Below are 288,358 nucleotides of genomic sequence, written 5' to 3'. Positions count from 1 at the left end.
TTCAGCTCTTATCCACATAATCCATCCTTCTGCTTTTATCTTCGTACCTCATCCTTCATGTTTCATCTTCGTAGGACATCCTTCAGCTCTAATCCGCGTAGTCCATCCTTCAGCTCTCATCCCCGTGGACCACCCTTCAGCTCTGATCCTCTCAGCCTTGTACAACCCAATCCTTCATCTCACAGCAAGTAAATGTTTCACACTGTCCTCCACTTAACAGTCTTGTCATCGTGTTCTACCATACCATTCAGCCCCGACTGCCGAAACTACCTTTCACACCTGTATCACACCTTACACCGTCCTTCATTCCGCTACCATATGAGACTTGTCCTACCATAACCCGTCAGTTGTGCGAATGAATCATCTGGCGTGTCGTTCTTGAGGAAACTCTCGATTTGCTTCTTCACGTAATATATATTTAAACATATAGAAATCGTTAACTGGAAGCTAAGATCTACTTTCTGGTAATGGCAGACATGGTCTGGGAAGTATAACAACAACAACAAGAACAACAACAGCAACAGCAACAGCAACAGCAACAGCAACAGCAACAACGTTACTATGAGTAATGTACCTGAAACAGATTGACGAAAACCAAACATTTAAAAACTTGTTAAGTTATTATCAACACAGTGTCACATGTCTCGTTATGCCAACTTCTAAAGACCAATCAAAGACGTCCCTAGTGTTTGTTTGTGTGCAAACATCCATTTAGTCAGCGACTTTGGTGTCTTATGACCAACTCGTGGGCGACTGCGTCACCTCATATTTACAATAACAAACACAAATACACAGACAGTTGGCGACGTAGCAATGAAAGTTTGCTGCAAATTAGCTCCATGGTCGGACAATGTTCTTGCTGAATGGTGCGTGTAAGAGAGCACAGAATTAAAGTTAAGTGGTCCGCTAAAAAGACAAAACCAAGGGCGGCGTTTGCCTGACCCCCAGCGGGCCCCTTTGTTACCCCGGGCCGCAGTGGGCCCCCTGCCCTGATTTATGCCCAGACAATAGCCCGTGGGTCGCGCCCTCCAACCACCCCAACCCATGCCAAACTCTGACACGCTGTTTCTCACAGAATACGTCTCCACATCCGGACTTCTCTGAAAACACGTGCAATCAGTGGTTTCCTGCAATTGTGACCTTTGACTTTAATCAACACGTGCATTTGTTGATAACCTTCGCGTATCGGTATCCGCCCGGACAATACTGTCCAGGTATCGCTAAGCCGTGCCACCGATGTGTCCGTTATTAACCGGGCATTCAGTCCTGAGACGAAGCACAATGGAAACGTTTATAAATTCTAATATCCATCAAGCATGCTACCGCTATCATTTCACTTTCAATAAATACAAAACCAACAGTATAACAATGTCTTAAACCTAACACCTTACTACAAATCAGACCGGTGTTGCCATGTTGACACTCGTGAACATCTAATCATATCTTTTTGCTGAATGTTTTTTTCATCGTTGTACTTGTTTTGGCAAGAAAAATATGATGACATTACTAATAATTTTAGTCCATTGTTAGAAGAACGCGTCTCTGAGCAATGCCACTACAAGGCTGTGTTGGTTGTTTAGAGCCCACCCAGCTATGGCGACGGTCTGTACATAATCGAGACTGTACCAGGCAATCCAGTGATCAACAGCAAGAGTATCGATCTAAGCATTCGTAATAAGATGACGTGTGTCAACCAGTTCAGCGTTTGATTCCCAACATGGGTACAGTGTGTGAATCTAAACTCACTCACCTATCCGTGAAGATCCTGTAACCAATGCTTGTCGTAACAAGCGTCTAACGAGATTGGGTGACTCGCTGACATGGTTGCCACATGTTACCGTATCGAAATCAGAAGTAAAATCGATGCTTATGTTGTTGATCATTGGGTTGTCTGGTCCAGACATGATTATTTACAGGCTCTGCCATATAGCTGGAATATTGTTGAGTGCGGCGTTAAACAGGAAGCAAACATTTACCAAGTTCTAACTTCTCCCACCAATCTGTTTTTCTTTCAGTTTCTTGCACCCCATAATCCAGTATGAAACGCCATCCCCAATCCCTCCCCTCGTCCCTCCAACTCCTACAACCAGCCCCAGCCGTTGCCTTCTCTCCACGATCCACCCCACGATGTCGCCAATATCGCCCTGACACACACCACTTCATCCAGACCGACAAACAGAATCTCTTCCAGAACTGCATCCTACTCCAAAACAAACGGTTAGCCGGGGATAAGGCTTCCCGTCGACTACTCTTGAAGTCTCCACACAGGTCATTTCGAGTCCCATACAGTTGACAGGAGGAACATGCAGTGCTGGAGATTGTATCAGTAGAATGTCTGGCCTTGTCGTCTCGGTGATGTAAAGATGCCGATGTTCAGATGGTATCTGTCAGTGTTCAGCACTGTAACCCCACTATGTGCAAGTATGTACTGAGGCTGGTATTGTGATGCGGTGACCTGATGTCTTCACCCGGCGCACGCCAAAACCATTAAAAGGGAAACACACCTTGCCTTCTGTCATAGATCATGTCAAACAGGTAATAGCGAAATACAGGTTGTCTGCTGTCATAGATTGCAAGCGGAGGTACCCTCCCCCTGCACGTCTCCCTCTATTCCCTCTGTCACAAACACAAGCAAGAATACACTACGCGCTTCACATGTTTTGGCGAATTCGTTTGATCCCGAATTTCAAGGACCCAAGCTTAATTACTGTAATATTTATTGCTCGAGCAAAAGAGAACGTGAAGAAGGTATCCTGAATGGTATTGTGTGAATATAGTTACTGTAACTAGGCTGGCGTGATGGTAAAACAAGATTGTGTCTCACGCTGGTGTTTATTTAGGGACGTTAAGCGTTGCAAACTGACGGACAAAATACAGTATCACCAGAAAATTGGTTTGATCAAAGAATTACCAACGTTCGCCAAACGTTGCAAAGCTGGAAACTGTTAACATCACGTTATGAAACACCCCCGTAGCACCCGTTTCATTTTTAGCCACAAATACATTTTGACAGGTACTTTCTTTTGTTCAGCAATGTATATAACAATGATCTAAAGAATGGTCCAAAAAGGTCCATTGCCCCCCTCGATTAGCGGATCCTGACACCAGGTAACGCTGCATAGTGAATTAAAACCCTTTAGAACACTTGGTTGTGACAAAGCATGTAGCCGGTATTTTTTTGTTACTGTATACAATAGAAAGGCTGAATATATGCTCTGTCCCTGTATTTACAACCACGATGTGTGATAACGTTCAAGGTCGCTATACACAGACATGACAGAAACTCGGGGTCGCAGTATGCATGGATAGTTTGAAATAACGCTAGAATGTTTGTGAGTATGATTAAAAATGTTCAATGTTTGGATGTTTCGGAATATAGCATACGAATATGTGACAGAATCAGAGTAACACTGGAAAACAAAGTGGTAACACTGGATAGTTTGAAGATAACACTGTAGTAACACTGGAAAACGAAGTGGTAACACTGGATAGTTTTAAGATAACAATGTGAGAATATTATGTATGGCAGGAAATGGTACCACTGGATAGTCGATAGTAACTTGAATAATGTGAGGTACCACTAAATGAGTTACCTTTGGATAATATGTGGGTATCACTGGACAGTTTAAGAATAACACTGGATGGTATAAAGGCCTAATTGTTTGATACCATTGATGGACCGTGGATAGTGGATAGTGGATAGCAAAATGATAGCACTGATCAAAGAACAGAAACTTTGGATAGTATGAAGTTAAGTTGAAAAACTGAAGGAAAGTTTACATGATACATGGGTAATAGTGACAAGAATAATTTTTAGAGTCCATTGTTTCATATAAATGAGGATGATTTGTGGTATTCTCGAGGCGGGTAGTTTAGGCGTAGTACAAATGTGTTTAAAGAATGATGGTGTATAATATAAGACCAGCACGTGTTACCTTTAAGGTAGCACTTTCCAGCTTAAGGGTCAACATCTATCTTTGTTTGACGAATAACACTGTAAGTCCAAGGCTAATGTTACCAGATAGGAGGTGATTGATGGTACAAGGGGCGAAGGACTGGCACAACATTGACTCTATACTGGACAAAATGACAGACATCATTAGGACAAGATGACAAACGTGTGATCGAAACGATTGCCGAAAAGATGTGACACTGTAACGAAAGTCGATGCGTTACCAGGTGAAAAGTAGAAAAGTCCACGTGATAAGGCTGTGGTGGTTGTTCAACGTAAACACAAACAATCTGTTGAAAGGGGTGATTTATGATGGCCGTGCGTGGCTGTATTAGTATAGATATGTCGATAACAGCAGGGAGTGACTTATCTATCGCCAGCTTCTAAAGGAGGGAATTTACATACGAAGAGGATGAAGTGCGCGGGTCGGAGAGACTCTATATCTGATGCTTCTGCCCACTGGAGTTGCTGCACGAACAGCCAGGACGTCAGCCATGAACAGCGTATATGCTGGAATACGATGTTATCCTGGGGTGGAGATTAGAACACTTTGCCGTTGGGATAATCGCTGTTGCTATCTGTCATCAACATCTAACAGCATTGGACTGATCTACCATTACATCAACCTTTTCCCTGTCCATGACGTCCACCTTGACGCCTCCTACAACCACACCCCACCACCTCCATCACCACACCCTTTACCTGTCCATGACGTCCACCCTGCCGCCTTCTACAACCACACCCCACCACCTCCACCACCACACCCTTTACCTGTCCATGACGTCCACCCTGCCGCCTTCTACAACCACACCTCACCACCTCCACCACCACACCCTTTACCTGTCCATGACGTCCACCCTGCCGCCTTCTACAACCACACCCCACCACCTCCACCACCACACCCTTTACCTGTCCATGACGTCCACCCTGCCGCCTTCTACAACCACACCCCACCATCTCCACCACCACACCCTTTACCTGTCCATGACGTCCGCCCTGCTGCCTTCTACAACCACACCCCACCACCTCCACCACCACACCCTTTACCTGTCCATGACGTCCACCCTGCCGCCTTCTACAACCACACCCCACCACCTCCACCACCACACCCTTTACCTGTCCATGACGTCCACCCTGCCGCCTTCTACAACCACACCCCACCACCTCCACCACCACACCCTTTACCTGTCCATGACGTCCACCCTGTCGCCTCCTACAACCACACCTCACAACCATCACCACTACACCCTTTACCTGTCCATGACGTCCACCCTGTCGCCTCCTACAACCACACCTCACAACCACCACCACCACACCCTTTACCTGTCCATGACGTCCACCCTGTCGCCTCCTACAACCACACCCCACAACCTCCACCACCACACCCTTTACCTGTCCATGACGTCCACCCTGCCGCCTTCTACAACCACACCCCACCACCTCCACCACCACACCCTTTACCTGTCCATGACGTCCACCCTGTCGCCTCCTACAACCACACCCCACCACCTCCACCACCACACCCTTTACCTGTCCATGACGTCCACCCTGTCGCCTCCTACAACCACACCCCACAACCTCCACCACCACACCCTTTACCTGTCCATGACGTCCACCCTGTCGCCTCCTACAACCACACCCCACCACCTCCACCACCACACCCTTTACCTGTCCATGACGTCCACCCTGTCGCCTCCTACAACCACACCCCACCACCTCCACCACTACACCCTTTACCTGTCCATATACACTGTATACCATGTTACCAAATAACTGTCCATGCACATGGGCTCCCCACGTCACCACCTCGACCTTACACCTCCCTGAATATCTCCACCCATCCACTATCACTCACCTGTCCTTTGAACTCCACGCAAGCACAGCCTCCACCCAACCCATGAACTTTATTCACCCATCTCCCTGGGCCCTTACCCTAGCTGTTGATAACCCCGCCCATAATGACCCACCTATCCCTAATCTTCCCACCCCATCTTGACCACGAACTTAGCCACCACCACCTCGCCATCTCCAACCTACCCATAAACTCTGTTCACCAGCATTGCTTCACCCCTGCGCTTTCCACACCCCACCCTATCTAACCTCTAAACGCATCTTTCATCCGTATTCATGCCTTCTATCAAACCCACCCCCAAAATTGTCCCTAGGAACACTCAACACACGTCCATCGCCAAACACAAAATGAACGTCACTTGGTAAGTTTGTAAGTCTACTACTTATTTCCGGTTTATCTTCGTCAATGTATACTCCGATCCAATAGCAACCAATGCCCAAGCTATCAACCATTTTTTACCAGAATTCGCTTAAAACGACCAGAGTAACTGTACTGTAAAACACTCACTCACTCATTCACTCATTTACTCTCCCTCCCAATCAGTCAACTTCTCTACCATCCACCTCACCCCTCACTCAACAACGCAACCATCCTCTTAAACACTCACTAGCTCTCTCACTCGCTCATGCAGCCACCGTAACTCAGATCTAACTGCCCTGACTCCATATACGTTCACAATCGGTGGTGAAGTGTGCTCGCTATATATTTCCCCCAATAGACGTCTTGTCGACCGGAATGCAGGGTACAGTACAATCACCCCAATCTGAAAACTTATCTCTACGTGTTTTTCCCTCACTGGAATCCATGTCATTCATGGCCATTTTGAATGATTTAAATGAGCAAAGAGAAGGAGCGTTCCTGAAGTAGCCATATTTGTTTACGACATGTAGACGTTAGGTTCACCGGTATTGTCATCTTGCCGGGTACATTCCACCTGTTTAGTGGGTTTAACACTCCGCTAAGAAGTTAAAAGTTAAGATTTTTGTTCGGATGGAGGCGCTTTGGATTTGCTAACTGCATAAAATTTTAGGAAAGTTAAATCAAACCAGTGTTTTTTGTATTAGTTTAATGTTGTTGCTGCGATTGTTGTTGTACAACCATTGTTATGATTTAAAGAAAGATATGTCTTTGCTCGGAAAAGCATGATGATGGTAGTGATGGTGGTGGTGGTGGGGGGTGATGGTGATGATGATGATGATGATGATGAGGACGCCGACGACGATGACGATGACGGCTTTGATGTACGCACCATGATCATCTTTAACCCGACAGCATTTTTACATCAACTTTTAAGGACTTGGGGGGATCCTTTGTGTTGCGAGAAATCCCCGTAACAAAGCCCGTTTAGTCCCCGCGCGGCCCAGGGAGCAGTTGGATTTACCACAACATGAAACAGCCATACTCCAAGCCAGAGGTCTAACCTAACGCTGACCTCTCCCACTAGCCCCCTCCCCGACCCACACCCCCTCACGTGGCACGCGCCACCCTTAATACCAAATGTTTGCTCTTCATGTTTGCAGCATGATAAGAAACGAAATAGCGGATAGGTGCCACAGATTAGAGTACGGGGTGCCCAGACGGACTGACTAGTTGCCGGGCGGGGTCTGGTTTAAACTGTTATGTCTGCCTCACCCCACCCGTCCATTACCCCTCCCTCGTCCTCACCCTCGTCCCAGCAACTTGCCCGAAAGTACCATTAAGCTACCCATCATAAATCGCTTGTGCAATACAGTTATCTCCCATGCGATATTAACGCCCTCTGCTGGTATATATTGCTGACAGACAGGAAGCCATGATGGTACTTGAGCTATTAAATCTGCCTGTAAAGCCAATCGAGGGATTAAGCAGGCTCCACTATCATTTTCTCGATGGCACGTCTCTCCTCACTATCAGCAGGTATTGTACCTGTTAATTAGCTGTGGCCAGCGAGTGTCAGAAAGGCATTTGTCCACACAAACAGATAGATAAACAGGTGCTTACGTACAAACTCAACAGCGGGTTACTTAAGAGTTGCCTTAGGCAAGCGGCATTATCTCCCTTTGCACGTGTGGCCTCGGAAACAATGGCCACCCTGCGATCTCACCGAAAGTTTTTCCCGATGGGGTGGGAATGAGGGCAGGACCATATGTTGTCCTGCACAGTATATTGAATGTAAAGGACCGATCAAGGTGTGATTAGTTATCGAGCGTTACCTTACTAAATCTAATATACCTGTCGCATTATCTCCCATGTTTATCTAACACCACAATGAAGGTCACGTGTGTGATTTCAGTGTTAGAGTTACAGAGGATAGATGATGTAAGGAGCTTGCAGGGTACTTCCGGCTTGCACTATTTCAGTAGAATATCTCTTTTCAAATCGACTAACATATTCACCAGCTGGAGATACATATCACTTCAGATTTAAACAGCATGGCGTTTCCTTGGATGTCCTTAATAAAATATATAGATTCCCTGTATTAAGACTCCAGTGAAGTCGTGTTTGTGTTCCGTGCGTCTTGAACAATAGCCTCTACAATATACAAAGATTCTATTGTAATATCATGTTTTGCTGTTCTAAAGTTGGCAAAGAAGTGAAGCGCTCCCGTACCACAAGATGAACGTAGACATATAGCAGTGTCCTTTGGAGGTTGTACTTTAGATAAAGGTCTAGATATTTAAAATCGGTAATTCTTGACATTAAGTCCCATGAGTAGTATCATCCAAGGAATTTATTTTTATTGATGTGTATCTAAGGAATATGTATTTGTAAGTTTGGGTTTGAAGCCATATGAATGATAAGAAAACCATGTAAAGACTGAAAATCATCATCATCATCATCATGAACAACAACATTATGACCCTGCAGTCTGTTCCGAGTAAGAAACATATATTACCACTGAAAGTGCATGGTATTATTTAGATTAATACATATTCAAACTAATATTTTTAATCTGATAAACATCTGGTATTGAAGTTGCAATTCTCCATTCTCCATTCTCCATTCTCCATACAACATTTCTGAGTTTGAGAATAAAATGTTTGTATATGAATACTTGCATGATACCTCACTATGTGCACACATGCGAGATGATATGAAGAGTAGTGGGCCTGACTGTATTCTCGATGGGGGTAGAAGTCACTTCAACAAGCGACTGTAGTTTCAAACTGCCTTTATTATGCACTTTAATATCTTAGGTTCATTCTAGCCGACTTCGACCCATCTGAAACACACAAAATATGCATTTCTTGCAGCTTGTACGTTTTGGGGGTTTACCAAGATAAAATGTCAAACAGAATGGAGATCGTGAAGGTAGCAATCCAGTTTGCTTGAGGTTGACAGATATTATACAGAAAAATGAAACAAAATAAAAAGCAGCTGTATTTATATCATTGTCCCGGTGAAACTCACTACTTTTCATTTCCCCTCGTATGAAAGGTTTACATATATTATATCTCCAGAATAGCGCATCATTAAATAACGTCTATATGGGAATATGACAAGCATAATAAATTCAACTGAAATTAACAACTTCTACAACATTAAACTGGTATTCACCGTAGCTTAACATAAAAGTGATAATTTTGGTAAAATGTATATTTTGTATATTTTCACAAAATCTCGACGATGAAGTGTTCCTGAAGCGAGTCCTGGAACATTTACCAAGGTGGTCAAATAACAAACACAACGTAAATAACCTGTATATCACTTTGGAAACTGTAAATGTAAGTAATATTTTACATTTAGTAACAAAGAACATCCTTGTCAAGTCCATAATGAAAGGTCCATCTACCCCCTCAAGCTCCATATTTGTATCTGTCTCCGTATGATAATCCCGTCCCTCCCGAATCCCCTCCACGTCGTCACAGGGATAACAATCGCATACATCATCGTCGACATCTGTGCGAAAATTATTTAGAAAAGCTTTAGATCCCTGCAGGCCATATTTCATCTACTTTGCTGTGATATAGGCTGTGAAGACAAACACAACAAATACCGTTTTGTTTTTTAAGGATCTGGTGGTTAAGTGAAACCTGACGATCACTCTAGACACATGAGGTTTTAAGTTTCGCTGTGATAAATCAAAGAGTGGTTTTGACTGCCCCCGGATAAAACTAATGTCAGTCTTATATCACCCGGGATCTCAAGTGATGCGACGCTGTATCATCCGCGATGCTTTGTTTCCGGGAAGGACAAACTACGAGCGTTACTGCTAGTGTAAATATGGCGTAGATTTGATATTATGCTGCCAACGTTACACCCCTCATAATATTACTTATAAACTCTCACGTTAACTAACTATTAAACTTTTTCTTAAACTCACAAACTAAACTCACGTATAAAGCACATTCATTCAACACACTCATAATTATGGACCTGTGAAACGCCAATGAAACGTGCTTGATAACAGTGTTAGTACCTGCACTGAGACGAAACACTCATTGCACTAAAGAAGTTGACTATCCATAGAATCTGGTTTTCCTTCACCTATACAACCTCTCAAAGAAGTTATTTTAACATATTGCCAAAGTTTGACTCACTTACACTCTCATATCTTACTTATAAACTCACCTGTAAACTTATTAACACTCACTGATATACTTGCAATTGAAACTCATCAAATAAGCCCTCAGATGAGCCTTACCCATCAAGCTCACTCAGTCATCAAAGTCATACGACGCACGAATCTCTTGTGATGAACATTCATGAAATTCCCACACACGTGAAACTCGCCCATACTCACGATAGCAAGAAAAGATTCAAAATCATACAGCCATTAAACCTACTCACAAGACTCATGAAACTGGTATGAAACTTACTCACGGAATCCACTCATGAAACTCATTCATTAAACTCACTTAGGAACACATGAAACTCACCAATGCTACTCACGATAGCAAGAAAAGATTCAAAATCATACAGCCATTAAACCTACTCACAAGACTCATGAAACTGGTATGAAACTTACTCACGGAATCCACTCATGAAACTCATTCATGAAACTCACTTAGGAACACATGAAACTCACCAATGCTACTCACGATAGTAAGAAAAGATAATAAAAAATCAGGCAGCCATCAAACTCACTCTAAAGACTCATGAAACTCGTATGAAACTCATTCATGAAACTCATCCATGGAAGTCCCTCACACAGGAAACTAAGCACACACAAAAAAAGATTTATTATCAGACAGCGTGACATCGCAACTCGTGTACAAGGAACACACGCTTCAAAACTACAAAGATTCTAACAGTTCGTGTAACAACCGATAGATCACGTTACTCCCATTCGGCTGCGATCTGACCCTCTGGTGATTTTCCAGTTGAAACTTTGATGATATACAGCACCATCAACAGTATATCCAGTGTTACAACGTTACAAACTCCGCATCAGTACCGGACCAATACGTCGATTGTTCGTTTAGTTTTCACGGCTATTGAGCCAAATGTCTCGTTCGTCAACTGCCTGTAATCCCTTCTTCCTGGACATAAGACGACACGTGGTATATAGATGGAACCACATGCGAATATATAAACATCAACTCGAGACATGGGATGATAGGCTTAATACGTTAATCAAAGCTATTCGCATCGTGTTTACTTGACCCGTGCTATATCAAGTATCGGGTTTCGGAACCTCCTCGACTACTCAAGTACTGCATAAGTACAATTAGTCCGATGACGACGTCTACGACGTGTGTGTGGTAGCTGCTTGTGGTGTAGTATGACCAGTTTATTGCATAAGCATGTGGGAAACGTCACGTCACGCCCGTGCACATATCATTACTTATAACGATTTCCTTCCTCATCAATGACGATGATGATGGTGGTGATGGCGATGATATTGTTGTAATTGCAGAGTTCTTGATGTAAACCGCAAATGAGCTTTTCAAGAACGGGACCTACATAATGCAACTCTCTGTAGCCAAATTAATTAAGTTAGGAGATGTTGAAGAGTTTGCAAACAAAAACAGGTCCACAAAATGAATCTACCTCGGGTACTATCCCAGGAAGCCCAGGAGATGCTGAAGACCCACCACCGTACAACATAGAGGCTCTAATTCCAGGGATGAGGGTCCTCAGACACCGTGTCCTCACTGATCCTCAGGATTAGACTCTCCGACAGAGCAGGAGGGATACAGGCAGACTTCGTGTTTGACTACTTGTCCTAAACACATTGTCCTTAATGGCTACCTGACTCGCACGAGATGATATCGGGCAAAATCCTGAAACGTGAGCGGAATGTGAACGCGGGCAGGAGCTGCGTCAATTAAGTTGGATATGTTAAATATAGACGATAACAAAGATGAGGAGGAGATATAAGAGTGAGAAATCCGGGATAAGTAAGGATAAGTCAGGTGGTTGGCACACAGTTTAATGTCGGTACAGACTGAATTTGGATATAAACCAGACCGGATGTTGTAACTTACACGGCATTTAGGGAGATATGAAGTCCTTCACTTTGGCACTGGGTTTTTATGCCATATACGCATGTCCATCACGTGTGTCACCATGACAACACGGGTTGTTCACTGTGCTTGAAATTTCGTGGCAGGATGACACGTCAACAGATACCTGAGGGGAATCCGATTTACGGCATTCCTGTTTTGAAACAAAGGCAATTATAACATGTAGACTTATACAAGTCAGTTTCTGAGTTCTCCCTTCAGGTCCCATTTATTGTTTGGAAGCATGGTGTACAAGGATTTACGATTCCGCTATTTGGCCTGCACACTTGTCAGGCGCGTAGCAAGCCGGTTTTTTTTATAAGCCCAATAGGTTGTATTTAGATAGTATTGAGAGCTTGACCAACCTTTTTAACAACCAATCATATGTAAGCCCGGGTTTTTTAAATGGTAGCAACGCCCCTGCTTGTGTGTCTTTGTTTTAAGCAGACATTTCGAATTTGAGTTCGAATCCCTGCCAGATGTTCATCATCCTTGTTTGGTTAGCTCCATTTTATAAAGTGCATTTTATAAACATGATAAACATATTCACTGTGTATCATTTACAGCTTTTCATGCGTAAATATGGCAACTGCAAAAAGTATCACAACTAAGAAATGTGTTTGCGTTAATAATACACGTATAATGGATTCAAATAAATTCAAAATCAGACCCTATTATGGTTGACCTAAACATATGATCAGATGTCTTAATGATATGCTCCCCTCTGTTATTTGTTTATTTAAATCCGCAAATCTGCAATGTCGGGACGTAATCTCCTTTGTTGGATAAGGAGTGTCAAAGAGCTGAAGACGATGTTTATAACACCCTCATTGTAATATTGCATTCACAAATATATTCCAGTTTATTTAGATTCAAATTTAGCGTGTCACATCAAACTGTTGTAATTACAGACGTGTCAAAAACTCAACACTAACACGGCATTACAGTGTCATCCGGGATGTCATATTGCGTCATCACGTGACTGGGGTTGAATCACGTGACAGATTAGAGCAAATCGGCCATTACGAGTCGCCGTCCCGGCACCAGTCTAATGATGTGTTGCTTCCCCCTTGCGTCATGTCAGTTAACTAAGCAAGGGAGGTAATGTAGAGGGCTACCTAATATAATCTTTAAGAGGCTTTAATGACGAGTGCAGGTCTATAAATCACGGACAGTGACACCAGTAGGCCTATCACCTGTTTATCTCATTAAACCAACTCATAACAGTATTATTCGGCACGCACCTAACCTCTTATAACCCACGCGGGAGCACCCGTAACTCAAACACCACAGCTCGTGCACACCTCACGTGGCACGAGGAGACAACATAACTCATTTACATATTCATAAGTGTTGTCTAATCCTCCTCCACGCGACATCCAAGGAGCAGATTACTCCATGCCATGACAAGAATCAACTGCAAATATGTTCTGCTACTTACCGTGTTTACTGCAGAGTGGGGAAAGGATTTGAAGGGGGTGAAATTTATACACACTTCATGCTGTATTGTAATCAGGGTATTTGAGAAAGTTAATCAGCCCATCCGCAGGCCATACGCTGTGCATGGAGGTGTGGATGGCGGGAAGAGGATGGTGATGCCTCAGAACTTGATCCCGACCTCGCCGTCTTTAACGCGCCCTTACCCGTATACATCCTCCTCCTTCCAACTGATACTGCCAAGACCGTGCGTCCAAAAAGTATTTGCTTAAGTGTGTTTGTTTTTTTTAAAGTGTCCGGACGGCCTACTCGTCTCAGGATTCCTATTTCACTGTGCATAGTTTCGTCATATTAGGTGCGCCATAAACCCATTATCGTGGGTTCGAATCCCAGTTTTCGTATAATATTATTTTTAAGTTTGTCAATACCACACCTGTTGGTTGATCAAGGTGACAAACGTCTGAGGCATGCAACAGTTCAGGCTTTCCTCACACGTTAAAACTACTCGACGTAATAGTTAAAATATTCACAAACAGTGATTCATGGAAAAAACGTCCACTTGCTTATATTACAGAGTTGACAGAAAAAACTTGAATCTTCACCAAGGTGGTTTACAGAAGATTTCAGTCATTACGTTGTAGGTCTTTCTGACCTTTGAAGTAGGGTGCTGTTTCTTTGTCTCAATACTTCCACCGTGTCTTCGTTCTTACCCATGAACTGTCTTCCAAACGTTCATGCGAATATTCTAATAACAAAGATGGCTGAAAGAACGAAATATGTGATGACTACGAGGGATAACACCAGTACACGAGGTACAGAGAGGTGTTCTCACGAGAGTCTACGTTCGGATAGGTTTTATACTTTGAGTGAAACTGACTCGTATGATTGCCATGATATTATGCCATGTACTGCAACCTTTTTCCTGCTAAATAATTTTGTTCATGCAAAAATGTCTCGTCCTATTTGGAAATTCAGCCTCATTATGAAACTTAAAGGGAAAATCACACACACCCAGTATCTCGATGTATCAGGAATTTCAACCTCTGAGTATTATGACAAATTCAGAAGTTCACTCCCACCCCTACCAACACAACAACCCCACCCCACCCCCAGCCCCCAGAATTTCAACCCTCGACATCTCATAATATTCCTGTCATAATATGTCCTGTCAGTACCTCGACCTAATCAGAAATTCAGCCTCCCAGTATCATGGCTAAGAGAGTACATCGGCCAACCGGTATCTCAACATGCATTTAGATTTTCATTTTTCCAGTATTATGATAAATTCACTTAGGACCAAAAATTACAACCCGACCCCAGTATCGGGACATACTCAGAATTTCCATCCTCAGTATCTCGACCTATTCAGAACAATCATGCACCCGTCATAGACAACACATGCAAAGGCATGTTCACCGGAAATACATCCATGGTCAAAACTGGGAATTGAATCAGACAAAATGTCCTCCTCATGCCCAGCATTAAATAATTCAAAGAAACATGCTGGTCAGCTGCGGGCTGCACCTGGAATACTCCAAACTTTTATTATTTCAGCTATCCCACCTACCCATTTGCATCTTATTTCCCTAACATTTAAAACTATATTTGGATTAGCTGCAGATAAATAAGGATGTGTGTCAGCCGTGTGTGTTTAAGATGATGCGGTTGTTCCAGCACCTATTGTCCAGGTAACGGTAAACGGCGGTCTACAACTCGTCAGTATTGTTGTCAGGTTTAACAATATCCCCTTAACTGCTACACGGTATGACAATGCTTCCCCTTATTGCATCAATGACCGGTCACTCTTAACACAACTGACCAACTAATGATACACGTCCCCAATCAATAGACGCCTAAACGTTAGCAGCGGTCTGATTTACAGCGTGTAACTGTCCTGAAGATGGAAGTTTAATTACAACTTCCTCTGGGAATACCAATACTAAATATAACAGGTGTGTGGGGTCAAGAATGCCCCACCCTTCAGCATTGTACCCCTGGAGAGTCTGACATGCCCATCCAAACTGCTCTCTTGCACTGCAACCATAAAGCGTTATTGTTCCAGAGTCGATAGCATTGTTAGCTCTGTATGAAGAACCATCCAGACGGAATGGTGGCACGGACGTGGAGGTGACAGGTCTTGCTGATGGACGTTAACAGGATCACTGACAGATTCCAACACTGTGCCTCACTGGGAACAATTCCTGCACAACATGTGTTTAATTACAGATCTCTGACACCGATCGACTGACATCGTTAGGAGACGGGCAGCAGGCTATAGTCAAGATGAGCTGATTCTTTGAGAAACTAATAGGAAGCAGCGTGACATTGAAATACGAGCAGATCACTGCGTGACACAAGATATTGTTTCCGTTAACTGGAGCCTGATGTGACATTCGGAAACATAGCTATAGGGTGTTTTACTAAAGGGCACAGTGTGGGAAGTGCCAAATGACATCAACAAACCGGGTATGGGTTACACGTCACTGACCAGTGAGTTGACCCACGTGTAAGACCAATACAATAACAATGATCTTATAGTTATAGTGTCAAGAACATACAATAGACTGTAGATATACTTGGTATAGACGGCCCGTGGTGTATATTCCCTACTCCTATGACACACCCAGCGACCGCTATGACATACCCGGCGTGTGACGCGACAGTTGCTACAACGTGACACCGAAACTGTATCACATGTTATTTGTGTGTGATGTGATGGGAGTTGGCGGGGGTATTTATGTTTTCGCGAACACCACTCGCCACATCAACGAGATCGGGCGGATATACGAACAGTATTAAAGTATATTAATATCCCAATAAACCACTGTAAAAACGCTACAACGTTCAACAGTCTGACACAAACGCATCATTCACGCATTAATGTTTTCGTCAGTTTAGATCATATAAAACAAGGTAGGGAAGGGAAGGGGTGATTAATGGGTCGTTACTTTCTCGAGTTTGTAGCGAGTTGCGTTGTTCTGGTTTTGCTATGGGCGCGGTATCTTATAACGGATGTCAAACTGGAGGAGCAGCGTCGCCAGCCATCTGTCGCCCAACCTCGCCATATTGCTACCCGCACATCAACACGTGTGTTGTTTATCCAGGAATGAACATAAAGTTTTAAGTTGAATATTGTTACCACAACACCAAATAATGTTGGGGTGCTATATTCACATATCACAAATAATGCAAGGGCGCTTTGGTCACATTTAACACGGATACTGGACAATAACAGGTAGAAATGGGATGAGGAAACAAGTTTTACTGTTTGCAAATGCCTTTTTACAGAGGATAGCCTGTTTCAACGTATTTCACCATATTATTCCCCCTTGTGCACGGTCCTTATACAATGCTAAAACCCAACATTTTTATAGGCTCAAATCTCCGTTAACTAGGTTTAATTTTCAATATATGACGTTTTTGATTATATAAAAATTATATTTTCAGAAAGTGAATGTGAGTGAGTGGGTAAGTGGATTTAAAGGATCTTGGAACATTATTTGAGTGGCGTTATGGCGAATACGGCTAACGCGGCAGGAGATCTTGAGAGTGAGATTTGTACGTCTCTAGTGAAACCAGTAAGAGTGAACCATGAATTTGTCACACAAATATCACCGTATGATATTGTATCATTCAGTGTGGAAATAGTTGCTCCTATTAGTATTTCCTTATATCTTTAGAATGTAAACAGATTATTCCGGTACTACAACGCGTGGCATGTCGAACTGCACGACGTCCTCTTGTACTGGGCAGCTCTGAAGTGAGTGAAGGGCGTTGGTATAGCCTTGTGGATAAGGCGTAAGCTCGTCACCGTTGCTGAAGAGCCAGGTTCGATTCCCCGCATGGAGACAATGTGTGAGGTCTATTTCTGGTATCCCCTGCCGTGATACTGATGGAATATTGCTAAATATGGCTTAAAAACTCTAAACACTTAAATACTTTAGTGAGTGGGGCGTGTTCTGTGAGTGATATCATGGCTTTTGGCGTGTGTTTCATACGTCTGGCACAGCGGTAAAACCAACGCTTATTGTTATGGTCCTCGCAAAATAAAGATCACAAGACATATCTGACGTCATTCTATTGTTACTGTCCTTTATGTTTCAGGAGTTGATAGTTGCTTGATAGTTACATGTTCAACAAACATTTCAATTAATTTACGCATGGACAGACGGTCTACACTTTTATATTTTGAAATTTAAAAAAAAGGAAAACAACTGTCCCCAGCGGTGTTCGAAACCGTCTCATTTTATCTTTGGATGTCTAATCATACGGCAATACATGTCACTACGATGTGAATTTAACAACTAAATATTCTCAAACATTTACATAACCCCTAACAGCTCTAAAAATATTGAAACATGTCAGTGACGTTTTGTTGGTGTAGGGTAGCTAAGACATAGCGCATATTTTAAAAAATATAAACCTTCGAGAAACATTATCAAGTAGATGTAAAAAGTATATGCGTGTTCAGGGCTCTGTATTTATGCGTAGTTCGCGTCAGAATCTTTTTGCAACATCAGGCGATTGATAAAATACCAGTTAAGGACCCCAACACGTTGCAAAGAGCCATCCTCTGTAAATATGAGATAGTGCCGGGGCCTGAAAACACGTGCAACAGCGGCATAGAACGTCTTACATGTGCTGTCCGTGTATTTTTCAAACATTTACCACAAGAGAATGTTATGTTTCAGATATTTTCACAAAAGAATGTTTTGTCAAGGTGTAAAAGCAAGGATATATTTAACAATACCCTCCTATGTCTCTAATCCTTGAATTATATATACCTGCTATTTACAGTTTTAATACTGTTTGTAATTTCATGGTCAAATTCAATTTAGAGCGATGCTTCCTTTTCCGGACATTTATCTATCCATCATATTTGACAAGAGATTAAAATATGTTTCAGTTTCAAATATAATAAGCAGGCATATAGCCAGTATACATTTCCGTCCGTTCCTGTATGTTTTTTCATACCCGGGTTCGACTCCCCATGTGGGTACAATGTGTGAAGCTCATTTTCTGGTGTCCCCCGCCGTGATATTGCTGGAATATTGCTAAAAAGCGGCGTAAAACTAAATTCACTCACTGAAGTCTGGTAGAAAGAAAACCCATTGGGGAACGTTACAATGACATTCATCTTGTGTATGTATCATCATTTCACGTTATCACCACACGCAAACACAATGCATGGGAAGCACGTGCACAACGTGGGAGCCTCCTACACGTGCATGGGGTGTCATTATGAATCTTGACGTGTTTCAGGCAGATCAATAAATCACTGTACACCATTTTTTCCGATAATTTTCTTGCTTCTGAGCACGGTCAGGGTTTTCAGGGTCAAATAACACACTACTGACTGAAAATTGTAAACCTGAAATTTTCATGTCATACTCCAGTCACCTAGCAAGGGTGATAACTGAACGAACAGCTTTGCTTTGAATGAAATCCATGTGCTGGTGCATTCTCAAAACATTCATTATTTTTGTATGAACATTGATCAGTCCCATATATCTCCCAGTCGTATATTGAAAGTACAGTTCCCCTGCATTTCTTGAAGAGTATAGTTGTGCGGTTTCCTCTTTCACCGCCTAAACCATAGCTATTCGATGGATTTAGTCCCACATCTACCAACTCACTGGGTAGGGGCAATTAAGGCAACAAGGCAGTGATCCTTATAAATGGGCATATTCTGCTCTACACGAAACAAAATAGGGTTACAGTCACCAAAAATTAAAATAACATTCTCTATCTTCCGCGAAATCTTTTTGATACGCCGGCATTAAAACATGAGGTGTCAAATTCATAGTCAGCACAGAGACCGCTGCTACGAAGTTGATTAATTAAATATATTGGTGAATGAACCAGAAGGCCAGTTTAATGGAAGCCTGACCTCTGACCTGACCTCGTAGCTGGGTCACCCATTTCCGGGGCCGAGATATATGTGATTGCAGGTTGTCACAGAAACGATGACCACATCACCCAGTAATCATAGTCTGGCTTCGGGCCTCGCCTCCTGCGATCGGTCGGTCAGTCAGGCGGTCGTTACTGACCATAGTTCCTCACTCATGGGAACACAAATATTTGAACACGTATAGCAGTTGAGACGGGCTGAACACAGTCATTGTTTACAATATGAATAGGAAAACAGTTTTATACAGACCAAAAGCATAACTCCATTTTGTGCTTTCCGAACAAATCAATGAAAACCTGTTTGGGCATTTTGTACAAAGTTATTTTGGGGAGTTTGAGAGGCGTTGGACTGGGGTGCAATTTGTATGGTAGTTATCAGCAATCAAATACAGTCTTCTGTTAATTTAAGAAATTATAATTATTATTACATAGTAAGTCTACATTTGAGAGAATCATACAGTAACGCTTAGACACTGGGCATGTTTTATTACCATAGAAAGGCAAAAAAACCTCCTAACAAATTGAAACGGAACCTCAGTGAGAGGGTAATTTGATGACGATGTATTTGATACGTTATCAGTATTGTGTTGTCGACATCATAGTATTTTCGTACCTGTTTTCAACTTGGTAGCGTTTAGATAACGTTTGAAATATTTGACAAAAATCAGTCTATAAGTGAAGACTTTCTTTTCCCCTCACTTACCGTTTTTGGATTATCTTAAACCTCTTCACATTATTCTTCCCTCCACAATTATATAACAAAATGTTTTAATGCACCCTATTAAAGAAGGGTTGTGCCATTAAAATGGAATTTTATGTGTTAGTCCTTACATTAGAGTAACAGTTGCCAAACTTACGATGGGAAATTGTCAATATCTCCTGCCAGGATGTTTCAAGGAAGCTGAGAAATATTGCATGTTGGAATTCATCCTGTAATAATATATTGTCGTTTCTTTAGCTGACGCAGCCGTGGCCGTGTGTTATTGGAGGTGTGTTCAATAGTTAAACAATATCAATGAGATCAAGGGCTTCATTTAGTAGCATTTCTACAAAAGTATACTTTGCCCAGGAATTATGGAGATATGATAAAGTTTTACGTGCCAATGAAGAACTGCAAATAGGTGGGACATAAAATATTAATATCAGTGTAATCAATATAATCTCGATACACTGCTTTGAAAGTGGCTCACAGTTTTGTTTAAATTCTGCATAGTACAGATCAATTCGCACTATATATACACAATGATTAAAGTAAAAAATGCATAAAATAAATAACAATGTTTAATGTCATGCTGCTAGTATTATTAAGTTATATTTATAGTGAAGCATTCTTATGAAATTGTTCCTGCATGCCATCCTGCAAAAGTTTATTATGGATCTGTCTGTCAGTCATTATCTGTGAAGAACAGTGGAGATAACAGCCTCGGATCAGATTTGCACATAGTCACAAACTGTTCTTGGTCTTCTCTGACATGGTGTGACTAGGCAGAATATTCCCGAGGAACCTCGAATTAAGTCCAAGCACATGTTGCCAATCGTTGCCAAAGGACACCCACATGGAAGTACAAGTGTTCCTTTACTCTTTTCCAAGTTTCTTTACTGGGTGTGTATTGCTCTGTGACACTTTGGAAACAAGGAACACTGTCACTTTCATGTGTTCCCTTACTTATTTCCATGAGTATATATTCAGTAGAAAGACTCGAATCTTCTTTGACGTAACATTTTTTGCACATAATGTGGAGACTTTATTTTAGGGGCTAGTGGTTGTGGGGTTGGGAGAGGGTTGGAGCAGGGGAGTGGGTTGGTGCGTATTTCGAATTCAATCACATCACAAAGCAGGTTAGAGTTGACACCATACCAACACCTGATACACGATGCTTATTGTGGGAATCGTACAGAAAACCTCAGGCTTGATGGCATCTAGACTGCGTTCACACGTCACTCAGATAAGTCCAATTACAGAAACGTGACAACCAAAACACTCGTAAATACCGGGATCTGATATTGAGGTTACAGGTCTTCCCTTGACCATTCCAGCCGTGTGTGATAATTACAGGGTTCTGTGATGGCTCTACCAGGGTCCATGGATGCAGGCGATCAGATGAAACTTGAGAAATCGTCGGGAAGACCAAAGCCAGATCTGGATCAAGCCCTGACAAGATGTTACGATTACCCCCCTTTGAAGTTATAGGTGGCGCTGCGCTGGAGGTGCTGGATGCAGACAATGACAGGGTGTGTAGAACAGAGCTTAAGAGGACTATGAGGAACACTGATAGATCCGATATGATGATAGCATTGTTATAAAAAAGAGGCAATCCAGGGGCTAGTATTGCATCCTTAGATGTTCTCTTCTGGAAATATTCACATGGGTATATGTTCGCAGGGATCTGTGTAGCTAACAATACCTATATGCACATCAGGGATGATGATAAGGGATGCTGTGCTAGGGTAATCCTCCTTATACCTGCTTGTAACATAATACACAGATTTAGGGTCCTTAACTGACCACCAATCATTTCATGAAAAGATGGATTTCGGATGAGGCTCATTTTGGAGTCGGCTTCTGCATAGAGTAAATGATGGGGACTTATCGGGCCATTTTTCATAGCTAGTTGGTTTAAAAATCAGTGTTAAATCAGTGCTCCCCATCTTGCGTGCCCCGTGCAGTGAACCCAGATTAATACTAAGTTTCATTGTTTAATGAAAGAGATTCAGATACAAAGCAGATGTTTAGATGTACAAAGCCTGTTCTAATGAACAGTTTCTATCTTCCCAGTAATACTTGTGAAGTTAGTATAGATAATAGTATAATCATGGTACGTTTTTGCTTCACCACTTATAACACACACAGCAATATTATTTCAAATAATAAGATGGCTGTCAAGCCGCACTGAAGTCTCATATTTAAAACCTGCCAAAGCGTTTTCTGTATTTGTGTCGATTTAAAACCGTTTTGTAGCAGGGCTTGCTCATCGATCAGTCAATACAAAAATCGGGTTGGTGCTTTTCACGAACCCAAGCCTCAAAAGGTTTATACAATATTCTCTCCTGACGTCAACCCCCTCCATTGTCCTACCCAACCCTCGTGTGTACTCCCCTCGGTGTACCCAACATCTTTATCATACAGACACGCCCTGATCCACGTTCCTATATGCAATGTATTGCTATGAACAATTAGCGCTGGCTGGGTTTATCCCGTCCTTGCTGAGCGGGGTTATGTAAGCACTCGTGAGGACTTCCTTCATCCGAGGTATAGATGTAGTTGCTTCGGAGCCACTCTGGAGAGTGTGTACAGACACTCAGGGCACAGAAAACATCTTGTTGTATGATGGGGGCTCCTTAAATCAACACTACGCTTGTTATATATGCACTAAGGGCCTTTAGGCCCAGCTACCTGTCATATATGCCTTAATATGACAACACTCGCCGGGACAATGCCGCACTACTCGCGAGACGTGGAATCGTGCCTCTTGTTATGGCGTTAGGGAACTATTCTTCTTCCATGTGGAACCTGACATGTTTGGCCACGTTGTTTGTGGGCCACACCGAAGGTTGGTGTTTTGCAGTTGATACCATCACGAAGGGGGTCGCGTGGCTTCCCGTAGTTGCCTGCACACCTGATAACGGTAAAAGCAAGACGCTGGTAGCGACGACGTTGTCGCTACATTTAGTCGACGGTGACGTTTTTAAGGACTGAGTGGTCAATTAACGCGAGGATAATGATTTGCAAGCATACCGTTTGGCTTCTGTTGACAACGCGGACCCTAACAAAGACTTTAGACGTTGGACGAGTGATTTCTACTCGGAACACATGAATTGGCGCACTAAATTTACCGCGCATGACTCTTGAATCATGAAAATGGGTAGCTAGTACAACCAATTACTTCATTATCGTTTCCGTGAACACCAAAATATCTGCTAAACAACAAACTGATCTCGAACCAATGTTTTAATACTAGAAATAACATACTGATTATAAATGTACATTATGTTTATACGATAAAATATATTTGTGAAGTCTTTATAGGAGAGTTTCCCACAAAAGGGACTCCACTTGATCAGCTACGGATCGATTTCAATATGTTGCGTGTGAATGCGTATGAAGTTATTGATCTATGTAATTTTATTAACACCCTAAAGCTGTGGGGAGAGGAACCGGTGAGTGTACCCGTGGGACTCTCCTCTCCCTCCTCATCCTACCCTCTGTCCAGGAGCACCCACTTCCTGCCCAACACCGGTCAAGTCAGGGTTAATTCCTATTTACCCGTGAGGGTATTTTCGACAAAGGCGTTCGGTATAAGTTTACTTTAGGTGCCTAAGCATGTGATCCCGCCCATTGTCTCACCCCTCGCGTCTGTGGCTCGCTACCCCTCTCCCGTCCCCTCTTTATTTTCCTCTGACGGAGGGGCTGATAGTACAGCTTTGGTTTACCCTCAATGGGACAAATTGCCATGGCTGGATTGAACCCAATTTCCCACACTACCAATTGTACTCAACAAAAGTGGAATCTCGTCCTAAGCGCCCGTAGCAGATTTAAATCCGTCTATCGGTATGGGATTTCGTCTGCATCAACAACGCTGATGGCTCTTATATTGCTAATGTACTTTCCGTTGGCTGCGGCAAATCACCCGTATCTAGGATAAACACGATACTTAATGTTCCATGTTGATGTCTTGAAATTTTCTTAAGTTAAATGTAGTGGTCACAATTATACTGATAACGAACAACCGACGTCTTCACAAATGAACTCAGTGGTTATTTTAACTGAAACGCGAACAACAGAGCTCTTAATGGTGGAATAATTGTCCTCTTCCTAAACAATATAGTCAGGCCAATATGACAGTGACGCCCAGGGTGTTTAAAGAGACGTGTGAAGGGGTTGGCATTCCTGGATCTACATAGTGTTCGTGATGTCAAACATCGCTCCCCTCCCCCCACTCACATGTCTCGAGGGGGTATAGGAGACTTAGTTGTCAAGCAGTTCCTCGAGAGAATTCTAATGAAACCGTTATCATTCAACACATGCTTGTGGTGATCCCTGCGTACTCTCTCTATAATGTTATTCCTGTTTTATAACGGTACTTCGAGACAAGAAGACGTACATAGAATTTTTTGTTGAGCTTGGGTCATCAAGTTCTTAGGATTTTAAATAACTCGCTCGCTTGAATACATTTACCAAAACACTGTGCCAGCATATTTGTAAAACGACGATATTAGAACATTGATAATTTATGGCAATATTACCATTGGCATATTGACCATTTTTAACCAAAAAAACCCACTTAATGTTTAAACGCCATTGTTCTGATACTGGCATTGGCAAAAATATGCAAAAATACTGTATTCCTATTTGTGAGTCGCACGCGTGCGCCCATAGTCTATCGCTTCCATGAAACTCTTTGACGGTTCCCGTTACAAAATTGCTGCCCGGCACAACCATACATTTCCAAATTAAATCAAATTAAATTAAATCAAAAGTCATTGTTTATAAATTACAGTTTTTCGGGAAAACTATCTTTCCTATACTGATCACGAAAGGAGTACTAGTTATTGTCCCTACGTTTTAGTCTGTAATGAGACACCTTTACCAGTACGTTCGGTATAGTGAGTGAATTTAGTTTTATGCTGCTTTTAGCAATATTCCAGCAATATCACAACGGGGACACCAAAAATGGGTTTCATAAATCGTGCCCTTTTGGGGAATCGAACCCAGGTCTACGACGTGACGAGCGAACCCTTCAACCACTAGGCTACCCCACCGCCTCTCCTTTGGTATTCACAACACACTGCATAATGTACACATACCCTCCTTTCTCACATGAATTCACGTTTGCCCTAGATATTAACTGTTAATTTTACACGCTTTCCCCATCGTCGCGCTGACAAAAGATTACATTCCTCAGCCCCCGAAACGTGTTCGAATCCCGTTGGTTTAAGCTTAAATTACTTAGATGACAGATCCATCGCTGACTTATTTTGACAACTTAAGTTGTTTTGGTATGGGTAAAAACAATCAGCCGTAGGATGAACCGCCGTTGTCACTACATGAAAGATGTTTATTATCGATATGGCTTAACCCAAACAATACCGCGGCAACCACGATCTCTCCCTAACACCCCCTTAACGCATATACATATAGAATGTTGTATTGAACATTACTTCCATCGATTGAGCCAAGCATGTACTTTACACACCCATTTAAATCCGCGATTTAAAAAAACCCGGGCGGCTGCCTCCCTATGCCGGATCATTTGAAGTAGACCATCAAATATGAGATGTCAATTTCAGCATAATTCGGACCCCTCAGGGGTACGCCTGTTGCAGTGTTAGGTAGTACATATTTAACAGCGAGAGTGAATTACCCAGCTTTCTATAGGCGTTGGAGCGGGGGAATATTCTTGCGATTAATTGAGAGTTCATTGAGTTGGGTTGAGGGAAGCCAGGTCACTCTGAACAGCAGGGATAGATCTCTGCTTAACAAATGAAATGAAATTGCTTCTTGAACAGAGTTATCTGTTGGAGGGGATGATTAAAGGGGATTTGCCTGGTTATACACCCTCCACAGCTCTCAGCAACAGGACCGCACTGTGTGTCGGTGGGGGTAGGGGGTGGGGGATGACGTCAAGGGGAAGGGCTTGAGATCTGTTATGGATGCCATCAGAGAAATGTTTCATAACAACAAAATAAAGATATTTATAAATAATTTGAAGACTGAATGTGATTGTGGATTGAAGGGGTACAGTTGTACTGTCAGGGGGTGGAGTTTCGTGGCTACCGAGGCACGTGCCCTTGTGTCTCGCGTCTTCAATACGGCATGCTCAGAGGCAGGGTGGTTGACGACCAAATAAACACTCAGTTCGACAACCAGACTACTGTATATCGATGACTGATAAAAGAAATACGAGGGGTATTTATAAAGTAAGAGTGTATCTACCCAGAACAAAATCTCGTAATAATGGACTTGTTGCGATGACAGATACACCCCTTTATGAGAAACTAACTTGCTTACTTACAACGGCATTTATTCGTTCCAGCTGCAGCCCTATGTAGTTTTTGTATGTATCAGCATCTATGAAGGAGAATGTTAAATAATGGTAAATTTTAAATGTGCTCCGTGGTTATTGGACTTACGATATGTATACGCACAGGCTGTGGGATTAGAGCAGTTATTTGGTGCCTTTAATTGGTAATAAAGTCACATTACTTTTTGGACCATTTCAAATAAATTAAGAAATTTATATTCAACAATTTGTGTCCTTTAAGCGGCTTGTAACTAATACCCCAGTGCAGTGTGCGAAATAGTTTCCAAATTTTGCTAGCTAGTCTGAAAAATAATTTACTAGCTCGAAATTTGAATGTAGAAAGTTAATACAACAAAATAGATGAGAGTAGATATTGTCGGCATGTCAAGGGTTTCGACATTAAGGTGTTAACATTTTTATCAGGCCATGGGCTTGCATAATTAAAACAGAGCTTAATAAGTTAACAAGTCGGAGAGAGATATATTTACAAAATGACCCCATGAAAGTATTCACTAGCCAATCGGGCCAGTAACTGTGGAGATTTACTGACCGTACTGGATTTTTACTAGCCACGGGCTAGTGTTCCAGGGGCTGTTTTCGCACTCTCCCTCGGTGTCACATGGACAATTCAACTACATTCTTAAGTATGTCTGAAATCACCGATAACATGACAACCCGTATTTCCGTTATGTTTTCATGACGTTTAGAACGTATGGGTTGACTACGTCGAGGAATTGGCTGTACAGAGTTACGTCCCTTGAGTGTACCAGAAACCGATGATTATGGACTCGGAGTGCACGGGTAGCCCCTCCCCTCCTCCCCTCTCCACAAGAGGAGAGAGGGAGTGATTAATGTCACCCGAATCGTCCGGTTATTAATATATCAAACTGGTCATGTGCTTCCGGGTGTAAGTATTAGCGCAATGCTCATTGCGCAGCAACGTAGAGGTTATAAACCAGTTTTAAGCGAGGAGTAGCGCGCCAAGATGAGCGAGTCCGACAAAAGCAAAGAAGGCAAGAATTATTATTTCGCCCTGGACCTGGATCCCGGCTTTCCAAAAATCTCCAGCATTGGGACCTCTGAGGGTTGACAGCTATGCCTCGTCTCAAACTATATGTATGCCTCTTGAGTGACTCGTGGGGGATCAAACCCAGGACCATAACATCTCCGGGCGAACGCTCTAACCACTATACTACGGAGACGGTCCGCGGGCATATGCATGCATCCCTTGCAATACAGATAAGATAATTATAAAATCACAATTCACCTTATATTTACTGGCAACTGATATACATTTATTATTCGTGAACATCACAGCAGTGCTAATATATGAATACAGTAGTCACTGCAATTGAAATAAAATATGATAATGTACAGTCTATAAAAGCAGTGATGTATGGGTGGTGACATGCGACATAAGCCGAAACACAGTGGTTATACAGGAGCTTGATTTACGGACCGACTGCGCTAATTGCCATAAATCACCAACCACGGCAATGACAATGGCGACGTGAACCCTGTGTAATGACTGCATGTACCGTGTCCCCGGCGCGTCCAGTCTAAACCTAGCATGTCCCCTAGACCCAGCGACACTCAGTCGGGGGTCGGGTCGCAGTGGCTCTCATGCATCCTTGAAATCTAACTCCTGAGTAAGACAGGCCATCAGTCTTAGTCCGGCGGAGAATCATATTTTCAGGGGTATTATGACCAGCCATCCAGCGCCCCCGCAAAGATGATGCACACCCAGTCAAGGAGTTTATGGCATGCCGGACCACAATGTACACTACATCATATCCTGGACATCTGACAATGACCACTCCAATCTGGACAGTAGGTGACCGCTGCCCTGCCGTGTCCTGAACGGAGTCATCCCCAATCACCTTGCTAACGTCGCCCCATCCTTCTCTTGCTTCTGAAGAACCAGTCGCCTAGGAGACAAGACAATGGAGAGGGACATACGATATGTTATAAAGTTGATCATCTTTCTTGTCAACTTCATCATCATTTGTGATCTGTGACATCTGAGCTAGTTCTCACATTCCATCCGGGTAGATACTCGGGTACCACTTGCTGGTTCGGACATACCTCCAATTGTTGTCCATAGTACTGACCATCAAAAGTCAATATCGCATTTCTCTTAGCAACATCGTATACAAAGATGACGTCTCTTTGTCACACCGATTCTTTATCACCATACGCATCTGTAACTGTGCCCATCTTTAAATTAATGCCTGATTTATAAACATTTTTACAGGTAAAACGTTTTAAACTTTAGCTAAAGAATCAAACGATGTCCCTTTCCCAGGCTTGCAATGTATGAACTGCCTGGTAAAACAGTTTAGATAGAAAATAAAAATACAAACGTTATCATAAGGTTACTGGGCTGAAAACTCAACTAACACAACCGTGATGTCAAAAACTATACATGTAACACGGAGTGAAAACACTTTATTCGGGAACAACACCAGGCTACGTAATTAATAATCTCTTGTCATACACGACAATATGTAATGATTAAAATTCTAGGGTTTTCATGTTAAAAAAAGAAAATAATAAAACATTATCATTTTTATTACAATTATTTTTGTAACAATTACTAATGTGACTATCAGGAATATTGTTGTTGTTCTTGCGTTTAAGATAAGGTATGGGATCATTCTAAACAACTTCGTAAAAATGGACCTAACCACACCTATCCTATGTTATTTTTATTTATTTATTTTTTATTTTTTTAATTACACAGTTTTTGTTACTATTACTAATATTACTAGTCGTATTGTTGTTGTTGTTGTTGTTGTTGTTGTTGTTGTTGTTGTTGTTGTTACTCTTGTGTTTAAGAAAACTTCGGGATCGAGCTAAACAAGATCATGCAACTGGACCTAACCACCCAATTAGCTCATAAACAGCTCAATGTAATCCACTGCCGCACGCGTGGTCAGTTCACAGCAGTGGGGTAAGTGTCCTTTAAGGGGTACAAATGTACATCCAACGTCTTCACATCTACTCCATTCTACTCTGTAACTATACCCGGCCTTCACTCCACTCTCCTATTGCCGTCCACGGCACGTACCCGACGCGTTCCCCTACCACGTGCAGACTTACGCTACTCTGCTGCCTCAAGTAGGTTTATGGACGTATATTCAATGTAAATAAAAAGAAGGAAATCGCTTTCATTCACAAGTCCTATTTGCGGAGAATTAGCATGTGTATAGAGAGGAAGTCGGTTGTGTACCTACAGCGGGTATACGAAGGTCACCCATACGCACGAGGTTACACAGAGGTGTATGCATGGCGCTGTGAGTCTACAGTACACGATGTCGCTTATCTGTATAAGTGAACGTCAAGGACGGCGTCATTTGCTTCACATGATACTCATGTAACGTCATTGGGTGCATCGGGGCCTAGTGTGTTGGTTCACTGCATGGTCACACAGGCAGTGTGTGGGACGTGAATTAAGCTGGGTATTGACAGAGACGCCGAGATATGGGTGTGTGTGTGGCTTGACACATACTGGGTTGAGATTCATCACTATAGTTGAGTAAAACATGACAAGGAGGAAACTCTCGGTAGAAGCTGATCTGTCAAACATCACTACTACTACTACTACTACTACTACTACTACTACTACTACTACTACTACTACTACTACTACTACTACAACTACTACTACAACTACTACTACTACTACTACTACTACTACTACTACTACTACTGCTGCTGCTAGTGCTGCTAATGCTGCTGCTGCTAATGCTGCTAGTGCTGCTAGTACTGCTACTACTACTACTACTACTACTACTACTAATGCTGCTAGTGCTGCTACTACTACTAGTGCTGCTACTACTACTAGTGCTGCTGCTGCTGCTACTAGTGCTGCTACTACTAGTAGTGCTGCTACTACTACTACTGCTGCTGCTGCTACTAGTGCTGCTACTACTACTACTATTGCTGATACTGATGTTACTAGTAGTAGTACTGCTGCTACTACAACTAGTGGTGCTGCTACTACTAGTGCTGCTGCTGCTACTACTACGACTACTACTAGTCTTACTACTAGTAGTGTAGCTACTATACTGAATATAAATGTAAGTACTACTGATGCTACTACTACTCCTGTTACTTCAACTTCCACTACTACTGTCGCCTTGACGACGAGAACTACTACTACTGCTGCAACTACTAACACCCACCCATCCATTGGGAATGGGTGCGTGCGTGTGTGTGTGTATGTGGGGGTGGGGGATGTGGCAGATCTTTTTTTTTTTTGCGTTGGCAGAGTCATGGGTTGAGGGTCTTCAGTGGTGTCGCACCCCCAGACCCCCACTTTCATTGTCAAAGTTCCTGGATCCGTGCATGACTACGTACCACATCTCCTGTATCTGCCTTGTGCTGTTACAACAACTACTACCGCAACCACCACTACTACTGCGAAGGGCTGAGGCCCTTAGGCTCCTATGTCTGACCTGGGTAGATTCCATCTTGTTCTCTGATCACGATCCATTGTTCTCAGGTACACGTGTTCTTAGGGAGCCTGTATCGCCTCAAGTCTTTCTCACACATATAACTCACATGTATCTCACACAGGTATAAATGAAATCTGTACAAGGCCTGTTCGATGACAGGAAAGGATGGAGAGAGGGAGCGAGAGAGCGAGAGAAAGGTGTGAGAGAGAGAGAGAGAGAAAGAGAGAGAAAGTAGCAGAGCATTAACGTCACGTGTATGCACGTGTGTGTTCGTTGTTGCGTGTACCTGTCCGGACTAATGCGGGTTTAATAAGGACAACCCAGACATATCATGTCTGAACGGAAGCCTAGTTGGACACAATGTACCGAATCCAGTCCTCGTCTTATCCCTTTAATGCCTAGTGTCAGACACTAACAACAACTATCATCGTTAAAGTCTACCGACTTCGAGTATGCACGGGTCACCGGTCCCTGATTATGTGTCGTTAATAGACATCAGAAAAACGCCATCAAACTAGCGTAATCTGCCCAGCTTTCATGTCCAGTAGTAACGAGGCGCCGAGCTCCACCGTGACCTCACCTGACACTGACCTCGATGTGATCTGTCGTAACCACGAACATCAACAGGTAATGTTACTGTGCCCTATTCTGTCTCTTAAGCCCGTCTAAAGGGTCCCATAGAAGGTAAGACTATAAACGGGTATTAAAATGATGTTACGGGGCTTTGAAGACTAGGTCCGATCAGAACTAACAAACTCCAGTCGACCCCGTACAAGATTATACGATAACAAGACGTGTCGCTATGCCCCATGGAGGGATTCAGAGGGGTGTGTGTGTGTGTCTGTGTCTCTGTGTGTGTCTGTGTGTCTGTCTGTGTCTGTCTGTCTGTGTCTCTGTGTGTGTCTGTGTGGGGCCAGGGGGCGCACCCGACCTTTTTGTCCAGAAATTATGTTATATGACCATTGAATCTCGGGAGAAAATGAAGTTTATCCCCCTACTTTCAATCGTGTGCACACCCCACCCTCCCTTTCTCAAAAAGATGTACATGCCCCCACCGTCCCGCCCTTCCTCCTCCTCAACTATTTTTCACACGTTTTGTTTCTGTACCTTAGAGGTTAGAATACTTCATCTTCTAGGGCGAAAAGTTATGTACTCTTGAACATTCGGTTTGACCAAATAATGACATACATCAACCAAGTCAGCAATCCTTCCCACCCGATCCCGTCAGTCGCCATTAAAGACAAGCATGGATTGCTGCAGACCAGTTCTATCCCTGATCTTCTCGAGACTGACCTCATTTATATCGACGATAATGTTCACTACAGGTGGGAGTGACAGTGCTTTAACTGAAATGTAAAGCGTTCCTGATTTTAACAAATAAAACCGTGACGTCGTGCCGTTGATTAAACGATCAAATGTATTTCAAAAGGGACAATTTGTTATTCAGGCGTATATTAAACCCATCGTTCTGGATTTGACGGAACTATTGCTTAATTCAGACACTCAGCTGAACAGTTTAAAAGGAAGTCGTGTTGAGTTACATATAACAAACTAAAAAAATATGAAGCATTGCTGTCTTAGTTCAGAGCTCTAGATTTCCTGTAATCCTCATCAATGTACAAGCGATTGATAAAATGCAGTTTTACGACCCTATAAAATTGTAAATGCGTTTGTATTGTACATTGTAAAGATCAAGTGGCAACGGATCTTGGCGCACGTGCATAGGCTGCAAACAAATACACGCGTGCGTCACGCAAGGTCAAAAACAGCAAATAGGTCTGGTTTACTTTTGAAATATTTTTAAAAAAAATGTTTCGTCGCGGGTAAAAAAAAGGATGAAGAACATACCCGTGGAACTCACCTAGTTTCTTTTGGTGTCTATTGACTTTAAAACTGAACGTTCACTGAAGAATATATTATGTGCATGTATGTGTGCCGTCTACCGTTTAAGAAATTGCAATAAATGGTTGAATGAATAGCCGAATGAATGAGCATTTATTTAATTAGCAGCTACAGCTGTCCAGATTATTGTAGTAGGCACTCCCACTGTCTGGTTTGTCTATCGAACAAGCTGGCGCCCCCTCCAAGCTGTTACACATGAGGAACAGAAGTACACCGTGTTGGGTGAGTGGGGGTATGTCCTGCAAGGCGTGATGATCAGTCCGACTTGTCTGTGTGACATATTGGGCAGTTACCATGCGCCACTGAAGAATTCCAACACACCCTTTGTATGTGTGAGTTTATTTTTACGCTGCTTTTAGCAATATTTCAGCAACATCGCTGCGAATTACAACAGAAATGGGCTGCACGCATTATACACATGCGGAGAATCAAACAAGGGTCTTCGGCTTGACGAGCGAACGTTTTAACCATAAGGCTACCCACAGCCCTGCCATTCTAGAAGGGAAGTGTAATCAGGGAACGACAGTATGCAGACCACGTTTATATATTCAAATGTGTAGGTGTGTTGCTCCATATTTCGCAATATTATTGTAACGGAACGCAAAACTGGCATTTCGAGCTGTTTCCAGGGAAACACTGCTTACATCTGCTCCACAAGCACTGACGGAGGTAAACATCAGCAATATCGCTACAAGCTTGTCATTGTCATAATGATGTGTTCTGATGATATGCTGTAGTGGTAAGCTGTAGTGGTATTCGAGATCACAGGGGTTTGAATTACTGTTCGGACAACAATATTTAAGAAATAATAATCAACACTTTTGCATTTGCATATTGTTTTCACGTGTTATGATTAACATATATGCCAAATGTGAACGAAATCGGTGAATATTTTAAATTCTACCGCTACACTCACTATATATTATTATTAGACCTTCTTGAAAAAGGTAGGGGATATTGGATTTGCAAGACTGATAAATGTACATGATAGACCCTACGAAGAAACAGATGATGAAGAGAAATTAAAGGAAAATGTGACAATTTATTCCATTCTTCTCGAAATGTTTCATCTGTATGGATAGATATTACTTTTTATTTTATATTTTGGCACTAGCTAATGGTATTCTCGCAACATGGCTAATACCCTATTTTGGGGGTGGTGGTATATTAGTGTTCAAACAGTGAATCGAAGCCATGTGTTCCTGACGCCGATCTTGTGTCTACCAACAGTGAAACATAGTTGTAAAAACGCTCGATTCAATTATGACACCAATATGCATCAGGCAGTTCAAAGTTCATATACCTACAGTTTACCGTGTTTAATATTCCTATGAGAAGTGTTCATACATTTTGCATACACATTTTCATACATATTGAATTTCGTGTGTTATCATAGTGTGCACACACGCATGCTCTTTGGGACATGAGGTGTCGGTGACCGGCTGGTCCGGGCAAAACGACACACTATGGTCAGTGATTATTGACCATGGTCTTCAACGAGCCATTAGTCATAATGTCGGAAGTCAGCACTGACACTCGTATACCTGTCTCCGAAGGCCTAACACAACGGAAACAGCAAATGACAGCTGCGCGATTCATTGTATAGATACAATGATGACACCAGCATCGGTGAATCGGCTGAGAACTCATCGACAGTAGAAATTCTTGTGCAGCTGGTTCTGGAAATACTTCAACGGCCGTAAATCCAGGAAACAATTTGTCTCGAGTAATTGAGATGCACATTTTCACAATGTGGCAAGTTTTGACAGGTGCGACATTGAGCCGTTGGTTTAGGAAAGTCATGTTTAACTATTTCCCATAATACCCTGGGTGGTGGAAACCCCGAAAGCGATCGTAGCGTTTAGGTGATCCTAAAACCCATACTTTAACACAGACGTTCGGCTGTCGAAGAGCTATGATCGCTCTGGGGAATGGGGAATTGAAAATAAATTAGACTACAAACTAGAATTAGGCTACACTCCATCTCCTCGACGATATCTGAACCCGTGGCACCATCTTCCAAAAACAAAGTCAGGGGATGATGACATTGATGTTGTTTATACAATTTTTCACATTGAAATGACCAATGGTTGATTTCATAAACTAAGGTTCGTGGGGAACATTCAAGCTTCATGTCCCGTATGCCCCTTCTAACTCTTATTTTACTCTGTTGTCGTGGAAAATATGAATTTGACGTACTGTGGACTTATTCTGTTGCAAAGCCTATATTGTGCCTGTGGATCAATAAGAAAAAGGTAATAAAAATGTTATCGGTTCGGAATGAATCATAACTTGAAGCGCTCGTTAAATCTCGCTCGTTACCGCTCGCCAGCTATGCATGACGTCATCACAGGACATTGATTAATGTCAGAAATTGAGTATCCGCACTTTTTAATCCATAGCTGAAAAGTGTGCACACGATCATTTAACAATTATGGAGGTTTCTTATAGGCTATAAATTTTAGCCAACGACACATATTGTTTTACTGCATATGCAAACTGAAGAAAATCTCACATAAATGGTTTATACCTCTCAAATGACACGTGAAATGACCACCATCAAAACCGAGTTCTGTCCAAGTAAAGCAGACGGGGTATCGATGACCTCACATGACCCGTCTCTGACTTCTGTTCCCTTAATTTTGTTAAACTTAGTACCGCGTTAGTTTTAACTATACTTTGTTAGTTAACGATAATTAAAAGTTTTTTTCACGATAAATAATGTCTAAGTCGGTTGTGTTACTTAACGATAACTGTTCTTATAACCTCACACGTGAAAAGACCTTCAGTAAATATTTTCGATAGGTGTTTGGATGAAGTTGGGCGTCTTCGCGGCGATAATCACATGCCTCAGACACGAGTCTGATTCGACAGTGGATAACCAGTACTTTGACTGGTCAAAGTCAAAGTACGAGCTTATCAAATCTTGGAGTACAGTTTAGGGTACAAGTTTAATTATTTTTCAAGCGCCTAATTTCTTTCGTTTAAAAGTTTAAGTTCACGGCTCCTGCAATGGTATTAGGGGTAGCCTACTGATTAAAGCGTTCGCTCGTCATACCGTACATCCTCGGGTTCGATTCCCCACATGGGTGCAATGCGTGAGGACCCATTTCTGGTGTCCCTCGTCGTGATACCGGTGTAAAAGTGCTAAAAGCGAAGTATAACAAAACTCAATCAGCCACAAGCTAGTGATTGATAGCATGCACGTCATCTGAATAAACGATGCACAAATATAATTATTATCTATATACACACAATTACAGACAGATTAATAAATATTCTCTCAGTATACACTCATTCCCTAACCATAGTATTCGTATTATAATGCCAACCTCAGCCAAATGTAATGGTAGCTGACGCGAGACCTAGATTCTGACATGGAACTGACACGGGTATTTAAGAACTACTGTCCTACATACATCCTTTGCATGACTATCAAGAAGCAGACAAAGTTTTGATCAGTTATACTTTCAAAAAACTTGTGTCAGTTCTCAGACAATTTTCAATGAGCAAAGCAACCGTTTTGGGTGCTTTAAAACGAGTCGTATACTCCTGATATAAGCGAAAGGTATTGTGTAGAGTGATAGCTTCCTGCATCAACAGGTTAGACATTATATGTAGGAGCTGTCTACATTTCCGCCAAATTAATATTAATAATGTATGGAACGCGACCGTCACTCAGCAGAATGAGCGACGTGTATGAATATTATAACCACCACAGAGAAAAGCTTTGGAACAGCTAACAAATTAAAAGAATGGGTGTCTTTTTCGTCAAAAGTGTGCTAAAATGTTTTTAAAAATATATAAATAGCAACAACAAAAAACAAACAAAAAACCCGACCCAAAAAACTGTAGCATGTTGACAATATTAGAATATTGCTAAGAGAGGCTTAACACGTAGACTAAGGCTTAGCCCCTGAATATATACATATATAATTTTGACAGAAACACACAAACCCATTTTAATTGAGAAGGAGGCCCAGGAGGACATGCGATTCAGAACCTGAACATGAGGAAATCTAGACTTGCTTCATTTAAGGCTTTAGCACTGCAGAGAAGGCCTGGCATTAAGTAAAATAATGTGGTGAACCACATAAAACTATAATTGCTCTATTTTTCAGCACGGACCAAATAACATGAAAGTTGTTGAAAGTTATTTTTTTATTAACACGCTAGGTATAGCTAGGCATAAATATGAGCATGTATTCAAAACATTCTCCATTTCCATCGGGCGTTTATTTTGTATCATTAACCATCCAATACATTATCATGGCGGGCAGGCATCACCCTGTAGCTGCTACAGCCATGATGCTTGTCCCTTCATGGACAATTCTCCTTAAACGAAATTCCTATAAAGAACAATTCCCTTCAGCATAAACTCCTAACAGACATTTTCCACCTGAATTCCCGTCATGGACAATTCCGCACATGGAAAACTTCTGTCATGGATAATTCCATACCTGGAAAGTTTCGGTCGTAGATATTAAGCACATTGACAATTCCCGTCATTGACCATACTACATATTAAAACTTCCTGTTTCGCACATGTCCGCATATGGAGAATTCTTATCATGGCGTTTTTCTCACATGGACAATTCCAGTCTTTTTATTACTGGAAAATTGTTATTATACAAATGTCGTTATTTACACGTGTACGGAAGCAGACAGAAATTTGCCAATGTCAATGAAGAAACATTCCACTACTTCAGATTATGTCCGAAGTACAAGCTGTGAAACCCCTTCTTTCAACACGGTTATATTATGGGTACATATGGTTTATCGTTATAGCAAATGGTTTATAGTTATAGCAAATGGTTTATGGTTATAGCAAATGAAGATTAAGTTTAGTTTTAAGGTTTTGTTATCAATTAACGTATTTCCGAATTATATACATGTTATATGTGTGATTGTCAGAATCAACATTTGAACCTTACGTTTGCAATGTATTGTCACGTGTTTTCAGTCTAGTGAGATTTAGATAATGTTACTAATTATTCAAGATCAATTGAAAGTTCATGTCTAAATTCAGTTAACCTAATTGAAAACATCACATTGAAAGAATAAAGAAATCGAGTGTCACACGTCACCTCTCTTCAAGAAATCAAGTTTAAATCCCCAGCACGTTTTACCTGAATATGTTGCTCATTTTCATTTTTAGACGTTAAATATGACCATGAGTCGTTGTCTCAAGCACTTTGTTTTTCAGCTGCAGGTACGTATCTTGTTTCCGTTTTCACAAAAGACCTTTTCGTGTACACTTTACGATGTATATCAAGAATAGGTAGTTACTCGTCGGGCCATTTTCAAGGAACTGATAAAAATAGCTGAGTAGTTTTCACGCCCGGCGGGAGCTGCTGACACGATACCCTGACATTTGATATGTATTTCAGCCTTCGCTCTTTATTCTCGCTGGCTATTTAGAAATGAATGAATATTTTTTATGTTAAACTAAGTGTTTTGTATTTGTGACCAGATATTTTTCCGATGACACCTGAAAACATCCCAAGGAGGAGATGTATCTGGTGACATGTTAAAGAGGCCAGCATCTCCAGGCAATAAACACTGATGAAGAAGTGATGAGTGTATGAATCCGCTATATAACGCTAGTGTCAGATCGGGGCGCCGGACGGGGGACATAATCTATTGCTCTTTGCTGTCCGACTCTGTAAAAAAACAGAGGTCAGTTTGGGTCACCATGCTATCTTAATCAGAAATATCAGGATTTGTGAATATGCGTTATTTATCACGGAGTTTTGATGACAGGTATATGCATTGATAATATCTCACGAAGCGAGGCTGAATGGTTGATGAGTGGATGATTAGGGAGGGGGCGAGGGGGCCGGGCGAACAACGCACGGGGGACAATATGTTGATTGCTAGGGGGGCAGTGAACGGACATATCGACACTCTTTCGAGGATCCTTTTCAGGAGGTAGTGTCAAAATTAGAAATTGTTGTTCGTATTCAAACAATGGCTGTCATGTTGGGAGACGGTTGAACGCGGAGGAATGGTACAGGTAAAACGCTTGTCACCTTTCGCTTTATTTCAACTGATGGCGGCCGATGTCGATTACAAGGCAGCGGTGAAACCTGCCATACGGAGCTGATGTTCGGGGTGGTCACCACGGCAGAAGGACAGACAGACAGACTAAATATGACAAGTCGCAACTTTGATATCCGATGCAGGAAAATGCAGCAACTATTTGTGAAGAAAAGCAATTTGATGCACGATAAGAGCTTAGAGCTAAATTATCTGCTCTTTAGGTGTTAAGTAGCGCACCCTCATATCAGAAACACGGGTTAATGAGTGGGTTAGGGCGGGTTTACTGGGAGCTGGGGTTAAAGGTTGTAAGCTCTGGCACTCCGAACCAAAAATGATGTACAGTCAATGTATCAATCTAAGCTGTATGAGAGAGAGAGAGAGAGAGAGAGAGAGAGAGGGGGGGAGAGCGTGTGTGTGTGTGTGTGTGTGTGTGAGAGAGAGAGAGAGAGAGAGAGAGTTATGACCTTTTCACTCTTGTTTGATAAAGAAACTTCTCACTGTAATAAATCATAAAAATTGTCTTCCATGAAATATCTTGCCCGTATCTTTGCCATCTTTCATTAAGTTGTGTTGCTATTATTGATTTGTTTTTTCTAGTAGTCATTGCTGTTTTTATTGGACAATGTTGGTCATCCAAATAGAACACTTCGCACCACGGCGTGCACTTCAGTCTGCTGAACGTACACCTTTTACGACTTTTATGACGGGGTACGATACTGAATCACATTTTCGGCCAAGCCCAGAAAGTAATGAATGAAGACGGTAAATGCACATTAACGGGAGATACGTACGTCGGTGCTTGACCTTTTCATTCAGAAAGGTTAAAAACTTCTCCTTGTTCTGTAGGAAACATCACCTATAAATGGAAACCCATGTATAAAATATGTCAATACAACGGACAGCATTAACAACTAACAAGAATGAATTTAAGAGAATATGACACCCATGACCCCAGCAATAGCCGTGTTTTGCCAGTTTGTGTTTAATTGCCGACAATTTTGCCTAGCAAAAGACACATTTACGTAATGAAATTATAATTTATTTGCATGCAACGGGACCTTCGTCGTCTTTTCTGTCAGAGAGCGGTTCTAGTTCGCCCACAAGTGAGAGACGCGGCAGGCACAAAGGACATTTGTCACCGGATAAATCATCCCCGTAACGCCATTAAACAACACCAGGATGTAATCCGGAGATAGTTGTACATGCACATCACGTGACCAGTTGGTCAGCTCTCGATGAACGTGTGCTGTTGCTCGTCAACGCTTCACCGTGACCATTGCGCCGTGAAATATTTGAAATGGTTCTGTTTAAAGTCTGCGTGTGTACAGGGTTTATGGATGATTGTGTACGAAGTTTCAAACTGGGTTTGCAGTAACAAGAGTTGTTCAGTTGTTCACAGATGTTTTGTAAGATCTTAACGGTACCCGTAAGGTAGTAAAGACAAAAAGTTGCAAAAGTTATTATGAAAGGGAAATCCTGAGTAGGCCACGGTCATATTCCACCGATGTAAATGAACACAGTCACAGCGGTAATAAAAAAACTATGACTTGAATAGGCAGCTACGCTAATTAACTGTAGAGGTACGTTTATTACATGCTATTTTGTTGTTTATCGTGGACATGCTCTGTGGTTTATTGTTGGTGTGTTCTTTTGTTGTTTATCGTAGTTATACCCTGTTGTTGTTAACCGTTGGTATGTTTTGTTGTTCTTTATCTTAGATATTCTCTGTGGTTGTTTATTGTGTAGGTATGGTCTGTGGTTGTTTATTGGTAGGTATGTTCTGTGGTTGTTTGTTGTAGGTATGGTCTGTTGTTTATCGTAGGTATGTTTTGTTGTTGTTTATCTTAGATATGCTCTGTGGGTGTTTATCGTTAGTATGCTTTGTTGTTGTTTAATGTAGGTATGGTCTGTTTATCGTAGGTAAAGCTGTGAAATGCAGGCGTGCCATGTAGAGTAGTATATGCAATACAGCTTTGGTAAGCAGTATACGGCTGTATACACACTTCCGTATAAGCAGGATAGAATGCACAGGCTGTATACCAAGGACCTTTTATTTTCGTAAGAAACAAAAGTTGTTCCCGGGAAGAGGAGCCTCCTGCATCGAGCCAATATCAAATACCCGGATGTAACACCAGACGAAGGAAGCGTCAGGGGTGCGTCATGATCTTGGACTGGTCGTGCTCACCCCTTGTTAAATGATTCAAGAAGCACCTGACACAGGTGTGCACAAGCACAATACTTACCTGTTATCCAATCCATTGCAATAAGTGCTTTACCTCACTTATACATGTCAAATTCAGGTGTTTGTAAGCGCCAATAAGTGCCAGTGAAAAAATGTCAAGTAGATCGTAATCAGCGAAATAGCAACATACGGGTCCGATTGCACGTGCTGTTATATTAATAGAAGTAAACACTTGCAAAGCGAAATCCTAATTAGGCTCCAGTTGTATTCCACGGATGAAGTATTATATCCAGGTATGAGTGTGTGTTACTCTGAAGAGAAGACAAGGAAAGTTACACGACACTGATGGAATTATAGTGACGTGAAAGCTAGGGCTCTTGAGGAAAACCAAGTTCTATGGTTAGTCTTCTTTCTTGCAATGATGGCGATATATCACTTGCTTGATGATGGTGTTAGCACCTACGCCGAAACGCCGTACTCATTACAATAAGAAATTGACTATCCACAGAACTTGGTTTTCTTTCATCTTTACAACTTCTGAAATGTCTCTCAAAGAACGTACACTCTTACGTGTCTAGTGTTCCGGACACTCCTTTCAGTTTTACTACGTTTTCATGACGTGTGTAACCTTTTGGTCAAACCCGTTTTTGAAAACCTGGGCCTAGGTTTTCGAAGCTCTCTTAGCTCTAAGATAGTCGTAAGTGCCATATATTAACGGCTATCTTAGCGTTAAGGGAGCTTAGAAAATCTAGGCTCTGGTCGTGAAATTATAATGTTTTTTTCACAATAACTCTAAAATATATATACGATTCATTGTGATACGGGGAATAACCGCGAATTATATGTCTCCTAAAAAGTTCGACAGCTCTTTACGGGCAATAAGAACATCTTTACGTCTTATCATCAAAGTCTATAATCAGAAAAATTATATCGGCTACACGAGCTTTGTGTAGAAGCACTGATCTACTTTTCCCGATTGTAAGTTGTAAATATGGGCACACACAGGTGCTACATAGGCGCATACAGGTGCTCCTTGGGCATATACAGGTGTTATGTCCTCATATGACTCATTTCCAACCCCAACCTTGAGATTCATTCTGCCCGACCACGCCTCCTGCACTTCTGACCGTAATTGTCAGCAAAGGTCTAATGCGGGTACGCTCAATTGCTTACCTTCAGCCTCACGCACTATATTGTACGCTGCAGACCCGTACCTCAGATCTGCCTTTGATCTCGCTCAGTAACCTATTCACAGATCTTTAATTGACATGGATAAAGTCAGTATTTACGTGGTACCTCCTCACGTGCGGGTAGATATTTACCTATATATCAGCCCCGAGCACTTGTCTTTTGTAAACGCCACGAGCCCCGCCTACACTCTGCTACCCATTCAGATTTACAGGGCAGCCCAAGAGAAGGAACTCCCCTGCCTCTACATCCCCATCACTAACGAACAAGTTAAGGTATGCTGTATTAAATAATGATTTCAATTCAAGTTAATCTCACCTGCTTTGTAAAACTTTAACCAGATCAAATATCGGCCCGGGGGAGCTCGTTAAAATAACCCTCCTTAATAACTCCCCTCATTCGTTCAGAAAATCGGTTAACGAAATTAAGGGCAAGTGCCGTGGATAACTGGATGATGAGCGTTATTAAGGCATCGGTCGGGCAGTCATCAATGTCTTGTGTCAATGTCACGTGTCAGTGTTTATAACATAATTATCACTTACACTTAATCGGATACACGTTATCCAAAAATTGACATTTACAAAGCAAGGCAATTCCATGTGTTGATCAAATTTCAACAAACATCTAATTCTGTATACAATTGCGACAATGTTTCGTATGTAGAGCGAGCGGTAATACTCAATGCGAACTGTACTCCTCGTTCCAGGTTGTCAACAAAGACATATCTGTCACAATGTGTCAGATGATTCGGATGTGACACCTGAAAGACGGCAGTGTCACAATTTTCAGCTTTACTCCACGTGTGCCGTTTCCCATATAAACTAACTGTATTGCCCCAAATTGGATTTGACCTGAATACACGAACATTTTGAAGACGTTAAAGTTTGAAACCTATCGAGGAAATAGTTCAGTCTTAAGGTCTAAACCATGACTATTAAGGCGTAACAGTCTACAGTCATTGGTACACTACAACCTTCAGGTCCCAAATAACTATAAAGACGGTTCAGTCTGAAGACACTCATTGAAACACTGCAAACATCAGGTCCAAAATAACCATTAAGACGGTTCAGTCTGAGAAAAGTCAATGAAACACTGCAACCAACATATGCTACCCAAAAAAGAAACGCATATGCGAGAAATATGTTGCGAAAATGTTGTTTTTCCAAACATGTTTAACTCGACGTTCGTGCATGAAAGTTTACACCAATTTCGAAAAAGGTAATGTCTATACAACCACGTGGGTACTTTTAGATAACGGAGACGTAGAGCGCGATGGTGACGAAGTAGCACGACCCCCGACGTCTGGTTTCCTGGCTCTCAGACCAGTCTCTTTTAACCTGTTCAGTACGGTTTGACCATGATGTCTTGCTCAGACTAACAACATTCAGACTCCTGGCAACAGAAGAATGGTAATCTCCAGCATGTATTCTTTCAATGGCGATGTTCCGTCTCGCAGAGTCAAGACGTGACGCAGTGATTTAACCTTGAAACACCTTTAAAACGAATGCCAATTTCTGAAAGTAATCTGGGTTTTCAGTGCCATGTCAGTGAATGCTCTTTGCTGCATAATTTCAAGTGGAAGGTGACTTCTGCTGATCCATGTCTAATCCATGTGAGAAATATCATCAAGATCAACATTTTCAATTAAAATCGATTTATTTTTTACTTGTGCAGTTGTGTAAAATCATATTATCTACACTATTGTTACATATTTTGACGTTTGTTTGACCATATTAGGTAATTAATAGATTTTTAAAAGTACAAATCGGATACGCGTCTCTTTTTTGGGACAGTATCTCTATGAAGAACAGTTATTGAAACATTGCAGCTCTAGAACCTATACCATCAGAATGACATTAAATCATTAAATAACAACTCCATGTTTGTTTCCGTTGTAGCCACTATAAACAAGGTTGTTGACTTTCACTTGCCTGGAAGTTTACAGGATGAATGTAAGCTATACTCACGGAGAGAGATACGCATTTGCATTGTAAGATTCACATTACACGCGGGTTTCAAATGAAAGGTCTTGACATACAAACATACAAACATCGTAACTTACAAAAATGATAGCTATTTAAAGATGGAGATAGTGACGGCGCAGGGAAGAGTTTAATATTAATATTTTTCATTTTTGGTTTTTGGTTTTGAGCGATGAATGTCGTTAAAATGTGTATTTTTAAGTCATAAAAGAAGGCCGATGTCAATTATTATTTTAAAGTCAATGTTAATGTAGAAACACCAGCAATCATAGCAAGATCGATTTAGATCTGCAAATATATATTTTGTTATTAATACTACTAGTGACACTCACCTTTTGATAGCACGATTGGATACTGATGCATGACAACGTCAAACAGGTAATCATGGAAAGATTGATTTAGATCTGTAAATTTAAATTTTGTATAAATTTGGACTGTTCCACTAAACCTTTCATTGGAAAATCAGGTATGTCATTGTACCTAAATATACGCTTGACTCATTTGGAAAATACGTTTTGTATAATATTGAAAAGATAACAAATATCCCTATTTCTGGTTTCCTGCGATGCTATAAAACGCAATGTTTCAATTTCAAAGATATTTTTAACATTGTGTCATGTCCAACTTATAGGTCAGGAAGAAGATGTGCCAAGCAAGCGTTGAGCCATCAGCTCTTAATTTCTTGTTATGTTCCACATCTTGGAATACGTCAGTCCCCAACACCTCTCACCCCACACGCCCCACAACCCCGTAGTAACCCATAGGCTTGGAATATAGTTCACAATATCAACAACTGGGTTCTCTTTCCACGATCAGATGTCGTTTAGACAGAATATTGCTGAGTGTGGAACTAAGAAACAAGCATCAATTGACACATAAGTTTCACAAGTTGAAATGAGAGCCTCACAGAACCAGATACCCAGTTATTGATATATGTTAAATTAAATAATAAATACACTGCCCAACGTCCAAATTAATGGCCTCTGTCATATAAACCTGTAGGGATAATGACCTTTGGTGAGGGTTCTAAATGGACGCTTGCCACCGTCTTCTGGATGAATAGCGATATATACATATTATCATCCCTCGAATGTTGTGTGCAGAACAATAAGCCAACACGTCCACTGAAAAGCCGAAATAGCAGTTCCTGGGTTTTTACACCAGTGATACTGTTGAATATTTGAAGAACATTGGTCGTTGTTGCCTCAGCTGCCATACTTGACACTAGAGGGCGCCACATCAATCATGGCGCTCAACATGGCTGTGCACACGTCCGTCTATAAAGGAAGAAGGGCGTAAGACGTCTGTCTATATCGAGGTAATCTGCTGTCATGTTGACAGAGTTAAGTGACCCAGAGTGCCCCGTGGCCTCACAAGGCTGTAACGGGGACAACACAAGACGTGGTCAAGTCGGGGTATTGACGCTACTTCTGTCAACAATGTCACTACCGTTCATGTCTCGCCCGGCCGGCCGGACACACATATAAGGTTGTACGTGTGTTGATTCCAAGCTGTGTAACTTTATGACTGGTTATTCTCTGGTGTTATCTTGATATATAATGAATGTACTTCAGTGGCATTTTAGACGTTAGGAAGTGCAATATAGCGAACAAACTTTATGGATAAGAACTTCTTTTCTTTAAAGTGCAGCGTTTCGATACAGATTCTTGTATCCTTGTCAAACAGGAAGTTCGTTCTTTATATGATCCTGATATGTTCTTCAAATGGATCGCACTTAGTGGGCTGAATTCCCGAGTTTCGGCATATACTCATAAATATTCATAAGTTATACTAAGCCAACAACAAAATTTAGGCCAAGGTATCAATATTCACTCGAAATGTATACTTAACACGTAGCAAAACTAAATCTCTTCTACGTTTCTTGTTTGGATGAAGCAGAACTTCTGCCATTATAAACAACGTCATTCAGAATTACCTATAGTTTTGTGGGTCGTGTTTTTTTTATTTTGTGTGTGTGTGTGTGCGTGTGCGTGTGCGTGTGCGTGTGTTGGGGTGGGGAGGGGATGTCACACTCTTGAGAAAGAGGGAGGGGGTGCACACTGACCCGTTTTCCTGTGACATTTATTAAACCTTCGGGAGAAAAGTGGGGTGGGATGGACACCCTGCACCCTCTTCTGGGTCCGACTATGGTTAAAGAGTCACCGGTTTGTTTGGTCCAGTAATGAATTGTCTGGTCAAGACTTGATGTTTTACAGACTACCCTGGTGGGGTAGAAAGACCGCTGGCAAATTCACGAACATTTATCTTTCATGACTGTGGATGGTTACCGATAGGGTCGGACGTGCCTGTCCTTTACCCTAACACCAGGTGTCGTCCTTGATTATCAGCGGTCCAGTCACATTCTCTAGTTTGACTTTCCGCCTGATGGAATCTGTTTCGGAAAACATGCAATATGCATAATACATATTTACGCGTATGTGTGAGTCTTTCTACAAATGTGCGTGAATACCGGGTGCGTGCGTGCGTGCGTGCGTGCGTGCGTGCGTGCGTGCGTGCGTGCGTGCGTGCGTGCGTGCGTGCGTGTGTGTGAATGCTCTGTGACATCTCTGATAGAAGGGATTATATAGTCAGTTTTATGTTCTTCCTACATCCGGGGTAACGCATTATTTGTGCCCGTGTTGCAGTATCGTCAAATGCAAAACAAATCAGAAGCGTTGCTCTGTTACACAACATCTTGAGCATGTTTAAACGCTTGGAAGCACAGAAGAAACAACTCGACCAACTAAAAGTTAAGCGAGCTCCGCCCACAAAGACGAGCCTGGCACCCGTGGACGACAACAGCACGTGAATCCTGGTAACAGTAGAGGCTTCTTGCTTGCATTTAAATAACGTTTGCATGAAGGTTCTGTGAACAGTTTAAGCGTGAACGGGACCTGGTGTTGAGTATGTCTGTTCGGTAGGAGAGTAATAACACCTCTTGGAAGCTTCTCATTACAGACGCTAGTTGGGAGCCGGACAAGAAGAGGGGGTCACGTGCTGTTGGGGTGTCGAGTTTCGCCTGTTCTCTAAATTATCGTTGTGAGGGAGTAATCCTGAAGGACCCTCCTTCAGCCACGCAGGTAGAATAGGCAACCTGATCTCACCGGTGTGTGATCACAGAGGTAACACTTGGGTCTTTCACCCTCTGTGGCGGGACTGTCACCCCCTTCCCCTCACCCCCTCTTCAGTTTCCCACCCCAGGGCTCCGCAACCTCCTCTCATCCCACCGTGGCCAACTGTTTGTTAATGACCGGGTTTGAGTTTGTGTAATTAAAGTAATGATGAAACTGACTACTACTGGCCTTGTCAATCAACTCCAAGTGCTGTCACATTACCCCAGTGGCCTCTGTAGTGTTGAGGCTAAATAAACCTCCTTAGTGTACTTTATATAGATGTTACCATGGTTACCCCATAGGCAATCATACATCCCTGTTGTAAAGTGCGTGCTGAGAAAAGCAACCATTCAGTCTCATTATAAATACCTACACCCATCGAGCCATTCAATCCTTACATTATTCCCACACCACTTAGAACGTGGGACCCTCACAGTTCAACGTTTTATATCTAGGTGTCCAGTTTAATGTCTTTCGTTCCCATGACGACCCACTCGCCCTAGGACCAGTGATCGTAACATCATCCTTAATATGGCAAACCGGCCATATTTCATAGAGGGACCAAATCTCCCGAAATGACCGGAGGTTGAATGGTAGAGTATTTTACAAATTTCACCCAGTGTTCCAACCTCGGAGGCTTTGCACAAACCTTGCTTACACCAGGCTAATCTTTACATAGGCAACCCTACCCTACTCCCTCTAGATCGTGCCACCCATTCCTACCTAACATAAACCCCACCCCACCCCCAAGACCATCACCCCCACCCCACCCCCACCCCACCCCCAAGTCCCCCAACCCCAACCCCCTCCTTCACAGTCGCCCTTTCACCACGGCTGATCGAATCGATTCATCCCCACACCCTGTCCTCACCAAACATCAAACGATCCTTACTGGACACCAAGCTGTGTACCCTCGACCTCCATATAACACCAACAGATCCTTGTCCAATAAGGCTTGACCATGAAGAAAACTACACGACCCAATCGAACGCCTACCGATTTATGTTCTACAGCGCTGTCTATACACTACCATGCAAGTGTTGGAGAATGATATTTCTGTTACCCTCACCCGACCAAGCACACGACAGTCGTGGTCGGAACTGTCCCTCACCATACTGATATCAACAGTGATACCATCGCTAGTCATTGTGAACACTACCCCCACCTCACTCATCACATGATCACCGTGTTTGGAACTACCCTGATATCTACTCTTCTACTCTCCGTATTTCCTGTGACGATATCCACGGACTGTCAGCACACAGCAATGCTTGTGTAAGCCTGTCAAGCGAGGAAGTTGGTAATCTAGTGTGGCTGTGATTTAAGTAACTCTATCCTGTGAGATTAGGCCTTTCTTCGCTTGAATGAAAATTGGAGAAATAAAATCAAAAGCTGTTTCATCACATAATGTGCTGACAATTCGTCGGAAACAAGGTTTTCTTCGTCAGTGATCAGTCATTAAAGTAATGGTCTAACTGTTTGGTTAACCAGACTCTTCTCACGTGGAGATGGTCCATTACAAACAAATATCAAAGCATTAATTTAACACTCTATTGGAAGAAACATGTCTTTAATGACAAATAAAAATTGTTTCCTTTGTTCGTGTTTGTAGGACAACTCCGCCCACAAACAAATCGGAACGAACATAACAGGATATAGGTTTTATTTTCATACCAACTTCAGCCCTTCCTGTGCACCATATGATGCAAGCCCTTGGGTTGATTCATGACAGTTGTCATGTTGAAGGTTAGCCACCTGTTACCAAACATTCCCCGTACCAGTGCACAAACCGAGATTGTATATATTTATTTTTCATATTCTTTTATGTCCCCTCATATCGCCGTCCCGTCACAAGCCACGTGGCACATATGCACTGCTGGCTGCATTCCTGCATCCTGGCGAATACCGCCCCCTCCCCCCCCCCCCCCCTACCCAACGTGAGCAGCGACACCTGTTACCTACCCGGTATTCAACATGGGTATCTGTGCCTTCTCCTGTTTACTGAAAGCGGCAACACATGTGACCCCAACTCACCCGAACCCCTTTCTCTGTGTTAACCCTCAGACGTCTAATGCATTCGTCTTCGTTAACCCTTAAACGTACAAAGTTCCCTCCCGAAAACAAAACCACACGACACTGGCATACTTTAAATCTATACGCGTCATCTTGTGACTAACATAATATATTAAGTTCAGTATCCTTTCAAAATGAAGGCCCAAAGTGTGACAGCATCTTGGCAGCATATGGCACTAACTTAGGCAAGAAGATCTGGATAAATGGTGTGATAGTTTATGTACTAGTGTTTTTTAGTAAATGTTTTACATTAAGGACAATCTGAAAAAAATGACAGTGCATTTATCAACTCTTTAATACATAGACAAAAAGGCAAAATTACGTACAATCAATCTGTGGTCATTTTTATAAACATCAACACACAATTTCTTAAAACTACAGAATACTCAGATTTATATAATGTACACAATTATGCATTTGATACAAATATAGAAGAATATTGTGATTCGTACTGAACGTTGTACGATTTCTCCTGTTTCTAATGCATCGAGACTGTGCGATATACCCATTAGTATTTATAACGTTTTTATAAGTTTATAACGGCTACATTTGAACGGATTAACTGTCTTGTGCTTATCAGACGCATAGCCTCTTCAGTGTTTGAATGAAAGATATCATGCTGCATTCAAAGTCCCTTGTTTGCCTACGCCGAAATATTTACGAGACATGTTTTGAGTTACTTAAAAGCCTCTTACATTGTGTCAGTGACACCCTGACTCCCAACCTATGAGTGAAATTCAACGAAAGTAGGTCGAAGGCGTTTTAGAATGTATTGAAATCACAAGTTCAAACAGATTCATAAATCTGTTAGTCAGAATCACTCAAGGCAAGCAATATCTTTATATACCGGTAGAGTAACAGAGTGTTCGACTTAACGACGCAATAAGCACATTTCCTGCTAATCAAAGCGTGACTAGCTCTATGAGATATTAAAGTCCGACTGGAAAAAGTTGGAGCTACCACTGAATAGTAATTTGGTGCTTGCGGACCTATAAGCACAATGAGAGCCAATCCGGCATATAGGTTCCTGGTGAGTCAAAGGGACGTAAGTCTGCCATGCATGTAGGCGTCATGTACTGCTGTGCCTCCAGAGTGAGTGAGTGTGTGTGCTGGGTTTAACACACTTTGGTTGTTCATTAAAGCGCACCTACCGAAGTACGCTTCTGTTGGTATGAATGAGGCGGTATGAGTTGGCCTGCACGTCAATTCCACTGGAAACGTAATGACTGTCATGTCGCATTATCGATGAACTCAGGAAGAAAAATAAAGTGTTTATCTGCCACGTGTACTCTGTTGAATATAAAGCAGTCTTGACTGAGTACGCTTGTGTCGTGTAGTCCCTTAAACCTGGAGCAGTTTCCATGGTGTAATGGTTAGAGTTTTCGTCGGGGAGAGGAAGATCGCGGTTTAGACTCCCGGTTGCACCATCACAAACAACGTTAAAATGTGGTACTTGTTGGTCCCTGCCTGACGCTCGGCATTAATGGCTGCTACAAGGACTGGTCAGCTCGGAGTCAGTGTAATGCGAGTGAGGTATTCATGCTTACCTGTGGCCTGGATCTCAGTGAGCTGGCACTATAAAACGAGTATTGCCTATATATAGCAGCCGCACATACACACGTATGTACGTCGTCACGTTAGCGAAATAGTCTAAAATGTGCGCCTTTAAACGCTAAACCCCGATTCCCCTCATTTCCCCTTCCCTGCTAAAACCTGAGACCAATGAAGTTAAGCATACTTGTAGCGTAGATCTCCGTGAACTTCAGGCAGACTCCGTTAAACCCGAAAACAGACTTAACTATGTACACAGACCAACAAAACTGAGTATATCTGTGTTGTATATCCCGTTAACCTTCAGACTGACGAAACTACGTGCATCTTTGGTGCGTACCTGTTCAATCTAGGACCAAAGAAACTCAGTACATAGTATATATGTGGAGTAAAGACCTTTAAACCTCAGATCATCGAAACTGGGAACGTCTTTGGTGCGTACCTGTTCAATCTAGGACCAAAGAAACTGAGTACATAGTATATATGTGGAGTAAAGACCTTTAAACCTCAGATCATCGAAACTGGGAACGTCTTTGGTGCGTACCTGTTTAATCTAGGACCATCGAAACTGGTACACTTTGGGGCGAATCCATTTAATCAAGGACCAACGAAACTGGTACACTTTGGGGCGAATCCATTTAATCAAGGACCAACGAAACTGGGTATGTCTTTGGTGTGTACCTGTTTTAATGTTGGACCAACGAAACTTGGTATATCTGTGGCGCGTATCTGTTTAATCTTGGACCTAAGAAACTGTGTACATTTTTGGCGAGTACCTGTTCAATCTACGACTCTTTAAACCCACTGTGGCACGTGCTCTGTAAAACCATCCTGCACTGGTTGATGGGCGCAGAGCGGTTCAATGTCGTCACATTAAATGAGCTAAAGTTGTGTTTAATATCTCGAGGGCAGCATAGGAGCAGCTCATTTCCATACTTCCTCTAGTCTCCCATTCATACATACTCGTGACATTTAAATTTCAATTGTTTGGGCAGTTTTTGTAGTTGTATAGCTACCTGCGCAGACGAGAGAAAGCTCTGCGTTGCATTGGAAGGACACACGCGGTCGCTCTGTTAGGAAGGACGCCGTACATTGTATGTTGATAGCCAAATGAGTTAGAAAGCTTTGCTTTCTATACCGAGAAAACAGGGAATATTGAGGTTAGGTAATGCAGCTTTCTACGTATATTGAAAAAAGCATGTTTTCCTTGAGTTCGAACCCAGCATTCGCCCTGCTGGCGGGCATCCTAATGATGATACAGAAGTGGTTAATATGAAGCTTCACGAGCATTCACCAGAAAAGTTTTGACATATCCGATGACATATTTCACAAAAGCAAAGTCTCTAGGGGTAGCCTAGGGGGTAAAGCATTGGTTCGTCACGCCGGAGACCCGGGTTCTAACCCCCACATGGATACAACGTGTGAAGCCCACTTCTGGTTTTCCTTGCCTTGATATAGCTGGAATATCGGTAAAAGTCATTATATATTGGTTGAAATACAATTCAGAGTCTCAGAAGCAAAGTGTTCTGAGAGTCACAATGAAGGGGGGTTTTAACATTGTCTCATAATTGTAATCCTTCCGGTTAATACGTGGTTGATTACATAAATATAACACAATAATTATAGTGATCATGATGATGATAATCATGGCAGACAAAACTACACCCGAAGGCGTGCTCAAAGCACTACCTCACCTCAGCTTTCACCGAATCAGGGCTGTACGTCTGAACGAAGAGGGGCACACTCGAAATTTAAATTCACTTGTCGTACAAACGCCTTTGAGTTCTAAATCCCTATGAAGTCCACATCTGTCACTAACGTTTCGTTGATGCACCTCTCGTCAAGGCAGCTATCTAGCAACGTTACGTCAACGGACCACGTTCAAACAATTCCTATAATCCTTCCCTATTGTGTAAACAGGCGTACTGGGTGACATCAGTGTAACACTCGAGTGGACTGTGTCGCCAATATTTTGTTTCATTTCCTTGTCTGCCGGTAGATTTAAAGATACGAAGTGAAATACTGGCCTCTAATGATCAAACATCATTTGGCGTCCACCACGCTCATATACAGCGGCTATCTTTCCAAAATCACACACAGTCGATACAATACCAATCCCAAACCCTTTCTGGTGTCACTCGTACAAATACAAACCCCTCATCGTCCCATTTACCCGATCGCGTGTTATCAACTCCGTATTAGCATAAATTTTAATGCTTCCTTAAAATCACAACTGAATATCTACCGGCTTTGAAACATGACGAGAAGGCGGCACCAGTTGATGGACTTACTTTCTGTCAACGTTCGTCCTTGCAAAAGAGGAAGCTCATAATGTTTATATTGTTGCAATATAACTAACAATACTAAATTATGGTCCCGTAAAAAGAGTTGCCAAGATCACTGCACGGGTGAAAAGATATTCAAATTTGTTTAATAGCTCCTTGAACCTGAAGGAGGAGGTCCAAGATTGGACCAGATAGTATTACCTCGACGTCCGATGTGTCTCTTTACAGACTTATAGACCCCGCTTTCCCACAAGGGACAGCAGGGTCTATCTTTGAATCAAACGACTCAAATTCATGTTTACATCCCTGTGTTATAATGAATATTAAATTATAAGGTCTCACTTAAACATGAACAATTTCTATACACTGTTTCCCCACAATGTAAGGACGCTTCCAAGAAGTTTTGACTTTCTTCGTTCCCAGAAAGTAAGAATAACACTATTTACTTTGTAAAGCATTTTTAATATATAAAATGTATTTTATACGTTCGTCTGTTTTGTTTGGGTCTACTACACTTGCATGCAATCAATACTTTCTTCAACGGGTGTTATTCTTTCCAGTGAGGATAAATTTCTAGCTTGTCCACGATTTAGTTTGTCTCTGCATGCAATCTCGCCTGGTCTCGTGCGCAGCTCGAGCGGTGTTCCGCGTGAGCGCATCGTGTGTCTGAACTCCTGCACTCTTACCTATCGTCTGCTCCCAAACACGCGGTGTGTCGTCTGCTCACAGACACGAGAACCATCCCTGCCTGTCTGGACAGGCGTTACTGTCTACGCGGGGAGGAGTTGACACCGATAGCATTTTCAGGACCAAATAGCAGAAAAAGAGAATTGTGTCAGATGCAGTCATGTTGCACATTGGCTCGAGTTGTCCACGTGGTATGTGTGTACACTAATAGCTCAGTGGCTGTCGCCTTGTTAAAACTCGGGGCCTCACGTCTAAAAGTCACGTGATATACGTACACGATATACTTGTTCCGCGTGGCAGCCCCAGCGGCACGCGCTCCCCCTTTCAATAAGATTTTATAAATAGCCAGAGACAGTGAACAAATTGCAGCGAAGATATATGTTTTGAATGCGAAGACGGTGGCAACAGCTTACTCCCGCCACCTATACGCCAGCGTTTTCCCTTCTGATGTGACCTATATCCACGCGCTGTGTGGAGTATGTGTGTGTGAAGGACAGGAGGAAGGGATGTGTCAGTTTGTGTGGGACAATACAAAGACAAGGGCCTTTCTGTAGAACTCAGGTACAGCAGGTAATGAGCCTCATGTAGGTAGAGAATGGGTTAACGACCATGGTTTGAAAAGTAGGGCAAATTCAGGGACTTGTTTTTTAACCCTTCTTAATAAAGCCTATCAGAATGGGGAAAGCCGTTGTGGGGTTGGGAGGGGATTCTCGGTGAAAGTAACCTGGTCAGAATATAACAGAACATCCGAGAAAACAGCTACTGTCCGTGGTACTGTTTTGTTGAAGAGATGGGTGTTCCCGGTGGGTCTGAAAATGGTATGTCCCGCCCTTGGTTTGTATGTTGTTGGACAAATGCTTTCTTGGTGTGTCCTTCACCGGACGACTGGTGCTCTTGTTTGTCCGTTACTTAACCACTGATGTTCTTGTGTGTCAGTTACTAAACCACTTATACTCTTGTGTGTCTGTTACTGGTGCTCTTGGGGTGCTCCTTCATTGGACCACTGTTGTCTTTTCTGTTTCCCCCACTGGACCACTGATGCCCTTAGTGTTTTCGTAACTGGGCAGTCGATGTTCTCCATGCGTCTCCTGAACAACTGATATCCTTGATGCGTGTATTCCCTGGTAAACCCAGTTCCTGTGTCTCTGTTGCGTGTCAACTAGTATACTTTTGCCTGGGTATGTGCTTGTCGGCTTTCATCTCTCTTGTGATGGGAATTTTTTTAACAGATTTATTTCCGGAACTTGATGTACTGTTAGAACAAATGGTGCCACACCGGTGTGTGCTATAACAAAGACATAGATATGCATGACAGTGGGGAACAGGTGCAGAAGATCCTCGTTTCCTGGTCCTCTGTACGTCATGTAGTAGGATCCTGGTCTTCCTTGACATCGGCCTTGAGGAAAAAGTCAAAATGTATTATTTGCCTCTTTGACAATGACGTTGTTATTTAACGCTCATGGTTCTTGAAATAGCTATGTTAAACTGCGTGTGTCAAGATTTCCTGTGATATACAATGTAAAATGATCGGGTTCGAGTAGCACTATTGGTCACGGTGGCCTATGTGTTCTTTTGCGTAGGATGACGGATGTTCGGACTCTCCTAAATGCTGTCACAGATGATGCTGAGGGATGTTCTGGTGAAGGATATAAGTGGCGAACCGGTCTTTGTTCAGGTATCAAAACTAACGTTTTGACCTTGCTTAGGATCAATGGACACCTAGATGTTCTGGTGAAGGATATAAGTGGCGAACCGGTCTTTGTTCAGGTATAAAAACTAACGTTTTGACCTTGCTTAGGATCAATGGACACCTAGATGTTCTGGTGAAGGATATAAGTGGCGAACCGGTCTTTGTTCAAGTATCAAAACTAAAGTTTTGACCTTGCTTAAGATCAATGGACACCTAGATGTTCTTCACGCAGGGGACTGATGTTAAGATTAGGTGCCTAAGATTAATGGACACTTAGATGCATCTGGAGGGATTGATGTTCTGGCAGTACTTAAAATCAATGGACACCTCGATCTAGAGTGTAGTTGCTTTGTTTTCTTTTTATGTAGAGGTACTTGCAGTTCTTAAGATCAATGACCTCGTGGGTGCATCTAGAGGACGGATGTCCTCTCGGTCCTAATCAATGACGACGTATGTGTTCTTCATGTAGAGGGGCGGTTGTTATGACTGCCCTTCAGATCAACGGTAACCTTGACCTTCTACTGGTAGGGGTACGTGTGGCCAAGGCCATTCTCTTCACACAGAGGTTACTCCTGTCATATCGTCCGAATATGTGAGCAGGAGTAACCTCTGTTGGAAGAAAATGGGCTGCCGTAGACGTTGTTCTGGAGAAGAAAGGGTGTTGTCGATGTACATGCTCCAATCATGAGGTGGCTGAATTAGTTTTGTAAATGGAAAACGTTGACTATGACGGGGCATTGTCTCGTCAGATCTCCGTCCACGGCCAATAGGCTGCGTTAGAGGAGATTATTCTAAAGACCATACGCCAATTACGCGACCCTGTCGCCGCTGGTGATTGGAGGCGGAAACGTCGCCTTTGTTGATGAACGCAATCACCGCGCATGACTTCACACTCCATCTCACTTGTGGCAGCAACGACGACAACACGTGCAGTAATGAGCGCACGTGTTCTGTTGCAGAATGTTCCACAGTGCTGAGATAGCCACCGTGCGGAGATGAGCTCATGGGACGGCGCATGATGGGCTTGTTACACCATGCCGCTCCCACCCCCGGGGAACAGGTTTCTGGGGGGTTCTCGAGCAAGACTCGTGTCGAGCACGCGACGTCTTTGTCCGCTGTTATAGATACCTCGTGTGATAAACATCAGGGAGATGTTAGGACATCCAATCAACCATGTTAAGTGTAGTTAAATGATTTACCGAGCAGGTGTCGAGTTCATGTCATCGCCATAAATGCTGCCGAGATTAGGTAGCAGCTAGAACAATACATATCGTCTCCCCTTCCACGATGAGATGCCTGCAGTACAACTCAGCCACTTTTACAAAGACGAATTATGTTCGGATTACGGGCGCAGGGCAAAAACACGTACCGGATCGAGAGTCCATCGGATGCAACAGCCATTAATGGCCGTGAGTCGGCAAAATATGATATGGACTCGTCTCTTTCAATTATACTGCTTGAACTGATTTTATCACTCAACGATTTGTCAGATCCGCAAACAATTTCTTTAATAAATGAATCGATTTGTTTAATGACAGGTTACTATATCAACGGTTACCACCTGTAAACAATGACGATCATTTTACCCATGTTTGGAATTAAACCTTGAGTTTTTGTTTGACTCGCCAACGCACGTTCTAGGGAGTCCAAATTCGATGTTGTTGAAATGTATTACGCAGTGAAATAAAATTTTCAAGTGGGTGAGTATGGAGTTGCACCGCTTTTACCAATATTTTAGGGGACGCCATAAATGGGCTTCGCACATTGTACCCATGCGGAGAAACGAACCCGTGTCTTCTGCATCACGAGCGAACGCTTAAACCACTGAGCAGTCACACCGCCCCTTTTCGATGACCACCGGTGGTCAAGAGGCACCGCAACTCGTTGGGAGAAGTTGGGCCTCGATCGGAGTCGAATCCACCCATTATAATCCTTCATCGGTCAGCATCGCATACATGAGCATGTACAGTGGGACCCTGGAAAACAGTTTGAGTTAAGCGCATTTCGAGACAAACATGGCATGCATTTAGACGTGAGTTCGGGACAACCGAGTATTCGACATATCCACGTTCGACTGAACGATGTTCGCCTGTATTAGAACACGGTGGTTCACCAGATCTGCATCAGGTCCAGCATTGTTCTGACTCGTCATGATTTAACAGCAGTGCCGCTCAAAATCAACCCTTGAAATACAACATTCCCAGCAGGCTCCAAACGACGCCATTCGTCGCCTCGTGCTGGCCACTGGGAACGTGCTCTGTAGGTAATGTGACATGACCATAAATTTGATCGTATGTACTGAATCCAATGTGACATATGTTTAGCCCACTTTAACAAAGGGGCGTTGAGACAGGCTAATGGTTACAGCGGGGCAGTGAGGTAGACTAATTGTTAAAGCGTCCGCTCGTCACGCTAATGACCCGGGTTCGATTCCCTACATGGGTACAGTGTGTGAAGCCACTGTGTGGTATCCCTGCTGTGACATTGCTGGAATATTTCTGAAAGCGGGGGTTAAAACCAAACTCACTCTCCTGGTTAAAGGAGTCGCTCGAATCGAGTTCGATCGACCTTTTTACAAGTGTGAAACTGAGATCTGATTTCCACCTGAAATATTGCTGACGGGGGCATTAAATCACTCTCAATGACGTTTTGGAAAGTGCACTATAACCTCTGCATTATAAAGGTACAATTCTGGAACGCAGTTTCATTCACATCAAATCTAAATATACCGAGTCAACAACTTCATCATAAATATTCCAACTGCTGCCAGATTGTTTGCATACATGAATTTTAGGAGTTAAGTCAAATATATGCCATCGGAAAACAAACGACCCTAGCGTTAAAATCGTGTCGAAGGGACCCAGGGTCGCACAACCTTCCCATTGACCTTGGTATACCTCTCCTCTATGGGTCAGGTAAACAGCATCTCAGGGTAGTTCCATTCAAACTAGTTAGATGAAGGAGGTGTCACTGGTATAAGGACTGTACTCCGTGCCAAAGGTAAACTGTGTATTGTGACTAGCCCCATCACGCGGGGTCGAGAGCGTGGCCCTAATTAAGCTCATTAGGAACATGGTATGTACGTGCACAAAGCAGAACGGGGATAGGGTGAATGTCATAATTGATATCGTACATTGTATCAGATGTAGTTAACACTTGACTACTCAGCAAGTAGGTATTTGTTTAGATTTCGTGTTTCAAGCCCCTAGATGCTGAGTTTGTCCTTTTTTTCTTTTCTGTCTTTTTTGGTTTATATTTTTTTTTCTGATGCACATTTAAATAAGATCTGGAAACTGGAGGTTGGGCGAGAATGGCGCTCTACCGGAACTGAACCAACCTTATAGGTTATAGAATCACACAGAAATGTAAAATATTAAATTTGTTATCCTATGGTGTAAACACATGTGCAAATACTTAAGCAGTTTGAAAAACTAAATGGCACACGTTACACATTTTGTAAATTCTATGATCGCATATTACTGAAAGCGCACTTCGGCGTTCGTGCAAGTGTAGTTTCGAAAACATCCCAACCTATTCTAGGTACGGCATGAAACATTAGGTGATTTCATGAAAAACTGATATCAGTGATAATTAATATGCTATTTATGAAATTCAGTACTCCGAGTAATTATCCGATTTTTCATAACCAAACATACACCAAATAACAATGTGAATAGCGATTTCGTATTGTGTCAAGAATGGCGACATTTACGATGAAGCCTATTTTGCAAGGTCATGTTCAACACTTAAAATATATCCAAGATAATAACAAATGATATCAAGAAACAGGAAGTTTTCCACAGAAATTTCGAAACTGTGAAGTGTATTTGTGAGCGTGCTATGTTTAGAATTTCATTGGACTTCAAAGTGGGGGTTGAAGAGGAAGGAGATATATGCCCCTGTGACATCAAGGATGTTAAGGGACATACACAGTATGTGTGAACAGTTTAGCGAATGTTTTAATGTTTGTGAATCAGTATCATATAAGAGACAAATTTAAAATATGTTACACAGTCGTTGAGAGTGTAAATCATTGTAAATGAGCTGTTTGTCGTTGAGGCGCGTGACAAGATGAGTGAGTGAGTGAGTGAGTGAGTGAGTGAGTGAGTGAGGGGGCTGGGTTTAACGCCGGTTTCAATAGCATTTCAGTAATGTCAGCCAGGGGAATTGACAACGTACTCTTGACAATTTCAAAATCTACAATTTCACATGATAGACTACCTCCTGCCTCCGTGTTTAATACCACAGATGTTGGCCTAATCTACGGTGTTTGTCACCTGTCAATTACAGTTGCAATGTCTTCGACTCTATGTCATTGGCAGTTGCATTATCTACCACTTTGTGTCAATGATAATAGCAATATCTGCCACCATGTGTCACTCACAGTTGTAATTTCACCCTGTGTCACTGACAGTTGCAAAATATACCAGTCTGTGTTCGTGACAGTTGCAATAAATTATATACCACCCCGCGTCAGTGACAGTTGCATATATCATCCTGCGTCAGTGACAGCTGTAATATATACCGACTGTGACAGTGATAGTTGCAATATATACCATCCTGTGTTAGTGACAGTTGTAATACATACCATCCTGTGTCGGTGACAGCTGTGGTATATACCCTCTGTGTCAGTGGCACTATATACCACCCTGTGTCAGCGATAGTTGTAATATATACCATCCTGTGCCAGTGATAGTTGTAACATATACCCTCTGCATCAATGACAGTGGCACTATGTACCACCCTGTGTCAGTGATAGCTGTAATATATACCATCCTGTGTCACTGACAGTGGCACTATATACCACCCTGCGTCAGTGACAGTTGCAATTTACACCATCCCGTGTCACTGACAGTTGTAATATGTTTCATCCTGTGTCACTGACAGTTGCTGTATCTGACTACCCTATATGTCAGTGACAGTTGCTGTATCTGCCACGTGACTCACGCAGACATTAACATCTACGATCTTGTTTCAGTATTTTCAGTTCTTCAACAAGTAACAAACAAGGAGCAGCTGATAAAAGTTTGAAATCCAAGATTCAAGCTGTGAGCCTTCTGCTGTATTCAGCACTAGTGCTAACAGGTTCCACACAAGCAAAACGCGTTGATTGTAAGTATGAGGAAGTGGGAATGAAAAAGTCTTGTGTTACATATGTAGCAGTCCTGACATTGGTATCAGCCCGACATAATCCGAACCCTGTGATGAACTCTCCAAAAGTCGCACAGACCAAAAATATGTACATAAGTCGATTGGGCTGGAACTTATATGAAGGAAATAAGACACATTCGAACTGAAGCGGGTCCATTGATAATCGAGATGTTGATATGGTGGGCGTTGTGGCTTGGAACGGTAGACTGGGGCGCCACTGCTTCAAAACATACACTGACGATATTTTGGTCAGTAGCATTCGATGAGAGAATTACTGTCTTAGTTTACGTCGTTAATTTCATAATGACATGATGAATTTGGTTTGGTCATTTACAGTCGATATCTCTGCTCATGTTTCCGACATATTGCACGTGCCTTACGTGGAAAACGTTTTTTCGCATGTGCTTTTTGTGCATCGTTTTTTTATGACAAAAATAAATTGGGATGTGTTTGCGCGCAGTACACAACCATAACAGGATTCAACGACTCAAACGTCGTCTTAATGGAAACTGCTGTCAAAATAAATCGAAATAAACTACGGAAAACGCCTGTGCGTTTGTCTACATGACGTGTCCAAAACAGTTTGACTGGTTTTGTAAGTGCGCGTCATCTGTCGAACAGATACAATCCCGCCTCAGCGATGAAAGGGAAGTAACTCCGATCTGATTTAGCCTCGCACCTTGCCGTTCAGTACTGTGAGAGATATTGCTGTAGTCAGACGTGGGAAGCTTTGAGAACGGTCGTGAAACGACAAATTATCCCTAACTCGCCCGTTTAAGTAAATCTGTACAGCGTGTGTCGAGTGGTCGCTGTCGGACAGATGTTAAGTCCTGTTGTCAGGCTGAATGATTTGTTTACTGTTTACATTTAAGACTGATTGATTGCTGTTTAACCACCAACACTCAGTACTATTTCAGCTATATGGAATATCGATAAAAATATCGAGCCTGCACCAGACAATTAAGTGACCAACGTCATGAGCATCGATCTACACTATAGAATACGTAGTTAACAAAGTCCGCGAGATTGACCTCCCGTTAGTCGTCATTTACAACAAGCATGAGTAGCTGAAGGTAGTTTTCTTACGGGTACTATATTTAAGACAATTTTAAAGAACAGAAGACTATGGGAATAAGCACAAAGGAAACCATAAAGGACCCGACACACACATTAAATGGCCAAATGTGCCGATACAGGACACATCGAAATAGCCCGCCGGTAAAGTCGTTCATCATGGAAGTCTTAAATTAATTTACATACACTTTTGTTGGCATGACGTTATATAAAGCAGAAACAATTGGTTACATGAAGCCGAAAGGTCCAGGTGAGATTTTCAAGGTAAATTATTAAGGACACACAATCCGTAATTTCGTGAGGCGAGAAATGTTTTTGGAAGATGACATATCGACCGCTGTTACAAATATGGAAGTGTGTGGGCCTCGCAGGTTCTCATATCAGTTCACGCAAACCTGTAAACATATGTAATTATTGGTTTTAACAATTAGACAGACCCAGTTATTTACTGTCGAACAACCTTGATACATCAGTTTTGTTGACGTCTACGTTTGGCGTGTTAATCAGAATGTAGAGTTCCTTGTATTTCACCAAACAATGTCTACCACATATGTCTTCAATACACTCAGTTACATCTCTTAAACAATGCGTCATTGTTTAATCTCCATAGTCTCCGTAGTAATGACTGGCTCCCTTAACACATATTCCATATCAACAGCACTTTGTGTCAAGTATTGTTCCTGTACACTATTTCAGGCTTTGTGTATGTCCTTCATGCGGTGTATATATTCCCACAAAAACCGTATGTGTTAAAGGTTAACCTCAGACCAGTACCTCCTAGTTGAAACAGGGCGGTGGATTGAAGGATATGTGGACCAAATGAAAGATATGTATTCTTGGTGATTGAAAAGATATTGGAGATGAATCTTACTTTTTGTTCATTTACGCTACCTTTGCCCTAAAAAGAAATATATATATATATATATATATATATATATATATATATATATATATATATATATATATATATATATATATATATAAGTGTGTGTGTGTGTGTGTGTGTGTGTGTGTGTGTGTGTGTGTGTGTGTGTGTGTGTGTGTGTGTGTGTGTGTCAGCAACTGTTTCCGAAGCAATTCTATTACGCACGAAATGAAAATATTTTTCACGCCATGAAACTAAGTATGATTAGGATATTACCATATTTTGCAGACGAAAAATATGTATCATTTTAACGAACGTCAGAAATTCCTCGCCATGATGTTGTTGGAATGTTGCAAAGGGCGGACGAAAACGAAACTCATTCACACTCACGCTCACACTCACACTCAGTATAGTCTGATATCCCTTATTTGGATATTGCTGGAGCCGGCGTAAAACTAAACTCACTCACTCACTCAAGTACTACTTTCATATGAATCCATTATGATTAGACTAATGCTGAAACTAAAGAACGCCACTATGACACTGTGACATAAAGCATGGTGGTTTTGTTTCTGTCGCTCCCATTTGTGACATCCCTGTGGCCCTTTCTCGCTCTCACATTTCTTTGTGAGATATTGTCAAGTGATTGTTGAGTCTTCACAGTTTTGGTTCCCTCTGTACGAAAATTGCTAGTGCACAGAACAATAATCACAATTTTGCGTACAAATCGCACAAAACACGTACAAATATTTTCGGTGTCATTTGTACAAATGAAACATGATGGTTGCGTTCTATACAATCAGTGTTCATCAATAATTGTAATAGTTAGAACGCAAATTTAGAATCTTCAACATGAAGACATCCTTCTGTCGGAAATAGCTTTCTAAAACAAATACAAATGAAGGAATATTTTCGTCCTTGTATCAAATTTGAATTTGCATTTGCAATTTTGCATTTGAACCATTTTTTGCTAAAACATTTTGGAACCATTTTTCAATAGTTATTGTTACTTCCACATAGTGTATGGATGATTTCCAGGTTAACAGAATCCTTGTATCGAGATTTTTGTCGTGATATTCATGACTAGAGCTGTTCGATCAAAGGTGAAATTCCGTTTGTTTGGTTGATATAACAGAAAACCAGACCGTTCTTCAAGTTGAGATAATATATCTCTGTCACTTGCTTCTTTCTTCATTGACCGGAATAGAAATCAGTGTCTTTATTTGAGCAGTCACGAAAGCGGCATGCAGCACAAGGGGATCCGTTATCACCTCGCCCAGCCGCCTCCCCGCTGACCAGCAACTGATACTGTTTGTGTTGTTTTTGTGCATCGCTCTCTCTCCAACAATGGACAGACATAGACTTGCGATGTGTCCAGTTCACACCTGCTTGAAAAACTAACTTATTCTAAAAGATGAGAATGAAGAAGAATAATACCCCTGAATCTTAAATTCGGTTGTTTGGATAACGAAATTGGATTTCCTATGACGTACTTTATGTAACTATCTGATATTTCTGAATTCTGAGATAGGTTTGCTCGGTCGGATTCAATAGTGTTTCGTGCAGACAGTTTGTCAAGTCATCCGGATAAATTTTGCTATACCCATTTTATTGTTTTGAACCTATCTAAATATCCTTAGTTTCTGTAGGAACCATGAGATCTATTCTAAATCCATGAATAGTTCTGATTGAGAATGTGCTTACCCACATTTGAGAGATTAATCGATTCGATGATGTTTTAAAGAGAATGTTTTCATCTGTTTGAGTAGATTCAATCTTAATTTCAAATGTCCTCGTTCCATATAACACTTGCACCAATCTACATATCATGTAGGTGTAGATTTCTTCACTTTTCGACTATACATTTAAATCCCGGTTAAAACACATTTCGTCAGGATAGTCTACTGTATCTGTGCTTTGGGCATGGTCTGCATCGGCCAGCGCACTACAGATGTTTTACACCGTAACCGGAAGTGAGTCAATTGTGTAGTATGGTAGGTGTATTTAAATCCACGCCAGTTACACTACATGCATCTGTGTTATCGCTAGCTGATCATGAATTTGTTTATTTATTCTTCATGTTTGAGTGCAATGAATTCGATCAGTTGATATGCTTAATGTCTACCTCGACGACTGAAGGCTGCTATAGCGACATTAGATCCACGTTCCTTGTTACATTTTTGCTGGAATTGCTTCATTTGACATAAAATCAATAATTACCACAGAATTTAACAAAAGAAATCAACAAGATTCAGTGAATCTGAAAAGATGCAGAAATTTTTACTTTCTTTTATTTAGGTTACTGAAGAGGCCATAAGTCTATAGCACAATACAAGTGTGTACAATGCAAGTGTGTACAATCACATAATATTTAAACAAGTTTTCTATTGGTGAAACTATAATATATGTAAATTGATAAATTTGTAAAAAATCATATATTTGTTGCTTTGAGGAATAGCTTTAATTGATGTTCAGAATGCTTGATACTGTAAAATGGAGGCATGTATAGCGTTCTTAAATTGTGAAAATAAAGAAACCAACATTAACATGATATTCATATTCTATCACCCCTAAATTACATGTATAACATACACATCCTCTTTTCTAGTGGAACATTATGCTATCTGCCTTTCTCTACATTTAATTCATGGGGACTACATCGCAATTGTGTAATTGCTTCCCTAATCCTTTTAATGTTAACATCAAAGTGGTAATGCTCTGCTTTAAGAGCTAATATTAAAGCGTTACATAATGAGACTTTGGGTGATAGAGTTAGCAAAGCAGTCCAGAAATACAGATCTTTTACCCTTTGTGTTACATATTTGATTAATACATTTAGGAAACCAATACAATGAGGGTTAAACGTATATCCAAATCGACGTGATTCAAGCAAATGTCTCAGGTGTGTTATCCAAGTTGTCTTGCTATTTCTATGATACATACACATCATGTTGTGAAGTGTTGTTTTGCTTTCCATATCGCGACTGTCATATATTTACTTAACTTATCCTGTGTCTTACAATTTGCTTATGTGCTTCAATATATAAAAGGTAACGTACTGACCTTAACACCAAAAATCTTTCACAAGCGTAAAAACGAACCCTTATAAAAACATTGAAATGTGTAAAACCCCAGACTTCTGAGCCATATAACAGAACAGGTATAAGTTTTCAGTCAAATATTTTAAAGAATAATAACACTTCACCCGCCTTCTTCTACGTGGAAGGACGCATTATTTGCATGTAAGTTCCAGGATACAGGTATACGCCTAAATATTTATAACCCTTGGTTCCATATAAATCCTTGTCATTTAATTCCATTTCTCAACGCAGATAACTTTCCAACTTTGCCACTCTGTTTGGACAAAGGAATTGTAACCTTTTTTTACTCATCTTTGAGGGAGATGAAAAGGTGTTGATAACCGACATGGGATGTGATAATGGCGCTACTGAGAAATAGGACTCTACTGCAAAGCAACCTCGAGAGGACAATAGGTGTTTGGTTACATCGTTCATAGTGTCAGGAATTGACCATCAGACAGTTATACATGCCTTTACACCCAATGAAACTAGTACGGCAGATAATCACGAGATGTTACTAGTATTCTAACTTGAAGTTTGAAATGCTCTTTTAAGACGCGTGTTGCTAACACTGGATCAAGTATCACGGAATTACAGATACAGCTATGTTTGTCACAGGTGTAAATTGTCACAGTGAAACAGAGAGGCTGAACTGACGGTCAGATATCTCGATGACGTTACCGTCTTCTCTGCTTAGACCTCATTACAATGTTCGATCCCAACAAGCGTCCTTTGAGGGACAACAAATTCGTTACTTGGTTACTTGGTTGGAATGTCAGGTACTGACATAAACACTTTCACACATACTTAGAATTTCGCATTACGAAATGGTTATGAAAACTATCTTTCAAATGATATAGATCCCACAGACCAAAGAGAGCTGTTGTCATACTTTGTTCATAGTCAACGAGAAAGGATGCTGATGTAATATAGATATTATTTTGATTATCTGTGTCTCGTGGCCTGTATCCGCGTACTGCGTCAACGTATATATTTTGTATATGTTTATGTAGCCTATACCTGATTTGTCTGCTCCACCCTCGAACCCATACTTACTGACCTCTATTGTTCACGCTGCCGCGGCGAAAAACGAATTACAAAGATGTAAAAAGATCGAACTACAAAAAATGAACAATTTTCCAGACTGTCTTCAACCCTAGTGTCACGTACGTGACGTGCCCACAAGAGAGCCACACCCAGACTATCACCCACAGTTTCTACCCACACTACCGTACTATCGGCGACGAGCCATCAGACAAAGAACATCTGGGCGACGTGGCCGACAAACACATCGTTAATTACCCAGTAGAACCTGCCTCTTCCTGGAGGGAGGTCGGCAGATTGGCGGAAATAGAAATATCAATTATTAATGAGGCAATCTCAGTCTAATGTTTTGACCAGGATACAACAGAACACCAGATTCTTCATCAAGTACAGCTACTTTGTCACTCAGGAACTTTCTTATAGGGTCGGGCTTGGGGGCATGTTTTCAGCGGTTTGAGAAACCACGCGACATCTGTGAGCGGCATGCTACACAATTTGATCTGGTATCGATATGCCATACTCCCTTATCCCCACCCCCTATGTTGCCCACATCCCCACCACGGAATCTTAAAGCCTTTATCTGTAGAATGCCCTACCCTGAACAAATCCAAGTCAGTTTTATTGGAACAACCCATTTTCATTGCAGTGGGAAATATTATTACAAATAGTCATGCATTTCCATCGAGTGAGTGAGTGAGTCAAGCTCATGGGGTTGCTGAATGGGAAGTACTTAAAGCTTAAAGCTGTATTCACAGAAAATGTCGGTTTCCCAAGAGTCATATTGACTGTATAAGCGATTTTAGAAATGTTCTACCCAGATCACTACTGGGAGCATCAAGAGCTAATTTCATGCATTTGGGAGTCAACCTGGATTTGACGAGCGAACGGTGGCTCTGTGCTCACAAAACAGAACTATTTGATTATCATATTTTTGTTATGCATTTCAGTAATATATGACATCATTTCCTTTGTGATGTGTTTTCAGAAATGGTGTAATATATGTTGTATTTCGTATAACATCTTCTTAGTATACTACAGTGCATTTTTTTCCGAACCCAGGCCAGACAGTCAGGCACCAAATCGCCAGAACACAAAGCCAGCCGCCTATCCCACTCAGCCACCTCGAGTTTTGGTAGTCGGACAATTGTTAATCTAGACTGCGCACTTTGTGTATCCCTCTGTACCAACCTGTGGAAGTCGTGGTGGCTCAGCGGGTTACTTTGTCTTTTGGCGATTAGGTGTCTGACGCTGCATGACGGTGTGGGTTCAAATCCTGGATGGGAGTCAACAGTATATAACTCTGTACTTTACTGTGACAGTGTGATCCCAAATATAAGGTGTGTTACATGTGTCCACTTTCTAGATGATATAGTATAATAATTCAAAAATGGTCTTCCCAACGATGATCTTGGTCTTGATCTGTCAAACTTGTCAACTCACACAGGCAAATTAGAGGTTGAAATCGGTTAAGTCTATCCCTTTTAAATACATATGTGACTTTGACACCCAAAGGTAATCCAAAAAGCCGTTTTAACAATCCAGTGATTGACAGTGCGATCATCTAGAACGCCAAGAATGTATTTTCACGGGTGGTCTTCGCAATGGAATCATTGCCACCATCTAATCCCACATTTATGCTCTTCTAACGACCATCATAGTGGACTCTCCTCAAGACCCACCGAGCTATAAATCCCATTCCTGTTAAAGGAGATTTCTCTTATGGTATTGCTCAACAACGACGTTCTGTGTATTTGTAACGTGAAACATTTAACAGTGTAATAAGAGAGTTAATATGGGATGCAAACTCCACAATTTGCTATCATGTTCTCACGTAGGCCGTTTAAAATGCTCCCCATAAACACCTTATCGGATATGTGTTTAAGGCTAAGGCACGTAATGCCATACACACGAGTGCCAGTAAATGCAATTATTCATTTGTTTCATCCACAAAATGATACTGAAAGTCAGCCTGACGATTATTATAGTCGGTGAGCTGTGGCGTACCTATATTATGTGCAACCGCTTGTGACATATAGTCACATATCTAGCTCACCACCTTGCTGTTTAAATTTCACCATGGGCTCGAGAGTTGTTCGGGGACCCTTTCTTCTGTGTCATATTTCGCTGGATTTAGGGGCAAGGAAACTAAACCAGGACCCGTATCTGGTTTTGTGTAGAAACGAATCCTCCTTACAGGCAGATTACAATAATTAAACACCTGTAATGCTGTCTGGGTCTCGGTGTATAAAGCCCATATACCCTGTGTTACCCTGTCGACTCAGACGGTGTCCTCGTCACAAGCGTAGTGCGTCTGTGACTCTGCGCAGATGACATAGCGACAGTGTATAACAACTAATGCTTTAAATGAAATCCATTTAGATTTGGCATCATGAAGTTTAGTGTCGTCGATGCCGGTGATGGCGTTGTCGGTGTTGATGGAACGATCTACCTCGGGGCGTTATCTAAGAAACTACCAGTAATTGCAATCTTAAACTGCTCCTGCTCTATCTGTTCGCATTAATATTCAATGATTTAATATCCGGAGGGATCCGATCATGCGACCAGGGAATCAGATGATTGAGATAAGTACGTGCGACCTTCACAGGAGGAGCATGGCCGCATGTTCGCGTCTGTCGGCAGAGACGACGTTATCACCACCCAGAGAAACACAACCGGGCACCGCCTTCCGCCAGGGTAAGGACAGACCAAGGTCCAGACTTGACCATCCCGGGAGATCTGTCAACAAGAAGGGGGCACCATATCGTCACGTTCCCCATAGCCAGAAACCCCCCCATCTCGTGCAACGACGAAACGCCCGGGAACGTCGCCGTGTTCAGGCCGTGAACGGTGCCTTTTCCCGACTCCGCAAACACGTTCCGTATGAACCGAAACACAAGCGCTTGTCCAAGGTGAAGACTCTCCGGATCGCTATAGACTACATAAGACAGCTGGAAGACATGATCACGGACCATGACAGACGTGCTCGTGACGCTAGGAGGGACTGTGGAGGACATCAGGCCTACGTCAACACTGACATTCATAATATTGTCGACGGCGGCCGGAACTGGATGCAAGGTCAACCGGTAAGTGTAAACAAATTACTGGTTGTCCTGCACTTTTAAGAAACTTCCAGACCGTTGTAAAACAACTTCCTGTTTGTCAGCTTGTTTCAAAACATCTGCGGGTTTATTTGTCGTTATAGAACTACTTCCGGGTTGTATAATCGTTAGAAAACCATTTCCAGGTTGTTGGTTGTCCTGTCTTCATAACACCATTTCCAGGTTGTTGGTTGTCCTGTCTTCATAACACCATTTCCAGGTTGTCTTGTCGTTTAAAAAACACCTCCGGTTTGTCTCGTCGTTAGAAAATCATGACCAGGTTGTCGTTTTTCCTGTCTTTTATAAAACAATTTCCAGGTTGTCTTGGCGTTATAAAACAATCTCCAGGTTGTCGTCTCGTTATAAAACAAGTTCTAGGTGTACTAGGCGCTATAAAACAAGCTCCAGGTTGTCGAGTCACAGATATACAATTCTGGTTGTCTAGTTGTTAAGATAACATGGTCTAGGTTATTTAGTCGTTAGAAACGATCTAGTCGTTATGGATGTAAGGCCAACAGCTGAGTGTTAAAGCACCTCCTTGGCCCGTCTGTATGCCTGTCCGGGTTGTGTAGTCTTTGTTTTAATATCTCGTGTTTATTAACATTATGAAAGACCCGGCACAGTAATATATTTCTGATCTGGATGTAAAGATTACCCTGATGTCTAGTCGCTATTAGATTCTGTGATTTCTGTCGTGTCCTAAAAATGACCTGACCTCGTTGGTGTAAAACACCAGGTTGTCTTGCCAGCATTGGAATTATTGAGGGGAGATGAAAGGAAAGGATGGAAGGAGGGGTGTGGTGAGGAGGAGATCTTTGACTGGATGGAGGAATGTATCCGAGGACATTGTGGATGAGGAAATAGATATCTATAGATAGGGATGTTAAGGCAGTCGGCTGCTTTTCGATTGTGGTTAGGTGTAGGGGCGAGGAAAATAGCTTTATGGAAGAGGGTTGAGGCAACAGATTTAAGTGAGTGGGTGACTTGGGTTTTACACCACGTTAAGAAATATTCCTGTATATCACGGCAGGAGACACAAGGATTCACACATTGTACCCATTTGGGGAATCGAACTCGAGACGAGAGAACGCATTAACCCGTAGACTACCCCGCCGCCCCGGACTAGATTAGAGTAAATTAAGGGATCTTTTTCTTAAATTACGTGTCGACGATATTCTGAACAGGTAAAACATAATGTATTTTCACTTTAGCAATACATGAACGTACTATCGCGATGAAACTACAACTTTTTTCACTGTTTATGTAACTCTCGCTTGCTGACTGAGTGGGTTAGATCGCTGACTTGGTGTACTGGCGATTCGGTGCGGTTTTAATCCCTCATGGTACTCAGTACTAAATGGTACTCAATCACTGTTGCATAACTCAAAGTTCCCATCTATTGGCTGCTGAGTAAATCAAGTTCCCCATCTATTTACTTCTGCAGTCAAATTCCCATCTATTCCCTAATGCATTAGTCAAAATTCCATCTATTCACTGTTGAATAAGTCAAATTCCCATCTATTCACTGTTGAATAAGTCAAATACCCATCTATTCACTGCTGAATAAGTCAAATTCCCATCTGTTCACTACAGAATAAGTCAAATTCCCGTCTGTTCACTGTTGAATAAGTCAAATTCCCATCTATTCACTGCTGAATAAGTCGAATTCTCATCTGTCCACTACTGAATAAATCAGGTTCTCTATTCAGTTCTGTAACACAAGTTCCCATGTATACTGTTTCAGGAAGTGCACCCGGGACAACCAAGAAGATGTGGTCGCCTCGTGCACTTTCCCTCGTCATGCGCACAAGTGAATGTCCACACCAATGGCTATCTCGATCTCTGCGGGGGATCACTGATGTGACACAATGTGTGATCTGTAAGAAACATTGATAATGGACAGTTACAACGTGCCACAGATAACAACTCGTCCCTGTGGATAATATAAGTAACCGGATTGTCTGAATCACTTTACTGTTACACACAGCTGCCGTCAAAAAGCTGAATATTTTTAGCACGGTGTTAAACAACAACAACAACTACAACAATACAACACGTACACATGCATTATATGTCAGACCCGGTGGGGTTTTAGTCCATTGGCGTGCTGAACTTGAAGATGATGATTTTCACGACGATGCCAACCTCGCACCACTCATTACTTCGCTTTCTGTACCCTATTGTCTATTGTGTTGCATACACCATAACATTTGAAACAAATATTGATCATGAACAGGAGAAAATGGAATTTATCAATAGACAGTATTCAACTCACCATGCGAGTGGAAACGACTGTGCCGTCGAGGAAGGAGTGCCTGTCGTTGAGGAAGGAGTGCCTGTCGTTTGGGTTGATTAGTCTCTATTCCACGACAGATACAGGAAATAAACATAATATATTCAACAAAGATACAGCACAGGCATTGTGTGTGAGGGGTGGAGGCATATCAGTGTGTAGTTGGCATTATTTGAGGCACAGATGGGTTGGAAGTACCTTGTCCTTCTTCGTGGTAGCCTAGTGGTTAAAGTGTTCGCTCGTCACACCGAAGGCCCGGGTTCGATTCCCCACATGGATATAGTGTGTGAAGTCCATTTCTGGTGTCCCCGCCGTGATATCACTGGAATATTGCTGAAAGCGGCGGAAAACTAGAGTCACTCTGGTACACTGATGCACCGGTGGGGCGAGCTATCTACAGCCAGGATCAAGTGACATAGGCTATTTATTGAAAGTGAATTATCGATGATACGACATTGTACCTTCTCAGTGAATATCCTCCTCATCCATCAAGTGAACGTCATTGTTTGTGTGGTGGACCAGTTGTATTTACAATGAGGTATTCCCAGAGTCTGTCAGGTAACTCCAAAACGACGCGAAGCATGCCTACGAAAATTAAACAAACAAATGATCTATTTGGTGTATGGGTGAAAAAAAGTGGGATACTGTAATATTTTTAGTTTTCTGGCAAATTAATCCTCCGCGATCCGATCCAAAAAGGGACTAAACAGTGTATTACATTTTAGAGGAGTTTCTTCAGCCTTACAAGTAAATGTTGTTTACAGGGCTCGTTGAATAGTTCAGATTCTGGCATAAAACAGCATTGGCGTGACATCGTCCAAAATATTCATGTTAATTACAGCACAGAAAACAACTTTCCACAGCAAGGTGTATTTGAGAAGTGTATTATATTCTCATTCTCAATACCCTGATCTATTCTCTTTCAGAAATGATGTCACATTGTTCGTCCATGTTTGTTTACTGTGGAAGATATGTGGGTTTGTGGTATGTGCATAGGTGTTCGTGATGTACGACTCAGGTGTTCGTGGTGTACGACACAGGTGTTCGCTGTGTACGACACAGGTGCTCGTGGTGTATGCCATCGGTGTTTGGTGTGAATTACATCAGTGTTCACTGTTTATAACATAGGTGTTCGCTATTTGTAACATACGTGTTCGCTATTTATAACAGAAGTTTCATTTACCGGCACCTGAAGACGTTTGTATTATGGAACAATGCGTCAATCTGTAATGTAATTAAAAAAGGTCGCCAATTTAACAGTCATTGTGTTTTACATTCACATTGTTCTATTTTAAAAATTCATGCTCTGGATACATAGATGATTATGAGTGCCAAACGCTTTATCAGTCTGTATATTCTTGTAAATTCACCGCAGGCTAGAAAGAAAATTCATTTATTCTGACATATGTCAAGGTGTCATGGGCCATTCGACAAATCAATATTAAGCATATTTTGAGTGAGAGAATAAGTTAAATTTAAAGTTACAAAGCATATTTTGAAATACTCTTCACTTGTTAGTCCTGTGTGTTGATAATAGGAGCATATCACATGCCGTTAACAAGGGTCATCACGACCTTAAAGGCACCATTTCGTTTACTCGTTATGACATAAGTTCGTTACACGCATGTCCACTAAATATACAGCAGGTAGCCAGGTTCAAGTATTCTATTTGTTCTATTTATTCTTCAATGTTCGTTATATATGTAAGTTACTGTAGTTCCAGTCAAGCTGTTATTTCCTGTACGTCTTCTACAATACATATAGTAAATGGATACGTTGAAGTCTTCTTGACGTGCCACACCATAGGGAATCCTTAAATCTAGCGAGGTTTGATGAACTATATATACTTAACAGCAAGAGAAACGCAATCCTGCTTTTGTCACGTGTTTAAATAGCAGACATAAACATGAACGCTTACTTTTATGAAATTTCATTTTTTCGAAATTTGCGTTTCTTTTGCTGCTCAGTATATATTCTGTGGAAACACGTCCCTCGACTGAACTTAATAAGTAGTTCAGTTTCTAGCTTAGAAACCCGGGAAACGTATAACTGCATAACTCGTTCATATAGTTCTAGCTTAGAAACCCGGGAAACGTATAACTGCATTACTGGTTCATAACTGGTTCATTTGAAAGTCTAGCAACATTTGTGTGACAACCGTCTATCAAAATGCCGGTCTGGACCAACCAATCCAGTGACGGACATGGGGATTGATCCCCGTAACTGGGATATAATGGCATGCATCGAAACAGTCAACGAGCCTGACCACCCGATCCCGCTAGTCGCCTCTCGCATGTATCGTTGAACATAAATTTTAACCCGGGTCTTCACGGGTTCGGCGTTAGTCAATGGAAATCGATATCTGGACACATCTACAATGACAACAGACTTCCACCACAACCGAGGTTGACCATCCTCGATATCTCCAGGGTACACGTTCCGATAATTCTCCACTGTACTCAGGATCCATCTACGGCTCGACCAGATAATTTTATTACCTCCCTTGGCTGGCTTTTTATCCAATCAGGTGTCTACGCTGGGGAGTTGAGAGTACCAATCACAACTCACTTTCGCTTCTTAAATTATCTAACCGCTTAGACCTGGCAACACAAATGATGCAAAGAGGTTGAAGGAGCTATTGCGTGTATTTTTAAAAATATTCAGACCTGTCCAAACAAAAAATATATATTTGTCTGTATGATGTCCCCCCAAATCTGAGTTGCACCGCGGACAAACCATCGCGGCTGCGACCGTTATCTCGACACCGGCAAGCTCGATTGTAACGGCGGCTTACCTGATTGGCTACTGTGCTGAAGATGCATCCAGGGTATAGTGGAGATTTATCGGAACATATACCCTGGAGATATCGAGGATGAGGTTGACACACATAAAGATTTTCTCCATTACGTTACGTCAGGATAGATCGTATGACGCGACGGCGTGTGCGTATGCCGTAACCGTTTCCTGACGGCGTTAGGAGACCGTCTTCATCTATCAAGTCTTGGTGCTGTGACGCATGGACGTCCTGAACAAGGCGACTACGTTATTGTTTCATAACGTCTCAACAACCATGAAATGATGATTCCGTGGCAGTGGAAATATGCAGTCACCTTCAAAACGAGCCATCCCAACAGATTCAGTTAAGCATACACGTGTTCCACACTGGTTATTGACGTGCACTAACACACTGAACGTGCCCATGTCGACTACTAGTGCAACCGCTCCAACGTCAACGTCAACGTCAACGCCAACACACGTTCACGTTGCTTTTTGTGAGTCGCGGTTCACTATGGTTCTTTGTAGTTTTCAAGAGTTGTCCTGTTTAGTACTTTTTGTTCTGCATTCTAGCGCATGTGCGATCCCTAAAGTAATCGCGTAACCCGCTGCACTTGATTGTTGTGTTTCACACTCTATGACCTACTGTTGCAAGTGAGTTGCCTACAGTACCATCATTACCCATAACCTGGATTTCCTGATGAGTATATGATATGTATGTGTTTGTCGCAGCAGTGTCACAAATACAGTGATTCTTGCTCTCCGGTCGATACAATTATTTCATGAAACATTTGAGGTACCTTATATCCCGCAAAAGGCTCAGTCAGCGCCCTGTCCAGCCAAGGAGATACGTGAGGTCTGTCTTATAAATAATAGGCTGTCTACAACGGCTTGTCTCATTGGACTGAGATTTGTGACCGCCACGGAGATAACGTGGTCACACTATCTACATGCGCCGTCTGTCCAGATCCACACAATGTGCCTCAGCGACGTAACGCGATCGTAGCATTCACAGACGGGTGACTTAGTTTATGCGACTGTACTAGGAGATGTATTACATTAGCAGGTATACGTTAAGGGCTGCGAAAACATCCAAAGTACATAATGTTTGTAACGACGAGTTTGCAATATTTTACAGGTAAATAATGGACGGATTAAATGAGAGCAGTGGGTTGTAAAATCCAGTTTAGAGAAAAGCTATGCCCCTGACTGTGGAAGAGACGAACTTTCATAAACATGGTCGTGGGTGAGTGAGTGAGTTTAGGTCCCGCTATATGGCGGCGGTCTGTAAATAATCGTGTCTGGACCAGACAATCCAGTGACCAAGAACATGAGCATCGATCTGTGCAATTAGGAACCGATGACATGTGTCAACCAAGTCAGCCAGCCTGACCACCCGATCGTGTTAGTCGCCTCTTACGACAAGCATAGTCGTCTTTTATGGCAAGCATGGGTTGCTGAAGGCCTATTCTACCCCGGGACCTTCACGGGTCAAACATGGCAGTAGCGAAACAACTCTGATTGTATTTGAACATTGAGCCTCCCACCAACCCATTCCACGCTGAGCCGCTGAAGCATGGCTGTCGGAAATGCGAGAAATTGTTTCGAAACTGTACACTTGTGAAAATCAAACCAGGGCCACCAGCGTGGAGAATGAACACTAACCATAGTACTCCCTTCCTCCCAATAGTCACATGAAATATGTTTCAGAAGTCGTCGTACATGAAGATGGTGTTGGTTAATTGTTATTACTTTTATATATTATCTCTTGCGTTTTTTTTTCTGAATGGATACTACAGAACAATTATGAAGAAGACCAGACTTCAGTGAGACTTGACTATTTACAATTAGTAAAGCTAATGATTGAATACGTAATAATACTTATGATTTCATCGCATCTAAGTATTTTTTCTGAACTAGAAAATAATTCATTTCATTTTTCCTTCTATCAAATTCAATAAAGAATAGATCCCGTGACCATCATTACAGAAGTTAGTGAATTGTAATAATTATGTTGTATTACTAAAAAACGAGGCGGTAGGGTAGCCTGGGCCTTTATTCTCGAAACGCTCGTAACCCTAAGAATTCTTAACTTTGATCATAGCCAATGTGTTAACAATGGGTTTCAGAACTTCGTAGGGCTACGAACGTTTCGAGAATAACTAGCCTGGTATGGTAAAAGCGTCCTCTCGTCACGCTGAAGACGTGTGCTATGTGTGAAGCCCATTTCAAGTGTCCTCCGCCCTGATATTGCTGGAATATTGCTAAAGGCGGCGTAAAACGATACTCACTCGAATATTACTAAAATTAACTCTGTTTCACAAAAATGAAATTATTTCAGCTTGTAAGTATCCACCCGTGTCGTCACTTAGTAATGACTTTGTTCTTAAAATAGACCACTCGACAACCCGAAAGCCCGGGTTTGATTCCCCACATGAGTACAAGTTAGGAATCCCAGTTTCATTCACTGTAACATCTGGGTTTAATAATGAGGACTACTATTAGAGAACAGATTGGTGGGATAACCTTATGGTTTGAAAAATATGTGAACCATATTTCAATTGTACAGTGCCGTAATATTAGTAAAATATTGCCAAAGGCGGAGCAAACCCACACTCACTCACTCACACAAACACTGATATTAGATTTACGTGAAAACCTAACAGAAGAACATGATGTATTTTGTTAATTATCAACTTAATTAGAAACAGAAAAGAAACTGTTGAAAGCGGTTTTAACCAATGTCACGCTCTCACCTAACGAGTCAAAGGGGATGCAATTATCACGTACAATACTTCATCCAGCTCAAGAAGCCTCATCCCTCCCGTCTCCTCCCCCTTCACGAGTAAACATCTCTAATCCCGTCATATGTACCTGTCGGTGGTGACGAAAGCTCACCCTTTCATTCTTTACCGGGGAAAGTTCATCAAGATCAGTTCTAATCTCCATGATCGTGTTAGCTGCAAATCAAGGCCTGGCAACAAGCAACTCTGGTGTTGATGAATCGTTCTCTGTGAAGCGAGAGAAAAACTCGTCTGTTCTCGGGTTTAATTGCTACAAAAGAGGTCTAAACTCCTCTAATTTCCAGCTCCCCTGTGGAGCACAGAGTGACCTGTGACCCCTGTTGCCGGTAACGACCTTCTGTGAGATGGATACGCAGATCAGGTGACCTGGCTTAGACGGGGGATTAGCATATGTTAGGATTTCGGGTTTGTTTCCAACACATTAAGTGATGAGGTATTGTTGGAGATATGTTTATTGAAATACTGACGACTTGTAGATCTCTGGGGCTTTTCACCTGTACAGGAGGGGAGGCCGGCATCTTCAAGGAAAAGACGCATGTAGCGTTCCCACAGTCGGGCTTCTTGTGTGACCCCCATTTTCTTACAGCGCTGGACATTCGATATGAGAATCACATCAACACACGGTGCATTCTCAAGGGAGGGATTTTATTTGATCTTTGTTGGACCAGTGTAGATTAGGGCTGACCTCTTTAAAAATATCACCCCATCATTCATAAAATAGTATGTATCATATTTTTAGGCTTTCAAGGGCATGTGCCCTTTGATGGGACGTGTAGTTTGTGTCTTCTATAATGTACTTTGCTGATAACGGTTATCTTTGTCCAGTATAAATCCGATTAATCAAGGGAGTTTGATTTGTACAGGCTTTCCTTTTGGTGCCGCCATCATGAAGAATGATTGCAATCATTCAAACGGTATCGAAATGCTGCATGATCCTGTACCTAAGTCTTACAATGGAATATTGATTAAAATGTACCTGTGATATAACTGACATCATCACCTGTACCACCAGCTGAACCTCAGCCTAGAGAGGTTATGTAATATCACAACACCACGAAAACAGTGTACAGGTAACAGTGTTGCACAATACTTGGAAAGGAAGCGGTCAGGGAACATTGTTGCACAATACTTGAATAGCGATTTGTCAGGGAACACTGTTGCACAATATTTGGATAGGGACCTTTCTGGGTACATGTTGCACAATACTTGAAAAAGAAGCGGCCATGGAACAATGTTGCACAATACTTAGGGAGCTTTCAGGGCACAATGTTGCACAACACTTGGAAAAGAATCACGATACATATACTTGGAAAGGAAGCGATTAAGGAACCATGCTGCACAATACTTGGATATCGATTGGTCAGGGAACATTGCTGCACAATACTTGGATAGGGAGCTTTCTGGGTACATGCTGCACAATACTTGGAAAAGAAGCGGCCAGGGAACAATGCTGCAGAATATTTGGATAGGGAGCGGCCGGGGAACAATGTTGCACAACACTAGGAAAGGAATCACGATACATGTACTTGGAAAGGAAGCGACCAGGGAACAATGTTGCACGATACCGGGAAAAGAAGCGATCGGAGAACCATGTTGCACAAAACTTGGAAAGCAACACTTTTGCCCACAACGCGGAAAGGGAACTTTTAGGGGACAATGTTGCACTATGCAAGAGAAGGGGTGTCCTGAAAATAACGGTGTTCAGTGAGAATATCCTGAACAAAATGTTGCAATAATCATTAGAGAGAATACCCAGGGTTGCACTATTCACGCAAAAGAATGCCCGAGGAGAATGAAGTTTCACTGTTTACACGAAAGAATAGCCGGAGAATAATATTTGGAATCTCCACTGTAATATCTACAGGATACAGCTGAAAGTGAAACATGCAGCGATACCATTTTATGATTGGCAGGTAGGAATTAATTTGATAAGATCTGTAAGTTGGCTGAGGCGTAGGCCGGAAATAGGGTCCTTTGTGCGTGCGTGTGTGCGTGCGTGCGTGTGTGCGTGCGTGTGAAGTAGTGTGTGACCTCGGGTTGTGTGTGCGTGTCGTGTGTAGTAGCAGTAGCACGTGTGTGTGTGTCTGGTGATCTTCGTGTATATACGGTTGATCTTTCAGTCCTTATGGTTACCTTGGTGCTTATTCCCACCGCTGTCTGTTCTCTAAAATTGTCTTAAATATAGTACCCGTAAAAAAAACTATCTTCAGCTACTCATGCTTGTTGTAAATGACGACTAACGGGAGGTCAGTCTCGCGGACTTTGTTAACTACGTATTCTATAGTGTAAATCGATGCTCATGACGTTGGTCACTTAATTGTCTGGTGCAGGCTCGATTTTTTTAATGATATTCCATACAGCTGAAATAGTGCTGAGTGTTGTTGGTTAAACGTCAATCAATCAATCTTAAATATAAATAGTAAACAAATCATTCAGCCTGACAACAGGACGTGTGCGTATGAGTCCGACACCGACCACTCGATACACGCTGTATAGATTTACTTAAGCTGGAGAACTAGGGATATTATGTCGTTTCATGACCGTTCTCAAAGCTTCCCACTTCTGACCACAGCAATAGCTCTCACAGTACTGGACGGCAAAGTGCGAGACTAAATCAGATCGGAGTTACTTCCCTTCCATCGCTGAGGCGTGATTGTGTCAGTTCCACGGTGTGTGTGCGTGTGTGCGCGTGCGCGTGCATGCTTGCGTGCGTGCGTGTGTGACATCATCAGCAACAACAATACCTGGACAGTTTTCCCATGGAAGCTGGAGACCTAGACCCGGGTTGGGTAGACTCTGAATTAGATCGTCGTATAGGCTCAATAACCAAGTGGAAATCACTCGCCCCTGCCCTACACCTTGACTAATTCTAAAGTATATATTCTAAATATATATAAATATATATAATATATATTCTAGTATATTCTAAATTCTAATTCTATAATACAGGAAATTTGATGTCACAAGAGTTTCACAATGAACTTGTAATAGAGAGAAATCAACCCTTTAAATTTAAAACGCTGAAACTACAACTGTGTAAAAATAGTTCATGTAAATACTATTTTACACATTACAATTTATGAAGTTCTTTACGGTCATTTGTTAATATTTTTTATGGGCTGTCCAATAATTAGTACACTAAAATTCTGCAGATCACCTGACGTCCCCTGGCATTTTTAAAAGAATATATGGAATCTTTCATTTCTTGTGAAGCATTATCCTACAGGAACATGATGTTTTGGGTTTGTCTCCATCTTCAGCAAGTATGTTAAATGTGGCTGACTACCATGACTGTGACACCTGATATACTATTGACTGCTCCTCACGTGCAGCCAGAAGGATTTATAAAAATATTAAATGCGGGCGATCCAATGTTTCTCAGTGTTTAACTTCAGGAAAAGCAATGTCAGTGTTTTTCACATGATATACAATGTTTAGTGTACATATGTATGGTCAGCATGTGAGAATATCAAAACATGTCTCTGGAGTACAAGATGGAGGCCCTTTGAAGACTGTGATGAAGTGCAGTTACAGGAACTTTTAAAATGTTTTAACAGATTTATTCTACTTTTAGTATCACATGTTAAAATGTGGATTTCTCTGCATTCAATGTTCATACTGAAACACTGGTTGTATTTAATTTAGTTTTCAGCTTTAAAGGTGTCTTTTATCGAACTAACGTATTCAGTCCATTAACATGAAGCTATGTCTGGATATAATATTGCAACATCATGAATACATACATGTACATGTGAAACACCGTTTAGAATGTTCTGTACATAAGGCATACTGCAATGGCATACTGTAAAAAGCATTTAATCATAGGTTGTAATGTTACCTTCAACTTCATTATATTCTGTACATACTGCTAGTACTCGGGATTCAAGATTCAGATGTGCAAACAATCATTAAACATAAAACGTAAAGTTTGCTTTTTTTTATTTCAAAACTTGGAATGTCACTGAAAGTCTACCCATTAACTCCCAAATCACGTCATATATACTCTTCAAAAAAGTAGGGGAACCTGAAGTCTGGTAGAAAGAAAAGCCATTGCGGAACGTCACGATGACATTCATCTTGTGTACGCAACATCATTTCACGCCATCACCGCATGCAAACACAATGCATGGGAAGCACGTGCACAACATGGCAGCCTCCTACACGTGCATGGGGTGTCATTATGAAACGTGACGTTTTTCAGGCAGGTCGATAAATCACTGTAGACCATTTTTCCGATAATTCTCTTGCATGTGTGCATGGTAAGAGTTTTCAGGGTGAAATCACACACTACTGACTGAAAATTATAAACCTGAAATGTTCATGCCATACTCAAGTCACCTTACAAGAGGCATAACTGAACGAACAGCTTTGCTTTGAATGAAATCCATGTGGTGATGCATTCTCAAAACGTCCATTATTATTGTATCAACATTGATTCAATCACATATATCTCCCAATTTCGACAATCGTACATTGAAAGTACAGTTCCTCTACTTTATTTGAGGAGTACATACCTAACCAACATATTTCACTTATTCAGTATCGGATTTTATGAAGAAATATGGGGTATAAAAACGTTTGATAAATTAGAAAGAGTGCATTTAACTGCATGTAAAATATTCCTTAACGTTAACAGTTGGAAAGATTATTAAAATACAATGTGTAAGTATATTATACATTATATCGAAATAATATCACAAACATTGACTTATGTTCATGTGATCGTTAACTTGAAGTTTGACATTTAAACAATTTACATGTCCCTGATCCTAAACAGATCGGTTCTATGTTATTCAAGTCATCAATAAACATGTACTTAAAGTTCAAGTTAATGTTTATTTGAATCTAGCGTCATTGAAAGTTCTTGTTGCCAGGGTGATCCTCAAGAATGCAGATTTTATCCTGTTTACATAGCAGTCACGTTCTCTGAAAATTGTGTGGTTACAAACGCCACAAAATGATAAACTGTTGGCACTTTTAAGTCTGGCAACATTGGTCTTGGAAAACTAGAGATTCAAAGCTTTCCAACGGTGCCAAATACATCTCGATATACCTCCGGTACTGCTATCTCCTTTATTTTGCTAGTTTGCTGGATATTGCCGCTGATCTTCAACAAATGGAAATGGCACAGAATGAAGTCACTACCCAACATACTTTTTGTAGAAAAAAATATGTCATGCTAATAAAGACGTTATCTACGACAGGGCAATACCCGTATACTCTGCGGCCGTTCGCGCGCTGGGTGGCGAAGTAGCCTAAAACGTTCGCTCGTGACGCCGAAGACCCGGGTTCGATGACCCGCATGGGAACAGTGTTTGAAGCTCATTTCTGATGTAGTACGTTGGTATATTGTTAAAAGCAACGTAAAACTAAACTCACTCATTCATTCACGTGCGACGTCAAGAGTAAGACAAGCATTTCCGCTTGCTGAAATCGTTATAAAACAGACATTTTAACAGGTGGGGCAAATCCTATTTGAGGTCTGTAAAGAGTAGAATAGTACGCAGGTAAAGGAGGACAACATCCGGGTCCAACGTCCACTAAAAGGCCAACTGTGGCTACCATGCCACCTCCAGGTACGGACAGCGTGGTCGTATACAATAGCTGATGTGCAGAAGATGACATATACTGTTAAAACAATGACTTCATATTTCATCTGGGTAACTCAGCCCCCGGGAAAGTTTTAATTCCATATTGTGTCTTAATTCTTAAAAGTTTGACTAAACTGTGTTTCGGGGACCAAAATTTGATCTTAAGTCCTAGGACTGTCTTTGGGTAGACTTAAGAAAAACATAGCTTAAGACAAACTTTGCTCTTAGCATATTTCAGACTTAAGACACTTCCATGATTCCGGGCCTACTGGTTATGGGAGGATATTCAGGCGTGAAGAGAACGTTTCAGAAAGGAACGTGTTTCTCGACGTCCTTAGTTTGCACTGGAGGTGTAATATATCATGGGAAATCACGTCTCATCGCTGCTAATGACAGCTTGAAGAGATTTCGTTACCGGAGCGCTATCGTTCGTGAGCATGTTCGATCATATTGTCAAACATCAGGGACAAGGTCGCGTTGCGGAAGGATGCTATAACGGACATTTTGATCCAAAGAAACATTGCTGAATTGTGATGATCTACTATTTCTCAACACCTCTCGCACTTTGATGATATCTGGGATGTATTTAGGCTTTTGGAAGACGTCCACGACAGGACAGGAATACAGCTATACAGCTAGGTCAGTTGGACCAGTCTTGGCTGACAGTTATAACAAAATAGCAGGTTGTTTTCAGTCAAATGGTGTCCTCACAATATCTCACAAATGTTGGACACAGACGATGTTGACGTTGTTGACGGATTTCTACAAAGCCCCTCTTATAGACCCTGTCTTCTGTTTGTTGTGATCAGACGGCCTGACATATTGTTAGTTTCAATAACATAGTGTCAGTAACATTTACATAACTTTGTTTCAAGCACAGTTACCTTTTTCGCTGGTATACATAAAATGTTGTCTCAATATTTGTTCGGTATGAGTGAGTGAGTGAGTGAGTGAGCCCTAACGCCTCTGTCGACAGTTGGACCACGACGTGACAGGTCAGCCTGAAGTAGCCGCTAAGATGATTACCAACCAGCCAGGATGGACGAGGTGCTGGCAGGCCAAGAACATACTTGGGATGAACCTATAATACGTTCCTGTCGATCCAAAGGGAAGCAACTATGGGCAACTAAGTGGGCGAGTGGGCCTCCGTTTTGTTACAGATCCATGACAACCGAACATCAGGATATAAGCATGACTTTTGTTACCCCTTGTTCCATCAATGGATCACACCAGTCTGTCCATGTAACATTCCTATTGGGGTCGGGTGGCAAGAAGGTGATTCAGACTCACGTAATGCTGATACTAATAATACTGATTTTTACATTGCGCCAACCTCCACACCAACATGTTCATGGTATGACATGTTTACAATCCATTGCTATTGACAGATAGGTCCTAAGATGCTTTTTAGACAGAGCTCAGTTGATTTCAGATCAATTAGGACAGTGTTCCATCCAAAGACAGCTCTATATGCGAATGATACTCCGCCAGATGTGTGGAGATTAATATTGGAGACCTTAGAATTAGATCGCTAGAATGGAGAGTTCTTGTAGGGACATATTGTTCTACTACATCACACGTGTAACAAGGAGCTGTACCATTGACACACTGATATATGAAGGTGGGGATCTTATGATGTACCCGTTCATTGACCTGCAGTCATTGAAGACACCCGAGTACTGGAGTGATGCGACGGGACTTTTCTGACAGTGTGAGGAGTGCTGTCTGGCTTATTCGTACGCTATGAAAGCGAGAATAACATTCGTTTAGGGTGGTCCCTTATTTCAGTATATTTCTTGGAAGCTCTCAAATATTTTGATTTCAGTTAGTTTGAAATTATATCGAAATGGAAGTACAGCCGATACAGACAGTACAATCCTGTTCCTGGGACATTTTCCGGTTTCACAAAGCAAACTGTAATTTGCATACACCCTGGTTATCTGAAGTATTCACCGTCTTGCTCGGCACAACCTTCTTACTATCGGACTCTGGTTTTCTGGATCCTTCACAAAACAGATGCTCTGGATTCTCTGAAGTGAGCAGACTCTGGACTTCCCACCACCATTTGTTCAGTTAAAACTAACAGACCTCAGTCTCCTGTATTTAGTCCTCATTTAAACACACACTACACAGACAAAATTGGCCACGTGGTAAGATGTTCACAACACACCCCTTTACCGGCGTGTAGCAAGCCATTTTTTTTCGTCGATAGGTTGCGACACTTTATATTCAGATAGTGCTGAGTGCTTGCCCAACTTTCTTTAGAAACAGTCGTGTGTAAGCCCGGTCTTTTAAATAATAACGGTAGTCAGTTGCTACACTCCTGCTTGAAGTTAGGCAATACGTATTCCTTGCACGGTCTTCAAAGCTTGGTGCGCCTGCCGGGGACAACTATGAGGGGACGGTCTAAGAGAGATAACTCTTACCGTTACGCGCTAGCGTAGTGTAATTCTCACAATGACGTGTAACGATGAAAGTACCGTTAAAGTATCTCGTCACTAACGGGATCTCGACATTATATATAAAGGTTAACTCTGCAGCTGGAACAGGGAAACAAACGATCGTGCGGTATGTCATGACTGTTAATTTAGACTAACTCAAAATGTTCTCGGTGTATCATTTAAAATGTGCACACCCCCTTGTACAACAAAGCAACAATAGAAACCATGATCGTTTGTTAAACAACTTTTATCCTCAGTTCACTGAACTTCTAAGAACTAAACGTCTGAGAATTTAATGTTCAATTGGGGAGGTACAACTATGTGGTTTTGCAATCTTAATTTCACTTTTATCTGGTTAACGTTTTTGTTTAATGTGGAATTCATCTGTACATTTTCACTGCAAAGAAAATATGTGTTAATGATCAATATACAGTCTGTGATTTAATCATTGTTGGTGAATGCATTTCAAACTAGAAAAGTGAAAACCAATGCACAGATTCCATTCAGGAAGAGTGGGCACTGCAGGGGTACATACACCTTTTGACAAGGTGAGTGTGTTGGTTGGTTGCATTGACAAAACGGAAATGCATACCTTATACGAGTGTCAATGGTCATCTAACAATTTCAGCACAGAAGTGGGATTGCACACCCCACCTCTGGTTGCACCAATGCACTGTTTTTCAAGAATTCACTGTCCTTAAAATACAAAAAATTTAAAGTGAAGTTAATTCTCAAATAAAAAGTCAGTGTGAAGATGTATTTCTGTTGACAGGACATGGAATAACCAGTAGAAAATACTCAACAAAAGAGCTGTTTAGGTAAATAATCATAAATTTATTTACAATTCATTCCTCTAGCATGTCTACATAACATTACATCAACCCACATCTTCATCAAGGTCAAGGTCATCCATATCCTGGAAAAGAGATTCATCCACTTCGACAGTATCAGCATCAGCTGCAACAAAGAGATGCATGGGTATTTTGAGTTGACGATTACACTGAGGCACCAGTTTCATTCAATATCTGTTGAATGATTAACAAAATAATCAAGGCTAGACCAGGCAATCCACTGGTCAACATCATTAACATCAATATATGGCTACAACGACATGTGCCAACTAAGTCAGCCCCCACTAACAACAGGATCCCGTTAGTCACCTCTTATGACAAGCTTGGGTCGTCGAAGACTAATCTAACACGACCTTCACTGGTCATTCAATATCTGTAAAATTAGATGGATGAATTTTTTCACCATGCACCAAGATGATGGACACAAGGTCCAGTACAAGTACTGATCTCTCAATCTAATTTTAACTGTTTGCCTAAATCTGTTTCAGTATAAACAAAATGAAATATGTGTTTGCCAGCAACATTTCATCTATATCAAGGCAGACTGAGAGAAGATCTATTCTGGACTATCCAGACACATGGTCAGTATCATGTAAATGATCCACACTGCAGAGGCAGAATCACATGGTATACAAGGTCATACATAGCGCTGGGACTGGTGCTCGATTTCGTGGTGGGCACAGATGGGATCAAGTCCTATTTCTAGAAATCAAGTACCCACAACGGGAGAGAACTCAGTAAAGACAAGGGCTCATGACAATTCATTTGTGTTTTTCAATATTGATGTAACGCACATCTATATCATTTCTTGTGTCTGATGAATGGAGGTTATTATTAACGACTGTAAGTTATCTGTGTGTGAGCAGTGAGAAGTCACGTAAAGTTCTGTGTTTTAACGAGGAATGTCAGTAATGGTGTTACTGTCTATGTCAGTTAAACAGATGTAAATAAAATGGCTGAAGATCAGTTTCAATGTCTTATTGCCAGTCTTTCAAGTTTTCTATAATAATCTCTGTAAAATCCTGATTGAATATTCAGAAAGTTTGCTGAAACGTTGTATTTGTTATATTTCTGGGTACTCGAATTTGATTCACGTAAGTACATGAGGGTACTCGATTCCATTTTGTCCTACCCCACCCAGCCCTAGTCAGATACACTTTTACCATGCAGACCTCAGGTATAGTTCTCAGAACTGGTATCTAGTGTTTCACTGTCAAAGAGAGACAATCAACATAGGCTTACCTGACTGCAGAAACTGGACATCGGAGTCATTCATGGAAGAATCCCTCATGAACAGTTCATAACCTGAAACAAGGTGAAAATGGTCAAGAACAACCAAACAATCTGTGTCAGGGATTCTAGAACTCTGAACATGTCCTGTGGATCACACAGAGAGTGAGAGTGAATTACATGGCACAGTCAACAATTTACCATCTATATCCTATAATAGCTGTTACTATCAAACCTGGAGCCTGCGACACAGAGACAGAAAGCATGAGCATCAACTAATAATACACATGGCGTTTAAGTACCAAACATTCGTTGATTTCACAATAATTTTAGACTCGCTGTGCACATGCACAGAGCATGTAAAAATATCTTCTGGTGGACTTACGCTTTGGTCATATGTTTACCAATAGTGTAAATACACTCAAAGCAAATACTCAAATAATAATTATTTACATACGACAACTCTTCATAGCTGACTAAATACATCAACTTAATGTGCTTCTCATTTATTGATGTCCTATTTTGGTTGCAGCTGCATCAGAAATGTGTGTTTTGTTAGTTGTGAGAAGGGGATGTACGGGAAGAATGGTGGTGGTGAGATGTGTTTATACAGGAACTTATTGACACAAATTATGCTATTTATTTCAATGATTCCGGTCATTAGTTCATACAAGAATAAAGATAAAATGCATTCGACATAAAACTAAACATTCGTTTTGATTGTCGTTTTCTTTTGAGTGTGTTTACACTATCGGTAAAGCATACGTCCAGTAGATGTTTTTACATGCTCTGCACATGTGTACAGCGAGTCTAAAATTAATGTGTAACCTTCAAATGGGTACAGAGGGCCCATCCTGACCTGGAATCTCCAGTGCAGAATCAGTGAGTGAGTTTAGTTTTATGCAGCTTTTAGCAGTATTCCCTCGTTTCACACCTTTCCCTGCAGACTGGATTCATTACAAACAGAAACTACACATCAAAGCTGGATATATTCATGGCTCCTGGGTGAACCTGTATCACAAGCCATGGGAACTGAACATCACCACCGGCGTTCAATTTTTTTTCAAATACCACTTGCCATGCGGCAAGTGACTGTAAGAAAGAGACAAGTAATTTTCTTCTTGCCCTGATTTCTATGACATAATCATGATAAAGAAATTACGAATGAATAAATCAACATGTAGATAGACATGTTTCTGATTATCCTGGAAGATTCTTCAGGGCACCTGGTGTACACTAGAAACAACTGTAGAATATTCACAGAGACAGACAGACTGAGAGATATACAGAGAGAGAGACAGACAGACAGAGAGAGAGAGAGAGAGAGAGAGAGAGCTCACTCAGAACTTACCAGTTAACTTCTTGCTTGTGACTTCCACATCTGTTTTACTTTTCTTCAGTTCTGCCATTTCAGCATCAAACTTCTGTTTCCATGACAAAAATGATTCTACTGTGACTCGTGTTCCTTCAAAACGTTTCTGAAACATAAAATAATTTGTTAAAGACAGTGAGTGAGTAAAGTTTAAGGCTGCTTAGACAAATATTCCAAGCATACTTATCAGTATATCAGGTATATTGTCTCAATGTGGAACAATATGCAGGTCAAGGCCATTTACCACTTGGGTGAAGCCTCGTGATGAAATATAATGATGGCAAACCAGGATTTGATGATCTTACTGGCCAACAAGGATACGTTTAGCACCAACCTGACAATTGACATATTTAAGTGCTGCCCACTGGCGCTTGCCATTGTGAGCAAACAGGCCCAAGGTTATAATATTACCGACTTGGTACAACAACCACTTGACAGTCTTATATGCAGGGCGTGCGCCCCTACAATCAATTTCATCTTTATGCAATACACATGCACTAGCCTACATCTACTCTCCTTCACAAACCAAATGGGTTTGCTCATTGCTGTGGACTGACTACTTCTCATAAACACATTTTCTAAGGGCTACTCTTACTCTGTCAAGGACCAAGTATTTACCTACAATTCCAGCAGACAGTCTTTGGCAGTGAACATGGGATTTAACAAACCATGAATAAAAAAACATAAACACAATAATGACATATATTGTGGAATTGTAATCACTGGTGACTTGAAACCTTGTATCTGACTCGCAGAAGGCAAAGATTGATCACAGAGTTTGATCAAATTTGATCACACTTCAAGTGAGACTGTAGAAAACACACACAGACATAAACACCTGAGACACACAATGAATCAAATATGAATGGTATCTCACTCAAACTTCACTTGGTCATATCCAAGTAAACAGTCAAAGGGAGATAACTGCTATCTCAACTGGCTGGTTGGAATAGTCATCAGAAACAACCTTCTATGAGAGAATCCACAGATCTTCCTGCACAGAGGTATCTTAACCTCATGAACAAAAGCATCAGGTGCCATGACATATATATGGTGAACAAAACAACAATTCAGGTGAACAAGACGACACAAATCAGGTACATATGACAACAGATCAGATGAACAAGACAACACAAATCAGGTGAACAAGATGACACATATCAGTGAACAAGACAACACAAATCAGGTGAGCAAGACAAATTAGGTGCACGAGATGATACAAATCAGGTGAACAAGACAACACAAATCAGGTGAGCAAGACAAATTAGGTGCACGAGATGATACAAATCAGGTGAACAAGACAACACAAATCAGGTGTACAAGACGACACAAATCAGGTGAGCAAGACAAATTAGGTGCATGAGACAATACAAATCAGGTGAACAAGACGACACAAATCGGAGAACAAGATGACAAAATCAGGTGAACAAGACCACAAAATTCTGGTGAGCAAGATGTAAATTAGATGCATGAGACAAAACAAATCTGGTAAACATAACAATACAAATCAGGTACACAAGACGACATAAATCAGGTGAACAAGACGACACAAATCGGTGAACAAGAAGACACAAATCAGTGAACAAGACAACACAAATCAGGTGAGCAAGACAAATTAGGGGCACGAGACGATACAAATCAGGTGCCTGAGACACAAATCAGATGAACAAGATCACACAAATCAAGTACATGAGACAACACTTGTCAGGTGAACAAGAAGACACAAATCAGGTGAGCAAGACACAAATTAGGTGCAGGAGACGATACAACTCAGGTGAATAAGATGACACAACTTAGGACCACAGGACAACACAAATCACACGCACAGGATGACCAAAATCAGGTACAGGGAAGAACAAATACCATGTACATTAAGGACAAGCATGAGGGTCAAGGTAGGACAGGTACTGGGAACAGGGAAGGACAAATCTCAGGGACAGGGTCTACCACATGGTAGACTGGTAGACACATTCTCTTTACAGATTTGATTGCATGTAAAGTAAAGTGCATCCCTGTGGCAAAATTCAAATCCATAATCCCTTGCAATAATTACCCGTTCTAATTCTTCTAATTCTCTTTCTTGTCTCTCTTTATCCTCAATGACTTTACGCTGGGCATCCTCCACACTCGTTGTGAGTCTCTCCTGGAGCGCTGACACAAGTGTAAACACCATTACCATCCCGATATTCTCCTGAGCCTGAAAACACACAATAAGTAAACCTAGTGTCTTGCTTAACAAATCACAGCTACTTCCTCTAAGGTGATGGATAACCTGTTGTCGTATGTTGAGAGTTCAGCATCAATAGATCTGGATGCAAGTTTGTCACCGAAGTAGTAAGGTCTCGCAAAGTGCAGTGACCTACTTACTGGCTCCATTGAGAGGAAATCTGTGAAAATATCTGCGGCTATTTTTTCATTTTTATTACAATGCTGAAAAAGAAATCTGTAATGAACATAACAAAAATATGGAAAAGACAACACAACACATTTTTCAAATTCTCATATTAACATCTTTTCAACATGTCAACAAAATGATAAATCACACACTTTTACATAATTCCCAGTACCATCAGTCAGCAACGTTACAGCTAAAAGCTGTGAACAAACAAGCTACGGCAAAACCAGCGGTTAATAGCATGGGTACCCCCAATCATCATGGTCCACACTGTAGCCATCCAACCTAAATTTGCACAACTACCAGGACAAGCATGAGTACTCCCTACTCAGCTGGACCCAGGATAAACACAGCAGACATACCAAAGACTTACCTGTTCATTGAGGTACTGTGTCAGACTTTCAACATCTGCATCATCGAGGTTTTCTGGGTCAGTGATCTCCATCAGAGGAGGTTCATCAGGGTAATTCTCCACATATGTAAACTGAACACGACAGGCACATGCAAACGCTGAAAATATACAAATGCTATTTGGTGTATTTGGCATGGGTGTGCTAGAAATGAAATTATGTACTATACACCATGCATACAATATCAGTTAATAGTGTAGATTCGGTGAATGGGCTAGAGACCCCATAATACATTATGATACAGCTACATAACAGAATATAGTGGAAGACCCTGTCTAAAAATGTCAGCAAAACAAGATGGTTACATAGTCATAATAATCCATATGATTACACAAACCGTGTTAACAATGACAAGTACACCTTAGGCTCTGCAGCTAACAGAAATATGAAATCAAAAATGCTAAAGAACACCAGCCACATCACTCCACCATACTCAACACCTCACGCCCAACCATGATCACCACACTACACACCCTTTACGTTTTAGTTGTGGATCTCATGAAATCAACAGAAATTAGCAGTCTCTATTCGCTGACATTCATTGACACTTAACTACACCTTATAAAACTACATTCTGACAATTCACTGATAACCAGATTGACGAGGATTTGCAACATTTTCACTCATTCATTGTACACCATCTACATGGAAGAATCACTGTTGACAATACCTTCATCTGTGTCACTGATGTCTTGTGACGCTACTGCCAGGCTGAATACATAGGGGTCTGTACTCTCAACTGAAAAAGATGAAGGTGTCTCTACCATGATCATGCATTTTGATCATATTGATGGGAGTATGATTCTATGATTGTAGGACAAAATCCTCATGGCCAAAAAGCCACCTAGGACAAATACCCACTTGGACAAAAAATCAAATAAGGGCAAAAAAACCCCAAAACAAATGAGGACCTGTGGACAAAACCCCCAAACATGTTTTATCTACTGAGTAATTGACTTAAGTGGCATGTTTTGTCCTAGGAGTTCTTGTCCAAGGGGGCTTTTGTCTGCACACCGATTTTACACGGCAACATTCTAACCATATCATGCTAGGGCACACCAGAAATGAGATTCACAAAAGGTGCCCATGCAGAAATGAAATCAACCTTCAGAGTGCCAATTTAAAACTTTAACCATCACTGCTCCTGTTCACAAAAGAACTAATTCCTCAGGTCACATGATATTACAGCATGTGCAGTGGAGATGATTTTCTTGTATCTCCTGTACAGGGTTGAAGGAGCAACTGGGTTTTGTTATACCATTAATCAATATATTATTGTGATGAACAGAAATTTCAGTTGTCATAGATTTGTTTATAAATATTTCATCTACCTAATATTCTAATGATGTAAAATCAATGAACATGTTTTCTGCAACTGCAATATTCACTGATTACGTATACCGACGTTTCCTATTCCCGTGGTACTTACGGATATCGGCTGAAAAAAATAACACAAGCAGTTTTTATAGCATGAATGCTTGGTGTCTTTGAATGAAGAGACTCCTCCTCTAACATCTGCATCAATCAACTGCTTGAGCCATCATGTGTATTACCACTCTAGAGCTTGGTGAAAAACAAAGTCGTCCGCCACTGAATTACGGAGGCATCTCCCATTCTTGTAGCATAACAAGGAACTAAGGTTATGAAGTGTAAGGAACAGGAATCATGTCAGAAAGAGCAGGAAAAAGTTATACTTTGTCCAAGTTGGTAAAACCGCACCAGTATTCATCACATTGCAAAATTTTCATCATTTGCAGACTTGGGCCACTTCCTAGTTGCTGGTCAGTGATGTAAACAACTGCTAAGTATTGTGCATTGGCGATGTCGGCAGAAAACATGTTAACCACGAGAATAGGAGAAGGACCTATATGTAGTCATGTTAGCACCCAACATTCATTAGGGTGAGTATCCCAAAGTGAGCTGAATTCGACATTCTGGTGATTTCGACTATTGCATTGCTAGTGCTATATCAAGGAAATATGTGCGTGATTGGAGTGCACAAACAGTTTCATTGGTAGGGCAGTAGTATATACAATGACAGTTCTGGACCACTTTCAAGAAATGTCTCTACAAAGCCTTATTTAGTAAATAAGGCTTTGGTTGGGCCCTTAGCTCTTGCTACTATTACCCCTACTACATAACGTGTGTTGGAGGTAACACTGTGCCGTACGGTACGATCAATAATTCTTCTCTTACAAAACCCCTACCCGGCCCATCCCTCAAGTAGTATAAGTTAGGTTCGTCGGCTTTTATATCCACTTTATCTATGTTGTAAGTTTTGATTGACCATATAGGATCGGTGGCCTGCTTACGGCTATCACCCTCGTGTTCCCCCGGCTGGTATAGATACCTCACACTATAAAAAGTTGGCGGCCTATGTCACGTTTATATCGATGAAACAGTTTAACGTGAACCGCCTACGATCTCTTTGGTGTTCATAATAAAGGCTTGCTGGGCTTTTTGTATCCCCTGTTCTATGTACTTTTTTTTCTCGTCCTCGCTGATAGCAGACTTACGAGACTTGGATCGAATATCTTGTTTCATTCCGTTATATTTTTTGAGTTCAGAGAGGATTGAACGAAACTCCTCTTCTGAGATCTTACTGTCAGAGAGTGCCGTGGAAATTCGCTCACTCACTGTGTTCAGCTTTGCTTCGGCCAGAACCCTGATCTCGTCGTGTTTCAATGCCTTACGATGAAGTCTGCGTGATACTAACTTAAGCGCCAACCCTAACACCCCTGCCACCCCAGCTGTTATTTCAAAACCTAGCACTATAGGTGCAGCCACGATGGTAGCCAACAACCCAACGCCTGCCGCCCCTAGTCCCATGCTGGTTGCCATAAGGGTAGTGTCAGCCCCGTCCACGATATTGAAAGCTCTATTGTACTTTTTACATAGAGCTTTCCGCGTGTCACGGTCTTGTTCTAGTTGGCGTTTCACATCACATAACTGCCTCAAGCGGAACCCATCTACGGTTTCCAGCGTCTTCGCTACTTCCTCTACGACTGGGTACAGACCCATCCTATAATATATATTTTGGAAGATATTTTAATTGAGGTTCAGTTAATATTCTATCAATGAATTTGAAGTCTACAAGTTCTAGACAACTAGTCAGGGTAATAGGTGAGAATCTAATAGACTTTCCTGTTGTAATAAAAACCCCACGGAGGCTTATTAAGCTGGTTATAGGACCCGTGGGGGTATCCTGTTGTATAACAATACGACAATATTGGTTTATGTGTTCGTCATACCAGTGGATTGACACCCCGGGTAAAATTTGGCATACTCTTGGGGGGTTTTCATTGCCTAAAACCCAAAAGAAGACTTCTATGATGAGTGTGAAAGAGGAGAATCTTCTATTAACAAGATCTTTGATATAAGGATTATTGCTAAATGTTAATTTATTTTTTACTATAGTCCTTAACCCATTTTTTTCGATATCAGGAGATATCATGGGTACTAATCCCCTCTCCGGAATGAAATCCCCGGGCCAGATACCGTTGTTCCTAATCTTAGAGATCCACTCATTTTCGTCTATTGTGATATAAGGTGAGGTGAGTGTTAAGTTGATCAGCCATTTGGGCTCTTTAAAATCTGATAACGACACCCGTCTGTACACGTTGTCTTTGAAGTGCAGGATATATAATTCATCTTCCTCACCAGGCTGATCGAATCCCTCCGTATCTCCTACGTCGTTAAGCGTAGTGTTGGGATGATGACTGGTCATTATTATACTATTACGATATAATTTCCAACTGGTTTTCTGATAATAATTCAGAGGTTAACTTCATACCCATGAAGTGTATGTTGTTAGGCAGGAAGATATTGATTAGTGATATCTTGTTTTCCACGATCACGTTGACCCCCTGCAGACTGGTCTTGGAGTCGACACCCACCCGCACGTAAGCATTGCAAACTTGATACTGATGTTGTTTGCCCCACCCGAGTTTGATCCCCTTCACGATCTCGACATCATTCCCCGATGGTTCCCCTAGGTAGACTTTGATGATCAGTGTTGAGTTTGCCGGTAGACTCTCTAGTAGAGTGGCCATGCCTTCGAATTCAGACACCAACTGCAATTTCACGTTTTGTATGGCCGGTTTACTCGATAGCATGTGGGCTGCCACAGTGTTGACTGGGCTGACGACTACGCTACGTCTCTGAGTTGGGACGTAAGCCACGAGCATGGTTCCATTGTTCACGACTTTGTTTAGGTGGTTGTCTTTGTTATCCGTGAACACGTAGGGAGAGACGAGTCTAATATTGATAAACCAGTCGTTATCGGGTAACAACACCCACTTGTCATCTTCGGTGAAGACGAGCATATATGGCTTGTTTCGGGCGACGGTAGTGCTCTCAACATCGTCTAAATCGAACAGTTTACCCCCGAACGATGGGTATATTACCCAATTATTATTACCGGTGTTGACAAGGGCGTACTTAGTGTTGACTGTTGCTCTTGTGGTATCTTCTATATCACTTAGGGTTCCACCGGAGGGGATTTCAACGCGTTTGTAAATGTTGTTTTTCAGTTGCAAGGCGTATGATTTACCATCTACTCCGGGAGCGTCGAAACCGCGTGTGTCTCCGAGGTCGGAGATCCCGATATTGACGCATTTTTTGACTCCGGGCCCTTGTGCGCTGGTCATTTTACATGAAGTGTTAAGCTGAGGTATCCTATATTTACAGGATTATGATTTATATCTAACACCGATATTGTCAGCTCAGGTATGTTGCCCTGGGTTAATCTCTTATACTGCCGTGGTGAAAACGACTCGGTTCTACCGTCGTTGTATTTCTCAGTTTTCACCGGCACTGCTCTCAGTATAGTGGAAGGGTGACCTCCTTGAATGTTATACGTTGTGCTCACCTGATCGAGATGAATGTACAGCTCTCGGTACGGTACTAGGTCGGGTAACTTCGTGCCTGTGACGGTTGTTGTTGGTTTTATCTCGTCAGGAGACATACCGAGTATCCTCGCTAATGGTCGGCCGAGCCTCAAGGAGGTTCTTCCGTTGTTGATTAACACCACTGTGCCGTTTGAGTCGTTCATCTTGAGTTCGGCTCCAAGGGGTTTGAAGACCTCGTCGTTTAGAGAGCACACGCTGTAGTAGCCGTCAGTTATCTGACTGCGAGTTCCACTGACGAACAGCTTATTGTTGCTGGCGTTGATGTTAGTCCATTGCGGTAGGTAGGTGATATCGCAGAGTGCGACTTCGAGTTGACCTGACGTGTTATCGATCGCGTGCGTCAGCCGAACGGCCTCACCGCTCGTTATTCCTGGAAGTGTTATGTACATATTATAATATATAATTTATATATTATAATATGGATTTAGCACACTTGAAAATCGTGGTGAATGCAGATGGTACGGGGTTTAAAACAACCTTTATTAATATCTTTGAAAACTATATCGTGTCCGTTAATAACGCGCAGGCGGTGGTAAACTGGAATCAAAACCCAATGCAGTTTTGGCAGAACCAACTCAACTTTGCTGTGTGGTGTGCGACGACAGGGTCGGGTGTGACACCAGACTACGGTATAGACGAACTGAGTAAGGCGGTTATTTTGTTTCATATTTATTATCAAACGAGACGAATATTGAAGGAAATAAGTGCTCCTCTTCCCCAAGATAAAGCGTGGAGTATGACGAATAACCCCTATGATAGACGCGCTTATGAACGTGTTTGTGGGGAGTTTGAGATTCCAACGAATAAAGACTTTCGCCTTCCTGGTGTGAACCATGGTCTCGGTATAGTTCTCGTGTACTTCTACAGGTCCGGAACATATTATGCCGGTTCTAAAGATGGTTCATACAACCCAAACCGTCATACATTTACAGGCCCCACAACGAATGAAAAGATCCATGTCAGCTGTATAAAGCAAACCAATCATGATGCAGCCACAGCCTGGACTAAAATGATCTCAAAAACATCGAAAGGATTCACTCGTGCTGGTACAATACGCTTGAACGACTCGATTCGAACGTACGTGTGGGCGCTGTTGGGTGCGCAGTCGATGACGCGTTCCAACATCCTCGGTAAGGGAACTGCTTACGACGCTCAGACACAATTCGTTTCCAACGTTGAGGATGCTATCAATTCTCCAGTTGATCTCCCGAGGGCCATCGACCGTTACCAAAACGTGTTAGAATACGCCAGATCGAAAGTCAATTACGTGTTTGGCGTGGGGCTGTACATGGCTCCGAGTGATATGCAACTGAGAGTAAAAAAAGTGGTGGGTTATAACAACAAAATAGTCATAGCCACGGCGGATCAAAAGTTGGGTATCAACCCCGATATTAACACCCCCTATATCCCACACATCCCACCACGTGAAACGGGTATAGTGGCGCCGCCCCCGGAGTCTAAAGTTCATGTGCCCCCCACACACCCCCATATACATGTGGGGGTACCCCCCTATCAGCAGCATATTGATAATAAAACGGCCCTAGTGGTTGGTGGGGTAACTTTGGGACTTATTTGGTTAAAGATTTCTTAGCCGCTACGTACACCAGACCCGCCACGGCGACGATGGCTGCCCACATGTTTTGACTGAGCCACATGGCAGTTTTAGCCAGAGCGCCCAACAACCACGAGACGATGCTACCCAGGATGCCGGGAAGGGCTTCGGCGGCTTTACCAGCCAGTTTAGCTAGGCCTTCCCCGAGTTTTTTTATCCAGTCTTTAACACCACCGCCTGTGGGAGTTCCCCCGCCGCCAGGTGTGGGGGGTGTGGGGGTTCCTCCCACCAGTGACACCACCAGGGTTGATATGATGAAACCCAATGCAGTCAGAATGCTGGCGATGGTGATCCCTTGCTCCCGGAACAATATCCGAATCCTGTCTGCTAACGTGGTGTCTCGGTAGAGGACTTGATTGATGGTTTCCCGTATACGGTTGACCTGGGATCGAAGCTTTTCTTTGAAGGAGGATGCTGTCTCCAGCCAGGTCTGCCTTTCCTCTTCCAAATTACGTATTTGTTTCTCGATGTGGGCTTTCAGAGCCTCGTCATCAGTTTCACCGAGTTTTTTCTTTTCATAGGCGATGGTGTCGTCTATCTCACTCATTTTGGCCGTGCTTTTCGCGAGATGTCCGCGAATGGTTTGCATCGTCAGATCCAACCCCCGCAGTTCCCGAACGGTAAATTCGAGCCCCGGGAAGGGTTTGTTCTCGTAGTCGGCCAACACTTTTTTAATATCATAAGTCATGTTTTGATCTGATATGGCGTCCCTGATACCTTCCAGACCTTGAACTAACTTCGGAGGATACTGCTTAGGTCGCGCGCCACCGTAATCTATGAAGCCTAGTTCATCGCGGATAAAGTCATTCCCATGTTTACTGCCCAATGTTGATAAGGCAAGCGGTTCTCTAGTGCGTTTATTCATGAGATCGATCTCCGGGCGAGACTTCAAACGCAGCGTGCCATTGCTGAGGGTAAACCTGGAATAGTTCCTTCCCAACGGCTTGAGTTTGGATTTATTTTCAACTGCGTTGTAATAATCGTCGACGGCGCCCTTAAGGAGCTCGTCACCTTGCGAGAATGAGGTCTCCTGGTCATCATCGAATGCCTGGGCACTATCGCCCGACATCTCCGTCATATCTATGTCTTCATCCATTAGTATTAAAAATATATTTCATTTATATAACAATGTACGGCAGAAAATTAGATCCTTTCAGAAGATTGAGAGAGCCATTAGGAGCCAGAGCCGTGCGCCAGTCGGTGACCATCACCAACAATCCCAGCAAGATAGACCAGAATCAAACTCTGCTGGTTAGATTTCCAAACCTTGGTGAGAATGACCTCATTGTACCAGGCACTGTTCGACTGGCGTTCAATATCACGTTGACCTCCGACAACGACAAACGCGAGCTAGTGCGGAACGTGGGTCGAGCTATCATCAAGAAAACGACAGTCAAGATCAGCGGTAACGAGGTGCTGAGTATCGACGACAGCGACGTGTTTCACTGCTACGGGGATCTCTGGAAAAGCGAGGGAGAACGAGTCAATGATGTGTACCAGGGTATCAGTAAATCAACCCGGTCGCGCATAGGGTATGCCTTCACGCCAGACCAGCTAGACAAGCTATCGGACGGTGAAAAGGCCATCGCTCGAGCATACGGGAATCGATTCTGCGTGCCGCTCGACTTCGAGTTGCTCACGGGACACGCGCCGTTTTACCAGGCCGCGCTGGGTGATAGGCTCGAATACGAGCTCACGTTTAACGACTATAGCAAAGTAGTGCGTACGCCGATCGGTGATGAGGCCAGTTATGCCATAGACAACATCTCTCTGGAGTTCGACATGGTCACTAGCCCGGAGCTGGCCAGGCAGGTTCGAAGTCAGTACTCTGGGAAGATGGCTATCCTGTACGATCGCGTACTGAGGCATAGATCAGTCGTGCGAGATAAGAGCGACACTGTGTGGAATATCAACCTGAACGTGCCTGCGCGATCGATGAAAGGTATCCTGGTTGTCCCCGTGGAGGATTACGAGCCATTCCGGAGGGACAGCGAGAAGTTTTTCAACCCCGAGATTGAAAAGGTGGAAGTGACCATCGAGGGCGTGCCCAACCAGCTGTTCAGTCATGGTATGAGACCACACCAGCAGTGGGATGAGATAAAAAAGCTACCAGTGACAGTTGGGGGGACCCAACATTATATAACAAAGGACCTGGACTTAGGCTCCGTGCAGATCGGTGAATACCTGACCACCAAGTACGCCCTATGGTTGGACATGCGATCCACGGATGATGATAAACTGCATGGTAGCGGGCGCCGTATAGATAACGGCAGCGAAGGGATAACCATCCAGATTACTAAGAAGGCTCAACCCGCTGGTAAGTTGAAATTATATCTGTACGTTATTATGGACGCGCAACTTAATATAGACAATGGGAGATTCGTGCAAGCCATCTACTAGTGGGGGAGACCCCCAGGGGTACCCACAACTACCCACTGACCCACACTGCGCCATAGTGTGCGGGCAGACTGGCTGTGGGAAGACCGTTTTCGTGTTGGATATGTTGGAGGGTTACTACAAGGATGTGTTCGATAACATCGTTATCATGTGCCCTACTCTGAGCATGAATAAAACGTACGCGCGACCTTGGGTGATGACGGACCCGGACGTACACAAAATCGACCCTGGAACACGCCTGCAGGACTGGTTGAAAGCTCTTCACGAGAAATTTAAAGGGGAACCGACGCTGTTTATACTGGACGACTGCAGCGCTAATCGCGAGATAACAAAAAAGAGAGACATGCTATCGTACCTGGCCTTCTCCGGCCGGCATGCAAATCACAGCGTCTGGGTGCTAACGCAGAAGTTCAACTCGGTGTTGAAAGACCTCAGGGAGCAGACGCGATGGGTGGCCTTATTTCACTGCAAGGACAGGGATTCGTTCGAGGAGTGTTTGAGAGAGAACGATGTGATGAGCAAATTAGAACGGGAACGGGTGAAGAAACAGCTCGCTGAAACTAAACACGCTAAACTCGTGCTAAAGACCGACCAACCAGTAGCATCTATAGTATGCTAAGCAAAGCTAAGCTAAAGCTAAGCAAAGCTAAGCAAAGCTAAGCATAGCTATGATATTTGAAGTGTTTGTTGTATGCAACTTAACTTTCATTTCTCTGTGTTTTGTCTGCATCGGGTATTATATAGTTAAAACTAAATCTTACTTGTTATATTATAAGATGGAGTGTGAGGAATTGCTCGAACAGTTGGGGGTCTCCCCCACGCCGCCGGCAGGCCCCACTGATGATAAGCGAGAGAAACTGGTGGCGTTGGCTGTTGGCGGCAAAGCCAAACATTACTTTGGAGACTACACTCCTGATAAAATTCACAAAATGTCAGCCGAAGAAATCGATAAGCTGTACGCTAGATACGAGTCCCGGCTCGGAGCAGAAATGACAAAAACAATAGGATCGGCTATGACCCAGATATACACCGGTATTATATCACACTTCCTTCCCATTCCACCAGAGCGCCGACTTTACCTGTGGGAGGACCTCGAGAAAGACCCTTTTATCGAACACGCCGTGAGTTCTATCAGCTGCGGGCTGTACCACAAATATGGTATGTTGTTGGCTCCAGTGACAGCGGCGATTATCACGGCAAAACATTGTCAATTTGAGAGAAAAAATAATAATAATAGTATAGATGGATGCTGCACAGGAAACCCCAGTGGAGGTACCCCCAACAGTGATGGAAGTGACTCCTTCACAGGAGACCAGGGAATCAGTGGGGGAAGTGACCCCAACAGTAACCAGACAGAAGAATCCTAAGAGAATAGCTGCCGGTAAAAAACGGTGGTGTAACCAACATAAAGTGACCAACCCCCGACTGTTGTTGGCTGTAGGCGTAACTGCTGCCTTGGCTATCTCGTGGTTATACGTGGGGGTACCCTCCCACAGTGAGCCCCCACCCAACAGTGAGCCCCCCACCCCCACTATTGACCCGCATATCATGTTATAATTTTAATATTTTATATCATATACATAATGTCTGAGGGGAAAACGTTCGTCAACGACGCATACCACGCCACAGTGGTCGCCAGTCTAGCCGTAGGGTACGCTCGGTTGACTAAAATGGTGCTTAAACAACCAACTATCAAGCTAGATTTCAACCTGCAGGATATGGGTATGCTCATAATGAACCTTGGTATGGCGATGGCCACAAAAGACATCCTAGTAAAACAAGGAATAATACCTGATAATATAATGAAATAAATATAGGGATGGCCACGATAGCTATGATGGTCGGTGGGGCGTTAGTGAATGCCCTGGCATTTTCCGGGAGTAATTTCCTCTTCTCGAAACTACGAGATGATCACGCGGCTGAAATACAGGAAGAAAGGAAGCGGCACGATCTCGCTACTGAGAAATTACAAAGGGCACAGGCTGAGTACGCTAAAAAACGCCTCCAGAGGATCGATTTTATTAATGAACAACTCCAGCGTGAAAACCATGCCGTTCAAACATTCAACGATGTCGATGAAGCAATGAAAGAATACTACCTATTAACTGGTAAACAATTGGAACCGCTCAATAAACCCACACTCGCTCAGTACTACACACCATCCAAGGGACAAATGAATCGTGAACTGGGCTTCATAGTGTTGGGTATAGCAGCTATTGCGTTGGTTGCGAAGCAATTAAATTAAAATACCTATATAAGTAAACATGAGACCCGCTCCATACCGATGCGAATACATACTTATGGGGAAGACCGAGGCCTGTGGTAGGAAATGCAGGAATCAGGGGTTCTGTTGTTTCCATATGGGAAGTCCTAACTACACGTGTTCTGTGTGTGGTATCGGGGTTAAAGGACACTACTGTCTATGTAAAGCTCACGGAGCGAACGTAGTCAGACATCAACTCATCTACGAGAATAAAAAAGGCTACATAAAAGAACGTAGGCGACTGCTCAAGATAGACTCCAGTGCGTGAAACAGCCACTTAAGGGTTATCTCCCTTTACTGTGAACCAATTAGACATTGGTTCTCTTAGGTGTAAACACTATGACTACTGTACGCGGGCTGAAGCGGGTCGCAAAACAGAGAGGTGTGATCGGGTATTCTCGAATGCGGAAGTCAGCATTGTTGAGATTACTAGGTTTAGAAGCCCCTCCTTCAGTAAAACAATTAAAAGCTCAAGCAAAACAGCTTGGATACACGGGTTATTCAAACCTGGGGAGAGCCGGGTTAACCGCATTGTTATCACATGCCCCCGTAGCACGTCCCACTGTAAAACAACTGAAAGCCGAGGCACACGATTTGGGTTTAGCTGGGTATTCCCGTATGAGAAAACCACAGCTTGTAGAATTATTACGACAGAATAGAGCTATTGACCTGCAGTTCGTGCGCACTGAGCGCGCTGTAGGCAACTATTTGAGAGGTTGGCGCATGCACGTTGATAGAAACATCGACATTACAGATATCAAGCCTCTGGTAGCTGATAAGGTCAACCAGGAACTAAATAACCTAGGAAGTATCAAGTTTCAGATCACAGTGAAAATGTCGCTCGATAAGCAGGTTGGGAGTACCACTGAATATGTTCAGCCTTACTTCCGAGGTCAACAAGAGGTCGTCACACATACAGAGACCATTGATACATCAATCGATACCAGTTTTCAGCAGATACGAGAATACCTAGAACGCTACACACACTTGGGGTCCGGGTGGGCTGTAGATAAAATCGATAATGTCTATCTAGACATAGCTAACTACGTGCCGTTCAGAGGCGGGTCATACCTAGCCTTGCCTCCCTACTATAGGAACAAACATGCCATAGTAAACGTTAAGAATAGAGGAAACGATTGCCTGAGGTTAGCTATCAGGTCAGCCTTATTTCCAGCTGGCACTCATTCAGATAGGCTTTCTAGCTATCCCCAAGACGATGGGCTCAACTGGGATGGTATAGATGAACCCACCCCCATATCCCAGATCACTAAAGTAGAAAAACAGAATAATCTGGCTATAAATGTCTTTGGGCACGAAGGTAACACAACAATAGTACACAGGGTCAGCCCGGTGAAGGATCGCCAAGTTATCAATATATTCATGATCCAACGAGGTGAAAAGTATCACTACACGTGGATAAAACATCTCAGCCGGTTGTTGCACGACCAGTCGAAACACGATGGGGAAAAACACTTTTGTGTACGATGCCTACACGGTTTCAGTCGAGCTGATTTATTAGAATCCCACCGGGATGATTGTCAAGGTGTGGGGCAGACGGCCATACGAGTCGACATGCCTAAGGAAGGTGATAATATCCTAAAATTCAGTAACCACAAGAACCAAATGTCTGTGCCTTATATCATATACGCCGACTTCGAAGCCTTGGTTGTGGGTGGGGATTCCCCCAGTGGTAGCTTCACCCACAAGACACAAGAGCATAAAGCCTGTTCGTTTGGATACATTGTCGTCCGTTGTGACGGGGAAACGAAAGCTCCGGTAGTGTATAGGGGGCCTGACGCGGCTGAAAGGTTTCTAAAGTGTTTGCAGGAGGAAGAAAAAATTATTAGGAATGCATTGTATAAAATCGCTCCGTCTGACCCGAGTCGACAGACTAGCCCACGCTAGTAGCACTAACTGTCACGTGTGTGACTCACCACTTAACGGTGATTCGGTGAGAGATCACTGCCACATAACTGGTAAGTATAGAGGCGCCGCTCACAACGCGTGCAACCTCAAGCTTAAAATCAACCCTAAGACAATAAACATCCCCGTTGTCTTTCACAACTTGAGAGGGTACGACTCACACTTGATCATGCAGGCCATCGCGAAAATCGATGGTAATATAACGTGCATCCCCAACAACATGGAGAGATACATCTCCTTCAGCTTAAATGGACTTAGGTTCATTGACTCGTTTCAGTTCCTCCTGTCGTCACTCGACAGTCTGGTCAAGGCCAACAATACCTTCCCTATCACCGATCGATACACAGACGCCGAGACTAGACCCCTGCTTATGAGGAAGGGTGTGTACCCCTATGAGTACATGGATAGTTGGGCCAAGTTCACCGAGACCAGACTACCCCCTATTGACTGCTTTTATAGCAAGCTGAATGAGGCGTCCGTCTCACGAGATGATTACTCGCACGCGATTAACGTATGGAATAAACTGGGTTGTAAGAACCTGGGTGATTATCACGACCTGTACTTGAGGACAGATGTACTGCTGTTAGCCGACGTGTTTGAAACGTTTAGGCGGACGTGTTTCAAGCAGTATAAACTCGACCCCGCATGGTATTACACCAGCCCAGGTCTGTCGTGGGACGCCTTGCTTAAAAAGACCGGAGTTAATTTGGAATTGCTCACAGATTACGACATGCACCTATTCATTGAGAAAGGCTTGCGAGGTGGGATTTCCATGGCATCCAAACGATACGCGAAAGCAAATAATCAATACGTGAAAGGTTACGATCCTAACAAGCCAACCAATCACATTCTCTACCTCGACGCAAACAACCTGTACGGCTGGGCCATGAGCCAGTATCTACCTACAGGGGGATTCGAATGGGTACCCCACGTTGATGTTATGGGGGTTGCACCAGATTCGAACAAAGGGTATATCCTCGAGGTTGACAGAGTATACCAAGGAATTACACACATCACACAACAGCTACCCCCTGGCCCCCGAACGTATGAGGGTTAACCCAGACTGGATGTCTGAGTACCAACATAACTTGTTAGGTGGGCGTGTGACAGACGTTGAAAAACTCGTGCCTAACTTAATGAATAAGACCAAGTACATCGTTCACTATCGCAACCTACAGCTGTACCTGTCGTTGGGTATGAGGCTGACCAAAATACACAGGGTGCTCATGTTCGACCAGAGCCCATGGATGGAGCCCTACATCAGAATGAACACAGACCTACGAAAAAAAGCCACCAGTGATTTTGAGAAAAATCTCTACAAACTCATGAACAACTCGGTGTTTGGTAAGACTATGGAGAACCTGAGGAAACGTGTGACCGTGAAGCTGGTTCGGTCGAGTGAGGAAGACAAGCTCAGGAGATTGATAGCCAGTCCGGCATTCAACCGTAGTAAGATATTCACAGACAACCTGGTTGCCCTACACATGAAGAAAAGTCACATAAAATTCAACCGACCTGTTTACGTGGGGATGAGCATCCTCGATTTATCCAAACACCTGATGTACGACTTTTACTACAATGAGCTAAAGAAACAGTACGGTGACAGGTGTGAAGTGCTGTACACTGACACGGATTCCCTGCTGATGGAGATTCGAACCGAGGACGTGTACGAGGACATGAAAAAACACCTCGATTTATACGACACCAGCGACTACCCTAAGACCCATGCCATACACAGTACGGTAAATAAAAAGGTCCTAGGTAAGATGAAGGACGAGTGTGCTGGCACGCCCATAGCCGAGTACATAGGTTTGAGACCTAAGATGTACTCCATACTGAAAGCCGACAATAGTGAGATCCGGAAGGCTAAGGGGGTTAAGAAGTATGTGGTGAAACAACACATCAAACACGCCAGATTCAAGGAAGCCCTGTTCAAGACCCGTACCTTTAGACATAAAATGAACACACTTAGAAGTGATGGACATAAGATATACGGACTGACTATAAACAAGACGTCCCTGTCGCCTATGGACACTAAACGTTGGATAGCTATTGATGGGATAAACACATACGCGTATGGACATGAAAAAATTTGAGGCTATTTACTACAGCCCGCGTGGGTACTGGAAAGGAGCTAGCGCAGTAGATAAGCTAGCTAAAATAGCGCGAGTACCCCCGGAGGAAGCCAAAGCGTGGCTTGAAAAACAAGCCCTGTGGCAGATCTATTTGCCGGCACCACGCTACGTGCCTAGGAGGAGGTTCGGTATTAACATACCTAATAGCGTTCACCAGGCAGACCTACTGTTCCTACCCCACGACAAGAGGTACAAGTATGCCTTAACCGTAGTGGACGTAGCCAGTCGTTACAAGGAAGCCGAACCCTTGACCACGAAAGATTCGGCCCAGGTAGCCAGAGGATTCGAACGCATATACAAACGCAGTCCGCTGACGTGGCCAACAGAGCTGCAAGTTGACCCCGGACGGGAGTTCATGGGTGCCGTGTCACAACTGCTAGCCAAACACGATACAAAGGTCAGGCGTGGCACGGCCGGAGCCCATCGCAGCCAAGCCATAGTTGAGAGATTTAATAGGACTTTGGCTGAGCGCTTGTTCGGCTATCAGTATGCTAGGGAGATGGCCACCCCTGGAAAACGATCGACTGAATGGGTCACGAGGTTACCCAAGGTGGTGTCGGCAATCAACCATGAAGTCACCCGTCTCACCGGTAAGAAACCGGCAGACGCTATCAAACTAAAATCAATAGTTGCAGAGTCGGCCGCTCCATTGCGTGGGAAGGAGAAACAGATACCAGATAGGGCCCTAGTGAGGTATCTATACCAGCCGGGGGAACACGAGGGTGATAGCCGTAAGCGGGCCACCGATCCTATATGGTCAGTCAAAACTTACAACATAGATAAAGTGGATATAAAAGCCGACGAACCTAACTTGTACTACTTGAGGGATGGGCCGGGTAGGGGGTTTGTAAGAGAAGAATTATTGATCGTACCGTACGGCACAGTGTTACCTCCAACACACGTTAAGTAGTAGGGGTAATAGTAGCAAGAACTAAGGGCCCAACCAAAGCCTTATTTAGTAAATAAGGCTTTGTAGAGACTTTTCTTGAAAGTGGTCCAGAACTGTCATTGTATATACTACTAGGGCGGATGCCCAGTTCCTGTCATGAGATGTTTTATTGACAATTGAAATCTGGAAGTTAAGCTATGTAAAGAGCAAATAAACATCAATACTATTTACCCAAGATCGTTAATACCACTTCAGATACAAAATCAACTGCCTGTATTAAAAAAAAATAGCGAGTGAAATTCAGCAAGGTCAGTCATCTGCTAGTGTCAGGTCATGTATGAAACAGGAAGCCATGTGATCAAAACAATCTCTCTCGCAGTGTGGTGGGAAAAGTATGACTCAGCATGGAAAACACATACAAAATACCTGGATGTGGCAACTGGCTACAGTTTCGCCAATACAATGTCATCAACGCTATTTTTATTGGTAACACATGATACTTTAGTGTGAAATAGATGAATATACCTTAATCACTCAAGGTTGGCAAAATCAAATCTTAAAATGATATGAAAGACAAAAAATTACAAAAATGTCTTATATCATTGAAAACCCTTAACATTGGGATATGTTTTCCATTTATGGGGTTCGCTAATATGCTATCATGGTTAGCTGTGATTTACACATTCTGCATCGAGCTATGCAGGTGAACTGGGATACAATGACATGCAAAAACCATGACAGCGTCCAGTACTTTGCAACAGGTTGCTCAAGTCTAACCTGGTTCAGTGTCGTCACAATCTCAGATGTTGTCACTGTATTAATTCATGATGCCACTCAAACAATTTAATGTCATGGAAAAAGAACACTGCTGATCATGGCATGTGATGTTAAGACAAGTAAAATTAAAAGATCGAATGTGTATTGGCAAGAGAAACCCTCAGAGGGAGAGACTACAGGTGTTTGAGGTACTTCGCCGGTAGCATCAGTAGATCTATCTTCTGCAGGTAATCTACGTCAGAACAAATAACGATCTTTCACACACTTGTAAGTTCTTCTGGGTAGATTGCTTCTAATGCTTCGATTTCATTCTTCTGTTCTTCTTTATAATCCGTCATTCTCATCAAATATCAACGTGTCTGCTTCGCCACATTTATTCTAGCAGGCCATGCACTGACAATCATGGTAAGGCGAAATTTTGTTACAAACATTTCGATTGGCTATTGGGGATATTCTATCCAATAACGAAGTTGGTCTTTTCTGCATTAGGCTTTACTTCCGGTTTCAGAATACTTCCGGTTGTGGGAGGATACGAAATTAGCTACGACTGAGGATACTTTGTACAAAGTGACACAGAAGACGTGTTTGTAAAGATTGCTGTCGTTTTCATTTGTATAGTTTGGAAATGTCACGTCAAGCATCAAGAGGAGGCGATCCCAGAAAAGTGGTATGGCATTAATTTATGATTGTGTGCGCGCATGCAAATATTGTATCGACAGGATACCTGTCAACTTTTAGGGTTCAGAAGATGCAGAGACCATACAGGTCTCTGGAAGTTAGGTTTTTACACATACAATCGTAGCAAGGATTCCCAGGGCCACTCCATTGAACCTCCATTGCTTCGGAGGCCACAGGAAATGGCAAGAGTGCAGTTTACTGATCAGTTTATTGCACTGTACTCAGGTTTACTCGTCTGCCTCTTTTATCTTAGGTTTGTAATTTGTAAGGGTTTATCACCCCAAAATAACCACTTTCCAGTGAAACACCCCTAAAGGTCATAAAGGGTGTGTTACCATTCCAATCAAAGCAGACCCGTGAAGGTCCCGGGGTAGAATAGACCTCCAGCAACCCATGCTTGCCATAAAAGGTGACTATGCTTGCCGTAAGAGGCTACTAACGGGATCGGGTGGTCAGGCTCGATGATTTGGTTGACACTTGTCATCGGTTCCCAGTTGAGCAGATCGATGCTCATGTTGTTGATCACTGGATTGTCTGGTCCAGACTCGAATATTTACAGACCGAGGCCATATAGCCGTAATATTGCTGAGTGCTGCGTGAAACTCAACTCATTCACTCACTCACCAATCAAAGCACTCTACTGTACGATGAAAGGTAACACTGAGGAAAATGTATGAAACATCATTACATGCAATAGACATTATTTATTGTTTAATATTTACCTAGATGAAGTGTTTATCAGTCATACTATCAGGATTAAATATTGTTATGCTATTGTGGTTGCTTTTCAGAATGGAGAGTTATTTACACTAACGTATGGAGCTCTTGTTGCCCAGCTTATGAAAGATTATGAAAATGACGATGAAGTGAACAAGCAGCTGGAAAAGATGTGAGCATGATAGCTTGATTATTTGTTTCAGGGAGGTTCAATCATATTTTCATAATAAACAAATTTTACCAGATGACATGATAATTGTGCAACAAATGAGTTCTCTTAGTGTACTCAATACAATTCTTGACTTTTTTTTGGCAAATTGCATACACCAGAAATGGGTTTCACACATTTTACCGATGTGGGGAATCGAACCCAGGTCTTCAGCATGACAGGTGAACACATTCATCACCTGTCTACAGAACAGTTGAAACCCATTATTGTCATCCATGATTAGCATAAAGGCCCTACACTTGCATTTTTGTCAGTGATCTACTTTATAAAAGTTTATTGCAGGTACTGTGGTGACACTGACAGCACCCAAATTAGCTAGACAAAGCAAAATAACTAAATGAAGTTCACATCTGCCTCTGAGGATGCCAATTATATACATTATAACCAGGATTTACTCTATACAAATTACTGTATGACAGTAGTATTCATTTGGCATTTCTCGTATCTGGTGTAGTTATACAGTATAAGATTTGGTTGTCAAAATGTGATATTGTGAAGGTATTACGTGTTGAGTAATCTACATGTGGCAGTACATCAAGAGAGAAAAGGCCTGTTGCATTGCTAAAAACTTCAATCAATGAATATACTGATTAATCAGTCAACACCTTACTGAAGATTTCTTGTGTAAATCTCCCTTGCATTTTAAAGGTCACATATACTCTAAAAGGGTACAAATGCAAAATCACTTGCTGACATCGTTATAAATGAAACCCTGTCATTAAAACTGCTCATTTCGATCTTTAATTACCTTAAATCAACCTTTTTGTCAACAGTGCACAATTCTCAGACGCAAACAAAATTTCAACCAATCAGAGCGGAGCGTCTCCGTGACGTAATAGTAGGTATAGATATGAGTGTCTGTGCAGAATTCATCTACATTTCAGGGGTAAATTATTTCGTTTAAAGGTTTGTACAAACCTGAAATCGCGAAAGCTGAAAAATGAAAGCTAAATGTTCTCACAATCTACTATGACTTAGTTTTGTCTCCTGCTTTGCCTAGTTTTTGAGTTACAGCTCTTGTGTTCATAGACAATTCTGTCAAAATCACTTGGTGTTGCTAGGTTGTAATCCGTGTTAGGTGGTGTAAACCTACATGTTATTTGTCATCATTTGACTTGATGCTCAGTTAATGAATTTGTAACAGGTATAATTAGTAGAAGCGCCACTTAGATTACCTGACAAAGGCCCCCATTTGGCATTTCTTGTGTCTGGATCGATCAAAGGATTAACCGATAACACACTGATTGATTAATTAGTTTTATGGGGATTTAAATGGGGGATTTGTCAAATTGTAGTGTTTTTGTATATACATTTACTAATCTATATTGAATACACTCTGTCGTGTCTGTGTCTATGTAAAAACAACACCCATCTTGCAAAGGATTAACCGCCAATACATTGATTGACTATTGGCTAACTAATTACTTTTTTAAAAGAATGAAGGACATTGAGCAATTAGTTGCCAGGTGTGCTATCTTGGGTGACCAATGAGACTATACAGCAATGTGAAAAACCTGAAACGATACATTTCGCATATTCGAATGTTGAAAGACACATCACTTGGGAAATCTGCAAATGATTTATATATCACTCGATTTTGTGGATATTGATGGATACATTCCTCGAACAAGGTAAGAACCTGACATTGCTCCTATAACTTTAATTTGTTTTAATTTTAATATTTGCATTTGTTTTTATTAAGTTGTCATAACTTTCAACAGAATCATTGTTTTCGTCGTGAAGTTGTAATGATACAGATGACATACACAAGTTTCAAAATCCATTCAAGTATGATTATAAAGTAATTAGGATCATGAGACCAAATATAAAGACGTATATTGACAAGTGTCTACATACTGGTGAGTGAACGTTTACAAACCAAGTAAATGTAGCAAGTGGAGAAATTTATCACGCAGTATTTTCACTTCGACCCCGACCTCGCTTATGTTACGTTACAAGTTATGTCATGCAAACTCCTTTTGGCCATGATTCAGATACATATTTAACTACTAGTAGAAAGTAGTTTCAGTTTTCTAACTTGATGAAAACAAACCATAATCTCATTAATTGAAATGGACTTTAGTCCGTGACTTCACGATTTTTGAAAAATGTCGGCGCCCTGTCTGAGAATGAATGCCATTTAAGTTTGTTTTCATAGACTTACAAAATCAAAATTACTTTCTACTGGTAGTAAAATATGTATTTTATTGATAGACAATAGGATTTTGCATGACATTGCTTGTAACATAACAATTTCACTCTTGGAAGTGAGGTGGAGGGCAAGATGATTAGCAATATTAATGTCACTTCGACCCCCACCTTGCTTCCGTGGAAGAAATTGTTATGTTACAAGTTGTGTCATGCAAAATCCTTTTGGAAAAGATTCAAATACACATTTAACTACTGGTAAAATGTAGTTTTGATTTTCTAACTTAATGAAAACAAACCATAATCTCAATAATTCTAACTGACTTTTAGCCCGTGCCATTTTAAAAAATGGCGGCGCCCTGTCTGAAGATAAATGCTATTTAAGTTTCTTTTCACCAACTTACATAATCTTACTTTTCACTGGTAGTATGTATATGTATTTTATGGATGGACATTAGGATTTTACATGACATTGCTTATAACATAACAATTCCACTCTTCAAGTGAATTGAGGCGGGGCCGATATAATATTATTTACAATAATATTGGCACTTCAACCACAACCTCACGTCCGAGGAAGAAAGTGTTATATTCATGCAAAATCCTTTTGGTCAACAATGTGTAGTAAGCAGTCTTTATTTTTATAAACTCGATGAAATTTGAACTCCCATTTTCTGTCCTGGAAGTGTGGTAGGGGGCGAACCATCCGATTTGGTATATACCACACGCTCGCTTTGCACACACAAACAACCAATTTAAGCACAAACTACGGGGTCTGGTGGAAATCTGTGCATAGTGACACCATCGCCCGACCCCAAGGAGCAATTGACGACAACACAATAATTCGGCATGTCTTTGGTGACATCGAGAAATCAGCAAAATGACGAGCTTGCTACACATTTTCTATACAATTAATTGGAAATCGTTCCTTCTATTACATCACGTCCGGTTCTCTGGGGACAGTAACCGTGTCTGTGGTTTCGTTTGCGGGCAAGAGAGAAGCAGACAGCTTTTTAGCAACCTTTAAGTGCTTGGTATTGATTAAAGACAATTTTTTTTTAAAATTATATAGGTGTGTCGCTTTTGACTAACCAGAAGTCTTTCATATGCAGTGATAAAAAGAGTACCAAAAAACTGAGTTTAGTGGTTTAGTAACTCTTTCTACATCCTACAATAGTAACAGAAACTTTGAAAATTATGCAACAATGTGCTTTTTATTATAAAGCTGTAAATCAGACATTTGAAGAATTTTTATCCACTGTTGAATTCTGCATGGAAGGCCCAAAATCTGTACCCTATTGGGGATTCCACTCAAATTTCTGGCTAAATGTGTACATAGTGCTGTCACAAATATATAAGAACATACATTTGAAGTCTAGTGTTTATGTAGCATATCCATGGCATTATGTCTAAGGGGCAATGGTGTAGGCAGGTGATGAAAGTGTTCACTTGTCATGTTGAAGACCTGGGTTCAATTCCCCACATGGATAAAATGTGTGAAAACCATTTCTGGTGTCCCCTGCTGTGATATTGCCGGAATGTTGCTGAAAGCAGCGTAAAACTAAACTCACAGCTATTGTGTCTTATCTTTAGGGGTTACAACATTGGTGTTCGTCTCATCGAAGATTTCCTTGCTCGAGCCAACATTGGAAGATGCAGTGACTTCCGTGAAACAGCTGACATTGTAGCAAGGGTAGGTCATGCTGTGGGTACAGGTGAGAATGGGTATATGTGAGAGTGATTAATTGTGACAGTATACAGGTGTGACAGTGAACTGTTTTGTCCTGACAATGGGTAAAGAATAGGATGCCTATAAAAAGCTGGTTTCATTTGACTTATTGAGCAAGTGACAGTGGGTAAATGTGAACATGATTAAATATGGCAAATATGGTCCAAATAATGATGTTCTAAAGTACTAAATGAAGCAAGTCATGATTTCCTCAGGGTCAAGAATTTCCCATCATATGGGGGGCTCCTTTTCAATTTAAATTGGTTTATTTTTTACAATCTAAATTATATTTAGAGACTAAGTGTTACTCTACTGTTTGTTATCCAGGTAGCGTTCAAGATGTACCTGGGCATCCAGCCAGTGGTCAGCAACTGGAGTGCCGCGGGAGATGAATTCTCTCTGCTCATTGAGAACAATCCCCTGACAGACTTTGTTGAACTACCAGATGGCCACAATGCTCTCCACTACTCCAACCTACTCTCTGGGGTTCTTAAAGGATCCCTTGAAATGGTAGGTATTCTTCCTTCAAATGGTACATCTTGCTCGATATATTCGTTCCGATAAGTCTCCACTATACCCTGGATGCATACACGGCCCAATAAATTTATTACCTCTATTTGCTGGCTTTTTATCCAATCAGGTGTCTATGCTGGGAAGCTGAGTATACCAGTCACAACTCACGTTTGCTTTTTGATTTATGTAACAGATTAAACATGACAACACATGCCATGCAGGGGTCCTATAAAACAAGTAGGAGTTCTTGCATCTGTTCCACATGGGTACAATGTGTGAGGCCCATTTTTCTGGTGTCCCCCGCCGTGATATCGCTGGAATATTGCTAAAAGCGGCGTAAAACCAAACTCACTCACTCTTGCATCTGTTAGTTTACATTTTCGGACCTGACAATTTGTCTGTATGATCAAAAAAAAAACCTGAGTCGCGCTGCAACCACTATGTTTGTTGACACTGGTAAGCCCGGTTGTAATGGTGGCTTACCTGATTGGCTCCTGTGAGAATGTGGGGCCACAATGGGAGGTAATAAAATTACTGGCATACCCGTAGATGCATCCAGGGTATAGTAGAGAATTATCGGAATGTAGGCGCTGGAGATATCGAGGATGAAGATACGTATCCATCCTCGAAATGGTATGTATTCTTCCTCAAGTTAGTAAGTATCTTTCCTTGAAATGGTAGGTATCCTTTCTTGAAATGGTAGGTATCCTTCTTTGAAATGGTAGGTATCCTTCTTTGAAATGGTAGGTATCCTTCTTTGAAATGGTAGGTATCCTTCCTTGAAATGGTAGGTATCCCAAGAAGACCTAGGCTAGAATTGGCCTCCAGGAACCCATGCTTGTCATAAGAGGTGACAAGCAGAATTGTAAGGTCAGGCCCACTGATGTGATTACTGCATATCATCGTTTCTCATATACGTACATTTGTGCTGATCTGTCAGTCACAAGATAACCTGATCCAAGCTCAATTTTTTACGGACCCCATTCATATTGCTTGAATGTTGTTTAGTGCAGTGCTAAACAACAAACAAATAAAATGGCATGTTTAGTGGTATATGTTTTCATATGACCATGATTAATTCGTCAAGATTCCATTAAAAATGTCATGACAGTTCAACTAAAGTCTCAATACTTTCCATAGCTCAAGGTACAAATTGAGGTTTCCATCACTTCTTGTTAGCATTACAGATAGTAGACCATTTCTGTTGTGTTTACAGGTACAGATGGACGTAGATGTCCGGTTTGTCCAGGATCAGCTAAAAGGAGATAACATCACTGAAATCAGACTCAAATTCATTAAGCGACTAGAGGATGCCATACCTGCGGGTGAAGACTAGAAATATGCACCTTTTTCATGAACCCTCAGATATGTCTAGTAACAAGGAACAAAGTGTCATTGTGTCAGTATTTGATGACAATTTTGCTCTGTGGAGACAAGTATCCATGTTGTGAGTAATGCCTCATGGTTTTGAGGGCATTTCACAAAGAACAGCCTTTCTGGAACATATTCATAACTACCAGTGGAATTAAACTTCAGTGAATGAAGTGATGTAAATACGTTTAACTATTCCACTAGTCACGTTAGCATTTCAAGTGTAATAATGATGAAGGAGTATCCCTCTGATTGAAGTGTGTTTTCGTCACTCCTAGCCAAGGCTCTGAAGCCGAGTTTCATTTTCTTCTTTATCATTTCTTCAAGCTGTTTTGCCAAGTAAAGACAGACTTGCTAATGAGGATGGCTGATTCAGATCACATGACATAATGTGGTACCCTTAGTGGAAACAAGACTGTAGCACATGTAGACCAACATTACGATATACATAGTTAATTATGATATCTTATGACATTCAACAGTTGTTGAGTTGGACTCTTCAAGTGAAAACCACATTTGCTCATGAATGCAGCTTGTAAAGTTCACCCTAGTCTGCCAGTCAGAGACTCCAAAACCTTCACAGAGGACAAGTAAAACTACAGTGATGGTGGTCCTATTTGACAATTGGCATTTGAGGTCTAAAAATGTTTAAAAATTGTGAACATGCCTTTAATCCTTCGACTTTGATTCAAGCTGGAATGAAATAATATCATTAGAAAAACTAGGTGTGCTATGCAGTTTAATCTTTTTCAAACAAGACTAACATGAAGAACCAGTGAAGTAATGTTCATACCAGTAATAGATAAAATTTGTCAAATTCAGTGAATGCATCATCACCTTGTTTCTCTTCATTTTGTATTATAACATTGTTGTACATGGCAAGCTGTTCTTTCTTCACATGTAGATAGTGTTATTTATTTACAGTTCATGTACTGGATATATGTGTATTTGTTTGTTTGGACGGACTGGAATGACACCTGCCCCTGCCCCTTATTCTCTACACCCAATCTCAACACACATATTAAGGTTATTTGCTTATGTGACAATCGCAGCTCATACACACCTAACTTTGAGTTATTCCTTGTGATGCCAGATGTACAGTGAAATCTGTCTGAACCTGCACCCGAGGGTACCAGAATAAAATGCTGGTTTAGACAGGGTGCCAGATTAGAAAGTGATGATGATTTTCCAACATGGCTGGCATTTACATTTGTCACTTTTTATTGACGACTGTTATACGACTCACTTGAAAACAGTTAATGAAGTCCCCAAGTGTTCATAGACCTGTGAAGATCAGGGGTAGATAGGCTTTCAGCATCCCATGCTTGTCGTTAAAGGCGACTAACAGGATTGGGTGGTCAGGTGAGCTGACTTGGCTGGCACAATCATTGGTTCCCAGTTGCTCAGATCAATGCTTATGCTGTTGATCTCTCAATTGTCTGGCCAAGACACGGTTATTTACAGACCTCCACCACATAGCTGGATTATTGCTGAGTGTGCCGTAAAACTAAACTCACTCACCCAGGTGGTTATCCTACGAGCATTTGATTCACCATGCAATCACTACTTTCTGATTTTCTAGCATACCAAGAGGAATAATTATTGTATTGAATTATGGAGCCTTGATTGACCTGCTCAAACCCATTCCATTTTAGACAGTGTTAATTACAGTTAAAAGTGCTTGTTGAGACAGGAAAGTCATGCCGAAATACGGAATAGACAGGTTTAGGATTAGACAATGTATTAATGATCATAATATCGTAAAATGGCAGGACCGAACTTTAATGATGGTTTGACAAGGTGCAGGATTAGACACATGCTGGTGTGGGCAGGTTGTACTGTGTCTGTACAATTGTTGGGAATTGGTTGAAATCTCACAATTGACCAGTGAACATTCATTGAAAATATGAATGGTTAGGTTCATTTTTCAGATTTTCTTATTCAGGTTCTTTTTGCAGATAAATATAACATGATGCAACTTGCTACTTAAAAGTAAGAACTAATATATCATGACCTATAAACTTCCAGGAATCTTCAAGAAATATTCTGTCATGACTTTTCATTTAGTGAAGTGAGTTTTCTAAGAAGTAATCACATGTTGATGCCCTGACAACTTCGAGGTTCTGTTCCATCATCAAGTGTTTCAAATGCTATAACAGAAGTTCCAAAATCATTTTGTTTCAATTTTGAGAAAATGTGATTGATTGCTTGGTCTTTTGGTCACTGCGACCAGTCTTTGGTTATTTCAATTAATCGGAACACAACTAATCTGTACAACGTTCTCGCTACTCCTGACCTGTATGGTTGTGACCCATTAACTATAGTAGTTGCTGCTTGGTGTAAGTGGAGGTAAGAGCTCCTCCCATTCCCCATCTCAAATAATATTTATTCATTGACATATCCTCGAATTATTTACAAAACCTAACACAACAATTAGGAGGGGACTGACATAAATAAGTAAAAGCACCCAAATTAAGTGTAATATATGGGGTTGAACTACTGAGCGTTACACCTGTTAATCTGAAGAGGAAAGAATGTTGGGGGAACGGAAGGAACTTTTTCTGGAGTGGATTGTCTGGCCCGCACTCACTTATTTACAGAACAGAATAGCTGGACTATTGCTCTAGACAGCTTTGAACAACAAACAAAAATTGGTAGGACTCTCAACAGCACAAGACGTGTTTTAAGCAGGAACTTGGGCTTCAATGTTGCTTTAAATACATGAACAGATGTTTGTTGTATAGGATGAAAGTAAGTTCATAATATCGCATTACAGTGTTCAAACTTATTCATGCAAGTGGAATGTTTCTCCAGATATCATCTTGATAGTTTCACTTGGCACCCTAGATTCAATTACATGGAATTAAAATGATGAATCTTGATTAATTTTGAACACTGCAACGTTGTGTTGCATTATATATTTAGCATACACAGCATTCTGTTGTTGCAGTTGTACACATTCCAGTTTTGCAGTTCAAAATGGAGGATTGAATATTCCATCTGTTATATGGAAGAATTACTCTGTTGTTTTTATGTAAAACATGGCAGATAAAGCCAGTGTGTGAAATAACCACTGTCCTGCAAGCCGGTGGCTGTCTTTGCCGTCACTGGTCACACTGGCTAGTGAATTTTCTAGGGGTCATTTTTTAATTATATCATGCTTTGTGACTCGCTCTTGCTTAGTTTCTACATTCAGATTTTGTGCTAGTGTGTAAATTCAGCCATATATTTACTCACTGGCATAGCACATCCTCTTGTGGTTACTGCCTGATGTCAAATGCTTCTGCAATTCAATCAGTCTTCTCCACTCTGTACGGTCCAAGCCAATCTATTTTCTTTCTATTACAGTCCAGGTGTTATCAGGTCAGCTGCACACAAATTGCCTTAACATCAAACCTTGCGTCAAGTGAATTATTGTGGGCTTCTAGCTTTCAGGCCTAGCTAGACAGACTGGCTTGCAAAATATGGAAATTATTTCACACACTGGATCAAGTGATAGATGCAGTTTTGAAAAGATGTTTTGTTAGTGATCTTAATAAGATGTATGCTGCTCTGCATGAGAATGTGTGGAAGTGAATGTTAAATGTAAGAAATAATTTGAGAATAAATTTTGCAAACTTGTACTGTTTATTGTTTTGTTAATGCAGACGGGAAGGTTGAAAGAAATGTTTGTGTACTACCAGAAGAATGTCATGAATCTTAAGCACGCATGCAGGTCATCATATGAGCAAATATACTCAGTCAAAAAAGAAACTTCACAAAATGTAATTTTTGAAAATGATGAATATTTTTCTCTGATGATACATCTATGTATCCAAAATGGGATCCCTATCTTTCAATTCTAGGAAAACGTTGGCAAAACTCACTCAAACCCATCCATTCGTCCCGCAAATGACGTTAGTGCCAAATCAGATTTTACACATGCAGTTGATCATGTGATCTTCACACTGAAGTTTTCTTCAATTGCACATGTTTGCATTGGCCTCAAGAATGGAAAGAACCCTTTTGAAACACAGTTCTAACGGTACTTTATATGCCACGATTGTGAAATGTGCAACGTGAAAGTGCCGTTGGCATGTTGCAAGTGGGAAGAAGATCAGTTATTGACGTCGCAAGAGCAATGGGATACAGCCGTTGAACTGTGCATGACTTGTGACATCCTCAACAACAAACTGGCTCCACTTCTGACTGTCCAAGGTTGGAAGGTTGGGCTGTCCACATGTGATGTGATGAGCAGAAGACCGTCAAATTATCCTACTTCACCTACATGACAAATTCCTGCCTGCTACATGAACCAGGGCTGAGATGTTTAGAGGTCGACTGTCCTCGCACACCATTCAAAATCGGTTGTGGGCTGCCAATCTCCATTCTTGACGTCCATATCATGGGTCAATATTGATGCCCTTTCATCAATGTCAACGTCTGCTGTGGGGCCAACATCACCTCCGAAGGACCCAGAGAGACTGGAATCGAGTTGTCTTTAGCGATGAATCCAGGTTTACCATCAGATTCCCGGACGGCAGGCATAGAGTCTGGAGACGACTTCATGAACGGTATGCCCAAGGTTGTGTACAGGAAGTCGACAGATTTGGGGGCGGAAGTTGCATGGTGTGGGGTGCTTTCTGTTGAAACAACCGTACCCGTCTTCTGGTCAGCCATGGAAACCTCACAGCTGCTGCTTACCGCGACCAGGTGCTCACCCCTAAACTCGTTCTTTTCGTGGCAGCTCATGGCCCAGGTCTACAGCTCCAGCATGATAATGCTCAGGTGTACCGCGATGTTGACACGAAGTTTCCTTCAAAACACTGGAATCAACGTCATGGACTGGCCATCGAGGTCCCTAACTTTAATCCAATTGTGTACTTTCGGGATGCACTTGGGAGAAGGCTTTCTGGTCGTAGGAACCAACGTCAGAATTTGCAGGAACTTGGTGCTGCCTTGCAAAAGCAATGGCGCAGAATCCCCAACCATGTGTTCACAAGCATCAGGCAGTTGATAAGGATATGGTGTTTGGCAGTGGTGAATGCGCGGGGCGGTCATACACAAAACTGAAATGAGAAATTTCGAATTTCTATTCTTGTGACTTGACATTCTGTATACCCATGTTTTGCAACAGTGGTGTAACCTAAGTGCCACTGATTGTGGCACTTTCAGTGTATCGAGTTCATCACACAGATCTCAGAATTGAAATAATAAAATTGTAACCACCTTACCATTTCTTATTCTTTTGTAGTGCCCTGAAGAAAGAATGTGAAGTTTCTTTTTTGACTAAGTATATTCTCAAGGACGATATTAAACCCCCATTTCAGCTCACATGACCAGTTGCTGTCCCTAGTGTATCAGGAGTCCATAAACTGCTGAGAACAGAGGAACATTTGCCAGTCTGTGCTACAGTCATTACTTCAGAACAGTCTCTGTTGGGCAGTGGAGGTTGATGTGTCCAGTTATCAACTGATGTCCTGTGGTTCCATCCCTACCACCTGGCACACCTGGAGATGTTAAAACATGGCACTTGTTGTTTCCCTGCCTGGCGTTCAGCAGTAAGGAGACATATCAAATATTGGTTGGCTTGGATTTTGTGTTTAAGGAGGTATAAAACTGTAGGATGATATCCTAGCGCTAGTACTATGAAACTGGCACAAGTCCTGACTATTAGCATATCACACTCACTCTGGTTGTGTAATGTTATAGCAGTACAGTATTGTATAGCAATACAAGGCTCAAAATAAAATATCAATTGGGGCATGGTAGGCGAGCTGTCTGAAGCTCCAAGCTACTGATCCGGCAAGCTTGGGTTGATGGGACTGAGCCCACCTGTGACCAGGTGCAAAAACCTTTGGAGTGAACATTGTGTGCAGACTCCTACAGCGTTGCCACAACCCTACTGTGTAGTACAAACACACACCACAACACACACACACACACACCCCACCACCACATACGCAACCAAAAAATCTGTTGGTATATGACCAGATGGTGGCCACATGAATACATGCAAACTTGTACAAAGTCAAAAAGTAAACTTGGACAAAGTACTGACTATATGCCAACGTCAACCCAGTACCTTGTTAAGAAGGAAAAGCCTTATTAACCCGTAATGCCTGGAAGTTTCAATAGCTGTATGATCCCCAGGGAGTTGAGATTGGTAAGAATGGTAATTGTACCGCATGAGTCTGACATCCACTGAAAACAAATCACCTTTGAACAGGTGATAAGGATTTTGGTTCAATATGAATACATGTAGATATAAAAAATATATAACCAATTTACAATTCCTGTGTCACAATACATACAATTCATTTTATTACAAGTTACACTGACATATGAAAAGTGAATAATAACAGAAATTGCTCAAGAAAAGGTTTATGCAGATATTTAGCATTTCCTGGATGGACATAATCAGAATCAGCACAGTGCCCCCATGCTTATATGTTTCTTCCATAAAAATTTTCAATATCTCATCTTTCCTTTCTGAAATTGGAAACCAAGCAATTCAGGGTTATGATTCTCTTATAGTAATTACGGAGAGAATACAAACTGATAAAGTAGAAGTAGTTTATCAGGATATGAATCGTTTTCCACCTGCATTATGTGTTTATCTGTCAGATAGTGGACTTCAACACACCCACATGTGGGCATGCCCACAAAAACAACACGCGTGCACTCATATGCCCAGAAGTTCAATAATCTAGCTGCATGGCCTGTGACATCGAACCTTGTTTCACTATCTGTTCCACAATTTAATACATCTCTGATGAATGTTAACTATTACCAGAGACCACATAATATTATATGGTCTCTGCTATTACATTGTTTCTTCACATTTCAATGAGGTTTGTAACTTTTGTGACAGACTATCGATAAATGTAAACAAAGGATTTCAGCACCCATTTTGATTGTCTCTTTTGCCCTCTGCTTACAACAAAAATGTAAAAAAGTTAAGATGTTTAAAAATTTCATTTGTCAAAAAAAGCGTACGTTGTGATTGAAACATAAAAGGTAAGTGTGGTAATTTGGCTGTGTGGATTTTATCAGCGCTTCATAAAATGTTCACGCCAGTTAAATTGTAAAACATAATATAGTTAAATATATGTATTCTCTCTGATACTGATAATTATTATATTAAATTATATTAGTCTACAACGAATTTATTAATGCACTTGTCTTGTAAACGGAAGCCGACGTCGGGACTACAAATGGTAACTCCGCAGCAAAAACAGCATGGAAGCCGAAAATTATAAGAGCAAAACACTATTCATTAGAAACCTCCCATTTGGAACTACCAATGAAAAGCTGACGGTATTGTTTGAAGAAATTGGCCCAATCAAGCAGTGTTTTGTTGTCAAGAAAAAAGGTAATGCCATCGTGATGTCTTCCGACCTTTCATCTTCGTTTGTTTACATTTTTACTGTGAACACGTGGCCCACACGCCGTGGATAACACCAGTAAACACACGCATTCGAGACTGTATTCTTCATTTGGAAACACAAGAAAAGGGAACTGAAGACATTTTCAAATTGCCCATTCCTGTCATCATGCGATGCTGAAGGATACATGGGATTGTAGTGGCACATATGTAAAGTACGCATGTACTGGCCAAGACTGTATATGGGGTCCTACTGTCAAGACTGCATTTCCCCTGGAGACATGTATTCCCGGGTTTTAGGGTCGCGACATGTATATCACATGAATGTAATATATTGCATTTTGCAGATGGATCCAAGTGTCATTCTGTTGAGCATTCCATGTTTACTTTCTTGTGTAGGGCGGTGGGGTATCCAAGTTTCCCTACTAGTGGTAAATGCTTCACTTGTTCAAGACCCAGGTTCAATTCCCCACATGTGGATAATATGTAATGCTCATTTCTGGGGTCGACTAGAGTGCAGTTTACCGGGCGCGCTACCTGGGTACTGCTGAGCGCTTGCTAATGAGCGTGCTGCTGTATCCTTAGCCCTTGGACACCCCCTTCTAGATCCTTAGCCCTTGGGCACCCCTTCTAGATCCTTAGCCCTTCGGTGTCCCCCTTCTAGATCCTTAGGGTTATTGAATAAAGGTTAGGGTTGGCTTACCTTTGGTGCGAGTATATCCATCTGACAAAAAAATCTGAAAAATTGCGCCCAGTAAAGTGCACTACTCACCTGGGGTCCCTTCACCATGATATTGCTGTAACATTGCTAAAAGCAGCGTAAAACTAAACTTGCTCACTAAATAATTTAAATTAGGTCCTAATATGTATAGGATTTTCCATTCCAAACTGACATATATGTCAAGTTTACCTTACAGAAAGTGTCTTTACTTAACTATATCTACTTTCAGATACTGACCATTGCCGTGGGTTTGGTTACGTCAAATTTTCTCTTATGTAAGTTGTGTCTGCTTCTCTTTTTTGTCCATTTTATTACTGATGGTAGTTGTGTATTGTAATGAAAATATTGTGAATGTTTTAGAAGTCTATAGATTGTGTCTCTGGGCATGATGTAGCATGCAGTGCCAGCAAACGTTTTGGCATGGTTACAGCAGACAGTGTGACAAGCAATTATACAAGAACAACAAGCAAGCAATGGTGTGGAGTGGAATGTTCAAATTTCTACTGTTGGCTTGTGTTATGCCGACACTTAGTAATTTAACTGGAATATCGTTCAAAATGGAATTAACAAACTCATTTTTAAAATCCAGGCTACAATTGCACTACACTGGAATGAACTGTTGAATTGTGATTGTAATATCAGTACCATTAATACCACTAATTCTTATCTATGTTGTAGGATATTTATATAGAGCACATATCCATGCAACTATTACTTGCTCAAAGCACTGTTAGATGTATTTGTTTTCCCTTGATCATTGAATGTATGTGTCAGCACCAGGTTGTATTATTGACATCATCTCCCTGGGGAGTATACAACTCTTGCTGCCACTAGGCACACCAAGTTTATTGTGTCTCTCTCATCCTAACAAGGTACCCAATTCATAGCTGGGTGGACTGGGACACGTAGTCACAGTACCTTGTCCAAGTTTACTGCACATTGCTGTACCCACATCTAGGTGTATGCACGTACTCATGTGGCCACCATCTGGTCATATACCAATGGATTTGTTGGTTCTTTGAAGTGCACAGGGTTGTGTACTGTACACTAGGGGTTGTGACAACACCGAAAGAGTCTGCACACAAAGTTGCCTCCAAGGTTTCCGGATCACAGGTGGACTCGATCCCAACATCTGAACCTCACTGGATCACTAGCCTGGTGTTTTAGCCAGCTCGCCCACCACACCCCTAATTGTAAACTATATATGTGGAAGTACATGGTGCAGTCAGAATGCATGCAGCTGAAAGGTGGTATCTTGCACCAGGGGGAACTAGTGTTAAGATAGGGCTTCTGAGGTAATTGCCATAAATTTCTAATCTCTGAATACAAATACAAGATGAAAGGTCAGTATCATAAGCCATTATCCAGCCTCTTGTAAGTTGTCATTGGTCCACATGACTTTGATAAAATACCATGTACAGTCAGACCTCGTATATCCGAACTTCAGATATCTGAATACCTCGGTTTCCGAACATTCTTCACAAAAAGCAAATTTTTCTAGTGCCAATTTACCTCGTATATCCGAATGTTCGGTTTCCGTATCCGAACATTCAATTTTGCTAACAAAACATCAAAATGTGTACAAATTTGCCTCGTATATTTGAACAAAGCTGACAACGGCAAGATGTCTGATGGTAATGTAATTTATGTTATGTTATGCTATGCACATGTAGCCGACCGTCTAGGTCCTGATTCAGACATCCGAATGATTGGTATATATCCGAACAATTCAGTAAAAAACACAACAGTTCGGATAAACGAGGTCTGACTGTACACCTGTCACGATCCATGAGCAGAGAGTACAAAAGTCATATCATCCCGCCATGCCTTGGTAACCACACAAAGTATGAAAAGCATGCATTGCCAAACCTTTAGTATTATGTGCTGCATTGAGGTCAGTCGATCAACTGGTGTCAATGCGTATTGTTCTCTTTTGATTTTGTAAAAACATTTGGCTAGATAAATGCATTATCACATCATGTCTCAGGAAATACAGTGTCCATCAGTCCCTTGCAAGATTGTATTCAACAGCCTTACTCAGGACTGATAAAACCGTGTATTTCCCTCGACAGGATGTGATAACTTAAAAACTGCAGCACCATAACTGAAAAGGTTAATGTTGAAATGTGTTCACCTGCTTACAGTGAGGATGCCATCAAAGCCAAAGACACAGTTACAAAGTTAGATGGAAGGAAGTTAATTGTGAGCTTTGCTGATCATAAACGAAAGAAACCAAGGAAGTTACCCAAGAAAGACGATGATAGCGAGGAGGAGGAAGACAAGGATTGGGAGGTAGCAAAAGAAACACATGGTAAGAATTCATGCCTGTCAGAGAAAGTGTGTTTCACATGACTATTCTTCATGGATTCTTTAGACAGGAAGCTAGCTAAATACATATGTTTCATCAATAATATCAGTTTTACCATGGTTAAGTATTTTCATTTCCTGTTGTTCGTTTGTTCAAGTTGGAGGAACTGTGGAGAAAGGGAAGACTGAATCTGGTCCAAACCACGACTCAAAGTACTTAAAGGCCAAAATTGTGGTGCTGACAGGATTTTGTCCTGCCCTTGACCTTGCTGGAGTGACAGATCTCGTGAGGTGAGACCTTTTACTGCGATTTTTGGTCACAGACTGATCACCTTTCACACTGGCAGATATTTAATATATTCTAGCTGTGTGAACTAGAACTTCTAATTCTGACTATAAATAATAAAGACCATACCTTTATGATTTGGACATTTTATGCACCTTGAGCATGGTGACTTCACCACATCTGATTATACCCCGAAATGATTTGTTCTCAAAAGATGCAGTGTGTTTCAGAAATCAATCTATCTTCAATCATATTGTCTGACAAAAGCTTTGAGTCAGCAAGGTTGCTCCTAGGTTTAGTGCAGATTGATCAGAACAAAGTTCTGATGAATTACATGGAAATGTTTTTAGATCGACTGTCTAGACTGCAGATCTTCTTGTTTGTTAAGCCATGTGAAGAAGGTGAGCAAGATTGTCTTCCCTGTAGAAGACAGGACTGTACCTACAGCTTTCCTGAAGTTCAAGTGTGTCCGCGATGCAAAATTGGCCATTAGAAAAGTGCATGACAAAACAATCAAAGGTAAGGAATTATAAACTGATATGTGGTGTAAGTGAAAGCTTTTTCTGTGAAAATGTGGTTAAAATGCTGTTAATCTTCTGGACTTTTCATTGATTTGGAGTAATTTGATTGATGAATATCATTTTATTTCATACTTATTGTCTGCTTTTGGCTTTTTTGATGTCAGTCTCCAAATAATCAATATCCCCGAGACTTCGGAAATTTCATTATGTAAATCTCCTAAGTGTAATTAGAGTAAAGTTTGTAACAATGAAGTAGACTGTCTTTCATATGTATTTTCGGTGCTGTGTTTCAGGTTGTAAACTCTCTGCAGTGCATCTATCGAAAGAGTTTGCTGAGATGCCCCAGAAGATGCTGAAGAGGTGCAGACTCATAATACGAAACCTCTCCTTCCAGGTAAGTGTGTGGTTGCCGTGGAGAAAATCTGCTTGTACTCGGATAACTCAGACTGGTAGAATAAGTGAGTGGTTAAGGTTTTTCTCTGATTTTAGCTATATTCCAGCAATATCACAATGGGGAACACCCAGAATATATTTCACATATATAACACCCATGTGGGGAATCAAAGGCTTCAACCACTGGTTACCCCACTGCCCTACCATGGGTGAGGACTCATTATCATTTTCTCTACCTCAAATTGTTGTTTCATTCTTCTCATAGACCTCATTGTGTGGCGGCGTAGCAAGGCAAGGAATTTGGGAAGTCCAACGTTGACAATCAGTTTCAATCACACTGTGTTGTGATTTGTAGTTGTACTATACAGAGTTACCTCCCATCCAGTCTGTCATATTTGTGGCTATTGCTAATTTGTTTTGAAAATAACAACTTTTAGTCCCCTTTATCTCTGATATTCATTTCTACTTTAATGTAGGTCTCTTGTCTTTGTCTTTTGAATAATCAATCATAATAATCATTATACATTTTATTAATCAACATTTTAATAGGTATCTAAATCGTGTCCCTGTCTTTCCTGAAATGTCATGAAATAATCAAGGTCAAGTTATCTGTGGTCTTCAGCTAGGAGGCAGCTCACAGAACTGGGTGGCCCAACTTGCTTACTCTTTTCAACCATGTTATCATATCCCAACTGCATCAGTAAATAGTCTTGATGTCAATCACTGGATTTTTTTATCCAGACTTAATACTTGCATATCACCATCAAGTATAACTGTAACATGTGTTTTGTATCGTGTGGAAGAACAAACTATAGTTTGTGAATATGCTATTCATTTGTCTGATGTGTACAATGTGTTGTCCCCAGTTAGAAGATGAAGAACTGCGCTCACACTTTCAACGATTTGGTGAACTAACTGACGTTACTGTACCCACTAAAGCAGGTGAGTCAAATGTGCTCTTATGTTCATCAGTCTCAAAATATTATCGATGGTAAAGAACCTGGAACCAACTAGTTGTAGGCTGTAGTGCAGGAGAGTGTCTTTAGCTGGATGCTTCGCATCATATTACTAAGACCCTGTCAGGATTCTGTGTTAAATTTCAAACAGCATATGTTGATCATAAGGTGCAACAAAATATGTTTTTGGGCCACAGTAGGTGACTCGGTTGATCATGTGACATGGACAGCAGTATTCATTAAGGGTATCAGTCACTGGATTGTCTCATCCAGATCTGATGATTTAAAGTCAGCTGTCATACAGATGTAATATTTTAGACTGTGGCATTAACATGCAACTATTCTTGTCTCTTGTCTGCTGAACAGCTAAAAAATGCAATTCTTGCTTTTTGTAGAGTTTTTAAATAGAAGACATAAAACTGAACACTTATGAAATTTCATGTTTTTGAAATTTGCGTTTCTTTTGCTATTCAGTATATTAACAAAATGTTGTTAGGAAATAGGCATACATACATACATACTTGAATACTTTGTCATTATACGACGAGAAAGAATTAGCTCACTATCCTTTATATGCGTGTGTGCATGCATGTATGTATGTATGTATGTATGTGTGCATGCATTCACCTATCTCATGTTTTTATGTTTCAGATGGCAAGAAGATGGGCTTTGGGTTTGTTCAGTACACCAACATGAAGGATGCTGAGGCAGCTATATCTGCGATGAACAGTGTCAAACTGAAAGGTGAGCTGTGAAAGCTGTAAAGAGCGCTCTGAGAAGTAGTCAGATTCATGTATTGACAGATTCATGTATTTACAGACAGCAGACACTAGCACCACTGATGCTTGTTATTTCATAGTATCAGTATCATGTGTAAGTCAGTCATTAACTTAAGTGAAAATGTTATTGTATATGATAATGTTATTATATAATTAATCTCAGTGATGCAGGTGTACCATGTGCAGTGGAACAATAGATTCACAGAGCGGTGCACAGAGATAGCTGGTACATGAAAATGGGTGGTACAATGAAATCGATGGTACACTGAGATGGATGGTACACAAAGATAGGTATTACATTGAGATGGGTGGTACACAGAGATGGTGCATTGAGATGGTGGTACACTGACATGGATGGTACACAAAGATAGGTATTACATAGAGATAGGTGGTACACTGATATGGTTGGTACACAGAGATGGATAGTACACTGAAGTAGGTGGCACACTGAGACGGGTGGTACACAGATAGGTGGTACATGATATGGTGGTACACAGAGATAGGTAGTACATTGAGATAATGGTATTTGGAGACAGGTGGTACATGAGATGTCCTCTTCATTGTAGGTCGACCTATAGCAGTTGACTGGGCACTGAGCAAGCACACGTATGAAGCCCTGAAAGGTGAGCTGCTGACCCATCTATTGTCCCTTAGTGTATTGTGTACACACATCTTATGAGAGTGGTGTGTGATATCACCTTTTGAAACCTACAGTGTGAGATATACCTTTTGAGATATGTCATGTGACATATACAGTGTTTTATATACAGTTTTATTATATGAAGGGTATATGTCCACACCACGCCACGCCACGCCACGCCACGCCACAAGAGGTTTATATACAACTGCGAAACATCGCTAGATGTTGATGTAACAAACCAAGCTCCTCGCATGGCTAAAAATACATTTCGGCTATTCCGGGTGTGAATTCCGGATTGGGTGCATCACACTAGATAACCCATCTGACTTGTGTTATGGTTGCATCCCATCTGTACCTTTTGTCATATAATAAAAAAATATTGACTTCAGTTCTGGTGGTCCAATGATTTATTGACCTTGGACATAAGATACTCACCTCCGCTTCACCTCAGTGAATGTCACATGACCAAGGTCAATTAATCATTGGATCAGCTTCACTAGAACTAGTAGAAGTCAGATTTACATTATCCTGACTCATGTTTATCTCCTTCCTCTATGTGAAGGTAGTGGAACACATGAAATCCCTTTGACGTTCCCTTCGTGAAGTGGACGTACAATCACTCTCACCCATGAGTAGCCTCCCTTAACTTGGTGCTCGTATCGGTCACATGACCTGCCATGCTTGTCGCTCTCTCCTTCATGACCCAGCAAGACAGTTGGAGGCACCTTGGGGTCCCAATACAGAATTTAAGTTCTTTGTATTTTGGTCTTTAATCATGATTTTGTCATGTACGGCTTTTAGTTTGTGTATCTTATCATACTGTGTTGAAATTGTTTTAAATGTACAGGCGTTTTTCATGTTATTGGAGATCATGTTTCATCATGTGAAATTACGTTCTGTTTGATTAAATCATGCTACCAGTTTAGGTACTGGCTGTCTGCGGCATTTATTATGTCCTTCTTGCACCTCTGTATGTTCTTCCAGTGTTTGCTCTCAACTCTGTAAGAATTTATCTGATACTGAAGTTAGTCTGTACTTATTTTCTGTTCATAGACGTGCAAAGGACAAAATAAGAAAATAAAAAAGCCATCTCTGGTAAATCGGTTGATAATGAATGTAGTAACTATGTGTTAACTACTGCTGATGTACACGTTTCTAGTGGATCGCCTGGTGTATCGTATCCCAGGGCAGAGTGTTAATGCTAGGTAGGGAACAGCCAAGTTCCACAAGAGATCATCATTGGACTTGGGGTCATCACAACGTAAGAAGTCGATGACGTCTGTGTCATTCAGAACAAATTCTGCAGCTTCTAGACATTCGTTGAAACTACGATCCAACTCTATATTGAGGGCCTTCAAAGAGGAGATCGTCCTGCTGGATGAGATTGACGGATATGATGAGTCTCTTCTAGTGCCTTCTGTGGTACTGATCGTCAGTAAGACATCTCATCTTCAGCCACTAGACCTTCAGCGACTCTCACCAGATCAGTACCTCACTCATCAGATGGCCTTCCATCAGTGCAGGCATCTTGTAAATCAAATTGTAAACCCAACACTTCAGATTCTTCGTCTGATCAGCTGCTGCCATTATATGCAAAGAAACCCTTCGACACAGGGCACTTCATGCAACAATTTACAGAAGATATGATGAACGTTACGGAGCGCTGCCATGCAGACACACGCACAGATCACGTTCCAGTGGGAAGGATTCACTGAGAGCATCCCCTGGACTAGATATAGATATCGTTCATTACCATTATTGGATTCAGAGTATGAGCGCAGGCTTGTGCAATCACATTCCTTGGAATGAGGATCACTCTAAAGGATCATGCAGGCGAGAAGAGTCCTATGACATTCACCACAAGGATGACATTCGACGAACCCATACAGAGCATTCGCGCGCACAGTTGGATAGGAATGACTTTTCTGACTATAATCCCCTGAAATATTTCTGAATTCAGCATTGGAGGATGACAGAGAAGTTGTTTGTTTGGACTTGGAAGTAACCTCATTGATAACTGGCACTTAGGACTTAGCATCCCTGTCTAAGGAATCCAGCAAACACCAGCAGGAAGCTAGTTGGTGTATATATCCACACGGACGTGTCAGCAGTCACTTCACCCGAGGAGAAGTCTGACATGGTTTGGAGCACCTGACTAACAGATGGATGTTGGAAGAGCAGGACCGACTGGAAAAATAGTTCTGTAGGTGGAAATATTGATTGAGCTTGAAAGACAGCCAGAAGAGTCCAATTGTGGCCTGACCCACTACCGATCCCATCAGATTCTGTAAGCATAATAAGCACGAGCCAGGGGAAGGAATAATATGTAATTTTCTGAATAAAATTGATATTTTATGCTTATCCCGACTCATGAGATCAAACCCTCCCAACTGCCCCACTTACGGCATGATGGATCTCACCATAGTTTCACGTGGAAGTCAGAGAGACTCGGAGAGAGTGACAAGCATGGCAGGTGGGGGGTGATTATACGTCCGCTTCAAGCAGGGAACTTCAAGGGGATTTCAAGTGTCCCACTATCTTCACATACAGGGAGGTGATAAGCATAGAAGCATGAGTCAGGATAAGTGTAAAATGAGTGATATAGAGTGACTTATACCAGTTGATCCATAGTGTGTGGTAAATGTGTAGTATATTGTCGTATATGATGTATGATATTATTAAAATGATATAAATTGTGTGATATGCAATAAGTGATAAACTGTGTGTGACATGCTATAAGTGATATGCAGTGTGTGATAGGCTATATGTGATAAACAGTTACATCCTGTCTGCAGACAAAGAGACAGCACAAGTCCCGAAGGTGGATGAGGGGTCATTCAGTGCAGAGAGTGATGAAGAGAGTGCAATGAGTTCAGAGAGTGGTGATGATTCCGAGTCATCAACGGAGGAAGAGGAGGAGCAGGAAGATACGGATGAAGAATCTGGAGGTTTGTGTAAATGAGATGTTTGTGAATATATGGATATCAAGTTACCATGGTTATCGATGATGATTTCCAAAGTTTCGATTATCTTAATTGCACTTGTATAAAGTTCACTGAGTGCTCCTGCTGTTTAAGGTTCTTATCATGTTAGACTAAAGATAGTGATCTTCTAATGTAAGTAGGTGCTGGACAGTTCCGTTCAATTGTAGCCAGCAAAAAGCCTGCAGGTACATTCTGTTGCATTTACTTCCAACAACTTTGTAGGAATTGAAGTCACGTTCTTGTTTGATTGTCGATTAACTTTATAATCATAGAATTGTTTTGATGTTGATAACTGAGTCAAGTGGAGACAGTGAATGACCACAGTGTATGTGTGTCATTGTGTCCTGATGTATGTGTACTTGTTCATGCTATCAATCACTGATTTGCCTGCTTCAGGCCTCGAGGATTTTTTTCTTCACTAACCTATGCTTGTCGTAAGAGGCAACTAAAAGGATTGGATAGTCAGACTTGCTGACATGGTTCACACATGTCATCTTATCCCAACTCATTCCCATACTGTTGACCACTGGATTGTCTCATGCAGACTCAAATACTTACAAACTGCAAAATAAAGCTGGAATATAGCTCAGTCCTGTGCAAAGCTGAACTTACTTACACACTCACTGATTTTACTGTCAATGTTTATGAGAAGTGTGTATGCTCTTTGATATGCATGTATGGCATTTAAAGATGTGGGTGCTATATAAGAGTTACATACCTGATATTTCCTGATGCTATGTGTGTTTTGCAGAGGACCCTGACAGCTCGGACTCCAGCGACGAGGGATACAGCGACGAGTCAGAAGATGAGAGAATAAAATCAAGTAAGTTAGTGGATCCTGTTCCTCCATTACATGGTGGCTAGAGTCTAACCAGAGCCATGTTATGCAAAAAGATGTCAAAAGGTACTTGTTGTCACCTTGCCAACACTACTTCTTGTCACCTTGCCTGGTGTTAATCATTAATATCTGGTTGATTCAAAGTACATCGCATTACATATTATTTAATATAAAACAGGCACTAGTAGGGTTGGTTGGTTTGTTGCTTAACACTGTGCTCAGCAAAATTTCCTCCAGCATCCACCTCGTGAAATTCTTTGAACAAGCTTCAAACCAGGCATGAAACTGAGAGTTAGTGAGTGAGGGAGCGAGCGAGTGATTTTAGTTTTACATGCACTCAGCAATATTCCAGCTGTATGGCTGCGGTCTGTAAATTATCAAGTCTGGACGGACAATCCAGTGATCAACATCATGAGCATCAATTTACACAATTTGGATATCATGACGAGTCAGCCAAGTCAACAATACGTCATGATATCCAAATAAGTCCATAAGTCTCATCTCACGAAAGGCATGGGTTTGCTGAAGACCAAATTAATGTGGATCTTCATGGGTACACTAGCACATGCATAGCGCATGCACAATGTTTTAATTGCACCGGTTAACCTCATTTCACCACAATGACTGGACATAAAACTGCTTCCCAACATTGCTTCACAGTCTGACAGTGACATGTACCTTATTTGTACTCCCAGCTAGGTTATGGCTATAAAACTGCTACAATAGGGGTTAAAGTGGCTCACTCACTCACTCACTCACTGACTCATCCCACCCAGATGCCTTGTTGCATTGTATGCCACCTTGTCCTATAAACATGGTAACCACTCATATTATTACAGAAAAGAAAAGGAAACCTGAAGCAAAGAGTGACATCAGTGAAGGGAAAACCCTCTTTATCAGGTAACTATGGCTATGATGTGTGACTTTTCTCTTATATTCTTATGCTCTGCATCCTAATAAGCAGGATTGTTACCATAGGAACATGTTGAGATAGACACTGTTTATATTAGCCCAAGTAATTTGAATAAAAATGCTTCTCAACTTGATACTGAATTTGTTTTTAATATATTCTGTGACCACTCATGCAAGCTTTTGTTATATTTTTTCTTTTCTCTGTCTCTAGAAATGTTCCCTTCAGATGTGAGGAAGAGGACTTACAAGACGTTCTCTCAGACTTCGGCAATATTGTCTACTGTAAACTTGTGATGGACCCCTATACTCAACATCCGAAAGGTAGGACAATATTCAACCATCCAAAACTGAGGTCGCACCACTCAACACATCCTTAATATCTCCAGGGTATACGATCCGATGAAACTCCTCTACACCCTGAGTGCATTGCACTGCATAATTTTATTACCTCCCTTTTCTGGCTCCACATTCTGTTGGTAGCCAGTCAGCTGAGCCGCCATTACAGCTGAGCTTATCATTGTCAACAAAGATAGCAGTTGCAGCTGTGAAGGTTTGTACGCAGTGTGACTCAAATTTGGGAGAAATCATACAGACAAATTGATATTTAAAAATATTTATGCAAGAACTCCTCCTACTCCTTTCAGAGAATCTCTGCTTGGTTTGTGTTGCCAAGTTAAAATTGCAGCTGCAGCTAAAGGTTAGATTTGTCATTATGTAACAGTGCTAACTGCCAGTTGTTTGTTTACAGGCACAGCATTTGTCAAGTTTGACACGGTTGAGGAAGCAGACAAGTGCTTGGCTAAATCCAAGGACACCAGCAGGGTGAGTGGAAAACCATTGTGTGTTCCATGGCATATGGCAGTTGAAAATATGAAGCTTGAAAACATGCTGATTTTTAGATGTAAAAATGATAGACATACCAGTATTGGTGAAACAGTTTAACCAATCTTTACAAATTTTGGGTACCTTTAACTCAACAAAACTCCTCTACCATGACACATTCTCCTCTGTCTCTCTATCAGATTCTGTTGTCTGATTACTTTTGTCATAAGAAAAAGCATTCAAGTGAGTCCTTGTCTATCACAATAGCAACATTATACAACTTTGTGCAGGTTGTAAATGGCATTTAGAATATGATTCAGGTTCTCATAATGAGTACGTAAGTATGTTGTGCAAGGTTTGGATGTAGATGTAAATGCGTAACTGTAATTTGTGTGACATATATACATGCCACCTGGTTTCAGGCTGGATATAAATGTATATAGATAATTACGGGTGCCAATGGCTTAGGTTTGTGTGATACAGTCTTACTGTTCTGTATGTGTTTGTGTGGATCGTGAGTTCAAATCTGTTGAGTTTGGTTAAGAGTTTGGCCTTTGAGCTGACCATTAGAATCAGATGGTAGTTTGATTTATGGGTTGATAACCACACTGATAACAATTTAAAACACTTGCCGCAAGTTCACAGTGTAGGTACCTAGACAGTTCTCCCGGTCACCTGCAATAGGAGACAGTATTTGTGGGTTGCAGGATGGAGGCATCACCATAATGGACCGGCCACTGGTCATCTCACATGCAGTCAGTCGGAAGGAAGCTGATGATTTGATGGACAAGGAAAAGAAGAAGGAAAACCAGCTGGACAAGAGGAATCTGTTCCTTGTGAGAGAGGGCTGTAAGTGAAGTCAGTCACCACTTTAAGACACTCGGAGATGATCCTAGATTTGATGGATGTAGTTCATCATCCTTGTTTTATATCAGTTCAGTAAGGACCAATACTCTGTACCTACTGAACTGCTGTTTGGTATGGAATTCATTGTCCTTAGATTGAGGCCTTAACTCTCAGACTGTCTCTGTCGTATAGTGACTAGAGCATCCACACAGAGAGCAAAACGTTGCAGATTCGATCTGAGGTTGTGCCATACCAAAAGTCGTTAAAATATGCTACTTGTTGACACTTCACCGCTGTACCCGTACTTGATGTAATGGAGTGCTGACACTAAAACCCTTTGGCTTACTTTTTTGTCGACTTCAAATGTATTCCCGGGCTTCAAATACTCAATTACACCCGGAAATTGGCGAACACATGAATGTTTATCTCCTAAATGGGCCACAGATATGTATTCATAGAATGGAGACATGATGGTGATAATATGGCTGATCAAGGCTGACATGAATGATGGTTTCTTCTAGCACTAGTTTTGTAGTTTGAAAGTAGTTTTGATTTGATACTTTTTTATCAGGACATTCGTGTAAACAAGAGTAAATGGCTTTGGGTTAGGGTTTATTCAGAAGCTTACGAATACCTATTTTCTTCAATTTTGAATGGACAGTTGTAAAACATGTTAACATATAATTTATAAAAGACAACTTTGTCTTAAACACACGACATCATACAAGTATTTGCCATGTCTGTGGCAAAGCAACCAGTGTTGCTCTATAATATTACCTCAGTCATTGTTGACTGTGGTGCTGTAAATGTCATTGATTGCAAACCAAATGGCTGTAGTGTGATTGTTTACTGACTGTATGTTGCAGTGATTCGACCAGGCACACAGGCAGCTGAAGGTCTATCCAAGGCGGATCTTGACAAAAGAGCCAAGGTAGATAACTCCATTCCTCATGTGCGAGTTCATTAATGGGTCCAACAACTCTGGCTGAATAATAAGAAAGCCCTTTTGAAGTAAACTGAGCTATTACGATTCCAAACGTTGGTCCTGAAAGCACTACATGCCTTAAATTGCCAGCTCTCTTTGTAACAGGAACAGTGACACCACTACTAAGGATGACAGGTGCTGACAAACTAGTGGTACGGATCATGGGTATCAGTCCACACAGTTGGACTAGAATGTCACAACACCAACAGTCTTCAAAAATTTGAATTATGTCATTGATTGATTGGTAGACCTGAACAAATGATGTGTGAATATGTGAATACATAGGGATGCAGGGTTACAAGTCCCCAGCAATAGTATTAAGCATCAGACAACACACAAGCATATACTGTACCCTTTATGATCTGTAGATCGAGACCCAGATGCGCCAGAAACTGAAGAATGCAAATATCTTTGTGTCTTCAACTCGTCTCTGCATCCAGAACCTGCCCATTGCTATGGAGGATGGAGCGCTCAAACAGAAAATATTGGAAGCAACAGGAGTTAAAGCTAAACATATAACAGAGGCAAGTCTAATGCTGAGTAGTGGAAGGACAGTAGTATCATGATGTCATGGGATTGATAGGAAGATAGTATCTGAGAGTGACTGGATATAACCATGTGACTGCCATCATCCATAAGCACAAGGTTGTAGTAAAGCAAAACTTGGTTGATCTCTAATGTTTCTTATATCCTAGTTTGTAACATATGGAAACATGTTGGTCATTTTGGAGCTTGGTCATATGTAGCTATCCTTTTTTAATCTAAGTTTGAAACCGTACTTTGAATCTTCAAGTTCTTCTTCAGAATTTGAGGGTATCATTTAGAGTTTGTAGCTGTTCTTTTAAATCTATAGCTGTTCCTTTGTGACTTAGCTATTCTTTTAAATCTTGAATTGTCTGGTAGACAGTAGTTCTCCTTTAGAATCCATAGCTGTTCTTGTGCATCTGTAGCCAGCCTTAGCTATTAGCCTTATCAACATAGCTATCCTCTCGACAATGTAGCTGTCCTTGTGAGTCTGTAGCCAGCCTTAGCTATTAGCCTTATCAACATAGCTATCCTCTTGATAATGTAGCTGTCTTTGTGAGTCTGTAGTCAGCCTTAGCTATTAGCCTTATCAACATAGCTATCCTCTTGACAATGTAGCTGTCCTTGTGAGTCTGTAGCCAGCCTTAGCTATTAGCCTTATCAACATAGCTATCCTCTTGATAATGTAGCTGTCCTTGTGAGTCTGTAGTCAGCCTTAGCTATTAGCCTTATCAACATAGCTATCCTATTGACAATGTAGCTGTCCTTGTGAGTCTGTAGCCAGCCTTAGCTTATCAACATAGCTATCCTCTTGACAATGTAGCTGTCCTTGTGAGTCTGTAGCCAGCCTTAGCTTATCAAAATAGCTATCCTCTTGACAATGTAGCTGTCCTTGTGAGTCTATAGCCAGCCTTAGCTTATCAACATAGCTATCCTCTTGACAATGTAGCTGTCCTTGTGAGTCTGTAACCAGCCTTAGCTATTAGCCTTATCAACATAGCTATCCTCTTGACAATGTAGCTGTCCTTGTGAGTCTTTCTCTGTGTGTTTCATCCATATACTTATCTTCTTGTTTTTATACCTATGAATATTTTGTTTGCTGATTGACATGTGTTGTTTTTGTAGTGTCGGATCATGCGTGATGTCACAAGGGTGACCAACAAGAGCAAGGGCAAGTCTCGAGGATACGCATTTGTGGAATTTTCAGAACACAAACATGCTTTGGAAACTCTGAAGGCATTAAACAATTTGGTTCATGGTGGAAAGGTTAGACAGAACTCTCAAGTATGCTGTATTTTGTACCAGTAAAAAGACTTTACAAATGTGTTTAAAATGGCAGCCTGTCCAAGAAGGTCAGGTAGACAAGCAATAAGTTCATTCTTCTCTCCTGTCACTGCCTTTATTTGTGTTGACTCTCATCATTCTGATGTTCAATTTAAAGACACTGTTTATCATATATGTTTTTATGTTAGGTTTTCATTACCAAGTTGAATCTTACAAGTTAACTGGGAATCAGTCTATAAGAGAACTAGGTGTGAAACCAACTCACAACAAAAAATATTATGTCATTAACAAATGTATTCTAAAATTAAAAAGATTCACAAATCAATTCAAATTTAGTACTGAGGTATCACATTTCATTAATGAAATGTCCTCACGACTTGTTGCCAGACATCATTATGTTGTGTTTGTGGTGTGTCAGAGGCTGATCGTCCACTTCTCCCTGGAAGACCAGAGGATGCTCATGATCCGCCAGAAGAGGCTGGAGAAGATCAAGGTAAGTTGTTTTCTACATATGGCTTTTTGCTGTAGCCTACAGGAAAGGCATGACTGTTCCTTGTATCTGAATCTTACTTGTAATTCATCTGGTTGCATGGCTGAACCTTAACGATAAGCCAGTCATAACTCACTCACTCATTCACTCACACTAACTTGCTTGCACATTCAAACCTGCTCACTCATACCCAACCCACTTTCTTGCTCGCTCATTCGCATGTGTTTTTGAGGTCCAGATGATTTCACTTGTGTCAGTTGACATTGCAGACATGGACAAAGCCTGTAGCTGATGTACTGTATATTTCATTGGAGGAAAAACAAACAATTTTTATATTCTCCTGTGTTTCCACCCAGGCTCGTAAAGCTGCTGTGATGAAGAGGGATACCAGAGAAGAAAAACCAAATGAGGAGAGTACCGGCCAGAAGTCTGCAAAGTCTGTGTCAGTGAAACTGGGGCATGTGAAGGCCAGTGCCATCAGGAAGAGTGAGCAGGACCTGATTGCCAGGAAACTGTGGACAGGTCCTAAAGGACTGCCAACTCATGCAGGGGCAAAAGTCAGGCACAAGCCCAGGCAGGGTCAAGGTCAAGGTCAAGGTCAGGGAAAGAAAGAGAAGAAGGACCACATTGTCAAAGGTCAAAAGAGGCCAGCATCATCTGTTTCTGAAAAGGTAATAATTTTTGTTCTAAAACTATATTGTTTATGATCAATATGGCACTATTATGGTTAGTTTGGATCCTTCATTTCAAGAGGAGCTTTAGTATTCTTGACGAAATGTAGTGAAACAGATAAAGGAAGAAACCATGATACTTGCTCAATGCAGATTTGGAGCTCTGGAGGCTCAGCAGTATTACTGGGGTAGAATAGACCTTAAGCAACGTATGCTTGCCATAAAAGGTGACTGTGCTTGTTGTAAGAGGCGACTAACGGGAATCGGTTCGCAATTGCACAGTTCAAATCTCATGTTGTTGATCACTGGATTGCTTGATCCAGACTCGATTATTTACAGACTGTTGCGATATAGCTGGAATATTGCTGAGTGTGGCATAAAACTAAACTCACTCACTCACTCAATCAGCAGTATTGCAAAGTGCATTTATAGGTGCAGAGTTGCCTCCCTTTTGTATGCCAGATACAGCCTGTTATCAAGGGTTCAAATCGGGGTTTACGCCGATTATGTTTCCAGGTTTGCCAGTGCCAAACCCATGCTCTTGTGATGTACAGCCTAAAACTTAGGGCTGACCCTAAATGATATCATTAAAATACTGTTCACAGTCGGGTTTGCCAACACCCTTGCTCGCTCCATGGAAGTGATGCTTTCATCTGTCATGCAAGAGTGAAGAAAGTCACTTTCCTTGATGCTCCTCGGGGCGGTGGGCTAGCCTAGTCGATAAAGCGTTCGCTTGTCATGCCGAAGTCGGCGGTTCAATTCCCCACATGGGCACAATGTGTGAATCTCATTTTCTAGTGTCCCCTGCCGTGATATAGCTGGAATATTGCTAAAAGCAGCATAAAACTAAACTCACTCACTCATTGATGCTTCTCAACCTTATTAGTGTCTTCAGTTACACAGAAACAAAATCATTCCTTATAAAGTGTCAATCATTGCCACCTTGTCAGTTATTGTAGAACTTGGAAAATCCAGGGTTTGGCTGGTCCTGTGCAAATTTGTGAATTTTCTATTCACTGCTTATCATGACACATAGTTAGGGATGAACGTAACATGGCTGCCACCTTACCAGTTTTTCTTGAAAAAGATAAGCAAAGCAGTATGAAAAGATTGGCAGCAATGAATGATCCTATTGGTTGTGGGTTGTTACATAATCTCTCACTTGATCTGTGTGTTTTACCATGTGTTTTAAGTTGAACTTCATTTGAATATTAGATATATAGAGCTTTCATAGGATTCAGTCTTTGGTATGCTCTGATTAGAGATTGTACCAAAGAAATCTTTCCCACAGTGCAGCAGAAACACAGAAAAGCCGACATTAATCATCGAAATAGAAACATAATCATATTACGTCACTACTGAAACAGTAACCTGGCAACAAAAGAAGATGAAAGTGCAACATTTCGTATCAGCGAATTTTGACTTATGCATTACGATCTAAACTTCTTTGAAATTTCAGAACAACCTTGAATTGTATTGTATATATCGAAATAGTTGGTGTCAATGAATTCATACGAATGGAAGGTAACCTCGACAAGTGTGCACACAAGAATGATAATGATAAATGCCAAATAACTCAACCGAAATTACTTTTTAAAAGGGAATCTTTTGTCTACGCTAAAAAATGTCAACATGTGGTTGAAACTTCTCATCCGTGTGCACATGTGCAAAATCATGATTGCACGCTTTTCTTTTTCCTTATCCACTTTTAGCGATGTAAAGTGGCTGTTTTTTGTTGTTTCTGCTGTTGCACTAGCCACGCTTATCGAAAAGTGGTCTATAAATGTCCTTATCAGTGGATCTGTATGCATTCCAGTATGCACCTGTATGCATGCTCAACTCCATGGGGAGTATACAACCTATGCTGCTTACAGGATCAAGATGGTTTTTGCATCCATTTCACATATCAGGTCGTCATTCCCTGCCTGATGAATACAGGCACAACTGACCTAAGTGTGAGGCTGCATGTATTAATGGTGGCCCAGTTATTTAAATGATCGAAGATTGGTGACAGAAACTAAGTGACCAGCCTCTCATAATCGAACACGAACAATTTTAGGACACTTGTTTGCATTAACAAAATTTTTAACAAGGCTGTTTTTTTCTGTGTTATTAAATTTACATTTCTTAAGCACTGTAAGGTCATTCCAAGTCATTAAGGACTCCAGGAATTTTTTGTTCCTATCATACCATTTATCATTTACAGATGTGAAATTTGCAAATGCCTTTGTGTATTTCAAAGCACACACAAAGATCTATATGTTGTTTTTTTTCTCTATTTCTTGTGGATTATCAAACATAACCAGGAAAATTTGAAAAATGACACTAACTAATTATTTTTGATGACTGATCAGTCTTAAGGACCAATCATCAATTATGAGGTTTTAACCTATTCCCAACACTAGTATATACATATTCATATATCAGCAATCTACCCTTTTACAGTTGTAGGGGGTTGTTTTGAGTGTCTAGTGTAGATGTAATTAGTTTTGAGTTGGTCATGTGTGGATTTTTTCATTGTTTTCTTAGCAACAATGTGTCTCTCAGGGACAGAATTGAAATACTGTTGATACATGTGAGCCTTGAAAACTGCAACATCTGTTGTGTATTAATTTCAATATTTCTAATAAATATGAATTCTATATCTCATAACTCACATCAACCTAATTTTGGACTAACTCACTTTCAGAATGATAGAGTTATGTTTGAGGTGGCTTTCTGCAGTCACTGACCTAAGCAGGGTTCACATTTAACATGGAGAATTTCTAGAACACTTCTGAATTATTCATGCATGGTGGGTGATTGCAAGCAATTGAGGTACAAATGAACCAATATTCTGCACATATATTCTTGACATAAATGTTTACAGATAACATCAGATGAATGCGGACATTTTGGGGATACACACAACCACTTGTTTGTCAGAAATTAGTGAAAATCTAGAGGAACTGGTTGTTTTTTACTACAGTAAAATATCTAAATAAGATGTTTTATGCGGTTCATCTGTGCATAATGGAACATCTTAAAATCAAGTCATCAAATGATTTCAATACTTCACCTGCCTTCAGCACCACAAACTTAAACGTTGCAGAATACCAAAGTCTGTCTAACAGTCCTTGAAGCAGATTATTTTCCCTCATGCCTTGCCCTCCCTCCAGTGCTAAAGACCTACATAAAGTAAGTCTAGATTTCCTCCGGTTCAGAGTCTTCCTATCTCTCTAGGCCTCTTCTTCAATGTATTTGTTTATTTGTCAAAATTATAAATATTCAGTGACTAAGCCTTAATTTACAGACTACCTCATAATATTATTAGTAGCAATGACAATGGGTAATCTATTATTAGAGTGAAGGTCACTGGCCCATATACAGAGGTCAGTATATGTTTTTATACTAGAATGATGCATAATTTAGCACATGATTTACATTGCATTTTCCGAGTGTTAATAAAACGCTGTCTGTTTTGTAACTTTGAGATATGAGATGTACATTTATATAGTTTTTCACTAAACTCACATCGTTCAAAGAAAGGAACATCTGATTTATACATTTATGCATGAGATTACAGATTTGGGAGATAGAGGCGTCTTTTGTTCTTGTAAAAATTACATGTTAGAATAAAAAGATTTATCTTCAGTTGCAAACTGCAAAGAGGGCATAAATGTAAACGTAAATCTAACAACAGCTATCTTCTTCATTTTATTGTCAAGCTAGAAAGCCCCATTCTCATTCTTATAAACATGTTGTGCTGTTTTCACAGTGTTAAAGGCAGCGTGCAAAATCGTTTCCAAATTATTCATGCTAGTTACTAGTCCACAGAATAATTAAGTAGTTCAACATCTGAACGTAGACACAGGTTTTTATCATTACGCTGCTAACATAATCAATTTTGTCTGGCCGTAATTGTGCATGATTTTAAAGTGTAATGTAACTTAAGAAGTCGGTAAGGGTGATGATTTATTAAATGAAAATTCACTGGCCAGTTGGGCCAGTGATAGTAGAGATTTACTGGCCAGACTGGATTTTAACAGCCACAGCTAGTGGACCAGTGGCTATTTCACATGCTGGTTAGAAGGTTGAGATCATGTCAGATTCAATAAGGCTTGTAAACTTGTGTATATGTTGCATCCAAAGCTCTAGATTACATGTCACCAAATGCTTTCCCATAGACTTCTCTAGTAACCTTATATTTTGTACAAAAATATCCAGGCTATCAACAGCCATTCCATGTATATAGGGGTACAGTCTGGCCTTTAAACTGAAATGAAACACAAATTCTGTTCCTTTTGTCCCTCTATTCCACACCAAATGTCATTTGCTTGAAAATGTCAGTGCACACATAAGCATAAGTCATGGTGATAAAAAATGACAGCACTGAATACTTAAAATTGTTGTCAGTTTTAATTACTGGATGGATGTGCTTTTAAAACACATAAACATTTTACACTATTTCATCCAATCACAGCTGTCCCAGACCTCTGTCCGTTTGAGTTATTTCCATACGGTCCTCGCTTGGGGAGCACGTGATTCTGAGTTAGTGTAGTATAGAACCTGTATAGTACTGGCCCAAGATAGATGATACGTATCAATTGCAGCTTGTTTAAACAGTTGAAGAGGAACAACTGAATTACCAACACAATAGGGAATTCATACCATTCCAGAGCCATGGGAGAGCAATAAAGTGCATACAACAGAAGCATAGGTTTTGTACCACTGTTGTCATAGTACATACATGTATCATAGACTTTCTGTGGGATTCTAACACTGTGCATTTCAATAGTGAGGGAGTGAGTATGTTTGCTTTTAGCAATATTCCAGCAATATCACTGCAGGGGATGCCGGAAATGGGCTTCACACATTGTACCCATGTTGGGACTCTAACCCGGGTCTTTACAGTGATGAGTTAACGCTTTAACCACTAGGCTACCAGTATAGTTTAAGTCGGTGTTTTATGCAGTGACAGGCTGCATTTATACATAAAGTATACCAGCCACATTCTTCCATATACCATTCCATTCTGTGAATATGCAGTTGAATTACCATTATCTAGACTCATGTAAGAATGTCAAGTTTTGATTGGTCCACGTGACTCTGATAAAATACCGTGTACATCCATCACGATACGCGAGTGGGAGTATAAAAGTCGTGTACTCCCGCTACAAAAGTCTTATCACCCCGCTACGCCTCGGTGATGACGCGAAGTGAGAAAAGCGTGCATCGACAAGCCTTTAGTAACATGCGGTGCATTGAGGTAGCATTGAGGCAGCAATGAAACATGTTCTGTTGCGTGTTTTTGAGTTTTGATCTAGTGAAAACATTCAGCTAGATAAATGCATTATCACATCATGTCTAGGGAAATACGGGGTTTTATCAGTCCCGAGTAAGGTTGTATTCTCCGGCTCAGGGAATACAACCTTACTCGGGACTGATAAAACCCAGTATTTCCCTCGACACGATGTTGTTATATTGTAGTCCCAGTGTGAAGGGGACATAAACAAACTTCGATGGGTACATCAACCCATGGGCCCACAGGGACCAGTGAACAATATTGTTTATCCTACCGAACACCTCAATTTTAATTTTGAATTGTTTGAAGCATGGATACAAGATTTTGCAGACGACAAGAAAAACAGATTTAGAGTTACTTCAGTGCCATCAATTTGCATTCAATGTTATTTGAGATGAAAAATTTGCTACCATGAAGTGCTAGATGAGTTCGGCATTCCCAGCTGTGTACGTACGAGTGTAACTCGCTTGTATATGGGTTACGTTGAAAACAATAGAAGAGTGAGCAGCCAATCAGAAAATGACATTTATGTATGCGGAAAGATAATAAAATATGTTCCCCTTGAACATCCTTGTAACAAACTATTTTCTGGCTCTTTCCCACAGTTATAAGGAAGTGAAATTAGTCGACCCCCCCGAGTTCATTTGACCACAGAGTACTGTATTATAGATTTGCATGGACTGTGTAAGATATAATTGTTTTATATTTTGTATGATAGATTAGTGGGCCGATTAATTTGTTTCAAGGATCCATACAATGCTTACAGGATGTATGAGTGTAGGAATGGTGTACACATGGAATCATTTGACAATTCTTAAATTACTGGAGATTTATGTTACTGGTCAAGAGACGGTGGAGTAGCCTAGTTGTTAAGTGTTCGCTCGTCACTCCAAGAACCTGGGTTCAATTCCTCTCATGGGTGCAGTATGAGAAACCCATTTCTGGTGACCCCCTTTGTGATATTGCTGGAATATTGGTATAAGCACCATAAAACTAAAATCAGTCACTCACAGTTACTGATCAGATTTACGTTATTAATCCAATCAGTATTAATCAAATATTTTTTCTGTGTCCATTTTGTCATTACATTTATGAGTGCTGAACCTACATTTTAGGTTGTGTAAAACCCTTCAAGTACCTAAATTCCTGCAACTATGAAGATGTTTGGAAACCATTTCAGACAGCAAGAATTAGCTACAACAGTTAACGTCATTCCAGTGCAGTTCTAACCATGTCAGGGTTCTTAAGTTTCTGGGGGATGTCGATGGGATTGTTGATTTAACTCAGCTTTTGGAAACATGTGACCCCTTAACTTAATGCATCCAGCATCTGCCTACAAGTTCCTGAATTGCATGCAGGGAGATTGTTGGCAGCACTCTGTTGAAGGTCAGGGGGTATTTGTGTGTGTGTGTGCTGTAACAATGTAGAGTCAGTGTGATCGGTTACAGCTGGCCTGATCCAGGACACAGGTGAGAGGAGAGGGGTAATCACTCAAACTCAGACAGTTTTATTTAGGTACAAGACGGAACCATTAGTCAACACTAGAAAACCTTCCTGTAGTGCTTTTAACATAGGCAGTATTTAGTAAAGCATCCCAACACTTACAGTCTGGTGGAGAGTCTGTTTCCATACACCAAACATAGATCAACAACTCAACTACAGTGGAAAGTTATTGGAACATATGGCCTGGAGATATCGAGGATTGGGTGGCTGGGCATAACTCAGTATCCCAACCACTCTTGACAGGTCTGTGGGGTTCCCATTACATTGATATTTAACAGTTACACGATAACTGGAACCTGTGCAAGTGTTCCAATAATTGCAATGGTTGACTGCATTTACAGATATATGTCATATAATACATGTTTACAGGTATCAAAAACCTCGGGAAGTCATAAAATTTAGGCAAGTGAAATGTCAATGGACACTTGCATGACTACTGACTTCCTGTTGGTTCACGTCAAACAGAATTTTACATTAGATTCACATTTATTCTCTGACGTAAACATTGTTCACTGTTTGTGAATTATATGAATAAAATACAATAAGAAGGAGACCTTCCTTGTGACAAACTGTGTTTGCTTGTTTGGGCAGTAGGGTAGTCTAGTGGCTACAGTGTTTGCTCATTACGCCAAAGGTCCAGGTTCAAAACCCCACATGAGTATGGTGTGTGAAGCCGGTTTCTGTCGTTCCCGACAAGAATATTGCTGGAATACTGCTCAAAGTGGCTTAAAACCAAATTCATTCATAATAACATAATAACAGGCATTCAATAATAACATAATAACAGATGACCCTTCTTCATGTTGCAGAGTTTGGAAACATGTCAGTTAACTACTGAGGGTGATTTGTTTGTATCAGGATTCTTGTAGCAATATTTAAGTTACAGAAAATGAAAACATTGTGCATATTTTTCCTGTTAACAATTTTGCCAGCTGTACAAAATGTTCACCCATTTTTGACATTCTACACCAAGAAAACCTATTAGCTGCAGTCTTAGGAAACTTGTTTGTAAACTGTTGTGATGGGAGATTTCTATATTTCTGGATTGTAAAAATATTTAAACAGCAGGTCAAAAATATTTTGTGTATTTTTTTCTTTTGACTGTTTAACCATCTGTGCCTTGTTCACTTATTTGGTTTTGGGAGAATGTTAAATTCAGTCCACAATGAAGAGTTGTGTTTTGATGCTATCGTTGTTATGGGATGAGTGTGTGTTGGGGCAGAAGGATTGGGAGAAACAGGTAGAAGATAGGCATATGACTGCTGTAGCAGGCAGGGCCTGAAGGTTTGTTGTGAAAGGAAATCGAAGTCACTCATATCAGCTGCCTCATCTAGATTCTCAAGCTTTCTGTGTCCTAATTGTTTCTGTGCCAAAGGAAACACTTGTTGGCAGAAGGTTCACAGGTGTGCAGGTGCTGGGGGGAAGTGGAAGGTAGTCCGAGAGCTTCACCTGTCAATCTAGTGCTCAGCTAGTGATCTACTGACTGTGGGTTTGAATCCAAGATCTGATTGACCTGATTGTTGTTTGTACTCGGTTGATCGGCATCATACATGTAACTGTCTTTTATTCTCCAGTTAACTTACGGCACAATAGAGGCAGTGTGGTAGCCTGGTTAAAGCCTTGCCTTGTGATGCTGAAGACCTGGCTTTGATTCCCCACATGGGTACAATGTGTGAAGCATATTTCTTGTGTACCCTGCTGTGATATTGCTGGAATATTGCATAAAACCTCATTCACTCACTTGCTCTCTCACTCTCTCACTCATTCACTCAGTATTTTGTGTCCTTTTTTCCCTAAACCTTAGTTTCACCTCCATTCTACACCATCTGTGCTTACTTCTCCCATTAACAGCATACTGCCACTCCATTCCTGATGTCCACCATTGTTCCCTGACATGCTACTAGCGTAACAGATTAAGGGGTTACATACATGGCAGCAGGGTGTATTTATACAGGAGGTCTGGGTTCAGTTCCACTCCTAGGTACTGGATTGTTACTAAACTTACGCTGTAGGTAGGCTACTTCCAGACACGTCCAAACCTCCACTTGTACACACACTGGGGTCCACCTGACACAGCACCAGTCACTTTCTCTCCCCCACCCCCTTGGGTACAGCTGCACTCTCCTCCTGCGGCCCACTTCCAGAAGACACAGCACCAGTCACTCTCTCTCCCCCAACCCCTTGGATACAGCTGCACTCTCCTCCTGAGTCCCACTTCCAGAAGACACAGCACCAATGTTCCCAAGCCTTCTCTGCTACTATCTCTCTCTGTCCAAACAGAGGTGTGTGTTCTGTCAGACATCCATGTGGCTGATTATGTCTCTCATCACCGCTCAAACTGGCAGAAATATTTTGACTGCAGCTAACATCCATAGTTTTCAGTAACTGCCCTCTGTTAGAGGTCATTGACCTTTAAAGGGAGGGTCTTGTTACACGTTCTCATGGCTGATAAATACCATTTGCTCTCCTTAGTTTCCTCCAGATATTTCCCTAGTGGCAATTTCCACAAACACTGAGAGCTTGGAACATGATGTAACATGGACTCCGACTAGAAGACAAAATGCCAGACATTCTCAAAATGTTTGTCCTGCTGATCTCTCATTTACAGCTGAAAATAAGCCAGTCCTTATTTTGTGAATTACCTTGAGATTCCTTAGTCTGTTCATGGTGATAGTCTTGTTTCAAACATGGCTGCTGGGTGGCCATTTGTAATTCCAACATGTCTGTTGAAGGGCCAATTTGATAGTTTCAAACTACTATTTAACAATGTAAAAGGTGTTAATTTATTAATGTCATTGTCTGTATTATTAGGAACAACATGTTTTATATATTTTCACTTCTTATTTACTTTTTAATGCTGTTGAAAGAGTTAATTTTACTTTTTCCTTCCCAGTGTCCACAATATTCAAAAATGTTTTGTTGCAAGGCTATGGGCAAATGGTACACAACCAACAACAGGTCTGTCAAAAAGGAAAAGTGAATGAATGATGAAATAAGCGTCCAGACGATTTCGTCATCTGTTGGCAAAACCCCAGATTCATTCACTGGGTTATGGAGTCCCTCTCCCAGTTCCTTGCACATTTTGTAGGAATAAAACCATGGAAAATCTCTTGTATAAACCCAAGAAACTTTTTTTATCAGGTTTAAGCCAAAATAAAATGTGAGTTGTAAAATCATGCAAGTCTTTGCAGTTTAATCATGTCATTCACTCTGGTATCCCTGCCATGATATTGCTGGAATACTGCTTAAAATCATAGTAAAACCATACTAGCTGACTCACTCACCCACCCACCCACCAATCAGTCAGTTTTTTATCTCTGCTTCCCAATTCCTATCTCTCTTGCTTTCTTTCAGAAGAAGATCTCTATCTCTATCAGTCCCTGTACCTCCAATCTTCCGCCCACTCACTCTCCCCAGATATTTATGTTAAACAGGCTTGTCAGGAATGAAACAGAAAGTGCTTGCACGTATGTGTTGTGTACATATAATAATTGTATTTACAAGCAGTATACATGTCGTGCTGTTCCAGAACATAGTCACAACAAAGTTTGTTATTTGATTGGACAGGTATGCACACTTAACTAATTTTTGACATACTTAAGTGTCAGATATACATGGCTTCCCTGTACCTAACGATGTTCACAGACAAAAACATTATGAACACTCACCTCCCTAAACTTGTAAGACCCAACTTTTCATATTAGGGTGGTCACTTTACATTTTCTTACATATCACAGTTGGATATGAGTGAAGGAGATGTGCCAGGTTTAATTATACAGATTTATACTATCAAGAGACTTGACATTTTGTGGAAAGAATGGATGAATGAGTTATCAGTGCTTTTAATCATATTTGAGTTCATTTCAGCTTCATGTTTTCAGTGGTTACAGTTTTGGTAAAATCCTTGAACACAGCACATACTAGGGCAAGGCACATACTAGGGTTCACACCACGATGACAGGATTCAGCGAACACATTGAAGTAGTTGATGGAAGTTAGCTTTCAGTGAAATAATGAAGCATCAATAAACTTAATATAGTCATCAATATAGTTTGTACTGTTAGTTTGGCGCTTTTGAACTGAAGGAGATATAACTCCAAGTTTATCATATAAACGACAATATTAAGAACAAGAGATTCATGAGCTTCTATGTAGCCCTCCCTCCCAATCCCAGCCTCAGTTTGTTTAGAGATATTTGTATGAAAATCAGTATTCAGGAAAAAATCAAATGTTCTTCGGACAATTATCTGAATGTATTAAGTGTTCAAACTTTTGAATGAGTATGCTTAGAGAATTTACTCTGAAACACTGTATTGGAGAAAAAATCTAACGAGAAAGTTGTTCTGCACAGAATTATCTGAATGTAAGAAATGCACAATGTTTCTTTACCAGCGAACCAGTGAGAAGAAAAGTTCCTGCCTAATTAACTGCTCAACTAAGTACTGGTGCTGTTTGGAGCTAGTGCACTGGAAAGTCATAAACAGCAGCTGCAGCTAATCACAATCCCTTTGCTAAAGCATGTCAGCAATATTTTCAGTTTTATCTGACCTGTGAAGTAACCTTGACTTACGTAATGCTAACTGGGTGTATCAGGCATACGAACTTGCAGATAACACTCTGGACTTATTCAGAACATGAAGAAAGGCACTTTGAAATGTCTGATAGCACTTTGGGGGTAGGGGGTTTTGTTAAAGGAATAATTTGTCCTGAAATATTGTCCCAAATTAATAATTTGTTGGCAATGGCCCCAAAATTGATAGTTTATTGTCTTAAAACATCGCAAATGTTAAGGTCATTGTGTCAGTAATAAAAAGGGATAGGTTGTTTTCAACCAAACATGGTTATGTCAAAGGTAAGAGGTCTAACCTCTCTCACAACCAATGAACCACATTATTTCCCTTCTACTGCCTAAAACTCCCTGCTGTGCTAAAGCTGTTAATAAAACACTTCTACATATCCACAGTTTCTGAATTTCCCATCTCACAAGGTCTACCTTATACTTGAAGGGAATTATTTGTTTCAAGATAAGATTGATAAAATATTTATTACACAGCAGTCGGTGATGGAACAGTGACAATATTCTTTGAATTACAAATATTATAAAAGTATATGGAGAGAATACTACACATTACACAATGTCTTATTACATACAAATTATACGAAACAAGTGTTATTCCTGCAGTATCTTACCAAGTGAAAGTGAGGTCAGATACTATAGGAAGGTCATGAGTTTCATATAATTTGTACGTAATGAGATTGAGTGTGGTGTTTTATTTATTACTTACGTTTTATATGCGTTAAACAGACAAAATAGCCTTTATTGTGTTATTTTTATGATGTCAGTTGTCATCGCCTCATACAGCCTCATACAGTAAACTACTCTGTAGCACCCGATTACGTGGTATGCAGTTGTTTCACTCAGCTAACATCACTGGTGGAAACATTACGTTTGTGTTTTTCGATGGATATAATGTCTGAGTTTTACTCACAATTAAACAGCGACACAGCAACTTTTGCAATGTTTACATTCTCACAATGCATATAAGTATAGAATGAGTGAATTCACATGTTTGTTATGAATAGAAAAATAGTTCCGTCACAATGTGATGTAAGAGAGAGGTCATTGGTTATCCAAATCATTGGCCCGTGGAGGTCTGGGGTAAATTAGGCCTTCAGCAACCCATGCTTGCCATAAAAGGCAACTATGCTTGTCGTAAGGGGCAACTAATGGGATTGGGTGGTCAGACTTGCTGACTTGGTTGACATGGCATTGGTTCCCATTTGCACAGATCAATGCTCATGCTGTTGATCACTGGATTGTCTGGTCCAGACTCAATTATTTACAGACTGTCACCATATAACTGGAATATCGCTGAGTGAGGCGTAAAACTAAACTCACTCACTCACTCCAAATTGTTGGAATCTCAGGTGAAGATGTTACGACACAGGTCAACGTGATACGACACTTGTGTGACATATGAGATTAGTATTGACCACATGGGTAATAAATTATGAATACTGTATACAGATACATTCCTCACAAGAATGATGTAACATTTTCACTTGGAAATAACAGAGTGGTGGGGTAGCCTAGTGGTTAAAGCGTTTGCTTGTCACGCTGAAGACCCGGGTTCAATTCCCCACATGGGTACAATGTGTTAGGCCCATTTTCTGGTGTCCCCCACCGTGATATTGCTAAGATATTGGAATATTGTTAAAAGCGGTGTAAAACCAAACTCACTGACTGGAAATAACATACGTTGTATGATGACATGGAGACAGTAGAATGAGTCTGTCAAAAGCGTATATATGCAGAGACTAAGTATTGGTCGTGGGTTTTGATTCCTGAGTTTTTATTGTCTGATTATGTCTGGTCAGCATCAAACCCTTGCCCACTGGTTGCACCAAAGTGGGGAAACTATCTATGGCTGTGTCCTGTTGGTTTTGTTTCCATCGTCTTGTTGGGGTGGTCAGGTAGGCATGTGGCTTACGTATCTGCTTGTGATGCTGAAGACCTGTAATCGAGTTCCAAAATGATTACAATGTGTGAAGCTCATTTCTGGTCTCTCCAGCCATGATATTGCTGGAATATTGCTAAACATGGTGTAAAACTATAGTCACTTACTCTAACCCAGTGTGTTGTTGACCTTCCATAATAATTCTGAAATATTGGGAAGAATTGTACTGTGAAGTCTTCCTGAATTTTGATAATGATGATGAAATACATTTGTTCAGGTGTCGAAAAGAGAGCAATGTAATCATTACAGTCCAGTGTTTATCTAGACAATGGCCACTGCAGTGTTACAGCCGTCAGTGTCAGCTGTCATTCTAGGAAAGGTCAGGAAGTCCAGACAGAAATAGATGTTTAAATATCTTATGGTGCTGAGGTCAATAGATCTGGTTTTATACTTATCTCCATTTATGACTGACAGGCTCAAGAAGTGTGGAATGTCATCTGTCACCTTCTCCCATGAGGATTCTGTATTGCTGATGGGTTCCCTTATCTCAAACTTCTCAGAGTGCTGACTTAAACTGGAGACATCAATGACTCAGTTGTCTGAGCACTATAATTTTCTGCTTAGGCTTGTCTACCTCTGGAGCATCAGAAACCTGTCATCCTGGGTTCAAATCCCTGATGCGGTGGTGGCGTAGCCTGGTGGGTCAGGCATTCACTTCTCACGCTGAAGACCCGGTTCCATTCCCCACACTGGCAGACTATGTGGTGCCCATCAGGGGTTCAGAAATCCCATCACCTGATGCCCATGACAAGTCAGTTTCCTCTTCTGGCAAACAAATAATGTTATCTTACTTGTCCATGAGCTACTAGATCATTTCCACTTACAGCTTCAAACTGCAAATATACTTGGATTTCATTTCATATGTGCTCAAAATGTAGCTATTATATTTCACAATGATAATAAAGTAGAGTCATGTTTCTTTGCTATTTATCACCTTTTGATAAATAGTCAAGTAAACATAACATCAAATCTTCTTTCATAATTACATCATCATGATTATATCATGCAATCAGGACAAGTCCAAAATTAGTCAGGACAAGTTACTTTGCCCTTTGGCAAATGGCTTTTAGTAAAAAACAGTTGGAACCCCAGTCTATTTCCGGTGCCACCCATTGTGATTTTGCTGAAATATTGCGAAAAAAATGGCATGAAATCACACTCACTCACTCACTCACTCACTCACTCACTCACTCACTCACTCACTCACTCACTCACTCACTCACTCACAAATCCCTGATTTGTCCGACCATATTGTTCACCGTAAGTTTTTACAAAGTGGCTAATGTCTGAAACCAGCATCACTTCAGGCTGTTATCCCACTTTAGCCAGACCCGCCATGATGTGATCCAAGGAGTTTAGTTTACAGCAGTGTTGAACAAGACTATTTACTATCACCTATTAACAAATCTTCAAACAAGCGTCATAGCCAGCTAACTGTGAGGACATCATTGATACACATGAACCAGCCTGAGGGTCAAGAACCATTTTGAACTTTACTGAGTATCAAGAGAAAGGAACATGTCAGCATGTAACAGAACTGGCTGCACATGACAAAAAGAACTGGATGCGTTTGTTTGGAATGTGCTGGAGACAAACAAATATACATACATAGGCCCTGACATCATCACTAATTGTCAGTTATACTTGCTGTTATTATTGAGGGACAGTGGGGTAGCCTTGTTGTTACTGACATCACACCAAAGACTTGGGTTCAATCCCTCACATGTGTACAATAGAGTCCACTTCTGGTGTCCACCTGCTGTAATATTGCTGGAATATTGCTAAAAGCTGTGTAAACTAAACACTCACTCACTCACTCACAATACTGCTTATCTGGTCTAGATTTTGTTACTTCTAGGCACGTATGGTACAGCTGGAATATTGCTGAGTATGGTGTTTAGCAATAATCAAACAAAAACCCTTAAAAATATTTTTTTCAAGAAACATGGTAAAATCAATTTGTGATGTACTATCAGCGTTATTTACATTATGATTATCTCAGCTCCTGTTGATTTTTGGCAGCATTCCCATGAACTGGCAATATTTATTTGATAACCTATCCCCAAGAAGATTCACCAGGTTTATAAGCCCCCAGAGTGGAAAGCCAATATGCTGAGAGTTGAATCCATTGCCTCCTTGACTTATCACATCAAACCAGTGTACCAGCATCTTGTGTTACAAGTATCTGTGAGCATGGCACAATTCTGGGTCAATGTGACCTTCGCCTTTGATATGCACCTTGAGTCACCGTTTGCCATCACACAATGCTGAAAAACACAGAGGATTCTAAAATCAGATTCTCAAATTGGTTGCAGATATTCAAATTGTGTATAACATCATAGAGCGAAGATGAATCGTTGACTCAAGCTGTGATATGACCTGCTTCAACAGCTCTGAAGGTTGTGAGAGAGAGTAGTGTGTGAAGGTATGCGGTCACTAAAAGCAGACTGTTCCTTGGGTACGAGACTAAACTCTAATAAGTGGCTGGCTGTGCACATTAAGATAGATATTAATATATTCATAAGATCTATTCAAAATGGTTCCACAGTGGTCGACAACTAATGAACAAGTGAAGATACAACAGACTGATTCCTTCTTGAATCACAGCAAAGTAGAGTCTCTAGGTTCCATATGGTGTGTTGAATGTGTGTTGAACTGAATGCTGGTGTGTTGAATGTGTGTTGAATTGAATGCTGGCAATTTGGGTGGTCAATAAAACAGTTGAATGTAAACAATGTGGGTGGTTAGTAAAGAATTGAATGAGGGCATTGTTGGGACCAAAGTGTTATTTACCTGTCGTCTCAATGGAAAGGTGAAAACCAGAATAAAATGTTTCACTTGCTGAGAGTTTCGAATGTTCTCTTAGTTTGTAGAAGGTGGACAAATAAGGAAGTGGGCGTATATCCAGTATCTTTCATCAACATAGTAATTAAAGTGTGACATTTATACAGTTAACTGATTATTTGGTGATAAAAACAAGCTAAATAACTGGCCTTCTCCTACATGTTGTTCCACATCCCTTAAATTAGACTTGCACAAGTACTTACACAAGTCTCAAAGGTAATAATAAATTTTTTTCAAGATAATTCCTAAATATTATAAAACAGATTGTCGTAATTCCTTTATCTAGACTTGCCTCTTTTAAGGATTGAATTACTTCAAATCAATGGGCGTAGCATTTATCATGGCCTTGGACTATGGCTACTCTGGGATGTAAACTGACTCCCTCACAGCTAATGATTTGTCCAAATGTCCTGTATCTGAAGACCTGTGATTCACAGTTGGGGTCGGACAGAAACATCCATAGTGACTTCGAATCCAAGATTAAAGCGTTCGTTCATCACACCAAAGACCAAGGTTCGATTCCCCACGTGGATACAATATCTGAAGAAGCCAATATCTAGTGTGCCCCGTTGTTATATTGCTGGAACATTGCTTAATGCAACGTGAAACCGTACTCACTCATTCTCTCATCTTGGTACACATGAAACAATAGAATGTCAAGCTGCAAGTCAAATGTTGTCAATACATTTGTTTTGTCCATATTTCAAGAGTCCATAACTGCCAGGGGTCATGACCCCTAACGATAATTCAGTTTATAGTTTTGACATGGCAGTTGTTACTCTTCTTGACCAGCTGATGGGGATTCTGTGGCTCACACTGACGTGACTGAAAACATTTATGAAGAGCATCCCATAAATGTTTGATCCACAGACCCTGAGTACCATGACAGTACTTGGATATTGTGGTTCTTCAAACGACCCTTGTCAGTATTCCTGTGTGAGGTTGAGCAGTGCATAATGGGCAGGACATGCAGGAATGTAATGTTGTGCTGTTAAATTTTGCCAATTCAGATCTGTCGGTGTGGGAGGTGGTGACCCACATCATAACCCTCTCACAACTGAACCTGTAGACTTCCAGGCTTTTTGTATGCAGTTTGGAGCATGACATTCCCCACAATGTCTGTAAACATGTCTTCTGTCTCTATGGAAGAGGGAAAACGGTAACTTGTTACTAAACCAATCTCCATCTATGTTGTGGCCATAGTCTTTGTCCTGAACATCTCTGATGTCACATACGATAATGCTGATGAGTCAGGATGACACTTGATACTAGTCTTCTTGGTGATTATCCTCTACACATTGACAGTTCCTCACTGTCTTGGCTTAAATCCTACACGCTCCTGGTATAGCTGTTGTTTTAGAGGTGACTCTGAAGAGTCTAACTTGCAAATGCTTCTTTTATGTATTTCATGACTGTACTTTATCAACCCGTACAAATTACGTTTGGTGCATGACTTAAGGAATTCATATTTGGTATTCATTTTGGTATAAATTTCAGCAAAACTGATATTTCCAATTTTGATACTTTTACAGTTTGTTTTGTGTGGAGTATATTGCTGCATTGGGTCATAAAAGGACATTCATAATAGGGCTACTTTCACGTGAATTTGCCCATGGCAAAATGTTTTGCGTTGTGTAATCTGTCATCTTAGGTAGTTAAAACCTGGAAACCCATCAAAGTCTGATTAAATTCAACATGACACAGTAAGATGTTTACCATTATACAAGTTAAACAGATGATATTTTTTATAGAGAAAAAATGTGAAAACTCCTGGTGTGTGTGTGGTAGGTGGTGCTGCTGTAATTTTTACCACCAATCTTTAATGTGCAGCAACAGAGTCTTGTGATACCGAGGTAATCTTAGCAGTAGATTTCAGCCTGATTAACCCAGATAGGATGTTTATCACAGTGGCAGTTGGATAATGGACTGGACTACCGGGAACTGGGCTATAATGAGCTATTTTCCTGGGGACAATGGGATGTGTTTTGTGTGTGATGGAGTTGTATCAGAGAGATGCTGGAGTGAGGAAGGTAATTGTGATATTTTATCACTTGGCACATGTTGAGGATGACAGCCATCATCTCACTGAGGTGCGACTGAATGCTACATGTGTCCAGTGCTGATAAAAATGTTGGTGTGACTCATCTCTGTTGGATATCGCTGGCCCTACTTATGCATAGGTCTGGCTTACTTTAGCTAACCTGGAGGGATGGATAAATAGCTCTTCACTAGCTGTAGCTAACCTGGACGGCTGGATAAATAGCTCTTCACTAGCTGTAGCTAACCTGGAGGGGTGGATAAATAGCTCTTCACTAGCTGTAGCTAACCTGTGCGTGGTGGGGAGCTGTGTGCTGTACCTAACATTGAAGGGTAATGATCCTTCTGTATGAAGCAGTGCTGTAGCTAATCCTGACAATAATGGTCCTTCTGTATGAAACAGTCTGTGGGAGCTGCTCTTGCTGCTTGCCATTTTCACTGCTGCTTATGAACAGTTGATGGCAGCATTAAAAAATGAGGACTTTACTGCCAAGCCACCATGCATAAAGTTGAATGCAGCTGTGATTGACTTTACACTGGAAACAACCAAGAACAAAGCACTGAAGGGAGAATTGGCTTAACACTTACAGGTTCAGCTCTGATAATTCTGGTTTGTCCCATGGCTTCATGGTACTCAACAAGGTTCCAAATGTTGTCATGCTGGTCAGATTGACACAAACAAGATGCCCCATCACCACACAGAAGGAAAAGCTGGGTAGAAGGTTGAATACAGTTGTGAAATAAATGTCATGGATGTTTTGCTTGAGCCCGAATGGATCTGTATGAAATAGCTGCAGAGTCTTTAACTCATCTTCAGAACTGTGCACCACCAGGAACTGAAGACAAACATGTGGAATACCCCTTGAAACAGTTCCACCAGCAAGTTTCACTGCTGATCACTTTAAATCTCCTGAAGGAGTTGATGTCAACAAAATGACCCAATATGATCCATCCCCAAGGTCAGCAATCAACTGTCAGACATGTGTTTAAAAGAGATGGTACATTACAGTGCATGAAGTGAATGCAAAAAAGAAAGTGCCTTTCAAGCAAAGATGATCCAGTGCTCCAAGTCAGGTAGAAGAACTGGTCACTGTAATCCCAGGATGTGATGCCCTAGTTGTGATGTGCATGCATCAATAAAAATGCTGTATGCACATGTGTATCGTTATAGACAGGATATCTTCCCAAGACATGGCAAAGTGTTTTGGGGATATGCAGTTTACAATGGCACCATACCTCTAGAGGATGATGTCCAGCAGATATAGATTGTCTTTGATAATTATATGGATCCAAGTTCCATCAACATCAAAGGTATAGTCTGTTTGGGTTCAAATGAGAGTGGCAAATGATCAAATAACTCAAAATTGGGATAGGAGCACAATACATCCTAATCATCTTCCTGACAGGTTGTCACTAACGGGAACCACATTAGTTTATTTGCTCTTTTGCTCCAACAAATTATTATAAATTACTTATTGCTCTCTGATCTTTATATGAACAGATAGGTTTATCTTTCATTGATTTGTCATGAATAAATCCATTAAATGATGTAAAGATGTGTATACTGATCAGCAAAAGAAAAGAAATGTTCGAAAAAACTGAAATCTCATAAAAGTAAGCGTTCATGTTTGTGTCTTCTTTTTATAAACTTGACAGAATACCTGAGTTGTGGATTGTGTTGCTGCTCAGTATACTTCCATGTATCTAAAGGGATGGGGAAAAAGCACTGTTATTTTTCAAACAGCATCAGAATTACAAGAGAAATGCTGGTTTGGGGCCATACACATCCTTCTCCTCCTCCTCCTTATTAACATGCAGGGCTTCATAAATAGCTCCTGACTGTTTGTAGCTAACCTGGATTGTAGCTGGATGGTTTAATTAATAGCTCTTGGTTTACCTGGTTGTCTAATCTGGTTGCACTAGTAGATATCTCTTAGCTTGTGTTTCTGTTAGACAGTCGAAAATTTGCTCAGTATTTTTATGTTTAATGTGGAATGGAAAGTCACTGTTTGAAACTTGTGCTGTAAGTGTGAGAAACTGCCCTCTGACTAAGGTGAGGTCAGCTTCCTGTTTCTGATTTCATTGTTCAGGCAAATGTCAGGAAAAGTTCTTCTGATCTGATCTGTAATGTGATGTCCTCATGTGTTTATGTAGCAATAGTGCTGACATCTGGTTTTAGTGATATGTCATTGTTTATTGTTATATCCTGGCCTCTAGTTTCTGTTGTTATATCCTGGCATTTAGCTTCGATCGAAGCTATTGGTCTCTGTTGTTATATACTGATTTCTGTTACTATAACCTGACCACCTTTTTCTGTTGCTGTATCCTGGCTACTGGTTTTCTTTGCTATGTCCTGGCTACTGGTTTCTGTTGTTATATCCTCACTACTGGTTTCTATTGATATGTATTCACTACTAGTTTCTGTTGTTATATCCTCACTACTGGTTTCTGTTGTTATATCCTCACTACTGGTTTTTGTTGCTATATCCTGACTACTGGTTTCTGTAGTCATATACTCACTACTGGTTTCTGTTGTTATATCCTGGCTACTGGTTTCTGTTGTTATATCCTGGTTACTGGTTTCTGTTGTTATTTCCTGGCTACTGGTATCTGTTATATACTCACGAGTGGTTTCTATTGATATACACTCACTACTAGTTTCTGTTGTTATATCCTGTCTACTGGTTTCTGTTATTATATACTTGCTACTGGTTTCAGTTGTTATATCCTGGCTACTGGTTTCTGTTGTTATATACTGGGTATTAGCCCTATCCTGACTACTAGTTTCTGTTATATCCTGACCAGTGGTTTATAGCATTACCATATCTTGCTGTTGTGTACAAGCTAGTGGTTATCAGATACTAGCTAGAAGTTCAGACTTGACATAATGATGTTTGTTTCTATTGTATAATGGACCCTGGATCTATTTTGTTGCTTATCAGAGATACTTCTGGATGTTTCCCAAGCTCTGTTATCATGCAAGCATTTTGAAACAGATGAGTCTTGCGTCTGTGACCTATGTCTGCTTCAACAAGTAGCTGCACTTGAAATGTGTTTTCAGTATCAGAGCAATAATCCATATGTAGTTCAAGGTTATGGCACTGTCAGTGTCAGGCAGATAAGATAGCAAATAGCAGCAGCAGCAGCAGCAGCAGCAGCGGAGAACTACCTCCCCCCTCCTTGTCATCCTCTCCTCCACCTCCTGCTCCCCCTCCCAGGTTTACTCAGGAGGTGTGAAGGCTCCTCCACCTGGACCTTGTATCAAGGTGTTCCTGCAGACATTAAAACACATACCGCAGATGGATGGAAGTCAGGCACAAACTGCTGGGGATTGGCTGCTTTGATAGACTGCATGGTTCAGTTCTCTTGGATTGAAAACTAGGTACCAGGGGAGCTGGTTCCAGCCTTTCCCTGTTGGCCGAGTGAACTTACCCTGGGATACGGTGATTACCGACAGGCCTGACTGTAAGGCCAAGTAGTACCCATGGTATGGTGATTACTGACAGACCTGACTGTAAAGCCAAGTAGTACACGTAGTATGGTGATTACTGACAGGCCTGACTGTAAGGCCAAGTAGTAACTGTAATATGGTGATTACTGACAGACCTGACTGTAAGGCCAAGTAGTACCCGTGGTATGGTGATTACTGACAGGCCTGACTGTAAAGCCAAGTAGTACCCACAGTATGGTGATTACTGACAGGCCTAACTGTAAGGCCAAGTAGTACCCGTGGTATGGTGATTACTGACAGGCCTGACTGTAAGGCCAAGTAGTACCTGTAGTATGGTGATTACTGACAGACCTGACTGTAAAGCCAAGTAGTACACGTAGTATGGTGATTACTGACAGGCCTGACTGTAAGGCCAAGTAGTACCTGTAATATGGTGATTACTGACAGACCTGACTGTAAGGCCAAGTAGTACCCGTGGTATGGTGATTACCGACAGGCCTGACTGTAAGGCCAAGTAGTACCCATGGTATGGTGATTACTGACAGGCCTGACTGTAAGGCCAAGTAGTACACGTAGTATGGTGATTACTGACAGGCCTGACTGTAAGGCCAAGTAGTACCTGTAATATGGTGATTACTGACAGACCTGACTGTAAGGCCAAGTAGTACCCGTGGTATGGTGATTTCTGACAGGCCTGACTGTAAGGCCAAGTAGTACCTGTAGTATGGTGATTACTGACAGACCTGACTGTAAAGCCAAGTAGTACCTGTAGTATGGTGATTACTGACAGGCCTGACTGTAAAACCAAGTAGTACCTGTAGTATGGTGATTACTGACAGGCCTGACTGTAAAGCCAAGTAGTACCTGTAGTATGGTGATTACTGACAGACCTGACTGTAAGGCCAAGTAGTACCTGTAGTATTTTGATTACTGACAGGCCTGACTGTAAAGTCAAGTAGTACCTGTAGTATAGTGATTACTGACAGGCCTGACTGTAAAGCCAAGTAGTGCCTGTGGTATGGTGATTACTGACAGGCCTGACTGTAAAGCCAAGTAGTACCTGTAGTATGGTGATTACTGACAGGCCTGACTGTAAGGCCAAGTAGTACTTGTAGTATGGTGATTACTGACAGGCCTGACTGTAAGGCCAAGTAGTACCTGTAGTATGGTGATTACTGACAGGCCTGACTGTGTATTAAGTAATGGGAGGGAGTTTGACTTCCCTTGAGCATTACACTAATTCTTAGTCCCTGAATTTGTATGTTTTTATGGTATCAAATATACCCATGAAATATGAAGGGGGCCTCTGTGAATTGCGAGGTTCAGGTTCACCTTGGGAAATCTAGACTTGGTTTATTTAGGACTTTAGCATTGCAAGGGGCACTAGGCAATAAGGAAAATAATGTGGTTCCAGGCAGGACTCAGAGACAGACTACCAGAACATGAATCATTTATGTTTCCAACAATAAGACTTGACAAGTCAGATTAGGTTCTCGTCCATAAGTGGTCCAAAGTCTGTGTGAGACTATCACTATCACCTTGTTGTCGAGTTGGGGGTGGATATGTTCGAGTGGGGGTAGATGTGTTCGAGTGGGGGTGGATGTGTTCGAGTGGGGGTGGATATGTTCGAGTGGGGGTGGATGTGTTCGAGGGGGGGTGGATGTGTTCGGCATTTCATCTAAGTTAAAGAGTAAGCAATATTTGTCACACTGTCTCAGGTCTGATGTAGGAGATATACCTTCACTGCAGTGGAATATATGATATCAGAAATTGTCACCTACCCCAAACATGAAAACCTTTTGTAGTTTATTCACTTCTCATGGAACATGGTGTGAGTATGTCGTATGCAGTTAGGATACGATAACAAGCGCTGACCATGTTGTGTGGCCAGATCAGGCTGGTTGCCTCCTATGACACCATTGTGATATTGCTGGAATATTGCTAAAAGTGGCATGAAACCCATCTCACTCACTCACTCACTCACTCACTCACTCACATGACACATATCACCTGCTTCTGATAAATTCCAACCTGTCCCCCTTTACAGGTTATAGCAATAATAATATTAACAATGAGAATATCTATGGGGCGCTTTTTCAAGGCTAGGTCTCCTGCTCAAGGTGCACAATCTGATCATTATTACCCTGATAACCCTGCTAGGGGTTAGAAAGGTAATAGTGACTTGACATCCCACCGGGTACCCATTTTCTGCTGTGTGAACAGTGGCAGTTTTGAACAGCTTGCTTAGGGTGTGATCACATGTATCACATGTGCTTCATTGTGGGGCATAACTAAACTGAAGTGCCAGAAATTTTCATGAGTCACACAGTCATCCATCTAATTACAGTGACCTGAGCTGTATTCACAAGAGCTCACTCCACCACCTTAGTTACCAAAGTGAATAAGGAAATGAATTCGTAATAGTTATCATGTATTTTATCTCATAAATACTGCTGCCCTGACAAGTCACCCCTAGCTACCTTCATTTTGTTAATACTAAGAAAGAGTGCATTTTGTTTCAGGTTGAGCATAAGTTCTTGTTTCACATGTGCTTTGTCCTTCTTGTGCTTGTAAAAGATTATTTACATCAAACCTACTTATACAGGTTGTTATTTGATTGCATTTGATTCAAGAAAGTGTTCAAGCAATTGATGATGCTCTTTGTACACCTAGATATAATTAAGCTTGTAGTCATTACGATTTTTCCGCAGGAACCAGCAAAGAAGAAGAAAAAGAAGTCTAGGAAAGGAAATAAAGGTCCCAGCAGTGACAGCTTTGACCGACTCGTCCAGTCCTACAAAGAGAAGATGGCTGCAGCGGGGCCCCGTGTCAGGCAGAAGTGGTTCACCTGATCATGGCCGACCTTCACTCAGCCCACCCTGGTTCATCTGGTCATCACTGACTTCGGTTCATCTGATGATCGCTGACCCAGGTTCATCTTATCTCAGCTGACCATGGTTTGGCTCATATCAGCAGTCCTAGGTATGACTGACCTCATCTGATCCTGGTTCAACCAATCTTAGCTTTTCTTGACTGACCCTGTTTCATCTGATCTTGGCAGACCGTGTCATCAGAAATGGGATCCACACATTGTGCTCACGTGCAGAATATAACTTGACCAGTGAACCCTTTCATCTTTAGGTTACCCCCACCACCCCAATCTTATGAAAAGGAGATGGATTTTCAACTGTTCACTACAGAGATAAATATAACTCAATATGATAAGAATATTTCATTTAATGACTTTGCAATATTGGAGGTAATTGACAATTGTAAGCTGATATGACAGTAGCAAATTTATTACTATTGTAAACTGATATGACGCTAAATGAGCTATTGAACATCATAAATTGAAAGGAGAGGAAGCAAGATAATGAAATCTTGATTTGATATAGTCATGTTGATGTTGAGGACCTTAAGTAAATGTGATGCTTTCAAAATTCATGACAGTAGTATCTGAAATGGGTTTAATATGGCATTCAAGGCTGCTTCTCTTAAACAGAGACTTTCATGTACGTATGTTTATGTGTTTATGGCCTCTTGTGAAAGGATAAATATCTGTATTAAAGTGTTAGCCCATTGAGACACCACAGCACAGTCTGACAAAGCAATGCCTCTCAGACACTGTATGCTGAATCGGAGCCAACCTTGGAGGTGGTGGGATTCACTTGTCACGATGAAAACCAGGGCACCCTTGTACAAAGCGACCTTAGTGCTAAGGTGATCATAACTCCCATACCTTAACATAGATAACGACTGGTGTAGCACTGAAGTTGCTTTGTACAATAGCACCCAGGATACAATTATTCCTCACATGGATACAAGCATGATGCCTATTTCTGGTGCCCCCGGCTGTGATACTACTGAAATATTGCTGAAAATCACTCACTTATCGTAATGTCAGTCACCAGACAGGATAACAAGATACGGTTTCTTCGGTATAATGGTACCGTCGGTCAAACTCTCCCTACAAGACCACTTAGCCAGTTTTGATCTTACTGTGTCTGTTTGGAAGTATAGATTTTACTGACTGCTACAAGAGAGGATTACATTTTTTGTTAATGGTTTATGGGCAGTGGGATAGTCTAATGGTGGAAGTGTTTGTTCCTGAAACAGATGACCTGGATTCGATTTCCCACATTTCTTGTGTGATATTGTGTCATTGCTTGAATGAATATTGCCAAGAGCACCGTATAACTGAACTCACTCACTGAAACAAAAGTTTAAGGACTGAAGCAAGTCTGTGAAAAGAGTAAGTGTTATGACAGTTATATCCCTGTGATCACTCCTTGGAGCAGCATTTGGTGGAGCAGTTCCAGGTATGTGTGGAATGGCACGGGGCCGAGTTAGTGCTCCATACAGAAGTAGCTTGTTAAAGAAATATCAAGAAATAGGTCTGCTGGGGTTTTTTTTTTGAGTGTTTAAACAATACATGGTGCCGATCATTTGAGAAATACATTAAGCTGACATTAAAAAGCAGATGACAAGATAACAACTCTTCCTGGAGGAAGAACCCTGTGATTATACAAAGCTTGAAGGTCATTAATGTAGCGGTGAGTTATTATCTCATACAAATGTAATTGTTCTACATTCTTGTTGAGTAAAACAGGTGCTTGACAAGCATGGTAGACATTTTGTGGTCTCTTTGAATAAAGTATATGCCTTGTTATGGGTGTTTATTTGTTCTTCAACAGATGGTGATGGCAGGTATCATAAATTAGTCCCAAGGCAACATAGTTTCCCATTGTGTGAGGGGGTCATGACACTCCTTGTTCCTAGCAGCTTTACTGTGCAGAGCTTTGTCTGTAGGAAATGCTAGAACTGTGATCATGGTTCAAATCCTGCTTTGCCCGGATTGCTATATTTTTAGGTTTGTCTGTGCAATATTCTTACTCTTGAGGTGGATAAGGTAGCAAACATTGGCACCAGCATGCTATTCTTCCAGGTTTGGTCTACCTGTGAAGACCCAGGTTAGAGTTTGTCTGCAGTAACCCATGCTTGTGGTAAGAGGCAGGATCGGTAGTTAGGCTCGCTGACTTGAGTAGATGGCCCAGACTCAGTTATTTACACAGTAAAGCTGGAATATTGGTGAGTGCAGACTAAAATTTAACTAACTCACTCACCCATACTTTGTGGCTTGAGTATCGTTGCACTAGATAGCTTATTGTTTGTTGTTTCCATCACTGGATTATGTGTGCCAGTCTTCAATATTTACATGGTATGAAGTTTCTGTGGTGTCTCCCACCCTGATATTGCTGGAGTATCACCCCAAATTGCGATATACTAAACCTACACATCAGGCTATTTACAGAGACTGCCCTCATTAGACAACAAAACAGCCTTTCAATAAATTGCATGGAATTCATTTCAGTATGACTGGAATGATTTCTTGTTGAAACACGACACAAATTAAATTTCAACGAGCTTGCCATGGATGTTTGAATACTTTTGTGCTAAAAGGTACTATAACAAAGTTGCAGGTGTTCTGTATGGTGTACATGTGTGTTTTTATCCCCCTGGCATTACATATATAGTCGACGCCTCGTCTGTCCGTCCATCCCCTGTCCGTCCGTAATCATTTGGTTTCCGGAGCATAACTCAGAAACCGTTCAATATTTTTAGACCAAACTTGATAGATATAGTAATCTCAGTCTATGCTTGTGCCATTTGCTATTTACAGATTTTTGGCATTTATATTTTTTTTGTTTTTCCATGGAACATTTTGGTGTTAGTCTTAGGGTGGGGTGGGCTTCGTTTCCAGAGCAGAACTAAAAAACCTTTCAATATTTTTCTGCAAAACTTGGTAGATATATCAATCAGAAGCTGAAGTGGTGGCTTTTGTTATGTACAGGTTATTGTGATTTATTATTTTCTCGGTGTCCATGGAAATGTTTTGGACATAGTCTCAAAATGGTCTCAACCGTTGCATACATCAGCCAGAGCCTACAGTGGTGCCTTTTTGTACTTACAGGTTTTTGTGAAGTATTATTTTCTTGGTTTCAGTGGAGGAATTCGTTTCCGGAGCACAACTCGAAAACTATTTAATATCTTACAGTAAAATTTGGCAGATATTTGAGGCAGACGACAAAGTGGTGCCTTTTCCTATTTACAATGCTTTGGCATTTTCATTTTTCCCGTTTTCCATTGAAACAATTCTGACTTAGTCTCAAATTGGAGGGATAGGCTTCGTTTCCAGAGTACAACTCGAAGACCATTTGATATCTTTCAACAAATCTTGGCAGATATATGAGACAGATCTTGAAGTGGTGCTGTTTACAGATATATGGCATTTATATTTTTCATGACTTCCATGGAAACAATTCCAATTTAATCTAAGAAAACATCAAGTAACTGTGAGATGATTTGTCCTTTCAAATACATGGGGGCTGGGGGATATATCATCTTTTGATGACTCTTGTTTTAGAATAGAAATTTGTGAACTGATCCACTGTAGGCATCACACATGTCAACTAATGCAACGCTTATTCCTCTTGCTTTTTGTTCATTAGGCATGCATATTACTGCTGAGGCAGCACATGAACAGACACAAATTTGAATGCATCAGTTTGTTTGTTTTAAACATATTTTATTCACATATTTTCTCCAACTTAAAACACCCCCTCCTTGGTATGTTCATAGATAGTATAGATTCCTGCAACTAGAGATAACAGATGTGGACAAGTAGGTAGTAGAAGTGAAAAAGAGATAATAACACAGAATAACACAGAATAACACAGAAATGCTATACATCAGTGTCACTTCATTTCAGATAGAAGTATAACAAATATGTCTTTTCATCAAGGTTAATACTGAGCTTATTAAGTTCCTGAATGAGTGTAATTTTACGGCGCCTTTTCCAGCAAGAACACAGCAGCCGACACCAGAAATGGGCTTCATTAGTAAATTAAATTAAGTAAAGTAAAATCTTGAATACATGCATCCAAACCTTCAGAACTTCCAATGGTTAGAAAATTATCTGGATCCTACTTTGTGAGAATGTAGTCTTTGGTAGTCTGTTGTACAGACCCTAAAGTGTATATATCCAAGAAAGACCACGCAAGTCTAGAAAATGTGGCAAGTCAAGATTTCTTTAGCTTCAGAAAATAAGAAATAAGGAAAGTCTCAGGACTCCATTTCATAATATTATTTGTTTTGTTAGCGCTAGTTTGTCGCACAGGCCTGAAACAAATATGTCTACAAATGTCCGTGCAAGTCTAGAATATGTGGCAAGTCTAGATTTCCAGTTTCAGGAAATGAAGAAAATCTCAGGGCTCCTTTTCATTATTATATTATTTTATTTATTATCAGGGTTGAAAAATAAGTTGAAAAGCCACTCGCCACAGGGCAAGAGACTTCAAGAAAGTTACTTGTCCTTACTAATTTTCCACTTGCCCTGATTTTATGACACAATGCGTGATGTTAGTGTTTACTGGACTATTTATTGAAGAGTGATAATTTCACTCTCTGCTAGCTCAGCTTTATCATTGCGAACTTCAATAGCTTCATTATAAGCAGATATGAAATTAAATCCTAGATTATTTGCAGTTTGAAACCGTAAGTGGAAATTATCTGGTAGTCCACAGACAAGTAAGACAAGTAAAGATTATTTGATTGCCAGAAATGAAAACTGACTTGTCCCAGGCGTCAGGTGATGGAATTTTTTAACCCCTGATTATGAAGTTTTATCTCCAAAATATGTCCATTTCATAGACCAGGTGTTAGTTAACACCAATATTTGGACATTGGATAAAGGTAATCTTGCAATATCCTTGCTCCAAGGCTGTACTGGATGATAAGCATGTTCACCTATAGTAATTCTGTCCTATAAAGAAGTAAGTCTAGATTGGTAGTACAGACGCTGATGCAAATAGATCCAAGAAAGCCGGCACAGTTCCAGAAAATGTGGCAAGTCTAGATTTCCTTAGCTTCAGTGAGGAAAGTCTCAGGGTTCCTTTTCATTATGTTATTCTTTTTTCACTATGAACTTTTTTTCATATGTTCATTTCAGAGACTAGTTCTTAGTCTAAAGGACCGGACGCCGGCCATGAGCGTTTGTCAGACTGAGTTCGAACTCATTTACTACAAGGTACTGACTTGTTTTGAGTGGACTGGATATCTATTGACAAATTGAGTGAACTCGAATTATGTCAGCTAGACTGAGTGAAGCTTATTCTCATGATTATTTCTGTCATTGTGCCGGTATATAAAGAATGTAGACATGGTTCCCTCATTGCAAAATGGCAAACGCACAAGTTAACATTCAGTCCATTCCAAATTCAAGAAGTGGTAGATACTTAATCTATCTAGGTCACAGGTTTAGGGTTATGTATGAGTACAACAATGGACCAAGTTCATTGGAACACAGGCAAACTGTAGCGTTAAATGGGTTGCGCAGCAGACATTAACTGACCAGTCTTTGTATATGCAAGTGAAGGGAATTTTAAACCGACTCTAGAAGCCCTGGGGAAAAAATAACATTATTCAAACAAATAAAAATTACAATGAATTAACCAGAGCTCAAGATAAGAATATGTAAGAGAGACTAATTGTGAGGGTTTTTTCTATAAAGTCAGTTTATTAGCAATGGAATAATAGCTTGAAGATTGCATGTTTTGTCTGTTCTCAGACTCTTGGGTGTTACTTTAGTCAGGGGGGAGGTTTCATGTGTTTATGCCATCTACCATTCATTGTGCATAATTATACTAACATTAATTTTACTTCATATTACATACCAGCTGACAGCGTCTGTCCCAGCGTATGACCACATTTTACTGGGGTTTTTTTTTGTTTGTTTGTTGTTGGTTTTTTTTTGGTTTTTTTGTATTTCCATCAAAAATAACTACTTGCGCAATTGGTGTGTCTTCTTACAAAACATGTTACGAAAATTCTAACAATAACCACAAGATACAAGATAAATAATCTGGAACAGTTTCACGATTTGCGCTACAGTTTGCCTCAGCCTAAGTAAACTTCATTCTCTTCCCACAGTGGTTACTTGTCACATCTTCCTACGTAGGGAGATATGACAAGTAGCCTCTGTGGGAAGAAAATGAGTAAACTTATCCTCAGTACTTTTCGTTACTCTCCTGAGTCTAACTTGTGGGAGGTCGCGGTAACCTTTGAGATTGACCAATCAGAACACAGATTACAAAATCGCGAAAGTGCACATTCACACATACCTTTTGAACTTTTTATCTCGAAAACGTTCGTACCCGAACGATTCCGAATGCTATTTTACGTACGCTCGCTTCCGGGTGATGCACACGGCGTACGTGCAACCATGACAACGGTAAGTAAACATTCGCTGAAAATAGTGTTTGGGGCAATTTTCAAGGATGTTATCTTGCGGAAATATTAGGTAATGGTAACCATGTCAGCAGAAACCCCAAAGCGAAAATACTGCAGGTCGAATAACTGTGTTATATGCGGAGTTTAAGTTTGTGAAGAGATCTGTGTCAGTGACCTGAATATTTTGAAAGTCCCTCCGATCCCTAAATAGTAACTGTTGTCTGATTGGTTAAATCTATTTAACCGTCTCGCGTTTGACTGGACGGTCATTGGTCGCTCAAAGTTTACCTGACGCGACCTTCTACTAGGTTTTGTTAAGACTCAGTGGTGGAGTGTAACGAAATACACTTAGACTAAGTTTACTTAGACTGCAGTTTGCCTGTAGCCGGAAATGGCGCAAGACAGGTTGTCCTGCAATCCTCAACGAAGTCAGTGATGTTCCAGGAACATACACCACCATCATCATCATGAAGTTTAGCTTCTCAGTGACACCTTAAGCTTTCTTGACACGTTGGAGACCATGATTTTTGTCACGAACAGAACATATACTAAAATGTTTAATTTCTGAAAGTAAAAGAAAAATAATAATCGAGAAGTTATAGTGTGTACTTTGTTAGCCCGAAATAGACTGTAATTTAATCCCCTATCGTTAAATGGGTCAACGCGCATAAGTGAATATTTTATCTAGAACAAATGCGTCGGGCATAATGGGGACCCCCTGCTGTGGTTAGAGAGTGACAGCTTGTCTGGAAGACGCATTCCGGCCCATCATACATGTGGCGTACAGGTGCTCTCTTTTTGATTCAGGAAACAACTTTAGCCTCTTTGATTTAACGGTTAAACAGCTTGGTTTTCAGATCATGTTTCCCGATCAACCGTGTTGGTTATCCACAGAACTAACAAAAATAATATTTCTGTAAAACAATTTTCAAAATCTTTGCCAATCCGTAAAGTACAAAGGGTTGTAAAGAAGTGAACTACTTAAAGGCCCATTTTAGCTCTGAAGATGTTGTCAGACATTTACGGGAAGCATTTCTCCTATGTTTAAGGCTACTGCGGGTTGAAGAAATGAATTTTTCGCAGTATTTTTTCATTATTTCACAAAATTCATCATTCTTACTGATAAAGCAAGCAAGTAAAAATGCAAACATTTAAATTATTCCTCAAGTACTTCTTCTGGTCACATTTGTTGAAATTTGTTTTAGCAAAGAAAATTGACTTAGCAGCCGTCACAAGTCCTTTCCACCTCTCATGAAGTTAGATATACTTTGTGGATGTTATTGTTTGAAAGCTGTTAATCAAAGGTTTCATGTGAACTTCAATTTCACAACACGTCTCGTGATAATCAGCTCTGTTTCATGCTGCTGCAGAATGGCTCTTGTTACTATTTGAAAGTTGGAATCCTAGGTATGATGCGAACAATGTTTAACATTATTCCAGGCGATAGCGGGTTTGTATGATTAGAGACAAAAACGGGTTCAACGAATCCAGGTCAGAAATAACCCCCAGAAACCAACGTTGCTAGTAAGAGGCGATGAATAGACCAGGCGGACAGAGTCGTTGACTTGATTTCATTAAATTTGATTTACCTTACGTTATGAATAGTTGCTCATGATATCGACCCCTGGATTCTCTGTCCCAGAACAGTTCATATCTAACCACACATCAAAAGGGTGGAATATATACATATGGAAATTAATTAAGCAACACCAAATTCAAAGACACATAAAAACTTAACAAAGTTTAACGAAGTAATTTTGATGATTGATTATTCAATTTTGATGTATTGACATACAGCATGAGCTTTTCATGGGTTGATATGACGCGCGTGAAGCTTGCACAGCGCACGTGCATTGCTTTAACCTCAACTTTCGAAAAATGCACTTTTTCCCTGGGGTGTTTACAAGCGCAGGTTGTCGATTGCATTCGGTTTTTCATTCATTTCAATGTCATGGCACGTAGGAAATTATCAGAGGCCACTCGTTGGCAAATAATCGGCATGAGGAATGCTGGTATGTCTCTAAGACAAATCGGGACTCAAATCGGACGACATCATTCCATAATTTCAAAACTTTTGAAAAAATACCGGGCCACTAATGAAGTTAAAGACCTGCCTAGACCAGGTAGACCCAGGAAGACCACAGTCCGGGAGGACAGAGCTTTACTGAGACTTGTACGGCGCAGGTCCTTCGACTCGAGCTCTCGGTTGAGACAGGAGTGGCTTCCAGGGAGACCCATCTCGAACAGGACTGTTCGGAATCGTCTGAAAGCTGCAGGATACCGGGCAAGGAGGCCAATCAAGCGACCCAGACTGTCTCCAGCCCATAAGGCAGCCCGACTGGCCTGGTGTAATGACCGTTTGCACTGGAACATTGCCTCTTGGAGGAAGGTCCATTTCTCAGATGAGAGCCGGTTCTTGCTGCACATGGTGGACGGTCGTACTCGGGTCTGGAGGCAGAGGAACACAGCAATGGCTCCACGGAACATCCAGGAGACGGTGGCCTTTGGGGGAGGTTCCGTTATGGTATGGGGATGCATTTCCATGAACTGCAAGTTGGATATCATTACCATCCGTGGCAACCTTAACGGTGTTCGTTACCAACAGGAGGTTCTTGACAGGGCTGTGGTACCTCATTTTGAGAACCATCCTCTGGCAACGAGACCCATATTTATGGACGACAATGCTAGACCTCACAGGGCGCATGCTGTAAATGATTTTTTGCGGCAAAATGCAATTGACAGAATTCCATGGCCTGCCATGAGCCCTGACCTCAACCCCATTGAACATTTGTGGGACTTTATTGGCCGTCGTGTGAGGCAGAGAGACCCACCAGTCCATAATCTCAACGAATTGACGGCTGCCCTGCATGAGGAGTGGAACAGGATCCCCCAGAATCAGATCCGGAGACTCATCCAAGGAATGAGGAGGCGTCTGGAATCGGTGGTGCGTGCGCAGGGAGGACACACTAGATATTGATGAAAGTCGGTGTGCAGACTCTCAGATGACTGTTCTTTCTTTCCATGTGACATTTGTGTTAATACACCTGACAACAACGTCTGTGGATGAATAGTAAATTGTGTCCATTTTTTCATGAATTTAAGACAGTTTTAAGAATTTGGATTTCGTTGCAATAAAGCAAAGTCTTGATACTTTTTCCCTTTAAGTTGTTTGTCAGAGATCGTCTGTTGAATAAAAAAGTGTCAAACTATATCAACCCGGCATATTTTGATTGTCAGAACACTTCAAAGTTGCTCCAATAGAAAAAATTGGGGTGTTGCTTGATTAATTTCCAGGTGTATAGTTGACTGAAGCCTTAATCATGAACCACACTGGGTCTTCAATCTTTGGAATGCTACCAAGTCCGCTAGAACCACTCCACAGTGTAAATGTATTTTTAATGACTTAATTTCTTTAAACTCTCCATCCTCGTAATTTTATCAATATATGCCGTACGAATTTCGCTCTAGATATCCTTCAAGATTAACTTAGTCGTGTACATGCCATGCCTTCCCATTAAAAGTTCAGATGTATATGAATCCCCGGTTGTTGCTGGAAAGCCAATCATGGCCAAGATAAGCAGAGTGCAGAAGGCCTGGAAGATCCTTGAGTTTATGGGTTCCTCTTGTGTAAATAATTTGCATGATCTCTGAATAATGTCTGTACGGCTTAGAAATACCTGATTATATATAAACATCTTTAAAATAGCAAGCTTTAAATACATCTGATTATTCGACTTTCTTGTAATGTTTCTTGTAACCTATACTCTGAAAATAGGTATGTGTGTTGAAGCAAACTTGAGCAACAGACGAAAAAGTATATGTGAAAGATAAAAGTCAATGCCAGAGAATGACCAGTCTCGATTATCTGCTGATGACTAGGGGTCCATTTTAAGTGACCTGATTTCTGCAGGCTCCATTTGTTTGGGGCTTTGTACATAGAACCAGGGCACCACGGTTGAGGGGTGGTGGTGTAGCCTAGTGGTTAAAGCGTTCGCTCGTCACGCCGAAGACCCGGGTTCGATTCCCCACATGGGCACAATGTGTGAAGCCCATTTTCTGGTGTCCTTCGATGTGATATTGCTGGAATATTGGTAAAAAGCGACCTAAAACTAAACTCACTCACTCACTCACTCACTCACTCACCACGGTTGATTTTGTCAAGTAATTGGGTTGTTATAATTGTCTGGGTTATTTATGATGCCAGTTTGTACTGAACGAGAGTGTGTATAGTTCAAACTGGCGGCGACAGTGTACATGTATATGCTATCATCAAGGAAACGGTCAAAGTTTAACAAATATTTTATGACAGTTGGGTGACATAACATATTATTGAAAACTGGAAATATTACACACGAACTGTCCATGTTAATCATTCTTAAACCTGGCAGGGGTCAAACTGACAACGAACATCTGTCATAGTCTGGAGCCAGTCTTCCGTAATCCACGTTCAGTAGTTCTTAAGCTAGCAGAACCATGGTGATGTTTGATAATACTGTAGACTAGATTGTATCTACACCCCATGGGGTGATGTGTAGAGATTGCTCTATTGCATAACGTTGTGGTTTATAGAGGAACGATTCCACAAGTGTTCCACCTGATTACATTATGAACATGCTTTAATAATTACTTGTAAACCACTCTATTATTGTCTGATTATGTACTCAAATGATGCCGTGAATTTGTAATAAACTCGTTGTTTATTTACTCAGGTTTAGTGTTGAGTAGGTGTTTGTATTGTGGAACTCTCTAGCCAAGCCAATTTCCCAATTCCCCAAACACCCGCGGTTTAATAAATACTTTATGTAGAGCACTGTGAACCAATGATCACACTACGTGCACATTCAGCTTTACGATACCAGGCCCTCCTATCTACATGACTAAAAAGCGTGGAATGAGTTTATAATGATGACACGTCGGTAGCACAACTTCCATATTGCAGTCTATTGCATTGTTTCTATACAAACAAATATAACTACTATCGGATTTGACAGCGGCCGTGTAATAAGTGTGCACTTCGCTATGCGAAACTTCAGCGGAATTATCCGGTTATATCCGTCAAAACCCGGTCGAGTGACAACACCTTTTTCCGAAAACAGACATACACTTTGCATTGAGAAGAAGGTTTATGTTGCAGAACACTGAACAGCAGTACTCCTGGGCCAGAAAGTCCAGTGATACGACAGCGATCATCATTTAGTTTTTGAAACCGAAAACAATATGTCAATTTCGAATTAAGCCTCTGCACAAGCGCACACAGCCACAGGTAGGAGGGTCATCTGACAACGTCTAGAGTCAAAAAACCAAATCGTCTCTTTGTCACAAATTGGTAGAATAAACAGAGGCCTGTGACCTCTGGACAAATCTGAGATCAGATTTGCAGAAAGACTAAACTCCAGAGGCCGTCTATGAAGCTATGGCCGTCTATGCCCTGTATTATTCCAAAGAAAAGAGAGGGCGCTGAGCTGTCTGGTGGCGGGAAGAGCCTTAAAGACTCCCGGAACACTGGTCTAGTCTTCTCGAACAGAAATAAATGATCCACAGAAGTGGTGATGACTGACTGAAGAATGACGTTTCACTGGAGAGAGTACAGTCTGTTATTACATACATTTTTGGCAACGAAGAAAGTTTCAGTTCTTAGGTTAGAAAACTTTGACATATGATAAAATACTTCTTCAGTTACAACATGTCTCATAATAATACAGCTCTGTTGCAGGCTGATCTAGAAAGGTTCTTGCAACGAATTGTATGGATGAAAACAGTGTTCACCTTTTCCAACCTGACTACGTGCAACATTCAAAACAGTGAGGCAATTCACACCTCCACCAAACAAGGCAAGGGCCTCCGTGTTCTATTTTGTTGAAGATTTCTTCATAGTGGACTGTCTTAAGTCCAAGCAAATGCATCCAGTAGTACGATGCAAGATCATATCTGAAAAGTCTATATCACTGTAGTTCCATTATAATGATCGGATTTCCAGACTGTAGAAAACGTAGCAGTCGTTAACGTGGACACTGGAATTTGAAATTTAGGCCATGAGCGCGTTCCAGGCCAACCGTTATACATACGCCACGAGTACGGGTCTTATTTGTGAGGCGACTAACGGAACCGAGTGGTCAGGCTCGCTGACTTGTTTGACGTATGTCATCGGTTCCAATTGCGCTGATCGATGCTCATGCTGCCAATCACTGGATTGTCTGGTTTAGATTCGATTATCTACAGACTGCCGCCATACAGCTGGAATATCGCTGAGTGCGGCGTAAAACTAAACTTACTCACATATACCAGAAATAGCACCATGACTAGAGGTCTTATATGTATTAGGACTGACATCAGGATTGGAGGTTTCACATGTACATATCGAGTAAGCGATGGACATATACCAGAAATAACACAACGAGTAGAGGCCATATTAATCTGGGCAGATTCATTTCAATGACTCATCTGGTATTATTCCACTGTGCACCTGGTTGATTCCTCTTGCATATCTACTCGTAGAGATGTGTAATGATATAATAGTTGATATGTTTGATGCAAACATTTCGGTGTATTTTGGTAAAGATAACAAACAGACTGCTCCGGGGAACATATACTTCTGGTGTTGGAGAATGTTCCTCACAGCGCCACCTGGCGACAGGACGTCTGGCCACCCGCTGCGCTGCTTCAGGTGGTCGCGTGTTCAACAGATGAAAGAAATGTAGCGACACTAGATATTTTCTATAAAATCTAGTTGCTTATGCTGTGAGCAGACCCCGACGTACTAAACAGATGAGATCAGGAGCAAGAAACTAGGCAATAATTAGTTGTGTGGTCCAGTAATATATTCTTGAGGTTTTTAGCCCAATTCATTATCATCATGTCTACATTTTCGTTGTGTAATTGGAATTCAAGATTGTTCAAATGAATGCTATAAATTAAGCCACGTCCATCAAAGCGGACTAATTTGGCCGCTTCAGATTGGCGGAGAATCCCATTGGTGTCGAAGGTAATTTCACTTCAGTTTCCGTGGTGTAGTGGATAGAGCTTCCGCCCGGAGAGCGGAAGGTCGCGGGTTTGATCCGCGGCCACGTAATACCAAGACATTAAAATATGCTACTTGTTGGTCCCTGCCTGGGGAGAGGCATTAATGGGTACAAGGACTGTACGCTTAGTCCCTGAATATAAGTAATTTTAATAGTAACAAATAATTCCACTGAATAGGACCCCCAGTGAGTTTGGAGATTCGGGGAGATCTAGACTTGTTTCATTTAGGGCTTTAGCATTGCAGGAAGGGCTAGGCTGTAGAGGAAATATTGTGGTTCAGGGACTAGATTAGAAACAACCTATTGACATGAGATCGTTTTGTATTTCTTTAACGCGTTCTTTTTACCTGTGCCGGCACGTTCTCAGGAGACCATGACAATGCTTGAAAAAGGTTGTGCCTGACCATCCTCCTGACCATCCTCTTTTGGTGCTGACTGTACTCACTCACTCTTGAGATATAGTTTATTTGTGCCGAGCTGTTGAACCTTTAAAAACGAAACATATGCAGGTTATCCGATTTGGGGCCAAAATGACATTTGTCAGTATAATATCGCTTTGGAAATCGGGCGACCAGTTTTTCAAGACTAATTTCTCTTAAATGCTATCTTCCTAAACACTGGTTTCAGAGGACATGTCGGAAAGGTGTATAATCACCTTTGACTGAGAAATTGCCCAAATGACATTTGCAACATAGCTGACGCCGTAGCCATGCTTAAAACTGGAATATAATTATGTCAGTGCCAAAAACCCCGTTTACAGATGTCGGGATTGCTGAATGAGTGCTGAACTGATTTACATACATCACAAAGCTGCATGTAGGGGACAACTGCGGTGTGTGAGCTGAGTTATATCGCATCGACTCATCTTAATATTGCTGCAGGCAGATGTATTTGAGTGAGTGAGTTCAGGTTTACGTCACCTTTGGCAGTAGTCCATCAATATCACGGCGCGGCACACGCGGGATACCAGAAATGGGCTTCACACACTGTACCCATGTAGGCAATCGAACCCGGGCCTTCGGTGTGACAAGCGAACCACTAGGCCATCCTGCCATCTCGGTGTGCGATTCAGGTCTCCGACTTTAAACACATCTACTGAATACACGCATGCAGGTACAGTGCTGATATTTGTCTGCCCCAACCGGGATTCAGATCCACGATCCTAGTTTTTAGCTTACTCAGTTCACGTACTGTAACTCGCCACAGCGGAATGCATCGCGTAGACAGGTGGGACAAAGTAGTGCATCTCTTTCTTTTATTACCAATTTTTAGTACTTTGATTGGTTGCACACACGCACACGCACACGCACACGCACACGCACACGCACGCACACACACATACACATAGTTGAAAGATGTATAAAACTTTTTGTACTGTCTGAAACGTCAAACATACTGGATCTTGTAAGCTCTTATGCTTTTTGTGACAGCGGATTAAAAGGATTAGTAAACGGCAGTACGTTTCGTTGACGTAAACTGAACAAGATTTCATACGATGTAGCCAATTTCACGGGTATAGTTAATTCTGTACTTACTGTATGGTTCTGGTAGTGTTCATGGCGTTGCTTAAAGGGTTAATTTTGTTAGATTCTTCAAAGGAGGTTTTAAAATCACATGCCAAATTCTCTAACCAGCACGAACGGCTGGAATTCCTCCAGTTTCTTGAATTAACGCCCATACTAGCATAGATTGTGCATTGTAGCACACAAACAGGGTTTCACTGCTTAGCAATGTTCGGAGTTTTGTACTGTATTCCCGTGATGCAACGAAATATACAACGAGCTTTACTTTTTCTTAGCAAGGAACCGACTGTCTAAGAATACTCAATTCACTTATGAAGTACTCCATCTAGTCTAATAAACTTAGCTTCAGTGTTATTCGTTACACTCATACACTGGGTCTGACAAACCCTAGTAGGAGGTCGCGTCAGGTAACCTTTGAGATTGACATTGACATTCGCACATACCTTTTGAACTTTCACCCACGCAAAGGTTTGTACCCGAACGGTTCCGAATGATGTTTTCCCTAAAATCGCTTCCGGGTGATACACATAGAGCACACCACAACAGTGAATAAACAGTCGCTGAAAATAGCGTCTTGAATTGGGCAGTATTCAAGGATGCCAGCTTCGGAAATATTTGCCAATGGTAACCATGTCAACAGAAACCAAAAAGCATATATGCTGCAGGTCATATGTCAGTGTTATATGCGGATTTTCGGTTGCTGAGAGATCATGGTCAGTGACATGTGTATATTGTATTTCCCACCAAACCCTAAACAGTAGCCGTTGTCTGACTGGGTAAATTCGTTAGTCGTCTCGCATTTGAGGGTGCTCAAAACTTACCTGACGCGAACTCCTACTAGATTTTGTAAGACTCAGTGTAGGAGTGTAACGAATACCACTGGGGCTAAGGTTATTTAGACTGGTATGAAATATATTTTAGGTGTGGGATTACACTTTTAAAGTACCGATTCTAGTACTTTTGCTGGGTTGAGTACCACTCGGGATTCGAACCTAAATTCTTAGAGTCAGACACCTAATCGCACGAGTGACTAAACACCTTCTCCTGCATAAGTTCTATGCAGGATATTCTTAAAGACATGTTTGGAAATTCAGAGTTATCTTTCCTTGATAATGCTACTAGACTGTTTTCATCTCCATTCCCGTTTGCGCTTATACAGGATCTAGTCGTAAACATGGCCACGAGAGGAGTACGAGACGCCATCCGGCTTGCCGGAATGACACGAGTGGTTACGAATGCCATCGGGCTTGCCGGAATGACACGAGTAGTTACGAATGATCCAAACCCGAGGGTTTACAGATCTCCGTCTAGCAGCACGAATACTGCTTAGTGCGACGTTAAACAATAGGCAAACACACAAACAAACATAATGTTTAGAGACGGCCACAAACATATTGGTCACTGAGTTAGCGGAATTTCTTTTTCTATGTATCAAAATCACGTTAACTTCAGTTAAACTATAAACAAATAAGAATTCACTCATACGCCAATTCACCTGTCTGTATTGCAGTTCTAGTCAGAGAGTGGTAAGCCTGGTAAAGCCGGAATGGATTTGAACTTCATACAATCCCAAAACCTAACATCCGCAGTCTTGCTCTCTGCTCGCGGTCTGCGGCTCAGTTACCGTAGCAGGAAGCACGGGGAAAACAACTTCAAGGTAAAGTTGATTACTCGCCCAGCGTCTCTCCCCATCTGGTGAGGATGTTAACATCATTTCACCATAATAACAGTGTAAACATCTTGTTAAAAACATATACCATTGTTTTGTGTGTCGAATAGCGCAAGGTTAATTTCAAATGAAAAGAAACACGGGGCGGGGAAAGGTTTTCAGGTTTAAGCATGAATATTTTTATTCCATGAAAACATTTCATGTTTGTGCCAAATATATGACGAGCTGTATGATGAAAGCTGGTTTGTTTTGTTCTTGAGACCACTTCATGTAAGTAGCAAGAAAGCACGTAACGATAAGCCATCGGACCTTTGCCACGCCGCAGACTGGTAGTCTATTTATAGCACAGCGTGCACTTGGGCTGCACGGGCAAACTAGAGCGGCAGATGTGGGTCACGGGGTCAGTACCTGGCTAATTATGCCAATTAGAACGTTGATGGGTTCGGTATAGGTAATTACGTTCGCAATTCTATGTAGAACACAGTGCAGCTGAGATGCAGATTCAGCAACTTCCGGTAGTCGGAAGATTCCTAAACAACTGACTAGAGTATCTTGAACTTAATAGTTCTGTCTGTATTTTATGCCGTTTCCTCACGCAATCAGTCCTAAGTTGAGGCGGCTTGTGATGTCTTTCCCTTCCAACGCGGTATCAACGCAAAGTCTCTCGCCATCAGCATATCAAGCGAGATGACAGCTTATATCATCAGATTAGACGCGTCTTTTCATCATCACGGGGTTCAGAAAGACCTTGGTTTTTAGAAAGCTTTGCAGTATTGTCACATATATGTCACGGAAGATGACTTAAACCTCGCGGCTTTTCTGATCTTCACAGTTTGTAATAATGTCGAAATATGGCAATTGTTTTCTGCAGGGTATATGTTCTTTACTTGACAAACACCTAGAGTCTTTTCAAGTTCTTCTCTGGCAGAAATGTCAGAAGAATTAATTTCCTTTTTGGGATTCCGTGACACTGTAACCCACATGCATGTGTACGTGACTGTGTTGAAAGAAAATGTAGTGGATGGTACTAGAGTACCATTTCTTTCAGAAGTATGGACACTGCCATGGAGACATCGAAGAGGAAGCCGCGTCAAGGTTTAACTGCAGGGGTTGCGATTAATCAAAACCAGATTAAAAATAATGATAATAATGCTATGTTTTGCGCCCAGAATTCAAAGCGATGCTGTTCTCTGCTGTTCCGTTATCACCCTAACGGAAATGCACTTCAAAGGCTGCTGCTAAGCGCGACCGTATGGGTCCTAACATCCGCTTCTCAGGTACCCATGTACCCAGTTTACACAGCTGGGTGGACTGAGTGCCCAAGGGCACAACACAGTATGAGAACCAGGTTACAATGTTTTGGTGTCTCCACCGGGATTCAAGCCCGGGCCTTTGGCATGAGAGGTCACCTTGCTAGCCGCTACACCACTCTGCTACATACACCTGAGTATGCTGGGGAATACTCTCGACAAACGTTGCTATTTGGTGGTTGTTGAAATACAGGAAGAAATGAATATGGACTCACGCAGGCTTTGCTTGAGATGATCCTGGTTAGAATTGTTTTTGGCATCGCGTACTTGTCGTAAGAGGCGACTCAGGTTCTCTGATTTGTTTGACACATGTCATTGCATCACAACTCTTCAAATCGATGCTCATGATGTTGATCACTGGACTGTCTGGTCCAAAATCGATTATTTACATAAAGCAGAAATACTGCTGAGTAAGGTGTTAAACAACAAACAAACACACCACACAGTTTTCAGCAATATCCATGCAACATCACGTCGGGGTATTGAGAAGTGCGCTTTGTACACTTGGGAATCGAACTCGGATCCCTGCTTTCCAGACACACAGCATTCCAACCATCCGTTATTTTGCGGTGACTGACGTCTCGTAATATTGCCACAAAACATATACGTGTATATTACATATATGTAATATCAGTGATAATCATAAAATAATTACATTCGTTCTGTCGTTCATTAATGCATTAGTTATCTACAATACTTTTTCAGATCTCCATTACACATTACAATGTAATTACGGGTGGATAATCTTACCGTTTTCTTCTATGTAAGTTTATACCGGATGATTTTATTTTGACTTAAAAACTGTAATTACATTTGATACTTAAGTAAAATGTGGCATTGCCTTCATGCAATCTATTTCTTCTTTTCTTACATTAAACTGCCTGGCAAAGGAAAGTTGACACCTGCTAATTAAATCTGACCAACCAAAGTTGAACAAACGTCATCGAAACTATACTAGACTTAAATCAGTCGCTCAAACGCTGCAGCTATAAGGTCTAAAGTACAACATTTGAAAGCAAATAATAATATCACTATCGCATAATCGTGTCGTGTTTGTTTCATTAGAAGTGTATGCTTTCTTTGGTGGATTTAAACTGAATGTTAATGGACCAATGGGGAGAGGGTTCACTGTCATTTGTGTCACACATTCACTCAGAATCAATGCCGAAATATAGTGTGGAGGGATTATACTTTTGTGTTTGTCTGATGGCGATATTCCTATTAAAATACACTCTTTTCTGAATCTGTTTGCTTTTCGCTTATTGACTTGGCTTAAAGGTTAGGTTATTTTTCAACAACTGGAGGAGCGTGCTTGTAGCCCACACGCCAGTGTTTACGGCGAATAAATACCACGTGACTTGACGAGTTTATCCGAGATTTCGGTGACCTGCCATGGCATGTCGTAATCTAACAGCATCGGGACCACTAACATCATGGAGGTTGATCCACTGCCTGCTTTGTCGCGACAGACTAATAGTAGCTGTTCTTCAAGGCCCTCAGACCAGAAAAGGAGCACCAAGCTGATCACACCTGGCTCTCACTTTGTATCTGATTTATTATCATTATTGTTAGTTTTGCTTTACGCCACATTCAACAAACGTCCATTACGATAGTCGTAAGTGCCATACATTAACATTTCCTAACGAGAGTCTTAGCGCTAAGAGAGCTTCGAAAAGCTAGGCCGAGGGCTACGTTTTACAAAGCTGTCGTAGCGGTTTCGTAACTCCTGTACTATAACATAGACTTATGACGGTCGTACGCTACGATAGATTTGTGAAACGGGGCCCAGGTACATGATGGTGGCCTGTAAGTTGTCGATTCCTGACGTCACAATACAGTGGTTGATATCATGAACTCCGATCCACGCCGTCGGGGTACCATGACACACCAAGTCGTCAAGCCTAACCATCTGATCCAGTAGGTCTAGATTCGTGGCAAGGGATCGGCTATACGTGGGGACTCGAACGGGGTGTTTGGACTTGTTTCTATTCCTAAAGGATTAACACCTGGTCTCTGAATATAATACGTTTGGCAGAAACAAATACTTTCTTTTAAACTGAAACGCGAAAGTGGAGATTCAGAACCTGAACCCGAGGAAATCGAGACTTGCTTCTTTTAAGGCTTTAGTATTACACCGAGGGCTTGGCGGAAGTAAAATGATGTGGTTCACGGACTGAAGAACGGATTAATCCTGACCTAGACTATCGCTTAGTCCCTGAATATATATATATATAAGTTTTGGTGGTAACAAATAATCCCATTTAATTTGAAAAGGAGCCCAAGTCAGATGGGAACTTCTGAACCCGAGGAAACTTAGGCTTGCTTCGTTTGGGGTTATAGCCTTACTCAAGGGCTAAGCGGAAGGGAAAATAATGTGGTTTAGGGATTGAGAGACCGAGACATCCTGACTTTACTATCCGTTGTACTAATAATGTGTTTGGTGTGGGGATAAGAACTCCATATGTTCATCCTTTTCCCGGTCGGTTTGAACAATTCAGCACAAGACGTTCCACCGAAACGTTTCATTCGCGTAAAAGCAAATCAACAGCTGAAGGTGAAGTAAATGGTTGAGAATCACTCCCACCTGCTCCGACGTCAGAGAGAGTAATTTCTTGGTTAACATATTTGGACAGGTAAAGTATCAGAGTGGAGATGAGACAGCGACTCTCTCGTTTCTGCGTGGATAGCATTTCAGTTGATCAGGGTGAGGTGGTGGGTGAGCGTTTCTCAGTAACATTTCAACTGAACAGTCTTTCAGATGGCGCCTGCAAACCGTGGATGCCGTAATCAACGTCCATGACGTTGGGGTTATTATGATACACAAGCATCTGAGTCACCTGGGACCCATTTCACAAAGCGACCGTAACATTACGACTCTCGTAAGACCATGTTAAAGTGTAGACGTTAGTCGCAGTTTACGTGGAAATGGAACCGGAATTCACTTGTTTATCATGTCAGTTTCTAAGACATGCATTACCTTCTTGACATGTGAGAGTGATTGATTCTGAGTCAGACAAACGGAACGCGTTTAGCTGTAAAAAGCGTTATATCGAGGATGAATATCATTCTATTCCTGTTTGAAGTCCCCATGAACCAGTTTACACCTGAAAAATACTTTGTCCATCCTACATATCCCAAATTCGCAATATTGATGTCCATAAACAATGATTCTATTCTGATCAACTTAGCTTATTATGTGTACAAAGCAATTCTTGTCAGGCCAAATATCCTCGTTGCATGAAATGATAATGTACCCTAGGCATGCGTGATATCGGCCTAAGACATCCGCACTTCAAAAGAAAAACACTAGACATGTTTGTTAAAACTAGTTAACCATACACTGGTCGCGTATAATCAAAGGCACAATGCTGCTAAACCGAAGATTTGGGTACTGGAAAAGTGTGGAATAGGTATATAAGATAAATTGGAGCTAAACAATACAGCTTAGGTTCTGAATTATACCACATACCACTGAGCGTGCCTACCATAGCATACACGTTGTAAAGGGGAGGCCATCTGTGATATAACGAATTGGAGAATTTTGTGTATCAACTTGTAAGATTTTGATTTCAAACAAAATTACCATTTAACTTGGCTATGCAACATACAGATATCTGATTCGTGAATCTGAGGAAATCTCAACTTGCTTTCTTGCTTTTGCATTCCAGGAAGTGTTCCACGGAATTGAGAAATAATGTGGTTCAGGGACTGTGACGCAATATGTCTCCAATGCTGTATTGTTTTTGACCGGCTATCTAGGTCTCCCGCTAATAATTACTAAATGTTTAAAATTAACTGAGTAAATTGCTTACAACAAAACCAACGCGCCATTTGTATTGAAATAATAGTTTATTTTTGGACAAAACAAAATTTGCCCAGTATTGTTTACAAATACGAGTAACCAAGTAATAACCTCATTAGATGGCGCAACATCTAACAACATATTCTTTACAGAGCAGCATACTTCAGCTGTTGAACCTACAGGAAACAATAAATTCACCCTTTTTAAACTGGCTATAGTACAGAGCCAAACATGTTAAGTAACATTTTCACTTTTCGGCTAACTCTGGACTATCACACACATGGTTGGGCGTTGGGGTGTTCAGAACCCTCAGGCACTTGGCGCAGAATCATAAAATAAAATCGAAAGGAGCTTTCTGTGCACCTTTGTGGATGTAAACGTTCATCCAGACTTGGTGAAAATGCTGTTAAACTGCAAAAGATATTTCCCTCTATGATAAAAGTCAATGACGAAAGTCTCTGTTTCCTCTGTTGGAGCCAGAGTTGCGAAAGACTCTGATGAATTACGAAATACATGTATCACTTTTAGAGCTAGAGTTACGAAAGTACTCATAGGTTTTCTTTTCGCTCTGTCAAAGCAGCATTTGAATAGCTCACTTTCGATAGCATTTTAATTCGCGCTGTGGATACGCCTACCTGTAAACATAGCCGACAGAGCAGACGACACGGCTTACTGATAACTCCGTCAACTAGGCAGAACTAACGGACAATCTATAGTCGCCATATTGCGGGACACAGGACCAAGGTGGGCTTAACAGTGGGCAGAGAGAAAATAAATATCATGATCCATCAGTTCTGAGACCTCATGACTGTCAGCAGTTTGTAGCCATAAACAAAAATGGGGGAATACAGTGTTCTTATAAAGAACTCCAAGTCCATAACACTAGCTGTCTTGTCAACTGTTTCCGAAGCGATGACATAAGCGAAATATATACGAAGTCACATCTTGACGGGTCCTCCACTGTACAACGCTAAGTTTCCTCTCGGGTAGGTGGCAAAACACATTAACCATGTGGAACAATGTCTCAGTAAATAATTGGTAATTAATACAGTACATTTTATCGTATATTGGTATATATTACACAAATAGCGGAGAGCTTCACCTTCAGGCACACTTGTACGTCATTTGGCCAAGACCAGTTTTACGTTTCTTTTCCGCCACCGGCTTCTGCCGCTTTCTGTCTCTTCTTGGCCTTTGCGGTTACCTTCTGTCTCCTGTGCGCTGTGTTGGGAGAGGGAAGAGGCACGACTGGGGAACCGTCTTCCGGAGATGACGGTGTTCCAGGCGGAGTCAACGTTGCCTGGAGCTTCTCATCTGTTTGATTTGCTTCCGTGAGTCTTGTCTCTGCTCCTTTTCCCTTTGTTGGCACAGCTTGCACCGGACTAGGGGGCTCCTGCAGACGTGATTCAGCCTCAGCGTCCTTCTCCTGGATGACGGGAGGGTGACCGGGATGTCTCCGTACTGACGACTGCTTTGGCGATCCTGAAGGTAACTTAGGCAACAGTCCATCCATGGACCTCGAGAAGGCCTGGAACTTGCCCTTCAGTCCTTCTTCCTTCTTTTCTTCAGTCGACGGTTCTTCATCAACCTCCTGTATTTCATCAAACGTCACTGGCTGCGTCTTGTAGCGTGCCCCCGACCGCTTTGTGCGCTTCTGACGCCTGACGGAGGAGGATAACTCCGGGTGGAGGTGCAGGCGAGACAGACGCTCAGGGAAATGCGTCTCAAAATTGTACAAGGGATCGTGCACCTTGGCAGGAGAAGCCATTCTCCCAGCAGGTGGCGGCACAGAGAAATCAAAGGTCAATCAGGTGCTGCAGACGATGATAACTGACGACGATTACTTGGCTTCCATACTGGATCTGAAACAATGAAGTTACCATCATGTCGTGATTGCTTACAAAATATGATTTAAAACATGTAATATGCAGCACCAAAAATCAATAAATAGCTGATCCAATACCGAAGAATTGCGGGTTCGGTGGATCAAACTCGACTCTCTCCATCCCCGTGAATAAAAGCACCATCTATCTGTCTATGAAAATCGTAACGTCTAGCTCAGTACGAATTGTTGTGCACGACAAGCAACAGTGGGAAGTCTTGTCACATCAGTCAGCTGCATCCATTAGGTCTAACTGCTATCATTAGTTCAGGCAGGGCAAACGGTCACTAGACGCCAGCTACATATAAAAGGTAATAAATCTGACAGGTCACAGCATATCAAGCTTCTCGGTAAGCCATGTCTGATATTCAAGATCCGAACAAAATATAGGCAGAATCTGTGATGCCGACAAGTGTCAACATTTATCTAGACCAGCGGAAATATACCTAGAACTGGTCTCGCGGACATGAAGGATTATTTACTGCGCAGAGTTTACGGTATAGATGTAGGTAACCATTCCCAGCTGTGGGTGAGGTCAAGGCAGGGTTAACTCGGAGAGCTCCTTGGCGGAATATTGTTGGTGAGGCTGGCAATAGACTGCAGTCCTTAGGTTACACTGGTGTGCTGATCTACACCAGAGTGAGCCGGAACCAGACAAGATGACTTTCATGTTATTGCCATGTATTGGGCAATAAGAGGTTCATAGAACAGCTGGACTAGTCAGAGTGACTTTTGGTACTATTGTAGACTAACAACTAGTCCCTGAAAAAAACATAGTTTACAGAAAAACAGTTCCTCGCTTTGCTCATGAAAAAAATAATATAATGTAAAGGAGCCCTGAGACTTTCTTCATTTTGACAAGCTGTGGAAATCTACATTTGCAACATTTTCTAGGCTTGTGGTGGCTTGGATATATATGTGCCTCAGGATCTGTATGGCAGGATAACAATATTACAGCAACTTGCTGCTGGCAAGTCTGCTTGCTAGTCTATAACGAACTTAAAGGGGCCACTAATCATAGTTCGTTATATCAGTATTTCGTGATATACATTTATACTAGAACATACAGCATATGATAGAAGAACATATATATCGTGCGCGCGCGTGTGTGTGTGTGTGTGCGTGTGCGTGTGTCTAATTGCTTTAATGTAAAGGTGTCGTGTATACTTACTTAATATGTTTTTTAATTTGATTAGTATACAGTAAAAATGATCCCATATGACATCTTCGCTTTCGAATTGCAGAGTCAGACATCTAGTTTTCTCTTAGAGTTTACGATTTTTTTCCGTGTACGTTTCATCATGATGAACGAAGCAATGCCAATAAAGGACAATTATTTTAATAATGTGATGTTTTCTCAGCTGAACTTATTAAAGTCATAGATGATTGACTTCCTTGTATATCAAGCAGGGAGTCCTATATTTGAGGGTCACATGGATTCACACTGTTAATTTTCAGGAGTCGTGGACTATAAAATGGGTGTCCCAGACACTTAGGTATTATTATCATTATTAATACTAATAGTATATTATAATATTGCAGCAATTCAGTTACTGTTATTGTATCGTGTATCAAAATCACCACAACAATTAAACTGCAAATAATATCATAACCCGTCTAGTTTCAGACTCATGGATAACGTATCGTTGCTTGATCAACTTTTTAAAATAAAGTATTTTTACTTTTTCTGCGTGCCTGTGGACTCGCATAGCTATTTCGCTGTGCCCGTTGTCAATATTTATGCGCATAGGACGCAGGAATTTGCGTCCTGTAAATCCCAGCATCAAGCATACACTACACCTGTAATTTTACCTTATTATTGTGGCATGTGATTTCAGAATAACTACATTGTTATGAAAGTATGGTTTGACTGGGCGATGTCACCTGGCTGACAGTGGCATCTTGCATATGAGTGAATGAGTGAGTGAGTTTTGTTTTACGCAGCTTTTAGCAATATTTCAGCAATATTACAGTGAGACGACACCACAAATGGGCTTCACACACTGCACGCAGGTGGGCAATCGAACCCGGGTCGTCGGCGTGACGAGCGAACGGAATCACTAGGCAACCCCCCATGTATATGAACGGATAATGACCTGTTGTCAATAACTTGCTGAATGACGTACTTAGACCTGTCTGAAAGAGGCTTCATGGTTTTACTACCTCGCATGACGGCTCTGACTGGCTTGCTTTCCCTTGATGCAAGTGGTCTGTAGGACTAGATGTCCTATTATTGTCTACGATATAAAACTGCATTCTCAGAGGCTTCTAAGACAAAGAGCTAACATCAAGGTATATACTGTAATTGATGGATACTTTGACATAATGGTGAAAAACCGGAAGTAACTCCATATGCAGTGATGTTCGTGTTGTGCATGATGAGCCTTGGCCCCTATCCGCAAAACGCAAGTAGCACTATGCCCTTCATCAGCTTCTGGCAAGGTGTAAAGTTACGACTGGGCTATCGGTCCGGTCAGCTAGGAGTCAGTATTCTGTTTGTGTCAAACTCAAAGTCGGAATATGACTGCTGGGTGACTTAATTTTTGAACTCATTCAACTCATATTAATGTTTAAACTGATACATCACTACTAAACCGGTAATATTTTTGTCGAGTAGACATACGCACGTGTATGCACGTTGTCATGCACGTGCAGTATTCAACGCCACGCCAAACCCCACCTCATCCAACCAATCTAGTTTAGCGAATATGTAAAGAAAGACGCCATCGTCCTCCAGGTATAGGGTAAAAGGTCAGATGTACACTACCGGATCGTTTCCAGTGGTGATGCCTACGCTATACTTCCGCAAGTCAGCAGTTACCATGGAAACAAGCCTCTAGTTACGGCGACTGTTAAAAGAAAATCCAACGGGACCAAACAGACGTATTTGGAGCCAGATTGTGACTTTGAGACATTTTCAAACTTTTTGTTTGTGCTCAAAATAGGGTTGGATTATTCCGTGTCTAATAAAACTCTCTGAGCAGGAGTCATCAGGATGAGACAAATCCCCCTGAACGCGGGGAACACACCATTGTAACAGCAGGTTAAACAAACGCAGCCTGTCAGATTTCATGAGAGCATTTCAATTTAATAACACATTTATCAATGTGTAATTGTTTATTCAATCAAGACATCATGTCGACTTCTCTATCCGAATGACCGATGTCCGTCGATACTGAGACTAAACAATGGTACCTGAAAGTTTATTTTATTCATATTGCTTTAAAAAATAGGGCACCAGAAATTACAGATCGATCGGTTAATCGGAACCACAGCAATTTTTAGGCCTTATTGAGCTATAATAACGATTTCACAGAATTGTGGTTCGGAATTTTGTAAGTGTGTGTCTTTTGCATGTCTCAAAGAATTGCGTTCGGCGAGGCGACACAATAATTGGCATTCTATCATTAAAAGCATTGGTTTACAATCTGGCCTGTTTTTAAGGCATTTTGGGAAATATACATGTACTCTTTATAAACAACATCCCTGTCAATTGCGTCAAAATCAAGCATTTTTCCCTGAAAAGGGGGAAAGGAAATTGTAAAAATCACCATGTAGAGAAAGCTCACAATTGACAACGTGTCCTCATGTTTGCAACGTTTCAACAGAGTTACAATCTCAAAAAAACATGGTCATCCAGACATACGAATATGTCAGTGAGTGAGTTTAGTTTTACGCCGCTTTTAGAAATATTCCAGCAGTATCACGGCGGGGGCACCAGAAATGGGCTTCACACACTGTGCCCATGCGGGGGACACGAACAACGAACAGACAGACAAGCCGACTGCTGTGTCTCTGTATTGTACATGAAATGTGACAATCAGTAAAACCCATGTACATGCAAGATTATATATGTTAATCACCAACAGTGGATGCAGTGTGTAAAGAACTATTTTCATTACCATAGTGAGAACCCGTAATGTAAACACTGGTGAATGTGAACATGTACAGACTCACAATCAAATCTGTACATTGCAAGACTATAAAGAAACCGACCAAATGCAATCGGCTAGATTCACAGATACAAGGATAATGTATCAATGTAATCAACTAGTCAGACTGACACAATCTGATCACCTGAAGAAACTGATTCATGTAATTATCTAGATACACTGATACTAAACTAGACAGTCAGATACAATGTGATAACCTGGATTAAAAAAAACAAACAAATGTGTGTGTGTGTGTATGTGTATGTATGTATATATATGTATGTATATATGATATGTGTGTGTGTGTGTGTATTTGTGTAGTTGGCCCGTGTAGTTATTCTAGCTAGACACTGTAATGACATGAATACGCCAACCCAAGTAAACAGCTAGACAGACTGATACAATATAAGCATCTAAAAAACTGACAGATGTATTCCTCTAGATACAATGATACAATGTAATCAGCTAGACAGACTGATATAATGTAATCACCTGGAGGCAGTGATACTAACATATAATCATGATACATTGATAAATTGAAGTCATCTCGTTTTGGCATTCATACAATATATCAAATCTGGTTACAATGGATACATGTAATCGATAAAAGAAATTCCGACACAATGTAATGTCATTGGGATATTGATAAAACGAAATGAGCTGCTGCAATGTAGCCAAGCAAGAATACAACACTATAAACTATTGATACTGCTACAATACAAGCATCGGGACAGACTGCTACAGTACAACAGTCCAGATACACTGCCACCATGTAGTTCTTGTATGTCCCACACTCCCAAACATCATCTTTTCCCCAAACCTCCCTGCAGTGCTAAAGCCGTAATGAAGCAAGTCTACATTTCCCAAAGGGTTCAGGATCTCTGATTTCATTGGGGCTCCTTTACAATCAACATAGGTTTTATTCCTTAATATCAGAATGATATATCTGGACATACTAAGCGTTGTTTTACTCAGTGCTAGGCGTAATGAGAAATGAGACTAGAATGCATCGCCTTCCACAGCTGTGCATCCCGACACTCCACTGCCGTAGCAGGTTAGTGTCGACCGGCAGTGTACAAATCACCTTCACGGTACTCTCACGACGTGATGCTGCCTTTGTTTGTTTACCCTGTCTCTGCTGTCGAATACTGCAGCCGATGGATGGGTAATAGCGCTAAAGAAATTGTAACAGAGAAGTGACAGGGTGTTTAAGAACTCGGAGAGTGCCCGTCCAGGCAGATGTTTTTCATCGTGTGTTGAGAATGGGTTACACAACGGTAATGTCGACAGCTCGCTTCACCCGGAGCACAGCACAGAGTAGCGCTGTTAATGATGACGTAATGCATTATGCCTGCAGAAGATACCAACAAACAGGGTGCACCCCGATCCCCCTCACAGTCCTCGAACCATGTTAAATTATTTTACGTACATCCTAGCCCTCCCTTCCATGTTAATCCTATATATAGCAAGTCTAGATTTTCCCAGGTTCAGAATCACCGATCTGTCTGGAGCTCCTTTTTAATTTAAACGTTTTTATTCGTTACAATCAAAATTACATACATTCATAGACAATGCGTTAGTCTAGGCATAGCCATGCCGCGTTAATGGTATAGGTATTTATCTGAGAGACCAAGAAAGAAGGGTTGGACATGCATGCATGTTCAAGGTCATGGCGACCCCAATAACTCAAAGTCTACTTTAAAGAAATACAAAAATCTTGGACCACTTCCACATCTGTGCGCAGATATAACATATATTTCAACACGGGATTACCCTATCAGTTGACTCCATTGATGAACGTATCCCTGTGAAATGCTTGAAAAACGGACCTAAAAGTGAACTCCCGAAATATATCGTCTTTATAGTTGACATGCAGTATGCTCTGTAAAGTGAAGAATAACCATGAATTTTATCCGGCCCACGTAACGCCTTATGGTTGAATTATTTCCATATATAGTCGAGACCATATAATAGATGGTCTCTCTATACAGTCATACATTCATGAGAGCTAAGATTGTATGTCCCCTTACCATAGCCTGGTTTAATGCTTGATGCTCTACATGAAGCACACTTGATTCGATCATATCTCTGACCTCAGAATAAGGAGCTTGCGAGCAACTGTACAATAGTGCGTCGTAATGAACCCTCAGTGCAGCCTCGTAATTAGCTTGGCTAAATCCCAGTGCTATCGGTCGCATGCCTGTCGACGTTGCCGAACATGTTGTCGTATTGCGTGCACCGGTTCGGCTGAACAGTAATCCACACCACTTGTGAAACCAACACGCAACTAAACCTGCCACATATTGAATCCTTATCAATCAATCTGAACCAGCTGCTTAACCGAGCCAGAGAGACGTATTCAATCCTGAAACAAGACTCTACCTGAAATTACAGTTGCTATCTACTGCGTTCTGCTGTGTTACCTGTTGAGAGAAGTCGTGCGGCAGCCAAACGGTGTCCTTCTGTACAAAATGTCAGTATAACTCCACATTTGAGATGAGTTTCAACCAAACAACGCTTGTATAAGCACTGTTATAACGGTCGTCTGACACTATTTTGACAGACAATGTCGTCTGCTACTACTGCCACTGACAGCTGACGACAACACTGGAAGCGAATCTCCTCACGTGCCGCTCGCGTCAGCGTTGCAGACTGTCGGCACATAGTATCTTTCTGACCCTACAACCAGGTCTAATCTAAAACAAGGGTGAGCTCGGCTGTCTCCCAGACGTTTACACAGAGCCGCTGTGATTCCCGCTCAGACAGCGGTAGAGATACATTATTAAGAAAATAGGTTTCATAAGAACACACGATTCTTTCTTATTACATGTACTTACCTAATCTGACATGGCATGACAGATTAAACATAGTAAGTTAAAGAAGTGACTTTTAACATTTTTTGAGTGCTTATTATGCTAATTGTTAGATTAGATACTATGCTAATTGTCATTAATGTCGCGTTTCGACAACATTATGAGATCATATCAATGTTTAATGTTGCAAAATTACAAAATATAACATAAAATGAACGGATGGGATTACTTATAACTAAAGAAACTTTCTTAAAACATTTCCTGCTAAATTAGTATACATACAGACTAACAACTAGTCTTTAAAATGAGCATTCTGAAAAACATTTTACTGAAAAAAGTTCATAGTGAAAAAAAATAACGTAATGAAATAGAGCCCTGGGACTTTCTTCATTTTCAGAAGTAATGGGAATCTAGACTTGCCACATTTTCTAGACTTGCATGGGCTTTCTTTGATATATTTACTTCCGAGTCTGTACGACAGACTAGTATACATACATCAGATTTCATTTTGGATACAATGTGTGAAGCCAATTTCGGGTGTCCCCCACCGTGATGTTGCTGGAATGTTACTGAAAGTGGCGTGAAACTAAACTCACTCACTCAGGTTTTATTTTGTAAATATTATAATTTGAATTTAGTGAAGAATATCGTTATGCAAGCAATACATTGACTCCATCATCGTTCTAGAATCTCGAACCCATAAAGATCCAGGTCAGAACTGATCTTCAGCAACCCATGCTTGCCGTACAGGTAACATAATCGGGTGGTCAGGGCCCGGTGATTTGGTTAACACATGTCAGCCTGTCCCATCTGCGTAGAACGAGGTTCATGCTGTTGATCACTGGATTATCTGATCCAGCCTCGATTATTAACAGATCGCTGTCAAAAACCGGAATAGTGATGAGTGCGGCGTAAACCTAACTCGGCTCGTCACTCACTCACTCACTCTGGTACACTGTGTTCTGCGCTGTACCTTATCTACCAGCAATAATACTTCATGAACACCAGATACCTGCTTTTATTACTCGCCCGTTGAAGATACAGCAGTGTAATATTTTCACTTCAATATTACACTAGTGTAATACCGCTTGACGTATGACGTCAAAATGGTTCAAAGTTGTGACGTCACAATGCTAATGTTGAGTCGCGATTTTACTAGACCTTGCTTGACTTGAAAGCTGAGAGTCCTCACACTGTAGTCAATTTCGCCGTAGCTTCTGTCAATTTATGTTGGCGAGTAATAAACAGAATACTAAACTCGCTTCCGTGAAATACCATTTTCATTAAACTCGTCAAAGATTTAGTATCAAACTCGCTTTCGCTCGTTTGATACCAAATCATTAACTCGTTTAATAAAAATGGTATTACACGGAAGGTCGTTTAGTATCCTCTATCACACATATGAGAATCAAACCTAACCCCTCGCTAGGTTTGACGAGGGAATACCTTAATTTCATGCCCACCACTCCACCCTTAATGGTACTACGACTGGTATTGTAATACTCTTATCACATTAGAGTCAGTAAATCAGTTTAGGTTTACGCCTTTTATACAAAATGTCAGTATAACCGCTCGATGTTCCAGCAATATCACAGCGTTGGACACCAGAAATGAGCTTTTTGTACCCCTGGGGGAATCAAACCCGGGAATTGAGCGTGACGAACGCTTTAAACACCAGCTTACCCAAGCACCTGTATCGTATATGAGAAATACCAGTATTAAAACGATATAGTACGGAGAAACGATACATTTACCCCCTCATTACAAACACCCAAGGTGTATTTAACCACAGCAGTGTGCAACTTTGATGGTACAACATACCATGATAGCATCTCAGCCAAGCGGATACAAGATCGTCTCCTCGGTATATGCAGGGAGACATTAGACAGTGCAGAGTCAGTGAGTGAGGTTAGCTTTACGTAATATTCTAGCTATATGGCGGCGGTTTGTAAATAATCGAGTCGACCGGACAATCCAGTGATCATCAGCATGAGCATCGATCTGCGCAATTGGGAACCGATGACATGCGTCAACCAAGTCAGCGAGCCTGACCACCCAATCCCATTAGTCGCCGCTTACGACAAGTATAGTTACCGTTTATGGCAAACATGGGTTGCTGAAGGTCTATTCTAACACGGACCTTCACGGGTTAGACAGTGCAGAAGGCAGGTGACACAGGAAACCTGCAGCATACAACGCACCTTTCAACGGTGATGTGTTACACTCAGCTATCGCCCGAAGCATTTAATAAGATTTTTACCCAACAAATTGTTTAACGAGCTGTGTTTTGCGCTGTTAACCGAGTCTGTGTGGCGGAAATTGGCTTTAGTGCAGGAAAATGGCTAAAGTCTCGAGGTTCTGGATTACAGTTTGTTTATTTGTGTTCGTTATCAGCAACACTGAATACACCTGCATCAAAAGCCACGATTCCCATCCTCACAACCGACACGAATTCTGTACGTAACGATTTTCAAATTACCTATGTATGTAATCCTCAGTGAAGAGGCGATCTGTGAACCTTGATATCTGACACACAAGTTTCCACACCCATTGGTCCATCAAAGCGTGCCGAGTATTAAGTCTGCATTTACAGGAGATTATAACGTTGTAAACAACAATATTTACTCTTCTCATAAGCTGCTTCGTTGGCCATGTTGAAAACGTGCCAACGGTCTGTGCATCCATCTTAACTGCGCAAATTGCAGTATGGCAGGCGGGCTCGAGGGTCGAGAGCTGGCTTGTTACAGGGATATATCAGGTGTCTTTAACACACTAGAGTTAGCGGCAAAGAGGGATTGATACACAGGATATTAAAACTACTTGTTTGCATGTGTGATGTGATAAAGTTACTCAAGAACCACATCGACGAAATTGGAACGTACTGAGCGGAAACGATGTCAACGCGATGTGATTTGTTTTGGTGCAATATATTAACATGAACAGTATTGACAAATTTAAGAATGTTCTTTCGCGATGTCAACGCGATGTGATTTGTTTTGATGCAATATATTAACATGAACAGTATTGACAAATTTAAGAATGTTCTTTCGCGATGTCAACGCGATGTGATTTGTTTTGGTGCAATATATTAACATGTACAGTATTGACAAATGTAAGAATGTTCTTTCGCGATGTCAACGCGATGTGATTTGTTTTGGTGCAATATATTAACATGTACAGTATTGACAAATGTAAGAATGTTCTTTCGCGATGTCAACGCGATGTGATTTGTTTTGGTGCAATATATTAACATGTACAGTATTGACAAATGTAAGAATGTTCTTTCGCGATGTCAACGCGATGTGATTTGTTTTGGTGCAATATATTAACATGTACAGTATTGAAAAATGTAAGAATTAAAAACGACACCGGCAAAGTGACTTGATGTGCATTCAAGCAGGGGTCATATAATATTACTATTTGGTCATTTATTCAAGACAGAAAAATAGTAACTTAATTTAGTAGGTTATTTAATGAATAAATCATTTTTGGTTCTCATATCCATCCTCAACCATGTCTACCTAGTAACGAAAGTTACCGTGCTGCATAAAGGTTTGGCTCTAGCTGTGGGGTAGCTCAGTGGTGGAAGCGTCCGCTCATCACGCTGAAGGCCCGGGTTCGATGTCCCACATGGATACAATGCGTAAAGCCCATTTCTGGTATCTCCCGCCGTGATATTGCTGGAATATTTGCTGGACTATTGCAAAAGTGGCGTAAAATCAACTCACTCACTCTTTCTGTCCCCGTTGTAGTATGTTTAACATTATGGCACCTGTATTACATAAATGATAATATGGAAAGGTTACTGTTTTGATTGCCTACCAGCCAGGTTACTTAAAGCACACACTGATCAGAGACGTGCGTGTACTTGATGTACATACGAGTACATACAAAGTAGCATGTTGAGATGAATCGTCTCTGATTATGCAGTTATATAGTCTAGTGTTGTCATCAGCTACATTTTACTTGTTGCTTAACTCCGTACTCTGTGTACTATTTACGGCATACGTCCTGGCTGTTAGACTAACGATTAGATATCTGAATATATATAGTTTTCATGGCAACACAGAAACCTACTTAATTTGAAAAGGAACCCCTGTCAGATGGGAAATTCAGCTGAGGGGATCTAGACTTGTTTCATTTTGGGCCTTAGCACTGCAGTGAGGGCTAGGGAAATATTGTGGTTCAGGGACTGTGAGACAGACTAGTCCTGACTTAGATTAACGCTTACTGCTTGAATATACATTATCTTTAGAGAAACAAATAAACCCATTTAATTTGAAAGGAGACCCAGTCAGATGGGAAATTCTGAACCTCAGGAAACCTAAACTTGCTTCACTCGGGGCTTTAGCGTTACCCAAGGGGCTGGGCGGAAGGGAAAATAATGCGGTTCAGGGACTATGGGACAGACTCATACTGACTTTACCTGACTTTTCGCTGTACTAAATGTATGTGGGTAAGAACTCGTGATATTCATCTTCTTCCGCATCAATTTTAACATTTCAGACAACGTTACGTCGAAACATTTCATTGATGTAAAAGAGAATCGACAGCTGCAAGTGCAAATAAACGTGTATGGTTCAGACTATCAAGTGATTGATAGCATGAACATCAATCTAGGCAACCCCCTCACTGAACCCCAAACCACAAAGATCAATGCTAACCCGGATGTTCACGTATGTGCTTGTCAGTGCACATACGAACGATATACCGTAACAACTTTCTTTTTTTCATAACACATCTATATCTATCGCCCAGTTAAGATCCGGGTCAGAGTTGGTCCTCTGCAAAACATCCTAATATTACAATATCACAGCTATATATATATAGGAACAGGAAATGTACCCATTAGCTACATTCCTGTCACTGTACAACAGATTATGTGTCTCATTGGGGGTGTATATGAGCGGTGTTGCAGAAGCTGGATGTTGTAAAGGAATCAGGACATTGGTGCATTCCCATATTGGTAAACAACCAATGGCATAACCGTGTACTGGGCTTTCAAGGCACCGTGCTAAGTCCGCTGTACTGCGCATTACCAACAATAAAAGAATCTGGTGCATGTTTCTGAAAAAAGTCCCACTTGTATTTTTCCATAGTAAACACACATTTTCTTTCCGCTTTGCCAGACTTATCAATAGCTGGTTCCGGCTGGCACATTGCCTATCTATGACTAAGGGAGACAATCCTCCACGAAAACAATCCCCAAAAGTAATATATCACCTGCCATCCGCGGGCATTTTCAAATGTCCTTCAAATGCATATGTAAAGGTTTGTTTGTTGTTTTTCTCTTCTCAAATGTGTGAAGTGCCTTGGCGGATTGAGATTCAAACGCAACATGATTCACACTCTGGCACTGAATCACCGATAAGCATATTGCCCCTCACCGCACAAATAAATTCACCTTCGGTAGAAGTACCAGTGACCATGTGATTCAAATTTCAACGCCATTCACACTGAACGTCAATATTTGGCGTTTCTTGACGTTCATGTTGACAAATCCGCCATCTTGCAGCTGCCATGATATATGTCAACGGCAAATGGTTATTTAAGTGCCCGTTAATGACCAGGACTGCAGGGTCAAGCGCCTCCTGAAAACCTTTCCAGGAACCACTGGTGTCTTAATGATCCTCTCTTTTCACATCGGTCATTGTAATGCCGCCCCTGGTCACTAGTCTGCCAAATTGATCGCTGGTCAACCAAGTGTTTGACCTTGGTTAAATTACCACCAGCTGAAGCTTCCAGACAAAACCTGACCAAATAACTCCAGATATCATACTCGTCACCATTTGCATCTTTTCGTAACCTACGAAATGGACTCTCCGGCTGGTCCCGGGTTTGTTACGAGCAGTAACTTAAGTGCCCGAAGACATTCTGATTGTAAATTTCAGTGACCACGGCCAAGCTGTGTCTATGGTTGCCGACTGCTTTATTACTGTGTTGTGTACAAAGAAGCATGGGTGTTTTCACTAAAATCCACTATGGGTAGTTGCGACCCCTAGTCTTAGCAAGATGCGATAAATCGTCCCGAAGATTGTCTACTTTCACAATACCCATAATTTCTGCCATAACCTAAAGGTTAAATAGCTCACATAACATAGGTCGTCACACTACCACCAAAGTGAGTCTTGTTTAAAAGGCAGATACAGGTAGTGGTGCGCCAAACATGGTAACCGCCCGTATATTGTTCGTATGTCTGTGTTGATATATGGTATTTTTTCTTTGTTCCAGACGCAGCAGATTTTCCAGACACCTTGTATACATATACAAGTAATGCACAGTGTGTCGGACCATCCATTGTCTGCACCTACGAGCCAATCTCGCCGACCGTTTTAAGAAATTACATAAGAGAACCTAGAGATCAGCAAATCATCCTTACATCCTGGTTCCTATGGAAACAGAACGTGACAGTGACAATAACTCTCGAAACCAAAAATGTCTAAACTGGCACCGACAAAATTGTGACAGATGAACTACACAGCAATCGGCTCCCGCTTACAAAGGGACATCTATGTGCAGTAAGCTGGCATTCGTAGCTATTCGCCTCTTTGCTTGACCTACAAGTCTTGTCGGAATGACAAGAGTAGTTACGAACGTGTCAGCTGGTATACCAGTAAAATGTAGGGAGCATACATAAATATTTATCTAATTATCAAGCAGGGATGATTTGGAGGACTGGGTGTTTTGGGGTGGGTTGATGGGATTGACAAGAGGAGAGGTGAATTGGTACTTCGAGACGGGATTGCTGGTAGGGGTGCAAAGAGAACAGCATTCTGATAATAGTCAGCCCCGCTTCTTTCGGCAGACGAGCGAGATGTTTGTTTGTGTAGCTAGTTGGAATGTTCGCGCTAACCCAGCCGATCTATCTTGAAACACTATCTGGTGGTTGTAAGAGACTCGGTCACAGCAGGAGACTCAATTCCGCGGTCGGCAACGTTAGTGGGAGAACAGACACGTACATTGCTACAGGGCAACTTCACAGGTACTGCCGTTGGTCTTTCTTGTCAAAGGTTGTCAGTGGAATCTTTCTGACAACTGCACTTGGTTACGCATAGAATCAATTGCTAATCAAGACTATTGTGCAAGTACGTCAACTTGGGACACGGCACGAAAACAGGGTACGGCATTTAACAGCAGTCGACAGCTCACTTCTGAAGCGCGTTTTTGTTGGCCTCCAACGCTGCCAAGGACTGCCTCCCGAACGCGGTTTTTGTAACAGTCATAAAGTGAAACAAAGTGAAACACTGCTCAGTACCACTGCTCAGTACCAAAAACTACGTGCTCAAGCCTCATATTGTATATTCTATAACTCGGACAAAAATCACACCCGTGTACATATCTGCAGTATGCCCTGGTACAAGGATTTCACTCACATTCACATCCGTGTACATATCTGTGGTATGTCCTGGTACCAGGATTTCACTCACATTCACATCCGTGTACATATCTGTAGTGTGCCCTGGTACAAGGATTTCACTCACATTCACATCCGTGTACATATCTGTGGTATGTCCTGGTACCAGGATTTCACTCACATTCACATCCGTGTACATATCTGTAGTGTGCCCTGGTACAAGGATTTCACTCACATTCACATCCATGGACATATCTGTGGTATGTCCTGGTACAAGGATTTCACTCACATTCACATCCATGGACATATCTGTGGTATGCCCTGGTACAAGGATTTCACTCACATTCACATCCATGGACATATCTGTGGTATGCCCTGGTACAAGGATTTCACTCACTATAGATACGTGGACGTATCTATAATATACCCAGTACTACATAATTATAGGACCAACGTTCATTTTCAGAAGCTAAGGGAATCTAGACTTGCCACATTTTCTAGACTTGCGTGGGCTTTCTTGGATATATTTGCTTCAGGGTCTGTACGACAGACTAATGATAACACATAATGATAAACATAATAATTTTCTACCTGACACTGTTCAGGAACACCTGAGACTGTTCCCGTGAACACACAGGAAGCTGCATTCTACGATTCAGTGTTCAGGGCTTCCTGTCTCAAAGCACTGAGGTGATCGTAAGTCACTAAGATAACCTTCGTGGAATATTGAAGAGTGGGAGTTAAGGTTGACCTTAGTAACGGTTGCTTTGTGAAATGTGCCCCAGGTCCACACATGCTTGTGAAATTAGTCATTTCTCGAAATGACTAAGACGGTCAGCCATTTCACGTCAACAATGAGTATACTTCAGTCACTTCATGAATTTCATTTCATCTATATGTGGCGCATAGGGGTTTTCGAGGTATGGCTGCTCTGGACACAGCAAGTGTCAAACAAACTGTTAGTGGCAATAAGTGATGTTGAAATTGTGGTGAAAGTATTAGGTGAAATTTCCTGAAATGACTGAAGTATACTAATGGTTTGTTACACAAAGTGACGCCAAATGGCTGACACTTTTAGTCACTTCACGAAATGACCGACTTTACAATTCGACTGTAACATACATAGATACCCACCAGAGTAGAGGATACAAGAGTCTAAACAATGTCCGTGTGGTGACCATACCAGACGGTGGAACCTATGACTGACGTAGGCAGGAACATCCGACAGTGTCTACGTATTGCAGAATAGACACCAATACCTCGTCTGCCTCACAGTCCCTGCACAAGTCTTCCTCACAATCCCTGAAGCCAGACAGAACCCAACAGATTTTCTATCAGCCTTTCAGTCCGTAATGATAAAGACCTTCACGAACAAATCTAGATTTCCCCAGGTTCTGAATCTTCCATCTCACTGGGGCTCCTTTTCGGTCGAAAAAGGTATTTTTTCTATCAAACATATTTTTTAATCGTTAGTATGACCCATGCCCATCCTAACGAGTACTAGGTCAAGGTGACTGTAACATCCGTCTGACGGTATTATGATAGATAGCCCACGCTAACCTGGCGCTGTCAGAGGCTGGTCCCATATCTATTCCTGCTGTACCTGTCAGTGAGCTCTCCCGTGACGACTGACTGCAATAGTTATCAATACGCCAACGTCGACACGCACGTATGTATTCCACTTTATCCCGTTACCTATTCCGTGATGTAGAGAACTAAAAGGTGTGACTTTATCCCGTTACCTATTCCGTGATGTAGAGAACTAAAAGGTGTGGTGATCTTTGACTGCTACCTCTATACTTCCTTGAGGTTAACATTTCTAGCCCACATCTCCACAAGCAACACTTAGTCTCTGAATATACGATCACACATATATACCGTTCAAACAAAGTAGGGGATATTCTATTTTGCAAACATACCACTAGCCAATGCCAATGAGTATGAGAAAAAGTAAAATATATCCACAGAAATTAAACATTTCCAAAGGAATGGAATTAATGGTCACATCTTCACTTACTTTCTCTTCATCACTGTTTCCTTCTTCATCATTTGCATTTTATCATTCGTTTAAGTCCAATATCCCATACTTTTCTTTAATGGTACATAATACATATAATTTTGAAGGAAAAGACAATTCCATTTAAATTGAAAAAGACAGGGGCCCCAGTGAGGAGGGAGCTTCAGAACTGAGGAAATCTAGTCTTGCTTCACGTTGAGCTTTAGCATTGCAGAAAGGGCAAGGCACAAGGGAGCGTGACACAGGCTACAAAGCTTTAAAGGTCCAATTGAACCAGCCTTCTACCTCTACCCCCGTCTTTGTTCATTCAGTAAAGGTCTTAATTGTAATAAGGTGTATTCGCTGTGCAGATTCTACGTTCCCAGACCTATATAATTTCCCCTTGGAGCTTGCACTGCTTAATGAAAACTCTCCAGCTGAAGAAAGCATAGATGTCCTCAGACTCGTTCGTAAAGTCAGTAGGACTCATTTTCTATTTGAATAGCGCTATTAGTTTCAGAGTAAGTTCATAGCCTAAATATTAGTCTAGTCTCATTGCATTGGTATTCATATATTAGTCAGACATTGCATTTTCATTATTACGAATAGCGTATACAATGTGTCACCGTCACAATGTATAATGTATTTATTGCTTGCATGCAATAGAATGTAAATTTTGTTTTTATCGGTGGTTTCATAGCACCAAGAACTAAATCAACCAAAAGGAAATAGCTTTACATAAATGTTCGGTGTGTATCCAAGAAGGATTTTCCAATGTAGAATAGAAGTGAGCCTTTGGAGATAAGGTGATTTTGAGAGGCAATATTCGGACTCAGACAAAATAGTATTTAAGATATTTTATTCATCTTGCATGAATTTTCTAATAATCTAAATGAACTTGAATTTGGAAGACATGACGTTGTTGGTGTACTGGCAAATGTCTGATGAAACAAATGATTTATGCTCTAACCTACAGAGTTGGTGTTAAGCCTGGCCCTTGCAGCATGGCGAAATAAACATCAAACGAAGACCTCCACTCCATATATAGACTCTGCCTGTTTACGCTGTATATGCTCACGTTGCAACCATCGCATTACGTACATAAAACCAATATTGCCTTGGGTCTTCTCTTTTCACACAGGAATAATTTGATCTTTTTTCCACGGAAATGAAAAACCAAAACATTGTTGGAATATCTTAAATGTCAAACGGTCGTTACTGGAGAAATTCGCTGTGTGCAGTGCGACATGGAGATGAAGGGGTTCTATCTGAGGTTACTGAACTTCACCGGGCTCAGTCAAACCGTGTTTCCATGTAAACTACATGTGAACAAACACGGGCACTTCTATCATATTGGTACCCAGTTATCCTTCATGAGTGAGCATGGTTTAATCCGCTGCATTTGTTGCAGTTTGCTTGGCTACGTAGCAAACCAATACAACTAATGGAATTCGAAAATTGGTACCATATCAACTTGACCATTGTGTTGACTCCCGGATTGAAACCTGTGGGTCGGGTGAAATGTTCGGTAGAATCGGCAGTCACTGAAATGGGCTCAAGACAGAGAAATTAGCAGAAAATCGATCAAAATATCTCCATAACATATCTTTCAGAGATATTGTGACAGTTTTTCTGATTCCAGGCATTGCAGGAATCTAGACCTACTGACTATGCCAAGCCAAAAATGCAGGGTCTATTCTTTATAGGTAAATCCACAGGGGTCCGAATCACTGTTTGGACAATATTTTTTTTAAAATCATATATTGTTTTTAGATCTTATGACTAACAAGTATTTCAAATTTGAACAAAATCTGTGAAGAAATGAATGTTTTTACGAAATTTTACTGCTACATTCATTACATGTTACGTAATGAGTGTTAAAGTAGCAATTTCATCCTCAAAAAAAAAAAAAAAAAGAAAGAAAGATAAAAAATTGAAAAAAGAGAAAAAAATGCACATTTAATTTATCTTCATGAAGGATGAGGTACGATGGGGCATTCTAGTGGTTAAACGTTGAAAGCTTTGGACTGACCCCGCTTCGATTGCCCATATGGGTACAATGCGTGAAGCCCAAACAGCTTTAAGTGCGTGCACGTTTACCTGGCTTCGATGCTCATAATATTAATCCCTGGATTGTCTGGTTTGTCCAGGATCAATTATTTACAGACAGTAAAATATTTCTGAGTACGGCGTTAAATAGAAATCAACTTCACGTCATTTCATCAGAGGCGTCAGTTGCGTTGGAAACGTCATCACAGGGTTAATAAACGCGAGCTAATGTCATGTTCTCTGACGATAATGAGGTCCAGTCTCGTCCTCCATGACCGCGAGACGTTCTAATGAGCGTTTTGTGAACGTCAACGTTGTACAGCATGATCGTTAGCAGCCTTGACCTTTCCCCCTTTGAAAGTGTGAAAGGTCATTGGTAGATGTCTCCGTCAACGTAAAACTTGACCACTCTCAGATAACTCAATTACCGTGTTGATAATTGGAACATGAGTCAGGATGATATTGGACCTGACAGTGGATATGGTTATTTTATTTCCATTTGGCAGTGTTATGGTTTCCATGACAACTACAGCTGTCCTTTGTGGGAGAAGTGTATTACCGACATCCACTAGTTCCAGTGGGTTATTAAATGTATACCATGGTTCGATGACAATCATATCCATGTTTCTCTGTCCTCCCCCTATCACTCTCTGTCCACCTCTCTCTATTTCTCTCTCTCTCTCTCTCTCTCTCTCTCTCTCTCTCTGGGCTGACGGTGGGGTAGCCTAGTGGATAAAGCAAGTCACGCCCAAGGCCCGGGTGCACTCTCTGTCCACCTCTCTCTCTCTCTCTCTCTCTCTCTCTCTCTCTCTCTCTCTCTCTCTCTCTCTCTCTCTCTCTCTCTCTCTCTCTCTCTCTCTCTCTCTCTCTCTCTCTCACTCATGGGTACAATGTGTGGAGCCCATTTTCAGGTGTTTCCCCTCGGGATATTGCTGCGCATCTATCTACCTATCGTGATACCATTCATATAACTGCAGTTGTGGTAATGAAGCACAGGTTCCCAACGTGTTCAGAGTTTCTGTTCGTTAGTGTGGCATGATAAAAGTTCACTGACCACTCAGCTCCTGCTGAGCCAGACACGTGTGCTGCACTTGCTCCTGTTTACAAAACACCAGATACTGTTGGCCACCACCATGGCTTGTCACGTGAGCATGTAGTTTCTATAGCAGCATTGATGACGTCATACTTGGTGTTGTTACAGAATACTGAATGAGGTATGAGTTCGGCTTAAAGGCGGAGAATGGCTTTTTGGCCAGTTGATGTCCTCCAGTGATGTTCATTGCGCGAATGTTTACAGTTACCATTCGGAGATGGAGCCCTGTGTTATATTGAAAATCAGTAAATCATACCAATATGTAGAGTATATGCGTCTGTATGTACACACTTCTGGTGAACGATGCAATGAACATCTACCAGTTGTATGTTGAAATTCACAATGAAAGCTACAATAAACATCTACCAACTGTATGCAGAGTTTCTCAGAGAATGATACAGTGAAACACTACACGATACAATGAATATCTATCAATTGTATGCCCTATGAATGATACTATGAACATCTACCGACTGTATGACATTCACTGTCAACGATACTGTGAACATAAACCAGTTGTATGACACTCCCTCTGAACGATACTACGAACATCTACCAGTTGTATAACATTCACTGTGAACGATGCCATGAATAGCTAGCCACTGTAAAGCATTCCCAGCGAACGATATTGTGAGCATCAGCCAATTCTATTACATGCCCAGTGAACTATACTATGAACACCTACCGATTGTATGCCATTCCCAGTGAACGATACGACCATCTACAAAATGCATGACATTCCCGGTAAACGATACTGTGAACATCGACCAGCTGTATGGCACTCCCAGTGAACGATACTGTGAATCTGTACCAATTGTATGACATGCCAAGCGACGATACTATTAACATCTGCAACATTCTCAGTGAACGATACAATGAAGATCTACCAATTGTCTCACATTCCCAGTGAACGATGCAATGAACATTTATCAACTGTATGTAGAGATTTCCAGTGAACGATAAAATGAACAACTATACAAAATACAATGAATATCTACCACTTGTATGACAATGAACATCTAACGATTGTGGCCATTCCCTGTGAACGAAATTATGAACATCTAGCAACTGTATAAGACTCCCAGCGAACGATACAATGAACATCTACCAATTGTATGACATGTCAGTGAGTGATACAATGAGCATCTACCGATTGTATGACATTCCAAATGAACGATACGACGAACATCTACCAATTGTATGACATTCCCAGTGAACAATACTATGAACATCTACCGATTGTATGACATTCCCAGTGAACAATACTATGAACATCTACCGATTGTATGACATTCCCAGTGAATGATACAATAAATGTGTATACTGAACTTTTAAAGGATGTTAATGATCATTAAGAAAAAGCGGTTAAAACAGCCCATTTACCAGACACACTGTCCATGATGGCAGATCACTGACCTAAGATATTTAATTATCAATAGCTATGACCCCTTTCAGCCCTAACCAATCTACACTTAAAGCGATGATCGTATTGCACCTGTATCGTATTCCATTGCAACAGCATCCCCACGTTTCCCCGTGTTAGGAATATATATGGCATAACGTCAGTAGGCTTGTCGTCACATTGTGCCGTGTGTCAAGGTCAGTCAGCAGCTGTTCATAACTGAATGTGGATATGATATATAATTCATGTTATAATCAACTTCCATTGAAACCGTTACGGATAGCCTATAGCGGTAACAGGTTGAAACGTATTTCACTTAAAACCACAATCAATAACCATCTGGTACTAAACCACACCCAGCTGTTCCTGGTACTTTAAAGGGGCATAACTTCACACAGCAAATTCTCGGTGTCATAGACGATATATCGAGTTATTCACCTTATGAAGGGAGCAAGAAATTGCCCTTCAACGACTTGATGTAAATAATTAAGAAGTTGTACATCTGTACTGTACATTTGTATGTTAGCTTCCAACTTCTAAATGCCCATCAATAATCTGATACATCGTGTTGTTGGGGGTTTACAGTATTGTATAACGTTGCCGAATAACCTGAAATATCCTGACTAAGTTACATGTGATACGTCTGATGTAACAATGTCATCACTGAAATGATTACACGTGACATTGTCATCTTGGCAACACTGTCAAATCATACTGACAAAACTCCATGGAGATACGGGTTACAACTGGTCTGTAGCAACCATGCCTGTCGGATGAGGCGAGTATTGGGATCAATCCGACAAGCTGACTTAATCATGATTGACCGATGTTCATGACATCAGTCATTATCTGGACTTGGTGTTGATTGTTTGGTTTAGACTTTATTATTTGCAGAATGCTGTGACATAGTTAGAAAGTTCTTTAGTGCGACAATAAACATAAAGAAAACTGAACATATTCGAATAAATTCGGATAAAGCAAGAGGCAACACTTGCAGCACACTGTAACGATTTCTTCACAAACCGAGATATCTTTACTGCCTTAGGTTAGAATGTTTCCTACAAGATTACTAGAGACGTTTCTCAAATATCCCAAGTGCAGTTGATAACAGGATCTTGGCTAACGGGATTATGAGTTCACCCTGATGCGCGGCTGTGGAGCAGGCGATAACACTCACATCTTCTCCTAACGCTGGTGCTGCACGTTGAGGGGCATTGCATTTCAAAATGGCACTCACTGTGGTAATCATTTCACAGGTGTCGTTTATAAAAACAAACATAAAACATCCATTACACGTTCATTACCGATATACGAACAACGCTCTGTTCACAGGGTAGAAGGTGAACAAAACTAATGAGCTGGTTTTACAGCAGTATGTCCGTGCTACGGAAACTGTGCTCTACACACAGATTATTGGAGGTTTGGGGAGATTAATTGCATCTTTTATTGCAGTAACAGGATGAGACAGTTGGACGAGAATGCTATCTCCTTCTCCACAACTGTCCGTCCATGATCACATACTGCAGTGAGATGCGCAATCAACACAAGGACACATTATCGCTTGGATACACAGACCTACATTACATGATGTGTGAAAACAAGACCTCATTACTCCAAAAGACACAGTTCCATTAGGTAAACAGAGACCAATTTACTAAAATAGACACAATTCCATCAGGTAAACAGACACCTGATTACTCAACTAGACATAATTCCATCAGGTAAACAGACCCCATTACTCCATTTGACACAATTCCATCAGGTAAATGGACACCTCATTACTCCAGGAGACACAATTCCATCAGGTAAATGGAGACCTCGTTACTTTACTAGACATAATTCCATCAGGTAAACAGACCCCATTACTCCAAGAGACACAGTTCCATCAGGTAAATGAAGACCCCATTACCCCAAGAGGCACAATTCCATCCGGTAAATGGAGACCTCGTTACTTTACTAGACATAATTCCATCAGGTAAACAGACCTCATTACTCCAAGAGACTCAATTCCATCAGGTAAATGGAGACCTCGTTACTTTACTAGACATAATTCCATCAGGTAAACAGACATCATTATTTCAAAAGAAAAAACTGCTTCAGAAACCCGTTAGAGACACAATGCCTTCATGTAAACAGATACCTCCTTACTCCAACAGACACGATTCATTCAATATACACAGACCTACATTACATGATGAGTGCAGACAAGACCTCCTTACTATAAGAGGCACAATTCCTTCACGTAAACAGAGTTCTCCTTACTCCAAGAGACACAATTCCTTCATGTAAACAGTGTCCTATTCACTATAAGAGACACAATTCCTTCGTGTAAACAGAGACCTCCTTAATCTAGGAGACACAATTCCGTCACATAATCAGAGACCTCCTTACTCTAAGAGACACAATTCCTTCATGTAAACAGAGACCTCCTCACTATAAGAGACACAATTCCTTCACGTAAACAGAGACCTCCTTACTCCAAGAGACACAATTCCTTCATGTAAACAGAGACCTCCTTACTCCAAGAGACACAATTCCTTCACGTAAACAAAGTTCCCTTTACTCTAAGAGATACAACTCCTTCATGTAAACAGTCCTCCTCACTCTAAGAGACACAATTCCTTCGTGTAAACAGAGACCTCCTTAATCTAAGAGACACAATTCCGTCACATAATCAGAGACCTCCTTACTCTAAGAGACACAATTCCTTCATGTAAACAGAGTTCTCTTTATTCTAAGAGACACAATTCCTTCACGTAAATGGAGACGTACAATGCATGTTTCGTGAAGACAGAGACCACATTACTCCTCATTATTGTGTTACGTAAACACACATTTTCATGAAACCATGAGTGCATTAAGTGATGCTCGTGATATGTAATGTGCGGAAATAAATACTCAAGGCACGCTACCCAGTTGGAGATTCTGGGTTAGAACTGATCCACAGCAGCCTATGCATGTCAATGCAGGTGACTAAACCGATTGAGTGGCCAATTTCGACGGCTGGCTTGAGTGACTTTGTATCCGTAGGTGTGACTGCTTGCTCATAATAATCAATCGCTGGATTAGCCGGTCCAGAGTCGATTGTTTTCACTGTGATACATGTAGACAATTACAGCTATGACGCTGTACAACAAACAACAATCATATAGACAGGTAGTCAGGTGACAATGTATATTCACGGGTATATGCTCTCACTGAGGTCCAGGAATACTGAACTGATGTACAAAAGAAAGTACCCACATGATACTCTGGAATTATCCATCTTTTTAAGCGACGTGCATCTACGTATGTGTGAGTGCGTGCGTGTGTGCGTGTGTGCGTGTGGGTACTAGACCGGATTTATGCCGATGTGCTGGTGGTGGATCACTGAGACACTATGTCACAGTTTACCATAGAAACTCCACAAAGAAACACTAAACACACTATCCTGACTCCACCACAATCTGTCGTCATCTAATCATATTAATGCCCCACACCAGCCAAGGTAACAACAAGTATCAGTTTAACGTCACACGGTATACTGTATAAAGGGATCTTAACTCAGGCTTTTCGTTCTCAGGACAGACGCTCCGCAGGACTGCAGTGGAGGTCATATGAAAACAGTATCTCGTTAACTACCACACAGAGATCCAGACCCTGTACATGTTTTACACAGACTGTGTTGTTTGTTACGTGACCTATACCAGTGTCTAGATTGCACAGCATGTGTCGTGTTCTGGGAATACGCCTTTATAATTTCATATGACACGGGTCATACACACCAATCTGACTCCACACTGGTAAATTCAATGACAATATTATCGCGAGATGAATCTGCTTTTGCGTGTAAGAGCCTACAGCAAGAGGCTTGCTCAGAACACTGCGTCACCTAGATATGTATATCATACAACATTATTAACAATCTACTGTGATAAGACAAATGTTACAGTTTTTGAAAAATGCATATATTGGGGCCTAATCAAACTTCTTTTTTAAGTCGCGTCAAGACATATTTCTCAAGTAGTAAAGTCTAATATAACAATTAATTTCTCAGAACAATTCCATATTATAACATAACATGAGAACGAGAATGTGGTTTAGTAGACTGTTCCCCTAGATTTATCCCCCCACCTGTAAACGTGCCAGAGGGGCCTTCATAGCTCCGTCTATCTGCCTGAGATTCCTGACAATAGTCTACGATGGCCTGTTTGAGAGAACACAGATACACACTTCTTTACCTGGTCTGACAAAGGTAATACATAATCACAACTATTCCCGGGTACTATGGGCGTACATACCTCTCCGCCTGCTTGAGGTACTGGTATCAAGAGAAGGGAAGTAAGATCCACTGAAGACACAACCTTCTTCTGTAAGGCGTAGGGTTCCCGGATCACCTGTCGGTTTCGTCCCCAGTTCAAACTAGCTCCTCTCTCGAAACATCCACAAACCTCTAGCAAATGCTACAAGTTTGTCCTTCCTTGATTGTAACGGTGAACACTGCTCATATGAATCTTGGAAAACACAGACGGACGAACGGACAGTGCTGTATCGTTACCGTTAGATTGCTGAGCACCCGAAGCAGCCTGCAGTACTTATTGGGCGATCCTGGCACCGGTGTTTGGTTTCGTGACGTCAGACGCGCAGTAGCGCGAGCCAGGCACGCGCCCTGCAATGGTGAAGTCGGACCTTGCGGTAGCTCTCCCCTATCTGTCTCAGTGCATCTCAATGGATTCCTCTGTAACCGCTCAGGTTGTCTATCACCATTAAATGACGTCGGTCATGTGAGTGGTGGTGGCGGGTTGCTGTCGTCGCCGCGAGACTGATGAAAAAAAGGGCGAGTGTCCTCAGCGTGTGATACAGCCGGCGTCCGTGAAATGTTGACGCATAAATGACATCCTCATTAACGACATATCATGATATCGACTATATTTACGTCTTCCAGTGTGTGTGTGTGCGGCTACGAGAATGTATGCACAAGGATACAGGGCACTAGCTTGCTATGTATAATAGCCGAGTGTAGTAGCCGAGTGGGGAAGGTGTTCGTTCTTCAAATCTAAGGTCCAAGTTCGATTCCCAGGATGGATGATGTAACAGTTGTGACGTCCACTTTTGGTGATTCTGCCAAAAGGCTAGACGTTACGTAAAACCATTTCTCGTTCACTCACTCACTCTGTGGAAATCATGATGTCAGAGGGAACCATTTCTGGACGTCTATCGGATGAAAATGTGTCCGATCGCACCACTTGCTTGACTTACAAGAATCAGGCATGGCGCCGAACAAGCGAATCCTCTGAATCCCTCACCCTACAGACAGAAAAAACATGAATCCAATCTTACTGTTGAAATCTAAGCAAACAAGATAATTCACAGCGTTGATACTACCTCAGCCCATGTCTAAGGGATATTTTATATGGTACATTTAATGCGGCAGTTCCGGGTAAGAAATGCACCCACCATCTTAATACAAGCACTCGTGTCATTGCGCGGATTAAAGATTTTAAAAAACTATAGAAAATTTGAGTTGACCCCCGACATGAAATGCTTCACAGTCATGATCCGTTGACTCTGAAGCATTTCGAGTCGGGGGTCATCTAAAAATACATGTTTTAATTATTTTTTCTTCGCAAAGTCATCCTCGCATCCTACCCTTGTCGTTTGAGCAGACTTTGTTGGTTGGATGGATGGGCCCGGGTTGGTACGACGGTTGGGTTGTTGCTCATGATCTCAATCACCGGATTATCTGGCCCAAGTTCACGTCAGCGGTCTCTATGCTGAAATACAATGTGTCGTGAGTTGGCTAGACAAAGCAAACATGAAGTCGAGCAGAGATAATACGCATTGTCTACATTCCGCCCTGCAGATAACGGCATTCGGAGTATTTAAGGAAACATGTTGACCTGACTGGTTCAAAAAGCTAGCACTTACATTTTTATGCTCCAGCGACAGATGCAAAGTTTGCTGTTTGTCCGGCACATGGTCACTATTAAGAAGACGGTGGGGTAGCCTACTCGTTATGTGGTCACGCTGAAGACTGGGTCCATTGTTTACATGGTTGCAAGTCTATTTCGTGTTTCACGCCTTGACACACTCACTCACTCATGATAATAATGCACTTTATCCCCCAACTGATGTATTCTCACAGCCCTGCATTAGGCTGCATAAAAATCTCTCTCTTTCTCTCTCTCTCTCTCTCTCTCTCTCTCTCTGAGAAATTCAGCTTGGGAAGTTTAGTTCGAGTTAATGAGTTGTTTATTCAGTCAGACTCGTTCTTACAGACACTCATTCTTATAAAGGACAAATGGATGATCGGGCAATAAAAACAAATGACAATAAAAACTTACGAGTACAAATAAAAGTGACGCGCCGATGCCCGAGAAACATTTCACTTTTTTATTTAGCCTTACTACCATTCTCAGCTCCCTGGGATGTGGACAATTCAGGTTACAGTCACAGTACCATCTCATCTTTCCGTGTACCCTTTCAATACTTGTTGAACGGTTTCCTTGCCAACGGAGACCCAGCGTCATAAACGTCGCTCCAAAAGCTGCCATCATTCAAGCTTTGTAAACATGGTAACTTATAATTACATAAATACTCGCCGCAAACCAACGACCTGTGATGCGTACGCTTTGTACAGGGAAGTGAGTGAGTGATTAAGGTACACATCAGCAGCTATTTACGGAGCGTCCTGTGCAGCGTCGAGCTAGCTTCCCGCATGACGCTGGCATGCACTTATGAAACTGGGTCTAGATTTTCGAATCTCTCTTAGCGCTAAGATAGTCGTAACTGCCAGACATTAACATTAACTTACGACTATCTTAGCGCTAAGAGAGATTCGAAACTCTAGCCCCTAGAGTACATTTCAAAGTGATTTTAACCCACGCTTCAGTATCCCTTCGTATCGCATTGGAAGCAGGAGACCGTTCATAATTTATGGACAGGAGGTTGAATCATCAAACCCCACCAACCCAGCCCAACCCAAGCTCCCACCCCAATCCCCAGCCATAAATTATGAAAGGTTCCTAGGAAAGTCCGTTTATTCAGCACTTATTATCTGCATCTTCCTGGGATTTTTATCGAACCAGGCTGGCAGGTCGTCATATGACTGGAATACAGTGACGTGAAACCAATCTCAACCAATGTGATGGACAGATGCAGGCTGACGGTTGACCTCCCAGGTGTTTTTACAAGAGATATGTAAACGTTCATTTGTTTGAACACGAGGGCTGTCCCAATGATGCAGGTGACACATGAAGTACGTGAATTCACATGTGATGAACATATTTGTAGATGCAAGTCATCGGAGAGTCAAATCGAAGCGTTGATAAAATTCTGCAGCAATGAACTAGCAAAGTAGAGTTATCCCCCTTCCTTCAGCTGTCGCCGGTGCTTGCGGTTACACAAAAATTAAATATTCTCCCACTGACTCCTATGGTAAAGTAATATTTTTAAAAAATTAACTAAGATATCAACAGCTATTACATGTACATGTGTACACAGTCTGGCCTTAAAGGAAAAAAAACCCCATAAAGTATGAACATTCACTCAACTTCCGAGTACAGGAAGACAAACGTGCCAAGCCTAGTACCGCACCGTGTTAGCTGCTTGAAAATACCCGTGGTTCCATTCTGCATAAGTCATCATGTAAAAAGTGACAGTACAAAATATGAAAAATGGTAGTTTTAAGTACTGTATGGATGTACATTTTATAAAACACAACATTTTTACACAAAATCAGCCAATCACAGCTGTCAGATGATTCAATTTGCATTGAAGCCTTGTTAAAATGCGGATTCTAGTTTGGAGTAGTGTGACACATGAATAATTACTTTCATCTTCTCCCTTCTTGTCTTAAAGTTTGTTTTGCTGCCAGTGTTTATGGAATCCAGGTTTAAAACAGGTCTCAGGGAACACTCACTGCTCAATGCACCAAATACATCGGGTAGTCATCTGATGTGGTTGATTGTATGTCACCGTACCCCGACAGCATGGGTCGGTACTCATAATATCGATCACTGGATGGTCAGGCTGGTTTACATTCATATCTGACCCAGATATGTGGTTGGAATACTGTTACGTGAGCGCTAAACCAGACACGCGATCGAACAATATGTGGAACATATCATATGACAAGGTATTTGCGGCGTAAACCTGTATACATTCATTCACAAGACGTCAAGTGACACAGGTTTTTAATATTTATACACAAAGGAGTGCAGAAAAAAGCAACACCTATGTAAATTGGTTTCAAAGGTTTCCTTTTTTATTCATGTTTATCTCAACCCCAACAAACATTATCACCAAAAAACAACGGAATGCGTAATGATAACTTGAAAATTAACAATTTCAAACATATATACATCCTTTCGTCAAGGATTAATACAATTTACCTATGGAAAACAGTACCCAATTCTAACGATGTCCCGCTACAGACATATCAGTAATGCTAAGAGGATGTAATTAGGGGCAGTTAGGGACATTTACATTGTGTTGATATCAGTTCAGATCCTACTTAACAGTTGGAATACGGTCAAGAAAACATTGAACTACTTGAGTTACATACAGATCACAGATAGCTCCTGCAGTGTGCATTTCAATACATTCGTTGTCACCTAATTCGATACAGTGAAAAAACTATTGCACGGAAAAGTGTACCGATTTATTTGCAACACGTCATATAAATATTACAAAAATAACCTGCTGTTCTATTAGGGTCGTTGTCAAGGAGACGCAAAACAAAATCATCTTATACATCTCTCATACTCATGAAAATACAAGGCATTTGAATGACATCAGTTATCAAAATATGGTTGCATAAGTACATGATTACTCTGTAAGTTAGGGATTCTGACAGAACTGGCGCACCGATACTAAAGGGACAGCAGTCTCGGCATTCGTAACTACTCGTGTCATTCCGGCAAGCTTGTAGGTCACGGAAAGAGACGAGTAGTTACGAATGCACTCTTGGATGCCTTGTGTCTCTCAAATCTCAATCCTAAAAATGACCCTGCTGTGGGCGTGTTATGAAAATAGACAAAAAGCAGTATACAGTATTTCTAAGTATCGATACATATATAAGTACGTATGTCACATCACTATACGCGTCAAACGTATTTTACGTCAATTTCGCTCGGGAGTTTCCCATGTGGCCAGACAGACGAACACGTTGATAACCAGTTTGTGTTTTACATGTGCCGTCTGATTAATTTGTACACGTTTTTTTTTTGCAATCACAATAACATGTTTTAGCAAAGCCTCGTGAATGTTAATTTGAAATTCATAATCAAACAAAACAAAAATAAATGCATATTTACGAGTATGGTGTATCAAAAATTGGGATTCAGGGCTTTATAGGAGAAACGGAACGGATTCCAGTAATTCTGATGCGATGACGTCACGTACAGGAAAGAACGTCCCATTCCATTAAGCAGCAACTGTAGAAGGCTGACAAGGGTTAGTAAGCGGTTACCTACAAAACACAATATAGCTGGACATTTACAAGTGTGAAGGGGGTGGTTAAAATTGAGCCGGGTAGGAGAATTGGCGTTGTTATAACTTAATGGCAAAGCGAATGGGTCATAGTTATATTTACAATATTTAGTGTCTGTATAGCGACAGTTTCATTGGTGCCTTCGGTCACAGTAATATTTCTCATGTATGTGGTTTGGGTGGGGAGAGGAGGGGAGGGGAGGGTCAAAGGAATGTAGTGGTGGAGGGGGGGGGGGTGAGGGGGGCGGAGGACATAAAAATGTAACATATCAGCAGAATATGATTCAGACCGTAGATGTACAGAGACGGAAGTCAGCTAAGGGGTCAAAAACGCTTGCGCTATCTATATCCGGTAAGTCGGGTTGTCGATGCCGAGTTTGACCTCCACGTCACCTGTGTCCAGAGGGGTGTGATCTTCCTCTGGCACAGCTTCCTCCTTCTTCTCCGGGATGGTTTCGTTCTCGTACACTGGGGGCTTCTCCTTGTAGGCCGGGGGCATGGCAACTCCCCCTAGCGTATAGATGGCATTCTCGTAGGTTGGCGGTGGCGGGACAGCTGCCGTGGGTTCAGGGACCCGGTGACGTCGGCGACAACACAGGACGACGACGATGGCGATGACAACAAGGAGGAGCAGTAGTGCAATGCCACTTCCGATATACATGTAACGTTTTTCCCTGGCGGCGTGGTCATGGTGTTGGTGGATGAGAGGGACTGAATAAGAAAACGAAGAATTGCCAGAGTCGAGAAATCAATGATATCGGTCCAACGTTTACATTCGCCAAATGACCGAAGTGCACAGACTCACAATCATACAGTCAGCCCGCTCATTTTTACCATCTGATCACCATTTGGTTCCGAGATGGGAGATGGCTACGGAATCGGATCCGCATCCAAAGTCCGGAATCCGGATTGAAAAAGGATGACAGTATGGGTATATATTTAGTAGGAATACAAACTGGAAATATACACCTTTCTGGCTGTGTTTCTTACCGGACTCAGTGACCTTGACAAAGAAGTGGCAACGAGCGATGTTTCCTTCATAGTCTTCGGAGACGAATACAATAGGGTGCTCTCCCTTCTTGAAGAGTTCTCCGGACTTATGGCGGGAGGTTGGTGGACGGACGAGGCCGACGTTGTCCACAGCTTGGGGCATGTCCCATGTGGCCTGTCCCTCTTTGGTGAGGTACACGTCCGGCGGGCAGTAGGTAAAATTAGGCGCGTGCGTGTCTGGGAAAGCAACATGACACGGTAACGACATGTGCTAAAACGGTCGCTGAAAGATTGTAATCTCTAGGTACCAATAAAACACGTTACCATCGAATAACCAGTTTTTGTCCTGTATGTTTAACCCACCATTAAAACGGGTGTATGCATTGTTAAACGTGAGTTTAGTTTCTTCTTATATTTTGAAGGATTGACAGCCTGTATTCATGAACATCCATTTTGACGTAAATCAAAATAATTTCCAGAAATGTTGCTGTGGTGATCATACCAGAATTGATTATTTACAGACCGCCATCATAAAGCGAGTCTGCCTCAAAGTTCATGAACCCTATTATTTTCTTCATGCCTACGGCTCCGTGCAATGTTAAAGCCATAAATGAAGCAAGTCTTGATTTCTCCTAGGATTTCCCAACTCATTGAGGCTCATTTTCAATTCAAATTGGTTATTTGTTGCTTCCAAAATCATACACATTCAGAGACTGTCTTAGTATACCATTAACTTGAACGTTGCTGAATCTGGCGTTTAACAAGAAACAAACAAACAAACAAACCATACCCCTGATCCTAACATGGAACTCGCATCGGGCAAAGTTCCCCCTGTAGTCTCGGGACGATGTAGCGATGACCGTGTCGAAGTTCTGCTCGCCAATGCCAGCTTTGAACACTGTCTTGGACATTTGAACCTCGAGCACAACGCCCTTGTGATCATGTGCCTTTAGTTCCACAGGAAGGTGCGCCTCGTTCTTGTCGTGAGCAACATCAATGGTGATGAGCAACTTAGGGCAGTTTAAGAACGTGGGCTCTGTGAAACAATCAAATTATGTGGTTTGTAAGAAACGGTGTTGTCTAAGATTTGCCTGAAGAGAAACAAATTCGGTTGTAATGAATGATGTCCTTATATTAAGATAAGTTTGACATTCGGTAAAGACGTTGGATGGGATGCGGGTAACTGGTTGGGGTGAGGGTTGGGGGTTGGGGGTGAGGGGTTGGGGTTGAGGGGTTGGGGTTGGGGTTGGGAGTTGGGGGTTGGGGGTTGGGGGTTGGGGTTGGGGTGGGTGGTTTGTGCGTGGACATGTGCTTGATAAGGATTAACAGTCTCAAAACTGTATAAATATCATACTGTAAAGGTAATTTCGAAATTATTCACGACAAAAAGTACTATAGCCAGTTGTTTATAATCTTACATTCATTTGGCTTTTGGCATTTTTTTTTACAAAAAACTTTCAACTAAAGGGAAATAAGAACCTAACATCAAGACCTATTAAAGCCTTACAATGCTGAGCACAAGCTGTCACTTACCCTTATACAGATCAGGCTTGACTGGTGCAGGATCTGTGAAACAACAATACATGTATATGAAATACAGTTAAAACTGAATTGTGATGGAAATGTTTACTAGCTCGGACATGGTTAGGCTAGGTTTAAGGCGGGCGTGATATTAATAAATGGACATAATATGTTAGTGGGGCTGTACGGAAACACCGGTGACGGGTGTAAAGGTGTTTATAATATCTAACGTACTTCAATATGCATTATCTATATAATTATAAGTGTTTAAAAGCACACGACATCAGTTATACATGCAGGTGTACACGCGGCGTCAAATATACATGAAGGTGTACACCGGTACACCGACATCAAACATACATACAGATGTACACACGACGTCAAACATACATGCAGGAGTAAACACGACGTCAAATATATATGCAGGTATTTACATACAGGTAGACATACACACAACGTCAAATATATTATGCAAGTGTATGTATACACGACGTCAAACATACATGCAAGTGTACACCTATGTCAGATATACATACGAGTGTACACCTATGTCAAATATACATGCGAGTGTACAACTGATCAAAGAACATTAACATATTAATGGCTGTTTAGCTGAAGGGCATCGTTTTACGTTGATGTTTTCTTCAGCGTCGTGACAAGCTGTTCAAAGCACAACAAACACACAGAGCTACACACAAATATCAGCAGCACCATCTACTCCATGGACATGCACAGTGAAGACGCTACTGAAGCGGCACAGTCATCATAACATCGACAAACAACGATGTTGTTACCAGAGAAGAAGGTATGGTCCTCGGTAGTTGAGGATGTCGTGGGCACCGTCGTCAATAGCGACGTTGTTACATTAGGAGCTTTAGTAGAGAAATATTGGTGTGAATTATTGCCTTGATTGATTGTTTGTTTGTTCATGTGATTTTCAGGATTTTATCTTTTAAAAAATGTCGACGTTCCAGAATTTGACAAGAGATGACACGTCAACGATGAAAACATTGTTACACAATGTGTTTTTCTTTTCTTTTTTCTTTAAAGAAATAATAGTAATGAAAAAAGAAAAACATGCATGCTTAACGATTTCAAATGCACGTGCTTTTGCATCTGCGACTGGAAAAGAACTTGGTCTTCATGGGGTCCACCCAGAATATCAAAGGTCCCTATCCTTGGTGACCAGCTCGAACCATGATTTGGCTATGATATATATCTGAACTCCGGTTACAGATCATATAGCAATTATGAGGTTAGTGTTGTTAAACGGGTTCAAGGCGACATTATTCTGTGTAGTCTACTCGAAAGAGCACCAGATTCAATCATATTGCCATACGCAATTCTGACATGGTGTACCAGACTTACCAACATAAAGGGTTCGATTATTCTTTAAGTTCGTTGAGAAGTTAGTACCGCGTTAGCGTATATATGGATATTCTTGAATCGGAAAAACCGCGAGTGACAGCATGAGCACAGGATCATGCAGTCATGGTGCGTTGGCGTACATTCATCCAGGGACGAAAACCGCCTAAAAGACACTTTTTACGACAAACAGGGGTGGCCCAGTGGTTAAAGTGTCAGCACGTCGAGCCAAAGACTCAGGTTCGATTCCCTACATGGGTATAATGTGTGAGATCTGCTATGGACCCTCGGCTGGAAGTTTGATAAAAGAGGTCAAACACACTCACTCACTCACTCACTCACTCATCACGACCAACTTGTGGCAGTAGCTACAAAATTTGGGCATGCTGCCGTTGTACAAAACAAGCTTAGCGTTAAGACTATGTTTAGGTATGAGGGTGAAGCGAAAATCGCATCGTACAACTCTACCTTTAATCCCCCATACGCACATTTATTCTGATTTATCCAAACAAAGAAATCTTAGTCCAGTGTAAAAAATATTGATTGTGAATTTGAATTACGTGGTAATCATGATTTTCGTATTTAAGATATGTACGATCGAAGAGTTCCGTACCTGCGCAGTACTCGCAACATTGGGATGGGTCCTGTTTGATTTCTTTGCAGTTCTCCACGGGGGGACAACTCTGACGTTGGCATTTGGCACCACCATAAGGCTTACTGGGGTCAGGGGTTATGCATGTGCACACGTCACACGCCGTGGGATAGAAAATGTCGCCGATCTTGTAGTTGTGTCCTAGATAGGGGCACGTGTAGTTGGCGGGGTGGGTACACAACCGGCCGCATCCGTTACTGCAGCACTTCTGCTTCAACGGGCATTCCGAGTCTACTTCACATGACACTGCGCATGTGCCGACGGTAGTTGGGGTCAAGGGCGGACAATCGCCTTCTTTCTCCGGCTCGGGGACACCTGTGGATTAAACGTCTGTTATTTACAGTGAAACCATGACATGTGGGCTCTCCAACTTATTGAAAGAATCAAAAGGTAAATAACACACTAATATCTTCAGAAATAAAGTATATATCTATACTTGAGTAACTCAAATATGTACAATGTGCTTCAAAATTGACCCTAAATACTTACGTCGCTCACAATTCCTTCCCATGTAACCATGGATACAAGAGCATCTGGCCTCTCCTTCCTCAGCAACACAATGTCCGTAACTTCCGCAGCCATTTTCACAGACAGCTGCAGACATAAAGGTGAGATTGTAAATGCAGTTTTACGCCACATTTCCTTATGTTCTGCTTTTATCGCTACGCGTTTAAATACGTCAAGTTTTGTGGTTTGGGATCATTTTTATTAAATTTTTCCATACAAATTCCATACAAAAATGAGCTTTAAATACAACACAATTCCAAGGATGCAAACGAGTGTCTAGACATAATCAATTAACACCAGCCAGGTGACAAAATGTAACCATCTACTTCTTACAGAAATAATTAAGTATTTGGTTCCCTGGTCTTTTCTCTTGTATCTCCACTATTTGGACCATAGTCTGTCTCACAGTCCCTCAACTACATTGTTTTACCAACTATCCTCCCTGCAACGCTGAAGCCATACTGAAGTCGAGATTTCCTCAGGCTCTGAATCTCTAGTCTCCGTGAGGCTCCTTTGTGGGCTAGTTTGTTACTGTTAAAGTTATACCTATTCAGAGACTAAGCGCTAATCTATGCCGACCCGTGAAAAGTCAGTATCGCTGACCTTTTTGACACCGGGTTAAATAGGTCTTCAACAACCCATTGTTCAAATCAGTAGGTGTTGCTCGCTGACTTACATAATGCAATTAATCGCATTCCAGTTTGGCATGTTCGATGCTTACAGGACGTTCTAGATAGTGCACAAGTTCGTTAGTTTAAATCACAATTCCTGGTTAGCACAATGACAGCAAGGTGCCCCTTTCTCCAGTGCTAAAGTCCTAAATGAAGCAACTCCAGATTCCGCCCGGATCTGAATCTCCATTCTCACTGGGGCTCCTTTTGAATTTATAAGGAACTGTACGTGTCTATCAAATTGATATACATTCAGAGACTAACCTTTAGTCTATGTGTCCCCATGTAAGACTGACGTGTTTAGATTGTCCATTTTATGGAGGCTATCGCTAGATTTTCACGGAATACGGAATAGACAGGTGTCGGATTAGACAATATTTAATAATCATAATATCGCTGTCAAATATAATGCTGGTTTTGACAGTGTGTTGGATTAGACAGGTTCTTATGAAGGTTCTTTATCTAGGTACAACATTAGAGCAAGGCTAGTGGCAGTGAGGGTAATGTGATCAATCCTTCACATGCTTTGATGAGGAGTTTGTACTCACGGTTCTCGCATCGTGTTCCGTTGAAGTGGTCTGAGCACATGCAGCGTGGGCGTCCTTCAATGACGTCACACATGCCGTCGTTCATACACTCCAGATCACATTTAACTGAAGAAGAAACAAAGACACATCACACATCATTGAGTCAAACTGTTTGCGTCACTGTTATTAAAGGGAGGCTGGATATCTCACCTTCTTCACATCTTTTGCCTGTGTACATAGCGAGGCATTCACATCTTGGACCCGAGTCGTCCTCTACGGCCGTGCCTCCGTTCATACACTCGATAGCAGGCTTAGGGTCGACACCTGCAACAGCAACGTCGTCAACGTTAGTATTACCATCATCATGAACTTGAACACACGTCAACATCGACATGGACGCAGACATGGGCATCTGCATGAACAATGACAACGACATGAACATCAACGTCGAGAACACCCTACTGGCATCGTCATGAGTTGCCATGAACATCGACATCAACAACGACATTGCCATGAACATCGACATCAACAACGACATTGCCATGAACATCGACATCAACAACGACATTGCCATGAACATCGACATCAACAACGACATTGCCATGAACATTGACATCAACAATGACATTGCCATGAACATCGACATCAACAACGACATTGCCATGAACATCGACATCAACAACGACATTGCCATGAACATCGACATCAACAACGACATTGCCATGAACATTGACATCAACAATGACATTGCCATGAATATCGACATCAACAACGACATTGCCATGAACATTGACATCAACAATGACATTGCCATGAACATCGACATCAACAATGACATTGCCACGAATATCGACATCAACAACGACATTGCCATGAACATTGACATCAACAATGACATTGCCATGAACATCGACATCAACAATGACATTGCCATGAACATTGACATCAACAATGACATTGCCATGAACATCGACATCAACAACGACATTGCCATGAACATTGACATCAACAACGACATTGCCATGAACATTGACATCAACAATGACATTGCCATGAACATCGACATCAACAACGACATTGCCATGAACATTGACATCAACAATGACATTGCCATGAATATCGAGATCAACAACGACATTGCCATGAACATCGACATCCACAACATTGCCATGAATATTGACATCAACAATGACATTGCCACGAATATCGACATCAACAATGACATTGCCATGAACATCGACATCAAAAATGAGATTGCCATGAGCATCGACATTAACAACGACATTGCCATGAACATCGACATCAACAATGACATTGCCACGAATATCGACATCAACAATGACATTGCCATGAACATCGACATCAACAATGACATTGCCATGAACATCGACATCAACAATGACATTGCCATGAACATCGACATCAACAATGACATTGCCATGAACATCCACAGCAGTGGTGCGCAGCTTAGTCCTGTCATACAGACCCTGAAGCAAACGTATCCAAGTGTGACCATACAAGTCTAGAAAAATGTTCATTTCAGCGTCTAGTTGTTATTCTATGCGTAGCCCTATTTGTCGAAAATCAGGACATGTACAGTCAAGCAAAATCATTTAACAAGATGACTTAAGTCTTCGTTGCAAGAAACTAGTACAGCGTATTGCTTGTGATGTTTAACAAGTAAAGAAGCTCATTTTACAACTCACGGATGGAGCAGGTTTTCAGAACCTCGTCAAACTTCCATCCTGGACAGCAGCCTATGTAACAGCGAAACATGATGCACGTGTACGTCTCCGTCCTCTCACACCACTTTATGTTAGAGAACCGACGTCGGTAGCGACTGCAACATCACGCAAGGAAACAATACATACTTCCCATCAAAGGTTTAGATTTACTTGAGTAAATATCGCAACTTACTTTGGCAATTGTTCTAAATTAATTTTCCAAAATACTCCATGATGTTTTAAAACACTTTTTACACATAAACTGATCTATTGCCAAACTCGAGTTCAGTAAATTATAGAAATCAGTGAAAATTGGGGAAATCGTAACAAAACATTACACCAACACGCAGCTGTTAACATCCACGATAATTATGTGCACATGCCTTTCAGCAATTTGATGCAAACTCAGGGGCGGATATACCTTTTTGAGAAGGGTGAGTGGGTTGGGGGTGCACACTATTGAGAAAAAATTGTGTGTGCACACTTCATTTTGACGAGAGTTTCAATGGGTGGGGGGCTGGTGGGTGTGGAGAATGTGCAACTCAGAGAAACTTACAATCTCCAGAAGTTGGCATACAGGTCGACCGCATTGTCATCTTGTCCCTCCTCCTCTTCCTCCTGACTCTCCTCCGACTGCTGCTGGTTCGGACATGGATAGAACACTGTTCGGTTGCACTTGTCGACCTTAGTCTCAGTGTACTTACATCGATAGTCAGGACCTTTGCGGCGCCCTCTGTAAGAGTGAGTGAGTGGGTTTAGTTTTAGCAATATTCCAGCAATATTGGGGTGACACCAAAAATGTTGTGCCGGATGTCCGGATTCGAACCCAGGTCTTCGGTGTGACGAGAGAACGATTTATAGGAGGTCTGCTTTACATTGTCTAGATTTCTTCACTTTTAAGTTATTGTTTAGGGTCTAATACTTTATAATGAAATGTAAGCAAATTTACATGAATCTTCATTTCACAGACTGTATATTTCAAGACGCCATTTGGATACAGGGTTAGTACTGGGCCCCGACAACCCGTGGTGGACGATTGAAACTCCCAAAGGAATCAGACGATTAGGCTCGGTGTCCTGGTTATCCTGCGTCTGTCGGGGGTCGTTGTTTGCAGCTTCGGTCACTGGATTGTCTGCTTTAGATCTGATTTTTCACAGCCAGTCCTGATATCGTTGAACTGTTGCTGGGTGTGACGTTAATAAACAAATACCAAATTGTGTAATTCTAATTACGTTGTGTGACCAGCCATTTGGGGCGTTAACTACATTCACATTGAAGACAGGTGACACAGGTGACCTGTCTTTTAATGCTTCAGTGTACCTCCCAGACAAACGCGCTCGAGCAAGCACGCACGCGCGCACGCAAAACACACACACACACACACACACACACACACACACGCCTGAGGAAGCATAACTGACCATTTTCTGATGTACAACTATTTATTGTCACACAAATCTCACCTGGATACTAGAGAGAGATCACGTAACAGCAGCCCTCAAACATATATCACTCCTCCCAAGAAAACATTTAAATTTCTAAAAGTATCCGGAAAACAACAGTTATCTTATCCAGTATCTCTGTAAACGCCGAGGCATCGTCTTGTAAATTTACTGAAGCATTATGATTGAGCATTCGCGATTTGTAGCATGTATTACTACAAAGTTTCCGTAGGTCAACCGTGGCACAGTTCGATTTTAACTCGGGTGGCAGTTGAAGGTAATGAATATGTCACTAGTTACAAAGACATATCTTTTTGCTTCTATAACCTCTACCAGAGTCCTGTGATAGAGACAGAAACCAGTCCAGCTTTGATCAATCACACCTATTCGCCTGTACATAGCTGATGACATATATTTTGCCGGGGCTGCCACTAGACTGGGTCGTTACGTGAATAGCTATGCACAGGTGCACGTTTTGTCTGTCACGCCTTTCAAGCTAAGGGGTCACGTGCAACAGCACAATTTCACCGAGGGGTACAAGTGACAAGGCAACAAAGCCCCAGACGCTGAACGAATCATTTTCTTCCATAGTTTTGGCCACATTCGAATACTTCACGTGTTCATTTCTGGAACGTCAAAGTATACCATTATACTTAACTTGTTACGACAAAATTGTGTTAAGCATTTTATGATCACGTTTTGTTAACAGCATTTACCTTTGTATGTGGTTTTCTTTCCTTTCATACAAAAGGGGAAGAAGATCACAGGAACGTCGCGGACGCCACTGTCACCGTTGTCACGACGTTGTCCACACGAGAGTCTAATTACAGACGCGTGCAAACCATGGGAGCAGGTTACACCAACTGTTCTACAAAGCGAACCATTTCAGGGTCCGCGGGAAAGGTCCAGATATATACATATCAGCCAAAACTAAAATAAGGATCGTTTGATTGTTTGATCGGAAATCTAAGAGTCATTGATTAAGTAAACGAATCGGCGCCACGTATTGTAAGTTACTTGTTGTTGCTATGGCTTGTCATGCTTCTCATCACCTGGTTGCAGTCACTTAAGTTTGATAATGGGGTAAAAATCTTCATTGAAATGTCGTTTTATGCACCAAACAAATATTTCTCATTCCATTGTAGAAGATCACAAATATTCTAGGGAGTACAAATACATAAATCAGTTATTGGTATCGATATAAATGAAACCCCGTCATTAAAACTACTCATTTCAACATTTAATTACCTTAAAGTACACAATTCTTTCCCGCGAACGAAATTTCAACTCCGTGAAGTAAGGTATGCCTGTGTGAGGTGCAATAGAATTTACGTACATTTCCGGGCTAAATTGTCTTGTTTGCATGTTTGTCTAAACATGAAATCGTGACAATTGTTGTGAAAAAAGAAAGCTTTATGTTTTCTCAATCTTGAAATTTTAACGCGAAAACGTTTTTAACCCGAAGGATTCCGAATGCTATTTTCCGGACGACCGCCTCCGAGTGATGCACACGCCACAACAGTGAGTAAACAGTCGCTGCAAAGTGTGTCAGCCTGCTGAAACATTAGCTAATAGGAACCGTCATCAGAAAATCCAAAGCCTATATGCTGCAGGTCATATATCTAAGTTTCGTACAGATTTTGTTTGTTGGGAGACCAGTGTCAGCGACTGGGGAATTTGTAAGTTCCGCCAAACCCTAAACAGTAGCTGTTGTCTGATTGATTAAATCCGTTCGACCAGGGACACGATATGGGCTTCACTTTTGTACCCATGTTGGAATCTAACCCGGGTCTTCAGCGTGACTAGCGAACGCGTTAACCACTAGACTACTCCACCGCCCACCATGACAGGCGTATACAAGCACTGTTGTCGATGTTCTTGTATATAGGTAGAGATCTACCCGTCACGTTTCAGCTTTCACCCTCTAGCACAATTGATAAAGCCTTCACATACATACGAATTTGCATATTTCCACAGATTATCAATAAATTCTCTGTTACGTATAAAGCCATGTATATATATGTTAAGGCTCAGTGAAGCGTAACTAACACGCAAGTCGACCGTAACCTATTAAAGGGGATCACAAACAGGCTATCCAGGGCTGTACAATTGACAATGTGTTGCTTGTTGTTGACGGCTGGAAAGCAACAGTATCTCTTTTAGGATTTGATAGATAATCAATGTTTTAAACCTTCATACTACTTAATATGAGAATTAGTGAGTATGGTTATACGTCGCTTATAGCAATATTCCAGTAATATCACCGAAGAGAACACCAGAAATGGGCATACTACCCGTGTGGGGAATCGAACCCGGGTCTTCGGTGTGACAAGTGAACGCTTTAACCACGCGGCTACTCCACCGCTGCTTAATAGGGCATCCTAGAAGTGGCATTGTTGCGTTCCAGCATTATTGCGTTGTCATACTCACAAACACAAGCAAAGGGGCCAGATTTACCGAAGTGCGACAATGCGACAATGGCTGTCCTAGGACTCCATAGCTTAGGGTTTCGTAAAAGCCGTTTGTGTGTGTTAGCCTCATGTAAATGTGCAATATTTGACACCAGCAGTATAAACACACGGGACACTACATAATCTCATACATACAGCAAGACAGCTGGGTTTGGTCCTGTATCAGTCGATGTTCACGTGTAACGTCTTTATGTAATATGCATAAAAACATGTACTTCTACGGAAATCTATTTTACCGACTGTTTAAACAGCATACACAACAACCTGTGTGGGACACATGAATTGGTCACGCCCTGTTTGTGTTGCTAAGATCCAGGTCTACTCAGACCTCCTCCATACATCTATCACGTACAGTGTTCAGGGTATTGTAGTTGGGTCTCGCTTTACGAGATCACCTGACTGTTGTATAAGACGGACGGGTAGGTATATCCCTGCCCGTAAGGGCATGACAAACATATCTCAGTGATGGAGGATGGTTGAAGTGGAGGCTACAACCATCACTACAGCTGAAAGTCAAACAGATTGACGGCATTAACTTTTCAAACAGAAACCGGTGCAGACTGAGGAACTTAACGTAGGATTAAGGTTGACAAACAGCTTGTCTCTAACTTGAACATATATCCTACAGTAAGAAACAGTTCCTAAATTATGATCATAATAAGAAATGAAACGGAGCCCAAAGACCTTCTTCACATCCTGAAACTGTGGAAATCTAGAGAGTGACCACATATTCTAGACTTGCATGGGCTTCCTTGGATATACTTGTATCAGGGTCTGTATAACGGACTAAGGTTGGTGGGGACATAGGGTGAGGGTTATCATTATAACGATTGAGGGTTATAGCATGACGGAGCTGGACTGTATTGCCACAGGTACTTGTTTATAAAGAGTGAGTCCTTTAATATACTGGACAAAATTAGTTAGGGATATTTTTGTTTTAATGACTGGTATTTTATCAGTGTGCCAATGAATAAACACATCATTAATCATAATTTCAAAATTTACAAATTTTCCCAACTGTTTTTGTCCAGTATATAAGAAATTGAGGGTTAAAATGTGGGGTTAATGAAATTTTAGACCTAAACATGTTAAACAGAACTGATTTTACAGATTTGCGGATAACCGTCATCTCATGGAGACATTTTGTTTGTAGCTATCGTCCTATCTTGCATACAATATTACACATAATAGGATTTCTATAGCCAGTGAGCTTTACAACAGACTCAGTTTAACAACTCGTTCATATTCGTTATATTAACCAATAGTTAAGGACGCACCAGGAAGTCTCTTGAATATAACAACTCGCCGATACCTCTGTCATACCGTTTTGAATTGGGAGTAAGGCATCTAGGGCACCCTCTTTTTTGTAACTTGCCAGGATTAAGTGACTGGGATTACCCTTCACTGGGCAGCGTGACATAGCAGATTCGGCGCTGGGCCTTCATTTCTCTAAATAATATCACGAGGGTTTTCAGTACCCATGTTCTCAGTGAAGCGGCGACCTCTGATTATCTTTAAGGCGCCTAGTCACTGGAGCAGAAATAGTCATTATCATATCGTGACGAACGGTGACTTGCAACTACAGCAGCAGCAGGCAACGTGAGAAAAATGAACCCTTTCCCAAACCCCCACCCTGCACTAACGCACAAACACAGACTTTTTTAAATCTGACAATCATCCTTTGGTACAGAAACTGTCCAGTTGAACGAAAATTGTATTATCCCTGTTTTAGTTGTACATTAATATCACATTCATGTGTATTGTGTATAAGCCATAATGTCACTTTGTATTGATAAAAATGTATGCATGTTTTCACATCCGTTTGTACGATTTACGAGAGTAATATCCTGTTCTGTTCTTAAGCACCTGTGAAGACCCGGGTTACAATTAGCCTTTGGCAACCCTTACTTTTCGCAAGAGGCGACTAACAGTATCATGTGGTTCGGGTCGCTGTCTTCACGGGATGACACATGTAACTGTATCCGAATTGATCGATGCTCATGATGTTGATCACGGGATTGTTTTGTCCAAACTGTAGACCAATATAGCTGACTGCAGCGTTAAACAAGGAACACATTTTCTTTAGTCCGGCAGTTTAGTGCGCTGTTGCATTTTTTAAGATATGTTGCTACCCTATAGCACACAGGGTAGAAGAACATTGTTTCTTGAACTTTACAAAGCGTTTCATCTTTGGACATCGCAGAAGTGAGTGAGTGAGTGAGTATTTAACGTCACATCGACAGTATTGCAGCCATATCGTGACGACATCGTAGGAGGAATATCACACCATAACGAATATATTGGGAAACATACATGAAAGGTTTGTTCCGAATCGATAACACTACCGCAACATTTCTAGAAGACAAACATGTAAACTTCAGCATATTCCCTGCAGACCTTATTCATTCGGAAAATATCGTTAATGTTCGGAGAATGGCATTTTACATATTGAACCAACTGGTAATTGATTCGAGATACAAAATTGTGTCCGGTAATTCCGGACCACGAGAAATGTGTACATGGATATACAAAGATACATTGAAATTCTCAAGGCAATATTTATCCCAACAGTGCGTGGAACCTTGATCACAAATACAGGGAGGCAATCAACATGAAAAAAAAAACAACAGATGGTTTGAACAATTAGAGATAGCATTTCAAGGGGACGCAACTCTTTTAGCTTCGCCTGAATCCGGGGTGTATTGATAAACCACTCCTGCAGCCGAAATAAGTGAAACAGCGTCACCAGGAAGGAAGACGACTTTCGATACGGATATGCTTTTGCATATTGCATATTAGTCATCTAATCACAGCTGTGACCTGTGACGTAAGCCGTAAGGTTATCACGATTTGAACTCGACAGACAACATACAATACGGCCCGAATGTTTGACCTACTTTGTATACAGGAGCTAATGATTTTCTACTCGCATGTCGTTACAATGGTTTGTTTGTGTCGTTTTAGTCAATGTACGTTTTCTCCTGCCTACTCAGAAGCTATCATATTGGAATTGAGCCAGTATGGTTTGAATACTACCCTAGTGATACTATGCGGGCGCCACCAGAATGATGCCTTGACACTTGGTACCCTAATGCTTTAACTGGATGGTTGATTGGTTGATCGTTTAACGTCACACTCATCAATTTTCCACCGGTCTGTAAATCATTGAGTATGGACCAGACAATTCAGTGACCAACAGTTTAACCTAGGCAGGTGGGTTATAGTGCTGCTGTGAAACAACTGTCATATACATGCTGCGTGTAAACATGGTTTGGAGCAATCCTGTAAGTCTCAGACGTTTACTATTCGTGAAACCCAGTGTGATGGTTATGCAGTCATCGATTCGAACTCACTGTCATTGTTTGGGGTAACTCTGGTCGGTTTTTGGCTATAAATAATTGACTATAATAATGTCTGTATATATTTGAGTTTGGACCAGACAATCCAGTGTTCAACGTAATGAAAATCACTCCACGCCGCTGGGATACGATGGCATATGTCAGCCAAGTCAGCGAGCCCAACCACCGGATCCTGTTAGTCGCCTCTAACGAAAAGCATGGGTTGCTTAAGATCACTTCTTACCCGGATCTTCACGGGTAGGTCTGCGTAGAGACCTGTATATGTAGACGACTAGGTGACGTACCTCAGTACGTTCTAATTTGGCCTCTTTACAAAGAGAAAACTCAGTTTTACAATAATTCCTGTTACCACGACAACATTTCTGGACTGCTGTCCATCTTTAACAACCAACCTCACAGTTACCCTTTATACGAGAATACAATGAAGTAAAATCAGTGCGCATTCCAGAACGTGACTCTAGTGCCATGTTAGTCGTGTTTCTTTTTAAGGTATCGAGTATCACTATTGCGGATCTAGACGGGGTACGATTAGGTCGTGACACAACCGCCGTCATAAAAAGCATTTGTATAACGAAACAGTTCACATGCGCCGAGAGCGCCATGTTGTATTGTACCTATGTATTGTCACGTCATAACACATTGAAATAAACAGCTCCACTGAATTTCTGCATGAGCCATACAATAACGTGTGTGTGACTAAGCTACGAAAGCGGAAACACGAATCCCACAGAGTTGGCATTTAGTTTAAAGGCACAATATCATACCACACTTCATAATAATGCACTTTCAAGCCTACTATCAGCCCTCAGAGAAACTACCATTAAATATGCTCTGAATACACAATTACGCCTATATAATGTATACGACGAAAGTATTACGTATTTAGATTAGAGTATTAAATAGAGGGTTCAAATGAATTAATGCGCCGTAAGACTCTCGCACCCTCTACCGGCAGAACATTATTTCAAGCGAATCACATAGAGTTATGTCCCTTGAAGCGCTCTATACGAATGTATCCTACTCATGCGCAGAGTTTGTGTTTGAATCCAGTGCGGCAAACATTGACAACACCATATGCGACAGGTTTCGATGTACAGAGCCACTTTTTACATTCCGTATGTGGAAAGTGTTCTCTGTTAGGAGGTTGTTCACCACGATGTCTCAATTATCGATCTCAGGCAAGTGTTAGTGACAATAAATCTTTTATTTCGTCAATAGGAAGCTTAAGTGAGTGCAACAGCCTCAATATAATAATATTGCATATATATAGGCAAAATACTGTCGAAAATGTGTGGTATTTTCCTTTGACGCACAGGGCCTAGTTTTTCGAAGCTCTCTTAGCGCTAAGATAGTCGTAAGTGCCATTCATTAACATTATCTTACGACAATCTTAGCGCTAAGAGAGATTCGAAACACTAGGCCCAGGCATACGCTACCGCATTGGATGAAAGCATTGGTAAACATTCAGGAAAATTCGTTACTCATTCTTATCCACAGCACTGTTTAATAACAGCTGACGTTATTTAACAAAATACCGAAATAGTCTTTAAATTATGATTCAGTACTGATAACTAAAGTGTCCAAACAATACACCCAAGTCCTGTTAACATGCACTTTGGAGTTTTGTATTATACGAGTACACTACAATGAATGATAGCCCGTCGGGTGTGTTTCATCAAAGTGAATATACGTGTGTTTTGATAATAAGCTGTGATAACTGAACCATTGTTATATTTTCGGGGATAATAAAGGATTAAATTTCAAAGAGAAAGTTACGTAAAAATACAACTGGACTATAGTGGGTTTTTTTCGTTTTGCCTGAGTGTGTTGAAAGGAAGCCAGTCTACCATACTCAGCAGATGTGATCAGTTACATAAAGCTAATTCAGATTATTTACGATTAAGATTAACGTTCATTGTGTGGTTTCATCCACTGAAAAAAACACCATTGATACAACTGCCGATTGAAAAGATAGCATCAGCTGACTGAACAATTATTTGATATAGATATATGCTTAAAACAGTTGTCTGGTACAAACATACAGCCAGTATTCCTTTTATTACTGATAATTAGGCTTTTCTTTGTGTACAGTTTGACACTTTACATTCCGGGAACCGTTACACATATAACATTGACATAAATGCAGGTAGATATGAATGGAAATGTGTTTCACTTCCAAGCCTAAGGAGCTAGAAGCTTAAACCATATATGTGCACATTCAAAACAAAGATACAAGTGTTTCACAGACAAGTGAATTGTAAACTTGGTACACTGATTTTGCATTTTATGTAATTGAAAATGCTAGAGCCGTTGTACCATTAGACTATAAGATACTAACATAAGTCATTTTCTAAAGAAAATCCAACTTATGACAAATAAACTGAGGGATATAATAAAGTTAGCTCCGTATGTTGTATATCTACATACTTGGTAATATGTCGATGTAAACATGGACATGTTGATGTAGGTGGGGATATGTAGCCTCAATAATGTTTCCATGTCTGCATTTACCGACTTAATTATTAAATGGAATCTGCTACACATAGCTAGTTCTAAAATGTCAGTTGAAAGCTAACCCTTGTCAATGATTTCCGTCGCCATGGTAATGGAGATATGTACACGTGTCAGCGATTCTACTCATCATGTAAAAAGGTTTGCTACAAGACTATCATTCATGAGACTGACTGAAATGTTTAGGAATAAAGAGCAATTGTCTACATGTATATTCGACATGTTGCGTTTTAGTATGGCCAGAAACCACTTATTATATAAAGAAGGGAAAGACATACATACATGTATAATGCAAACAACCTACAATTTGAATGTATTTCATTTTCGACCTGACTGGCTTTCTTGGAGTTCGTTAGTAAAGAAACCACACCAGCTGTATGGATAACTCTCTTTACATAGAAGCTGTGACAGAAATACTCGTTTGTCTTCTTAATGTCGTATCTTGTCAGCAAACCGGTTCATATATAAGAGTGTAATTTCGGATCCCGCACATACAGCTATAAATGCAACTAAAAATATCAACACCGCATTTCATATCGGAAAATTTGTCAATAATTTTGAACTTTCTTTTTGAGACAATCTATCAGTGTATCGGCGAACAGAACAGTTTATAATGACTGGCTACTATACATCTAACGTGGGCTGAACATCAGAGCATATGTACGGCGATTTCAACAAAATTATAAGGTTAACCTATACATAATGTTCGTTGTATCTGGAATGACGAGTTAACCTGCTATATTTGTCCGTGTACCCGTAATTACAAAACTATTCTAGTTATATTTCCAAATAAGTTTTCCTCAGAAACTTGAGTCGAATCTCCTGGAACATGATCTTCTCATGTCATTACGCAAAGTTTTTGTAGGATCCTGTTGTGGGTTGAAAATTCGATCTCGCATTGTAACAGAAGACTTAAATGCGTTGTTTGTTTGTTGTATTTCCCTGCACTCATCAATATCCTAGCTCTATGGTCGCAGTCTGTAATTTCGTGTCTGGACCAGACAATCCAGTGATTACGAGCATCGATCTACGCAATCGGGTACGATCACATGTGTTAACCAAATCAGCGAGTCTGTCCACCCAATTCCATTAGTCGTATTTTATGACAAGCATGGGTTACTGAAAATCATTTCCAACAGGGATCTTCACAGGTCGTAAATACAAAAGCATAAGTTGTCAGTTGTGATCTTTATGACACAAACTCCACGTCTATCATGGTGCGTAGCCGCGCGTGTTTCGCACAGGTGGATTAAATCTGGGTCATCTGCTTGGGTGACCGCTTGTTGACGCGAGATCGGCGAGGCGTGGCAAACACAACATATCTGCCCGACACTAGCCATCAAAGTCACGTTGTATCATCACGTGTGTATCAAGTCAAAAAATACCCGGATTCGAGCACAACCAATCACAGCTGACGGCACACTCTGCTTTCACGTGGTATCATACTGTAGGGAAACATGACGTAACCTATGTGGTCGATTAATAGAAGCATATTCAGTTACGGTGCAATAGAAATATATTATCAAGTGTCTAAACACGCGAAAAAACAAGGGCCAGTGGAACAGCTCTAGTTTCCTATCATCGCACAGGTAAACGATAGATATTTCCGGACCTGGACGATGATTATACGTGATCTCACCGATTATACGTTTGAAAGTGAGTGGGTGAGTGAGTGAGTGAGTGAGTTTAGTTTTACGCCGCACTCAACAATATTCCAGCTATGTGGCGGCGGTCTGTAAATAATCGAGTCTGGACCAGACAATCCAGTGATCAACAACATGAGCATCGATCTGGGCAAGTGGGAACCAAGTCAGCGAGCCTGACCACCCGTTAGTCACCTCTTACCACCACAAGCTGAGTCGCCTTTTACAGCAAGCATGGGTTGCTGAAGGCCTATTCTACCCAGGACCATCACGGGTCACTTTTGAAGTTATAAAGTGTATAATGCATTAGATATAACCACAAAATAAAGCCGTGAATACGTTACTATGCCGAAAAGTATTTATTTATTTATTTATTTATTTATTTATTTATTTATTTATTTATTTATTTATTTATTTATTTATTTATTTATTTTATTTTATTTTTTTTATTTATTATATATTTCAGGTTTAGCTAACATCAGGTATATGAGTTATTTTCTTTTGTCCGTCAGTGTTATTTTTATCCCACAGTTTTATTGTGTTTTATCCATATCTTAGGTGGCCTTTCCGATGATATTTTCAAGGATGGAAAAGACTTTTTCCTGGTCATGTGACTTAAATTATCAAAACCGTACGAATGCTCGTTTGGGTTTTTAACATTTCTTTTAACATATCCCAGGTGAGTGAGAGTCAGGATGCATGGTTGCCCTGACGACGTCCTTGATGGAAGGAGATCTTTGAGATCTGATGTGCCGTAGTGGATTAAAGTTTAATCATATGTATTGATTGTGTAGGCATAGGATAACAAAACTACGTGCACTACGTGTATGTTCTGGGATATGTAGTTAATACAAGAGCAAGGGTAGACTGTCAGATTCATTAAGCGGTTATGTCATAAAAAATAATAATAATAATCCAGAGATGATGACATGGAACTTCATCTTCGTTAACCAGAACAAACGTTGATCTGTTTCAGTCAACCCAACATGCTCCTACTGTCCTCAATCCCAAGACGTTCTTCCTTTGAAACATGTGATCTTGTCTCTATCTACAACCCGTCCCCTTAAATTCTGCGCCATCCTGCCCTTCGACATCAGTTCCATCTGTATAAATTCTACATCTTACCCCGTTGATCCCGTCTTTCCCTGCCCGATTCCCCGCCAGCATTTTCTTGGTTTATTTACGTTGTGTTATAACACCCGCTTTCTTACCACAACCATGTCAGACAAAGCGATACGGCGACAAAGAGGAAGAACCTGATATCCTGTTGTATAAGCTTGGATTGCCTTGGGGTGGATCATATACCCGGGAATGGTTGCAACATTGCCACATGCTTCACATACTTTCACATTTTAGTTCGACCTAAACATATGATTTGGCAGTAACAATATATATCATAACCGCAAAGACAGTTTTAACACGTTCTTGATACTGGTTGATGTGAAAGAGAAACTGGGTCGCATTTTATTGCATTTGGCATTTTAGAGAAATATACATCCTGATTCGATAAATGATCCTGAGCCGACGTGTTGATACTGAAATCTGTGGAATATTCACTACAGGGACAATGGCGCCTGCTTTGTGTCCGTGTAGTAGAATCGACTTACATTGTGTGTGTTTTTTATGTTGTTGTGAATATGACCAATATAAATCAATATGACAATCAACACGTGCACCATTTCATTCAAATGAAAGCAGTTGGTCTTGTGCGTATATACTCAGATCAATAAATATGTATTCATTCTTATCATAGTGCGTAATTCGTCAGGATAACACTCCGAGGACCCCAGTGTTCTGTTTTATTTCTTGAAATACAGAAATATGTGTTCAGAGCGTTTAAACGACAAAATCTGTTTATTTCATACCCAGTGGATTTAAGTTCATACGGGCACCTCGATGGAGACAGAAAATCGGTGTTACTCACCCTTCGACAGACACGAACATAAGGAGGACGACGACAACAACGACAGTCAACGAAACCGCCATAGTTCCCAAGCGCTGGCCCACCATACTTTGTACACTGCTGCTCCGCTGGGTATGAGGCGCGCTTCTACCTGAACAGGTATACCTACCTGTGGTTGTCACGTGACCAGTCTCGCTCTTTAATCCAGGCGTATTTTGTTTCCTGGTACGTTCACACAGGCTGTACAGTTCACTCAAAGGCCCTTTTATGAGCGTGTTTTTCACCTGATTTGGAGATGTATGGTTGCAATTCCGTTCGGTAAGTTGTCACCTGTGATTTGCACGTTCAGTTTGGTGGGGATATGGATATGCTACACAAGGTGCTCTTGGAATATGGAATAGTAGGTGCTATCAAGGGTGATGAATGAGATGTGTTTCGGAGAATCATGATATTGCTGATGAGTGGGAGACGTATGAACTAAGTGTTGTATATAGGAGTATAGAGTATACAGTATATAGTGGTGGAAATGAGGAAGATATAGGATGTGCCATAGATACGGAATTGAGACTGATACAGGAGGTGCCATAGAAGCCGAAATCAAGAATATATAGGAGTGCTATAAAGGATGGTAATGGCACAGGGGTGGTATATATGTAGAGGTACTGCCTATGGTGCAAGGGTGGTAAGTGTTGGTGGTAGTGATGATGGTACATGGGAAGTGTATGTTGGTGGTATTGACTATGGTACAGGGGTGGTACATGGTGGTGGTACTGATGATGGTACAGGAGTGGTACATGTTGGTGGTACTGATGATGGCACAGGAGTGGTACATGTTGGTGGTACTCACTATGGTACAGGAGTGGTACATGTTGGTGGTACTGATGATGGTACAGGAGTGGTACATGTTGGTGGTACTGACTATGGTACAGGAGTGGTATATGTTGGTGGTACTGATGATGGTACAGGGGTGGTATATGTTAGTATCACTGTTGTAATTTGCATGTATTTGACAATTATCTAGTGAATGTCTCAAGGAGATCCTGTGCATGTGTGTAGCTGCACCGTTGCGTAAACATGTCAGTTGAGTTGAGTTTTACGTCGCATCGCATGTAAGGACGAGACAAGTCTCCATACACTGACATTTTGGTAAACCTGAAAGGAATGGTGCCAAACCTAACGTCAGGTAAACATCAGTTTCTTATGTACTTACAGGTCTGACCTTAAAACCTGTGCAGGGTGGGAACTAGCTCTTATATAAAGCCAACCGGGTCATGGGTGGTCGCCTCCATTTGTACAAAACAATGGCTCTTGACGGAAGTCCAGCAAAAGTGACCTTGAACTCGGACATGGTCGTTAAGTATGGAAGTATGGTCTTGGCTCAATGAGCACTAAAACACTAAGGCCGGGTATTCAATGCGGGTGGACGCACAGATGTCCGTCAGTGTGAGAATATCGGCGGCCTTAGACCCCGTTCTATACACCCGGACAGTTTCAAAGACACTGCCTGAATCAGCGGAGTTTAACTGCTCTAAGACGGAGATGTATAATGTGGCTATGAAACACTGTGGCAACAAACGTGGATAGGCGTGGATTGAGGCTTGGTAGGACTACTTAAAAAGCACTCTTTAGTTGTGCCTTAAATGACCGGAGTGATGGCTGGAGCTTCAGTTCCTCTAGCAGTTTGTACTGCAGTGTTGGAGCAATGTATCCATGCTAAATAGTCGTCAGTCGTGTGTGTGTGTGTCTCTGTGTGTGTGTGTGTGCGTGCGTGCGTGTGTGTGTGTGAGAGAGAGACCCATTTTGTTTTTAGAATTTAGGGAGACATCTATATTGCACAGAAGTATTGGGGGTTGGGGAGTGGAGTGTAAACAGCAATTTTGTTACAAGAAATATATATTTATATAACGCTTAAAAATGATGTTATGCATGTTGTTTTAAGATTGTCGATAACTCTGGAGTCACATTAATGCACGAAAGCGAGTGCAGACACCTGGACATCAATGTCAGGTTGGGGGGTCCCCCAAAATCATCATCTCCCCTCTCCCCACCTCCTACCCAGCTCACACACACTTCACAAAACCCCCGATAGTCATAAATAATAAAATGGTCCCTAATTTTAATCCCACGTCTGGAAGCACAGTTCATGTGTTATGTGCTATATATAGAGCTTGTTGTGATATGAAAAGGTTACACAATGGTATCACAGGCGTTGAGCCATTGCGGTTCCCCAGCTCGTGACGCGTGATTGACGGTAGCTAATTTGGCATCACAATTCATGGTCTAGACAGCGCATGCGCCTTGCGTTACGCGATGACGGTGCAAAACTATTGTTAAAAACAACCAAGTCGCGACGACATGAAATATGGCTTTTTATCGACTTTGTTCGAATTGGGTATCACTGAATGTGTGTCAATCCAATACCCACGGTCGTCTGGCAGTAAATCTTTCTGTATATCATGAATGAGCTATGTCTATGTTAAATTGTCGTATGATATGTAACAGAATGGAACCAAAGATCGAGACCTGTACAAGTAGTTGCTCATGTAGTGTTTTATTCTTTATCCCTTTTTTCCCTTTTGGTACAAGATCTGTATGCGACAGACTTACTTCATCTTTCTTGTAGTTAGTTCATCACTGGTCGTCACGATCTAGTCCATGTTCTGTATCACTGGAGTACAGAATACAAAATACAGCTATCAAAGTACCACGGAGCGTTCAATGCTTTGTTTTACATGCCGTATTCACGTGCACTGTGGGACAGAAGCAGTACCGTGACGACCTCGTTTCAGGACAGTTGAATGCGACAGGAACACGTTCGGCGGCCACGTGATCTGAACCTATCTGCACCCTATGTGGCGATAGTGACAAATCACAAATGTTGTAAACAGATTTGTATGCATTAGGGAAATGGTTAAGACTTTTGAAGTTCAAAATAACCAGATTACCGGAAAAACATTCATAACTACACATGTATGCCAAGGAAACAATTCCATACTACGGTGACATAGCTATTACAACATAGCACTATATAAGATTATATTGAACACAATACTACATGACGTAAAATGCCTTCTATGACCACAAAACTACGTGACGTAACATGCCTACTGTGGACACAATACTACATGACGTAACATACCTACTCTGAACACAATACCGTAGTGTTATATCATTACAGAGCTACTATGAACACAATGTCGCTTTACATGACTCCGTATGTCAGTAGCCCGACCCAGTCGATGACTACTAATTAGGTTAGACTTGATTCAGCCTGAATTTTGCCAGTATGAGTCAAGGCAAGGCAGCATCCGAAATAACAGCGTGAGATCCAGCCTCGGTTTCTCGGCACCAACCCACACAACACTGTGTTGATGTGCAATATTCCACAAACTATGGGTATATATTAGTCTGTTACTGGCATACAGCAAGATCATCAAATAATAATTTTTTGTCGGTTTTCACAATCCTAGAACAATGGTGATGTTCAAGTGAAGGCATTGGAGATGATAACATGTCAGAATCAGACATGTGAATGCACACATAAACCGAAAAAATACAATACCACTAACTTTGTATTCCCACATCAAAAAGTATACATTCAATCTTATATATATACACTCATGATATTATATATCTTATTATATATTGACACTCATGATGTCCCCGCAACGTCAAATACGTCGTTTGATGTCACAGCCATTGCGGAGATGCATCAGTATGCTTGAAACGGAGCCTAGATTTTCGAAGCTGTCTTAGCGCTAAGATAGACGTGAGTGCCATACACTAACATTAATTCATGACGATCTTAGAGCTAAGATAGACGTGAGTGCCATACATTAATATTAACTCATGACGATCTTAGAGCTAAGATAGACGTGAGTGCCATACACTAACATTAACTCATGACGATCTTAGCGCTAAGTGAGCTTCGAAAATCTAGGCCCAGGTTTCTCACAACGTGCGAATATCACGAACGTCAACCAAAGCATTCTGAACAGAGCATGGTACCGGCATCGAAGTGTTGGTACTGCAGCACAACGGTGGAGATGATGACATCTAAACGACACGACATCTAAATCACCGTTCAGGCACGACGTCACCCTTTCTGGACAGCCGTCCGAAACAATGTCTTCCGGCGTTAGCGTATCCACCCAGATAATACGGAATCGTCTTCATGCTGCTGGCCTGAACTCAAGGAGTTCATGTGTTGGTCTCCCACTGACCGTACATCACAGGCGGACCCGGGAACGTTTGACTTGGTTCACAATCATATAACTTGGACATATGACGACCGGGTCCCAGTTCTCTTTACTGAGGACTTAACTGACGGAAGGGAGCGGGTAAGGAGAGGTGAACGGGAAACGTTTATCGATGGTAACATTGGCAAACACGGCCGTTATGGGGGAGGATCTACCATAGCCCTGGGAGGAATCAGCAGAAACTAAAAAACAGATCTGCATGTCATTGGGAGGTGCACGATGACGGGCCTTTGGTACAGGGATGGAATCCTCTATGTGTACCTGAGAACCTACGGTGGTTTCGTTGGTCCACAGTTCATCTTGATGGACGATAACCTGTACCCATCGTGCAAGGATGATAACACACTTTCTGTGGAACACGAAACAATTGTTCGTATTGAATGGCTCGCTCGCCGGACCTAACCCCTGTGGAGCACGTGTAGAATATCCTGCAGATTGCCATTTCCAGACTACAGGCACATCCCGGTACTCAAAAAGAACTCGGAAATGCCCTGGTCGAAGAATTGAAAAACCTTTCAATGGCGAGTATCCGAGTTCTTACTGACAGCGTAAACCGTCGATACCAAGCTGTCACTCGGGAATGGGAAATCACACACGCACACACACACACACACACACGCACACACGCACGCACGCACGCACATATACACACACGCACATACGCACAGAGAGAGAAATAGAGAGAGAGACACACACAGACACACACACACACGCACACACACACATACACACGCGCGCGCACGCGGATGATTAAAACAAGGGCATACAACGCTGGATCTACATGTACTTGACAAAGGTCGGTGTTTATACTTGATACTCTCCATGAACAACGTGATGCATTTTTTAAAATGTAAACGTAAGTAGAGTGAGTCATCCCTTTGCCGTGTCCTGAATACTACCCTGTAACAATACCCGGGGTCATTATGTCGAAGTATTCAGGCATAACAACGACGTTTATCTCACGAAGCAGCCTTTCATAAGCATAGAGTATGTCACAATCAGCTGTACATGAAACCCATAAACATTTATATCTCTAAAGTGTGAAATGTCCCACGTATGAATTCCTTTAAAATTTTTCGATTTTAAAAGTGCAAGCATCCCGGAAGTATCCTTTTTAAGGGTTGCGTCCCTTTGCGGTTCCAGAGTCCGACCTTATTCCATGGTAGATGAACACCTGTACTCATGTTGTTGTTTGTTTTACTGAAATGATGGTGATCAAAATCACGACGGGGACAACAGGAATGTACTCGGGGGAATCGAGCACGGTTAATCGGGGTGATGAGCGAAAGCTTTAACCACTAGGTTATCTCACTGTGGGGTGAACCGGGCTTCGAACCCTCAGTCACAGGTTCCCGTCAACCCAAGGAACAATTCTTAACAGCGAATTACCATCCACGTCTCAGCTAGGTACTAAAATGTGGAATCGACGGTTGAAAACGTGACTAGTTTTTAATTGGTAAACAAAATCCCAAAATCCAAAGGAAGTTTCAGATCTATCTTTCCAAATCCTCGTTCAAAGAGTGCAGGGAACAACATAATACACGTCTTCATAAAAACTCCATCGCCTGTTCAACAAGGACAAAGGGTAAACAAAAAATTGTTTGTGATAACAGCGTATCCTGTTCATGTCTCAAGTTACACGCTACGCCGAACACCTATGTAGGATGGGTAGCTGTTTCAACAGCCTTGTATACAATGATCTGTAACTAGTGCTACTGGTGACCAAACACTACATTGGTCATCCATTGTGGCTACTAGTAGCCATTAGGAGCCACACCATACACAGCCAGCCATGCCTGCTGACACATGTATGTGCTCTATGGACACATACTCCTGTCTTGATTGTGTGGCTATGTTTCTGCAGACTGGTATTTGTATCCAAGAGCACAGGTTCCAAGTCACATGCTGAAGTTGATCTTGAGAGTCCTTGGATGGGTGACCACGTGAATCTGCTTGACTCCTGTGAGCTTTGAATACCTTATACCTGCCTCACAACGAAGAACACGGCACCATACATGTGTTTTTAACTATTCTTAGTTATATCGCAATAACGTCTATGAGTATAAGGATCTGATATTATGTGTACGTAATTCTACGTATGTATGTATGTATGTATGTATGTATGTATGTATGTATGTATGTATGTATGTATGTATGTATGTATGTATGTATGTATGTATGTATGTATGTGTGTATGTGTGTGTGTGTGTGTGTGGTTGTGTGTGTGGTTGTGTGTGTGTGTGTGTGTGTGTGTGTGTGTGTGTGTGTGTGTGTGTGTGTGTGTGTGTGTGTTGTCTCGCCTACAGCAAGTATGTTTTGTTCCATAATGTCTGTGTTCTGCAAGCTGTGAATGAGTACCTGGTATGTCACAAGGCAGCATCACTGTTAACCTTACAGGCAGCTTGGATTGACGTGCATACTGATCCGCTGACCCAGGTAATATGGTAAACGCTTTGAGCATACACCTTAAGTTTAGTTGGAGGTTAACGCAATATGGCACACACACAAGGATATGTCCTTTGTATCCTCCCGACAAATATAGGAAATGATGAATTATTAGTGGACGTGTAATGACAATATACATCTAAAAAATCTTCGGTTGTGTAGATTAATACCCGGGATGTCTGTCTTAGTGTGGCTTTCATAACATAATATTGCCCTTGGTACTACGGGTGACTATTGAGGAGAAAACAACTATTCCGATAACAATAGTAACTATAATTACTCTAATTTCACCTTGAATTGTCTCATTTGAAGTCATTTCCCAAATTAACATATAGTTTATATGAAATGAAAACAAGTTGAAATACTTTCAATCTCTTTTAATAGCTTACAAGAAATTTAAAATCCAGATCTAGTAAACAGTTAAAACATAAACATGTTGTTCTTCACAATTTCAAACTCGTCTTTCAGAGTCACATGACGGGTATCCTTCCAAACGCAGATGCGTTAAGACAACACTCCTTGATATGTAGGCTGTACCCTTGATTTAGAAAAATGGTATCACCCATGTAACGAGTTCTGGCAATGAAGCAAGTGATCCAATAAGAATAATATTTCACCAGAAACATGGCATACATATTCTAAAGATTTATTAAATCCTGTATCACCTGATGATTGTGACCAGAAGTGGGATGCTTATATCGGAAACTAATTAGCGAGTATAGTTATGAACATTGTAGATTGTGTAAATAATAACTGTCTTAGGACACAACAACTGCAGAAATTAGAAAATTAACGACATGATTGCACCCTGCTTTGCTTTATTGTTTTCACTAATAGTGAGTAAAGGTTATTTCCCCAGATGGGGAGATCCTGGCCCAATTAATTAGTATACTATTTTTATCTGTGTTTTAGGAGGTCTGTCTTATGGGAGTGAATCGCATGCCGTGTTTGCCGCCATGTTTGTTTAGGAGATAGGAGGGGGATAACTCTAAACAGAGTGAACGAATCTGGTATTTCATGTATCTTGCGCAGCGCATTTATCAACGGAAGTCGATTACTAAACTATAGCACATATGCGTACTATCAGAGACCATATAATATTATATTATCTATTATATGGTCTCTGGTACTATCAATGCTTCCATAGTTTTTTGGTTTCTGCCATCGATAAATCGCTATCAGAGACTCAGCAATTGAAACCCATCAATAGTCCGATGCGTCGTTACAGCACTGATTGGTAGTGCCCGTTATTCCGCCTAAAGACCTGTCCAATGATGAACTGGGTCTCTAGCAAAGTCACTGCACCCTAGAACATACCATAGATACTGCACTGGGAACATGACAGGGCATCCCAGTCCATTGTACACATGTCCCCTCTACAGAGATAAGGACAAAGGGATAACCTAGTGGTTAATGCATTTGTTGCAACACCAGTCGCTGACAGATAAACTGTACCTTTGGATCTGCCAAGTATTTGGGTAATTTTGGATAGTCATGGACTGAAATATATCCTTAATTTCAGTTTTGATCTGCGAAAAAGACTGAATAACATTCACCTAACATAACATGTACATATGTAACATGTTTTCAATCAAACAGCTTCTCAGCACACAATAAAAACATTTTTCAGCATACATTATCACAGTTTTGTGGTTGGCAGTGCCGCACAACCGTTGATTAGTGGATAGCTTCGTAAATCCAAATACTGGTTGGCGTATGAGTTAAATATTATCCGAGTAATCGGTAATCTCGATTCCACCGCGGTGGAAAAGACATGAATTGATCACTTAGTACAAATATATAGGAACACTTCCACGCAACAAATGTGGCAGGGGAGCTAACTCACGCGGTCCTGTTGGCGACCCGATCCATTAGCCACATCGTTCATCTTGACGGCGACACTCTTTCTGGAGGTTTGGATGTCTATTAGTCGTAATAAAAACATTCCTGAAGTTATTTACAGATTTTGTGGGCGCAGTTCTCACTATCGATTATGTATTGACTGTTTGGTTCATGAGTCTCATCAACGTAGGTTGATATCCTGACAAACAACGATGTTGTTCGAGCTGCAACCCAGGTCGACCGAGTGTTGTTTGTCAAGATCAGATATGAACAATGTTGATTTGGTCCACGTCAGGGAGACCGTTTGAAGATTTGTAAGTGTAACCGACAATAAGTTCGGGAGTAAATATGAAGTTACATCTGGAAGTATTAATATTAGAGACGAATATTAACCAATTGTAGCGACAGTTTGACTATACGCGTGGGACCGTGGTACAATTGGACGCCATCTTTATTCGTTTCGTTCAGAGGTTGGATCAACTGTCAAAGTTACCAGACGCGAAAGGATGAAGGATGGTTAAATGAACATGGAGTCGGAACATGGAGTCAATTCATTTAACGGTAGTTGGGACACTCAGTGGTGCATTAATACAGCTATTTTTACTCCCAACAGATATTGCCAATCACTGTATGCCCCCTCCATCTTTTCTCCTCATGACGTCACTCACTAACAGCTATCGTCTATCATCGTATGCCTTCATCATATATTTTCCTGATGACGTCACTCGCTAACAGCTACAGAAGGTATTTTGACTTAGCTCTGAGTATCTGTTCTAAGCAATTTAACATATGACTTTAGAGGTTTGGAATCCCGAAAATATCAATGAAGTCACATTAAGTAAAATTCATCGTTGTGACCAAATGACGACAAAGAGAAGATCATCAACAAGAACAACACCACCAACAACAATATTAGCAACAACATCAACAACATAAACAAGATCCGTCACGTATCAGGTGAACAAATAATGGCATGGCTTCTGACGTTTGTTTATTTGAATCTCAACTATTGTTCACCCTCGATGAAATGGACCAGATCATATCTGCACCTCACCTGCTTTAACTGGCTTTAGTCATCGTTTATTGTTCAGCACGAAGCCCTCCTGAGATTCCTGCTTTAAGTGGCGAGTACTAAAATACATTTCTGAAGATATATACGGATTTTATGGCTGCAGTTCAGACTATTGATTCTTGGGCGTCTGGAACAAGATAATCTGTTTTTACGGAAGCTTGAACGACATACATATAACAAGGACGATATTGTCAAGGTTACAATCTAGCTGTCTTAGTGGGAAATATGTATTACTGTATAATCATCTCAGATCTATAAATATCAGAGGCTAATATCGATAAATTTCCAAGGACCTGGAATTTCATGCAACTATAACCGGACAATAAGCGTGGGATGGTGATCAAATGGACGTCATCTTTATTCGTTCCGTTTAAAGGTTGGTGCATGTTTCACAGTTACCCTTCGTGAAGGATGAAGCTACTCCAGTGAGACTCCAACCTGGCCTTGATGGTTAAATGTGCAAGGATTGTAGAAGACGTTTCTCCTTCATGTAATAATTGTAGTGGTAAAGTAGTCATACAGGCCAGGTCATAACAGCATTAGGAAGAATGTGAGAATCGCACTGTTTGACGAAGTTAAAACATCACACAAGAACTCTACTAAGCTTCACATTCCCAATGGTTCATCTCAGTGGCCGCTTATAGATTTTGTGTCTCCGTCGGGGAAACATGAAACATTATGCTGTCCTTTTTTCTAAAAAAAAACCCCACCATTTGCATCGACGTTCAAACCAGGTCATAATGTTCGTTTAAGTTACATCCAGATGTATTGTTTTATGTTTGAATTGTTGTCATTTTTCATAAAACAATGTTCTAACTTGACTTCTTAATGCTAATGCAATTTAATGGATTTAGGTTGAAGGGAGGGGTTATGGACTAAGGAATTATCGGTGTGTTATAAACAACGCTTTAATGATGTTGGGGACATTAATTTAGTACGCCTGTAAGAAAACACTGTAATTTTATTGTTTATTGTTTACTGTGTATCTCTTGTACACCTTGACCATGACACAAGGTACAAGTTTGTCTTTTACGAGAAGTCTGGGTCTGTTCTATTTGTTTGTTGTTTAACGTAACTCCCAGCAATAATCCAGCTATATGTCAACGATATGTTATCAATAGCGTGTGGACCAGACAATCACGTGATCAACTACGTGATCATCCATGTACGTAACATGGATAGTATGACATGTGCCATTAGCAAGTTGACGCGAAATATCAACGCGTCGATGTTGAAAATGGGGTGCTATTATATTTTGCCCATTTAAAGACGATTTTCGTCACTTAAAACTGCTTAAATAACGTTTTCGTACACTAAAAGTAATTATTTGCATTGTTCTGGTGACATATACTTTGCCATTGTATCGGTGGAAATGCTATGAAATATTTTAACAACACATTCTAAGATTTTTCTACAGTGACTATATGGCAGGTTGCCCAGCATTGAAGGCCGCCATTCGGTAGTGTTTGCCGGGGACAGTGTCGAGGCTCTAGCACAGCAGACTCTGGGAAAAGAGATGTTTCATTGTTTTAAATTCTGTACGCAGTATCTAATGGGTTTCCCTTTCACTTACGTTGACTACTTGAATTAGATTAAAGTGAAGTGAAGTGACAATTAGTGCCCCTTTACAAAGGAGGGCACACTGTGTTAGAATGTTGCTATACAAACTACAAGTGGTAGGTGGAACACATCATATATTTTATCATCATATAGATATGGATAAGACGTTTTTATGACAGTGTCCTCATTCTGCTGCATGAACAGGTGTCCGATTTGGAGTCGGACTCTGATCGGCGGGCGTCCTCCCATTAGCAAGACATCCCATTAGCAAGACACTTTAAAACAACAATGTCACAGCTTAGTGCACTCATTAAAGACGTGATTACCCCTCTCCTGAAAATGGACTCGTGTTACTATAAACACATCCAGAAGAAAGGAAATAGAACAAGGACTCAAATATATTTGACCAATTCTTTATAATGATAATTGATAATGATTTGACACTTATTCCGTTACAGGTCATAATTCAGTCCATTTATCACACAGGAGCAGACTTTAGCCCTAGGGTGAACTAGGGTGAATTTATATGTGTACTAAGTAACGTTTAAGAAACCATTCATGTTAAGCAATGTTTGAGTAGACTATCCCTACTTGTATTTTACAGGTTCTTAACTCCATACTCCCTGAGAATCTTCAAAACAGAATTATTGGTCTACTCTCCTTAATTAACCGCTCATGACGGCGATAACAAAAGCGGCGCACACATAACCTTTCTTATACTGGTCAAAACGTACTTGTCTGGGGTGAGAATCAGATACTGATAGCCAGTGTGGTGATAGGGCAATTTATCAGCTGTTGGTCAGGAATAGAAATACACGGAGATAGAAAGAGAGCGTGTGACAATCTGGACCACAGTTTGCGTGTCACTACTGACACACTCTCCTCGCCATCAGGATGTTGGTGCTGTTGCTGTCCGCCGCTGTAGTTGCTGTCAGTGTTGGAACGCCACTGCCCATCCATGACAGTACCCCTCAAGCGTTCACAATCAACCTTGACCTTGCCCCGGACCAGAGATGGGCACATGTGGTCACCAAGTTTTCCGAACTGGCAAAAGATGCACACAAGGTCATTGCGTAAGTAACATCACCAGTCGTTCAAACAGATTTAGCCAAGTATATGTTATACATTAATCGTCAAATTAGATTTTCAAGATCAAAATACATTTCATTTCAATATACATATTCATCACTTCGATTTTTTTTCCAAACTGTAGAGAACACATAACTTTTAATCAGCTTTATTCTTCTATGACTAAAAAAAGTTACACATTTATTCAGTCAAACAGAAGCTGAAACCAAAGTAGCTCACTGAAATGTGATATCGATATGTGACCTACTTCCGTAAATAGGTCACCGCGTTCGACTACAAGGACAAAGATATTCTGGTGACATCCTGTAACACTGCTTTTCTGGGGATTTGCCAAAGTACAAGAACACCTTACTACACTCAGAGACAAAGAAAAGTACGACGCCAGCGCGCAAAGAGACACTGATGTACTCAAACACAAACATGCACGCAAGCATGGTGTAGCCTAGAGGTTAGAACTTGCGTTTCTCACGAGTAAGAAGAGGGTTCGATACCCGACATGGGCGCAATGTAGGCGCATTTTTAGACTTCTGCCGCCGTGATGTTGCTGAGATTTCTAAAAGGGCTGCAAAAATCATATTCCCTCACTCACTCATGCAATTTGGAAAAACAACATTGGGTGACATTCTGCTTTGACTGACAACGACTGTCAGGGGACACGACCGTCCTTAGTTTGACGTTATGAGACGTAATGGCATAATTCATCTTCATCCTGGCTTCATTTGTTACAGATCCCTCGTCCCAGAAGACGCCATCCCCCTGGTGGAGGAGATCGGCAGTGAACTGGACAATTATCTTCCCAAGGAATATGCAGATGAGATGAGAGGTGAGATACAAGGAAGTGAGCGTGACCTTCCGCAAGACCTTTAGCATATGACCTTCAGCTTCAGTGTAACCTAAGCGTAAGTGTGACCTTCACCTTGAGTGTAAGTGAGTTGGTGTGTTTAGTTTTACGTCGCACTCAGCACTAAACATGTGATTAAAGATCACATATGCTCTAGTAGGGTACAAATACAAAATCACATGCTGACATCGCTATAAATGAAACCCCGTCATTAAAACTACTCATTTCGACCTTTAATTAACTTAAATCGACCTTTTTGTCAACAGTGCACAATTCTCAACCGCAAACGAAATTTCAAGTTGAACCAATCAGAGCGGCGCGTCTTCGTGTCGTAATAATATTGTAGGTATAGAAATGAGGGTCTGTGCAGTATTCATCTACATTTCAGGAGTTAAACTATTTCGTTCATTGGTTTGTACAAACCTGAAATCGCGAAAGCTATTGTGAAAAATGAAAGCTATATGTTCTCACAGTCTACTATCATTTAGTTTTGTCTCCTGCTTTGCCCAGTTTTCGAGTTACAACCCTTGTTTTCATAGATGATTCTGTCAAAATAACTTGGTGTCGCTAGGTTGTAATCTGTGTTAGGTGGTGTAAACCTACACGTTATTTGTTATCATTCACCTGATGCTCAGTAAATGAATTTATAACAGGTGTAATTAGTGGTAATGCCACATAGATTACCTGACAAAGGTCCCCATTTGGCATTTCTTGTGTCTGGATCGGTCAAAGGATTAACCGATAACACGCTGATTGATGCGGATTTAAATGGGGGATTTGTCAAAAGGTAGTGTTTATGTCTGTACATTTACTAATCTATACTGAATATACTCGTGTCTGTGTCTATGTAAAAACAACACCCTTCTTTCAAAGCATTAACCGCCAATGCATTGATTGATTGCTCATTATTGGCTAATTAAATAACTTTTTTTAAAAGAATGACGCACATTATGAAATTAGTTGCCAGGTGTGCTACCTTGGGTGACCAATGAAATTATACAGCAAAGTGAAAAACCTGAAACGATACAATACGTTTTCGTATATTAGACCGTTAAAAGACACATCACTTGGGAAATCTGCAGATGAATCATGTATCACTCGTTTTTGTGGATATTGATGGATACATTCCTCGAACAATGTAATAGCCAGACATTGCTCCTATAACTTTAATTTTAATATTTGCATTTTTGTTTTTATTAAGTTGTCGTAGTTTTCAACAGAATCATTGTTTTCGTCGTGAAGTGTAATGATGCAGACGACATACACTAGGGCGTGCGTGCGAATTATGATTCATATAGGCAAACTATAAAATGTCTACATATTACATTCCTGTCTTTCGCAGATCGCGTCTTTTTATTAAGTTTCAAAAATGAATACAAGTATGATTATAAAGTAGTTAAGATTATGAGACCAAGTATAAAGACGCATATTGACAAGTACCTACATACTGGTGAGTGAACGTTACAAACCAAATAAAATTAGCAAGTGAAGAAATTTATCGCGCAGTATTTTCACTTCGACACCGACCTCGCATAGGATATGTTACAGGTTGTGTCATGCAAACTCCTTTTGGTAATGATTCAAATGCATATTTACCTATTAGTAGAAAGTAGAAAGTAGAAAGTTTTGATTTTCTAACTTGATGAGACAAACCATAATCTCATTAATTCAAACGGACTTCACGATTTTCAAAAATGGCGGTGCCCTTTCTTAGGGTGAATGCTATTTAAGTTTGTTTTCACCGACTTACAAAATCAAAATTACTTTCTACTGGTAGTAAAATATGTATTTCATTGATGGAAATTAGGATTTTACATGACATTGCTTATAACATAACAATTTCACTCTTGGAAGCGGTCAATATAAGGGGTCAATATAATATTACTTACGATATATTCATGCAAAATCAGTTTGGTCAGCAATGTGTAGTAACCAGTCTTAATTTCATAAACTCGATGAAACTTGAACTCCATTTTCTATCCTGGAAGCATGGTAGGGGGCGAACCATCCAATTTAGTATATACCACAGGCTTCCACAACGCTCACTTCGCACACACTAACAACCAGTTTAAGCACAAACTACGGGGTCCGGTGGAAATCTGAGCATAGTGACACCATCACCTGACCCCAAGGAGCAATTGACGGCAACACAACAATTCGGCATGTCTTTGGTGACGTCGAGAAACCAGCAAAATGCCGAGCTTCCTACACATTTTCTGTACAACTAACTGAAAATCGTTCCTTCTGTGACGTCACTGTAGGGCTCTGGCGACAGAGTTACGTAACCTGTCTGCGGTTTTGTTTGAGGGCGAGAGAAGAAGACGGCTTTTTAGCAACTTTTGAGCACTTGTTTTTTGTTGTTGTTTTTTAAAAAAATGGTGTTCCGTTTATGACTAACCAGAAGTCTTTCATATGCAGTGGTAAAAAGTGTACCAAAAATTGAGTTTAGTTGTCCTTTAAATCAATAACTTCTTAACTTCTCAAGTTAAATTTGGTTGATTATTTCAGGCATATCGACTGCTCTGAACTCCAGTCTCGGAGACGTCGTGCTCACCAACCTCGCCTACGACATCACAGCGTACGTCTCCTACTCCCGTCTCTTGCACGTCACGTCAAAGATAACTGATTAGCCCCTTGTTGTTTATCGCCATAGTAAGCAATAGTCCAACAATATGGGGACAATCTGTAAATAACCCAGGCGTGATCCAAAGTCCGAACGATCGGGTACAGTGATACTCAGTCCACCTTTAACAGTGTGACACCCCATAAATTTGGTTGTCGTTTACAACCAACGGCTGTTGTTGAAGGCCCGTTCTACTCCGGCGTTTATCAGCGAATTAAGCACTTCACGTGAGAACATGTAGATACCAATCTGTCGCCAGGGTCAGTCCCACCTGGTCTCCTGTGCTTGCAGTGTATATACATAGATCCATATTCATTACATAGTCAACAGCTAAGTGGTTTCATTTAGCTGCGCAACATATGGCAACTGCCTTTGCCCATTGCTTCAAATCCTTATAACGCCATCATTGTGTGGTCAAAGACACCATTATAATTTGTACGACCTTCGTCATGTTGTATTTTTCAATCAAGATGGAAGGTAACCACCAACCCGCCACCGACATATTGGCAGCTCTACTGATGCGACAGGAAAATGTGAGTGGGAGATTCTGTGGAAAGACACCGTCCACATCTTGTGTCACCACAGCTCTACCTTCTGCTTCAGGTTCTGTACGAGTATCGTCTGTCAGGACAGCAAGGGACAGATCTGGCACGCCAGGAACCTGGACTACAGCTACGGCTCCATCCTTCGGTCCAGCACCATCAAGGTGGACTACCAGAGGGGAGGTCAGGTGAGGCAGCCATATAGGTTCAGGAACTCCAGTAAAGCCTTGTGGACGAAGAAGCCGTCAGATTTGGACAGACTGAAGAGCAGCTGACGGCATGAGCCGTCGAAAGGCAGAATAACCATGGTCGTAAATGTATGATAAAGTATACGATCGTATTACCGATGCGATCCCTTCGTTGAATGGGACAGAAAATCCCGTAACCACCCAGTCCTTATTCCTTGGGTGGGTGAGTCATATTGATTGGGACCCTCTCTGTCCATGTATTGATAGGGAGTGATAGGTCGACCCTTGGATGCTCGCCCAGATACGTTTAACTGCCATAGTTACACGTGTAATGTATTTTATACTGTTTGTTGTATTTGTTGTTGCGTTTCAGACGGTTTACACCGGCATCACCTTCGCCGGCTACGTCGGTCTACTGACCGGACAGCGGCCAAATGCATTCACCGTCACCGTGGACGAGAGGGGTAGGAACTGGATTTATACAAACATGTAACCTTTTTGTGATGCATATATACTCTTCAAAAAACTTTTGAATTTTAAAAACAAATTTGACACAAACCAATCCATGCTGTAAGAGAACATTGAGCAAACCTTTGCTGACGACAAAACGCTTCAAAAGAGAAACGTTGAACGTTAACGTTAAACTCACGTGAATCGCTAAAACACACCCTACATAAAATGTACAAGCATCATGAAATTGTGTACCACACTGACCTGAAGCCTGTGACTATAGGCATTAAAAGACCACGTCATTGGTACTCCACGTGAGTTTCTATAGACGACGAGAGAATGAAAACGACACAACGCAGTCGGTCCTTAACAAGAATTGTCATCGTACAGTGAGGTGGCATAGCACTTCAGCGTGTCCAGAGAGATTACCTCAAACCGATACCCGATACAACTATACTGCGAGTATTAATGACATACCCAGGCCTGGCCGACACAGAGTTACTGTCAGGATCGCTACATCCGATTCAGGCATCGTCGTTTAAACAACACGGCCACATCATCCAGAACAATCCAGATCCCGAGACTGCGCAGAATCTCCGACCACACAGTGCGGAACTAGCTATGGGAAGCCAGACCTTTTGCCAGAAATACAGTTCAACGTCACGTCGTCCCCTTTATCAACGTCAGCGGTTGATGTTTGGAGCATGACAATGCTCGATGTCACTTAACACGAGTTTGAGAGGACTTTCCCCAGCAAAACAACGTTCAGGTGTTGCCTTGACCTTCTAGATCACCCAATTTGTCTCCCATCGAATATCTATGGGATTGTATCAAAACATTCCTCAAGACAGCATTCGGCATCTCCTTTCTCCCGTGGGTCACCGCTCCCAAATTGTTATCAATGTTCTTGGCGGCCACTCCAGATACTAACATTTTACTCTGACCTAGGGGCTTCAATAGCCCTCTGTGCTTTAACCAAACACTTTCTGGATAATCATAGCGTATACCGAACAACGATTACAACGAATTCGAGATACTGATGCCTTTGAGTTCATTATAACCGTAACTTTCTGTATAGCTTTTATGAAAAATACACCAGTCTATAGCATAACAAGTAGAGTTCTATCCCAAATCAGCATATATGCCCTTCAAAAACGTCAATTACGGCCTTGCAACTCATGCCCATAGATGCAGTCGGAAGGCAGATGGCAGCCTTGGGGGTTACAGCCACTCGCCCGCAAAAGCGGCAGTCAGCTGTTGTAGTATCTAAGGTTGTAGTTGTGGTTGTCGCCGTCGCAGACGTTTTAATCCGGTGACCTGGAAGGCCGTGACACGTTCTTGTTTGCTAGGAAGGCTGTGGTGATACGTCTTGTATGAGGACGGGCATTAATTGTCCTGCTGGAAGACAGCGTTGATGGTCATGGTGGGGGCAAGATCACATCGACATAGCGTTGTGCTGTCACGTTCCCACTGATGTGCACCAAGTTTGTCCTGGCGTTGTGAGAGATAGCTACCCACATCATTACACTTACTCTAACAAATCTGTGCACTTGCTGTATGCAGTTCACCTTTTCGGTGGTAGACAGCAAAAACTTCCATTCTGTCTGCAGAACATGAATCGGGTTTCATCGATGAACCACACGTGCCTCCATCGTCCCTGAGGCCATACCATGTGCGCCCAGCACCATTGCAGTCGTATGCCACCTAGACAAAAGCACGCCTTGGTCGCAACCCTCCATCTCGTGGACGGTTCCGCGCAGTCTGCTCCGAGATCCTGCACAGCTCCGGTATTGCGGGTGCAGTGGAGGAAGCAATTGTCGTCATTTGTCTTGGTCAGGTGTGGTGGTACGTGGCACGTGTTGATTCCTGCTGCTGTTAGCTGTTCCATACCAGCAATATGGTAAAGGGGAACCATTAAAAACCTTGCAACGTCTGATCTGGCGTTGTTCCGCTGCGCTTCCTTCAGTCTTGGCATTATGAAGTCGGAGAGTTTTAAGCAAAGTGATGCAAAATCGAAACAGTGATTGCTGTGCCTTTTACACGTGCATACCATGCCTTTGCGTAAGTGGCTCAAAAACGACATCAGTTGCGGTTTTCTAATTTTCACTGTTAGCCACTCATCGATTTCCAAACGATTCTTGCAATTAAAACGCGTTCTGCATGGTACACAACACAACATATTCAGCGTTCGTAACACTAAGTTCCACATATCTAAATTATATTTATTAAGAATTTTACACTTTTTTACTTTTTTAAAATATATTTTCAGCGAATTTTGATAGAAAATCACAAATAGTATATGGAGCAACAAAGATGTCTACGGAGGTCAGTACAGAGAATACACTGTGTGTTTACAGATCAAGGACAGTGGTGGATGAACCTCCTGGTCGCCATCTTGGACCAGTCTGCCAAACCCATCGGCCTCCTCGTCAGAGATGTGAGTACACGTCACGATTTCATGTGTTCCCGAGCCCAGGAGCCCAGTAGGGATAACATGATCCGAAGGTCTCGTTCCTCCTCCTGACTCAGGAAGTACGTCACCTTAGTCATGCGTTAAACTGTTGAATAGAGACATGAAACCCGGTACATAGATCACAGATTCAGGTGACGAATAATAGACAAAGAGTTAAATGCCACTTCTTCGCTGTGGTATATCGATCTGCAGTTATTCCTGAACTGCCATTATGGAATTTCTGCTTTGAATATCAAGTGTTTATTTGAATTCAAAATCTAAAACTAATATGTTTTAGGCCTGCACAGATCGGCAAGTTTAGTCAGATATATTCCACAAATGGACTTACAAATAGCATATCGATAAGGATAATTTGCCCATGCAGTTTGATTAATATGAAGGATATACCTTTCTTCATAATCATTTATAGATATCACAATACCATATATAGATATATTATATATCGTTATCGGATAGAACGTATGCCAAAAGAGTATAAGATCTTGGTTCGACCCCTCATTATACCAACAGACTGTAATACATGTAGATGAGACTAGGATGGGATAAATCAAGAGCCCGAAAACATCAGTCTCCCGGTTGGTCAGAAGCATATCAGCCTGCGCCATTGTTATCACATGTCAGAAGAGGTGAAGGTCCTTCGCGCTAGAGTAAATGAGAAGGGAGGTAACTCACGCTTTGAGAGCGGGGAAATAGGGCGAGTTGAGTGAACGATGTTCAATGATGTAGAGAAACGCATGGCAGTTATATCAATGACGTACCTTGGATCTGACAAATTAATAAGCAACGATCTACGTTACTGAGATTTAATTGTTGCGATTTTCTTGCCAAGGTTTTGGCCACATCAACGACATACGCTGACGCCGTGGACGTCCTTTCCAGCACCGACACCGAAGCCGACGCCTACTTCATTGTCGGTGGCACCAAAAGCGGTGAAGGTGTGGTGATCACGAAGTCGAGGATCGGATCCGACGATTTGTGGTACATGAACGAAGCAGTGCCCGGGTGAGTGATCGAGGGAAGGGGTGAGGGTGGGAGGTGGGGATGGGAGAGAGATAATTCAGTTCGGGTGAAAAAAATTAGGGGTTTACTTACAGTGGAGGTCTTGCTGTTGTTTAGTTAGTTAGTTGTTGTTATTGTTCTGGCATTAAGAAATATTTTAGTTATTTGTCGGTAAACGATCGAGTCTGGACCAGGCTCGGTGACTGCCATCATGAACAACTGGGTTGAGGCACGATGAAAGGATTTGGCCATCCGATCCCGATGGGGGCCTCTTACGGCAAGCATGGGTTGCTGAAGACCAGTTCTAACCCTGATCCTCACGGGCATACACTTACGGTGATATCCATGTAATAGCATAGAGGCACGATGAAAGGATTTGGCCATTCGATCCCGATAGGCGCCTCTTACGGCGAGCATGGGTTGCTGAAGACCATTTCTAACCCTGATCCTCACGGGCATACACTTACGGTGATATCCATGTAATAGCATATGGTGCACATACAACACAGATATGCGTGTAGCTGAGCCGTAGTATCAGTAAATGGACGATACCTGGTATTTAAAACTTGATCGGACTCATAGCGCCTAACACAGCCGTGCCAACGAATACACATGGCATAGAATTTACTGTTTGTTCCAGGCATACGAGTAACGTGTGCCTGTATTCTCTATGACTGCAAGAGAGGCATGTTTGTTTCAGATGGTTCCTTGTAGAGACAAACTACGACCATTGGACAACTCCACCCCCAAGCGACAACAGACGGTAAGACGATATCAATAAGCAACACCTGTTTTCACAAAAATCAATTATGAACAAAAAGGGACTACTACTACTACTACTACTACTACTACTACTACTACTACTACTACTACTACTTGTGATGAATAAGATATTAGTACATCTTCCGATGCTCCAGACTGTAGAGCTAACCAGATTTCTAAAACACTTTCATAGCCCCATGTTAGAGATTAACAACGTAATATGACTACAACCTTCTCCGTTGACAGCGACCCCGCCGTTAACGCCATGAAGGCTTTGAATCGGAACAACATCAACGTCACCAGCTTGTACAACGTCATCTCCATCCACCCCGTCCTCAACAAGTCAGTGGTAGTTTCGGAGTTTATGTGAGAGAGTGAGCGTGTGAGTGAGCTATCGCCGTTTTGCACACTATTCTCGTTGTACCACGGCGTCAAAGAGAAAAAAACCCAGTAAGTTAAAGCAGTACATAGTTAATGTATGGTCACCCGTGACGTAAACCCATAACTAAGAATAAAATCGGATTCAAACTCACGACCGATGGACATTAACATGAGTAAGAGGCATAACTCTGCAAAACCAATAAAATGGCGGATTTCCCAAGTCAAAGTGAGTGAGTGAGTGAGTTTGGTTTTACGCCGCTTCTAGCAATACTCCAGCGATATCACGGCGGGGAAAATGGACTTCACACATTTTACCCATGTGGGGAATCGAACCCGGGTCTTCGGCATGACGAACGAACGCTTTAACCACTAGGCTACCCCGACGCCCCTAGTGTGGGTGTGTGCGGGTGTGGGTGGGTGGGTGTAGTCAAAGAGCAGATTCGGAAGCAAGATTGATGTTTGTACAGTTTTGAAATCTCTCTAATCCTACCATATTCCATCCCAAAGTCACCTCTACAAACCATGTCTCCTGGCACGTATTTCATTCCGACTTGTCTATTACAGCCGTACTGTATACAGCATCGTCATGTCTGCGGCCCAGCCCAATATTCTGACCTCATGGATCAGGACCCCTTAGAACAGAAGTCACCATGCCACGCAGAGCCACAGAAAACAGAACAAAGGACATTACTGAGTACTTTGTATTGTGATGAGGTTCTTATTGTTATGATGTATACAAAATGCATATCCAGCAACATTTACAATGATTACTGCAAAGGCAATTGTTGACAGCATTGCTGACGTAATTATTAATGGAGTCGATCATTGTGATTGCTGTCGCCATGTTGGCTCTCTTACCCTAATCTATTTTTCCAGTAGACTTATGCAATTAAATAGTCGGCCAGTCAGGGTGGCTGCAGTGATGGTTTCACTATAATGGTATGTGGAGGTGTACCTGCATAATATTATATCCATGGGGCTTCGGCTTATAGTACAACTAACGCTGGTCCTACTTGGGTGGTCCACTTAGATGACTTCCTCGTAAGCGACTGCGATTTTCTGAATATTCTGGTTCGGATTAAATATCAATATATTCTCACAACACAATACCTGGCCGTGAAAATCACATATATAAATAAGACAAAACAAAAATCGTGGAGTAAGTATGATGCATTTAACAATACAAATAAAGAGGTTCCGGTTACAAGTCATCCGGACAGGAACGATTTCCGACTTTGAAGTCACGTGACTGGGACGGTTCACTATCACTATGACTATGGAGAGTAGAATGATGACACTCGCCTCTGAAACGGGAAACAACAAATAAACTCAGTTTCCGATCACACGGCTGTGAGTACACACTGAAAACTTGGAAAAACTTGAGACACCTCCTCAATTGACTGTGAAGGAAAGGGGTGGACAATTCGTTGCTGATATATGCTGAATTCATGAGAGTATGTTACAGTTATCACCCCTTGGTATGTCATGACCAAAATAGAATCTTGTCGACAGATGTGAGGTTGCCTCACTTGGCCTATATCGTGATCACTGTTGCAATAATATAATTTCATTATTACAAAATTACTAACACTTGGAAGGCGCCATCATACAGATGATTGGTTTTTCGGCTAGACTGTTAAGATTGAGACTTTCTGAACACCCCCGACCAGTAAATATCCGGGTCTTCAGCAATCCATGCGTGTGGCACGAGGCGACTAACGGGTGGCCAGTTTCTCTGACGTGGATGACACATGACATCATATCTCGATTGCGTACATCGCTGCTCATAATGTTGATCACTGGATTGCCTCGTCCAGATTCGATTATCTACAGACCGCCTCCACATAGCTGGAATGTGACTTTGTTTGACGTGAAACAACAAACAAATTGAACAGACCCAGACGCCCTCTCATAAATTTAAGCTTAACTACCCTGGGTCAAGGTCAACGTGTACAAGAGATCCACGAAAGAATAAACTTACCGTGTTTTCTTGTAGGCGTACACAAAAAATTTTCCACAATGTCATTAATACATTCGTTTATGACACACGAATTATTCGTCCGACCATAATCCCTTCCTCTATTTCAAAGCTATTAAACTGCACTAGCATTAAAAAGTCAGGTAGAACACTTTTTTATGAAAAATGACAACCATTCAAATTGGAAACAATACAGATGATTTAACTTAAACGAGCATCATGACCTTGTTTGAACGTCGATGCAAATTGTGTTTTTTTTAAGAAGACAAAAAAGGCAATCTAATGTTTCATGTTTCCCCGACGGAGACACAAAATCTATAAGCGGCCACTGAGATGAACCATTGGGAATGTTAATCTTGGAAGAGTTCTTGTGTGGTGTACTTCCTCAAGCAGTACACTTCTCACATTTTTCCTAATGCTGTTATGACCTGGCCTGTATGACTGCTGTACCACTACAATTGTTACATGGACGAGAAACGTCTTCTACAGTCCTTGTACATTTAACCATCAAGGCCAGGTTGGAGTCTCACTTGTGTAGCTTCATCCTTCACGACGGGTAACTGTGAAACATGCACCAACCTTTAAACGGAATGAATAAAGATGGCGTCCAGTTGTACACCATCCCACGCTTATTATCTGGTTATAGTTGCATGAAATTCCAGCTTCTTGGAAATTTATCGATATTAGCCTCTGATATTTATAGATCAGAGATGATTATATACATATTTCCCACTAAGGCAGCTGGATTGTAAAACTGACAATATCATCCTTGTTATATGTATATCGTTCAAGCTTCCGTAAAAACAGATTATCTTGTTCCAGACGCCCAAGAATCAATAGTCTGAACTGCGGCCATAAAATCCGTAAATATCTTCAGAAATGTATTTTAGTACTCGGCACTTACGGAAGAAACATCAGGAGGGTTTCGAGCTGAACAATAAACGATTATTATTGCCTTCTGAAACAGGTGAGGTCATCCCGGGTGAACAATATTTAAAATTAATGCACGTCGATCAGTACCTCAGAGGAACCCATGAAGAACCGAGTTTGCACACTTCGTTGACACGTATCCGAATTGCATAGATAGATGCTCACGCTGTCGATCACAGGATGGATTTTCCTGTTAAGGCTCGATCATCTACAGACCCCAGACATATGGCTGGGATATCGCCGCGCGCCTTGTTAATCAACAAATAAACAACAAACGTCAGAGGATGTGCCATTTCGCTAAGATACTGTGCAATACTTTTACACCCCTTTTCAACACCTGGAAACTCGAAACCGACCCGTCCTTGTTTTATCCAGGTAATCTCGAGTACCAGGCAAGGTAACAAGTACAAATCCCTTTTTAGTGTGTTTTAGCTTGCAGAATACTTTAATACAATGTCAATGGACGTTACCTTTACCCCAAATTCAGCTATCCTCCTTGATTGAAGATTCATCGAACTGAACGCAGGCAATGACATTTTATTCCCGCTTCTAATGGGTACGAAAGGTAAACGAAATCATTTTTAGTCGCATTGCTGTACAGTTTGTATCTATATGCACGTTCAAATTTTGCAATTTGACATACATTTTTGCCATAAGACTATGCCGAGCTGGTAATACGTCTATGACACAAACGTTCCCAGGAACGTTGTTGCGCTGGCCCGCGAAGTCTTTATGGTGACTTGTGATAGACTCCAGCATATCGACCAATCTGGACATTACTGAGTGTGACTTGTGATAGGTCCCAGTACATCTTCTACCAAGAACATTGCAGTTTGTGACTTATGATATATGTCCCAGCATATCTTCTATCAAGAACATTACAGTGTATGGCGTGTGATAGGTCCCAGTGTATCTTTTACCAAGAACATTACAGTGTGTGGCGTGTGATAGGTGCCAGTATATCTTCTACTAAGAACATCACAGTGTATGGCTTGTGATAGGTCCCAGCATTTCTTCCACCTTGGACATTGTTGTGCGTGGCTGCAAAAAGTGCCAGCATATCCACCAACAATTGCATTACTGTGTGTGACTTGCGATATAGCCCCCAGCATATCCACCACCCTGGACATAGTTTTGACTTTCGAAACAAACTATGTTGACTCCCATGAAAACTATGAACAAGGTCTCTTACTCGTAATGCGGATTACACATGTTTGAATCCTCCCATGTTTACTTGATAGCAAAGTATATTGTGATTCATTGAGTGAGTGAGTTTAGTTTTACGCCACACTCAGCAATATTCCAGCTATATAGCGGCGGTCTGTAAATAATCGAGTCTGGACCTGACAATCCAGTGATCAACAACATGAGCATCGATCTGCGCAATTGGGAACCGATGACATGTCTCAACCAAGTCAGCGAGCGTGACCACCCTATCCCGTTAGTCCCCTCTTACGACAAGCTAGTCGCCTTTTATGAAAAGCATGGGTTGCTGAAGGCCTATTCTACCCCAGGACCTTCACTGGTTGTGATTCATTGTCGTGATTAGCCATAAGTGCAGTATGACTACATATACATACGGACGTGTCTCCGTCTTGGTTCCTCATGGCTGTGTTATTGTTAAAAGGGCTGAAACAAATATAACGACATTCACGGGGGTCATAACGATGACAAGGGTTCCACGGGAGGTAACTCCTTTGGTCTTCAAATTGAGACCTTGGCTGACCTTAATGACGTGACACTCAATTTAACAGCAGTAAATCCGCATCCATTCGAACTTCTGTATGTCTGTATATCGACAATAACAGTTACAACCATTCGTATGGTCAAATAATATTCGTAACACCAAATTTCAGATACGATTTGACGGGGCTGAAAGAAAAATCTGAAATCTCACGCGACACATTCGTTTCCAAATCAAATTCTAAACGGCAGGTAAAAATAAAAACTTTCATTAAACGTTCTAAATTCCGCACACCATGTAAATGCTCATAATAGTAGTGTCTTATTACCCGGTCAATGGATCATTTCAGTCTCAACTCCACGGGGAGAATACACCCTTCCTATACATTGAAAATACAGTTGGTTTATCTTCTAAACACGGATCTAAATGCAGTATTAAGAGGTTCATTGTACAATGGGTTTTGAGTATAGAGGATCATTCCAGGGCGTCTGTGTACGTGTACAACATCATGTAGAATGTCTGGCTCTGCAAACTGACGGGTTGCTTTTTCAGTTAAAGTCACGAAATTCAGGAGACGTATACAACTGCGCAATGAGCGTCGGACAGTCCAGGGTCAGTAAACATCGCACAGACTGCTTGTACGTGACGTCACAGGAGAGACTCTGTTGATTTGATATCGACACCTGACTTGCTAAATAGAGTCAGCGTTTCTCCAACAGGCGGGACCAGAAGGTTGGGGGTAGGGGTGGGGGTGTATGCGTGCGTGTGTGTGTGCGTGCGTGTGCGGGTCTGTCTCTGTGTGCGGGTCTGTCTCTCTGTCAGTCTGTGTTTGTCTGTATGTGTGTGTGTGTTCACACGTGTGTCTCTCCTGTGTCTCTGTATGTGTACGTGTATATGTGTGTGTTTGTGAAGCATTGAGGGATTTGTTCTTCCATTCTTTTTCAATAATCATTCTGTAATTCAGTAAATTATGTCGAATAAGTACTATATATAAGTATAGTGCATTTCAACCATACTTACTGCGCTCTTAATGACTATTCATACTTCCGAATATTCAAATGTTAGATATACTCCTCATCGCATATGTAAACAACCTGCCGCAGTGAAGGAACGGAGTGAAGAGATTGTACAATTCAACACAGCTTTAAACGAGCGGCCATAAGAGCGTCTCTCCCTTGACGACAAAAACATTGCCAGACAGTTGCTGTGATGTCCCAAACGTTCTTGATACAGTTCGAGAAAACACATTGTGAAAAAAATGTGAAGAATGGAAATAATGCGAAATCGCAGGCCTGTCTCAGACCCGTCTGCGTAATCTCCAAGCTCGAGCAAATCACATTATCCTGTTTTCTTTATCGCTGCCACGAAAATCAGTCTTGACAAGGATGAAAACATTTGCTTGAGGGAGAACTTTCAAGAGATTTGTGAGATGGTCGTTGAAAGATAACGTTTAAACCTTGCAGTTTCAGAAACGCGTCACGTCGATGGACTTTGAAAGACTTAATTTTGACATTTCCCCCTCAATATCAAGGCGGCAAACACCAGTGATGGGTGTCACACATTGCAATCATTTTGGAGAACTGAGCCCAGCCTTTTAGCATGACGAGCGAACGCTTAAACCATAAGGCTCTCCCACAACCTTGACCTTCCAGTAGTGCCTCCTGATCTCCAGTAGGTCTCAGTCTCCATCGTCTCTCGATATCCTTTCCTGACACTATTAATCCCAATTGTTAGTTTTACTTTTACGGAACATCTCATTGAAACTTTCAAAATCGAAAGCACAGAGTTCGAGGACCTCGTGCTTACAGCACCGAATGGACAAAGCCATACGAATGCCCCATCAGTTTAGACACTAGAAACAGCTATTGTGTAACCAAGCCGATTATATGGGCTACTTGTGATAGCGGAACAGGGAATGGGAAATGTCTTTGATAAACTCCAATGCTTACTTAAAGAAACAAATTTCAGGGCGTTTTTCTTTTTAAATAAAAGTACAGATAACTCACATAAACTTATTTGTATAATACCCAAGTCATATGAGTATTATTTTACTTAAGGAACTGTAATAGGTCCTCAGTGAGTGAGTGAGTGAGAATAAGGGTTATCTAGGCGTTGAACCAGCTATATCAATGGACCAAATCAAGGGTCATTAAAAGATTAACCTTGGTTCACACTTTTACATAAGGCAGTGAGTGAGTGAGTGAGTGAGTGAGTGATTGTGATGTCATGCCGTTTAATGCAAATAGAAGCAATCTTGGTTTTCGGAAGTTTGGTTCTGATTTCACATCTCACATCTCACATCTCACATCTCACATCTCACACCTCACACCTCACACCTCACACCTCACACCTCACATCTCACACCTCACTTGGGCTACCTTTCAGTTTGTATGCATAGATACATATACACATATATACGTTTCACAATCCGAACGAATTGATGAAAAACAGAAGTGTCCGGATTAACACGGCCTGACTGTATATATATTTCTGCATAAATTTTATACATAGAAGAGATTAGGCGTCACTCCAGATTGTGGAAGAATTCGTGAGCGAGTGGATTGTTTATGTTGGTTTATGTTGTTGATAATCTGTTTGGTCCAGACTCGACCGGGAAAACGTTACACATATCAAAATGTAAAATTAGTGACTGTGGCTTTAAAGTACATACATTCATTCACTGCACTTATATTCACAGGTCAGCTGAGCCTCAGATATTTGAAACATGCATGAGAACTTTCATAGTTTGTTGTTTCAAGCGTTGAAATGTAGCACGCAAGGCCTTTGCTTTGTCTCCAGGTGTGACATTGCTGGAACGGTGCTAGCAACGGTCTAAAACAGTACTCATTCATAGTACCAACTTAATCAGAGGTTGCTAGGTTGCAGTAGCATGCACTTCACATAGCAACCGAGCCAGACAATCTTCTTAGCTCCACCATGGGTTTATAATGGCGCTCTTGCGAACACTTTATTGTGCAGCTTAAGATTAAACAAATCGCTTCTGAGCTTCTTTAAGTTCTGGGTTGACGTGACTTGCAACACGATGCAGCATGCGTCTCTCAAGTTGGCAGCTGCTCCAAGTGATCATGCCAGTTTAAAGCGATTCACTGCAGGCAAAATTGTCATCTTTTAACTTTTAAGGCCATTAAATATTTAAATTTCTTTGAAAAGGTTTAACGTCACTTGGATAATAGGAATGTTTCTTCAAAATATCTCTTCGCAAATTGTTCTTATTTTTTACCCACATGCATTACATGTTGTCGTGATTCTTTACAGGACAAGGTGATGCAGTGGGAACAGTTCATGGGGATATATACTGCTCAAATGAATTTAAGGCTCCCCTGACTCATCCGTTTTACTATGGCTAATCTGTCGTGCAGATTACCTACAGTGATTACACTAATAAGTAGTCCCTGAAATGTAAAGAATGTACAGAAAAACACTTCAGATGATATAATACAATGAAAACGAGTCCTGGGACTTTATTCATTTTCCTGAAAACGCGGACTAGCCACTAGACTTGCGTGGTCTTTCTTGGATATACATGTATATGCTCATGGAAACAAACAAGGGAACAACGGAAAGTACAGTTTTTCCTTTATTTCTTTTCCATGTTTCTTCAAAAGATATATGCTGTACTGTGAGTTAAGATCGTTAAATGAATAAAGAAACACTTTCCCTTATTCGTTTCCATGGGTATATGTATATAAGGGTCCGTATGACAGACTACCACAGTAATATAAAAGCATCAGGTGGTCATTGTGGTCTACTACTACAGTAATATGTGGCCATTGGGGTAACTTCTTTTGTGTAGCGTATGTGCAGTCAGCCACAACGTTTACATACACTGGTACACTGCCATCTAGTCCTGGAAGTAGAAATATCTTACTTACAAATAATATACTTAAACTTAAGCCAAGAACAGTTCTTAATTTCAGGGTTGAAAAGTCTGTGAAAGAACTAGGAGGTCAAGAGATGAGAGGGTTGAATTCCAAGGGTTGAATTGAACGCCTCTCTCACTCATTCCTTTGGGTCCCGGAGGCGTACTAATGAATTCTGGTTGTTTTTCGCTGAGATCAAAAGTCTTCGATGTATACTCAGTTTAGTAACTTTGGTCATGCCAATTTGCTCATAAACAAAGTAAATGGGATGATACGACTCCAGTCGCCTTACTAACTGTTCAGCCTTGTGAAGTAAATCGATGTTGCTTTGATGCACAGTAGGGGCAAAGACAACATTACGGTATATTTGCCCTTTCCATTCTGTTGCACATCTCTTGCGAAGTAACAATGTCGCCATACCTTGTGTAAAATATAAAGGGCCTGTCAGCCAAGTCCAAATTCGGCAAAACGACCCTGTCACTACGATTGTCGAAGATCTTTTATCCGATCTTGCCTTAGTACAATTGTATAGAACAGCGTTTACACAGTGTTACGGGGTTCCCCCCGGAACTGAGATCGGGTTCAAACACGAGGCTCACAGTGATGTTCGGTGTGTCAGCTTTGGCCAAGGAGTGGCTAATACATATGCCGCTAAAGGACAGTGAAACTGGGTTATCTTAGTTAGATACTTAAACCAAGCATGTAACTTGAAATTATAAACAATTTCGGACATTACAACACATAAAATTGGGCCAGAGATCGACAGCAACTGAAGGTATCTATCTAGATCACCATACTAAGGTCTATGTGGACGTACTGTTCATTGCTGCCCATATTAACCCTACCTGGATAAACACCATCCATTCAGCCGCTGGCGATTGTAGTCAAATCTAGCCATAATTTAAAATGACAAAAATACTTCGCTGAAAAGGTCTGGTAAGTATAATTTACTTTAAATGTTTTGGGACTTGCATAAGCCAACAGGGGCGTGACGCAATGGATTAGTCACACATGAACATAACATAAATATCGATGCTGTGTAACATACTACTTGTGTATATGACCATTAATGCATAAACAATATCTAATCACTCAACCGTCATATAGGTGGAATATTGCTGAGTGGGGTGTAAAACTAAACTCACACACACTCTAATCACTCACCTTATAATATTTACATATTTACATGCAAGGTGAGGTCAGTCACTTTAATGAGTTTATATATGTTATCTTATTATGGAGACAGCTATCTAAAATATATGTACACATTATCTGTATTTACACAGTAATTTAGATACCGTCCCCGTGAAAATACGTGTAGGTTTAGTTGTAATAAACTTACATATGGTATTTGCGCCGACCTATTTGTGCTATATATAATCAATGTTTTAGTTTGGTGTTTATTTACCACACATAACATAACGCATGCTTAAAAGATGCCAAGAAACAGATGCACAAAACCAATTAAATATGCAATTAACGTATAAACTAAGCTCTTATGCATTTTTTTCTTTTAGACCTTTTCTTTCTTTTTAACTACAACTATTTTTAATCTACATGAATCTCCCTTTCTGTAGCGAGCATTGAATGCACGGATACAAGCGCAGTGCAGATACCCACTATTATGATAATTATTATGTTTAAAAGATTAAGATGAAAATGCAGCAGAGAGGGTTCGGGTGATCCTGGCATAGTCAGGTTGGTAAGGCTCATCATCAACTCAGGGCCCTTGTCCCCTCTGCACGCAGCCAGACAGCGAATGGGACTTCTCCCAGAAAACGCTACTCGGTCGAACCCACCAAGAACTTTTTGGAGAATATAAAGGCTCCCCAACATTGCAGCCTTCTGCATTAACCGAGAGTGTCAAGAGCAGGGCTGAGCTCGCGGTGGAAAACCCGGGCACTCTCTTCTGATCTGGCCAAGAGTTCAGGATGTACCAAACCAAGGGTACCGAGAACAATGCGAAGCCTGACGACATTGTACTTGGGATGCAAGCGAGACATTTCAAAGGCGAGGTCCGCAGATTTATCTTGCTTTTCCTGAATCTTGCCAATCTCATTGTTGTCAAAGGGGACAGAAACTTCAGTGATATAAATAAATTCATTAGCTTAATTATGATCATATGTTTGATAGATTAAGATGAAAAATCCAGCAGAGAGGGTTCTGGTGATCCTGGCACTGCAGTCGAGCCGGTAAGGCTCATCATCAGCTCAGGGCCCTTGTCCCCTCTACATGCAGCCCCACCACTGTACACTAATCCAGTGACAGACACTCTCAGGTGAGAATGTAATCTGCCCTACAGAGCGCCCTGTTAGTGACCATAAGTACCCAGCTGGGGTTGACACAAGACACTGAAGACGAGGGAAACGATGGAGTGCGCGATGGTCACTGTGTCATAAAACAATATACCAAGTTAGTGTTATTGAGCTGGATTTGGGCGTAGGTATTAAACTACAAATCTAAATGCACTTTTTGATATATACACATTTACACACTATATTGATCTAAAATATTGTGGGGCATTTAACTCAACGCACTCACTCACTCTGTAAATAAAAGCTGAACAAGACAGTTATGGATCTTTAATATTTATGGACAGAATTCTTTTGAAGTGGCGTTCAACATTCACTACAAATAGAAATATAGACCAAAATGAGTCTTCTGGGTTTTTTTAGTAGCCTATACATCGCTGACAAAAGTTCATACGAGGCTATTCTATCGAGCTTCCATTTTCACGTCTACTGTTCCCGGGTCATAAAAAACATTGGTGGAAATAGAAATAGAGGGTAATGAAACTGATGAAAGAAGTATGCGGCCTGGTCTGTTTCCGTGAAATGACAGGAGAATGCAATGCTTCCTGTCTCTATCGATCTGCTTGTATTTTCAACAAACTCTGCGGGATGATAAAAAAAACTTCTAAAACTTTCGATAATATTTCTGACATTTCAATTGTGGAATCGTGAACGGAAAGTTTCGTAAACCAGGTAATGGAAATTATCCATACGATCAAAAGAATAATACACATATAACGATGGAAGTCTTCGAGGAGTGACTCTCATTTCGACTAATTTGCTTGTAAATGTCATACAGTAATTCCAGCCCACATATATACATAAATGTATACACAGATAACACTCCTGGGGGAATGATAATTGTCGTATTATCTATCCACGTACCATGTATATCACATCTACTCGGCATTGTGCCAAGTCTTTGGTCTTTGTCATACGCTGCAAGAGCATCTCCTGTTTCAGACAATGACCGTGAGCAGTGTCATTCTTGTAGATTGATATAGCTTTATACTGTCGTTCCTGCTGGTGTAATGGGCGATTACCGACGACGCTGACTTGGTCCCTAATGCCGCATAATGTTCCGTAATGCAGCCATTCCTATGGTTATTGTCTCTTGTAGGGCAGCACAGCCCGGCTCGGGTCATCGGGGTCTTTGTGGATGAGAAGCAGAATGATGTACGAGGGACCATACACTGATGATGCGTGCTCTACTCGCGAAACCTAATGCCGACCACGTTGGTCGTCTGTCGTGCTGTCTGGCTGTCGTAACGGATGACGGGATTAGCTGCCACTATCTCGGACCATCTCCATCCATTTTCAAGATGACGCCCCGAAACTCTAATGGCGAACAAGTGTGGCGTTTGTCATGTGATGTCCTCTGATGTAACCAAGAATAAAGTCCGACCATGGTGACGCTAAATCATGCCACCATTATCCTACTTCAGGATGTAGCGAGCACTTCAGCCCTTCAGTGGGTGCCTCAATGTCCCGTTCCGACTTCACAGCCGTACTTACAGAGCTATCTGTAATTTGACAAAATTACACATTACTCAAGTCTGATGGGGTGTCCATTATTCTCTACCGTTATCTCCGCCGAAATACATTTCATTGTTCTGTGAGAGTTATATATCTCCCCTTAAAACCTTTTCCTCTCCATCCTACTATAGTGGTACACCTGTCATTAGGACAATACTTACCGCCATTTGTGTCCGTCTTATCACCTCAGCCCAATATCGCCCGCTAATTGCCCTCCCTCACATCTCAGCACCTCCCACTAACTGGTCGTCTGATCAGACCAAAGCAGACGACACCGAGCCTACTGTGCGCACCTTGCGGCTGAATACATGCATCATTCATGAGAGGCAAATTGCGTCTGTCAAAACTGATTTAGTTTCGCCCAACAGCGGGGCTTCTACTATAACCCAAGAATAAAGATTTTTGCCGGACACCATCCTTTTATATCCCTCTCCGGGATGGCCATGTTTTAGAACATGGCGTCTCCTTTATTGATAGCATTGATCCGAGCTGCTCAGCTGACTAGGATAAAGTCAGATGTTCTATGGGAGTATTTTGATCTTTTAACTTGTTTGATTAGCCCGATAATGATGCGCACAGGAGTCATTTCAAAGAAAGGCAACACCGACCTGAGTAAACCAAGTCTTCTATACTCGGGCATACAAATCAAACGAATCACTTCATCTGGAAAACTATTTTCAGACTGTTGCCCGTTGAAACCATCATCTGTCATCTCTTGTCCAAGTAGTGATGCCAATGTTTCCCTTGATTATTTAACTCGGTTATCGAATTTTGAGTTCTTCATTGCACCGTGCCTCTTTGGGGATTCAAAGGCGCCAGAACACCCTGCAAGTTTCAAAAGAAGACTTAAATGAGGACGTCTGCTCATGACAGTAGGGAAACTGCTGACAGTTGACACCTTGATACCTTGCGTGGCTATGGTAATATGGTTAGGAATCATACCTCAGTTCCTTGCACAGACGTACAGCATAGAGTGAGAAAATTTAGTGTTGAAGGTTAGTTGTATCATTCACTGATGAATTCTGGGAATACTCGAGTCTGGGTCAGACAAATCAGAGGCTCGTAACAGGAGCAACGAGTGCTAAATCACGATGACCTGTAAGCTACCAAGTTTCACACTTTCAACCCCATGTCTTTCTAAATATCTGTTTATTAGCCATATAGTCACACCCAGAAACACACCCAGATATATGGCAGCGGTTTGTGAACATTCCTGGACCAGACAATTTCGTGGCAAAATATTCGGGTAGTTGAATTACAGATGCGGTTTTGTTTGTTGCCGTACACAACAGTATTCAAAAAATATTCCAGTTACACATGTATATGGTAAATAATCGTGTCTGCACCCGATGGCCCTGTGATCACCATCATGAACATCAATGTTGATACGATTCATGAACCAAACAGCGAGTCTGACCACCCGATCCCGTTAGTCGCCTGTTTCGACGAGCATGGGACGCAGAAGATCAGTTCTAACCCGTTGTGGACGAAAGGCCGCGGCGGTACGGGTCATGGAGTCTAACGCTGCGAAGACACCCATGATCGCAGACATTGTACGGACACCTCTCACCCAAAATTTTACCTCAGTGTGGAACTGAGTGGGTTTAGTTTTACGCCGCAGTCAGCAGCATTCCAGCTATATGGCGGCGGTCCGTAAATAATCGTGTCTGGACCAGACAATCCAGTGATCAACGGCATGGGCATCGATCTGCGCATTTGGGAACCGATGGCATGAGTCAACTAGAAAAAAAACCAACTAGAATTTGTTCTTTACTAAGGAAGTGTTGTCCCGTATATAGCATATGTTACATCTGACCACTTTCTAAATAGCATTGTGTTATCATGTGTTGTCGCCTTTTAAGGCAAGCATGGGTTGCTGAAGGCCTATTTCACTCTAGACCTTCACGGGTCCCCAGTGTTGAAACAGTGTCCACATGTTCATAGACCAACTGCATGCGTGTTAACTGCATGATCTAATGGACTGACACGTACTGTGTCCAGTATGGCCAAGACATGATGTGGGTGATGAGGTTGAGTGTATAATATAACCTGATTATATATCTCTACATCTGGCTTAGAGTATATTAAGGCTTCACCCAATCGTCTCCTTCATAACCTAGTGTGACATGTGGCACAGCTATTGCTGAGTGCTGAATGTCACACTATACAAGGTTCTCTCACTCGTCATTGATTGAATCAACAGCCCCAGTGCGGAAGTTCGTAGTATAGCGCCTTTTGGAAGTTCAGAATTTCAATGGTTATTATGAGACCTTTTCTTCTCAAGTTTGTTCTAATGCAATATTGGTTCATGGTTGCCGATTGTTAGGCTTGGATAACTCAATTACAACCAAACTGCACAAAGTTGATGGAGAGAGACTGCTTAATGATAGCTTTGATTTGGGTTTTCAAACTGGAACAATTCTACTGAAGTGTACTTCTTTCTCGTCAGTGAGCTATTTAATTATACGGTATAAGAATACACATGTAAATTGTGTTTGACGTCGTGGGATGGGAGCTGACGTTCATCAAACAGTGGCAAACATATGGGTTAGTGGTGCCATCTAACCATTTTCCCAGAGCATCTCCTCGGGCTTCTTCGACTAAGCTTGTCGTAAGAGGCGACTAACGAGATCGAATGGTGAGGCTCGCTGACTTGGTTGACACGTCATCGGTTCCCAGTTGCGCAGATCACTGCTCATGCTGTTGATCACTTGATTGTCTGGGCCAGGCTCGATTATTTACAGAGCACCGCTATATAGCTGGAATATTGCTGTGTGTGGCGTAAAACTAAACTCACTCACTGAGCTTCTCGAACCAGCTCCAAAGTGAGTAAGTGAGTGAGTGGGAGTTTGAGTGCCAACAGAACTGCATCATGACAACCAGTCAATGTTTACATTCAGAATTCACTGGCATGACAGATAGGATTGACACGGTGTTGGAATCAAACCTGGGTCCTCGACGTAACGAGCGAGCGCATTTACAACTGGACTACTCCATGCGCAGGTAGAACGAAGTCGAGTAGGATTGAATAAATGCACCATGTACATATCACGAATATTGGGTAACGAAAACGATTATGGAGTATAATCTGTAACTTCAGTAAAATACCGAAATATTTATTCAACATTTTTTACCACGTTGACTTATCACGAAAAGTACTAGTGACCACATTACTGTCACACTATATTATATGAAAGTCTTGGCTGTTAATCCGCTTGACTTGGATACATTCAGTTTTGAAAATCTCGCCATAAACAACAACCAAACTCAAGTAAAAGCAATCCATTAAAAATACACGTATATTCGTATAGTTTAGTGATCGCGTATGTCGAACAGAATTCCTGAAGGGATAATATTCGATTCACCGAAGACGCGAATGAATCGTAATAACCCCACTCACGATCAATTACACTAAAGGAGCGCATTTAGTTTTACGCCACACTCCGCAATATTCCAGCTACATGGCAGTGATCTGTTAATAATCGAGTCTGAACCAGACAATCCAGTGATCAACGATCATGATTATTGATATGCACAACTGGGAACCGATGACATGTGTCTGTACCAAAACATAAGTCTCATTAACCTATTCAGACAGTGGCATACTTTTAAGCCGATCCAAATTTTCTCGTGTGAAAGTGAACCTAAACACCACTGGTTACACTGAATTCCAATTCCTTGTTTCAGAAGAAAATGGTATTTACAACTGAATATTAACTTTAAACTTTAATAACACCGCATTTCTATATTTTATGTCCAGTTTTAGGCAGCATGGCTTAAATAAGAAATCACAGGCTGCCCCTGTGTAATGAAGTCGTAAACTGTTTCACAACGCATCTGACTCACTGGTTAAACCTGTTATGTGTTTTAGCTCTTATTCAGTGTAGTTCTGGAATGCACAGTGAGACTGATGTAATATCAGTTCCATACCAGACCGCTAAAGCTGCATAGCGGCAGAGCCTCGTTTTAAGATTTTCGCGATTTCCATGTTTCAGTTTGTCAGAACTCGCTGTGTGACAGAGCTCGCTGTGTGACAGAGCACGCTGTGTGACAGAGCTCGCTGTGTGACAGAGCTCGCTGTGTGACAGAGCTCGCTGTGTGACAGAGCTCGCTGTGTGACAGAGCACGCTGTTCGACGTGTTTTACAATGATTAGAAGGCGCGTAGTCTTGCAACGTATAAGTGCTCAGACGTATCAAGTCATACTGATGATTATTTATGTATCCAGTTAAAAGTATTAGTCTAATAATTCTGGACTGGCTATCGCACTCAGTTGCGCAATAGGACGGAACCCAGTAAACAGGAAACGAGACTCTTCTGTTTCAATGTTCAGACATGCCCAAGTCAACGATCTGACCACCCGATGCCCTTAGTCGCCTCTTATGACAAGCACAGTCGCATTTTGTGGCAAGCATTGGTTGCTGAAGACCTATTCTACCACGGATCTTAAAGGGTCAGTTACACTAAGCGACAGAATAAGGGTTATTTAATACATAGGGCTTGAACTATCAGTAGAACAAATCGAGGGTCATTTAAAGGATAACCCGAGCGTCAAACTACTATATGAGGCAGAGGATGAGTAAGCAAATATTATTTTATGCCGTTTTAAGCATATCTACGCATCCCCAGCGCACAAAGGAAAACATCATATATAGTTTGACCACGGCAGGGGACACCAGAAATTGGCTTCACATATTGTATCCATGTGGGAAATCGAACCCAGGCTTTTGGCGCGACAAACGAACCCGTTAACCACAAGGATACAGACGCAATGAACCTACGCAAGCCTTTGATGTGTGGTAAGTCTAGATTACCACATGCTGAAACTGAATAGAAAGTCTCAGGAATCGTTTCTGTTGTATCTATCTAAATTCAAGCCCTTTTTCAGTAAAATATGTTCATTTCAGAGACTACATGTTAGTCTTAGATTCCACACTGAAAGACAAAGGGTCTGGTCCCTGACAGCAAAACAGGGCGTTTTAATCCATAGGCTCCCCCCATGCCCACATTAACAGGACTTTTTGGGACATCGAAAGTTAACAAGTTTATTTAATAAACCCGCAAAGAAAGTGCGATTTTTAAAGTTAACATTCTTCAGCCATTACGCGAGCAGATAAATTCAGACTATATGATATAAGAAACTTCCCCCAACACTGCAGCCATATTTCTAACTATGGAGATCATATGATCCCCGTGAATATCTGACCTCTTCCAAAGATACCATTAAATGACAAAGCAGGTATAAATTAGGAGATGAACTACATGGAATGTGATCTTGGGAATTTCGGAATGTGCGATTATTCAGAAACCTTATCTGAAACGACCCAGTCATGAAATACAGATTGTTTTGTTTTGCAGACAATGTAGTGCAATCCTATCCAAATCGTTATCTAGTATGAGCTGATTCCACTTAATTGTTTGGAAACGGGTCAAAATCAACCAACTATCTGATACAACAATTTGCCTATATGAGACAAAGGAAGCTTGTTTCAGTGGCCAATTGCTAATCGATATTAATTCATAATCAACGAAACGGCTGTTTGGCGGCATATGAGAAGAAAGATTGTCCCAGCAACCAACTTAAAAAAGGTCATTAATCTGTCCCACAGTGCCTGAACCGCATCGTTTTCCCAACAGCTTGGCAATCCCTTCAATGTTAAAACCCCTCAATGAAGCAAGTTTACATTGAGGGGTTTAGCATTATAGGGAATATCTAGGCCACGGTCTCTCTGAAGATCCTTTTCAGTTTAAATGGGTTGGTTTGTTTGGGTTTTTTCAATCAAAATATACATTCAGAGGCTACATGTAAGTCCTAATGCTGGTACGGTGTTTTGTAATGTTCTGTATGAACATACCACAGGACTCTTATAGGGGTGCTACGTTCTGTTATCCGGTGTTACGGTCCTCGACTAACGTACATGTTATATCCATGAAAGTGGGATATTGTCTCCTTGAAATCAGTCATTGTCGTCAATTGCCTGGTTGCGATGCATACACATTTGTGTAAGGAGACACACAGGTGGAGTGAATCAGAGTTGTTAGGGTAACCATCGGAGCAAAAGGTGTGGCCCTGATCAGGTCGAGGTCAACTCATTCTAGAATGGTCACCTTTCTGTTAGAGAAGCGCCCCGGAACTCAATCTATTGACTAAACATCGTCATTCTGCTCTTGAATGTGTAAAGCCCCGAGGAGTTATTAACAGTTTATTCATTCCCCACTCTGACCATACTCGATATGTCCATAAGTCTCCACCATACCCTGGATGCCGCTACGACCCGATAAATTTGTTACCTCCCTTGTCTGGCTTTTCATCCAATCATGTGTCCACGCTGGGAAGTTGAGCGAACCAATCTCACGTTCCCTTTTTAACGTATCCAACCAATTAAATTTGGCAACACAAACCATGCAGAGATTCTTTGAAAGACGTAGTAGGAGTTCATGCCTCTATTTTCTTAAAGCTTGGGTAATATCAGTTTGTCTGTATGATTTCCTCCAATCTGAGTCGCACTGGGTATACACCTTCGCAGCTGCGACCGCTGTTTTTGTTGACATTGGCAAGCTAGGTTGTCACTGCGGCTTAGCTGATTGGCTACTGTGAGAATGCGGAGCCAGCAAAGGGAGGTAATACGATTATCGGTCCAGCCTGTAGAGGCACACACCAAACAGACCCTCGCACTTCACGTACTGAAGTTCTAACTCTTATGGTTAGTGGTCAAACATGGCTCTTTGCAGTTGTTTCGTACTGGGGTCAGGATCGGCTCTCACTGTCTAGCTCCATAATAATTAGGAACACAGTGAATTTAATCAGTCTTTAAATTTTAATTCGAGATTTATTAACAATCAATCATTGAGCGCCGTCCACCGCCAGACGTAAACGGATTCTTATACATTGAACAATAAGAGTTCATTAATATCGACTCTCTCAGGCTTCGCAACTGTGCATCAACTCGGCTACACCACCGAGCTGACATTTAAACGTTTCAACAAGACATACAATCAGTCATCGTGTGCCCTGTAATTAGTCTGAGTCAGAGATAGATCTATTGCACGGCCGCAACTAACTTCATACATTATCAAAGACGTTTCGTGATGTCGGGGAAGCTGTATGTCAAAAGGCGAAAGCGATGGCGTTGCACGCGCGATGAAGGTCCGTTGTACACGAGCATAGGTATCACGTGATCTAGGTCATTCGTCAGCAAGTTCGAAATTCTGGCGACTACTAGTGGAACGAGTGCGTTCAGAAGTCACGTGACAGGTCAATTTGTTGGCAATTTACATCGGAGATATACATTAAGTCCAAATGTCAGTCATGATTGTGCGAATTAGAACCCATGGAATGTGTGAGTGCCGTCCCCCTACTGTATCAACAACGTCTACATATATTGTACATAACACCGTGTACTGCCTCATACGACCCCCGGACGACGAATAAGAACAAAATTTCCCTTAATTGCAATGTGGAGTGACAGGCATTTGTATACAGAGCCACGATGGCGTTTTGTGTTTGAACTAACCGAGCTGGACAAATGATGAAGTAGCTATTTATCCCATCTGTGTTGTTGCTGCCTCCAGGGTACTATCTATGTAATGTACACGAGTAGTTGACAGAGCACTGGTTGTGCTGGCATGTTCTGGTTTAATGAAGTGTATTGTCCATCTTGGATGTGGATTCTGTACGGCCTTCACCTTTCCGCCACCACCCGCATAACGACACGTGTGGACAACCGCCGCCATCTTAACAATAACCAATATACTATACACCGAGGTTCTTACGATTTACTCGCGTGTGCATTGAATCATTTAATTATTCATTGAATTATTTTTAACGGAGCATAGTTGAACTCTTTTGTCCTTTTGTCAAAATGAGATATGCAGTAATGGAACCTCTACTACTCCCCGCAGTAGCACGTGCCATATTTGTTTGCCAAGGATGCACATGGCACTGTCAACAACAACTATTACATATTACCAAAAGTAAATGTCATGAAATAACTTGTTATGGCTGTGACAAATAAACACTGTCACCATTGTCGTTCCATGTTGTACATCAATCACTTATCTACAGCATTGTATTCGTGAATAATTATTGCTTACCAAGTATTTGTGATACGTGTCATATTCACCAGTCAGTGTATTCCTTGCAGCCCTGCTATACACCATCGTGATTTTCCTTAAAGTTCTACAATCAACTGTAAACCTCAACCGCCGTATCCACGCCCATCAGGCATACTTTTCTTAACTGAACCCCTTCCATCACGCGTTCATCACTGAACCCCTTCCATCACGCTTTCATCACTGAACCCCTTCCATCACACGTTCATCACTAAACCCCTTCCATCACGCGTCTATCACTAAACCCCTACCATCACGCGTTCATCACTGAACCCTTTCTGTCATGCGTTCATCCCTGAACCCTTTCTGTCATGCGTTCATCCCTGAACCCCTTCCATTACGCGTCCATGACTGAACCCCTTCCATCATACTTTCATCACTGAACCCCTTCCATCAAGAATTCCTCACTGAACCCCTTCTGTCATGTGCTCGTCCCTAACCACCGTCATAACGCTTTCTATCCTCAACCTCCCCAGATATTAATCGCATCCTGGAAAATAGTCATACATCGAAACTCACCAAACCTGCATTCCAAACTTACCCCAAAATCCCCAGTATCATGCGTCAAACCCCAAACACCAAACCCCAAACCCCAAACCCCTTCAGTAACCCCAGCCCTACCCTTAACCACAACTTTCAGATTCACCCGAATACATTCATCGTTTCCGGGAAACCTAACTCTCCATCATGCCCAACGAAGCAATCCTTCCGGGCTTGAATGTTCCCCGTCTTCTAAGTTAACATTGATCACACTGACTAATTGTTGAGATTTGCGGGCTATCTAACGATGGTCATTTAATTCCATTACAGCAACTATATCGACTACGACCAATCAATAAGTCCCTGAACGCGCTAGTCTCGCGCTGAAGCAAGAAGTTTGGAAGGTCTCGGTCTGTGAATTACCGCTGACCTGAAGTTTATGCTCTGGGAAAACACAGATTCAATTATATGTATTGAATTAGCTGATAGGCAGAATATCGACAGCTCGTGTGTAGATCGATACTGAGAGGGCATGCGGAAGTGAGAGGTCACGTGGGGTCAGGCAGCGCTGGGAGGACGCGGTGGAGGACAGTGCAAAGAAGACAAGGGGAGGTCGAGACAGAGATGGTGGCTCTTCTCCAGCAGCAGCTTTAGGTAAGTCTTTATTTCGTTTTTGTGTCAATACAGTAAATGCAAATAATGTCAACCTTTACAAATGTCCCTGAAAATTTCACAAACATCTGTTATGAAATAAACATTGAATGTTGACACTCACGGTCACATGGGATTTCATGCAGTCGTGTCGTAAATGTCAAAAATAATTGATGCACATTGTGCCGAGTGTCACAGTAGATTTTTTTTTTAAAAAATAATATCTGAATTAAACATAATGATGTATTTACATATATTTGGTAGTCCCATGTGTTCGGAGAGACTTGGTATCGTCAACCTTCCCGAGTGCAGCGAAAGCATATGTTCAAAACGTTCTATTAGCCATGTTTAATTGTGTATGGCTCATCTCCGCCATACCGCTCTACTCAACTGCTGAATTTTCAGCGGTGCTAGAATGGTGAATGCTCTGAGATATGACACAGCTGACCCGCTCGGCAGGAAAATTAAAACGCAACCATTCTTTATTAGTTTCTGTAATTTCAAGAGCAGATATCTGTTACATATCACAAAGTCGGCAAATATCAGCAGCGACGTAGGGCTTGCTTAATTGTAGTTAGACTCGTGCTTGTTATGGATGAATTTCATTACAAACGTTGCTAGATAGTTTCATTATTTTCCAGCACCTGCCATTGATCGATTGTCCGCGAGTGAAATTACCTGCCAATTATGTAGAATAATTGGCAAAACGCATTTAGGCTTTTTGTTGTTGTCGCACTATTAAATATAACGGAATACTAAACATATTGTTTCTCCATTTGTCTTCTTTTTCGAAACTGATGAGATAGTTATGAGAATGGTTTCCGAGTTCGGCGTTTTAACATACGATAAAATTATTTCTACTTCATAATATTTCCGTATCATGTCTAGTGTGATAGCACTATGGCATCGTTTCTATTAAAAACGGAAAAATTTTCAAATCTGGTCCATCGGTTTACAGTGAGTGTTGGAGTAGCCGAGGGATTATATGATAAGGCGCTCGATCATTGCACGGAGCACATCGCTTTGATTTCCCATGTTGGCACAGTGGGGAGCTTTCTTCTGGTGTCCAATGTCGTCATATTGCTAACATATAAACCTGCGTAAGAACATACTCACTCTATCAGTTCACACGCACTAAACCTGGTCTATCATTTCACATCCACTAAACCTGATGTATCACTTCACACCCACTAAACCTGGTCTGTACTTTCACGTCCACTAAATCGGTCTATTAGTTCACACGCACTAAACTGGTCTATCATTTCACATCCACTAAACCTGGTCTGTACCTTCACGTCCACTAAATCGGTCTATTAGTTCACACGCACTAAACTGGTCTATCATTTCACATCCACTAAACCCAGTTTATCACTTCACATCCACTAAACCCGGTCTATCACTTCACATCCACTACACCTGGTCTATCACTTCACATCCACTAAAACCTGGTCTATCACTTCATATCCACTACACCTGGTCTATCACTTCACATCCACTAAAACCTGGTCTATCACTACATATCCGCTACACCTGGTCTGTCACTTCACATCCACTAAACCTGGTCTATCAGTTCAAACCTACGAGGCATTGTCTGTCAGTTTTTGAGTTACCAAAACTTATGCATCTGTATGCGTTGACGACACCTGGCGTATCTACAAACATCAATAAATCTTGCTTTCTCTGTTTACAAGTACAGACACCTGCTCAGGTCTCTCATCTATTCACGTTGAAATATGAGGACATATGAACGCGACATTCGACTCCATTTATACCCACCCTTTCTACCTCTGGCATTCATCAGTCAGCGAGCATTTTGTCTCGCCATTAAGCCTCGCTCCGTTCCTCGTATCACAACCGGAGACATGCAAAAATGTTTACAGTTTGCACTCTTGTTGGGATTCGAACTCAGCTTTTCAGCGCGACGAACCAACTCGTATCAACAAGGCTACCTTATCGTACCTTTAAAATATATAGGAGAAATTCAAACCACTGGTCTCTTATGCATTACGTTTTAATTACATGGTCTGTCATAATAGTATCTTCTCACAATGCTGAAAGATTAAACTTTCCTATCTTCATGAGGAAATGTAGTGGCAGGTTAGCCTAGTGGTCAAATCGTTCGCTCGTCAGACCGAAGAAACGGGTTTGATTCTCGTCATGGGTACAGTATGTGAAGCCACGTCGTGATATTGCTGGAATGTTGTTAAAAGCGGCGTATAACTGATGTCATTCACTGATAAGAAAGTGAGGCGGGGGTAGCCGTATAACTTAAGTCATTCACTGATAAGAAAGTGAGGCGGGGGTAGCCGTATAACTTAAGTCATTCACTGATAAGAAAGTGAGGCGGGGGTAGCCGTATAACTGAAGTCATTCACTGATAAGAAAGTGAGGCGGGGGTAGCCGGTTCGATTCTCCACATGTGTACAATGGGTGAGGAAGCCCACAGTGATATTGCTGGAATATTGCTAGAAGCATTAGAAAATGAGGCGGGAGTAGCCGGTTCGATTCTCCACATGTGTACAATGGGTGAGGAAGCCCACAGTGATATTGCTGGAATATTGCTAAAAGCATTAGAAAATGAGGCGGGAGTAGCCTAGAGGTTGATATGTTCGATCAATATGCTGAGTACCTAGGATTATATATAATACATTGGCAATAGGTACGAAGCCAATTATGTTTTTTCTCTGGAGCATGCCTACAAACGGCATAAAAACACACTTGCTGATTTAATCATTAAGAAACTCTCTGTGACGTCCTGTTTGAAACTACGGCCAAATATCATTAAGAACTGTGAAGGACACGTAATTATTGACATAAAAACATGGTTAGAGAGTCACTGTAGGTTCCAGCCAATGGCTTCCAAGAAATGAAACAAGGTGGTGGGATAATTAACAAATGATTAATATACACTAACGCTAGACACACGTAATCGTTCACAATTAACATTTTCTACATGCCACTTAATAAATCTATTCGTAAACACTTCCTTTATGAAATACAGAATAAAACTACGTTTAAAGGTTGAACTATCTTAAGGAATATTAAGAAAACCAGCGTTGTAGTAAACGCTTGCTGTCAGAATGACGCTAAGCTTGTCTGTCCTACCAGCTAATCTGTAACCCAAGCTGAGTCCTTTCACCCTCCGTCTAACGCTAAGATTGGATATTCACGGATAAACCAGACACGATTGATCGACTTTTCAGCCTCAGAAAAACAGTTGTCAGGGCACCAGGAGACTGTTCAATAGAATTTCCCTTCTGTCATATAATTTCAGATGCCATGCATACGACCAGCCATTTGGTTCTGCGTGCGGGTGAAACTGGTTGGTCCGCCATACAACAAGACATTTATGAATCATCAGTTAATTGTGAGAAATATTAAAGAAAGGAATAATTGTTACTCTATCTCGCCAAGACCCACCCTCCAATGCCCCGTCCCCCTCAAACTATTTCCGCCTGGCTGCACGTGAAACAGCCTCATTTCGGGTATCGAATCATCGCCGGGCAACGGGATTTCGCGTCACGTGGGATTAATTTTTCAGAGTATTGTTTCAAACAGGAATTTAGGGACATCACGTGACTGATAATATCATGAGTATTCTCTTTGTGCCAGAGAGTTACAAACCAACTGGAAGACACACTTGGGAGGTTTGTTTGTACTAGGACGAGGTCCTTCTATTATTTGCCGAGTTAAATGATCACAGGCTGTAGATTCCCCCGCCATCCTTTTAATGTACACTGTACTGATATAATCTAATATTTTCTACATTGCTTTTACGTTTCGAGTAATGTCCATATGTCATTAGTGCTCTGGTGTAAAATTACGATCCAATTCTTTCCAGGATAAAAACGAATTAAATTTCCCTGTTTGCAGATTACAAGCGATCAATAATCATTTCTACCAAACAGAATAGATTTGTTTTAATTTTTCTGCTACGTTAACTTGGTCAAACATGTGGAAGCGCTGAGGAAAATTGTTTTTGTGGAGCTGGCTGAGGCAATATCGCACCGGAAGTTCAGCCGTGGCATGTTCGCCATCTTGGTCTCATCGCGTGCGTGCAAGAGGTGTACACGCGCATACCTATCTATGATGTGTGGTCAGTATACATGCTGGTCACATCTACTGCAGGGTAAACAGAGGTAGATCACATGATATCATTAATCTGTGTTGTCGACAACAATATAAACACGTCGCGCCATATTGCTCCTATAAAGACAGACTGGTGTGATTCATCCTACAGACAAATCATGACACCTGGCGGCCGTTGTGTTAACTATGTGTATTGATACAACCAGTGACACACGGCAGCTGCAAGAAGAGTACATCCATGATATTCCCCTCGATGTATGATATACAAGAGAAGAGGTGCACCTGTTGTAAAATCTAGGTAATGACATCACACCTAGGAAGCATCATGAAGATTGACGTATTTTCATGTTTAATTAAAGTGCGTGTAGCTTTTATCATCGCCATGTCGTCATTGTAGTTTACAAAGGGTTGTAATTACATATACCGTGTCTTTCAGAGACATAAATGTTTCCTGCTAGTCATGGCTTATCCCTGAATATAACATAATTTTGATACTGACAAATAAACCCACTCAAACTGAAAATGAGACCCAGTGGGAAGTTTCTTCTTCTTAGGGCTTTAGCGGGGAAGGCCAGGCTTCAGGGAAAGTAATGTGGTTCGGGGACTGTGAGGCAGACGAATTTCCTGCATGTGTGTTTGTGAGGACGCGTGTGTGTGCGTGTACTCATATGACTGTCAATGTTTCAACGCTTTAGCATTGGCTATAAAATCATGTAGGGTCTTACCATCGATACGAGTCCTTAAACACCTACCTATATCTACACATACCAACTAAGTATGTAAACAAAATACAATGTCCAAACAACTGATTATCCTTCAGTTCATTAT

General features: G+C 41.4%; 8 protein-coding genes across 11 annotated transcripts; 5 read left to right on the top strand and 3 right to left on the bottom strand.

Annotated features, from left to right (window-relative positions):
* The first annotated feature begins 4,398 nt into the window (after positions 1-4,398).
* LOC137286795 (uncharacterized) lies at positions 4,399-5,853 on the top strand. Its single transcript, XM_067818794.1, has one exon. The coding sequence runs from the start codon at positions 4,399-4,401 to the stop codon at positions 5,851-5,853; it is 1,455 nt and encodes a 484-aa protein (XP_067674895.1).
* A 63,363-nt stretch (positions 5,854-69,216) lies between these two features.
* Positions 69,217-73,618, top strand: LOC137287340 (achaete-scute homolog 1a-like). The gene is made up of 2 exons (XM_067819591.1): positions 69,217-70,053; positions 71,813-73,618. The coding sequence occupies exons 1-2, from the start codon at positions 69,526-69,528 to the stop codon at positions 71,930-71,932; spliced, it is 648 nt and encodes a 215-aa protein (XP_067675692.1). The 5' UTR covers positions 69,217-69,525; the 3' UTR covers positions 71,933-73,618.
* A 13,167-nt stretch (positions 73,619-86,785) lies between these two features.
* Positions 86,786-109,543, bottom strand: LOC137287474 (RWD domain-containing protein 1-like). Its single transcript, XM_067819786.1, has 7 exons — positions 109,402-109,543; positions 92,901-92,969; positions 92,194-92,330; positions 91,479-91,622; positions 89,405-89,531; positions 88,066-88,128; positions 86,786-86,929 (listed from the first exon to the last, which is right to left on the bottom strand). Exons 1-7 carry the CDS (start codon positions 109,478-109,480, stop codon positions 86,850-86,852), a joined length of 699 nt encoding a protein of 232 aa, XP_067675887.1. The 5' UTR covers positions 109,481-109,543; the 3' UTR covers positions 86,786-86,849.
* Positions 109,544-109,636: 93 nt separating this feature from the next.
* On the top strand, positions 109,637-117,342 carry LOC137287353 (trafficking protein particle complex subunit 3-like). Of its 2 annotated transcripts, none has more exons than XM_067819607.1 (5): positions 109,637-109,803; positions 110,606-110,703; positions 114,502-114,601; positions 114,965-115,147; positions 116,367-117,342. In XM_067819607.1, the coding sequence occupies exons 1-5, from the start codon at positions 109,762-109,764 to the stop codon at positions 116,484-116,486; spliced, it is 543 nt and encodes a 180-aa protein (XP_067675708.1). In that variant the 5' UTR covers positions 109,637-109,761; the 3' UTR covers positions 116,487-117,342. The 2 variants fall into 2 exon arrangements, with proteins under 2 accessions (XP_067675708.1, XP_067675707.1); XM_067819606.1 differs by having other exon boundaries at positions 109,670-109,803; positions 114,502-114,605; positions 114,969-115,147; positions 116,367-116,555.
* Positions 117,343-123,710: 6,368 nt separating this feature from the next.
* Positions 123,711-167,150, top strand: LOC137286202 (RNA-binding protein 28-like). Its single transcript, XM_067817918.1, has 21 exons — positions 123,711-123,875; positions 124,838-124,883; positions 126,753-126,919; positions 127,074-127,206; positions 127,590-127,720; positions 128,016-128,116; positions 128,982-129,057; positions 129,723-129,815; positions 130,417-130,473; positions 133,286-133,438; positions 134,226-134,297; positions 135,152-135,212; positions 135,436-135,545; positions 135,973-136,046; positions 136,754-136,895; positions 137,759-137,823; positions 138,246-138,401; positions 139,528-139,668; positions 140,105-140,179; positions 140,533-140,847; positions 165,196-167,150. Exons 1-21 carry the CDS (start codon positions 123,743-123,745, stop codon positions 165,334-165,336), a joined length of 2,442 nt encoding a protein of 813 aa, XP_067674019.1. The 5' UTR covers positions 123,711-123,742; the 3' UTR covers positions 165,337-167,150.
* Positions 167,151-187,123: 19,973 nt separating this feature from the next.
* Positions 187,124-215,401, bottom strand: LOC137286205 (uncharacterized). Of its 2 annotated transcripts, XM_067817923.1 has the most exons (3): positions 215,245-215,401; positions 213,897-214,902; positions 187,124-188,957 (listed from the first exon to the last, which is right to left on the bottom strand). In XM_067817923.1, the coding sequence occupies exon 3, from the start codon at positions 188,861-188,863 to the stop codon at positions 188,237-188,239; it is 627 nt and encodes a 208-aa protein (XP_067674024.1). In that variant the 5' UTR covers positions 188,864-188,957; positions 213,897-214,902; positions 215,245-215,401; the 3' UTR covers positions 187,124-188,236. The 2 variants fall into 2 exon arrangements, with proteins under 2 accessions (XP_067674024.1, XP_067674025.1); XM_067817924.1 differs by lacking the exons at positions 213,897-214,902; positions 215,245-215,401 and adding an exon at positions 195,333-195,615.
* Positions 215,402-217,839: 2,438 nt separating this feature from the next.
* LOC137286203 (uncharacterized) lies at positions 217,840-240,707 on the bottom strand. Its single transcript, XM_067817919.1, has 11 exons — positions 240,395-240,707; positions 227,601-227,777; positions 227,027-227,160; positions 225,531-225,644; positions 225,342-225,446; positions 224,105-224,209; positions 223,577-223,930; positions 221,611-221,643; positions 220,868-221,113; positions 220,078-220,314; positions 217,840-219,798 (listed from the first exon to the last, which is right to left on the bottom strand). Exons 1-11 carry the CDS (start codon positions 240,478-240,480, stop codon positions 219,431-219,433), a joined length of 1,959 nt encoding a protein of 652 aa, XP_067674020.1. The 5' UTR covers positions 240,481-240,707; the 3' UTR covers positions 217,840-219,430.
* LOC137286204 (N-acylethanolamine-hydrolyzing acid amidase-like) lies at positions 240,541-263,125 on the top strand. Of its 2 annotated transcripts, none has more exons than XM_067817920.1 (11): positions 240,541-240,691; positions 252,445-252,624; positions 253,369-253,463; positions 255,990-256,059; positions 256,708-256,834; positions 257,208-257,298; positions 259,642-259,721; positions 260,587-260,759; positions 261,457-261,519; positions 261,765-261,860; positions 262,464-263,125. In XM_067817920.1, the coding sequence occupies exons 1-11, from the start codon at positions 240,669-240,671 to the stop codon at positions 262,534-262,536; spliced, it is 1,071 nt and encodes a 356-aa protein (XP_067674021.1). In that variant the 5' UTR covers positions 240,541-240,668; the 3' UTR covers positions 262,537-263,125. The 2 variants fall into 2 exon arrangements, with proteins under 2 accessions (XP_067674021.1, XP_067674022.1); XM_067817921.1 differs by having other exon boundaries at positions 240,575-240,691; positions 252,156-252,624.
* The last annotated feature ends 25,233 nt before the right edge of the window (positions 263,126-288,358 follow it).

This window comes from Haliotis asinina, chromosome 6 (assembly GCF_037392515.1).
Source record: "Haliotis asinina isolate JCU_RB_2024 chromosome 6, JCU_Hal_asi_v2, whole genome shotgun sequence".
Lineage (NCBI taxonomy): Eukaryota > Metazoa > Mollusca > Gastropoda > Lepetellida > Haliotidae > Haliotis > Haliotis asinina.
The sequence above is the reverse complement of the archived record's forward strand: the minus strand, read 5'-3'. Positions and strand labels throughout refer to the sequence as shown.

Excerpts from the sequence above, each read along its gene's own strand:
- LOC137286795 (XM_067818794.1), top strand. The coding sequence starts at position 4,399 with ATGCTTCTGCCCACTGGAGTTGCTGCACGAACAGCCAGGACGTCAGCC.
- LOC137287340 (XM_067819591.1), top strand. The coding sequence starts at position 69,526 with ATGCGACCAGGGAATCAGATGATTGAGATAAGTACGTGCGACCTTCAC. Across the intron at positions 70,054-71,812 it reads ACTGGATGCAAGGTCAACCG|GAAGTGCACCCGGGACAACC; the intron begins GTAAGTGTAAAC and ends ATACTGTTTCAG.
- LOC137287353 (XM_067819607.1), top strand. The coding sequence starts at position 109,762 with ATGTCACGTCAAGCATCAAGAGGAGGCGATCCCAGAAAAGTG. Across the intron at positions 109,804-110,605 it reads GAGGCGATCCCAGAAAAGTG|AATGGAGAGTTATTTACACT; the intron begins GTATGGCATTAA and ends GTTGCTTTTCAG. Across the intron at positions 110,704-114,501 it reads AACAAGCAGCTGGAAAAGAT|GGGTTACAACATTGGTGTTC; the intron begins GTGAGCATGATA and ends TCTTATCTTTAG.
- LOC137287474 (XM_067819786.1), bottom strand. The coding sequence starts at position 109,480 with ATGAGAATGACGGATTATAAAGAAGAACAGAAGAATGAAATCGAAGCA. Across the intron at positions 92,331-92,900 it reads CATCAGTGACACAGATGAAG|CGTTTGCATGTGCCTGTCGT; the intron begins GTATTGTCAACA and ends GTATATTTTCAG. Across the intron at positions 91,623-92,193 it reads CACAGTACCTCAATGAACAG|GCTCAGGAGAATATCGGGAT; the intron begins GTAAGTCTTTGG and ends GTGTGTTTTCAG.
- LOC137286205 (XM_067817923.1), bottom strand. The coding sequence starts at position 188,863 with ATGGCTTCTCCTGCCAAGGTGCACGATCCCTTGTACAATTTTGAGACG.
- LOC137286204 (XM_067817920.1), top strand. The coding sequence starts at position 240,669 with ATGTATGGTTGCAATTCCGTTCG. Across the intron at positions 257,299-259,641 it reads CGTCACCGTGGACGAGAGGG|ATCAAGGACAGTGGTGGATG; the intron begins GTAGGAACTGGA and ends GTGTGTTTACAG. Across the intron at positions 261,520-261,764 it reads CCCCCAAGCGACAACAGACG|CGACCCCGCCGTTAACGCCA; the intron begins GTAAGACGATAT and ends CTCCGTTGACAG.
- LOC137286203 (XM_067817919.1), bottom strand. The coding sequence starts at position 240,480 with ATGGTGGGCCAGCGCTTGGGAACTATGGCGGTTTCGTTGACTGTCGTT. Across the intron at positions 223,931-224,104 it reads GGGAAGGAATTGTGAGCGAC|GTGTCCCCGAGCCGGAGAAA; the intron begins GTAAGTATTTAG and ends TTTAATCCACAG. Across the intron at positions 220,315-220,867 it reads GTTCCATGTTAGGATCAGGG|ACACGCACGCGCCTAATTTT; the intron begins GTATGGTTTGTT and ends TTGCTTTCCCAG.
- LOC137286202 (XM_067817918.1), top strand. The coding sequence starts at position 123,743 with ATGGAAGCCGAAAATTATAAGAGCAAAACACTATTCATTAGAAACCTC. Across the intron at positions 127,721-128,015 it reads GCATGACAAAACAATCAAAG|GTTGTAAACTCTCTGCAGTG; the intron begins GTAAGGAATTAT and ends GCTGTGTTTCAG. Across the intron at positions 139,669-140,104 it reads ATTTGGTTCATGGTGGAAAG|AGGCTGATCGTCCACTTCTC; the intron begins GTTAGACAGAAC and ends GTGGTGTGTCAG.